We start from the raw sequence: 284,950 nt of genomic DNA, 5'->3' as shown, positions 1-284,950 counted from the left end.
CTGCACACCCCAAATTCCTCTTCACCGATGGCCAGATTTTGCGCCCTTTTGGAAAGGCATCTGAAACTACGGGCAAACCATCACTACTCCAGCCAAAGAAGCCCAGCTCCCTCAGCCTTGCTCACAAGGGACGTCCTCTGCACCCCGGTGTGCACCTTCAGAGCCATCCCCTCCAAAAACGCCACACCTGTCACAGCCCAAGGAGCCCTGAACAGGACACACCGTTGCAGCCAAGGGCTCTGGCAATGCCAAAACACAACACCATTTCTTTCATGGGGGACGCTCCTCTTTTCCCTCCGGCCGCCTCATCCGCCAGGGCGTGGCTCTCCAAAGCACACCCGTGCTCCAGGGCCACAGCCATCGGAGCAAGCAGGACAGTAAGAGCAAAGCCCTTCCCTTTGGCCGACTTCTTCGCTGAGCCTTTCTCCCTTGCCTTGTTGCTGGCTCCTCCCAAAAAAAGCAGCAGGTGCAGCGCCTGCCTCCGTGCAAGGGAAAGGGCACACTCAGGCCTCCAAGGCCCACGTGCACGGCCAGCCCCTCGAACACCGCCTCTGGGCATTCACCGCAGGAGGGGAAACGCCAGCTCCCGCCCGCTGACATCACCGCACATCCCTTGCAACCACAAAAGGAAAACAGGGGCTAAGATGAAAATAAAGGCAAGCCACAAAGTGAAAGGAAAAGTGACCACAGGCAGCAGCAGGCCTTTGCAGGTGGAAACAATGCTTGGGGCACAAAGACAGACCCGGTTGCACAGCACAGACCGTGCAGCTGGCCCGGCAGGTGAAAGGGAACAGCCAAGACGCCTCTCCAGCACGCCTGACACCGAGGCCTCTGAGCCTGAGCTTTCGCAAGCCCGGCACACCGCAATGGTGGCAGCAATTTCGCTGCCACCACAATCCCCAACCACGGAGACCCCAACAAAACCCTTCCCCAAAACCACCAGAGCCACCAGCAGAGACTGGAAACCACGGGCGGAAACTGCCGGCAATCGGAAAGCGATGAAGGGAAAGCTGCCTTGCATACAAAGCCGCGCACCCGGCGGCACCCCAAGCACAGCCACCAGCAGCACCCCAAGCACCAGCCAGCCTCGGCAGGCTCCTCCTGCGCCGCACCACCCGACAGCAGCCACAGAGCCACCATGGCTGCGCCCACAGCCACACGGCCACGCCTGCCGCACGCCGCCCCGGCGCTCCTGCTCCTCCTCGCCGCTCTGGCCCCCAGCCTGGCCTGCCAACACCTGTGGACGCACGAGGACACCTTCCCCGGCGACGCTCTCCGCCTCCTGCAGGACATGGCTGCCAGCCACACACAGCCCTGCCACCTCCAAGAGCCGCCCTTCTTCCCCGACACCCTGCTCCACAACAACCTCCAGCCGCAGCAAGCCGCCGCCACCGCCCTCCGCATCCTGCAGCACCTCTTCCACACCCTCAGCTCCAACGGCACCCGTCAGCACTGGCCCAGCCAGGCTCGCAACCACCTCCTCAACAAGCTGCAGCACCACATCCACCACCTGGAGCAATGCCTCGCCGACAAGGCCACGCCCTTCAAAGGACCACGCAACCCGCTGCTCGCCATCAACAAGTACTTCAGGGACATCCACCTCTTCCTCCACGCCCACAAGCACAGCGCCTGCGCCTGGGACCACGTCCGCCTCGAAGCTCGTGCCTCTCTACAGCACCTCCACAACCTCACACGCGCCATGCGCCGCTAGCGCAAACACCCGCACGCCAAGGCTCACCGACGCCCCAAAGCCACCTCCAAGCCCACGCCTCCTCTGCCCCGGGACCTAGAGACAGGCCTGCGACAACCGCACGGCACCCGCAGCCTTCAATCACTGCATCTCCAGCCATTCGGCCGCTCCCACTGAGATGGACCAAGGACTTTCTCTACCTATTTATTGACGTATTTATTTATTTATTTATCTATTTATCTATTTAGTCAGGTACTTATTTTTCTACCTCTTCCCTTATTTATGACACTGGAAATAAAGACCTGTGACAAAACCCTTGCCACCGCCTCTCCTCTCTCTAGCACTGCAACCACTCTTTGCGCCAGGGGAAAGCCATCTCCCCCGAGCACCTACTCCAAGCCCTGCTCCACACGGCCCCCGGCCACTCTCCTCAATGGCACCTGCCCAAGCAGCATCCTGCAGCAGCCCCTGTGCAAAAACACTGCCACCGTGGTTTTGGCCAACACCACGGAAGCACACTGAGCAAAACACACGAAGGCTGGAGAGCACCGCTGCACCTCATCGGCTTTATCCACTCCGTGCCCCATCCCTCCAATCCATGCCGCTCTGACTCACAGGCAACGATGCCATGCAGGACACTACAGTAAAAGCACGGCCCCCGACGTGCAGGAAGAAATGACAAGGAGGACTCCCTCGATAGACGAGGGCTAATTAATTACTTTATTATACTCTATTGTTTTATGCTATATTCCAATAGATTCCACTACATCTAAACTGAAACTGCACAAGCACTCAACTCAAACGCATCTTGGGACTGTCTTCTGACCAGCAAGACACAGCTTGCAGAGATTGGTCCAGAAAACAAAACACTCCCAGCAGAATCCAATGACCAATTCCCACTCCTGCACAAAGAAAGGCGCAGCAATTGGGATAACTGTTGTTTTTTTCTTTCTTGGAGGTTGCATCTCTGCATTTCCCAGAAAATATCCTTGAGAAGCTGTGCCTTGATTCTCTTGTCAAGAGAAATGCGGCCACAGGACACTGTCAAGCACTTTGCACAAAGCCAGGCACACAAGGTCGCCTAGCCTGCCCCTATCCACCACTGCTGTGGAGCCCCAGCCGCAGAACAGCGCCAAAAAACCACCAGGAATGGCTATTTTGCACTTTGGAATGCCATGCTCCCTGGTACCAATCACCTTTTTGCTCTCTATCGGCCTTGGCCTAGTCCCCGGGAGAGGCAGCCTCATCTTCTTGCCTGACACGGAGCTCAGCCTGAATGCTCCGTAGTTCCCACACCTTTCCGCTTTTCCCTTTCTCAAAACGGGGCTTGTCTTTCCCTTCTACCATTTCTTGGCAACTCCAACTGACAGACACCAGGCTTCAAAAGCCATCCACACTGGCCTAGCAACTCCATCTGAAAGTTCCCTCAGGACTCACGCATGAACCTCTTCACCTGCCATCGACCCGTACGCATTCGGCTTGCTAAGATGGTCTCAAACTTGGCCCTCTCCTACGGTGGCCTGGGCATCTCCATTCTTCAGGCAGGGCTCCCGGCACTTGCCTTGCGCCACTTGGGCAGCGCGCCTGCAGATCCCTGAGACCCTCAAGGCTACAAACAGCCACTCGTCTCCACAGGCTCTTTGCCCCAAAAGTCTAGAACCTTCACTTCCCATGAGCCGCTCCGAGCAACAATCCCACCGTTTCTCCACGAGGCCAGGCTGATCGTCCCGTTGCAGATCTCTGCACACCCCAAATTCCTCTTCACCGATGGCCAGATTTTGCGCCCTTTTGGAAAGGCATCTGAAACTACGGGCAAACCATCACTACTCCAGCCAAAGAAGCCCAGCTCCCTCAGCCTTGCTCACAAGGGACGTCCTCTGCACCCCGGTGTGCACCTTCAGAGCCATCCCCTCCAAAAACGCCACACCTGTCACAGCCCAAGGAGCCCTGAACAGGACACACCGTTGCAGCCAAGGGCTCTGGCAATGCCAAAACACAACACCATTTCTTTCATGGGGGACGCTCCTCTTTTCCCTCCGGCCGCCTCATCCGCCAGGGCGTGGCTCTCCAAAGCACACCCGTGCTCCAGGGCCACAGCCATCGGAGCAAGCAGGACAGTAAGAGCAAAGCCCTTCCCTTTGGCCGACTTCTTCGCTGAGCCTTTCTCCCTTGCCTTGTTGCTGGCTCCTCCCAAAAAAAGCAGCAGGTGCAGCGCCTGCCTCCGTGCAAGGGAAAGGGCACACTCAGGCCTCCAAGGCCCACGTGCACGGCCAGCCCCTCGAACACTGCCTCTGGGCATTCACCGCAGGAGGGGAAACGCCAGCTCCCGCCCGCTGACATCACCGCACATCCCTTGCAACCACAAAAGGAAAACAGGGGCTAAGATGAAAATAAAGGCAAGCCACAAAGTGAAAGGAAAAGTGACCACAGGCAGCAGCAGGCCTTTGCAGGTGGAAACAATGCTTGGGGCACAAAGACAGACCCGGTTGCACAGCACAGACCGTGCAGCTGGCCCGGCAGGTGAAAGGGAACAGCCAAGACGCCTCTCCAGCACGCCTGACACCGAGGCCTCTGAGCCTGAGCTTTCGCAAGCCCGGCACACCGCAATGGTGGCAGCAATTTCGCTGCCACCACAATCCCCAACCACGGAGACCCCAACAAAACCCTTCCCCAAAACCACCAGAGCCACCAGCAGAGACTGGAAACCACGGGCGGAAACTGCCGGCAATCGGAAAGCGATGAAGGGAAAGCTGCCTTGCATACAAAGCCGCGCACCCGGCGGCACCCCAAGCACAGCCACCAGCAGCACCCCAAGCACCAGCCAGCCTCGGCAGGCTCCTCCTGCGCCGCACCACCCGACAGCAGCCACAGAGCCACCATGGCTGCGCCCACAGCCACACGGCCACGCCTGCCGCACGCCGCCCCGGCGCTCCTGCTCCTCCTCGCCGCTCTGGCCCCCAGCCTGGCCTGCCAACACCTGTGGACGCACGAGGACACCTTCCCCGGCGACGCTCTCCGCCTCCTGCAGGACATGGCTGCCAGCCACACACAGCCCTGCCACCTCCAAGAGCCGCCCTTCTTCCCCGACACCCTGCTCCACAACAACCTCCAGCCGCAGCAAGCCGCCGCCACCGCCCTCCGCATCCTGCAGCACCTCTTCCACACCCTCAGCTCCAACGGCACCCGTCAGCACTGGCCCAGCCAGGCTCGCAACCACCTCCTCAACAAGCTGCAGCACCACATCCACCACCTGGAGCAATGCCTCGCCGACAAGGCCACGCCCTTCAAAGGACCACGCAACCCGCTGCTCGCCATCAACAAGTACTTCAGGGACATCCACCTCTTCCTCCACGCCCACAAGCACAGCGCCTGCGCCTGGGACCACGTCCGCCTCGAAGCTCGTGCCTCTCTACAGCACCTCCACAACCTCACACGCGCCATGCGCCGCTAGCGCAAACACCCGCACGCCAAGGCTCACCGACGCCCCAAAGCCACCTCCAAGCCCACGCCTCCTCTGCCCCGGGACCTAGAGACAGGCCTGCGACAACCGCACGGCACCCGCAGCCTTCAATCACTGCATCTCCAGCCATTCGGCCGCTCCCACTGAGATGGACCAAGGACTTTCTCTACCTATTTATTGACGTATTTATTTGTTTATTTATCTATTTATCTATTTAGTCAGGTACTTATTTTTCTACCTCTTCCCTTATTTATGACACTGGAAATAAAGACCTGTGACAAAACCCTTGCCACCGCCTCTCCTCTCTCTAGCACCGCAACCACTCTTTGCGCCAGGGGAAAGCCATCTCCCCGGAGCACCTACTCCAAGCCCTGCTCCACACGGCCCCTGTCCACTCTCCTCAATGGCACCTGCCCAAGCAGCATCCTGCAGCAGCCCCTGTGCAAAAACACTGCCACCGTGGTTTTGGCCAACACCACGGAAGCACACTGAGCAAAACACACGAAGGCTGGAGAGCACCGCTGCACCTCATCGGCTTTATCCACTCCGTGCCCCATCCCTCCAATCCATGCCGCTCTGACTCACAGGCAACAATGCCATGCAGGACACTACAGTAAAAGCACGGCCCCCGACGTGCAGGAAGAAATGACAAGGAGGACTCCCTCGATAGATGAGGGCTAATTAATTACTTTATTATACTCTATTGTTTTATGCTATATTCCAATAGATTCCACTACATCTAAACTGAAACTGCACAAGCACTCAACTCAAACACATCTTGGGACTGTCTTCTGACCAGCAAGACACAGCTTGCAGAGACTGGTCCAGAAAACAAAACACTCCCAGCAGAATCCAATGACCAATTCCCACTCCTGCACAAAGAAAGGTGCAGCAATTGGGATAACTGTTGTTTTTTTCTTTCTTGGAGGTTGCATCTCTGCATTTCCCAGAAAATATCCTTGAGAAGCTGTGCCTTGATTCTCTTGTCAAGAGAAATGCGGCCACAGGACACTGTCAAGCACTATGCACAAAGCCAGGCACACAAGGTCGCCTAGCCTGCCCCTATCCACCACTGCTGTGGAGCCCCAACCGCAGAACAGCGCCAAAAAACCACCAGGAATGGCTATTTTGCACTTTGGAATGCCATGCTCCCTGGTACCAATCACCTCTTTGCTCTCTATCGGCCTTGGCCTAGTCCCCGGGAGAGGCAGCCTCATCTTCTTGCCTGACACGGAGCTCAGCCTGAATGCTCCGTAGTTCCCGCACCTTTCCGCTTTTCCCTTTCTCAAAACGGGGCTTGTCTTTCCCTTCTACCACTTCTTGGCAACTCCAACTGACAGACACCAGGCTTCAAAAGCCATCCACACTGGCCTAGCAACTCCATCTGAAAGTTCCCTCGGGACTCACGCATGAACCTCTTCACCTGCCATCGACCCGTACGCATTCGGCTTGCTAAGATGGTCTCAAACTTGGCCCTCTCCTACGGTGGCCTGGGCATCTCCATTCTTCAGGCAGGGCTCCCGGCACTTGCCTTGCGCCACTTGGGCAGCGCGCCTGCAGATCCCTGAGACCCTCAAGGCTACAAACAGCCACTCGTCTCCACAGGCTCTTTGCCCCAAAAGTCTAGAACCTTCACTTCCCATGAGCCGCTCCGAGCAACAATCTCACCGTTTCTCCACGAGGCCAGGCTGATCGTCCCCTTGCAGATCTCTGCACACCCCAAATTCCTCTTCACCGATGGCCAGATTTTGCGCCCTTTTGGAAAGGCATCTGAAACTACGGGCAAACCATCACTACTCCAGCCAAAGAAGCCCAGCTCCCTCAGCCTTGCTCACAAGGGACGTCCTCTGCACCCCGGTGTGCACCTTCAGAGCCATCCCCTCCAAAAACGCCACACCTGTCACAGCCCAAGGAGCCCTGAACAGGACACACCGTTGCAGCCAAGGGCTCTGGCAATGCCAAAACACAACACCATTTCTTTCATGGGGGACGCTCCTCTTTTCCCTCCGGCCGCCTCATCCGCCAGGGCGTGGCTCTCCAACGCACACCCGTGCTCCAGGGCCACAGCCATCGGAGCAAGCAGGACAGTAAGAGCAAAGCCCTTCCCTTTGGCCGACTTCTTCGCTGAGCCTTTCTCCCTTGCCTTGTTGCTGGCTCCTCCCAAAAAAAGCAGCAGGTGCAGCGCCTGCCTCCGTGCAAGGGAAAGGGCACACTCAGGCCTCCAAGGCCCACGTGCACGGCCAGCCCCTCGAACACCGCCTCTGGGCATTCACCGCAGGAGGGGAAACGCCAGCTCCCGCCCGCTGACATCACCGCACATCCCTTGCAACCACAAAAGGAAAACAGGGGCTAAGATGAAAATAAAGGCAAGCCACAAAGTGAAAGGAAAAGTGACCACAGGCAGCAGCAGGCCTTTGCAGGTGGAAACAATGCTTGGGGCACAAAGACAGACCCGGTTGCACAGCACAGACCGTGCAGCTGGCCCGGCAGGTGAAAGGGAACAGCCAAGACGCCTCTCCAGCACGCCTGACACCGAGGCCTCTGAGCCTGAGCTTTCGCAAGCCCGGCACACCGCAATGGTGGCAGCAATTTCGCTGCCACCACAATCCCCAACCACGGAGACCCCAACAAAACCCTTCCCCAAAACCACCAGAGCCACCAGCAGAGACTGGAAACCACGGGCGGAAACTGCCGGCAATCGGAAAGCGATGAAGGGAAAGCTGCCTTGCATACAAAGCCGCGCACCCGGCGGCACCCCAAGCACAGCCACCAGCAGCACCCCAAGCACCAGCCAGCCTCGGCAGGCTCCTCCTGCGCCGCACCACCCGACAGCAGCCACAGAGCCACCATGGCTGCGCCCACAGCCACACGGCCACGCCTGCCGCACGCCGCCCCGGCGCTCCTGCTCCTCCTCGCCGCTCTGGCCCCCAGCCTGGCCTGCCAACACCTGTGGACGCACGAGGACACCTTCCCCGGCGACGCTCTCCGCCTCCTGCAGGACATGGCTGCCAGCCACACACAGCCCTGCCACCTCCAAGAGCCGCCCTTCTTCCCCGACACCCTGCTCCACAACAACCTCCAGCCGCAGCAAGCCGCCGCCACCGCCCTCCGCATCCTGCAGCACCTCTTCCACACCCTCAGCTCCAACGGCACCCGTCAGCACTGGCCCAGCCAGGCTCGCAACCACCTCCTCAACAAGCTGCAGCACCACATCCACCACCTGGAGCAATGCCTCGCCGACAAGGCCACGCCCTTCAAAGGACCACGCAACCCGCTGCTCGCCATCAACAAGTACTTCAGGGACATCCACCTCTTCCTCCACGCCCACAAGCACAGCGCCTGCGCCTGGGACCACGTCCGCCTCGAAGCTCGTGCCTCTCTACAGCACCTCCACAACCTCACACGCGCCATGCGCCGCTAGCGCAAACACCCGCACGCCAAGGCTCACCGACGCCCCAAAGCCACCTCCAAGCCCACGCCTCCTCTGCCCCGGGACCTAGAGACAGGCCTGCGACAACCGCACGGCACCCGCAGCCTTCAATCACTGCATCTCCAGCCATTCGGCCGCTCCCACTGAGATGGACCAAGGACTTTCTCTACCTATTTATTGACGTATTTATTTATTTATTTATCTATTTATCTATTTAGTCAGGTACTTATTTTTCTACCTCTTCCCTTATTTATGACACTGGAAATAAAGACCTGTGACAAAACCCTTGCCACCGCCTCTCCTCTCTCTAGCACTGCAACCACTCTTTGCGCCAGGGGAAAGCCATCTCCCCCGAGCACCTACTCCAAGCCCTGCTCCACACGGCCCCCGTCCACTCTCCTCAATGGCACCTGCCCAAGCAGCATCCTGCAGCAGCCCCTGTGCAAAAACACTGCCACCGTGGTTTTGGCCAACACCACGGAAGCACACTGAGCAAAACACACGAAGGCTGGAGAGCACCGCTGCACCTCATCGGCTTTATCCACTCCGTGCCCCATCCCTCCAATCCATGCCGCTCTGACTCACAGGCAACGATGCCATGCAGGACACTACAGTAAAAGCACGGCCCCCGACGTGCAGGAAGAAATGACAAGGAGGACTCCCTCGATAGACGAGGGCTAATTAATTACTTTATTATACTCTATTGTTTTATGCTATATTCCAATAGATTCCACTACATCTAAACTGAAACTGCACAAGCACTCAACTCAAACGCATCTTGGGACTGTCTTCTGACCAGCAAGACACAGCTTGCAGAGATTGGTCCAGAAAACAAAACACTCCCAGCAGAATCCAATGACCAATTCCCACTCCTGCACAAAGAAAGGCGCAGCAATTGGGATAACTGTTGTTTTTTTCTTTCTTGGAGGTTGCATCTCTGCATTTCCCAGAAAATATCCTTGAGAAGCTGTGCCTTGATTCTCTTGTCAAGAGAAATGCGGCCACAGGACACTGTCAAGCACTTTGCACAAAGCCAGGCACACAAGGTCGCCTAGCCTGCCCCTATCCACCACTGCTGTGGAGCCCCAGCCGCAGAACAGCGCCAAAAAACCACCAGGAATGGCTATTTTGCACTTTGGAATGCCATGCTCCCTGGTACCAATCACCTCTTTGCTCTCTATCGGCCTTGGCCTAGTCCCCGGGAGAGGCAGCCTCATCTTCTTGCCTGACACGGAGCTCAGCCTGAATGCTCCGTAGTTCCCACACCTTTCCGCTTTTCCCTTTCTCAAAACGGGGCTTGTCTTTCCCTTCTACCATTTCTTGGCAACTCCAACTGACAGACACCAGGCTTCAAAAGCCATCCACACTGGCCTAGCAACTCCATCTGAAAGTTCCCTCAGGACTCACGCATGAACCTCTTCACCTGCCATCGACCCGTACGCATTCGGCTTGCTAAGATGGTCTCAAACTTGGCCCTCTCCTACGGTGGCCTGGGCATCTCCATTCTTCAGGCAGGGCTCCCGGCACTTGCCTTGCGCCACTTGGGCAGCGCGCCTGCAGATCCCTGAGACCCTCAAGGCTACAAACAGCCACTCGTCTCCACAGGCTCTTTGCCCCAAAAGTCTAGAACCTTCACTTCCCATGAGCCGCTCCGAGCAACAATCCCACCGTTTCTCCACGAGGCCAGGCTGATCGTCCCCTTGCAGATCTCTGCACACCCCAAATTCCTCTTCACCGATGGCCAGATTTTGCGCCCTTTTGGAAAGGCATCTGAAACTACGGGCAAACCATCACTACTCCAGCCAAAGAAGCCCAGCTCCCTCAGCCTTGCTCACAAGGGACGTCCTCTGCACCCCGGTGTGCACCTTCAGAGCCATCCCCTCCAAAAACGCCACACCTGTCACAGCCCAAGGAGCCCTGAACAGGACACACCGTTGCAGCCAAGGGCTCTGGCAATGCCAAAACACAACACCATTTCTTTCATGGGGGACGCTCCTCTTTTCCCTCCGGCCGCCTCATCCGCCAGGGCGTGGCTCTCCAAAGCACACCCGTGCTCCAGGGCCACAGCCATCGGAGCAAGCAGGACAGTAAGAGCAAAGCCCTTCCCTTTGGCCGACTTCTTCGCTGAGCCTTTCTCCCTTGCCTTGTTGCTGGCTCCTCCCAAAAAAAGCAGCAGGTGCAGCGCCTGCCTCCGTGCAAGGGAAAGGGCACACTCAGGCCTCCAAGGCCCACGTGCACGGCCAGCCCCTCGAACACCGCCTCTGGGCATTCACCGCAGGAGGGGAAACGCCAGCTCCCGCCCACTGACATCACCGCACATCCCTTGCAACCACAAAAGGAAAACAGGGGCTAAGATGAAAATAAAGGCAAGCCACAAAGTGAAAGGAAAAGTGACCACAGGCAGCAGCAGGCCTTTGCAGGTGGAAACAATGCTTGGGGCACAAAGACAGACCCGGTTGCACAGCACAGACCGTGCAGCTGGCCCGGCAGGTGAAAGGGAACAGCCAAGACGCCTCTCCAGCACGCCTGACACCGAGGCCTCTGAGCCTGAGCTTTCGCAAGCCCGGCACACCGCAATGGTGGCAGCAATTTCGCTGCCACCACAATCCCCAACCACGGAGACCCCAACAAAACCCTTCCCCAAAACCACCAGAGCCACCAGCAGAGACTGGAAACCACGGGCGGAAACTGCCGGCAATCGGAAAGCGATGAAGGGAAAGCTGCCTTGCATACAAAGCCGCGCACCCGGCGGCACCCCAAGCACAGCCACCAGCAGCACCCCAAGCACCAGCCAGCCTCGGCAGGCTCCTCCTGCGCCGCACCACCCGACAGCAGCCACAGAGCCACCATGGCTGCGCCCACAGCCACACGGCCACGCCTGCCGCACGCCGCCCCGGCGCTCCTGCTCCTCCTCGCCGCTCTGGCCCCCAGCCTGGCCTGCCAACACCTGTGGACGCACGAGGACACCTTCCCCGGCGACGCTCTCCGCCTCCTGCAGGACATGGCTGCCAGCCACACACAGCCCTGCCACCTCCAAGAGCCGCCCTTCTTCCCCGACACCCTGCTCCACAACAACCTCCAGCCGCAGCAAGCCGCCGCCACCGCCCTCCGCATCCTGCAGCACCTCTTCCACACCCTCAGCTCCAACGGCACCCGTCAGCACTGGCCCAGCCAGGCTCGCAACCACCTCCTCAACAAGCTGCAGCACCACATCCACCACCTGGAGCAATGCCTCGCCGACAAGGCCACGCCCTTCAAAGGACCACGCAACCCGCTGCTCGCCATCAACAAGTACTTCAGGGACATCCACCTCTTCCTCCACGCCCACAAGCACAGCGCCTGCGCCTGGGACCACGTCCGCCTCGAAGCTCGTGCCTCTCTACAGCACCTCCACAACCTCACACGCGCCATGCGCCGCTAGCGCAAACACCCGCACGCCAAGGCTCACCGACGCCCCAAAGCCACCTCCAAGCCCACGCCTCCTCTGCCCCGGGACCTAGAGACAGGCCTGCGACAACCGCACGGCACCCGCAGCCTTCAATCACTGCATCTCCAGCCATTCAGCCGCTCCCACTGAGATGGACCAAGGACTTTCTCTACCTATTTATTGACGTATTTATTTATTTATTTATCTATTTATCTATTTAGTCAGGTACTTATTTTTCTACCTCTTCCCTTATTTATGACACTGGAAATAAAGACCTGTGACAAAACCCTTGCCACCGCCTCTCCTCTCTCTAGCACTGCAACCACTCTTTGCGCCAGGGGAAAGCCATCTCCCCGGAGCACCTACTCCAAGCCCTGCTCCACACGGCCCCTGTCCACTCTCCTCAATGGCACCTGCCCCAGCAGCATCCTGCAGCAGCCCCTGTGCAAAAACACTGCCACCGTGGTTTTGGCCAACACCACGGAAGCACACTGAGCAAAACACACGAAGGCTGGAGAGCACCGCTGCACCTCATCGGCTTTATCCACTCCGTGCCCCATCCCTCCAATCCATGCCGCTCTGACTCACAGGCAACAATGCCATGCAGGACACTACAGTAAAAGCACGGCCCCCGACGTGCAGGAAGAAATGACAAGGAGGACTCCCTCGATAGATGAGGGCTAATTAATTACTTTATTATACTCTATTGTTTTATGCTATATTCCAATAGATTCCACTACATCTAAACTGAAACTGCACAAGCACTCAACTCAAACGCATCTTGGGACTGTCTTCTGACCAGCAAGACACAGCTTGCAGAGACTGGTCCAGAAAACAAAACACTCCCAGCAGAATCCAATGACCAATTCCCACTCCTGCACAAAGAAAGGCGCAGCAATTGGGATAACTGTTGTTTTTTCTTTCTTGGAGGTTGCATCTCTGCATTTCCCAGAAAATATCCTTGAGAAGTTGTGCCTTGATTCTCTTGTCAAGAGAAATGCGGCCACAGGACACTGTCAAGCACTATGCACAAAGCCAGGCACACAAGGTCGCCTAGCCTGCCCCTATCCACCACTGCTGTGGAGCCCCAACCGCAGAACAGCGCCAAAAAACCACCAGGAATGGCTATTTTGCACTTTGGAATGCCATGCTCCCTGGTACCAATCACCTCTTTGCTCTCTATCGGCCTCGGCCTAGTCCCCGGCAGAGGCAGCCTCATCTTCTTGCCTGACACGGAGCTCAGCCTGAATGCTCCGTAGTTCCCACACCTTTCCGCTTTTCCCTTTCTCAAAACGGGGCTTGTCTTTCCCTTCTACCATTTCTTGGCAACTCCAACTGACAGACACCAGGCTTCAAAAGCCATCCACACTGGCCTAGCAACTCCATCTGAAAGTTCCCACAGGACTCACGCATGAACCTCTTCACCTGCCATCGACCCGTACGCATTCGGCTTGCTAAGATGGTCTCAAACTTGGCCCTCTCCTACGGTGGCCTGGGCACCTCCATTCTTCAGGCAGGGCTCCCGGCACTTGCCTTGCGCGACTTGGGCAGCGCGCCTGCAGATCCCTGAGACGCTCAAGGCTACAAACAGCCACTCGTCTCCACAGGCTCTTTGCCCCAAAAGTCTAGAACCTTCACTTCCCATGAGCCGCTCCGAGCAACAATCCCACCGTTTCTCCACGAGGCCAGGCTGATCGTCCCGTTGCAGATCTCTGCAAACCCCAAATTCCTCTTCACCGATGGCCAGATTTTGCGCCCTTTTGGAAAGGCATCTGAAACTACGGGCAAACCATCACTACTCCAGCCAAAGAAGCCCAGCTCCCTCAGCCTTGCTCACAAGGGACGTCCTCTGCACCCCGGTGTGCACCTTCAGAGCCATCCCCTCCAAAAACGCCACACCTGTCACAGCCCAAGGAGCCCTGAACAGGACACACCGTTGCAGCCAAGGGCTCTGGCAATGCCAAAACACAACACCATTTCTTTCATGGGGGACGCTCCTCTTTTCCCTCCGGCCGCCTCATCCCCCAGGGCGTGGCTCTCCAACGCACACCCGTGCTCCAGGGCCACAGCCATCGGAGCAAGCAGGACAGTAAGAGCAAAGCCCTTCCCTTTGGCCGACTTCTTCGCTGAGCCTTTCTCGCCTGCCTTGTTGCTGGCTCCTCCCAAACACAGCAGCAGGTGCAGCGCCTGCCTCCGTGCAAGGGAAAGGGCACACTCAGGCCCCCAAGGCCCACGTGCACGGCCAGCCCCTCGAACACTGCCCCTGGGCATTCACCGCAGGAGGGGAAACGCCAGCTCCCGCCCGCTGACATCACCGCACATCCCTTGCAACCACAAAAGGAAAACAGGGGCTAAGATGAAAATAAAGGCAAGCCACAAAGTGAAAGGAAAAGTGACCACAGGCAGCAGCAGGCCTTTGCAGGTGGAAACAATGCTTGGGGCACAAAGACAGACCCGGTTGCACAGCACAGACCGTGCAGCTGGCCCGGCAGGTGAAAGGGAACAGCCAAGACGCCTCTCCAGCACGCCTGACACCGAGGCCTCTGAGCCTGAGCTTTCGCAAGCCCGGCACACCGCAATGGTGGCAGCAATTTCGCTGCCACCACAATCCCCAACCACGGAGACCCCAACAAAACCCTTCCCCAAAACCACCAGAGCCACCAGCAGAGACTGGAAACCACGGGCGGAAACTGCCGGCAATCGGAAAGCGATGAAGGGAAAGCTGCCTGGCATACAAAGCCGCGCACCCGGCTGCACCCCAAGCACAGCCACCAGCAGCACCAGCAGCACCAGCCAGCCTCGGCAGGCTCCTCCTGCGCCGCACCACCCGACAGCAGCCACAGAGCCACCATGGCTGCGCCCACAGCCACACGGCCACGCCTGCCGCACGCCGCCCCGGCGCTCCTGCTCCTCCTCGCCGCTCTGGCCCCCAGCCTGGCCTGCCAACACCTGTGGACGCACGAGGACACCTTCCCCGGCGACGCTCTCCGCCTCCTGCAGGACATGGCTGCCAGCCACACACAGCCCTGCCACCTCCAAGAGCCGCCCTTCTTCCCCGACACCCTGCTCCACAACAACCTCCAGCCGCAGCAAGCCGCCGCCACCGCCCTCCGCATCCTGCAGCACCTCTTCCACACCCTCAGCTCCAACGGCACCCGTCAGCACTGGCCCAGCCAGGCTCGCAACCACCTCCTCAACAAGCTGCAGCACCACATCCACCACCTGGAGCAATGCCTCGCCGACAAGGCCACGCCCTTCAAAGGACCACGCAACCCGCTGCTCGCCATCAACAAGTACTTCAGGGACATCCACCTCTTCCTCCACGCCCACAAGCACAGCGCCTGCGCCTGGGACCACGTCCGCCTCGAAGCTCGTGCCTCTCTACAGCACCTCCACAACCTCACACGCGCCATGCGCCGCTAGCGCAAACACCCGCACGCCAAGGCTCACCGACGCCCCAAAGCCACCTCCAAGCCCACGCCTCCTCTGCCCCGGGACCTAGAGACAGGCCTGCGACAACCGCACGGCACCCGCAGCCTTCAATCACTGCATCTCCAGCCATTCGGCCGCTCCCACTGAGATGGACCAAGGACTTTCTCTACCTATTTATTGACGTATTTATTTGTTTATTTATCTATTTATCTATTTAGTCAGGTACTTATTTTTCTACCTCTTCCCTTATTTATGACACTGGAAATAAAGACCTGTGACAAAACCCTTGCCACCGCCTCTCCTCTCTCTAGCACCGCAACCACTCTTTGCGCCAGGGGAAAGCCATCTCCCCGGAGCACCTACTCCAAGCCCTGCTCCACACGGCCCCTGTCCACTCTCCTCAATGGCACCTGCCCAAGCAGCATCCTGCAGCAGCCCCTGTGCAAAAACACTGCCACCGTGGTTTTGGCCAACACCACGGAAGCACACTGAGCAAAACACACGAAGGCTGGAGAGCACCGCTGCACCTCATCGGCTTTATCCACTCCGTGCCCCATCCCTCCAATCCATGCCGCTCTGACTCACAGGCAACAATGCCATGCAGGACACTACAGTAAAAGCACGGCCCCCGACGTGCAGGAAGAAATGACAAGGAGGACTCCCTCGATAGATGAGGGCTAATTAATTACTTTATTATACTCTATTGTTTTATGCTATATTCCAATAGATTCCACTACATCTAAACTGAAACTGCACAAGCACTCAACTCAAACACATCTTGGGACTGTCTTCTGACCAGCAAGACACAGCTTGCAGAGACTGGTCCAGAAAACAAAACACTCCCAGCAGAATCCAATGACCAATTCCCACTCCTGCACAAAGAAAGGTGCAGCAATTGGGATAACTGTTGTTTTTTTCTTTCTTGGAGGTTGCATCTCTGCATTTCCCAGAAAATATCCTTGAGAAGCTGTGCCTTGATTCTCTTGTCAAGAGAAATGCGGCCACAGGACACTGTCAAGCACTATGCACAAAGCCAGGCACACAAGGTCGCCTAGCCTGCCCCTATCCACCACTGCTGTGGAGCCCCAACCGCAGAACAGCGCCAAAAAACCACCAGGAATGGCTATTTTGCACTTTGGAATGCCATGCTCCCTGGTACCAATCACCTCTTTGCTCTCCATCGGCCTCGGCCTAGTCCCCGGCAGAGGCAGCCTCATCTTCTTGCCTGACACGGAGCTCAGCCTGAATGCTCCGTAGTTCCCACACCTTTCCGCTTTTCCCTTTCTCAAAACGGGGCTTGTCTTTCCCTTCTACCATTTCTTGGCAACTCCAACTGACAGACACCAGGCTTCAAAAGCCATCCACACTGGCCTAGCAACTCCATCTGAAAGTTCCCTCAGGACTCACGCATGAACCTCTTCACCTGCCATCGACCCGTACGCATTCGGCTTGCTAAGATGGTCTCAAACTTGGCCCTCTCCTACGGTGGCCTGGGCACCTCCATTCTTCAGGCAGGGCTCCCGGCACTTGCCTTGCGCGACTTGGGCAGCGCGCCTGCAGATCCCTGAGACGCTCAAGGCTACAAACAGCCACTCGTCTCCACAGGCTCTTTGCCCCAAAAGTCTAGAACCTTCACTTCCCATGAGCCGCTCCGAGCAACAATCCCACCGTTTCTCCACGAGGCCAGGCTGATCGTCCCGTTGCAGATCTCTGCAAACCCCAAATTCCTCTTCACCGATGGCCAGATTTTGCGCCCTTTTGGAAAGGCATCTGAAACTACGGGCAAACCATCACTACTCCAGCCAAAGAAGCCCAGCTCCCTCAGCCTTGCTCACAAGGGACGTCCTCTGCACCCCGGTGTGCACCTTCAGAGCCATCCCCTCCAAAAACGCCACACCTGTCACAGCCCAAGGAGCCCTGAACAGGACACACCGTTGCAGCCAAGGGCTCTGGCAATGCCAAAACACAACACCATTTCTTTCATGGGGGACGCTCCTCTTTTCCCTCCGGCCGCCTCATCCCCCAGGGCGTGGCTCTCCAACGCACACCCGTGCTCCAGGGCCACAGCCATCGGAGCAAGCAGGACAGTAAGAGCAAAGCCCTTCCCTTTGGCCGACTTCTTCGCTGAGCCTTGTTGCTGGCTCCTCCCAAACACAGCAGCAGGTGCAGCGCCTGCCTCCGTGCAAGGGAAAGGGCACACTCAGGCCTCCAAGGCCCACGTGCACGGCCAGCCCCTCGAACACCGCCCCTGGGCATTCACCGCAGGAGGGGAAACGCCAGCTCCCGCCCGCTGACATCACCGCACATCCCTTGCAACCACAAAAGGAAAACAGGGGCTAAGATGAAAATAAAGGCAAGCCACAAAGTGAAAGGAAAAGTGACCACAGGCAGCAGCAGGCCTTTGCAGGTGGAAACAATGCTTGGGGCACAAAGACAGACCCGGTTGCACAGCACAGACCGTGCAGCTGGCCCGGCAGGTGAAAGGGAACAGCCAAGACGCCTCTCCAGCACGCCTGACACCGAGGCCTCTGAGCCTGAGCTTTCGCAAGCCCGGCACACCGCAATGGTGGCAGCAATTTCGCTGCCACCACAATCCCCAACCACGGAGACCCCAACAAAACCCTTCCCCAAAACCACCAGAGCCACCAGCAGAGACTGGAAACCACGGGCGGAAACTGCCGGCAATCGGAAAGCGATGAAGGGAAAGCTGCCTGGCATACAAAGCCGCGCACCCGGCGGCACCCCAAGCACAGCCACCAGCAGCACCAGCAGCACCAGCCAGCCTCGGCAGGCTCCTCCTGCGCCGCACCACCCGACAGCAGCCACAGAGCCACCATGGCTGCGCCCACAGCCACACGGCCACGCCTGCCGCACGCCGCCCCGGCGCTCCTGCTCCTCCTCGCCGCTCTGGCCCCCAGCCTGGCCTGCCAACACCTGTGGACGCACGAGGACACCTTCCCCGGCGACGCTCTCCGCCTCCTGCAGGACATGGCTGCCAGCCACACACAGCCCTGCCACCTCCAAGAGCCGCCCTTCTTCCCCGACACCCTGCTCCACAACAACCTCCAGCCGCAGCAAGCCGCCGCCACCGCCCTCCGCATCCTGCAGCACCTCTTCCACACCCTCAGCTCCAACGGCACCCGTCAGCACTGGCCCAGCCAGGCTCGCAACCACCTCCTCAACAAGCTGCAGCACCACATCCACCACCTGGAGCAATGCCTCGCCGACAAGGCCACGCCCTTCAAAGGACCACGCAACCCGCTGCTCGCCATCAACAAGTACTTCAGGGACATCCACCTCTTCCTCCACGCCCACAAGCACAGCGCCTGCGCCTGGGACCACGTCCGCCTCGAAGCTCGTGCCTCCCTACAGCACCTCCACAACCTCACACGCGCCATGCGCCGCTAGCGCAAACACCCGCACGCCAAGGCTCACCGACGCCCCAAAGCCACCTCCAAGCCCACGCCTCCTCTGCCCCGGGACCTAGAGACAGGCCTGCGACAACCGCACGGCACCCGCAGCCTTCAATCACTGCATCTCCAGCCATTCGGCCGCTCCCACTGAGATGGACCAAGGACTTTCTCTACCTATTTATTGACGTATTTATTTGTTTATTTATTTATTTATTTATCTATTTATCTATTTAGTCAGGTACTTATTTTTCTACCTCTTCCCTTATTTATGACACTGGAAATAAAGACCTGTGACAAAACCCTTGCCACCGCCTCTCCTCTCTCTAGCACTGCAACCACTCTTTGCGCCAGGGGAAAGCCATCTCCCCGGAGCACCTACTCCAAGCCCTGCTCCACACGGCCCCTGTCCACTCTCCTCAATGGCACCTGCCCCAGCAGCATCCTGCAGCAGCCCCTGTGCAAAAACACTGCCACCGTGGTTTTGGCCAACACCACGGAAGCACACTGAGCAAAACACACGAAGGCTGGAGAGCACCGCTGCACCTCATCGGCTTTATCCACTCCGTGCCCCATCCGTCCAATCCATGCCGCTCTGACTCACAGGCAACAATGCCATGCAGGACACTACAGTAAAAGCACGGCCCCCGACGTGCAGGAAGAAATGACAAGGAGGACTCCCTCGATAGATGAGGGCTAATTAATTACTTTATTATACTCTATTGTTTTATGCTATATTCCAATAGATTCCACTACATCTAAACTGAAACTGCACAAGCACTCAACTCAAACACATCTTGGGACTGTCTTCTGACCAGCAAGACACAGCTTGCAGAGATTGGTCCAGAAAACAAAACATTCCCAGCAGAATCCAATGACCAATTCCCACTCCTGCACAAAGAAAGGCGCAGCAATTGGGATAACTGTTGTTTTTTTCTTTCTTGGAGGTTGCATCTCTGCATTTCCCAGAAAATATCCTTGAGAAGCTGTGCCTTGATTCTCTTGTCAAGAGAAATGCGGCCACAGGACACTGTCAAGCACTTTGCATAAAGCCAGGCACACAAGGTCGCCTAGCCTGCCCCTATCCACCACTGCTGTGGAGCCCCAACCGCAGAACAGCGCCAAAAAACCACCAGGAATGGCTATTTTGCACTTTGGAATGCCATGCTCCCTGGTACCAATCACCTCTTTGCTCTCCATCGGCCTCGGCCTAGTCCCCGGCAGAGGCAGCCTCATCTTCTTGCCTGACACGGAGCTCAGCCTGAATGCTCCGTAGTTCCCACACCTTTCCGCTTTTCCCTTTCTCAAAACGGGGCTTGTCTTTCCCTTCTACCACTTCTTGGCAACTCCAACTGACAGACACCAGGCTTCAAAAGCCATCCACACTGGCCTAGCAACTCCATCTGAAAGTTCCCTCAGGACTCACGCATGAACCTCTTCACCTGCCATCGACCCGTACGCATTCGGCTTGCTAAGATGGTCTCAAACTTGGCCCTCTCCTACGGTGGCCTGGGCATCTCCATTCTTCAGGCAGGGCTCCCGGCACTTGCCTTGCGCGACTTGGGCAGCGCGCCTGCAGATCCCTGAGACGCTCAAGGCTACAAACAGCCACTCGTCTCCACAGGCTCTTTGCCCCAAAAGTCTAGAACCTTCACTTCCCATGAGCCGCTCCGAGCAACAATCCCACCGTTTCTCCACGAGGCCAGGCTGATCGTCCCCTTGCAGATCTCTGCACACCCCAAATTCCTCTTCACCGATGGCCAGATTTTGCGCCCTTTTGGAAAGGCATCTGAAACTACGGGCAAACCATCACTACTCCAGCCAAAGAAGCCCAGCTCCCTCAGCCTTGCTCACAAGGGACGTCCTCTGCACCCTGGTGTGCACCTTCAGAGCCATCCCCTCCAAAAACGCCACACCTGTCACAGCCCAAGGAGCCCTGAACAGGACACACCGTTGCAGCCAAGGGCTCTGGCAATGCCAAAACACAACACCATTTCTTTCATGGGGGACGCTCCTCTTTTCCCTCCGGCCGCCTCATCCGCCAGGGCGTGGCTCTCCAACGCACACCCGTGCTCCAGGGCCACAGCCATCGGAGCAAGCAGGACAGTAAGAGCAAAGCCCTTCCCTTTGGCCGACTTCTTCGCTGAGCCTTTCTCGCCTGCCTTGTTGCTGGCTCCTCCCAAACACAGCAGCAGGTGCAGCGCCTGCCTCCGTGCAAGGGAAAGGGCACACTCAGGCCCTCAAGGCCCACGTGCACGGCCAGCCCCTCGAACACCGCCCCTGGGCATTCACCGCAGGAGGGGAAACGCCAGCTCCCGCCCGCTGACATCACCGCACATCCCTTGCAACCACAAAAGGAAAACAGGGGCTAAGATGAAAATAAAGGCAAGCCACAAAGTGAAAGGAAAAGTGACCACAGGCAGCAGCAGGCCTTTGCAGGTGGAAACAATGCTTGGGGCACAAAGACAGACCCGGTTGCACAGCACAGACCGTGCAGCTGGCCCGGCAGGTGAAAGGGAACAGCCAAGACGCCTCTCCAGCACGCCTGACACCGAGGCCTCTGAGCCTGAGCTTTCGCAAGCCCGGCACACCGCAATGGTGGCAGCAATTTCGCTGCCACCACAATCCCCAACCACGGAGACCCCAACAAAACCCTTCCCCAAAACCACCAGAGCCACCAGCAGAGACTGGAAACCACGGGCGGAAACTGCCGGCAATCGGAAAGCGATGAAGGGAAAGCTGCCTTGCATACAAAGCCGCGCACCCGGCGGCACCCCAAGCACAGCCACCAGCAGCACCAGCAGCACCAGCCAGCCTCGGCAGGCTCCTCCTGCGCCGCACCACCCGACAGCAGCCACAGAGCCACCATGGCTGCGCCCACAGCCACACGGCCACGCCTGCCGCACGCCGCCCCGGCGCTCCTGCTCCTCCTCGCCGCTCTGGCCCCCAGCCTGGCCTGCCAACACCTGTGGACGCACGAGGACACCTTCCCCGGCGACGCTCTCCGCCTCCTGCAGGACATGGCTGCCAGCCACACACAGCCCTGCCACCTCCAAGAGCCGCCCTTCTTCCCCGACACCCTGCTCCACAACAACCTCCAGCCGCAGCAAGCCGCCGCCACCGCCCTCCGCATCCTGCAGCACCTCTTCCACACCCTCAGCTCCAACGGCACCCGTCAGCACTGGCCCAGCCAGGCTCGCAACCACCTCCTCAACAAGCTGCAGCACCACATCCACCACCTGGAGCAATGCCTCGCCGACAAGGCCACGCCCTTCAAAGGACCACGCAACCCGCTGCTGGCCATCAACAAGTACTTCAGGGACATCCACCTCTTCCTCCACGCCCACAAGCACAGCGCCTGCGCCTGGGACCACGTCCGCCTCGAAGCTCGTGCCTCCCTACAGCACCTCCACAACCTCACACGCGCCATGCGCCGCTAGCGCAAACACCCGCACGCCAAGGCTCACCGACGCCCCAAAGCCACCTCCAAGCCCACGCCTCCTCTGCCCCGGGACCTAGAGACAGGCCTGCGACAACCGCACGGCACCCGCAGCCTTCAATCACTGCATCTCCAGCCATTCGGCCGCTCCCACTGAGATGGACCAAGGACTTTCTCTACCTATTTATTGACGTATTTATTTGTTTATTTATTTATTTATTTATCTATTTATCTATTTAGTCAGGTACTTATTTTTCTACCTCTTCCCTTATTTATGACACTGGAAATAAAGACCTGTGACAAAACCCTTGCCACCGCCTCTCCTCTCTCTAGCACCGCAACCACTCTTTGCGCCAGGGGAAAGCCATCTCCCCGGAGCACCTACTCCAAGCCCTGCTCCACACGGCCCCTGTCCACTCTCCTCAATGGCACCTGCCCAAGCAGCATCCTGCAGCAGCCCCTGTGCAAAAACACTGCCACCGTGGTTTTGGCCAACACCACGGAAGCACACTGAGCAAAACACACGAAGGCTGGAGAGCACCGCTGCACCTCATCGGCTTTATCCACTCCGTGCCCCATCCCTCCAATCCATGCCGCTCTGACTCACAGGCAACGATGCCATGCAGGACACTACAGTAAAAGCACGGCCCCCGACGTGCAGGAAGAAATGACAAGGAGGACTCCCTCGATAGACGAGGGCTAATTAATTACTTTATTATACTCTATTGTTTTATGCTATATTCCAATAGATTCCACTACATCTAAACTGAAACTGCACAAGCACTCAACTCAAACACATCTTGGGACTGTCTTCTGACCAGCAAGACACAGCTTGCAGAGACTGGTCCAGAAAACAAAACACTCCCAGCAGAATCCAATGACCAATTCCCACTCCTGCACAAAGAAAGGCGCAGCAATTGGGATAACTGTTGTTTTTTCTTTCTTGGAGGTTGCATCTCTGCATTTCCCAGAAAATATCCTTGAGAAGTTGTGCCTTGATTCTCTTGTCAAGAGAAATGCGGCCACAGGACACTGTCAAGCACTTTGCACAAAGCCAGGCACACAAGGTCGCCTAGCCTGCCCCTATCCACCACTGCTGTGGAGCCCCAACCGCAGAACAGCGCCAAAAAACCACCAGGAATGGCTATTTTGCACTTTGGAATGCCATGCTCCCTGGTACCAATCACCTCTTTGCTCTCCATCGGCCTCGGCCTAGTCCCCGGCAGAGGCAGCCTCATCTTCTTGCCTGACACGGAGCTCAGCCTGAATGCTCCGTAGTTCCCACACCTTTCCGCTTTTCCCTTTCTCAAAACGGGGCTTGTCTTTCCCTTCTACCACTTCTTGGCAACTCCAACTGACAGACACCAGGCTTCAAAAGCCATCCACACTGGCCTAGCAACTCCATCTGGAAGTTCCCTCAGGACTCACGCATGAACCTCTTCACCTGCCATCGACCCGTACGCATTCGGCTTGCTAAGATGGTCTCAAACTTGGCCCTCTCCTACGGTGGCCTGGGCACCTCCATTCTTCAGGCAGGGCTCCCGGCACTTGCCTTGCGCGACTTGGGCAGCGCGCCTGCAGATCCCTGAGACGCTCAAGGCTACAAACAGCCACTCGTCTCCACAGGCTCTTTGCCCCAAAAGTCTAGAACCTTCACTTCCCATGAGCCGCTCCGAGCAACAATCCCACCGTTTCTCCACGAGGCCAGGCTGATCGTCCCCTTGCAGATCTCTGCACACCCCAAATTCCTCTTCACCGATGGCCAGATTTTGCGCCCTTTTGGAAAGGCATCTGAAACTACGGGCAAACCATCACTACTCCAGCCAAAGAAGCCCAGCTCCCTCAGCCTTGCTCACAAGGGACGTCCTCTGCACCCCGGTGTGCACCTTCAGAGCCATCCCCTCCAAAAACGCCACACCTGTCACAGCCCAAGGAGCCCTGAACAGGACACACCGTTGCAGCCAAGGGCTCTGGCAATGCCAAAACACAACACCATTTCTTTCATGGGGGACGCTCCTCTTTTCCCTCCGGCCGCCTCATCCGCCAGGGCGTGGCTCTCCAACGCACACCCGTGCTCCAGGGCCACAGCCATCGGAGCAAGCAGGACAGTAAGAGCAAAGCCCTTCCCTTTGGCCGACTTCTTCGCTGAGCCTTTCTCGCCTGCCTTGTTGCTGGCTCCTCCCAAACACAGCAGCAGGTGCAGCGCCTGCCTCCGTGCAAGGGAAAGGGCACACTCAGGCCCCCAAAGCCCACGTGCACGGCCAGCCCCTCGAACACTGCCCCTGGGCATTCACCGCAGGAGGGGAAACGCCAGCTCCCGCCCGCTGACATCACCGCACATCCCTTGCAACCACAAAAGGAAAACAGGGGCTAAGATGAAAATAAAGGCAAGCCACAAAGTGAAAGGAAAAGTGACCACAGGCAGCAGCAGGCCTTTGCAGGTGGAAACAATGCTTGGGGCACAAAGACAGACCCGGTTGCACAGCACAGACCGTGCAGCTGGCCCGGCAGGTGAAAGGGAACAGCCAAGACGCCTCTCCAGCACGCCTGACACCGAGGCCTCTGAGCCTGAGCTTTCGCAAGCCCGGCACACCGCAATGGTGGCAGCAATTTCGCTGCCACCACAATCCCCAACCACGGAGACCCCAACAAAACCCTTCCCCAAAACCACCAGAGCCACCAGCAGAGACTGGAAACCACGGGCGGAAACTGCCGGCAATCGGAAAGCGATGAAGGGAAAGCTGCCTTGCATACAAAGCCGCGCACCCGGCGGCACCCCAAGCACAGCCACCAGCAGCACCAGCAGCACCAGCCAGCCTCGGCAGGCTCCTCCTGCGCCGCACCACCCGACAGCAGCCACAGAGCCACCATGGCTGCGCCCACAGCCACACGGCCACGCCTGCCGCACGCCGCCCCGGCGCTCCTGCTCCTCCTCGCCGCTCTGGCCCCCAGCCTGGCCTGCCAACACCTGTGGACGCACGAGGACACCTTCCCCGGCGACGCTCTCCGCCTCCTGCAGGACATGGCTGCCAGCCACACACAGCCCTGCCACCTCCAAGAGCCGCCCTTCTTCCCCGACACCCTGCTCCACAACAACCTCCAGCCGCAGCAAGCCGCCGCCACCGCCCTCCGCATCCTGCAGCACCTCTTCCACACCCTCAGCTCCAACGGCACCCGTCAGCACTGGCCCAGCCAGGCTCGCAACCACCTCCTCAACAAGCTGCAGCACCACATCCACCACCTGGAGCAATGCCTCGCCGACAAGGCCACGCCCTTCAAAGGACCACGCAACCCGCTGCTCGCCATCAACAAGTACTTCAGGGACATCCACCTCTTCCTCCACGCCCACAAGCACAGCGCCTGCGCCTGGGACCACGTCCGCCTCGAAGCTCGTGCCTCCCTACAGCACCTCCACAACCTCACACGCGCCATGCGCCGCTAGCGCAAACACCCGCACGCCAAGGCTCACCGACGCCCCAAAGCCACCTCCAAGCCCACGCCTCCTCTGCCCCGGGACCTAGAGACAGGCCTGCGACAACCGCACGGCACCCGCAGCCTTCAATCACTGCATCTCCAGCCATTCGGCCGCTCCCACTGAGATGGACCAAGGACTTTCTCTACCTATTTATTGACGTATTTATTTGTTTATTTATTTATTTATTTATCTATTTATCTATTTAGTCAGGTACTTATTTTTCTACCTCTTCCCTTATTTATGACACTGGAAATAAAGACCTGTGACAAAACCCTTGCCACCGCCTCTCCTCTCTCTAGCACCGCAACCACTCTTTGCGCCAGGGGAAAGCCATCTCCCCGGAGCACCTACTCCAAGCCCTGCTCCACACGGCCCCTGTCCACTCTCCTCAATGGCACCTGCCCAAGCAGCATCCTGCAGCAGCCCCTGTGCAAAAACACTGCCACCGTGGTTTTGGCCAACACCACGGAAGCACACTGAGCAAAACACACGAAGGCTGGAGAGCACCGCTGCACCTCATCGGCTTTATCCACTCCGTGCCCCATCCCTCCAATCCATGCCGCTCTGACTCACAGGCAACGATGCCACGCAGGACACTACAGTAAAAGCACGGCCCCCGACGTGCAGGAAGAAATGACAAGGAGGACTCCCTCGATAGACGAGGGCTAATTAATTACTTTATTATACTCTATTGTTTTATGCTATATTCCAATAGATTCCACTACATCTAAACTGAAACTGCACAAGCACTCAACTCAAACACATCTTGGGACTGTCTTCTGACCAGCAAGACACAGCTTGCAGAGACTGGTCCAGAAAACAAAACACTCCCAGCAGAATCCAATGACCAATTCCCACTCCTGCACAAAGAAAGGCGCAGCAATTGGGATAACTGTTGTTTTTTCTTTCTTGGAGGTTGCATCTCTGCATTTCCCAGAAAATATCCTTGAGAAGTTGTGCCTTGATTCTCTTGTCAAGAGAAATGCGGCCACAGGACACTGTCAAGCACTTTGCACAAAGCCAGGCACACAAGGTCGCCTAGCCTGCCCCTATCCACCACTGCTGTGGAGCCCCAACCGCAGAACAGCGCCAAAAAACCACCAGGAATGGCTATTTTGCACTTTGGAATGCCATGCTCCCTGGTACCAATCACCTCTTTGCTCTCCATCGGCCTCGGCCTAGTCCCCGGCAGAGGCAGCCTCATCTTCTTGCCTGACACGGAGCTCAGCCTGAATGCTCCGTAGTTCCCACACCTTTCCGCTTTTCCCTTTCTCAAAACGGGGCTTGTCTTTCCCTTCTACCACTTCTTGGCAACTCCAACTGACAGACACCAGGCTTCAAAAGCCATCCACACTGGCCTAGCAACTCCATCTGAAAGTTCCCTCAGGACTCACGCATGAACCTCTTCACCTGCCATCGACCCGTACGCATTCGGCTTGCTAAGATGGTCTCAAACTTGGCCCTCTCCTACGGTGGCCTGGGCACCTCCATTCTTCAGGCAGGGCTCCCGGCACTTGCCTTGCGCGACTTGGGCAGCGCGCCTGCAGATCCCTGAGACCCTCAAGGCTACAAACAGCCACTCGTCTCCACAGGCTCTTTGCCCCAAAAGTCTAGAACCTTCACTTCCCATGAGCCGCTCCGAGCAACAATCCCACCGTTTCTCCACGAGGCCAGGCTGATCGTCCCCTTGCAGATCTCTGCACACCCCAAATTCCTCTTCACCGATGGCCAGATTTTGCGCCCTTTTGGAAAGGCATCTGAAACTACGGGCAAACCATCACTACTCCAGCCAAAGAAGCCCAGCTCCCTCAGCCTTGCTCACAAGGGACGTCCTCTGCACCCCGGTGTGCACCTTCAGAGCCATCCCCTCCAAAAACGCCACACCTGTCACAGCCCAAGGAGCCCTGAACAGGACACACCGTTGCAGCCAAGGGCTCTGGCAATGCCAAAACACAACACCATTTCTTTCATGGGGGACGCTCCTCTTTTCCCTCCGGCCGCCTCATCCGCCAGGGCGTGGCTCTCCAAAGCACACCCGTGCTCCAGGGCCACAGCCATCGGAGCAAGCAGGACAGTAAGAGCAAAGCCCTTCCCTTTGGCCGACTTCTTCGCTGAGCCTTTCTCGCCTGCCTTGTTGCTGGCTCCTCCCAAAAAAAGCAGCAGGTGCAGCGCCTGCCTCCGTGCAAGGGAAAGGGCACACTCAGGCCCCCAAAGCCCACGTGCACGGCCAGCCCCTCGAACACTGCCCCTGGGCATTCACCGCAGGAGGGGAAACGCCAGCTCCCGCCCGCTGACATCACCGCACATCCCTTGCAACCACAAAAGGAAAACAGGGGCTAAGATGAAAATAAAGGCAAGCCACAAAGTGAAAGGAAAAGTGACCACAGGCAGCAGCAGGCCTTTGCAGGTGGAAACAATGCTTGGGGCACAAAGACAGACCCGGTTGCACAGCACAGACCGTGCAGCTGGCCCGGCAGGTGAAAGGGAACAGCCAAGACGCCTCTCCAGCACGCCTGACACCGAGGCCTCTGAGCCTGAGCTTTCGCAAGCCCGGCACACCGCAATGGTGGCAGCAATTTCGCTGCCACCACAATCCCCAACCACGGAGACCCCAACAAAACCCTTCCCCAAAACCACCAGAGCCACCAGCAGAGACTGGAAACCACGGGCGGAAACTGCCGGCAATCGGAAAGCGATGAAGGGAAAGCTGCCTTGCATACAAAGCCGCGCACCCGGCGGCACCCCAAGCACAGCCACCAGCAGCACCAGCAGCACCAGCCAGCCTCGGCAGGCTCCTCCTGCGCCGCACCACCCGACAGCAGCCACAGAGCCACCATGGCTGCGCCCACAGCCACACGGCCACGCCTGCCACACGCCGCCCCGGCGCTCCTGCTCCTCCTCGCCGCTCTGGCCCCCAGCCTGGCCTGCCAACACCTGTGGACGCACGAGGACACCTTCCCCGGCGACGCTCTCCGCCTCCTGCAGGACATGGCTGCCAGCCACACACAGCCCTGCCACCTCCAAGAGCCGCCCTTCTTCCCCGACACCCTGCTCCACAACAACCTCCAGCCGCAGCAAGCCGCCGCCACCGCCCTCCGCATCCTGCAGCACCTCTTCCACACCCTCAGCTCCAACGGCACCCGTCAGCACTGGCCCAGCCAGGCTCGCAACCACCTCCTCAACAAGCTGCAGCACCACATCCACCACCTGGAGCAATGCCTCGCCGACAAGGCCACGCCCTTCAAAGGACCACGCAACCCGCTGCTGGCCATCAACAAGTACTTCAGGGACATCCACCTCTTCCTCCACGCCCACAAGCACAGCGCCTGCGCCTGGGACCACGTCTGCCTCGAAGCTCGTGCCTCCCTACAGCACCTCCACAACCTCACACGCGCCATGCGCCGCTAGCGCAAACACCCGCACGCCAAGGCTCACCGACGCCCCAAAGCCACCTCCAAGCCCACGCCTCCTCTGCCCCGGGACCTAGAGACAGGCCTGCGACAACCGCACGGCACCCGCAGCCTTCAATCACTGCATCTCCAGCCATTCGGCCGCTCCCACTGAGATGGACCAAGGACTTTCTCTACCTATTTATTGACGTATTTATTTGTTTATTTATTTATTTATTTATCTATTTATCTATTTAGTCAGGTACTTATTTTTCTACCTCTTCCCTTATTTATGACACTGGAAATAAAGACCTGTGACAAAACCCTTGCCACCGCCTCTCCTCTCTCTAGCACCGCAACCACTCTTTGCGCCAGGGGAAAGCCATCTCCCCGGAGCACCTACTCCAAGCCCTGCTCCACACGGCCCCTGTCCACTCTCCTCAATGGCACCTGCCCAAGCAGCATCCTGCAGCAGCCCCTGTGCAAAAACACTGCCACCGTGGTTTTGGCCAACACCACGGAAGCACACTGAGCAAAACACACGAAGGCTGGAGAGCACCGCTGCACCTCATCGGCTTTATCCACTCCGTGCCCCATCCCTCCAATCCATGCCGCTCTGACTCACAGGCAACGATGCCATGCAGGACACTACAGTAAAAGCACGGCCCCCGACGTGCAGGAAGAAATGACAAGGAGGACTCCCTCGATAGACGAGGGCTAATTAATTACTTTATTATACTCTATTGTTTTATGCTATATTCCAATAGATTCCACTACATCTAAACTGAAACTGCACAAGCACTCAACTCAAACACATCTTGGGACTGTCTTCTGACCAGCAAGACACAGCTTGCAGAGACTGGTCCAGAAAACAAAACACTCCCAGCAGAATCCAATGACCAATTCCCACTCCTGCACAAAGAAAGGCGCAGCAATTGGGATAACTGTTGTTTTTTCTTTCTTGGAGGTTGCATCTCTGCATTTCCCAGAAAATATCCTTGAGAAGCTGTGCCTTGATTCTCTTGTCAAGAGAAATGCGGCCACAGGACACTGTCAAGCACTTTGCACAAAGCCAGGCACACAAGGTCGCCTAGCCTGCCCCTATCCACCACTGCTGTGGAGCCCCAACCGCAGAACAGCGCCAAAAAACCACCAGGAATGGCTATTTTGCACTTTGGAATGCCATGCTCCCTGGTACCAATCACCTCTTTGCTCTCCATCGGCCTCGGCCTAGTCCCCGGCAGAGGCAGCCTCATCTTCTTGCCTGACACGGAGCTCAGCCTGAATGCTCCGTAGTTCCCACACCTTTCCGCTTTTCCCTTTCTCAAAACGGGGCTTGTCTTTCCCTTCTACCACTTCTTGGCAACTCCAACTGACAGACACCAGGCTTCAAAAGCCATCCACACTGGCCTAGCAACTCCATCTGAAAGTTCCCTCAGGACTCACGCATGAACCTCTTCACCTGCCATCGACCCGTACGCATTCGGCTTGCTAAGATGGTCTCAAACTTGGCCCTCTCCTACGGTGGCCTGGGCACCTCCATTCTTCAGGCAGGGCTCCCGGCACTTGCCTTGCGCGACTTGGGCAGCGCGCCTGCAGATCCCTGAGACGCTCAAGGCTACAAACAGCCACTCGTCTCCACAGGCTCTTTGCCCCAAAAGTCTAGAACCTTCACTTCCCATGAGCCGCTCCGAGCAACAATCCCACCGTTTCTCCACGAGGCCAGGCTGATCGTCCCCTTGCAGATCTCTGCACACCCCAAATTCCTCTTCACCGATGGCCAGATTTTGCGCCCTTTTGGAAAGGCATCTGAAACTACGGGCAAACCATCACTACTCCAGCCAAAGAAGCCCAGCTCCCTCAGCCTTGCTCACAAGGGACGTCCTCTGCACCCCGGTGTGCACCTTCAGAGCCATCCCCTCCAAAAACGCCACACCTGTCACAGCCCAAGGAGCCCTGAACAGGACACACCGTTGCAGCCAAGGGCTCTGGCAATGCCAAAACACAACACCATTTCTTTCATGGGGGACGCTCCTCTTTTCCCTCCGGCCGCCTCATCCGCCAGGGCGTGGCTCTCCAACGCACACCCGTGCTCCAGGGCCACAGCCATCGGAGCAAGCAGGACAGTAAGAGCAAAGCCCTTCCCTTTGGCCGACTTCTTCGCTGAGCCTTTCTCGCCTGCCTTGTTGCTGGCTCCTCCCAAACACAGCAGCAGGTGCAGCGCCTGCCTCCGTGCAAGGGAAAGGGCACACTCAGGCCCCCAAAGCCCACGTGCACGGCCAGCCCCTCGAACACTGCCCCTGGGCATTCACCGCTTGAGGGGAAACGCCAGCTCCCGCCCGCTGACATCACCGCACATCCCTTGCAACCACAAAAGGAAAACAGGGGCTAAGATGAAAATAAAGGCAAGCCACAAAGTGAAAGGAAAAGTGACCACAGGCAGCAGCAGGCCTTTGCAGGTGGAAACAATGCTTGGGGCACAAAGACAGACCCGGTTGCACAGCACAGACCGTGCAGCTGGCCCGGCAGGTGAAAGGGAACAGCCAAGACGCCTCTCCAGCACGCCTGACACCGAGGCCTCTGAGCCTGAGCTTTCGCAAGCCCGGCACACCGCAATGGTGGCAGCAATTTCGCTGCCACCACAATCCCCAACCACGGAGACCCCAACAAAACCCTTCCCCAAAACCACCAGAGCCACCAGCAGAGACTGGAAACCACGGGCGGAAACTGCCGGCAATCGGAAAGCGATGAAGGGAAAGCTGCCTGGCATACAAAGCCGCGCACCCGGCGGCACCCCAAGCACAGCCACCAGCAGCACCAGCAGCACCAGCCAGCCTCGGCAGGCTCCTCCTGCGCCGCACCACCCGACAGCAGCCACAGAGCCACCATGGCTGCGCCCACAGCCACACGGCCACGCCTGCCGCACGCCGCCCCGGCGCTCCTGCTCCTCCTCGCCGCTCTGGCCCCCAGCCTGGCCTGCCAACACCTGTGGACGCACGAGGACACCTTCCCCGGCGACGCTCTCCGCCTCCTGCAGGACATGGCTGCCAGCCACACACAGCCCTGCCACCTCCAAGAGCCGCCCTTCTTCCCCGACACCCTGCTCCACAACAACCTCCAGCCGCAGCAAGCCGCCGCCACCGCCCTCCGCATCCTGCAGCACCTCTTCCACACCCTCAGCTCCAACGGCACCCGTCAGCACTGGCCCAGCCAGGCTCGCAACCACCTCCTCAACAAGCTGCAGCACCACATCCACCACCTGGAGCAATGCCTCGCCGACAAGGCCACGCCCTTCAAAGGACCACGCAACCCGCTGCTGGCCATCAACAAGTACTTCAGGGACATCCACCTCTTCCTCCACGCCCACAAGCACAGCGCCTGCGCCTGGGACCACGTCCGCCTCGAAGCTCGTGCCTCTCTACAGCACCTCCACAACCTCACACGCGCCATGCGCCGCTAGCGCAAACACCCGCACGCCAAGGCTCACCGACGCCCCAAAGCCACCTCCAAGCCCACGCCTCCTCTGCCCCGGGACCTAGAGACAGGCCTGCGACAACCGCACGGCACCCGCAGCCTTCAATCACTGCATCTCCAGCCATTCGGCCGCTCCCACTGAGATGGACCAAGGACTTTCTCTACCTATTTATTGACGTATTTATTTATTTATTTATCTATTTATCTATTTAGTCAGGTACTTATTTTTCTACCTCTTCCCTTATTTATGACACTGGAAATAAAGACCTGTGACAAAACCCTTGCCACCGCCTCTCCTCTCTCTAGCACTGCAACCACTCTTTGCGCCAGGGGAAAGCCATCTCCCCGGAGCACCTACTCCAAGCCCTGCTCCACACGGCCCCTGTCCACTCTCCTCAATGGCACCTGCCCAAGCAGCATCCTGCAGCAGCCCCTGTGCAAAAACACTGCCACCGTGGTTTTGGCCAACACCACGGAAGCACACTGAGCAAAACACACGAAGGCTGGAGAGCACCGCTGCACCTCATCGGCTTTATCCACTCCGTGCCCCATCCCTCCAATCCATGCCGCTCTGACTCACAGGCAACGATGCCATGCAGGACACTACAGTAAAAGCACGGCCCCCGACGTGCAGGAAGAAATGACAAGGAGGACTCCCTCGATAGATGAGGGCTAATTAATTACTTTATTATACTCTATTGTTTTATGCTATATTCCAATAGATTCCACTACATCTAAACTGAAACTGCACAAGCACTCAACTCAAACACATCTTGGGACTGTCTTCTGACCAGCAAGACACAGCTTGCAGAGACTGGTCCAGAAAACAAAACACTCCCAGCAGAATCCAATGACCAATTCCCACTCCTGCACAAAGAAAGGCGCAGCAATTGGGATAACTGTTGTTTTTTTCTTTCTTGGAGGTTGCATCTCTGCATTTCCCAGAAAATATCCTTGAGAAGCTGTGCCTTGATTCTCTTGTCAAGAGAAATGCGGCCACAGGACACTGTCAAGCACTATGCACAAAGCCAGGCACACAAGGTCGCCTAGCCTGCCCCTATCCACCACTGCTGTGGAGCCCCAACCGCAGAACAGCGCCAAAAAACCACCAGGAATGGCTATTTTGCACTTTGGAATGCCATGCTCCCTGGTACCAATCACCTCTTTGCTCTCCATCGGCCTCGGCCTAGTCCCCGGCAGAGGCAGCCTCATCTTCTTGCCTGACACGGAGCTCAGCCTGAATGCTCCGTAGTTCCCACACCTTTCCGCTTTTCCCTTTCTCAAAACGGGGCTTGTCTTTCCCTTCTACCATTTCTTGGCAACTCCAACTGACAGACACCAGGCTTCAAAAGCCATCCACACTGGCCTAGCAACTCCATCTGAAAGTTCCCTCAGGACTCACGCATGAACCTCTTCACCTGCCATCGACCCGTACGCATTCGGCTTGCTAAGATGGTCTCAAACTTGGCCCTCTCCTACGGTGGCCTGGGCACCTCCATTCTTCAGGCAGGGCTCCCGGCACTTGCCTTGCGCGACTTGGGCAGCGCGCCTGCAGATCCCTGAGACGCTCAAGGCTACAAACAGCCACTCGTCTCCACAGGCTCTTTGCCCCAAAAGTCTAGAACCTTCACTTCCCATGAGCCGCTCCGAGCAACAATCCCACCGTTTCTCCACGAGGCCAGGCTGATCGTCCCGTTGCAGATCTCTGCAAACCCCAAATTCCTCTTCACCGATGGCCAGATTTTGCGCCCTTTTGGAAAGGCATCTGAAACTACGGGCAAACCATCACTACTCCAGCCAAAGAAGCCCAGCTCCCTCAGCCTTGCTCACAAGGGACGTCCTCTGCACCCCGGTGTGCACCTTCAGAGCCATCCCCTCCAAAAACGCCACACCTGTCACAGCCCAAGGAGCCCTGAACAGGACACACCGTTGCAGCCAAGGGCTCTGGCAATGCCAAAACACAACACCATTTCTTTCATGGGGGACGCTCCTCTTTTCCCTCCGGCCGCCTCATCCCCCAGGGCGTGGCTCTCCAACGCACACCCGTGCTCCAGGGCCACAGCCATCGGAGCAAGCAGGACAGTAAGAGCAAAGCCCTTCCCTTTGGCCGACTTCTTCGCTGAGCCTTGTTGCTGGCTCCTCCCAAACACAGCAGCAGGTGCAGCGCCTGCCTCCGTGCAAGGGAAAGGGCACACTCAGGCCTCCAAGGCCCACGTGCACGGCCAGCCCCTCGAACACCGCCCCTGGGCATTCACCGCAGGAGGGGAAACGCCAGCTCCCGCCCGCTGACATCACCGCACATCCCTTGCAACCACAAAAGGAAAACAGGGGCTAAGATGAAAATAAAGGCAAGCCACAAAGTGAAAGGAAAAGTGACCACAGGCAGCAGCAGGCCTTTGCAGGTGGAAACAATGCTTGGGGCACAAAGACAGACCCGGTTGCACAGCACAGACCGTGCAGCTGGCCCGGCAGGTGAAAGGGAACAGCCAAGACGCCTCTCCAGCACGCCTGACACCGAGGCCTCTGAGCCTGAGCTTTCGCAAGCCCGGCACACCGCAATGGTGGCAGCAATTTCGCTGCCACCACAATCCCCAACCACGGAGACCCCAACAAAACCCTTCCCCAAAACCACCAGAGCCACCAGCAGAGACTGGAAACCACGGGCGGAAACTGCCGGCAATCGGAAAGCGATGAAGGGAAAGCTGCCTGGCATACAAAGCCGCGCACCCGGCGGCACCCCAAGCACAGCCACCAGCAGCACCAGCAGCACCAGCCAGCCTCGGCAGGCTCCTCCTGCGCCGCACCACCCGACAGCAGCCACAGAGCCACCATGGCTGCGCCCACAGCCACACGGCCACGCCTGCCGCACGCCGCCCCGGCGCTCCTGCTCCTCCTCGCCGCTCTGGCCCCCAGCCTGGCCTGCCAACACCTGTGGACGCACGAGGACACCTTCCCCGGCGACGCTCTCCGCCTCCTGCAGGACATGGCTGCCAGCCACACACAGCCCTGCCACCTCCAAGAGCCGCCCTTCTTCCCCGACACCCTGCTCCACAACAACCTCCAGCCGCAGCAAGCCGCCGCCACCGCCCTCCGCATCCTGCAGCACCTCTTCCACACCCTCAGCTCCAACGGCACCCGTCAGCACTGGCCCAGCCAGGCTCGCAACCACCTCCTCAACAAGCTGCAGCACCACATCCACCACCTGGAGCAATGCCTCGCCGACAAGGCCACGCCCTTCAAAGGACCACGCAACCCGCTGCTCGCCATCAACAAGTACTTCAGGGACATCCACCTCTTCCTCCACGCCCACAAGCACAGCGCCTGCGCCTGGGACCACGTCCGCCTCGAAGCTCGTGCCTCCCTACAGCACCTCCACAACCTCACACGCGCCATGCGCCGCTAGCGCAAACACCCGCACGCCAAGGCTCACCGACGCCCCAAAGCCACCTCCAAGCCCACGCCTCCTCTGCCCCGGGACCTAGAGACAGGCCTGCGACAACCGCACGGCACCCGCAGCCTTCAATCACTGCATCTCCAGCCATTCGGCCGCTCCCACTGAGATGGACCAAGGACTTTCTCTACCTATTTATTGACGTATTTATTTGTTTATTTATTTATTTATTTATCTATTTATCTATTTAGTCAGGTACTTATTTTTCTACCTCTTCCCTTATTTATGACACTGGAAATAAAGACCTGTGACAAAACCCTTGCCACCGCCTCTCCTCTCTCTAGCACTGCAACCACTCTTTGCGCCAGGGGAAAGCCATCTCCCCGGAGCACCTACTCCAAGCCCTGCTCCACACGGCCCCTGTCCACTCTCCTCAATGGCACCTGCCCCAGCAGCATCCTGCAGCAGCCCCTGTGCAAAAACACTGCCACCGTGGTTTTGGCCAACACCACGGAAGCACACTGAGCAAAACACACGAAGGCTGGAGAGCACCGCTGCACCTCATCGGCTTTATCCACTCCGTGCCCCATCCCTCCAATCCATGCCGCTCTGACTCACAGGCAACGATGCCATGCAGGACACTACAGTAAAAGCACGGCCCCCGACGTGCAGGAAGAAATGACAAGGAGGACTCCCTCGATAGACGAGGGCTAATTAATTACTTTATTATACTCTATTGTTTTATGCTATATTCCAATAGATTCCACTACATCTAAACTGAAACTGCACAAGCACTCAACTCAAACACATCTTGGGACTGTCTTCTGACCAGCAAGACACAGCTTGCAGAGACTGGTCCAGAAAACAAAACACTCCCAGCAGAATCCAATGACCAATTCCCACTCCTGCACAAAGAAAGGCGCAGCAATTGGGATAACTGTTGTTTTTTCTTTCTTGGAGGTTGCATCTCTGCATTTCCCAGAAAATATCCTTGAGAAGTTGTGCCTTGATTCTCTTGTCAAGAGAAATGCGGCCACAGGACACTGTCAAGCACTTTGCACAAAGCCAGGCACACAAGGTCGCCTAGCCTGCCCCTATCCACCACTGCTGTGGAGCCCCAACCGCAGAACAGCGCCAAAAAACCACCAGGAATGGCTATTTTGCACTTTGGAATGCCATGCTCCCTGGTACCAATCACCTCTTTGCTCTCCATCGGCCTCGGCCTAGTCCCCGGCAGAGGCAGCCTCATCTTCTTGCCTGACACGGAGCTCAGCCTGAATGCTCCGTAGTTCCCACACCTTTCCGCTTTTCCCTTTCTCAAAACGGGGCTTGTCTTTCCCTTCTACCACTTCTTGGCAACTCCAACTGACAGACACCAGGCTTCAAAAGCCATCCACACTGGCCTAGCAACTCCATCTGAAAGTTCCCTCAGGACTCACGCATGAACCTCTTCACCTGCCATCGACCCGTACGCATTCGGCTTGCTAAGATGGTCTCAAACTTGGCCCTCTCCTACGGTGGCCTGGGCACCTCCATTCTTCAGGCAGGGCTCCCGGCACTTGCCTTGCGCGACTTGGGCAGCACGCCTGCAGATCCCTGAGACCCTCAAGGCTACAAACAGCCACTCGTCTCCACAGGCTCTTTGCCCCAAAAGTCTAGAACCTTCACTTCCCATGAGCCGCTCCGAGCAACAATCCCACCGTTTCTCCACGAGGCCAGGCTGATCGTCCCCTTGCAGATCTCTGCACACCCCAAATTCCTCTTCACCGATGGCCAGATTTTGCGCCCTTTTGGAAAGGCATCTGAAACTACGGGCAAACCATCACTACTCCAGCCAAAGAAGCCCAGCTCCCTCAGCCTTGCTCACAAGGGACGTCCTCTGCACCCCGGTGTGCACCTTCAGAGCCATCCCCTCCAAAAACGCCACACCTGTCACAGCCCAAGGAGCCCTGAACAGGACACACCGTTGCAGCCAAGGGCTCTGGCAATGCCAAAACACAACACCATTTCTTTCATGGGGGACGCTCCTCTTTTCCCTCCGGCCGCCTCATCCCCCAGGGCGTGGCTCTCCAAAGCACACCCGTGCTCCAGGGCCACAGCCATCGGAGCAAGCAGGACAGTAAGAGCAAAGCCCTTCCCTTTGGCCGACTTCTTCGCTGAGCCTTTCTCGCCTGCCTTGTTGCTGGCTCCTCCCAAACACAGCAGCAGGTGCAGCGCCTGCCTCCGTGCAAGGGAAAGGGCACACTCAGGCCCCCAAAGCCCATGTGCACGGCCAGCCCCTCGAACACTGCCCCTGGGCATTCACCGCAGGAGGGGAAACGCCAGCTCCCGCCCGCTGACATCACCGCACATCCCTTGCAACCACAAAAGGAAAACAGGGGCTAAGATGAAAATAAAGGCAAGCCACAAAGTGAAAGGAAAAGTGACCACAGGCAGCAGCAGGCCTTTGCAGGTGGAAACAATGCTTGGGGCACAAAGACAGACCCGGTTGCACAGCACAGACCGTGCAGCTGGCCCGGCAGGTGAAAGGGAACAGCCAAGACGCCTCTCCAGCACGCCTGACACCGAGGCCTCTGAGCCTGAGCTTTCGCAAGCCCGGCACACCGCAATGGTGGCAGCAATTTCGCTGCCACCACAATCCCCAACCACGGAGACCCCAACAAAACCCTTCCCCAAAACCACCAGAGCCACCAGCAGAGACTGGAAACCACGGGCGGAAACTGCCGGCAATCGGAAAGCGATGAAGGGAAAGCTGCCTGGCATACAAAGCCGCGCACCCGGCGGCACCCCAAGCACAGCCACCAGCAGCACCAGCAGCACCAGCCAGCCTCGGCAGGCTCCTCCTGCGCCGCACCACCCGACAGCAGCCACAGAGCCACCATGGCTGCGCCCACAGCCACACGGCCACGCCTGCCACACGCCGCCCCGGCGCTCCTGCTCCTCCTCGCCGCTCTGGCCCCCAGCCTGGCCTGCCAACACCTGTGGACGCACGAGGACACCTTCCCCGGCGACGCTCTCCGCCTCCTGCAGGACATGGCTGCCAGCCACACACAGCCCTGCCACCTCCAAGAGCCGCCCTTCTTCCCCGACACCCTGCTCCACAACAACCTCCAGCCGCAGCAAGCCGCCGCCACCGCCCTCCGCATCCTGCAGCACCTCTTCCACACCCTCAGCTCCAACGGCACCCGTCAGCACTGGCCCAGCCAGGCTCGCAACCACCTCCTCAACAAGCTGCAGCACCACATCCACCACCTGGAGCAATGCCTCGCCGACAAGGCCACGCCCTTCAAAGGACCACGCAACCCGCTGCTGGCCATCAACAAGTACTTCAGGGACATCCACCTCTTCCTCCACGCCCACAAGCACAGCGCCTGCGCCTGGGACCACGTCCGCCTCGAAGCTCGTGCCTCCCTACAGCACCTCCACAACCTCACACGCGCCATGCGCCGCTAGCGCAAACACCCGCACGCCAAGGCTCACCGACGCCCCAAAGCCACCTCCAAGCCCACGCCTCCTCTGCCCCGGGACCTAGAGACAGGCCTGCGACAACCGCACGGCACCCGCAGCCTTCAATCACTGCATCTCCAGCCATTCGGCCGCTCCCACTGAGATGGACCAAGGACTTTCTCTACCTATTTATTGACGTATTTATTTGTTTATTTATTTATTTATTTATCTATTTATCTATTTAGTCAGGTACTTATTTTTCTACCTCTTCCCTTATTTATGACACTGGAAATAAAGACCTGTGACAAAACCCTTGCCACCGCCTCTCCTCTCTCTAGCACCGCAACCACTCTTTGCGCCAGGGGAAAGCCATCTCCCCGGAGCACCTACTCCAAGCCCTGCTCCACACGGCCCCTGTCCACTCTCCTCAATGGCACCTGCCCAAGCAGCATCCTGCAGCAGCCCCTGTGCAAAAACACTGCCACCGTGGTTTTGGCCAACACCACGGAAGCACACTGAGCAAAACACACGAAGGCTGGAGAGCACCGCTGCACCTCATCGGCTTTATCCACTCCGTGCCCCATCCCTCCAATCCATGCCGCTCTGACTCACAGGCAACGATGCCATGCAGGACACTACAGTAAAAGCACGGCCCCCGACGTGCAGGAAGAAATGACAAGGAGGACTCCCTCGATAGACGAGGGCTAATTAATTACTTTATTATACTCTATTGTTTTATGCTATATTCCAATAGATTCCACTACATCTAAACTGAAACTGCACAAGCACTCAACTCAAACACATCTTGGGACTGTCTTCTGACCAGCAAGACACAGCTTGCAGAGACTGGTCCAGAAAACAAAACACTCCCAGCAGAATCCAATGACCAATTCCCACTCCTGCACAAAGAAAGGCGCAGCAATTGGGATAACTGTTGTTTTTTCTTTCTTGGAGGTTGCATCTCTGCATTTCCCAGAAAATATCCTTGAGAAGTTGTGCCTTGATTCTCTTGTCAAGAGAAATGCGGCCACAGGACACTGTCAAGCACTTTGCACAAAGCCAGGCACACAAGGTCGCCTAGCCTGCCCCTATCCACCACTGCTGTGGAGCCCCAACCGCAGAACAGCGCCAAAAAACCACCAGGAATGGCTATTTTGCACTTTGGAATGCCATGCTCCCTGGTACCAATCACCTCTTTGCTCTCCATCGGCCTCGGCCTAGTCCCCGGCAGAGGCAGCCTCATCTTCTTGCCTGACACGGAGCTCAGCCTGAATGCTCCGTAGTTCCCACACCTTTCCGCTTTTCCCTTTCTCAAAACGGGGCTTGTCTTTCCCTTCTACCACTTCTTGGCAACTCCAACTGACAGACACCAGGCTTCAAAAGCCATCCACACTGGCCTAGCAACTCCATCTGAAAGTTCCCTCAGGACTCACGCATGAACCTCTTCACCTGCCATCGACCCGTACGCATTCGGCTTGCTAAGATGGTCTCAAACTTGGCCCTCTCCTACGGTGGCCTGGGCACCTCCATTCTTCAGGCAGGGCTCCCGGCACTTGCCTTGCGCGACTTGGGCAGCGCGCCTGCAGATCCCTGAGACGCTCAAGGCTACAAACAGCCACTCGTCTCCACAGGCTCTTTGCCCCAAAAGTCTAGAACCTTCACTTCCCATGAGCCGCTCCGAGCAACAATCCCACCGTTTCTCCACGAGGCCAGGCTGATCGTCCCCTTGCAGATCTCTGCACACCCCAAATTCCTCTTCACCGATGGCCAGATTTTGCGCCCTTTTGGAAAGGCATCTGAAACTACGGGCAAACCATCACTACTCCAGCCAAAGAAGCCCAGCTCCCTCAGCCTTGCTCACAAGGGACGTCCTCTGCACCCCGGTGTGCACCTTCAGAGCCATCCCCTCCAAAAACGCCACACCTGTCACAGCCCAAGGAGCCCTGAACAGGACACACCGTTGCAGCCAAGGGCTCTGGCAATGCCAAAACACAACACCATTTCTTTCATGGGGGACGCTCCTCTTTTCCCTCCGGCCGCCTCATCCGCCAGGGCGTGGCTCTCCAAAGCACACCCGTGCTCCAGGGCCACAGCCATCGGAGCAAGCAGGACAGTAAGAGCAAAGCCCTTCCCTTTGGCCGACTTCTTCGCTGAGCCTTTCTCGCCTGCCTTGTTGCTGGCTCCTCCCAAACACAGCAGCAGGTGCAGCGCCTGCCTCCGTGCAAGGGAAAGGGCACACTCAGGCCCCCAAAGCCCACGTGCACGGCCAGCCCCTCGAACACTGCCCCTGGGCATTCACCGCAGGAGGGGAAACGCCAGCTCCCGCCCGCTGACATCACCGCACATCCCTTGCAACCACAAAAGGAAAACAGGGGCTAAGATGAAAATAAAGGCAAGCCACAAAGTGAAAGGAAAAGTGACCACAGGCAGCAGCAGGCCTTTGCAGGTGGAAACAATGCTTGGGGCACAAAGACAGACCCGGTTGCACAGCACAGACCGTGCAGCTGGCCCGGCAGGTGAAAGGGAACAGCCAAGACGCCTCTCCAGCACGCCTGACACCGAGGCCTCTGAGCCTGAGCTTTCGCAAGCCCGGCACACCGCAATGGTGGCAGCAATTTCGCTGCCACCACAATCCCCAACCACGGAGACCCCAACAAAACCCTTCCCCAAAACCACCAGAGCCACCAGCAGAGACTGGAAACCACGGGCGGAAACTGCCGGCAATCGGAAAGCGATGAAGGGAAAGCTGCCTTGCATACAAAGCCGCGCACCCGGCGGCACCCCAAGCACAGCCACCAGCAGCACCAGCAGCACCAGCCAGCCTCGGCAGGCTCCTCCTGCGCCGCACCACCCGACAGCAGCCACAGAGCCACCATGGCTGCGCCCACAGCCACACGGCCACGCCTGCCGCACGCCGCCCCGGCGCTCCTGCTCCTCCTCGCCGCTCTGGCCCCCAGCCTGGCCTGCCAACACCTGTGGACGCACGAGGACACCTTCCCCGGCGACGCTCTCCGCCTCCTGCAGGACATGGCTGCCAGCCACACACAGCCCTGCCACCTCCAAGAGCCGCCCTTCTTCCCCGACACCCTGCTCCACAACAACCTCCAGCCGCAGCAAGCCGCCGCCACCGCCCTCCGCATCCTGCAGCACCTCTTCCACACCCTCAGCTCCAACGGCACCCGTCAGCACTGGCCCAGCCAGGCTCGCAACCACCTCCTCAACAAGCTGCAGCACCACATCCACCACCTGGAGCAATGCCTCGCCGACAAGGCCACGCCCTTCAAAGGACCACGCAACCCGCTGCTCGCCATCAACAAGTACTTCAGGGACATCCACCTCTTCCTCCACGCCCACAAGCACAGCGCCTGCGCCTGGGACCACGTCCGCCTCGAAGCTCGTGCCTCCCTACAGCACCTCCACAACCTCACACGCGCCATGCGCCGCTAGCGCAAACACCCGCACGCCAAGGCTCACCGACGCCCCAAAGCCACCTCCAAGCCCACGCCTCCTCTGCCCCGGGACCTAGAGACAGGCCTGCGACAACCGCACGGCACCCGCAGCCTTCAATCACTGCATCTCCAGCCATTCGGCCGCTCCCACTGAGATGGACCAAGGACTTTCTCTACCTATTTATTGACGTATTTATTTGTTTATTTATTTATTTATTTATCTATTTATCTATTTAGTCAGGTACTTATTTTTCTACCTCTTCCCTTATTTATGACACTGGAAATAAAGACCTGTGACAAAACCCTTGCCACCGCCTCTCCTCTCTCTAGCACCGCAACCACTCTTTGCGCCAGGGGAAAGCCATCTCCCCGGAGCACCTACTCCAAGCCCTGCTCCACACGGCCCCTGTCCACTCTCCTCAATGGCACCTGCCCAAGCAGCATCCTGCAGCAGCCCCTGTGCAAAAACACTGCCACCGTGGTTTTGGCCAACACCACGGAAGCACACTGAGCAAAACACACGAAGGCTGGAGAGCACCGCTGCACCTCATCGGCTTTATCCACTCCGTGCCCCATCCCTCCAATCCATGCCGCTCTGACTCACAGGCAACGATGCCATGCAGGACACTACAGTAAAAGCACGGCCCCCGACGTGCAGGAAGAAATGACAAGGAGGACTCCCTCGATAGATGAGGGCTAATTAATTACTTTATTATACTCTATTGTTTTATGCTATATTCCAATAGATTCCACTACATCTAAACTGAAACTGCACAAGCACTCAACTCAAACACATCTTGGGACTGTCTTCTGACCAGCAAGACACAGCTTGCAGAGACTGGTCCAGAAAACAAAACACTCCCAGCAGAATCCAATGACCAATTCCCACTCCTGCACAAAGAAAGGCGCAGCAATTGGGATAACTGTTGTTTTTTCTTTCTTGGAGGTTGCATCTCTGCATTTCCCAGAAAATATCCTTGAGAAGTTGTGCCTTGATTCTCTTGTCAAGAGAAATGCGGCCACAGGACACTGTCAAGCACTTTGCACAAAGCCAGGCACACAAGGTCGCCTAGCCTGCCCCTATCCACCACTGCTGTGGAGCCCCAACCGCAGAACAGCGCCAAAAAACCACCAGGAATGGCTATTTTGCACTTTGGAATGCCATGCTCCCTGGTACCAATCACCTCTTTGCTCTCCATCGGCCTCGGCCTAGTCCCCGGCAGAGGCAGCCTCATCTTCTTGCCTGACACGGAGCTCAGCCTGAATGCTCCGTAGTTCCCACACCTTTCCGCTTTTCCCTTTCTCAAAACGGGGCTTGTCTTTCCCTTCTACCACTTCTTGGCAACTCCAACTGACAGACACCAGGCTTCAAAAGCCATCCACACTGGCCTAGCAACTCCATCTGAAAGTTCCCTCAGGACTCACGCATGAACCTCTTCACCTGCCATCGACCCGTACGCATTCGGCTTGCTAAGATGGTCTCAAACTTGGCCCTCTCCTACGGTGGCCTGGGCACCTCCATTCTTCAGGCAGGGCTCCCGGCACTTGCCTTGCGCGACTTGGGCAGCGCGCCTGCAGATCCCTGAGACCCTCAAGGCTACAAACAGCCACTCGTCTCCACAGGCTCTTTGCCCCAAAAGTCTAGAACCTTCACTTCCCATGAGCCGCTCCGAGCAACAATCCCACCGTTTCTCCACGAGGCCAGGCTGATCGTCCCCTTGCAGATCTCTGCACACCCCAAATTCCTCTTCACCGATGGCCAGATTTTGCGCCCTTTTGGAAAGGCATCTGAAACTACGGGCAAACCATCACTACTCCAGCCAAAGAAGCCCAGCTCCCTCAGCCTTGCTCACAAGGGACGTCCTCTGCACCCCGGTGTGCACCTTCAGAGCCATCCCCTCCAAAAACGCCACACCTGTCACAGCCCAAGGAGCCCTGAACAGGACACACCGTTGCAGCCAAGGGCTCTGGCAATGCCAAAACACAACACCATTTCTTTCATGGGGGACGCTCCTCTTTTCCCTCCGGCCGCCTCATCCGCCAGGGCGTGGCTCTCCAACGCACACCCGTGCTCCAGGGCCACAGCCATCGGAGCAAGCAGGACAGTAAGAGCAAAGCCCTTCCCTTTGGCCGACTTCTTCGCTGAGCCTTTCTCGCCTGCCTTGTTGCTGGCTCCTCCCAAACACAGCAGCAGGTGCAGCGCCTGCCTCCGTGCAAGGGAAAGGGCACACTCAGGCCCCCAAAGCCCACGTGCACGGCCAGCCCCTCGAACACTGCCCCTGGGCATTCACCGCAGGAGGGGAAACGCCAGCTCCCGCCCGCTGACATCACCGCACATCCCTTGCAACCACAAAAGGAAAACAGGGGCTAAGATGAAAATAAAGGCAAGCCACAAAGTGAAAGGAAAAGTGACCACAGGCAGCAGCAGGCCTTTGCAGGTGGAAACAATGCTTGGGGCACAAAGACAGACCCGGTTGCACAGCACAGACCGTGCAGCTGGCCCGGCAGGTGAAAGGGAACAGCCAAGACGCCTCTCCAGCACGCCTGACACCGAGGCCTCTGAGCCTGAGCTTTCGCAAGCCCGGCACACCGCAATGGTGGCAGCAATTTCGCTGCCACCACAATCCCCAACCACGGAGACCCCAACAAAACCCTTCCCCAAAACCACCAGAGCCACCAGCAGAGACTGGAAACCACGGGCGGAAACTGCCGGCAATCGGAAAGCGATGAAGGGAAAGCTGCCTGGCATACAAAGCCGCGCACCCGGCGGCACCCCAAGCACAGCCACCAGCAGCACCAGCAGCACCAGCCAGCCTCGGCAGGCTCCTCCTGCGCCGCACCACCCGACAGCAGCCACAGAGCCACCATGGCTGCGCCCACAGCCACACGGCCACGCCTGCCGCACGCCGCCCCGGCGCTCCTGCTCCTCCTCGCCGCTCTGGCCCCCAGCCTGGCCTGCCAACACCTGTGGACGCACGAGGACACCTTCCCCGGCGACGCTCTCCGCCTCCTGCAGGACATGGCTGCCAGCCACACACAGCCCTGCCACCTCCAAGAGCCGCCCTTCTTCCCCGACACCCTGCTCCACAACAACCTCCAGCCGCAGCAAGCCGCCGCCACCGCCCTCCGCATCCTGCAGCACCTCTTCCACACCCTCAGCTCCAACGGCACCCGTCAGCACTGGCCCAGCCAGGCTCGCAACCACCTCCTCAACAAGCTGCAGCACCACATCCACCACCTGGAGCAATGCCTCGCCGACAAGGCCACGCCCTTCAAAGGACCACGCAACCCGCTGCTGGCCATCAACAAGTACTTCAGGGACATCCACCTCTTCCTCCACGCCCACAAGCACAGCGCCTGCGCCTGGGACCACGTCCGCCTCGAAGCTCGTGCCTCCCTACAGCACCTCCACAACCTCACACGCGCCATGCGCCGCTAGCGCAAACACCCGCACGCCAAGGCTCACCGACGCCCCAAAGCCACCTCCAAGCCCACGCCTCCTCTGCCCCGGGACCTAGAGACAGGCCTGCGACAACCGCACGGCACCCGCAGCCTTCAATCACTGCATCTCCAGCCATTCGGCCGCTCCCACTGAGATGGACCAAGGACTTTCTCTACCTATTTATTGACGTATTTATTTGTTTATTTATTTATTTATTTATCTATTTATCTATTTAGTCAGGTACTTATTTTTCTACCTCTTCCCTTATTTATGACACTGGAAATAAAGACCTGTGACAAAACCCTTGCCACCGCCTCTCCTCTCTCTAGCACCGCAACCACTCTTTGCGCCAGGGGAAAGCCATCTCCCCGGAGCACCTACTCCAAGCCCTGCTCCACACGGCCCCTGTCCACTCTCCTCAATGGCACCTGCCCAAGCAGCATCCTGCAGCAGCCCCTGTGCAAAAACACTGCCACCGTGGTTTTGGCCAACACCACGGAAGCACACTGAGCAAAACACACGAAGGCTGGAGAGCACCGCTGCACCTCATCGGCTTTATCCACTCCGTGCCCCATCCCTCCAATCCATGCCGCTCTGACTCACAGGCAACGATGCCATGCAGGACACTACAGTAAAAGCACGGCCCCCGACGTGCAGGAAGAAATGACAAGGAGGACTCCCTCGATAGACGAGGGCTAATTAATTACTTTATTATACTCTATTGTTTTATGCTATATTCCAATAGATTCCACTACATCTAAACTGAAACTGCACAAGCACTCAACTCAAACACATCTTGGGACTGTCTTCTGACCAGCAAGACACAGCTTGCAGAGACTGGTCCAGAAAACAAAACACTCCCAGCAGAATCCAATGACCAATTCCCACTCCTGCACAAAGAAAGGCGCAGCAATTGGGATAACTGTTGTTTTTTCTTTCTTGGAGGTTGCATCTCTGCATTTCCCAGAAAATATCCTTGAGAAGTTGTGCCTTGATTCTCTTGTCAAGAGAAATGCGGCCACAGGACACTGTCAAGCACTTTGCACAAAGCCAGGCACACAAGGTCGCCTAGCCTGCCCCTATCCACCACTGCTGTGGAGCCCCAACCGCAGAACAGCGCCAAAAAACCACCAGGAATGGCTATTTTGCACTTTGGAATGCCATGCTCCCTGGTACCAATCACCTCTTTGCTCTCCATCGGCCTCGGCCTAGTCCCCGGCAGAGGCAGCCTCATCTTCTTGCCTGACACGGAGCTCAGCCTGAATGCTCCGTAGTTCCCACACCTTTCCGCTTTTCCCTTTCTCAAAACGGGGCTTGTCTTTCCCTTCTACCACTTCTTGGCAACTCCAACTGACAGACACCAGGCTTCAAAAGCCATCCACACTGGCCTAGCAACTCCATCTGAAAGTTCCCTCAGGACTCACGCATGAACCTCTTCACCTGCCATCGACCCGTACGCATTCGGCTTGCTAAGATGGTCTCAAACTTGGCCCTCTCCTACGGTGGCCTGGGCACCTCCATTCTTCAGGCAGGGCTCCCGGCACTTGCCTTGCGCGACTTGGGCAGCGCGCCTGCAGATCCCTGAGACCCTCAAGGCTACAAACAGCCACTCGTCTCCACAGGCTCTTTGCCCCAAAAGTCTAGAACCTTCACTTCCCATGAGCCGCTCCGAGCAACAATCCCACCGTTTCTCCACGAGGCCAGGCTGATCGTCCCCTTGCAGATCTCTGCACACCCCAAATTCCTCTTCACCGATGGCCAGATTTTGCGCCCTTTTGGAAAGGCATCTGAAACTACGGGCAAACCATCACTACTCCAGCCAAAGAAGCCCAGCTCCCTCAGCCTTGCTCACAAGGGACGTCCTCTGCACCCCGGTGTGCACCTTCAGAGCCATCCCCTCCAAAAACGCCACACCTGTCACAGCCCAAGGAGCCCTGAACAGGACACACCGTTGCAGCCAAGGGCTCTGGCAATGCCAAAACACAACACCATTTCTTTCATGGGGGACGCTCCTCTTTTCCCTCCGGCTGCCTCATCCGCCAGGGCGTGGCTCTCCAACGCACACCCGTGCTCCAGGGCCACAGCCATCGGAGCAAGCAGGACAGTAAGAGCAAAGCCCTTCCCTTTGGCCGACTTCTTCGCTGAGCCTTTCTCGCCTGCCTTGTTGCTGGCTCCTCCCAAACACAGCAGCAGGTGCAGCGCCTGCCTCCGTGCAAGGGAAAGGGCACACTCAGGCCCCCAAGGCCCACGTGCACGGCCAGCCCCTCGAACACTGCCCCTGGGCATTCACCGCAGGAGGGGAAACGCCAGCTCCCGCCCGCTGACATCACCGCACATCCCTTGCAACCACAAAAGGAAAACAGGGGCTAAGATGAAAATAAAGGCAAGCCACAAAGTGAAAGGAAAAGTGACCACAGGCAGCAGCAGGCCTTTGCAGGTGGAAACAATGCTTGGGGCACAAAGACAGATCCGGTTGCACAGCACAGACCGTGCAGCTGGCCCGGCAGGTGAAAGGGAACAGCCAAGACGCCTCTCCAGCACGCCTGACACCGAGGCCTCTGAGCCTGAGCTTTCGCAAGCCCGGCACACCGCAATGGTGGCAGCAATTTCGCTGCCACCACAATCCCCAACCATGGAGACCCCTACAAAACCCTTCCCCAAAACCACCAGAGCCACCAGCAGAGACTGGAAACCACGGGCGGAAACTGCCGGCAATCGGAAAGCGATGAAGGGAAAGCTGCCTGGCATACAAAGCCGCGCACCCGGCGGCACCCCAAGCACAGCCACCAGCAGCACCAGCAGCACCAGCCAGCCTCGGCAGGCTCCTCCTGCGCCGCACCACCCGACAGCAGCCACAGAGCCACCATGGCTGCGCCCACAGCCACACGGCCACGCCTGCCGCACGCCGCCCCGGCGCTCCTGCTCCTCCTCGCCGCTCTGGCCCCCAGCCTGGCCTGCCAACACCTGTGGACGCACAAGGACACCTTCCCCGGCGACGCTCTCCGCCTCCTGCAGGACATGGCTGCCAGCCACACACAGCCCTGCCACCTCCAAGAGCCGCCCTTCTTCCCCGACACCCTGCTCCACAACAACCTCCAGCCGCAGCAAGCCGCCGCCACCGCCCTCCGCATCCTGCAGCACCTCTTCCACACCCTCAGCTCCAACGGCACCCGTCAGCACTGGCCCAGCCAGGCTCGCAACCACCTCCTCAACAAGCTGCAGCACCACATCCACCACCTGGAGCAATGCCTCGCCGACAAGGCCACGCCCTTCAAAGGACCACGCAACCCGCTGCTCGCCATCAACAAGTACTTCAGGGACATCCACCTCTTCCTCCACGCCCACAAGCACAGCGCCTGCGCCTGGGACCACGTCCGCCTCGAAGCTCGTGCCTCCCTACAGCACCTCCACAACCTCACACGCGCCATGCGCCGCTAGCGCAAACACCCGCACGCCAAGGCTCACCGACGCCCCAAAGCCACCTCCAAGCCCACGCCTCCTCTGCCCCGGGACCTAGAGACAGGCCTGCGACAACCGCACGGCACCCGCAGCCTTCAATCACTGCATCTCCAGCCATTCGGCCGCTCCCACTGAGATGGACCAAGGACTTTCTCTACCTATTTATTGACGTATTTATTTGTTTATTTATTTATTTATTTATCTATTTATCTATTTAGTCAGGTACTTATTTTTCTACCTCTTCCCTTATTTATGACACTGGAAATAAAGACCTGTGACAAAACCCTTGCCACCGCCTCTCCTCTCTCTAGCACCGCAACCACTCTTTGCGCCAGGGGAAAGCCATCTCCCCGGAGCACCTACTCCAAGCCCTGCTCCACACGGCCCCTGTCCACTCTCCTCAATGGCACCTGCCCAAGCAGCATCCTGCAGCAGCCCCTGTGCAAAAACACTGCCACCGTGGTTTTGGCCAACACCACGGAAGCACACTGAGCAAAACACACGAAGGCTGGAGAGCACCGCTGCACCTCATCGGCTTTATCCACTCCGTGCCCCATCCCTCCAATCCATGCCGCTCTGACTCACAGGCAACGATGCCATGCAGGACACTACAGTAAAAGCACGGCCCCCGACGTGCAGGAAGAAATGACAAGGAGGACTCCCTCGATAGACGAGGGCTAATTAATTACTTTATTATACTCTATTGTTTTATGCTATATTCCAATAGATTCCACTACATCTAAACTGAAACTGCACAAGCACTCAACTCAAACACATCTTGGGACTGTCTTCTGACCAGCAAGACACAGCTTGCAGAGACTGGTCCAGAAAACAAAACACTCCCAGCAGAATCCAATGACCAATTCCCACTCCTGCACAAAGAAAGGCGCAGCAATTGGGATAACTGTTGTTTTTTCTTTCTTGGAGGTTGCATCTCTGCATTTCCCAGAAAATATCCTTGAGAAGTTGTGCCTTGATTCTCTTGTCAAGAGAAATGCGGCCACAGGACACTGTCAAGCACTTTGCACAAAGCCAGGCACACAAGGTCGCCTAGCCTGCCCCTATCCACCACTGCTGTGGAGCCCCAACCGCAGAACAGCGCCAAAAAACCACCAGGAATGGCTATTTTGCACTTTGGAATGCCATGCTCCCTGGTACCAATCACCTCTTTGCTCTCCATCGGCCTCGGCCTGGTCCCCGGCAGAGGCAGCCTCATCTTCTTGCCTGACACGGAGCTCAGCCTGAATGCTCCGTAGTTCCCACACCTTTCCGCTTTTCCCTTTCTCAAAACGGGGCTTGTCTTTCCCTTCTACCACTTCTTGGCAACTCCAACTGACAGACACCAGGCTTCAAAAGCCATCCACACTGGCCTAGCAACTCCATCTGAAAGTTCCCTCAGGACTCACGCATGAACCTCTTCACCTGCCATCGACCCGTACGCATTCGGCTTGCTAAGATGGTCTCAAACTTGGCCCTCTCCTACGGTGGCCTGGGCACCTCCATTCTTCAGGCAGGGCTCCCGGCACTTGCCTTGCGCGACTTGGGCAGCGCGCCTGCAGATCCCTGAGACCCTCAAGGCTACAAACAGCCACTCGTCTCCACAGGCTCTTTGCCCCAAAAGTCTAGAACCTTCACTTCCCATGAGCCGCTCCGAGCAACAATCCCACCGTTTCTCCACGAGGCCAGGCTGATCGTCCCCTTGCAGATCTCTGCACACCCCAAATTCCTCTTCACCGATGGCCAGATTTTGCGCCCTTTTGGAAAGGCATCTGAAACTACGGGCAAACCATCACTACTCCAGCCAAAGAAGCCCAGCTCCCTCAGCCTTGCTCACAAGGGACGTCCTCTGCACCCCGGTGTGCACCTTCAGAGCCATCCCCTCCAAAAACGCCACACCTGTCACAGCCCAAGGAGCCCTGAACAGGACACACCGTTGCAGCCAAGGGCTCTGGCAATGCCAAAACACAACACCATTTCTTTCATGGGGGACGCTCCTCTTTTCCCTCCGGCCGCCTCATCCGCCAGGGCGTGGCTCTCCAAAGCACACCCGTGCTCCAGGGCCACAGCCATCGGAGCAAGCAGGACAGTAAGAGCAAAGCCCTTCCCTTTGGCCGACTTCTTCGCTGAGCCTTTCTCGCCTGCCTTGTTGCTGGCTCCTCCCAAACACAGCAGCAGGTGCAGCGCCTGCCTCCGTGCAAGGGAAAGGGCACACTCAGGCCCCCAAAGCCCACGTGCACGGCCAGCCCCTCGAACACTGCCCCTGGGCATTCACCGCAGGAGGGGAAACGCCAGCTCCCGCCCGCTGACATCACCGCACATCCCTTGCAACCACAAAAGGAAAACAGGGGCTAAGATGAAAATAAAGGCAAGCCACAAAGTGAAAGGAAAAGTGACCACAGGCAGCAGCAGGCCTTTGCAGGTGGAAACAATGCTTGGGGCACAAAGACAGACCCGGTTGCACAGCACAGACCGTGCAGCTGGCCCGGCAGGTGAAAGGGAACAGCCAAGACGCCTCTCCAGCACGCCTGACACCGAGGCCTCTGAGCCTGAGCTTTCGCAAGCCCGGCACACCGCAATGGTGGCAGCAATTTCGCTGCCACCACAATCCCCAACCACGGAGACCCCAACAAAACCCTTCCCCAAAACCACCAGAGCCACCAGCAGAGACTGGAAACCACGGGCGGAAACTGCCGGCAATCGGAAAGCGATGAAGGGAAAGCTGCCTGGCATACAAAGCCGCGCACCCGGCGGCACCCCAAGCACAGCCACCAGCAGCACCAGCAGCACCAGCCAGCCTCGGCAGGCTCCTCCTGCGCCGCACCACCCGACAGCAGCCACAGAGCCACCATGGCTGCGCCCACAGCCACACGGCCACGCCTGCCGCACGCCGCCCCGGCGCTCCTGCTCCTCCTCGCCGCTCTGGCCCCCAGCCTGGCCTGCCAACACCTGTGGACGCACGAGGACACCTTCCCCGGCGACGCTCTCCGCCTCCTGCAGGACATGGCTGCCAGCCACACACAGCCCTGCCACCTCCAAGAGCCGCCCTTCTTCCCCGACACCCTGCTCCACAACAACCTCCAGCCGCAGCAAGCCGCCGCCACCGCCCTCCGCATCCTGCAGCACCTCTTCCACACCCTCAGCTCCAACGGCACCCGTCAGCACTGGCCCAGCCAGGCTCGCAACCACCTCCTCAACAAGCTGCAGCACCACATCCACCACCTGGAGCAATGCCTCGCCGACAAGGCCACGCCCTTCAAAGGACCACGCAACCCGCTGCTGGCCATCAACAAGTACTTCAGGGACATCCACCTCTTCCTCCACGCCCACAAGCACAGCGCCTGCGCCTGGGACCACGTCCGCCTCGAAGCTCGTGCCTCCCTACAGCACCTCCACAACCTCACACGCGCCATGCGCCGCTAGCGCAAACACCCGCACGCCAAGGCTCACCGACGCCCCAAAGCCACCTCCAAGCCCACGCCTCCTCTGCCCCGGGACCTAGAGACAGGCCTGCGACAACCGCACGGCACCCGCAGCCTTCAATCACTGCATCTCCAGCCATTCGGCCGCTCCCACTGAGATGGACCAAGGACTTTCTCTACCTATTTATTGACGTATTTATTTATTTATTTATCTATTTATCTATTTAGTCAGGTACTTATTTTTCTACCTCTTCCCTTATTTATGACACTGGAAATAAAGACCTGTGACAAAACCCTTGCCACCGCCTCTCCTCTCTCTAGCACTGCAACCACTCTTTGTGCCAGGGGAAAGCCATCTCCACTCAAGACCTACTCTAATTCATGCTTTATATATAAGTCTTAACATCACTTGTTTTCACTTCCCCCTGGCACCTTCACAAGCAGCATCTTCATCAACATCACTGGAGAAACATCAATAGATATGAGATATCATCCTCAGCCTTAGCCTCATCCTCATGCCTTAGCCTTTCTTTCCTTAGTAGTTTGCAACTCCCTTCTCGGTTATGGCCTCTGAAACCATCATCATAGGGAAGGCATGGACTAACTGGAGAAGTTCCACTAGAGGGCCATAAACACAAACAGAGCATCAGAGCTTTTCTGCTATGAAGACAGATGCAGGTGTTATTTAGACTGGAGAATGGTCCAGGCAGACCTTTATTCGGCCTTTTAACATTTCATTGGACCTTACAAAAAAGAAGCAAACTTAATTTTGAACTGCATTTGTAGTGACAGACAATGGTCTATACAGAGTATCTCTAAACTAAAAGAGAGTAAGTTTACATCAGGCATTAAGGAGAAATCCTTTACTATTAGGATTGTGAACAAATCCTAGAGTTATCTAGATTAACATATCCCTGGAAGTGTTCAAGGCCAGACTGGATAAGGCTTTGTTCAATACGGTCTAGGAGAAGGTTTCTCTTCCCAGGTCAGAGCTGCTTGCAATCAAATTACGTCTTTCAACATAAAACTTTTTAGGAGTTGTGTTGAAGTTCTGGAGGACTGTGGAATCAAAACGGGAATAGGGAAGAGTGTGAGGAGGAAGGAGCAGAAGTGCGATGGCACAGAAAGCAGTCCCATTTCCCATTCTCCTATGCCACCTGGGAGATGCAGGTATTGAAAATCATGACTGAAACTGAGCCCAGGAAAATATGAGAGGTGAAGGGAAGGTGTTCTGTAGATTTGGTTTTATTTCATTAACTACTTGCTAACTGCCCTGATTTGATTGCTCATGTGTTAAACTAATTTCCCCAAGTCAAGCCTCTTTTGCCCATTGACGCAACTAGCACGTAATTTCTCCCTGTCCTTATCTCACCCCACATGTCCTTCAGGATGTATTTTCTCCCTTGACTAGATGAGTTGGGGAGCAACAGAGCATCTTGGTGGTCACCAGGCATTTAGGCTCTGTTAACACATTACAATACACGTCTCCTGGCCCTGCAACTTCAAATATTTTGCATCTTGTTGCCACAAAGATAATTCCATGCATTTCAGTTGACAGTTCCTCAGGTACCAAAACTTTCTCTGGTAAAAGTCTTTACTCATGTGCTCATCTTTGGAGGTTTTAAATTCAGAGTCTGCAGTGTGACAGGGCTTTGTCTGAGTCATCCCTGTACTCACCTTTAAACTACCTGGCTGCTCCAAGCTCTACATGGAATACCTGGTACTTATTTAGGCCTTACCTTATGGCATTCATACAGTCATCTCAGATCACCGCTCATTGCTCCATTTCTGCCTCTACAGATACACCGCATCACTCTAGAATGTCACTGTTCTCAGCTACCTACTACCAAACCTTCTCTCCAAGTTCCTTACTCTACATTTCTGATAGGAAATTTCTTTATCATTTTGCAATCTAGATTGAGGCCATTTTGGAACCTATTTCAGAGCTCAGCCTGTCTCATATGCCATTTGTATTCTGGATGCAGATAAGGAAAAAAAACTTTGTACACGCTCTCTCCTGCAGCTCACCTGCATTTGTTGCCATGACGCATATGCAAAGATCTATACCTATGACCACATCCAAAATCTCAGATACACCTACTGGCTACCAACTTGTGTATCTGCTGTTCAACCTTACCTCTTGGTAAAAGAAACACTTAGGACTTTAACTAGATTAGACAAAATGTCATAATGTTGCTACAAAAATTAGACATTTCTCCACTCAGGAGCACAGCGCACACTTGTGTCTATTTAGAGACTCTGCAGCTGGACAAATGCATTATGCAACAGTTGCTCTGTATCAATTTACACAATCCCTGGATAAATTTCAAAAGAACGAATACAGAACACAAGGAAAAGCTCTTAACCACCGTTCAATGAATCAATTTATGTGGCACAAATGATCAACAGTGAAGACAACTTCTTTAAAATTAAGCAAGTCATTTACTTACCATTGGCAGTCTGGATTGAAGCATCTGGAGATCATCATAACCATAAATCTGCTTAAAGACAGATAAAAATACAACATCATTATAACACTTTTTTCTGATGCTGATCAGTCTGGGGCTTTGAACTGGGTTTGACTTAAGCCCAGTCTGTGTTAAACGTCTACAGCCGTATGTCGCATTATGCTATCATGGGGCACCGCAGCATTTCAAGGGGAGTAGAACTGAAGTTAAAAAGGCTTGTCACTCTGATGTTTCCTGGTGACAATGTCCTCTAAGGAGAGTTTGACTGTACCATCTTCAACACAGTTTTCACACACACATCATTCCTGAACTTATGAAAAAATCTACCACGCATTCAGATTTGGGAGTAAGAACAACACCCCTCTTTGCTGTAATCATTACTTCAAAGAGCATTAAGATTAAAGAGTTGATGACTTGACCACAACACAACCTCCTGGGTATCTCCTTACATTCAGTTTGATACAGAAAAGTTACGGATATAAAGGTTCGGATTCAAAAAACGGATAACCAAAAATATGCTGATGCTGATCAGACATCAAAAAGCTATGTGCAGTCTTTCAAATCATGACAGACAGGCACACATGTCCATGGCACATTTCAGTCACTGCTATGGCAAATCCATTCCAGTAACACAACTCTAAAGGAGCCTAAATTTATTCCAAGCCTAAAACCTGTTAATACTGAAAACCACAGCCACGCCCATGTTTAGCTTCAACAGCAGCCAGATCAGGTCTGTACCAAAAGCTCTGCAGTTTACTATCGACAGTAAGCCTCCACTGAACATACTTAAGATGTTCTTCAGCATTTGAAACAAGAATTCCAGGTGTAACATGTGCCACCAGAAATGACTTGGCATAGACAGTAGCAGGTCTGGAGGGCCCACTTGCGCCAAGGGCTAAGAAATCAAAAAGAAACAATGAAACTGCTTACTGGGTAGGCAGGCAGAAGTCCTCCAGGTCCCACAATATACTGGTTATGCAACAAGGGTGGTACACCTTGGGGCAGGTTTGGGGGTGCTTTGCCTGTAGAATCAAAATACAGACACTTTAACAAGCCTTTAGAAAAGAAAAGGCTTCAGCATTGAGACAAGACAGCTCACAAGCTGTGGCAGCTGCACCATCCTAGATTATAAAGAGGAGATTTTGTGCTGTTTGATGAATATACACAGAATAGCCTGAAGAGTTTAACCATGCCTCAAGGGAGGGAAAGCACAGGCTACTTTAGCCTGAAAACAGTCCTATCATAGAATAGCCTGAATTTGTCATTACTTTGTCCAAGAGGATTACAAAAATTACAAGAATACAAGGATTACAAGATTACAGAACTTCTCTTTCGCTCAGTTCTTTCCTGAAGGCAAATTTAGAAATTGTTCTCAATCTGAGAAAGCAAATTCTCTTCTTCCATTTCCTGCTCTGTTAATGCATTCCCTTTACCACCAGCAACAGACTGGAAAGCACTAAATGTTGCCAGCATGCTTTCTGTGGGTGACTTACTACAGCTAGGAATAGCAAAGAGAAGACTAAAATGGTTTCACCTGCCTTCATGAAGCAGTGCTAGGAAGCAGAACTGTAAAAGAACAATGCACTTTGGCCAGTCACAAGACACTTCATTTACAAGCTATAGAAATGAGAAATACTTCAGTAACTAAGCCTGATCCTTAGTAATACATCACTCACTTCTCTCTATAAGATTTCCTTTTAGCAGTTCAGGATCATCAGAGAAGAAAGAGAATTAAGCATCACTTCCACTTCAGTGCAAGAAGCCTCCCAGCCCTCCTTTTCCATGGACCCTCCTTCTGAAGTGCTGATTGCTGTGCAATGACCCAGACATTTCTTCCCTTTCTGTGGAAGTGGCAGTAGGGATGTGACGCATGATAATGAGGACACTGCAGTATATTTTGATACTGCCAAACGAATTCAAGTCACAGAACAGCCTGAAACTAAAGCTTATGTGAACCCATAGTCAGGAGCTGATCACAGCTTGGAATACAAACTGGGTGAATTTTCTAGCCCAAAACTTCCTAAGTCAGAACTGCTCTGGTATGTATTTATAAAGCTCTTTGGGGATAGAATGTGCTACATAAATGCCACATAACACCCTAACAAATATTTCAAATACATAAAACCAGGCAACTTTATTTCATAAGCCAGCAAATACAGAATGCTGGAAATGTCAGTGAACAGTGTGGACTTCTTAGCGTTGTTATGGCAGGTGAGATGCTCAACTGACAGCCCTGCTGACTGAAATCCTCTGTCTATCCACGTGATCTGTCAATATTGCCAACCTGAAGACACTAAGGGAGCTGCCCGTGTGGTAGCAGCCGGTATAGACACACTGGTAACACTCAGGCCAAGGCTGTTTGTAGTGTTCATACTGCTTGCCATGCTGACAACCGAGGAGGTGGTGCTAGTGGCTGAGGTTGAAGCAGTTGAAAAGGTTGTTGAGGGCTGGAGCGAAGTTGTGTTCTCAATACTAGTGTGCTAGAAAAGGAGACAAAAAGAATGAGGATCACAGAGCAAATAAACCACAGTGGAAGATGATGAGAAAAAGGGGAAAATAAAAGAAAACAAAAACTTCTAAAGTAACAGCAGCACGTGCAAAAGATATGCATTACCTATGTACCAATCAAGCAACTAAGTTGCATGCTTATGATGTTTTTGAGATTTAAAGAAAATTAATGTATGAGAGCTAAACTCCAATTGCCATATCATCACAAAATTATAATACAGTAACTCAAACATAACTTATATCATTCCATCACTTGCATTTTGTCAGCTAACCTTTCCAGTGCAGACTGCTAACAGTCCACATTTTGGAGACATTTCAGATTGCCACTTTGAAGTTTGTTTTTGGGGTTTTTTTTTGTAATAAACTAGTTATAAGCATTTTTTAAAAATTTTAATTTCACACCCCCCCCCCACCTGGCACAACAATTTACCTCAGTTGTGTGATAGACAAGTCTCTGTCATAGCTATTCCTGACCTAGTACAAATACAAGTGGTAATCACTTTTCCCCCACTAGAGGGCTGACAGTCCTTCTTCCCTGAAGTAAGGCTCCTCTTTTGGTTCTTGGGGCACTGAGACACATCCAACTTTAAGAGATGGTCCTAATTATGAGATAAACTGACTATCTGCCAAGCACTTGTTTGAATACTAACAGGACTTACCACATGTGATGTTCCTGAAGACAATACTGAGGCAGGAGAGAGGCTGGTCTGATGATTGGAAAGGGAGCTGGAAGGAAATTGTAAAGAATTTATAAAATTTATTTTCCCTTTTCAACAAATGCAGCAGGGCATTAGTTAAAGAATTAAAATTCTAGGTGTGTGTTAGAGTAGTTAGGTGTTCAAGAGTAGTTAATGAAAAATGACATGTAAGAGTGTGTGTATACATACACACACAGAGAAATGTATGTGTCTGTATGAATACAGGCACCTCTACAGGCACTTTTTCCTTTAATTAGTATCCTACTACCTTTTAGTGACAAAAATCAAGTACAGAGTCATTATTATTAACAAGAAACATCTAAAACACCATTCGTTTGTACTTTTCAATTAACTACATCTTTAGAAAAACGATAGTTGCTTCAGGAATCAAATAGTGATGACTCCATGACACATGAAGTCCAAAATCAAAACAAAGTTCACACAAGCAGAATCCTGGCTTCTCATTCTTTCTCTGTTGCTGCTTACCCAGGGGGACAGGTTTAAACGGAGTGCTTTGGTTTGACTCACTGTGTTGTTTCTCACATTTTGAGTTGCACAACATTAACTCAACCAATTACAACTGCAGGGTACTTGCCCCATACTTCATCCAGAGACCTTCAAATGTCTCCCTGAAAGGTGACTGAAACTGGCATTCGAACATTTAAACTGATGAATTATACCTTGTATTCAAGGTCAAAAATGTAACCTACCATATATAGTATGCAATTAACTGAACCAACATAGAACAAAGGTAACCAAAATGAACCCCTCGTTACTAAATAAGAAGCAGGAGAGATCCTAACAACAAAATTAGTTTAGTGCTGTCAATGGAAATAGCCACAAGAAAACACAGTTTTCATATCAAAGCTGACAGCTTCATTAGATAACCTAATTCAAGGGCAAACACTTCTGGTAGCTCTTCAAGGTGTGGGCCCAGAATAAACTTTCGTAGTTTCATAGATTAACTTTCAAAACTGTCCCCCTTCGGCAGGAATTGGAACAACATCACTTCAGGCAGCAAGGGTAAAGTAAGAGTTTTATACCACTCCCTCACCCACTCTTTCCAGCTCTTTTGATAAGTCTTAATTCACCATCTGACCTATGGCAGAGACACAGATGACAGCCATCAGCTCTACTAAGTCAGACACATTTTGGATTCCAGGCACCCTGAGGATAGCTGAAACTTTGTATCTGTCCAACAGCATCGACCTCCAGCTGAAATTTCCATCCATTTATACAGCTTTTCAACAAATCATTGTGGGGAAATGTGACCAATGTAAAGGGAATAGCTCTTGTTTGACATATTTACTATTTTATTCAACAAAAAATACTAGAGTGTTAAAAAAAAATAAACTATGTTCTAGCTGTGAAACAGGAAAAAACCTCCCTGATATTCCCAAATCAGTTTCTTGTATTAACAAATATAGTACAAAGGTAAGTATCAAAAATGTAACTCAATCAATACAGCTTCAGGATTGTCACCGCGATGCCTTTTTCGGGCTTCCCTAAAACCAGAGGCTAGACAAAATTAAGAGAATAAAAAGTTATTATATTTATTGAAGGGCCTTCAGATACATCAAGAGCAGATGAAGCCTCCCCAGGGGCTACACCCAGACATGGATGACCAGTCTTGAGTTCTCACACTTCTGTACGTTTGGTCCATTTGCATTTTGGCAGTTCATCTTTCAATTACAGCTTCAGGTAAGGAAGTCATTTACCCCATCTTTGCTCCCCACCACCTCACTTTTCTTTATACTTTCCAGACAGTAAGGTGTTCTTGAGTCCCTGACCTAGAGAGGAACTGCTTTGTCTAACCAAAATGTGAAGACAGTAGCTAATACTCTATATGGAGTTTAGAGTTATACACTAAAGAATTGCAGGATACAAATAAATGAAAAATATAAAAGCTAAAATCCTAAGGCATCAACCTGACTGAGGATGTAACAGGCATTCAGAAAAACAGAGAGACAGTGCAAATGAGCTGCATTATGCTAGATGCACTTCCAAGAGCATCAAACTGATATTTTGAGATATCTTAGAAAAGAAAAATACATGCAGTTTCCCTGTGAAATTATTTCTGGGTTTCAATTTTAAGAAATACAAATGAGACTACATTATTTTAATTTTGCCATGCAGTAAACTGTTAAAGAATAGTTTCAAACATATAACACTGAACAAAAGCAGCAGGCACAAAGTAGGAAAAATAAACTGGGGGAATCAATTTAGCTGATTTAGCTAGCGTGATTGAAGCAAGCCTCTTGAAACACAAAGTTGTATATGTATCATGAAAGCTTGAGGGCAGCAGCTGCTCTGCCATTAGAAGGCAGCCCAGAGCTGCCTTCTGTTCTCCTGTGAATCTCTCTCTTAATTCTGGTTCACAGAAGAAAAGGGATTCCTGGTGCCTGCCAGCCCCATATGGAACCACCCTTACACTTGTCCTATCCTCAAAACCAACCCCCTCCATTTACCATAACTCTACTGGTACCTGCTCAGCTGGGAGAGTGAGCTGCTGGCCAGATCACTGGACTGAGGCAAGCTGGGCAACGCTGCCACGTGCTGCGATGCTGAAGGCAGAAGTGAAGCCGTGGTAGACACCACACTGGACAGAGAACCAGATGAAGGTAGCGAGGGAGAAGGCTCTGTCTTAGGTGCTGCAACTGATGAAATAGCTGCAACAAGTAAAAAAGAGGCATTCAAATTAAAATCCCAGCATACTTGACATCCCAGCCCAGATGGCAGGAACACAGTAGCATTCTCCCCTTGGTCTGCAAAAATCTGACCATTAAGAACTGGTAACCATATCAAGCAATTTGGCTATGAAGGAAAATTCAAACAAAACTGAACTACTTTTTCTTCCCTTTAAGCTCTCTACTTATAATAAATTTACAATTATCACTGCTACACATGTAGTAAACAACTGTCCTCTGCACTTCACCTGCCACTATCTGGATAACTTACACTCACAAGTAATTCTAAAATTCCTTGCTTTTGGTTCGGCAAACACAAGTAATTTCTGACTTTTCAAGGCACTGTACAAATCTAGTCTCACCTACAGCTCTGCTTCTTCATTCAGACCTACACAGCACTATTGGGGATGGAAACTGAGATTCCTGGAGTACAGGTGTAGATAACTTATCACTTTGGTATATTCAGTCAAAAGTGTACTGCAGTAGAATGAAAAAAGCTACAATGAAAGGCCAGAATTGAGCACAGCATTAAGCATTTTTTATGACTAAGGAGCTGTCAAATATTGACTCACTTTACTTAGATTTGTGTAAGGTTTTATCTTACAGCTTTTAGGCTACACTGATAAAAACTTGTTTATAGGATCACTATACTGTAATGAAATGCCTAAAAATTCTATTGCCCAACATGATTCCCAGCTGTTTCACTTATTTCTGCTCCTACAAAAAATAGCAAAGAATTAGAGACACTCAGTCATCAATAAAACTTGGTAAAGAGTTGAGCCCTACCTTCTGCTGGGCCATGTTCCCACACCACACCAGGGACCACTACCCAGTGATCACCACTAACTTGTAATGTATGCGAAGACACTTTTAGATTGGTCATCAAACAAAAATCAAATACATACTTGGAAGGTATATATTAGAGTTTGTTCACTTTATTTGATTTCCTAGCTAAATGACCAAAGTCAGGTTGTTGGGTTGCAATGGAAACAGGAATTAAAAGGTCCTGACCTTGGTAATAACTATGGCCTCTAAGAGAAGGAAATCCAAGTGACAAACATGGTTATGAAGGGAGTAACTATATCACCTAATAACTCTGGTAAAACTCTTATAAAAAAGGAGTAAATAACATTTAAAACTCCCAATATATTAAGAGCAGGATTCCCTCAACACAAGGGACAGAATCACCATCTTAAGATCCCCCTACAAGATGCCTGAATACAATGTGCAAGACAAAGAAAACCAGGAGACAAGTAGGATGGTCAGAAGAAAAATGCATCAGTTGTACTTTGAATTGAGGATTTAGGAAGCTCGAGGCCTGGATATTAAAGAAGAACAGCAAAGAAGAGAGATGAACAACTAAGAGCATTATAGCACATACAGAAAGGAGAAAGTACTTATAAAAGTTAAGACAAATTCAAAATCATTTGGATGCATAAAATAGACTCCATGGAAGAAGGAAACAGAAATGCCCTCAAAGAAGAACTGGCAAAGGAATAGAGACTAGTAAAGCCATTACAGAATATAAAAGTATTAGGAATACTCAGATCTTTGTTTTCTGTAGAAAAAAGGACAGGTTCTGTAGTGAATTTCATAAATTGCTTATTAACTCTGTACACAACACTAGAAAAGTTCTTCTGTTGAATAGCTGTATTTGTATACTTGCAGCATATACAGTCCTGCTCCTTTTAATTCAGCCTGGCACGAACAAAACACTGTCCCACTAATGGCCAACCAGAAGAGATGTTTAAGAGGAGGTTAGACCTAAAATTGAGGTGTTGGAATTCCAAAAGATTTTAATTCACACTGCTGTCCTTGAAAACTTCTATGGAGCAGCACAAAGATCAGAAGAGTGAATACTATACTTTAATTAACTCCAAGTAGAGAGCTGCAGGCCTGGTACAGGTCCATGATACATTAGAAACAGGCCAAGATGAAGAAGCTAACAGTTATACCACAGTCAATACTGAAGTATTGTTTACAAGGTATTAAGAAACTCACAAGAGGGAATGTGTTTCTCACCTTGATTCCCACAGACTTCTAACGGGCCAGAGATAGAATTATACCTAGTGAGAGGTGCACTCAAAGAAATTGACTTCATTTCACCACAGCCAAATGCTATTTGCAGCTTCCCAACTCAGAACTAGAAGAACTGCTAAAAAATTTCATTTTTATTTCTAATTTTGAATTTTTATTCAATTTGAATTTAATTTTATATTAAATGATTTCTGACATGTAAATTCAAAAGAAAAGCCAACAGTAAAGCAGCTTCTCTAATTCTTAGGTTGTTTAGGTTTGTAGATTTAATAAACCTGCCTTCATATTTCAATTGTAGTCAAGAAGCAAGCAGCATTTTATGCAAGCACAAATAAAGTCAAATGGGTCAACATAAATTAGTCATGGAGAACAATATAAAACCTTAAACCCAATGTCACTGATACGCTTGTGTGCACAACCAGCAGCAAGGAACAAACAGAAAGTCCTGTGCTCAACCAAGCTTTGAAAACTTACTGTCAAGTGTTGCCTGTGTCCTAACACCACTGTGCCCATTCTGTAAACAAAGAAGAAATGAATTAACAAATCGTCTTAAAGGTATACCAAATGCTCAGACTGAATCACACACTAAACATGCTTCATGCAAAATTCTATATTCATACTAAGTTGAACAACAAGGCAGGAAAACAAATTTTTACTGCCTTTAAAAAAAACTACATCATAAAGTTGTCTCAAGTGCAAGGTATTCTCAACATAGAGAAACCCATACACTGCCCATAATACACCCATCAGCAGCAAACCTTCCCATGTACTGTATATAACATAAACTTCAGGCTCACACCAATATGAAAGAAGGAATTGCATTAACATATAGGAAATGGTTGTGCTTTTGATCTAATGTAACTCACAATTTTAACTATCCAAGTTACACAGAGACGCCAATTTTTTTCCATTGAAAGATAAGACTTGAGAAGCACCAGTTGTTTTTTGGATAACGCTGGAGTACAGAAGTGGATAGTCTATGCTTGATCCTCACCAGTACATACGAGCTAGTGCAGAAGACAAGTGTGACTGAGCCAACACATAACAAAGGCCAGAAGTAAATAAACTTACAAACTCTCACAAGTTCCTAAACATTCAATAAACTCAGTTCTTTTAAAACAAACCTACATTCCATATACAAAGACAGCAGGTGTCCGAATCTCCCAAGAGATTCTTTGTCCTATATTAGACCTCTCCTTATGCTTATTAAAATAACACATGAAATTAATCCCACTGGTGTTTAAATACAACAGAAAAGTAATACTGGAGGGGCCAAGAAAAAATCTTGATCCATTTGCTAGGTGCCATGTAAATTTAGTAAATAAAATACATTTGTAGAGAAATTGTCAAGTTATTAGTTATGGCAAAATACCATAACTAATATTTACATACAGAGACAGTTCCTTAGCTTTAGGGAAGAAAACTCAAGTAGAATTTTAAGTGTTACTAAAAGAAAGTTCAAAAGACAATTTAAGATGACAACACCCACAAAATCAGATGCTCTTATATCCCAAATACAGTATTACCAAAAATGACTACACCAAGAAAAGCAAAATCAAGCCCTCTTAGGATGGGCTTGGAAATCAAAAAATACCACTTGGTTTGGTTAAAGCATTAATGTATCAGGAGAATACAAACCTAACACAGGTAACTGTATTCCCCCTTTTCTAGGCCCTGTTTCTGTAATGAACTCACCGTAACTGCCACAGGGGTTGGTTCAGACGGAGCCATGGAGCTTTGGTACGCTATCCTGCTATGCACAGAAGTCTGGTCATAGGAGGAAGTTGTTATTGGGCTAGTGCTCTGGGATGAGCAGGTCAGACTGGAAGAGCTGATGGCAGAGGTTGTGTAGGTGGAGTCCTGTACTGTATTGGATATTGGTAAAGAGGTATTCAAAGGATCACTGGAAAAAAAGAAAAAAAGAATTATTTATCATCTTGGTAAGTATTTCTAATACTTTCATGAAAATATCAGCTTCTATATAGCTATCTAGAACTACCTTAAAGACACAGAAACATCTACACTATGTATATTAGAAAATCAAAGAAGGTAAAAAAAAAATTATAATATTGCTTTGGTTGTCACTGCTTCAAAACATCAGCTGCACTAAGCACCATTCACCTTCCTCGTTCCAACTCAAACAAGACAAGAATTTACACACAACCACTTTTCAGTCATGTTATTTCCACCTTTTCCAAGGATAAATTAATGATCATAATCTTTCTTTTTTAAACAAGCAGAATTGATAAAGTCTGGTATATGATGAATAACAATAGGATACTTTTTACAATAGAATTCTAATGTTACAAAATAAATTATGCAAAGACCTAAAAAATCCTTTAAAACATGCAGGAATGTTTAATTGTCCAATTATCATGTAAAAAACTACAAGTTATGTGGAAGTTCATTTTTATTAATATTTCCGAATTAACTTCAGGAAGCTTTTTAGTGATGCCCATTTTTCAATAACTAAGGAATTAAAACTGGTTTATTGGTACACTGGCACTTATCATTGGCTGCCGTAGCATTTCAGTAAGAGCTTCTGCAAAAGCCTAGCTTCTTTTCTCATTTTTTCATCCTGTAGGAGCATCAGATCTGTAACTTGGTGCTAATCTACTAACATACATATATAGTACAAAGATCGGTTCTGCTGGGTCAAATGGAGAAATACACAGGTAGTGAGGAACAAACCCCCAAAACACTTGAAAATCAGGGCAATTTAACATGAGAAAAAAATTCTACAAAGGATAGCTTATTAAAAGGTTATTTATATTCATGTCATCTCCAGCTTCACATCTACCCATCCAGGCAGATTTTGATTATCATTAAAGTAGGAAATTATCATTTAAAATACAATCCAGAGAAAACAAGTCATCATATTTTCTCCTTTCATTACATTTTAACCCTGTCATGCCGTTTTTGGCACAAACTTGACCCCCGCAAGAACACCTGAGAATGCAGGAGGGCAACTCACACATACTTTATGGATTTTGAATATAAGCTATTGTTGGTCGCCTGGTTGGTATTCTCACTGCTTGAAGTTGATCCAAACTCTGGGAGTGTAGGCTCTGATCCAAACTCAAGAGCTCCAAACTGAACATTTAACCCTGTCATGTCTGCTGATCCAGGCATCTCCACAGCAGAGGCAGGAATCTTAAAGGAAGAAAAGAAGCCATAGTGCTTTTGCATGCATCTGCAACTTGTAATTAACTGATTCTGCTCTAATCTGTAGCTGAAGGAGTAAACCATACTATTCCACAACAAGAAAGTAGCATCTTTGTACATCCCTCCCCCCTCCACCAATATTCATATTGTGGCTACTAAGTCAATCTAAAAATCACTCTAGCAACTGCCATTTTCCATACAGAGCAACCAGCTACCTGCTTGCAAAAGCTATCACCACAGTATTTTGGACCCAATAACTATCCAGCTTAGTGCTTCATATCCTGCTTCATAGACAAGAATATACCCAGATCTTTGCTCTCCTTCTCCCCAGCAATTTATGTAAAACATTTACAGAATCAAATCACAGAATCATTAAGGTTGTACAAGAACATTAAGATCAAGTCCAGCTATTAAAGCCAGCGCTACCAAACCATGTCTCTAAGCACCACGTCTTCACATCTTTCAAACAGTTCTAGGGATGGTAACTCTCTCACTTACCTGGGCAGTCTGCTCCAGCGATTGACAACCCCCTCAGTGATGATATTTTTCCTAATATCCAATTTAAACCTTCCCTAGTGCAACTTGAGGCTGTTTCCTCTTGTCACTTGTTACCTGGGAGAAGAGACCAATCTCCACCTGGCTACACCCTCATTGCTGGAGAGTGATCAGGTTTCAGCTGATCCTCCTTTTCTCCAGATTGAGTCCCTGCAGCTCCCTCAGACATGTGCTCCAGACCTTCCCCAGCTCTCTTCCCTTCTCTGGACACACTCCAGCCCCTCAATATCTTCCTTGTATGAGGGACCCAGAATTGGACGCAGGATTTGAGGTGCAGCCTCACCAGTGCCTAGTACAGAGGGACAAGTCACTGCCCTGGTCCTGCTGGCTATGCCACTGCTGACACAAGTTTTTGTGGTTTTTAAGTTCACTAATGACAAGCTATCAGTCAATTACCCACCTTGGATGCTGGGGTTATCCTCCTTTTTGGTGGTTTTATCTGTTTCTGCTGGGTTTGATGAACAGTCACTGCCTGGTTATCCACAGAGATAGTGGGGAGCTGTAATATTTTGCTAACAGCTGTAGAGGTGTCTACTGGTGATGGCTCTCGGAGTTTTACCTGGGAGGAGGATGACTCCAGCCCAGGAGGAGGAACAGGAACCACCTGCATTTGTTGCTGCCTCTGTGTCAGCTGGCTCAGAACTGGAGATGGCTCAGGCTGGGATTTAAAGTCTGGCCAGTGTTGGAAAAAAGGAAATTCAAAATTAAAGCATTAATAAAGCGTTCTACTCTTTATGCAAGAATTACAGTGATGCTTAATATTTATGATTCTATAGCATTTGCAAATTTTTTTCAGACATCACAGGGGTTTCACATGGATCATTAACACTCTAACACTAATAAGGACAACAGTTAGATATATCTTCTACCTTAAGTAAACAGCTGTGGCCAAGCATTATTTAGTTTTTTTCCAAAAATGTGTAAACAAACCTATCTATACAGTCACAATATAATCCCACACATGCTCTCAAAAACTGTTACAGATTATTTTAATAAAACACTTCGAGTTTCACTGTAATTAACTGTGCTGATATAATGTGATTAATTCCAAAGGGTAAAGAGTTGTTGCAATTTAGAGGTATTATGAATTAGGATTCCATTTCCCTGCAAAGAAGAAGAGTAAAAAAAACCAGGAAGTTTTCTACCATCTCATAATAACTGAGAATCAAAGAGATGCTGGACATGAACAGGTTTTTTCCCCAGTCTTCCCTTTCATAGTTTTTGGAGGCTGAAAGCCTTGAGGGTGACCTAAAGCACTGGTCAACCACTACAGAGACTTCCAGCATTTCCAGTGTGAAGGAGTTTTTATTCAGTTGGTGAAGTTCATTAGAAAGCATTAAAATGTACATAATTATTATTTTTTTCTTTTTAGAATTTCTGCATGTCAAAGATAGTAATTACTACTAATGGCTGCTTATCTACACATAAACATACACACACATGAGAGACACAAGAGCTATCTTCTTCACAGTGAGGATACTGCTAGGAACAACACTACAGAAAATAAGTTTCTGTCATTCCCACTATTGCTACTAATTTTACTCACATGAAAAATTCATACAATTATAAATATACAAAACAAGTAACCTGAATCTTTCACAGCACACTACAGAAAGAACACTGAAGCATGATGCACATTATGAAGAAATTATATAGTACTCATTCAAAATTCATGTAATGATTAGAAGAGAGAATTTGGGAAAAAACAAAATACAAGTACACAACTTTACACTGAGCTAAAAGAAGCATAGGTAGAATGAAAATAAGTATTTTCCACTTAAAAAACAGTCACCAACAAAATTCCATGTAAATATTCAAGCACACTAAATCAAAGATGTCACTACCTGGAGGCTCAATAACTTAAAAAATGTAATGACATTTAGGGATAGGCTTAAGCTCAACAAAACTTAGTTTAGTATATACTTGTGATGTTTATTACCAGCAAATAAGCACAACACTTAAAATGTTGCAAGTATTGCAACATTTACTAGGATTAAATTTTGTAATTACTAGGATTAAATTTTTTTGAAAAATTTAATTATTGTATTACTAGGACTAATTTTTTTTTTTTTAAGTCTTTAAGTAGAGTAATTTCAAACTATCATTGGCATTAAGGAATCTTACTGGCTAATAAAAAGAGGAAGAGAGAAGAACCTGTGTCAAAGCACTTACCAAACTGACTGAGGACTGAGGACTGAGTACTAGGTGGTTTTAGATCCCAGGATGACCCAGCAACTGTGCTAGTGGTGGCAGAACTGCTATTGGTTTGTTGAGAGGTAAACTGACCCAGTCCTGGTGATTTCAATTGGTCCAAGATTTGAGAACCAGTGGAGTTTGCCAGTTTAGAAGATCTGAGCTCTCCAAAGCCTGAACAAAGAACTGCCGACTACCAAAAGACAAAGAAGAAAAGAGGAAGGAGTGGAGTTAATATTTTAACTAATAATTGAATACAATCATAGGGTCAATGCCTATAGCTGCTATCTGGTAGCAACTAAAATCTTTTCAAACCTAGATTACTAACAAATGACCAGTAAAAACTACCACCACTGCAATCACAATAATACTAACTTACTTGAAACTAAGCATCTCAAAATATCATAGATTTACTAATAGTTGGACCAACTTTTAGAGAATAAACACCTCACCTCACACCCTCAAAACTGACTCAGAAATAGGCATGCTTCCACAAGAAGCAGTTGAATATGTGCTTGGAAATAACACATCCATTTTCCGCCCTAGAATTCTTAACTATAAACAAATTATTTTATCCTACATCAGCAAGCAATGAGCACATCTGCTCCTTAATCAAAAATTAATATAAATACTTCATGTAAATGCAGAAATAACCAACCAGCAAAATTTAAAAAGTAATTTTTTGGGGGGGGGGGGGAGGGGGGAGGGGGCTGAAAGGAAAGAATTATATTTTTCATTTTCATTTTCAACAAATACCAAAACACCTGATGAAATGACCAGCACTGGAAAAGTTGTTTAACCTGAAATATTTACTAACATTTAGAAAACAAAATATTCAGAAAGCATAAGATAGTTTTACCAGACTTTGAGGAGAGTAAGAGTTTACAGCACTGGAGCTGCCTGTTCCTGATGCCATCTGGGTGCTGTGCTGAGAATTTGTAAATACTAAGGCTTGGCCAAAGGTTTGCTGCTGGGGAGACTCAAATGAGTTGCCTTCTGTCTCTTGGGGAGATGTCACCGGCTTTTGAAGCAGTGTCACCAAATCAATGCTGTAAGACAAAGTGAAACTTGGCTGGAATGAACACAGTAATTAAACTTCAGTGACACTGAGGAAAGCACTAGTAATACTAAAGCTGCCATCCCAGCAACAGAATTATTACTGATTAGAAGTCTTTTCAAATGTTTTTTGTCTACCATAGAGGAGAGAGAAGGGAGCTTTTTGCTAGTAACTAACAAACAAAAAAATCCAATCCCAATTTGAGTGGATGAACTAAAACATTTTCTAACATAATCTGAGGGACACCCACTGGAAGAACTGAACAAAAACCACATGAATATACTATCTTTAAGAAAGAAAGAAATATAAATTATACACCACGTGACACCATGCCTCATGCAAATCACATCCATATTACATGGAAAATTTTGCTGCAGTACAGCAGAATCAGGACATTTGGAACCATTAGCCTATCTAGTTTTCAGGTCTCATGCTATTCAACTACCAAAGCCTTCATCACTGTACTTTAATGTGCTCTCCAGGAATATGAAGCTAATGGAAACAGCTGATTCTACAACATCACTAGCAAGGCATGTGAAGACAAGGCAAGCAAAGGAAAGCAGCAACTGGCCTATTTTTGGTTCTTGATCTTAACCCTCTATCATCAGTAAAGGCTTGTAACTGTTAAGTTCACCAGGGAACTCACCTTTTTGTCAATGCAAGCTTTCATTTAACACATCTGTCAAAGCACTACATTCTGAACACTTTCTGTGTCTACAAAGACAGGCTTCCCTATTTTCTGGACACTAAAGCCAGAGCTTCCTTTTCAACAGCAAAAAAATTTTTTCTTCCTGCCTGTAAGCAGTCCTGATGCAGAAGATGCTATGCTCACACATTTGATAAGTTTGTCTCCACTTTCACAGTCAAAAATATGTAACTCAGGAACTCACAGAAACAACAATTTGCAAGCAGGGCTTTTTCAATTTTTAGATGAGTTTGACTAACCTCTGACTGAGTGTTTACTCAATATTTTATGTGTTCAAGCTAACATTGCTTAATCAAGGAGAAGGTTTTTAAAGTATAGGGAGAACACTGAAGAAGAGCTTACCTTTGCCCAGGAGTCACATGATTTTCAGCAGGAACAGAAGATGCAGTGAAGACTTTTGTTTCAGAAAGCTGAAAAAGAGATGGGGGAAGAATTTCATATGCTCACATTTTCCTCCTGCAACCTCTGCAGAAATTCCATTTTGGTCATGCACTTTCAAGATAAAAGTAAAGTCAAAGGACCATTACAAACAGCTACTCTGAAGCTCTGCTTAAAAAGACAAAAAACATGTAGTCAAACTTCAGTAAAATCTTCTCCACAGAATCAAGTACCTTTGTAATTAGAGGGTTGGGTTAGGAAATTTGACCTACTGACAACACGCACCAGCATAGAACTGTATACTAATGTACCCACATCAGCTCGGGAAACAGTTTAACTTAAATACACCAGTAGAAAGTAATTAATGTCACAGCCATTCTACCATCAACATGCGGACAATTTATGACACTACAGAGCAACTCTAACAAATCTTACTGCACAAGGGTAACACACTGCACTGCTCCCACTCATTCCATGTATCCTTGCATCTGACATTTCAGCTCCCACCACCAGCAATGCAGGTAAGTACAGGTAAGTTCAGTGAACCAGCATTCATGGTTCCTTCTTGGCAGCTCTGTTAGGAGAGGCAATAACGTCTTTAAGTGAGTGCTCCAAGAGCACGAGCTGGGAAACTGTAATAAAATGAGAGCCATGCTGACACTCACGTAACAAGTCAGACCACCCAGAGAGGAAAGCTGCACTGTTTTCACCATGCTGTTACAATACAGAGATACTCGCACAGGCACCTAGGGAACGGGAGCTGGTTGGGACTTAGGGGGAAAAGAGGGGGTTGTTTTTTTGCCATGTGGCTGGATTTTTTAATACTTTTTATCATTTAAAAACTAGTAGTTGAACAGCTACAACTTCCTAGGGCTAATTTGTTTCTATTGACAGGAGTATGTGCAAACCAGAATAGATCTTAAGCCAGTACACGTTAGGTTTAGCAAGACAAAGCTATTCATGTACAATGTTTGTATTTTCACAAAATCACCCCTAATTCCTTTAGTAGCCTTGTCTTTGACTGAAGAATAACTGACCTATTCAAAGAACACCTTTAGAATGTGCCATTTGATTCAGCTCTTCTAAGAACGAAGCATTTTTAATTGCATACATTTCTAGCAGTTTAAAGGACATCATGGACATGAGCCGATTTCACTTGCGATCTCACAAGCAGCTCTACTGAGAGCATGCATATTCCTGAACATGGACATCTGATAGAGGTCTCCTATGAAACACAGTTGATTTAACAAGGGCACAGAAGGGCTGACTGGGAGCAAATCACCACTCAGAGGCAGAGCAGAGATATCTCACATACTCTCCCAGCACCCTCTTGCAAGGAGCACCTGAGACCATGAAGAAATCAGTCCTAACACAGTTCCTCCCTACATTTCCTACCCTTCCCTTGCTGACAACACAATGCACTTTAATCCCTCATTTCTGGATCACTTGTCCTGAGATGAATGCTGACAGTCCACAACTCTGTGTACTGACCAAAACAAAGAGAGAACATTCCACTTAAGAACATTTCAGTTAAAAAGGCTGCTCCTTTTATTGTTCACCACTTTCCCCACAATGTGTTTTATTTTAGAGCAATGAGTACTGTACTTTCTGGGGTATTATGATATTCCTGCCTTACATGGCATAAGAAGGTAAGCTAGTGGCACAAGCAGCACTCTATGGTCTGCAATCCCTTGGTTAAATATTAAATTCTTTGTAATGAAAACAGTTTCTTACATTCACATAAGCGAGGAAAAGACTAACCACGGACAAACACTGACGAACCCCAAAAATTCAGCAAATTAAGGAGACTGAGAATGTTTGCGACAATGCAAATGCATGCCTGATGTGAGAGAACAAATGCTCTTATAGATGAACCAGCATGCAAACAGAAGTCTCCAGCTACCAGCTCAGTTACATTGAGATTTACACTACAACCTGTGGCAAACTCACTGCCAAAAGGTCCAATCAACACTTAATTCAGTACTCTGCAGGGATTACGGCATTCGTCAAAACACATATTTCGTGCTGTGGCAGCTGAAAAGTTTTATCACCAGTTGTATTTAGTATTTCTCAGAAGTAGTATTTTCAGCTCCCAACCAAGCCATTATGCTTGCTGCACACTACACTCACAAATCTTTCACTGAGGCTCTGGCATTTTCCCAGAACTGAACGAATGGTTGTGAGCCATTTGTCGGTGTTGGCCTCACAGGGATATGTCCTCCATCTGCAGTGAAATACCCATGCTTTCCAGCTCCTGTTCCTATGATAAAATCATTCTCCAATCACCAAACAGACAATGCACTTGACAACTAGCTATCAGCTCCTAAAGGAGTACAGGAATGGTGAGGAGAGGAGGTAAATATACTCCAGCATCCTCACAGAAACTCAGCATGAACAAATCAGAAATTTAAAAAAAGCTTCTTACTGTTTTGGTATGATGTAGTGAAGGTAAAGAAATTAAAACAACTTCTCATGCTCCTTCCTGGTAAAGAAACCACTTCCAACAAAACAGACTTTTTTTTGTTCCTTTCCCTTTTTTAAAATAAGTGTTGCTATGATTTCAAATAAAAACAGAAAATGTTTGCCACTACCAACTTTCCAGCAATTTGTATTTATTCTATTTCTTTCCTTTGGAATAGTTGCTGTAGTTAAACTTTACTTTCTTTTAAGAGCAAAATCCAGAGCCACCTAAAGTACCTCAATATTTGCCTAGTCTTTCATTGTTAATGCCCTGAATGTTCCTTTAACAAAACACAACCTCCTATTTTCACTGCAAGCAGTTTCCATTCTATTTAACAGCACCTTGACAACCCATTATACTTGCTAAATACTCACTGCAAAAGATAAGGACCAGACAGGACTATTAGGTCACAAAGACCTAATTCTTCTTGGGTCAAACAATGTTAAATTTCATTTACTTGCTCATAACTTGTATCTGACTAGAGAACACCACATTTAAACAGAAATATTCTTTAGAAAAACACCTCGTCTTTCCTGTAGACAGTAAATATATCAGCATCCTTGATTCATTTAATCAATAGTCATGTCACTAGAACTGTTTGTTACACACTTAAATGCTTAATTACAAACTTAAACTAGACTAAAACCAGAGTCCATCATATGCTCCTAAAGTAACCCTTTCAGATTCCCTAAACTAAAATCTCCCTTCTAAAGGATCTTTTATCAGACATTTTCAGCTATTATACACAATTTTTCATCTGTAGAAGTAATGAGAAATTTGATTTGGTACTTAAGAATCAAGTTCAGGAGCATCCACATACAGAAACATAACTCAAGAATGACTGTGAGATGGGGAAGAGTGCCAACAGGCAAAAATACTACAATAGGAGCTTTTTTAATACAGCATCAGCTCATGCTGAGCTGTGCTTTTTTCATCATCCACTACAATTCTGGAAACTTTTGAGCTGCTGCTTTCCAGACACTAGGCCCTTGCTCTGAAGGTGTGTCTTTATTCCTATAAAACAAATGGATCCTTGGCTATATTAAAGTATTTTTCATTGGAACAATTCAAATCTTGCAGAGGTCCAAATCTCACCGCATGACTGGCTTACTTTCAAATGCTGTTCCAATAGACTTTGTATTTTACAAACATTTTATTAAGCAATTACTTTAGTTTTACCTCCCAATCATTGATTGAGGCACTAGATGGCATCTGGCCCGAGACTGGGAGGACTAATAGCCTTCTTACAAAAGCCCACATTCAGCAAGGGTCCTTCAGTAACAAATTTGCCAAAATTTGCAAGGTAGATTTCAATACACTAAAATGTTTTGTGATAGAATGCAATTTATTTTTAGAACAAAAGATGTACCATATTTTTTCCTTTTTTTTTTTGGTGCATATTTTGGGCTAATGTATCTGCATCTTGACATTTTATTCAATCATTCTGAATAATAGCAGACAAATAACTTTTTCCTAGGTTATAGGGATTTTTCCAGGATCCCAAATTAATAAAAATTAACAATGGGCTAGAGATTTCAAAATTCATTTGCAAATTATTCATCTCTACCTAAAATAAATTCTATCCGCAGTCAGCATTGCTCAACAACCCCCCTTATGACAAATGCTGTATTGTACCAGAATCAAATGGGGGTGAGAATAGCCCACAGAAATCCACCATTCTTACCCTTTAGTCCACCTCTAGCACACACTGAGGAAACTAAAGACAGGTTTAAAATATGTCAGCTTTTGATGACATTAACTAATACAGAAAACCTAGGAATTTCAGGATTTCTTTCAGTTCTCTCAAAAGATTAACTAATACAGAAAACCTAGGAATTTAAGGATTTCTTTCAATTCTTTCAAAAGATACAACCCTATCATTAGGTAAGGATGGAGTTTCCATATCAGTTATATGAAACATTCACACATTTCCAGGACAAACACTGACATTCCACCTTGCAGGAAGAGGCAAAAGGGATGACTTATCTTCACTCTACTGAAAATAAACTTGAAATAATGGGTTACTTCAAATATTTAGTTTTTGAAAACAACACAAACTCTGAAGAGAATAAATAATCAACTGGTATATCCAGCCAGTTGCACTTACATCTTCATTCCAGTCTTCTGCTGTCCATTCTTCTATTGAATTCTTCCATGCTCCTGTTATAATAGGGGAAAGAAAGAAAACAGATACAAGTTAAGGCACAACACGGTATTTCAATACTTCTGCTTTACAAGCAATCCTGTTTCCATTATCAGTGGAACACAAAGCAAGGAGATGGAGGTGGGAAACATATTTGGAGACATGGTTGGAAGCTCTAGGAAACTGGTCTGCAGAATTAAAATTCTGGGAGGGAAACACCACCACTCCTCCCCCCTTGCCCTTGATTTCTGATTTCAGGAATTTCTTAGCCACTATGGTACCGGACTCAATTTGCATGAACACACATTTGCATCCAGTGACTAATCCCAAACATTGGAAGAACTTCCTCCTCTGGGTCCAGTGGCAGTCAGAGGTTACTCAACCCTCCCACAGGATCCTCTAGTTTCACACACAAATTCATACAGAACAAAACACAACCACCAGCATCTGCTCCAAGACCCACAATCCTACTTTCAACACATTCAATTTCAAGACCCAAGCTATGTCTGTGGAGACTACTTTCCAACCTATTGACTCACTCTTCTGAGTAGCACAACTCCAATTCCTTCCCCTGAGAGAGCAACTTATTTTAGAACATAAACAATTCTTATGATGGTAGCAGGACAATCTCTAAATTTCCACTGTACCTAAAAAACTGTAGCTTCCTGTAACTTGTGGCAGATTGGATTTGGCAAACTCCGGAGCACAGTGAAGCATGCAGAAATAGGAAAACCACAGAAACTAATCCTATGGATGCAAAAACCCAACCCCTTCTATAGGAAACAGCAGGTACAGACATGCAAGAGCAATAAAGGGACTGAAGGCCTTGACCACTGGCAGCAATACAGGGAAGGTTATTCCAACAACAACCAGAGCCTTTGAGTAAACTGAGCAACCATGAGCAAAGAAAACACCAGCACCAAAGGTAGCGCTGCCAGCACCCTGGATCAAGTACAAAGCAAAGAGATTGCTGCTTCAATCATCTCCTTTCATTTAACCAGAAACTGGTCTGAGACACATTAATTCAGAAACAAGCCCCTCAAAGACCGCATCAAAGCCACTTGGTACTAATGCCAGAACTGCATTGGTGCTCCCTCTCATACCCCACGACACCAGAGCGGGTTTTGGCAGAGGAGGGTTGAGCGGCACCAGTCCTGTCAGGCAAACGGGCTGACCATGGAGGTTACACACAGTGGGGGGAAGAGAGGGGAACTATACCTTGGAATCCAAAATTATTTGGCAGGTCCTGAGCAAGGTAACGTCCACTCTGTGTGGGCTCTGTGGAGCAATATAGAGTTGCCTGAAACATTTCACGCCTTGCATTTTAGCAAACGGCCCCTACACAGGGATGATATTTTTATGAATAACCATACCCTGTAGCACAACTACTACAATGCCTCAAATTTCAAGAGTAATCCACATATTTCTACAGAAATCCTGAAAAGGAGGAAAAGCCCAATGAGCAGCAGTTTTTAGACGAACAGTTGATTTTCTTTCACTTCCCCTGACCAGAACAAAATCCCTTCCCCCAGTATTTCTTCTTTGAAGAAGAAATCAAATTATTTGCCCTGATTGTATTTATCTTCCATAAGCCAGTGTCAAGGCCTGTCTCTAGAAAACAAGCTTTGCACTGACACCAGAACACTGAAATAGAGCTCGGAGTCTGATAAAATAAACACTAGAAGAACTCAGGTACACCAAGTAAGACTCTTGTGTATCTTCCACCACCTTTGGGAGACCAAAGCTACTCAAAATAGTACTTGTGATGTTTTCCTGACATTAAATTTAAACAACTGTCTGTTGTTCCCTCTTATAAAACTAGTCCTGAGGGTTTACTCTTTTAAATACTGTGTACAGCCTTTCACCCTTTTATTAGTTTATCCAGGTTGCCAAGTTTATTAGTGTTATTTACTAACACTCTCCCTTCCCAACTCAATCATTCCACTCTCAGTTATTTCAGTTCTCTTCTCTGCACTAAATTAGTTTTCTGAACATCTTCCTCCTATTGATGGGTTTTCTAAGTCAGATCTTGCCACAGGCGCGTCAACTTCTTTTTAGCCCAAAATCCACCTTGGCATTACTGCAACTCATGCATCCTCTTCCCAATCTTCCCCCAAGCTTTGCAAAGCATTACAATTCAAAAGTTTTTTGTTTTCAATCAAAATTACATTTTGTGTTTACTAGGATCATTATCATACAAGCTTCAACCTAAGTGGTTATTTGTGACCCTTTCCACTTTTTCTTTGTAACAAGTTAAGTTTAGAGAGTTATCAAGCCAATAAAAACAGAATACATCTTTCGACGAGTCTTCAGCTACATTCCCCCAATTATCCTCTCTCTCTGTCACACTCCTTAATTTTTTACCATTTCTTTGAAGAGTCATTGGTATTAGCCCCAAAATAAATTTAACTTGGTCTATGCCAAACTTATGTACTAGTTCTTTCCTTCTGGATTTGCATTTTAGAAAGACTGAAAGGTTTCCTTAAAATGTTCCTTCTGACTTTTACAGCAGATATTGAAAAAACAAACCAAACACAAAACACCCAGAAAACAAAAACCCAAATACCAACTTCCTCGTACCTTCCAAGGAACACAACTGTCCCTCTTGAAAGTTACTCTATAATTTATTTTTTATTTCTAGTCATTCTTCAGTTTCAGAGTAATTTAAGGCTGTTCATAACTAAGGTAACAAAGGAAGTTTTTCCATGAAACTTTTGAAACTCTATCAAAGCAGTGACGTGCGTTAATTACCAGAACACAAGGCCATTTTTGCAACCAACTTTGAGAAGTGAGCACCTCCAATACAATTTATGTATAAGAACTGCTGTGATTTGCACTCATTTTCTCCCACTGCCTTGTACATTACAAAAAAGGTAAGAGAGAAATGATGCTGCACAAGTTTATTTCTTTTTGGAGGAGGACTGGTAATTTTGTTTCTCTCCATCTATCTCTTCTCTTTGCCTTTCACCTGTACATTACTTCTATATATATTAGGATGTAGGAAAACTGATGCTGCATTATTTGGAATACAATTAGATATAATGCTATGAACTATTAAAGATTTGCCCTTCAGTCTATATTTCAGCCAACACTAAATTTTACCTTCACAGAACTGGCTAGCTTTTCTACTGGATTACACAATGGTGCACCTAGAAAGGCTATTCAAGTTATCATGACACCTCTGGCATCTGCAATAATTCAGGGCATGAAGTTCTAGAGTACTTTCAGAGTATACATGACAGAAAATTAATTTTGGAGACAAATACTGTATTTCTTCTGTATGAAAATACTCATTTTCCCAGCAGTGGCTAAAGAAAGAAATACTTAGTACATAACTCAGAATGTCACGAAGAGTTTATATTGGTATAATGTCTCCAGAAAATATTTTGGTAAGCAAAGATCTCTTATTTCTCTAGGCAGTTACCCAGTTACCACCTCTTTAATGTAACTGCAGATGAAAGACACTAGTTTTCCAAGTAGATAGCATGAGCTAATATTTTTTACCTTCTTTTTAGATTAAATAAGAAATGGGACTGGGTAATGAGGAATAAAGAGAGCAATTTCCTTCCTGTTCTTCCTTTATAAACTCTTATCTGACATCTATAAAGCCCACTGAAAGCTTTATTGTTTTCCATACACATATAGCTCCCACATTCAAAACTTTAGTTGACTCCCCATTGGGGACTTAACTGGGTCATTGATTTGTAATTAACAAAGCATCACTGTAAATTTAGGGGGCAGGACCTGAAAATTAATATTTGAGATCAACAAATCAATTCATGCTCAACTTTACGCAACCTACTTCAAGCCCCATACCTTGTCTGCCATCGTCCCCCCCAGCACTGCTTCCATGTTTCTTCCCAGCAGTCTCTTCTGTAAAATTACCACCCCAGCTGCAGCTTCCTTTAAAAACCCTCAAGATGCTTTCTATCAAAAGGCTGAAAGTGCTACCCACTTGGACAACCGATGACTCAATTTTAAAGCCTGTTCTTTCTGAACAGGTGATCCCTTTTGGCCCAGAGACTTCTTTCAGACATTCCTAGAGCTTGTCTACAACACCATAAAAGAAAGCATTCTTTAGAGAGACTTTTTTTTTTGTCACTTATTGTACCTTTTTCATTTGAAAGTAAATTAAGATTAGCAACAAAAAGGTATTTAACACCCAACAAGAATATTCACATTTACCTAGTTTATTTTAATTTTCCACTAATCAAGTAATTTTGCAGGAACTCCCTCACAATGTCACCTACTCATTCATACCTCAAAGATTCATTGATCTGACAAGGCCAGAGAAAATTCTCAAATGCCTTCTCACACCTTCTTCCTACAAAGCTTCCCAAATTTCCATGCATGCCTTAAGCTGTGTTATTGAAGTCCAGTGTAGTTGTTGGTGACATGTGCACAGCAAAAATGCACTTTGACACCCAAACAAATTCCACACATGAAAACTCTGAATTTCCACCACTCTGTCAGCAGCACACCTCTCACGATGACACGTTCATACTGTTAGAGGGATCTGTTTACCCACACCAAACTACTCTTATTCCTAGGCAGATTTCTTCCATTACTTAACATTGAGTAAGAAGGACAAGGAGGCTCTGCCTCTGTCTACAAGGACAGAGGCTGCTGTAATAGACACACAGAGGCTACTCTGAGTTAGCAGGGAGAGTCTCAGAACACTTGAGTTCATTTTGGAAGTAGAGCACAAGTCATATGTAAGCTATATCCTTACATCTGCAATCAGCAGTAACAAACCCATGATTTTCTATCTGTGGTCCACTCTCCTAGTACCTTTCTTGCAGATGTTTACTTAGTTAACCTTATAGCTTCTGCAATGCTTGTGATAACATACCCTGCCCCTCGCTTAACAGGTAGCAAACAGTAACGTAAGAATCCCCAAAGGAATTTTCAAGACATTAGTTATCTTCTTTATTTGAAAAACTAATGTGAGTGAAAACAAAAGGTGTATTTCTGTTTGTGTTACAGCACCAAGTAATTTAAGAAGTAATTCCTTAGAGAGATACCACATTTGGCAAGAATGCTTCCATTAACAACCACTAATATACTCAAAGCCACTCTTCCACACTGGTTGAGAAGGCAATTAGAGTGACAAGACATCTGCTTAATAAGCCTCCCTAAATTTTTAGCCTGTTGTCTTCTCTAGTTAAGTGGAAAATGGCTTGTAAGACATTTAGAAAGCTGCATCTCAAGTGGCTCACAGCAGAGCTCAACACTGTGCCCTTCAGGATCAGCTTCCACACTTGACAGAGGAGTTGATGAAAAATCCCCTGAGAGTAGGCTTCACCAATGAAGAGATCAGAAGAGTTACCCATTGCTGCAGTTAAAAGAAATACACTCAATGGCTCCCAAGTGAGGACAAAAACATACATGACTTTCTCCATTTTAACACATAGTTTACTTTGCCTTCATCTCCTATCACAGAACACAGGAAGCAGCAAGGTATCCTATTTTTCCCATTACAGATAAGCAGGCCACCCTCATTTCTGAATCACCATGAAACCACTGCCAAATGGTTCCTTTTCCAAACTATGGCAGTCTCTTGCCTTTAGCAGGAAGTGTGTACTTCTCACTTGAAACTTCATACAGAAACACACATCTGCCTTGATCTTCAGACAGGTCAATGGCTTTTTGGCTTCAATTCAAGTGCCTACACGTGCTTTAGTTAATAATTTTTCTCTTCAGAAGTTGCAGATCTTGGAACTCTCCTCCATCCAGAGACTCACATCCTTACATCTCTGCATTGTACATTTCTGCAGATGGAGCTTCCAAAGCCATCCCAGTGTCACTGAGTGAATTCATACTTGTAAACTTTTTCTTTTCTTTTTCTTCTTAGATATTCACATCCTATTGCCTAAAGCCTGTGGACCAATCAGTACTAGGAGGACTTATGCTCCTTAACTACATTTAGTGAGATCTTAAGCAGTATTAAGACATCTAAAGACTTCTTTATATACAAGGTTCTTCCAGTGACTCTTCAAATTCCTTTGTCCCCCAAGGGTTTATTGGTACTATAACAAAAGAATTGCAAAATGCCTCCCTTCATTCTCACCAGAGAGACACTCAGCTCTGTACATCAGCAGCAGCGAAACTTAAAAATCACCTAATATCTGTGTCACAAAAGATGTATACAAATTTTCAAAAGTGAACTGAACACTAACAGAATGGTTATTTTAGCTGCAATATGCTACAGGTCTTCATTCCAATCCTTCCACTTCTTGAAGCATCTTACCAGTTCCATCATCTGCATCATTCTGACCAGTCTCCCAGATCTCTGACTTTGTCCCAAAGCCATCAGTGGCAGAAGACTCCGTATAGTCTGCAGGATTAAATGTCCTAGAGTTTTGAAAGTTAAGAAATGGAAGAGAACACATGGGTCATTCAGTGAGCGTAAGTGTCATAATTTTTAGCTGAAGTTGTATTAGACTTAACATCTTGATTTCCACATAAGTTATCTTGACAGCTCTTAGTTAAAAAAAGAAAAAATCTTCTATGAGCAGACAGATAAAAAGGGAGAAAAGACAATAAGAGAAAAAAGTTAAGAGACTGGTAAACAAAATTCCTGTAAAGACACTGAACCAAATAAATTCCTGAAAAACCAGCATCCCAATTCCTCCCAGTGTTACAAAGTATTAGCTTATACACACAACAATAAGACTCTCTCAACAGGTAAGTTTTTCAACAGGTGACCGACTGATAAATGACCAGTATCATGTCCTTTCACAGCACCAGTAAGATTATTTCAAAGTGCTCTGCTGCCACCAATGTCAAAAATACACAGATGCAGCTAAAAGGTGAAAAAGCACTACTTAAGAAAAACCTCATTTCAGTTCATAATCTGAAAGTATGAACAAGAAGAATTTTAGAGAAGTAGAACAAGACTCCAGTTCATCGTGATGTTACTGATGTTGCATGAAGTGTCATTGCAAACACTGAGTGAAAGTAGTGGAGGCTACATTTTTTTAAGCCAAGTTATTCCAACAAAATTAAGAGCAAACTTTTAAGCTTCTGAGTAACTTCTGACTCTGTTTTAAGGTCCATGTGTCCAAACAGCTAAAGCATGCAACTTCAAAAACAGAACAAAGTTTAGAATTGCCATTTTCAAGTTTTTCATATGTTCACTGCACGTTCTACATTACACTGAAATAAATCTGGTTTAAAATTTACCTAAGACTATATGTAGGACACAACTTTCAGGCTCCAAGGCACTATGTGGCTGCTACTGATAGCAGGTATGGCTCTCCAAGTTTGAGATATTAATACTGAATAGACATACATTAGGATTCTACAGGAGTGCCTAGTTAGAAACACTAGTTTAAGACAAAATATTCCATTCATCACCTAAGAGATTTTTCAATTTTTGTATCTATATTGGTTTATCAAACATACAGCAATATCCATAAATACAGTGGCAACATTGTCAATAAATACTGCCACTGTGTTTGATCCTTGCCAAAATCTGTGCTCTGCATATTTCTTACCCCATGCCTTGGGCTGAAAACCTCCCCGCTCCTCTCCCTCTGCCACGTCCAAACCCTAGGAGAGAAAACACCATTTAACAGCAACAGCAGAGGAGCCAGCAGTCACTAGTCTGCCACATTAAAGAACGTCACAGTTGAAGAAAACTACCATAGATGAAGTTACATATAATTTACTTCCCTAATTCCCACACCAAATTTGCTTCCCTAATACACTCAAACAAGCCTTGGTTCATCTAAGACCCTGAATTTCAGTAGGATCTTCAATTATCTGCCATCTTTTCTGTGTCTCAGAAAGTATCTATAAATGCCATTAAAAGAAATTACCTAAAGACTCATCCCAAACACTACTATTGCCAACTTATTAGACACTGTTCAAAATTTTGTCTGTATTGTTTCATTCTTGCCTAAGATGCTCTAAAATCCCAGCCTCCCTGAGTATCCTGATCTTTCAAGCAATTCTCTGTCACTTCTTATTGGTGAGGAAACAGTTGAAATACTCCATTTGTTTCCTTCTCTGACTCTGACCACCTGTCCACCCTCCTGTGCTTTTGCCAATCTCTAATCACACATTCCATCTGCCTCACCCTTCATCACAGTTAGTGACAGGAAAATAAAGAAATCAAATAACTCATCTTCCTTGTTATCACCCACTAAAATAATCATTTGTTTTAACAAAACCAAGTATTTGTTTTCTCAAATTTTGATTACCAGCCTCAGTTTATGAGCTTCTTGACACAATTAATTTCTGCACATGGTATATTGTCAACAAGGCAAGAAAATTTTTGTGCTATTCAAGAATACACAAAGCAAATGTCTACAAAAAGTATTACCAAATATTTCTTACATGCAATAGATTTCTGCATAGATTTCCTTCCCCACCTTTTTCAGGGTTTTATGTAAGGCTTACCCAGTTTGTTCAGGTTTTTTTGAGGAAGTGTGAGAATATTATTTTGTATTACAAGAACAGAAGGAGGTCAAGAGCTGCACTCAGAGAACAAAACCATGTTTATCTTAATGACAAAACTATGTGGCAATTATAAGTCACCAAGCAACTGCAAGTTTACCAGAGCACACAAAAATGATAATCCTAAATCACCAAAGCACTGATGCCCATAGATCAGAACTACCCATGACAGGATGTTCAAAGTTGGATTAGAATTACTTCTTACTTTCAGGAGACCACCCAAACTGAGCAAGAGCAGTACCTCCAGGACATGGTAACACCAGTTTATGAAAGTTCTACTTTAATGACTTTCTGTTTCCTGCTCTCACCACTCATGATTCCCCTTACCTGAGTTCACTGTTTTAGTGACAAAATACACTTCTGGACCTCCTTTTTCAAGATTTCTTAGAGGCATCAAAGTAGAGGAAAGATTCCCATCCAGCAACACACAGCATTTTGCTGGGATAAGACCATAGAATAGCTTAAGTCTGACACAGACCAGCTCTATTATGTCTACATTATCTTCCCTCCTTTGCTCTCTTTTCACAACTGGCTGGAGAGAAGGCAGACAGAGGTTATGAAACAAGCAACAACAGCTGCAACCTGGCATTTGCCACCCTTCTTTACCGAGATCATGTGCTTTTTGCCACAACCAACAGCGCCCCAAGCCCCACTGTATCCAACTGCCTCCCTGTTGCCTCCCAACTGCCAACTTGTCCACTGAACCTTCTTGCTCACCTACCTAACTTCTGCTGTCCTCTGCCAAAATCAGAGCACTCTGGATGACCTCTCTATCCAGTAAGTTTTCTTAAGAGCAGAACCAGCTACACAAGTTTATCTGGGGATATGGTAGTGGCCATCATGTAATAAAATTACTTTCAATTGCTATCAATAGAGCATTAAGCACCATTTACAGGAATTGTGCAGAAGCAAGATCAACAGTTTTCTGACAGCCTGAGGTACAAGTCCAGCTGGGAGCTGCAAAACACAGAAACAGTCAACCAGAAACAGTTTTGCGTGAGACAGAGAGTTTTGAGTGATTCTCATAAGGTGCAGAGAGATAACAGAAATAGCTGTCATGAAAGAAGAAATAGAGTTTACAAGAGGAGGTAAGTCACCCCAGTATCTCAAGTGCAAAGGCCTTAAGGAACAACCTTAGTACAATAAAAAAAAGGTGATATTTTAGCAAGCCAGGCATACATTAAGATACGTCCCCATAATGGGCATAATAAAACTGACTAAAAACATCAATTAGCAACAGTTTTAGAAATTGCAAAAAAGAAAAAATGCTGCTCCTGAAGTTCCATGCACAGTCTTAGACTACTAGCCAGCAAGGCATTTTTTATACCAGATCACTTTGAAAGATAATTTTGAACTTGAATTTCAAGTGGATTCCTTTAACTTCTTAATACTGTGCTATGCTTTCAGTCAAAACTGGAATTAAGTTTTATCAAACAAACACAAAGGAACCTTTCTAATACAGGCAAAAGGGAGTACCAAATTACTAAACTCAAAAGTTAGAAAACACATGAAAAATTAATTCAAAATACAGGACAGTGAATGTTCACCACTGTAATACCACCTAACTCAGACACAGGATTTCATACATCATGGTCACTAGTGCAAGATGCCAATGGAAAGAGATAATATTGTCTTTGACACAACCAGACCACTAGTAAATCCTTAAATTCTCATGCCAAGATAACTACTTCTCTCAGCTGTCAAAATTTAAAAATGGCCTTAAAACAGAAGGTACAGTCTTTTAAGACAAAGAAGTTAGTCACGAAACAACTGAGAATGCCCACAGGGTATCTGCAAATTTTTTATGCTTTTTAACAGTGACTAAAGAGTCAGTGAGCAAATAAGATTTCAGAATTCACAGCAGGAACCCAAATACTAAGCATGCAATCCCACAGTAACTTAAACCCATTTAAATTAGAACTACTACAATTGTGGTCTTCCTCCCCAATGATCATAAGCTCTGCTCTGCAGAAAGTGCACTGACAGTTTTGCACTTTCCAGTGAATGAGCACCAAACCACTATCAGGAAACAGTATTTGTTTACTTTTGGATCAGCTCTCCAAACCAGTTGCCACCTTGATAAATGTCAGAAAACCTTTACACCGAGCCACCAAAAAACCCTGCTGTCTACAGCAACCATGTTGCCTGCCTCTTTTTTGGAGGGGGGGGGAGTTAGTTTGCCTGTCACCTACCATATCACACTTTCCAAGTCCCTTAACTTCCAGGAGGATCTGCTCCAGGATCTTGCCAGGCACAGATGTGAGACTGCCTGACATCTAGTTCCCCAGGTCTGCCTTCCTTCCCTTTTTCCATCAGTGGGACCTCAAATATGATGGATTGTGGCTTAACCACTTCCTCTTCCACTTCCCCAGGGACCCACAGATGTATCTTGTCAGGCCCCACAGACATGTGCACTTTCAGATTCCTCAAAGAGTCTCAAACCTGATCCTCTCCTACAGTGGATGGTTATTCATTCTCCCAGCCCCTGCCTTTTCCTCCTGTAATTCATATGGTTGGAAATCTCATGGGAAAAGACCAAGGCAAAAAAAGTCATTAAGTGCCTCCAGCTTCTCCATGTCCCAGTTAGCCAGGTCTCCAATTTTCTTACACAGAAGGCAAAAATTTTCGCTTGTCTTCCTTTTATCACCAACAATACAACTTTAGCATTCCCAACCTGAACCCTAGCTGCTCAGACAATCTCACCTCTCTCTTCCTCCCAAGTTACATTTATTTGCTTCTTCCTTCTCTGGGCTTTGTTTTTGTGTTTGAGTTTGTCCAGGACCTCTTCTCCATCCATGCAGTTGAGGAAGTTTTGTCTTTCTTTTGGTTGGGATGCACTGCTCCCAAACTTGGAAGAAGGAATCCTTAAATATTAACATGCTTTCCTGGGCCCCACTTCCCTCTGGGATTCTATCCCATGGCACTCTACCAAGCAAATCCTTGAAGAGGCCAGTCTGCTTGCCGAAGGTCATGGCACTGAGCTTGTGTGTCCTCATCACTGTACCAAAGATCTCAACCTCCACCATTTTACAGCCACTGCAGCCCAGGCTGCCCTCGGCCTTCACATTCCTCACCAGCCCCACAAGCCCTAGGCTGCAAACACACATTGCCAGCTCCTGACAGCTTTTCATCTGCAAGAAGTCCAAAGTCCTTCTCTCTGTAGGGCTGCTCTCAAGGAGTTCTTCTCCCCGGTCTGTATTTAGGCCTGGGATTGCCCTGACACGAATGCAGCATCTTGAACTTCATCTTGTTGAACCTCATGAGATTCCCATGGGCCCACTCCTCAAACTTGTCCAGGTCCCTTCGGATGACATCCCATCCTTCAGGTGTGTCAACTGCACTTCTCAGCTTAGTATCATCTGCAAATTTGCTGAGGGTGCACTCAATCTCACTCGGTCAGTGATAAAGATATTAATTTAATAGCAGCATTCCAAGATAAGAGCCATGAGGGACATGACCCTCACCAGGTCACCAGGTTCCATCTGGACATAGAACCATTGACCACAACTAACTGGATGAAGCCAATTCTTTATCCACCAAAAAGTTCACCTTTCAAATCCCCCTCTTCCCAATGTAGAGATAAGGATGTCATGTGGGACCATGTCAAAGGCCTTACAGAAGTCCAGACAGATGATGCCAGCCTTTCCTTGTTGACTGTTATGATCACTCCAACACAGAAGGACACCAGATTGGTCAGGCACAACTTGCCCTTTATGAAGCCAGGATGACCAAAGTTGCTCATCCCCTTCCCTGACAGATGGAACACATCAGCCCCCAGAAGACCAGGTTTCTCAAAGAGAGTCCCCTGGTCAAAGATGTGAAATCCGCTGCGGTGGCACAAGGCCTATAACCACCTGCTGATTCTCCAAATACAACTGGCCCTTTTGACCCCCTTTGTTTTTGACTGGGAGGATGGATGAAAAAACTAGCTGCTCCAGAGTGCCTTATGGCCACACCCAGAGCTCTGAAATCTCCCTTGATGTTCAGACTGCTCCTGGCTGTACCCCTTGTGCCTACATGAAACAACAGCAGGAAGCAGAAGTCAGTGGACTACGAGAAGCCTGGTAGTCTCGGTGACATCCCGGGTAAGCAGTGCACCTCTCTAGAATGCATAACATGTCACCTAAGGGGTGCCTCTGTACCTCTCAGAGGAACCTCCCACTACTGTCAATTGCTGCCTTACTCTTGGCATTTTTCTTCTCCTGAATGAATTCTAGAAAGGTCAATACTTATACCAAACCCAGGCAGGAGGCAAGATTTTCTATTTTCACTAAAACTCACTAGGAGTTCAAAACACTCATCACAATCACTTCTCCACTTTGGTACCTCCATGCATGGCAAGAATTGGTCTCCACATTCACAGCATTTCTTCCCCCAAAGCAAATGCACACTTCATGGCAGCATGAGAAAGGTGTGCAGAAGCACAACTCAAAAGGGACTAGCCCATTAAATTGACAACCTATTATGCAGAAAATCAAGTCCACTGAGCTTGTAGACCTAAATCCTTCCACTGCGACACAGCTGCTTTATTTAAAACTTCAGATTTTCAGGGTTTAAATTAGCAGAAGTTACTTCAAGGTTAAGAAATGGCCTGAAGAACAGCTGCAAGAAAAAGGAAATGCAGACTGGAAGAGCAAGCAACACTCTAAATTTGTGCTTATCTCTGACTACACAGTAACTGAACTGCCCTGGTCTCTGCTCTGGCAGTGCCAGCCCCCCAGCAGAACCAAGTCGACAGAGGTTATTAAGCCTTAAGAGGTAAGGAGGCAGAGCGCAGAAACCCTGTATTCTAGGTACTCCACATTACCAAAACAAACACCCAAGTTGGATTTAATAATTCAAATTACTTTTGTCTTTATTAGTCACCATAAAGCTAAAAGCAATTAGTCAGTCTTATATACTGCATTTACTCTAGAAAGCATTTTTACAATTCATGCTGAAAACTTTCAACTCTAAAATGACATTTAAAGGAAAACAAGTGACTTGTTACAACTAAACTATCATAATCTCAAAAAAAAAAGTATGTGACCAAGTTTCTTAACTAATGCAGAATGAGGCACAGCAAAACTAAACAAACTTAAAATTTTGACTTCCAGAAGGTCTGCCCCACACATTCATGTTTTAGAAAAAAACAACCTTCTCCTTAGTTCTGGCAAAAAAAAAAAAAAAAAAAAAAAAAAAATCCAAGACATATCCTGTGCCAACTGGGCTAAGCTTTTAAATGTAGGGAATGTTTATACAAGCAATTCTGGATACAGAAATTCAAATTGTTCAAGAATAGCATACTTCTTATGTTAAAAACAATGAAAAGAGATCAAGAATAGAAACTGGACTATAATCAGATATCTGTGAGAAGGGTAAGCTGTTTTATTTTCCTATACAACTCCTCTCTTGCAGACAAAACAAGAGCTGGAATTAAAACACAGCATTTTTTCCTTTCATTTTTATATCTGTTTTGTAGAAAAAAATCCTGGCAGAACACACATTTATGGCATGCTCATGTTATTCTGGAATAACGAAGTAAAGAGATAAACAGAAGTGCAAGCAACAAATCTATCTTGCCTTTGCAAACCAGGAGAATTACTATATGTGAGTTTATAACAATTTCTATACTTAATCAAAAAAAAAGCCCAAAAGGCCACCTACCTGTTACTCCTTCATTAGCCATGGTCAATTAGGTATCCAGGGAAGAGCACATGAACTGAAATCACAGTGTAGTTTCTTTGGATGTTTTCCTTATCTTCAACTATCTGTGGCTTAACTTCCTTAGTCAAAGATAATTTACATACAACAAAATCTTTGGTGGTTTTTCTTTTTCTTGCCTGCAGTTCTTTTTTAGGATGAAATTTCCAAGGCTTTTTATGTAAGTATTTCCTGCACCACATCATCTTACTGAAAGGAGTTCCTCAGGTTCACTTCATGTATGAAGAACCAACTCTTAAAGTTCACCTTGAAGCTGTAACCTGCTGATCTTATTTAATATTCTCTCTTTTGCATACTTGCTTGGCATGATCAGTTGATGCCCCCCCAGAAGTTTAACAGAGCTCTTCCATACATGCACAGAGTCCTCTCTCGCAGGCAGAAAAATCCTAGACTACTTGCTCCTCACACCCCATAAGTGCAGACTTCCCAGTACCTTCAAAAGCCTTTTCTAGCTCTACACCCTTTTTTTTCCCTCTGCATCCTTTTCAATATGAAGTAGAGGAACTGGGAGAATCAGACCTGCACTTAAAACTGAAGATGCAAGAACCCTAAAATACAGCAGTATAAAAACAACCTGTGCTTGTAAAGTTTGTCAACTTGTATACAACACTGCATGTGATTAAAACACAAATAAGAAAATGCTTCAATACAGCCGAAAATCCTAAACACATAACCATCTGCCTCCTTAATTTCTTCAGGAGATTCCATTCTAGACAGTCGCAAATCCTTGCTATACTGACAAATATCATCACTTTGATGCAATTACTGCTCATCACCATTACAGTATTTCTTACATTTAAATTAGGCTCACACAAGAAATTTGGTTCTAAAAAGAAACACAGATGAGAAGGCATCTTAAAACAAGACATTCCCTGACTTCAATACAAAGTTTACACCCTTAGTTTAACAAGCAAAGATTTAGCTTAGAGCAATTATAGCTGTTACACACACTGTGATATATTTTTGCATTCTGTTAATCAGTCAGTAATTTGTATATGCTTCAAATCCCTGACGCCCTGCATACCAGCACACAGTGGCGTTTGCACTCTGTTTACCTACTACCCTATGAAGTTACAAGGAACATGACACGATCATTAATGGAAGATCTACTGTCAGATAAAACTAGTACCTTACACACCGAATATCAAATATTCAGGATAAGAGTTTTTCCCTCTCAGTAAACAGCACACTGTCACCTCTGTGTCAATCCTGTTTTAGCTACTTTCAGTTGCTTATAATTTCTTTAAATTATGTTTTTATACCGTGAAGGAGTAATACATATGACGACCCAGCAAATCTCCTAGAAGGCAGCCAGTAAGATAACTCCTGCCTGAGAAGGTAGCTTAAAATAGAGCGTGTTGCTCAGATAATTAGCTGACCCTTTATTTCATATCCAGAGTCTAGATTTCTACACACACACTGCATGAAACATTTCTAAAAATGGGTTCTGTGGTGACTACCAGCAATCTGTTTACTTTCAGCTGAAGTATGTTATCTCTCATTTGACTATTCTGTGTAACAGAAAAGAAAGACTACAGAATAAATTGGCAGGAAGCTTTTTATTGTTATTTCTACTAATATCCAAAGAAAGAAGGCCATGTATCCTTGAAATTATAAGAACTGAATTACACTGATTTCTAAACCTCCCTGAAGATTTCAAAGGTTTGCGTTGTAAAATCAATCAGGTATTTCCTGCCATGGAATACACACACTTGTAATACAATGATCCTGTAGTTGGCCAACAGGTTTATCACAGATACTTCATTAATATACTTTGCTCACAATACAGTCTAAAATATTTAGTAGAGACATACAGTAATACTATGTACACGAAGCCAGTGAACAGAAACTCTTTGAAGTTTCTATTTCTTCAGTCAGACAGGTCAGTTTGATCTGATTATGAACTTTTGAGATACACAACATTCATCTAGAAAGCTACAATTCTGACAACAAAAGCAGTGTATGGTTTGTGAGGTTAAAGCAAAAAATCACTGCTTTTGAAATTAATCTCTAAATTTTACTGAACCATTTTTAAAAAGTCCTACTTTTATACTTATAATATTTGAAAATAAAAGATTATTTTATAAAATAAGCAACTGCAAAACTTAAATTCTATCTACTGAAAGTGTAAACTGCTAACATACCAAAAATTGTAGCTGTGAACTACACCACACCTTGTCCTGCAGAGCTACTTCTCTGCACACACAGTTGGGTTTTTGCTGATTCACAGGCACTATCACACGCAGACCTTTGGAAGTTACTTCTTTCCATCTTTGTACACCTTCAAGATGCAGATCTGGAGACAATGAAGCTGGATGTGCCTGTCTCTGAATGCCTTGTTAACCAACATTCCAAAGAGAAAGGAGTCCTTTGAAGGCAGAATTTTTCTTGTGTCTGACAGTACTTACTAAGTACATTAGTTTTGCTACACATTTCGTCAATTTAACTTATTTAATACACTAGTCCACCCATAATCTGCACCATACATGGATTACTTATTTTCATTCCTCTGACTTTAAGTAAAAACAAGCCTCTATCCACCCCCAAACAATGAAAATCCAATTCAAATACACATCACCTGATTCCACATCCAATCCATTATCCCACCTCCTCTACATGACAGGACTGGAGCTGTACCTAAAACTCCACAGTATTCCTTCTCCACAGTTCTCATCAACTCTTCCACGCTAAATTCCTTTTCATAGCAAAATGTCTCTAAGATGGCTTGTTCTTTCTCTGATTGGCTACCAAAAGCAGAAGGCAAGCCTGACAAACAGAGACACGCCAAAGAAATGGTACAAGTATACAACAAATCCTTCCCCAAGAGCCATACAGATGGAATCTTGTGCTCTTCTGCTGCTGAAGTACATCTTGAGGAACCCTGAGTGAGCACACTCCCACTCACAGGAGGCTGGCATGAGTCAGTCTGGGGAAACAGCTCTCCATAGCCAGTGCACAGTAGCCTGCCACACAGGAAATTACCATAGAAGCAATCTCTGTCAATTTTTTTTAAGCTGTTCCAAGACCAAGAAATGATAAAGGGTAAGGGAGTGGGATGTACCCAAGTACAAGGGATGTACCCAAGAAGAAGTGCGTATGGAATCAAAGGATAAACAAAAAATGATTAAGAAGAAGCATTTAAAGAAACAAACAGGAGAGTTCCATTTCAGGACATGAAAGCAGAGCCAGTCCCACAACAATGCCACCACCTCACCTCTCCCACGGCCACGTTTCCCACGGTCTGAAGGCCTGTCTCCTTGATTGTTGTCCACTCCATTCTCTTCAGCTCTAACTGTGGAGAGAGGACAGCTTAAGAGAAGAGTTAGAGACTGCTACTTGAGACAATGTAGCCATTTGCTTAACCTGAGTCCCTCAAAACAAAAGGCAAAATTTTCAAGTGGGATGGTCAACAGATCTCAATTAACCCTCTTCTTTGAGGCCTCGCTAGAAGCAAGTTATGTCTCCTTGTTTCCTTTGTACTGGACAATTAGGAAGCAAAATACAAGAAAGAAAAGTCCATCAGGAGACAAACCTCTAAAAGTGCCATGTTTTGCAGTCTACACTATTTAATGAGATAGGAAATACAGCTGCCTTATTCTGTGTTTCCTAGATAATGCACTGGTTGACAACAATGAAAAAATAAAGGATAACCAGTAACACCAACTCTTCTCCTTTCTGCCCATACTGCATTCTTATAGAAGCATGGAAACAGATTTCTCCTCTGTATTCAAAGCAGACGGATGATGACTGGGTGAAGGTAATGCACTAAAAAAAGTCTGCAACCTAAGTGTTTTGTGGTAAACTCCCAACAAGGTGCTTTGAAATACAGCTGGCTACTTGAAGAATTAAAAAAAAAACAATAAAACTGACCTCTTGAAATACTCACTGCTGAGACTTTGTACTGCATTTCTCCTAATGGCAACAATAAAACCAAAAATGTTTGGACATAAAGTTGGGAAGAAAATAACAAGATTTGGTAACCATCTGAAATTTCTTTAATTCCAGTTTACAAAAAGAGAAAGGCAGCATCTGTCTCTGGTAAAAAAATTTGCCCTTTGCTTTCATTTTGATTGATCTAATTCATACTTTTCTAAGTCCAGCTCCATGTTTTATTAAAATTTTTTCATCTTTTCATCATTACTCTATCCTACAAAAATTCACAACATCTATATTGGCACAATAGTTGAATATCTTCCAATTATGAATAACATGAGCTGGCTAATATTGTAAATGTTTTTCCTGCTTATAAGTGCAAAGCTAAACATATTGTACCCATTCTGATTTCTTTTCTCATCTATCAATGTGGCAAACAGCCAATACAGACTATGCGCACAGCTTTGAGGGCGCTCACAAACCTTAGCTAAAAAAAGCAACATGTATCCGATCATGAGCTATTGTGACTGTAACTTAGAAACATCAGTTTGCTTTTATACAATGTATTATTGCAACTGTAGCAAAGCTTTCAATGTTTCAACTAACAATGAATTTTCTCCGTTGCTGAAACTCACCTTTGGTTGATTTATGTGAGAAATATATTTAGAGATTAATAATCATCCCAGTGTTTTCATTCCCCTTATGAGAAGATGAGAACATCTTCAGGTTCTCCCACTCATAAAAGGAGATGGAGTCAAAGCTGGATAATTTTTTCATTAAAAGAAACAAAAAAGTGTATCAGCTGTGCAGCGACATACTTCTTCTCAAGCAGACTTACAAAGACAATTCTAAAACTTACATGAAGAACAGCAATTTGTAGAAGATCAATTCATCAAACAAGAAGAGACTTATGTTAAACTGAGTGTCTCTGAACAAGTACAGACCATCCCAAAACCATAGACAGATCGAGCATACCTGTGGCACAAACAAGTTATGATCCCTTCAACGCTGAGCTATAGTCGGACAGACATTGCTCCATTAAGCACTCACTCTGAGCTCAGTCAGTTCCAGCTGCAAGAAAAGCGTCTCAATCTTTAAATATTAATTCCTATACGTACACTCTCGTCCACGGCTGCCTCCTCTTCCCCGTCTGTTGGAACTTCCCCGTCCGCGACTCACTTCTCTGTCCCCTCGTTTCTCTCTGTTCTCTTTGTTTTCTGAACCTTCCTTTCCAAGGCTTTTCTTCTTTCCCCCTACTGTCTCCCAAGAAGTCTATTTGGGTAGAATAGAATTAGACACAGAAGTCAAAAAGGAGGAGACACCTCTCAATGCACAATTTCTACCCCACACCATCCAGTTCATGGAAAAAATCCAGGTATCTGCATAACGTCACATACGCAAACTACACCGACATAAAGGAAAAGACAGGCTGTATTTTTGCAAAGACACGAGAAAAAACATTTTTTAAGTTTGATTGTCTTAGGGAATATGAGAAACCCAAATACTTCTGGCTATAATGGACTTTTATTTGCTCAAGGAAAAATGGATACTATTGTAACACAGAACATCTGTAAAGCAAGCAACAGTTTTCCTCTCAAATACATCCATAAATCTAGCATGGGAACATGAACAAAGCTATCTTTTTCTCCCAGGGAAATGAAAAAGAAAGAAAACAAAAACCCTTGTAAGTATCATCGAACAAAAGACTGATGAGACTAAGTATCTGGGCTAAGGGTGGGGGGGGGAAGGGAACCCAAACAGAAAAGAAAAACTTTTCATCCAGGCACACTAGAATTAAAGCGCCAGAAGACAGAATGGCAAAACAACAACTTGGGAGAACTGATGATAAGCCAGACCATTCACTCTTAACAGCTATAGACCATCAAACATAGAAAAACACAGGAAAAGCTATGTCTAAACAAGACACAGGATCAAGGTCCAAATATCAGGCTTCTGTTTTAATCTTAAACTCAGTTTTCAAAATAAATTCAAGGATGTTATAAGCTCTACAGAAGTATCTGTAGGAGTTGAAAATAAAATGACCAAAACACTTGCCAAGAATAGCTCAGCAACTCATATATTATGAGATTGCATGGTTAGTCTATTAAGCCATAGCTACAAAGCAAGTAAGAAAAAGAAAAGGTATTATTTGCAAATTATTAAGATGGCAGAGAGGTTTACGTCCCCACTTCTAGGAGCTTACAGCTCAAGTAAGATATTTAATATCAGAACATTTGCACATACAAATTGTTGTGAAGCACTGAAGTATGACGTCTGACAGGCCCCTACATCAAACAAAAAAGGTTGTCTATCAGTAATTTCAGGTCCTGTCTTATGTCTCAATTCCACCAACAGCAACTCAGCAGCCCTGAGGAGCCAGGCCATGGCCAACTAGTTCAAGCTGCCTAGGAAGCCAGTGCAAGAAAGAAAGCAGGTAACATAGCAGTTTACAAACTCAGTGTTACAGCGTCCTTTGAGAGAATAAGAACAAAGAGAATGGTTACTCTCTCATTTTTTGGCATGGCACTGGTGAGAAAGAAAGGTGAAATCACTTTGAAGTTCCATCTCCAGTATAGAAGACTAAACCAACTTTGGCGAAGCCCAGCCAGAGCTGATCAGAGGTACAAAAGTAAACACATTTGAACACCACCACCTTATCTGTGAGGCAGAAAGCTGCTTCCCCAGCAAGTACAAGGCATCACCTATCACAGCTGGTGTAACTGCACTGAAACATTCCTAGTCTTTCACACACCTCACAGGAGGAAAGATACCTGCACTGACAACTGAACAGCCAAGCCTGTAGAGTTCAGAATGCATTAATTCACTGATGGGCTTGGTGCCAAGACATCTTGGACTATTTCAGGAAACACCCAAAACTGGACAAGGCTGCAAAGATGAAGAGGAAGCAGCCTCTCCTGAGTGAGATTTAAAATAACTTATGAGGGATCAGTAAAAAGATGACCACAAAAGCATCAGTTCCATGCTTTCCCACAATACAATTTTGAGGAAAGCCTAGAGAAAGTCAGGCCTGTCGTTTAAGATAGAGGATGATGCTACGTCTGAGCACGGGGATCCGTCACAAATAGTTGAGCTGTCTCTCTTTCTGAAGGAGGTAACTGATTACAATTTCAGCAGACAATGCCTGAGACAACCCAAATGATAGCAATGGGTCTGACCTTTGGGAAAATCTGTAACAAATAGTTCTTGCTGTCCTGTTCTTACATGGAAAGAACAAAAATCTGAAAGGTCTGTTTTGTTCTATCTTCAAAGGTTTATTAAGAAAAACACAGCTGAGCATAAAATGGATTTAAGAAGTTAAATTAATACAGGTCTGAGGCAAAGAAACCATGTCCTTCTCTATTCATACGCAAGCCTCTAACTATTGCAAGCCAGACTACAACTGCTGCAAAAAGGAAGTCTTTACAGAGACAAAGTCACACACTTACAGCTTGTAGATCACAGTTTGAAATTCCAAAAAAAAAAAAAAAACAAAAAAGAATAAGACAAAATTGGCTGGGTACCAAATAAACTATAAATACATATTTTAACTATCACTCCTTGCTCTTAGAATTCCTTCAGCTGAATGGACACATCTTTCAAATTAAGTTTAAAAAAATCTGTAAGTGTATCTAAGCAGAGTGAGACTAGAAAGAGAGATTTGGAAATCTGCATTCCGAATTTGTAGTACTTCAGCTTACAACTTCACGTCAAATCCATGGTTAAACTGTTCTCAAGTATAATGGCCTTAAAACAATCCGTCCAACTGGAGGCCCACAAACTTTCAAAAATAAAATTTTTCACACCCATCAATTAAATACTCCTTCCTCCTTGACTACTTCAAGTTCTCTATATTTGTTTCTAAGTTGCATTTTTCTATAGAGAGCAGTGGGTTAAGAAGGACTTGTCAAAAATGCAGAACATATCAGTATCACTTGTAGATGATGAATAAGTTCAGAAAGCTTTTTCTATGTCATGATCAGTTAAAACAAATTGCTAAAGTAAGAAAGGATTTAATATTCTCTATCAACCAGAAAACTACTTTCAACTAAAAAATTGCAAATACGATAAGTATGATATGAGAGAACACAGCACATTACCCAGACAGATTTAAGTGAAAGGCTCTTCTCTACTCCCAGACTGTCAATTTCATATACTTCTGTGTTTAGAAGACCTCAACTCTGATTAAAAAAAATGAAAAGGGGATAGAAAAGAAAGTCCCCTCAGTTAAAATAGTGTGTGTCCCAGATTAAGGGTGTGTGAGGGGTGAGTTTCCCCATTAACAATAAACCAGAATACACATCCTGACAAATCATAGGAAATACTGAGTGCTCAGCATCAAGAAAGGAAGTCCAGGTTACTTTTCCAACTTGGATGAGATAGAATCTAATTTTAAAACAGACTGTAAGAAATCTCTCCAGCAAAAACTTCAACTGCAGTAAAACATATTTTCTTAGTATCTCTTGGGATAAAAAATTTCACTGTGCAACTTTTTGAGCTACATGATTTGTTGTTGTATTCACATAGTTTAGTCTCTTCCTCCTGTTTTTCAGTTAAGTCATGCAAATGAGCAACACAGTTGAAGAAGTAACTACTTGTTGCATCCTTTCCTGCCATAAGTAGCATTATCAATGCAACTTGCAGATGTGGACACCTCCTCCAACTTCAATACTGACAACCCACACCTACAGAACGTTCATAACTTAAAATACCTGCCTGCCCTTGGGTTTACAAAGATTGACTTTTGTGATGGTCTCAGGCCTCAGGAGGGTCTACAGAGTAACTACAAAACCTGCAGCAAGAAACAGGCCTTTGTCTGAGGGAGCACTGAGTTCTGCTGCAAAGTTAAAACTGCTGTATATAAATGATAGCATAGGAACTCTGCAATAGACCAGCTGAATACACACAAAATTTTTCAGATTCAGCCTTCTCCAAGGTATGCATGCAGTAGAGAAGCTGCCCCAGTTTCAACTTTCTCCAAATGAAATTGAATGGAGACATAGAAATTGAAAATTTCCGAAACATGATTTTCCCAATGTCCTTCTAGAAGCTGAAAATCACATCAAACAGAAGGAGTAGTTTAACATGGAAATAAAACCTTACCGTGTCTGAACTTCCTTCCAGCAGTATGTTGATTGCTCTGTTCACATCCCCATTACAATCATGTAGTGCCACTATGCATTCATCCTGGTTTTTCCCCGTCACTTCCATAAGCTGGCAGTAAAAGTCAGACATGTTAAAATATCTGAATTACCATCATAAGAAACTAAGATCTAGTATGACCACAAATTACAACAAAGTGCATAGCTAACATGTCAGAGTAAACTAATATCCTAAATAAAGTAATCTGCATTGTACAGATCTGCTTGGGATTCAGACAAGAGAGGAAGAAGCATAAATTACTCAGTAATCAAGGAAGTATTCTTTCACACCTTTTCTGTTCTGTATGCTTGTAGCAAATGCTGCCAGATGCAGCAGTACCTGAGTGTAAAGGACAACAATAGTTTCAGTATCATCCTATCTCTTTCTCCACCAAAATTGCCCCTCTTTATCCCAGTGTGAGAAAAGACATAAAGCAAGACATGGCAGAGAACAGATCCACCTGGAAAACCATTCAGACTAAGAAATACATTATCTTCAGACAAACTCCCTTGATCCATTTTTCCAGTCACAAAGCTGATTAAGGAGATCTAGCTCTGAACTCATTGAACTCATGGTGTAAATCCTGAAGAGTGTATGTCATGGGGCATTCAACAAATTCATCTAAAGAACAAAACCTACATTAGCTAGATATATATATGCAGAAGATAAAACATATTATATGCAGAACTTAATTATCTCCTTCCCACCAGCACAGCCAAAACATGATTGATGAGGGTCCTTTGGCTTCACAAAGTACAAGATTTCATTTTTGGCAGAGCAACAGAACTAGTTTGTAACAAGAACAACAAAAAGCATTTAACAATGCTTCAGAGGAAGTTTTAGAGATTAAAAGAAACCAAGATATCTGCTCCTTTGCTGCATTTATGCATTCAAGCTAATTCTTCCTTTCTGGGTGTAGTCCTAGGTTCTTCAAGAGCTATGATGTATTCACCAGGACAAAATCACCACTAGCCACAACTGACACCCATATTGTCAGGACTGCTTGAATTAATGGTCTCAGGTGTAACTAGGTAATGAAAACTTGAGTACCTAACACCCAACACTCACGATGGTCGAGGAAGTGAGAGATTTCATTTATACACTGTAATTCTGTAATTTTTATGTACATACGGATCTGTGAGGTAAGATTATTTTTTAAAATAACACCTTGATTTACCTTTAAGCTATCATTAAACTTTTACTTTTCCTGTAAAACTTCTGAGATATTAGCAAACTCAGCTTACACAGGTGATGTTTTTCTTATGTGCATGTACTTGTGGACAAGCTGAATGCATTCTTTATTCTGACAATCATTAATCATCAGGACCATACTAGAGAGATACCCTGAGGAAGAGACATCAGCACAAACAAGTTCTGGCTCAAGGGTTTGTCTACAAAGGAAAATACACTGAAAACTACACCATCAGAGCTGTATTACTACAAAATTTCTTGTAAAAAGACTTTACAGTGCAATAAGAGCACGTTTTCCTAGTTAAACTCATGTCCTTCTGAAAAAAGTTTCATCCAACCCATAAACAGATGCCCTACCTCCAAAATGTAAGTCAGCTCTAGAACATTTTATTGTGGGACAAAAAAACTTGTACCATAAGAAACATACTTGTTTCACTTTATCTTCAAAATCTGCGTCATTCTTATCGTAGATCATCTGAGCAAGGCGAATCTGTTCTGCTGTTGCCTGAAAAAAAATAACATCCAATAAAGTACACAAAAGGTAACTATATTTTTTAGAAGTATATCCCAGTGTCCCTGCTTTTTCCTACGGGTACTCAAAAAGAACATAAACAACAAGGACAGAGATGCTGTGGGGGAGAGATCAATATCTTGTCCATTCCCTTCTATAGTTTTAAATGTCATTTGGGATAAAAGCAATTTCAACACATTCTAATCTACTTGAAACACACTTAAAGGTCACTGTACTGACAGGACCACAATATAATAACACAGAGGGTCCAGGGAAGACTACATTTTAGCCACATTAATGATTTCACTTTTATTTAGGATCTACTACTCCGGTACTTAAGAGTTTTATTGTAACAAACCAGCAATAGTATCTCTAAATTAACCACATCTCTGATGATCCCTGCTCCTATCCCCTTCCACTGCTCTCCCAACAACAATCTGACTCTGTAGTTTTACAGAGCATTTAAAAAGACTTGGGTCATGTCTCAAGACTTTGCTCATGAACAGCTGCACTGGTTTTTTTAACAAGCAAATACTGGTCTCGGAAAACTGGTAAAGCAACTTGCTATTGATGAAGTACCTGGTGCTTCTGCAACGTTTCTGGACAAAAATGCACACTGGCAACTTGCACAAAAGCTGAGAGACTGAAAGAGATGCAGTCAAGTACAAAAAATCCAAACACACTACAGCTGCCCCCGAAAGAAAAACAACCCTAACACAGATGTCACATCACACACGTCACTTCATAGTGTGGCATCTCCAGCCTATGAACTGCACTTGTAAGAAAATACCAAACAGTGTGCACTACAAGATCTTGGACCTCATTTGACTTCTGCTCAAAGAGAAGATGCTACTGTTACATATAGAGAAAACCGATACTGAAGAGACCTAGGACCCACTATGCAGCTGCTGAGCCTACAGAGGTTCTTCTTCCTTGAGTGGGATCAGCTCATCTGCTGGAATTTTTGACGGAAAGGATTCACCCTGGGCAGCTGGCTGAATTTCACCTGTTTCCATCCCACTTCACAGGATACACACATGAAATTCTGTGCCTCACAAGGTCAGATCTAATCAGGGTCAGACTGTTTGGCTTCGGAGTTTATCACAAATCCAAGTTCTAAGGAGGTCACTGCTGATAAAAGTCTAAAAATTACTCCAACAAACACCACCAGCTGCTTATTTGCTGAAAAGTTACTGCAGCTGTCACAGTTCCTTGAGGGAAGTGACATCTGTGCTCACAGACAACACTCCAAGAGAGTAAGAGTTTGTAACAGTTGCACACTCTGAGTTACTTCACCTTTTCAGCCTATCATGCTTGACAGCCTCGTATGTCACTCCACTGGGTAACAGGGGGAGGGCCTGCTCTTGAACTCCCCTTCCACAGAAGCCTCTTATGGTGTTCCTTCCACAGAAGCTGCCCTGCCAGTGTGGTGCTCTGAGCAAAGGAGGTTGCTCTTGATGACTGCTGAGAGCTCAGCAGACAGCAGAACCAAAATGTCTGCTGGCTTCAAGAATTTAAGTTTTGTTGATCCATTTTCTCACTCTGATTACAGCCTCCACAGGCACACTGAAACTTATAAGCAAGTGAAGAGATTTTCTTTGAAGATAACCAGGGCAAAAACATACAGACAATATAACTTCTGTAGAGATATGATGGCATATTTTACCAAAAATCAGGAATTCACTAAGATTTATTTTTTCCATAAACAAATGTTTTCTTCAAACCCACGTTAGAAGACAAAAACATTCCAATTTAAAAGGAATTATGAATGTGTGACAGCATCTTCAGTTTTCCTGTGCAAGCAGAGAGCTTAGAAACTTGTAGGTGCAATACCAATTATATTTATGCCAGTGGATTACACCCAGGTGGATATGATGATTCGGAAGGAAAAAAAAAACAACTACAAAAACTGCCAGATGACTACAAAAACATCAGGCCAGTGTCACAAAGAATTCTGGCCTTTCCTCCAGCATGTAGTGTTTTTTTATTTTGAAGGCATCATTGTTAGAATAGATGCTATAGCATCCTAACCAAGAGTACAATTAAGTTTTAACTGTGACTAAGAAAGCAGTAGTATTTTAAAACAGCCTGAACTTTACTCAACCTTCAAGACATAATACTTTTTCAGCAGAAGAGTGGAAGAAATTTTAAACCAAAAACTTCAAACTACCAGAAAACAGAAGTGTGCAAAACACATGATTAAGTGACAGAAATAGACATACATCTTACAATAAAATGGCACATTAATTATCCAGAAGCAATGTAATACAAACATGATGTAATTTGTTAAAAAATTTAAATGATGATCAATGTGGTATTATGACAGGGGAATATCCATTTGGGAAAACACTATTCTATATTCAGAAAAATGAATCATTGGTAATTAAACAGGTAAATCCAGAGACTTCTGCTGACCTGCAAATACTGACTAAGCAGAAAGGTCCATCTGGTATCTCAACAATAAAATATATGGAGTATTAAAATATAATTGCTACATATGAAATAACCACCTTTTCCAGTGATCGATCAGTATCCATTATGCAAAAGGCAGGATAAAAGGACAAAATGCAGAAAAAGGTCTTAATGTCTAAAATCAATGAATCCTGTAGTTTGGAAAGGTCCTTCAGGGATACACCATGACCATACTCACGGTAATTTTTTTTTTTCCTTTTAAAAGCAGGAATTACCAGTGTTCCAGCTTGTTCCACTTGCTCTCTGAGGAGAGTTGGCTTCTACCTTTCCTATACCCTTTCATAAGGTACCTGAACAGAGGACACTTGCCTTGTCAGCGTGCTGAAAACTCCCAGATTCTTGAGCCACTCCTAATTTCTCCTCTGTTTCAGTCTAACAACCATCTTTGCAGCTTTTCATTGGACTTCCTCCTATTTGCCTATGTCTACCTTGCGCCAGGGAACCCAACCAGGCAAACCACTGCAGTGCTGTCTTGCAAAATGTTGGAAAAGGGGAAGCCACCACTTTTGCTAGGCTGCTCACTATACTGCTGCAGCCTTGTTTTAAAATACAACCAAATTCAACTCATTTGTTGAAAGTCACTTTCTATATCCACACGTTAGCATGAATTACCACTATGCCAAGTGCTGCAACTCAAGGAGATGACAAGGGTTTGAGGTCACATGATTAATACTGTGCAAAACAGACCAAGAGAGTCTCCATATTAAAGACTAGTCCAAAAAACAACAGAAGGCAGTATTTCTCTGTAGAGCACCTCCAGAGTGGTGTGGTACACACATGCCAGCAAAGAACTGAGAGAGTTTTTGAATCCAGACTAATTCTGAGAGGAATCTGCCAAGAGAATAGTGAGTTGCCAGAAGCAGAAACATTATGCATTCTTTGTAACCCAGACAAACACACAACTACCCCTGCCAAGAATCAGTGGCAGTAGGGTGAAACTTAATATCCATCTAACAGATACTGAAAATTTTAGACTGTTAGGGGATGACCATGTCACTTGGTGGGGGTCCTTGAACAAGAGATTTAGGATTTTGTAACTTGAAGAGACACTTTGTCATGCTGTAAATCACAAAATGCATCTAACGAAGCTTCTCCTGCCCATTCAAATTTCTCCCTTGACCAGAAATCTTCAAACATCAGGAAGCTGGCAGATAGAAGAGCCGAGATCTGGGGACTGTGAGGTTACACGACAGAAATCCTGACATGTGTCACTCGCGTGCCAAGGTCAGGGCAGGAACAGACGAGAGGCAGTATCATAGCAAAGGCGAAGAAGCACTTGATTCAAAAGAACCGCGCGGTTTTTATAGAGTGGTACAAGAGATTCTATTCTATTGGCTAACATACAGAAACATCTTTCTCACGCACTGTCCTCGAGAGGAACGGAAAAACAAAGTAGAAAAAAAGCACTTGGAAGTTGTTTATAGTCAACAGGTTATCACATCTTTCTAACTCCCTAAAATCTCTCACAAGCTGCTGTGATAAACGCTTGCCGTTTCTCTCTCCCTGTCCCATGGCATCTAGAGACACGGGCATCAAATTCCTCACTGATAGGAGACATTGCTGAAGAACACAAAACTCATGTAGAGACAGCACAGTAATAACTTAATGCTGTCCTGCATTACTGAGCAATTAATGCAAGTAATCAAGCATAGCCTTCGAAAATAAACCAAAATGTATTTTCACCCCATCATCTTTCAGCTTTTACTGACTCAGAGAAGAAACTTGTATTATTACAGTCTCACTTTCAAATCAAAAAAGTTGATACAGTAGCACATACCTGCACTACTTGTTTCTGTGGTTGTGTTGGCTGTGTGGTTGAAATTTGCATTTTGTCCCGAGTGCCCCGGGTACGTTCACTGCCCACCGAAGTCATCATATACAGTATATACAAAACAATGTATGTACAAAATACAAAATCTGAAAGAAAAAAAAGAACACGAGTTAAGGTGGATACTGATTCAATAACCAAATAACATAAGTACAGTAGTTTGAACTCCTGCCTTTACTACTGATTCAATACAGAGACTCATGAGAAAGCAGCTTTAATACACTATTTTTGGATTAACTGCAGTTTTTAACATTAAAAGGGGAAATGCAGTGGATAGAAAGCCTTTTTATCAGCTGACTGGGATCTGTGTCAATTTGTACTTCTAGATCTCACAGCTTTTTCTAGTTATTTAATATACAGACTTTTCTGTTGGCTACTCTGATTAAGTTTTAGCTCCAGCTGCATCACTCAAACTTCTATAATACCTGCTGTCTAGTTCTGATGCCTGGAATTTAACCACTCTCACATCCACTCAGAACATTACACAAAAATTGTATTAATGAAATAGATAGTTCCTCCTTTCCCTGCTAGCAAAACTGCTTTTCCTGCACATTCATGGAGGTCACAGCCAATTCCAATTCTACTTCTCATCTTTCATTTATAAGAGAAATTATGATGATTACGTTTAAATCCAGCCTTTATAGCCAGTACTTTTGTTTTGTCCCTCATATTTACAGAAACAATTTATAAAACCCTATCACCCTGCTTTAAACATACCATGGTTGTATGGCAAGAGAAACCCGAAAAAAACCCCAAATCCCCCCTATACATCATCATTACCCTATCTGTGGCTCTCAGCTTTCATTCTTATTTGTTCTCTAATATTAAAATTACTTTGAAACAAGACATTATTATTCCTCCTATTTGTATAGCATTTAGCACAGAACTAATCAATAAGCACGGTTTGTAGCAGCTATGGCAACTGTAACAGATCTTTCAAATAGTTAGAATGCTCATGTTCAACTGCCTGGTTTCTGTCCCCATAAGGCTAGAAAGTAAAACTGAAAATTTTTGGAAGTAAGGATAATTTGCAAGAGGTGTACCTGCGCAGAAGGAGATGTGCAAACAAACACCAAAGTGCTTCTACTGCAGTTGCATTATAGGAGTATACACAAAACTTGCTAGGACAACAGCTGCCTAGCACTGAGCTCAGTACACAAAAACCATAGAATTACAAAATAAACTCAACTGGAAGGAACTCATCAGGATCATCTACTCCAATTCCTCACCCAGCAAAGGACCATTCCCAAAAGTCACACAATGTGTCCAAGACTATTGTCCAAACACTTCTTGTGCTCTGTCAGGCTTGGTGCTGTGACCACTTCCCTGGAGAGCCTGTTCCAGTGCCCAGCCCCTGGGTGAAGAACTTTCTTATAATAACCGAAGGAAAGCGCCTGTAACACAACTCCAGGCTATTTCCTCAGGTCCTGTCACTGGTCACCACAGAGAGGAGATCAGTGCCTGCCTCTCCTCCCTCCTCTTCCCCTTACAAGGAAGTTGTAAACTGCTATGAGGACCCCCCTCAGTCTCCTCTCTCTTCAGGAAGATGAGCACACTGCAATCCCACAGACTAGGATCTGTTTAACACCCAACTGAATCGCTGGCAGCCACAAGTAATGCACATTCAACAATTAAAGCTGCAATGGGATGCTTCAGTTTAAATACCAATTTGTGATGCTCTAGAGCTTCACCTGCAATCAAAAGGACAATAAATTACATTATCACCTAAATCTCTTCGTTACTTTAGAAATGCATTCTTGCTGGTCAAAATTGAACCCTGACATTGAATTTATTTATGTACTAGCTACAGTATTCAATAATGCTTTAATGTCTGGGAGGAAAGTATATTTCTATAAGAAATATACTTGATCAGGAACTGACTGCAGCTATAAGCTGAATTGGAATACTGTGTTTCTACAACTTTTTGAATGTACTGAACAAAGCCAATCTATCTCACAGTCCCTTAAAGCAGTTTAAGTGCATTGCGTTCTAAGGCCCAGAACACACTGACCTTCAGAGCATTGTGTCTAACAAGAAGGCCAGATACAGCCAAAACAAAAAGTTATCTGAACTACTGACACCATGTTCTGTGGAATGCAGCAAATTATAAAGTAGATGTGGAGATGCTCTGGGCAGCAAATTCAACATTTATCACTGACTATCTGCTCATGGCCATTCACAGATACGTTAAAGACGTATGGATATTTTCAGCTGCGTCTGCAGTAGTATTACTTCAGCTGTTTATGTTAAAATCTGCTTTATAAGCTTCACTGACTGGACTGACAACATCCAAAAACTTCCATTTATATAGACTAATAATGACCTTTGGGTTAGCTTTTTGTTTCGTTGGGATTTTTTCAGTATTTCTTTTTCCAAGGATCAGACTGATTATCACAATTCAAACTAGCACAATGAGCAATGCAAAAAACCCTGAATAGAGCACACAAGAGAGCACTAACTTCTCTGAAAGACAAGCTTATAGTTTCATATATGGTTGTCTAGAATCAGCCCATAGCGACTTAAGATTTGTCAAGAAAATGTAACTCCACTGGGTCTCAATTTGTTAATAATTTCTGAATTAACATCATATTTATTACAGTACCTAGGAATTTTGATATTTCTCTCAGTGTGATTTCCCCCAATAACACCAAAGCCACTGAAAATATGATTCATATTTTAGACAGGACAGCAGGACACTTTTATTAAAAAATTTTCTGTGTGTTTGCAAAGCACATGCTGAACTACACCCTACACTTTGGCAGCCAGGCAATCTATGGTTCCTCAAGAATATTATGCTTCTTCTCCTCTTCCTAGCACGTGTCTGTCCCACCACTGCTTAAGCCATACTTGTTCTTCAGGATAAAAGGATACTTTAAGAAAAAAGGCAGGCACACAAATGGCTGGAACACTCCTGGGAGACAACATAGCACAGAAAGATCAGGCTGCTGTGGGAACAGAGCTCAAACAACCTGAACAGCTTAACAGGGTTTTTAAAGGAGATCTTCATCCTCCTGATCATGCGATACATGAGCAGCAATATTTGGCAGGTTAGGAAATAAAAAAAAAAAAAAAAAAAAGCCCAGCAAAGGTAGGGGCAGCAGGATGCATTTGTGCTTGCCTAAGCCAAGTGTGGAACCCCACACTCTGTTTGACAGTCCCCAACAAGCCAACAAAGACATGCTATAATCCATCAGACACAATCTAGTCTTCTTAAAAGCAAAACTGGCAGCCTGATAAAAAGAGAATTTTCAAAATACTGTTATTTTACTTCCTCTTAAGTTGGCTCCTACTGCCTACTGGCATCGTACAGACACAGCAGCTGGAGAGCTGTGCTTCGCAGCAGACACTGCACTGAGCAGGGATGCATGGGTGAGGCTTCACACCCAACCACACCTACTGAAGAGTAAGAAGCAACAGCAGCAGGGAGGCACTGCCTCCAAATTATCAGTGACAACAGTTTTGAGCATAAGTGGGATATTATTAATTAATTAGATGGGGCTGAACAAGAACATTTCCTCGCTCACAAAGCAGCTTCTTATTCTCTCCAACTCATCATATTCATCAAGTCTGTTTGGCAGGCTGCTGTCACAGTAATGAGCAGGGTATCACAAACTGATGAACTTAATTTTAACTGCACATCAAATGAGGAAATACAATTAGAGACTTGGAGGAAGAAAACTCTTAATTAAAATCTATTTTACAAAGATTAAAAAAATATTCAGGCAGGCAGATGCATCAGTTTCCATGTCAGCATGTGGTGCAGTGCAAAAATCCCCCATCAGCAGTTAATACTTGACCTTGCAGACACTGCAATTCTAATAAGCAACCAAAACAGCTGTATCTGAAGAAACATATAAAATATTAAATGAAACTAGTACGAGTTTCGTCACTTTCTATACACTAGTACAGAGCACTAGTGAAAAAAAGGAGAAAGTATTAAAGAGGGCTTCCCAAAATTCTTGTGTAAAGAAGTGCCTGTATTCTCTCATGACAATTAATGAAGGTGCACAAGATTCCTGCAAACTTTTTTCTTTTGTCACTGATGTAACCGAGTACCCACAGACCAAGGTTGTCTTTGCTAATTTAAAAACAAATAAAAACCAAAACCCAAACAAAACTAAAATTTAAAAATGCCTTTATCATTAGTTATGACTTCATTAAAAAATTTTCCATTAAAAATGGAAAGCAACAGAAGAATCTATGATGAAAGCCATCCCAACTCTCACTCTTTTGCTTTAGTTTTCTGTCTGTACAGCATGTACATTAGAATTTAACCCTTTCTAAAACTACCAAATTCCCCACCTCCAAAGTCTTCATCCCTTGTCTTATCCAACACATTTCGTTGTTTTTCCGCTTTGGATTTTAGAAGGAAAAGAGAAAGGCAAATAATCAAATATTAATTGAACATGTATCAACACAAACTGCAGGTTTTTTAAGCTATCTGTTGTTCCACCTTCTTTCAGCAAGAGCTCTAAGCCTTTTGGACTTCGAAATCAGAAAACCTAGAAATACAGGGAATAAAAGTTGATTTGACACGGCTGCAGGCCCTCGAGATACAGGAAATCTATTATTGAACTTCCAGGAACAGACATAGCAACAGCAATAGCAACTGACTTTCAAGATTCCTCTAGAAGTTAAATATTCACTTCCATCAGTGGAAAAAAAAAAAATCTGCAGTTTAAATTCCTTTCCTGAGGCAGTCTCAAGTAAGTTACTTTCTTGATTCCTGGACAAGGAGCTAAACCATGGAAAGACCTCTGTGAACACCTTAAAAATGTGATTGCTTTTTTATATTCAAAATACAAAACTACCAGTCAAAGATTTCTCACAGTGACATGGTTGGGAAAAGACTGCAGAACACTGCCTCAGGTGGGCATAACTACTGTACATGTACAGTGACCTCATATTTTACTGCTCCAGCTGTAGAAATTTATGAGTAGGAAGAAAAAGAACAGCGGGAAAAAATTACATCTGCAAAGCATTGATATAATGCATTTCCCCTGTGTGCTGTTGTCCAGAGCATCTCACCATCTTTATTGCTGACTGAAACAGGAAGAGTTTGCAGGAGTCAGATGTTCCTCAGGAGCCATGCTGATGGCTCAGGGTCTGTATTGCCCCAAGCAACTACAGTGAATGTGAGTTTATAGATCCTGGGAGAATTCATGTCTCATCTTACAGTCTTCTATGGCAAATAGGAAAAATATTGACCTGCATCACTGGCAGAACACCAAAGGAGAGAGAAACTTTACTATCTGTATGCTCTTATGTTTTACCAAGGAAAGAGTATTGCTGGGGGCAGTCCGAGTACCAGCACAAACACAATCTAATACATAAACAAGTGGTGTTAACAAACTGTAACCAATAACCAAGTGACTATTCTTACCCACCTTTTAAGAACCCTCCAAGCTGTTACTTGAAACAATTATCCTGCTAGGCAAATCTATAGTTAGCTAAGAACATGTTCCCATCTACAAAAATCAGAAATTTCTCCTTAATACCAGAGAAAAATAATTTTACTTTAAGAATTAGTACTCCTAACCATAAGCTTTGCAAAGTAAGACAAAGAAATACACAAATAGGTCTTACAAATAAAAGACAGCACTTGGTAGAAGTTTTGGAAGAGCAAGTGCTCCTCCTCAAAAGACTGGAGTTAGGCAAAAGCTGGTCACATATTCAGAGCCCAAAAGCATTTTGTCAACCAGGGACTGAAGACAGCACATTTTCCAGTAGTAGAGCATGTTTCAACCATGGAAGTTAGGTATTATAACTAACATTTTTAAAAATCCTCTCAGAGTATCTATTTTTTTCCTATTATCCCAGTGTGTCTGACTGAGAGATGTGCTTTACATTTCAGTATATACTGGTGATTCTCTAGTTTTAACCAAAATCTGACAGCTACACTCAATAGACATCCTGCAGACTTGTCCTCATAATTTCTTTAAAAATATTGAAGCTTCTGAGGCAACATGTACCTTTACTCATACTGAAATTTCTAAAGGAAGAAATGCAACTTTACCTGTTATTTACAAAAAAAAAAAAAAAAAAAAAAAAGTAAGACAATCAATCACACCAAAATCAGAGAAGTCTGACTGACTTCCACCTACAGCTTTATCTTCCATACAGCCAAGTCAATCTTCAGACTTGTAAAACACTGGTTAGCAAAACTTACCCAGCTCCACTGCAGTCTGTATGCACCCGAGTGACTCTGGACAATCAAAGGCAGTGAATGTCCTAAAACATTCAGAGGACTTGACCTCATGTTTCAGACATCAGTATCTACAAGGAATCAAGTTCTCCTCCCTAACTATTAAGTCTCATGTTTGCAAGACCTGCAAAATGCACTAGTTACCAACAGTTATGATTAACTGTACTGAAATTTCAAGAAACAGAGAGACACAGACAAACTGCACATTGTTTTCTAAGCACCAGACTCTGGACTATCAGAACTAGATAACAGAGATTAGACTACAGCTGCTACCACAAAATAAAAAAAAAAAAAAAAAAAAAAAAAAAAAAAAAAAAAAAAAAAAAAAACCCAAAAAAAAACCCACCAAAAAAACCCCCAACAAAACTCCAAACCTAACAAGAAAGAAAAGGCTGCACTGGCCCAAAGGAAAATGAAATAATGAAATATATAGGAAACAGGAATTCTCTTTGACAACCAGCCATCAGGGGGATTTCCCTGAGGAAGAGACAACGACAAGTTCACTTTCCAAGTATATTTGTCTGCTAAGAACTATTGCAAGGAAAGTTTTGGCCTGTCCAAACACTCTAAGACCTGAATGAAAAATACAGGTTCCTGCCATCTTTGACTGAAGACCCTCATTTCTTGCCCTCTGTCAGAGGAAAGACTTTCTTACATGAAACCTCTCTAACAGCTGCCAAGGTAGAAGAGATAACAGTCTCAACACTGGCCACATAGCATGCTGTCCTGAATGGTCAACCCCATCAGTATTTCAGGCCAGGGAGTATACACAGGGGCTTAGAGGTGGAGCTTGTACACCCATGAACATAATAACTTCCTCTTGTGAGAGAAGGAAAGGAACCTCGGGAGATAAAAGAACACTTGCTATTTATTCCATGACTGCTACATTAGGTGGTGAAGAACCATTAGGGTCACAAATCTCTTCATATCTGTTTCTCTGGGTTTAGAATAATCACAAAGGAAGAAAGGAGAGAAAACACCAAGGGCTTTCACCACCACTTTTTCTAAGGTCTCCTGACTAGCATCCAGTGGAAGGGGAACTATTGTGTCTACAACTTCCAACAATGCAATAGCTGGCAAAACTGCAGCCTGGTCCTCCCCTGCAACAGACACTCCAATTGAATCATTCAGTGCATTAACTAGGACAATTGGAAAAAACATCACCTAGTATTTAGTAAAAAAAAGGTTTATTGCAGGCAAGGGGAAAAAGAACTAACTAGCAGGATTTTCAGAGTTGAAAAATCATTATCCTGTACAACCAGAACCAACACAGTCCTCCTGAAGTCTCTCAAACAAGTAAAGGATGGCTGAGCACACTTAAGGTCAAAAAAACCCACAGTTGGACTGGAGTTTTAGTTCCCCTTTGGGACCTGTCTTGAAGTTCAACCCATAGCTTGGGCAGAACCCAAACAGTTTGTTCCAATAAAATCAATATCAGCTCACATCTAATACCACAGAACTGTGAGCAATCACCAGAAATGGCACGCCTACTCCCCCACTCCTTAACCACAAAATATTGCTCCTTTCCTTCAATCAGGTTAATCATTCTGCAGTTGCAGAGGGAGTCAGTTCAGTAGGCTCACCCAAGAGCAAACTAAACCTCTAAAACAAAACAATCAGTCAGTTCAACAAGCTTATCCAGTGGAAAACTATGTGGCTATATAACTGCTGAATCTGACAGGAGGGACAGTGATCAAGTTCATGATGAAAGGGGGAACTTGCTTTTAGTAGACAGGCACCACTACAGCACATGTAGAAATGTATTTTGTTTTTCTGGGATCCAGTAGAGCATGACTTGATCCTGGTCAAGTCCACTGCATGCAATCAAAAAAATTAGAAACAATTATCTATAGGTATTTTAAAAACAAAACAAAAAAACCCCCAACCTCCCAGCAGAGTTTTGAAGAAAAGTATGTATTTGAATATATGATTATCTTGCAGGAAAAGAGGCTTCTATCACATTTACTGAGGAACGCTTCATATTCAACCTCTTAGATACCTGTTAGCATCCAGTTAGTAACTTGCAGTGAAGAGTATGTTTAAGGTTTGGAGGTGGTTTATCCAAAGAGGAGGAGGGTATATTCAACATGAGAACAGCCACACTGACACAGCTTATGTTAACCTGAAATATAGTCTTTTCCCCAAGCTACAGAAGCATATGTTTACATTCAGCTTCAGGCATTAAAATAGATTCAAACTAGTCCAAAGCAACTTATTCACCCATAACAATCTTGAATGATTTTGTATGCACAACTGAATATTCAATGCTTTTGCCAGTCATCTATGGATTTCAGTTTTAGAGGAATAACATAATTAAACATCCACCCATTCCCTCAAAAGCCCCACCTTGACAAAGTTTGTTTACTCTGCCAGTTCATTAAAACTCACAGCATCCCCTCTGAGGGGGAAAGGAGGAAATCCAGACAAAACCTTTGAGGAAAACAGAGCTGGGTGACTTGGAAGTTCTTTGAATGGCTCTCTCCACTAAAAGAATCACAAAGCAAAACCTCTTCAAACTGCAATAATTTGCAAAGCTTTCCAGCCTGAGATGAACTCTGGGGTCAGCAAAAAGCCCAGGTGGGCTCAGGGCACACATATATATGTAGGTGAGAAAACAGCTGCAGAATACCAACTAGACATGTTATAGATGTTCTCTTCAAAGAATACATGAAAGGACATAAGAACTCAGGCCACACCCTCATTAAGCCATCAATACTATGACACAAAAAAAAAAAAACAAAAAAAAAACCAAAAAACTTAAGTGGCCAAAGCATCTCAGATAAGATTGAAGTACACCACTGGAGCTGCACAGGGTTGATGACCTTCCTGTACTAACTGTGACTGATTTGTCTCAAAACCACTGTTCCCTGCCCTTCTTTTGACAACGCCAACAGGACACTTCCAGAACAGTTAAAGCTGGGCTGCCAGCAAACACACCACTCGGGCTTCCACCAGTTTGTCAATACTACCAACTGTAAGATAGAACACTCAAAACTAAAAAAAATTTTATTGGATCACTCCCACTTACCACTACCATTACAATCAACAGCTACCTTGTACTCACAGGATGAGTTATGCATGCAATCACAAAAAAAAAAAAAAAAAGAAAAAAAAAAAGGCTGTTAAATAACAAGTGAAAACTTTTAAACCAACTTACTACAAAAGCTAATCCAGAATAAACTGTTTCAGAAAATTAAACAAGAAAAAAAAAAAGACCAGGGAATAACAAGTACTGAGAACAGATGGCTTTGGCTATTAAATGCTAGAAATGCATACTTCAGTTACCTGCTCTGATATAACAACCCATACCTGATCAGCCTCTAAAATGAATTGCTGTCTCCACAGAAAGACAAACTAAGTAATAAGATTCAAGCAGAAACACAGGCAGTCCAAATGACACCAAGAACCAGGTAACACCTGGCAGGACAATACTCAGCAGGGGGAATTCTCTTGGAACAGTTTGCTCAGAAACAAGGTGTCACACAGGAAACAGCTCTGCACATCAGACATCTCGCTGCCAGATCACAAACACACTCCTTGCCTGCACTTTCCCTGCCTCCCCCAGCGTCACCAAACCACTCTCTCCTGGAACAACTCCCAAAGGAATTCTTTGAATAGAAACCGATACAAGCAAGAGGACTAAAAATAGCTGAGCAAGAGCAGAGACATTCTCACACTTGCAGAAACACAATCAACTGCATTAAAAAAAAAAAAAAAAAAAGGCACCTATTTAATTCATGCTAGAATTGACAATGAGGGATAAAGTAGAAAGTGCCACCACAGAAAAGTTTTGGAAGGCAGTATTAATTCAGACTTATGCCACTCATCAGATCACATTACAATACATAAAAAAAAAAAAGCAATGCTGAAATTACAAGCCACAAGTGATATAGAAAGGAATACACTCTGTAATCACTAATGCTGTATCCATAAAATGTGATAGCAGATTTCTGATTTTAGCTTCAGTTTTGGTAGCAACACCAAACAGCTCAGTATCTTCCTGTACCTGTACAGAGCCCAACCCCTGAACCAGACACCAAGGGAAGACCACCGGCACAAACCACTCCTTGTCATACATTCTTATACTCAGAAGACCAAAGAAAGCAAGGAGTCTTGCAGAAAATCACTTTTAAATAAAGCAAAATATTCCAGAACATCTTTCTATATTTTTTGTTCCAGATAATATTTCTCAAGACTAATCTTAGGCAGGAATATCCACCAAAACAAAAAAAGTTTTTTTTTCCAGTTGTTTTTTTTGTTTTTGCAGTGACATACATTGTCTCTGAATCTAAAGTTTCAGAAGGAGGAAAATAAATAATAGTTTGTAAGGCAGTGCTAACTATTTCCTTTCTTCACAATCACTGTACATCATATCTTAGTGAAAACTATCAGCCATTTGGCTCAGTTTAGCCCTTTCAAAGTTAAAAAACACTGTGAGGAGTGAAATCATTTTACAAATTTACTGTCAGGTGCTCAAAAACAAGAAACAATTAAAACAGCACCAAAACCTGAAAGCCATCAAAGATCACTTCCATTTCTCTGCCACCTCTGGATTGCTCTTTCTACAATCACAACCGTTGTTACCATTTTGTCTAGCTTTAAACCAGCAGATTTGACAAGTTTCCTCTGATACTACTCCTTATGTTAACTTGCTTCAGTCAGAAACCTTGGGTTTACCCCAAGCTTTCCCCCACCTGATTTTATTTTCCTCACAATCACAGCTTCTCAACTTGGTGTCACGTGTAAATTCAGCTATTTCATCAGTCCAGAACTCATGTGAGGTCAGGTCTATCTCATCTGCACCAAAATTATATCAAACTTTCAAAAGAGATGAAGGATTAATTATCTTTACAACCTAAAACATGCTAGAAAGAAGCAGGCAAATAAAAAGCCCTCTATGCAGAATTCAACCTAATAGCAGGAATACAGTCATCCAGGCTGTTCTCACCCTTGAAATTCAAATTAAATTACTCTCACTTCTTAGTTTCTTAAATTTTCTGAGGAAGATACCAAAGAGACAAGGTACTCACATAAAGCATCAAATTGCCTACAGTTTTACTGCACTTAATTCAGTATTTACTTTCTCTCTAAACGTAAGTGGGGTGGAGAATGACCTGTATGCTTTTTCTAAGACCCATGGCCACTGTTCCAGCTCCATCTGTACCTTCTTCTGCTAATCTAGTCTGACTTAAATGTTATTTGTGTTTGCCATCTCCAGTAGGAAGTTGTCATTCTCCTCTACCACTTCTTTCCAAGCCAAACCAGCTCACAATAAAATTCAAACAAGGGCAAGAGTAATATTGTCTTTTTAAGTTCACAAAATCTGAACAAGTATATAGAGCTTTTCTTTAAAACTCTCTTCCTATTGTTAAGCCATTAAAAAATTCCTTTTCATATTAATGTATTTCCTTATCTTCATCAAGTTAACATTCCCTTCTAACATATTTTTGTAGTCCAAGTTAGTCGAGTACAGCATAAGAATGAATCACAGTCCCCGATTCCACACAGGTATGCCAGGCTTCTATACTGTGCAAGGCAATATTAAAATGCCTAAGTAGAAAAAGTGTTTTCTAAAACATTTCAAGAAGATAGTAGTGACCTGTCCATTTTACCACTGAAAGTCTGAAAGGCCAAGCACTTTCCTGCAAGATGAAGTTACTCACTTTTGAAACAAAATGGAGCTGTACTCTATACACAGCTCCTGAAACAGCTTATTTATTCTAACTGTACACCTCACCATCAGCACACATATGAATTCTGAGCCTGCACCTGGAATACACATTGTGCTAACCAGTGTTCAACTCTACCAACAACATGGAAATATTACAGGTACCAGATACAGAGAGCATACCGCCTCTATAAAAACTTCACTAAACAAATGGTTTAACAACAACAATCTTGAAAACCATTTCAGGAGATGTGTTGTAAACATCAGTTTTCTTCAATCAAACCAGAAAGCTGTATGTATACAGAAATCAAGCAAAGCATGAGCAAGGAATAATCAAGATAAAATATTACAAGTTCTAAAAATTGCATTACAAACTTAAGTAACAGTTTTTAAAACACAGTAATAATTTTCACTCATTTACAGAGCCTTATTAAAAAAAATTCTAGCACAGCAGGGGGTTGTTAAGCACACTTGCTGAAAAAGCCAAGATGACACTATAAATAAATTCAGAAACCAATAGTAGGCAAGTTTAAAATGCAGAACAGTATGATGCCTTAAATGTGTTCTCAATTTAATACAAGACTATTTTTCAAGTTCAATGAGCACACTGTCCAAAACATGGCTTTTTGAAAACTAGTAAGAACCTGAATCAGTAGAATAAAGTAAAAATAAACATTTAAAAGGAAGAATATAACATACCTCCCCTGATCAGGGAAAAAAGTACAAGAGATAGCAGTCAGCCAAAACTGCAATCAGCAGAAAGTAAACAGCTAAAAACCCACTCACTGTCTCACCTTCGGAACACTGAAATTTGCTGTTCTGTGGGGCTTTAAGGTAGTTTTTTTGAAAGTATACAAGTCTCACCTAAGTAGGTACCATCCTTTTGGTTCCTTCAGTTTATGATGTCTAATATTAGAAAAAACATACTTACCAAGCCTGTTGCTATGCTCTAAAACTCTAAGGAAAAAGGCGTTAGAATGACCTTAGTTTTGATATTCAAAAGAACACTGCCCTGAAGTCTGAGTTTTTGAGATTTGTTGGAAGATACTGTGAGCTCACAGATACATCATAGGAATTTCTGCACAGGATCAAATGCAAGAGACTGATAGAATGGGATTAAATAGCTCTCAATACACTGCATTTAAACATTACGGAGTACAGGTACAACTGCTGAAAAAGGCAACTTAAAAAAGTAGAATTATTACTTCCACTTACTCATGAAAGTCCATTTGAAGAGTTGTAAACACTTCCAAGTAAAACATTTTGCACTCCTTTTAGATTTTATTTTGCCAAAAAAAGAAGAAAGGGAAGGAAAAAGTATGTTTATATGAATTATCTCATTCTAAGAGCCAGAGACGTAACTTCCCTTAAAACCATTCTAAAATCTCAAATCTTGTATACGGAACAAATAAAACCCAGAAAATTTCTAGCACACACAGCACCAAGAGTAAGGCCTTCTATATCTGAGATTATGTCAGACTTCCATATATATTCTAATATGCAAGTACATTTGAGAACAAAACCTTTGTTTGACTGATTTATCAGTTCCTACCAAAATCAAATGAGGAATAAAACAGAGATCAAAGAATGCAAAGACATTAAGTGAGAAGAAAAACTAGGTCAAAACCTGGTGAATCAAAAAAAAAAAAAAAAAAAAAAAATCAACCTTACAAACTAATGTCAGCACACTAAACACTGTAGTTTTATTTCAGAGCCAACTGAAATTAAATAATGTTTATCTGGAACTCACTTGTCAGCAAATATTTTACTATGACTGAAATGCAAGTCATTGAACCATTACAAGTACACTGATGTCAAACTACACTACAAACAAGTATTTCTTTAGCTGCACTCTTCTAGAGCTTTAGCAAGATATCCATTGTGTAAAAGAATTGAAAGTGTAAGTTCCAGACACATATGATAGTGTTTTGGTTAACCTTAAGTCTCTTGGAGCTGTGATGTTTTGAATTTAACACAACTGGGAAACTTTACCATCATCTTCTTCAAGACGAGCTTTTGAGGAGCCTTTTTTTTTAAACTCATCTGAAACTTAATAGAGATCCTAATATTTTTAAATTTTTTTTTTCAAGTTAAACTGAGGGGATATTTCCACTTTTGCTTTAAATTAGAAATTTGGGTGATTTAAAATATATATGTATACGTATATGTAAATGTATATATAAGACTTTTTCAAAAGAGAGATTAAGAATACATATTATAGATCAACACTTCAACAAGCTTTGATACATCCCTGAAACTTAATCCTTGGGAGGTCAATGTACACCAAGTCCTGAAAGAACTAAACATACAACTTCCTCCCAGCTGGTCTTTGAGATTTCAGGAAAGCATAGCCCCACACCTCCCCAGCTATAAACACCATACCAGTATAAAGTACAATACAGTTTTAACACCCAAACTTGCATTTAGATAAACCAGCCTAGTGTGAAGCTCCATTTTCAGGCTTTGCCATGTTTCCAGATGAATGCTTTTAGGTTTTAACTATAACAAAATCAATAAAGTTCATATATAAATTTTAGCAAAGTTTAGCAAAGTGTTTACCTATGTTTACATGAGGTTACTTCACCTGGTACGGAAATAGCTGAGATTTTTCAGGAAATGTAAGAGGTGGTAATGTTCTTATTTTATTCAACAGAACAACTAAGTGAATCTACCAAGAGAATTAACTTTCCTCAGAATTACTGAGCACCAGAAGAGATGGCTTATTCCCTTCAACATTTCTGTTTTAGAAAAGAAAAAAAATATTACCTTAAAAAAACTTTCACAGTCTTTCCAGCATATCTGTTAATATATAAGCTTCTGGGAGATACAGCAAGTTGTCAATGCTACACTACACATAGCCATAAATGCAGAACAAAAATATTTGTAGGAATACTAAAAGATGCAAAACAACCTCACAGCTTTGCAGTCATCATTACCATTAGCCACTACACACTAACAGAGCAACACCGTTTCAAAGGACTGAAACATAGTCTCAGTGTCAAAGAATTCACCAGGCAGATTTAACAGCCAAATGGGAGGTTGAGAACAGAGAACCCTTTCTCTCCCCCAAGTACTCCACCAGGGCTGATCATTCCTGGCATTATTTCATTACTCACTTTCAGTGCAATCCATCAAAGAAGGAATTTTGTTTGTTTGTTAAGACACACCTAAAGTTCTCCAGCATTACTGATTCTACTTATATGAACGAGGCTCCAAACAATTTGAACAAACAAATCAAAGTAGCAACCCATCATATCAAGAATACCAAACTCTTCCCCCTTTTTCCCCCACCGCAAACCTGTCTCGTAACTAGCCCCAAGCCACATCCTCCTGCTGCTCCTCCACAAGCAACTCACTCTGTCCTTCTCCCTTTACACACTGCATTAGAACCTGTCTGTTAAGTCAAAGAAAGTATCATCAAAAGTCCACGTTAACAACTAATCCTAACTTTTCTCCAGTACTGTGGAGCAACTGGAAAATGAAGAAGAGTTGATATATCAGCTTTTCAATCAGGGTCCATCAATAAAGGGGACCTACAACAATAAAAGCAGTTTCTGGCCCCTCACCACTCCTAAACAAAGTCCCAAGAAGAAAAATGATACTGACTCCAGTTGCTCAACTCTTCCATTTGTTTTCCCCTATATTCAGTTCCAGTTTCAAACAGCTATCTGTTTTTTTGCTGGGTGGAAAGGCCTTTAGTTACCACAGTGTGGCTCAAATGGTCAACATCACTTTGTTTTTGCCTGAAAGGCAAGATTCCTCCCTCAATATGTTTTTCTGTTCAATTTTTACTTAAGTAGTAAAATTAACTGAAATGGGATGGTTCTGTAGTTTCTTGCATTATGTTTTATCATATTTTATAGTGGGTGAGTCATTTAATAACTAATGAAACACTTGAACATCTTCTCTTGATCTGTCATTTTAATGGATTTCTTTACTGAGAACAATATAAAAGTTGTACACATTCTTGCTTTGCTCTCTCTCATGGCAAAAGTTCTCAAAAGCACTCCCCAGCAATCCACAGAATCAGCAAGGGAGCAAAGTCATACAAATATTTGAGGCAGGTTTCCTAGCAGAAACTACACCTCAGTGATGTCTCATTTTGGATGACTGTTCTACAAGAGTCATCCCAGCACTTGCCAGATTCAATAACCCTAACTATGAAAGTAATTTTAACCATCTAACTTTATTTCAACCTTTCTCTACAGTTGTGGAGGTCTTGTGGTTTTTGGGAAAAGTGTCTGGACTTGTGAGAGTACAAAAACTAGGCTGGTCCAGTTAGCTTCTAATTTAGGACTCATATAGTTCTGGAAAGTGTGGGCTTTAGTCTCATTAAAAAGCACTTTTAAAAATACTTTTGATGTACATAGCTTCACAAAATGGAGTTCAATATGCAGTAAGAAATCAGTCTAACCTCTCCTAAATGACGTATTGTACTGCAAGTCATCATTTGCAATCCATGCAATTCCTAGACAGAACATACAAAGGACCTGAGCAATTTTATCACTATCAGACAATCAAGTGTTCAACCTGTTTCTTCCCTCACAGACTGCTGAATTATTTTTTTCAACTCAGCTAGAACGAGGAGAGTCGATTAGCCCTCATTTGCAAGCACAGACATTATTCAAATTTGAAATATGCCTCTTACTGCATTTTCACAATACTTTCTCTAAACCCACCCATTTCTCAACCAACCAAGAATCATTAATTACTGTGAATACCACACCACCCATACTAAATTCAATGTTTAATGCACCTCTTTTTCAAAGGCCAGCAAGGATATATAAATTGAGTTTGCCTGAAGGACCATTGATCTGACTAGGCCGAGTAGCTGAACCCAGAGAAAAAAGCCTGGGAGGGATGTGGTGCCTCACCAACATGTCTAAGGACCTGGAGGAAAGGTACACAGCCAGGCTATTTTCAGCAGTGCCCAGTGACAGGACCAGAGCAAAAGGGCCGAAACACAGGAGGCACCCTGTGAACAACAGGGAACACTTTTGTGCCTTGAGGGCAACCAAACACTGGCACAGCACAGGTTACCCAGTGAGGTGGTGGAGTCTCCACTGGAAATATTCAAAACACATTCAGACACAGCCCTGGGAAACCTGCTGTAGATGGTGCTGCTTGAGAAAGGGGAGACTTGAACACCTCCAGAATTGCCCGTCAGCCTAGGCCAGCCCATGATGAAGTGAAGAAAAAAGGCAAGAAAGTCCTTTAACAGAAAAGCTGTTATCAAAAACATACCACAAGCTCCATCAGAGACAATTCTTAAGCTCTAGCATTTCTGCTCCAACAGTAAAATAGAGAAAATCAAGGGAATCTTCAATTAAATCAGGTAGGCTAAAAGCCACTGGAACAAAATCCAGAAACACACACTACTACATCAACAAATAAAATGGTAAACAACAAAAACTGGAGTACAGGTATGAAATTCAAATGAGTTTTATACTAGCAGTAATAACAGAGAACTATTCAAAAAAGATAATAAGCATCTTTTTCTAAGATACAAAGACGAGTTCCTGGGCATTGCTGCTAATCTGGACATCAAGAAACAGCAAAGAAACACAACAGGTTGAATATACGCATCAAAAAGTGTTTACTCAAACACTAAGGAAAAAAACAAACACTTTTAAGTACTCATTAACTTAACTTCACCAACCTCATAAGTCTATTCCAATCTTTCTCTAAAAAAAATTTCTGACAGCTACCCCTTGGCACTTAACCCGTGTTCTAAACATTCAGAAATTCATTCAGTGGCTAATAAAAGAAAGCGAAGCACAAGACCAGGAAGTGCAGTACTCTTCGCCCTCATCACACTTAGTCACCCGAAGTTAACATCACTAACTTAGGTATCCCTTATGTCACAGTCTCAAAAATGGATCACAAGTCAGTGATCTCCAGAATGCGTGACTGAAAGCTGAAATACAAGCAGACATCCATCCCTTGGGACACAATCCATCAAATGCATGGACCAGAGTTTCTTGAATACAATACACTATGTGCAGTCAAACAGCAGTGCAAGGTTTGGCACCAGGATTCCTTTCAGATTCCTGTTGCTGAAACTGTGTGTAAGACAACATAAGATTTTGAAAACCAAAGAAGAGCAGAGAAAATTCAGCAATAGCTTTCAGACTGGAAAAACATAGATAATGAAACAGTACGAAGCCAAGCACTGAGGACAAAATAGCCATGATTCAGTTAACATTTAAAAACATTTGGAACTGGAAGCAAAAATGTTTCTGAAGCCATATGCTTCATTCCATATTACTATACATCCATCACCTTCAAACCACTTAATAATACAAATGGAGTAGAAACAAATACTGTGTTTTCCTTCCTCAAAAGCAATCTCAATATGGTCTCTAAAGTACCATCCTAATTTCAGAAACACTACTTTAGTAGTAAGAAACTCAAATGAAATGTTCTAGATTAAAGCAATGCCAGATGCAACAAAACTGCACAAAGTCTTCCTCTCTCTATAGCTAACCATTAAAAATGCTCAGGAACATAGTTATAACTAGTGAATTCAAATTCTACACATTCAACCACAGGGCGGCCTAAAAGACTGAGGTAAGCATTTTCCCCCCCACATTGAATCAGTTTTAAAAAGTACAACCTGATGATTCAAATCTGGAGGTTAACAAAGTATTTGTGTTTTTGTCATTTAATTGTAGATTCACATACTGAATGATTCTGCAACACCAATTCCATTGAACCTGCATCTTCTACAGCAATATACTGTATTTCCTGTATGATATAGCAGAAAAACAAAACCATAGAGTTCACCATAGGAGAATTACTTCAGGCAAATCTTAAGTCTCAAGAAAGATCAAAGCTCTCTCAATATGGGAAACATTTCATTGTTTTTAATGCAAAATGCTACACTCAGCCAGGTTAAGAAGTCCTCCAAGCTCACCTGTTGGAAGACTGATTTAAGAACCCTGGGGAGAGAGCGGAAAAAAAGCTTGACAGTTTTACCTTCAAAAGAAGCCACAATATTGTGCAGGTTCCACAAAGAAAGCTGGACAAAAATAAATAAAATTTCAATAGCATTGAGACTACAAACAACTCCATCCAAGGGAGCTGCCCTAAGTTGTTCCCATAACCAATTTTACAGGTTTTACAATCTAAAGAGAACATAAGTAAAACAACATGCTCAGCAAAATATTTATGATGTAGTAAAAGCAGGCTGAGCAAGCCATGAGATCTTAGGCATCAGACCATACCACCTTTAAACTGACTGTCTTTAGTCGCTGTTTACTCCTTGAAGCATTGAGAAGTAATGGGGAGAGAAAGGCTGAGGGTACCACACCTGTGGAAGGAAGAGCCTTGCAGGAGCCCCAGGCAGATGGGGAGTTCCAACAGACTCCCAGTGCAGATGGCCAAAATCAAAGAGTGTGGACTTTCATGTTAGAGCAAAACAGACAAACCCTTTGTACAGTTTTTCTAAAATATAAACCTGAAGTAATTGCAAAGAAGGCATTTCACAACCTTTCATCCCAGCTCTCACTTTAATGAAATGTAACTTGTTTAGGGAAGTTATATGAAAAACAGTGCAAGTCCAAACTAGGTCTTTTCTGAAAAGCTCAGAGGACGCAATGGGCTACAAGTAAAACAGACTGTATGAGAAATAAACCTAAAATTCACCAAAAGCTCTAGCAGAATAACATTGCAGTGCATATCATTTTCATTTCCTCTAGCACCTTCCATTCAATAATTCTGAAGTCTACAAACACAACACAGTTTCTCTAATCTGTATTTACAAAGGGGACAAGTCACTTGGCTTCTCCTTCAGCAAGCTCATACAGGGCTGCTGGAAAGGACTGAACTTGGGTGTTCAGAGTCCTGCCCCAGTGCTTCAACCAAATAGGAAACAAAGATAAATAAAAAGATTCATAACACGTCTGAAATTTTACTCCTAGTCTTTCATGAAGCACCTATTCTAAGTACCGGTACTAAACGTGACTGAAACTGCATGTAAGCATTACTACTAATAGTAAGATTCTCAGCGATGATTATTAATAGAGCATTAACAGTATATAACACATACACCTTTTAAACATGGTTCACCAGCATGTTACTCCGCTATGACCAATATCAATAGGACAACACCAGCAACAAACATAAAATGTACCAAAAAATGGCATTTTACAAGGAAATAATCACCTAAAATAGAAGTTTATGGAAGAAATATAGAGCATCAACGATCTACTTCTAGGTTCTAGAACTGCAGCTTCAAAAAAACAGAAGAGCCAAACAAAAAAAGAGTTTAAAAATAACAGCTTCTGGTAACAGACAAGATTATTTTGTTGGTTTTCCCCCTAGCTTCCTCAGATATTAGTGGTGAGTCTGTAGCTTCCATGTACCCTCAAACGATCAAACCCTTCTGTAAGTCATTGCACCAGGAGCTTTATGGAGGATGGGCCAAAACAACTGAAACAGTCTAAAGTTCAGAAACACCAAGCTTTTTTTACTATAGACAGTTTTCAAAATCAACAGACTGATAAAACTACAAATTGAACAAAGTAGAACAGAGCTTGTCCAATTCCCACTCCTGCCTACCTCCAAGATTACCAAGATTATTGAGGTAATAAAAACAGAAGTCAGCTCATGTTTGGGAGTCACAAAACATCACTAATCCTGCAAAGTGATTTAGCCTTGCTTGCTTTCAAGTTACCTAGTGTAAGGTTAAAAATAAATTCTTTAAATAAGTTAGGTCAAACGACTGCAGAGAGATTTGGTCCAGGTATAAATACTGAGTCAGCCAGGTAGGAATCCAAACCCAGATTCCATTAGAGAAAGTGATACAACCAAGGGAATTGCTAAAAGGGCCTGGTAAATATTAAAGAAGCAAAAGCCAGGAGGCTGAGTCGCTACCATTTTTTGTGAAGGGCTCTGTTTCAATGGCAAGCACTGCTCCCCCTCCCTTCCCTTCCCTCACATCCATCTCCAATTTCTCCACTTGGAAAAAACCAGCTGCTCTCAGGCCAGGACAGCCCCTCCACTCCCCTTCTACAGCTTTCCTTCACAAAGCTCTGCAGCAAATCCCGAGTTTCTGTTCCACAAGACATCCTGCTCCTCTGAACACAACCAGAGGTGCTCTGCACATCCACACTCCTGGTGCTAGCACACTTACAAGAGAGAAGCTTCAAACCAGTCCACCCTGCTCCCAGGTGGCACCCAACAGCACTGCAGACATTCTAGCACAAGCTTTTAAACCTATTCCACATCAGAGTTCAGACCCTTGTCATTAGACTCAAACATGCAGCAGGTTCTTTCTACATCCAGCTTCTTGCACAGGAATGCCTAGCAGTTCACTTCCCTGCTGCAATTTTCTTCAGCAACAGGAGAAAACGCAGAAGAGGGTTCTGTTGTTTTTAAAGGCGACATAAGTCAGCCCTGCCGTGACACCCAATTCCAAGCAATCACACACAGCCGATGGCAAGGAAGGACTAAATTGGAGAGCGTTAATAGAGGAAACGGTTCATTCATCGTCATGTCCTCAAGTAACCCACTGTAGCTGCTGAAATGTTATTGTCTCGAGGTGTGACCCCCCCCACCACCAGCGAGGGAATTGCCGGAAAGGGGATGAGCAACGACAACATGGAAGTAAAGCCCTGCAAAAGTCATAGATCGATACTTCATCATCCACTTGTTCACTTCTCGAGCTGCCACCTCCCGTCTGGCCTGACTCCTGCCGCCAGCCCCACTCCTCCAGCTGGTCCCGCTTTCCCGACATGCCGCCGAGTCAGAGGCACCAACCCGCCAGAGGGAAATCCTCGCTGTAGGAGACCAGCACCTCCAAAATAAGATGAGAGCCCCTCCTCGAAGGCGGACACGGTAGAGGAACCCCTCCCGCGGATGTCAGGGGGTACAGACGGAACCCACTTCTCCCGGGGCCAAGCGGGCACCCCCTCCTCAGCCAGGTGGGCGCTGCCCGCACCCGCGGCCCTGCTGAGCGGGAGAGAAGGGGGGCGGAGGGGCGGGGGGGGGGACGGCGATCTAGGCCAGGGCGAAGCTTCCCCGGGGCGGCCGCCACAAAAAGTAGGGCAAAGCCGCGTCCCCCCGTCCAACCCGTCGGCGGGCGGGCCGGGGCTGGGCGGCCCGGGCGGACACCGACCGACCCGCGGACCGAGGGACCACCGGGCGGACAAAGCGGGGCCGGGCCCGCGGGGCCTCGGGGGCGGCTGAGGGGGGGAGCGGCCGCGCACGGGTACCGTTGGCCGGGACGGGGGCGGGTGAGGAGGGCCCCGCGCGCCCCCCGCACGCGCGGTACCTGCCCAGTGCGCTCACAAAGCGGCGGCGGCGGTGCCCGCGACCGTCACGTGACCTCCCCCTTCCTCCTCCTTCTCCTCCTCCTCCTCCTCCTCCACGCGCGCGCGGGGTCGTTTCCCCTCCCCACGTGACGTGACGTGACGTGAGGCGACGCGACGCGACGAGCTCGTGCGCAGCCCCGCCCCGCGCCCCTCACGCACCGCCCGCGCGCGCCCATTCACCGGCGCCTTCTTCCGCCTCTGCCTCCCGCCCCCTCCCGGTGAACACGTGAGCAGCGCGCGCTGGGGGGAAAGACCGCCTCTTCCTTTCGCCTTCACGTGACCGGGGACCCGCCCCTCCCTCGGCGCGCGCGGGGCGGGTGGAAGGGGCGGGGCAGCGGAGCCCCGCCCCAGAGGCGTGTGAGGGACCCCCTGAGGGCCCGGCTGAGGGTCCCCTCACTCCCGGGGCCGAGTGAGGAATCCCCTGAAGGACCCCAGTAAAGGACACCCAGAGGTGCCCTCGGGAGGGGCCGCGGGAATTACCCCACGAGTTCCTGAGGAACCCCGCGGGAGAGGGGAACCCCATGTGAGCCCATGCGAGGTTTCCGCTGAGGAACTCTCTCAGGGACCGCGTGAGGGACACCGTGTGAGGCACCCTCTGAGAAGCCCCTCTAAGGGATACCATGACGGAGTCCAGTGACGGACCCGGGTGGCATAGGAACGGGGCACATTAATGTCGGCATCTCCTTCTTTTGAGAGAGTGGGCACAAAGGAGGCACCCTGTTGACATAGAGAACTCCAGGACAAAAGATAGCCGCACTACAGGAGGAGAAAGTTAAGTAAAGTATGGTGGGGATTAATGGAGAATAGGGAGGGGATGGCACAGCAGAATTGTGTTAGAGAACTTGGTGCAGCTTTTAGCAGTCTAAACGTTGACAGGACAGATGGCAAGAAAGGATAGTCAATAAAACTTGACTCCTGAGATGAGTTTTGGGTTGTGAGTCAGGAAGGGGAGGAAAAAAATCAAAACCAAAACCAAAAACTTTTCTTCCATTTAGGATTTTTCCTGCTGTGTATTTTTTCCATTGTGTACAGCGCCTCTGGTTGCCAAAAATGGAGTGGTCCTTACCCTTTGGGCATCATTGCAAGACCTAGCATATTATAGCCAGGCTTACCCTGTGTGGACGCTGGTCTCTGCTTGGTGCTGAGCAGGCAGGGCTGGTGAAGGTGATGTTCAGACTGTTCAGCCCCTGGTGCCACCAGTGATTAAGTCCCAAGGTCCTTGACCTTTGCTGTGGTCGGATATCCTTTACTGCTCATCCTGTCCCTTAAGGCCATATTCTCCATGTAAGCAGAAAGAGCATGAAATCTGATTTTACCCTAAACAGTATCTAAAAATTAATCTGTGTTTTTAATGTTCTGCCTTCTCTGCATAAAGTAGACCAATTTAGCCAGTCTGCATCCTTGACACTTGCTGCATAGATGGCCAGGAGCAACAACAGATCCTACTGCTGAGGAGCTGCAAGATCCCCCTGTTCTCGTTTTTTCTCAGGGAGATAGAGGGTCCTTTGAACTAAATTGAAATTCAGAACAAACAGTGCACAGGTATTGTTGATTTTCTTGATGTAGCTGTTGATATTTTTTATTACTATAGCAGGGGGACAATTAATTACAGCTGTAAACAAAGTTTCACAAGCTTTGTGGCAAACATGTCTGCAGCTCCATAATCTGTGTGGATTTAATCAGTATTATTAGCATTTTTCCATCATGGCTGGGCAATCCTTTGATAATCAAGATGGAAATTTGGTGTGCAGCACAAAACAACAAAGGCTAAGAGCTCTTGGGATGCTGTTGTCAGATAGTGTAGTGCCAGCTGGAATGTGTCTCTGAAAATCACACAGAATCCAGCCCAAGAGCATTTGGGATGGGAGAAAACTGAGCAGAGATACCAGGACCAAAGTGTTGTAGACTATTTCTGCTGTACATGGAGTAAATATAAATGAGAAAATGGGATACTGCACTGACAAAGCTTCCAGAGGAGAGCTAAAGGAATAAACTGGTGGAGGCTTAGGAACAAAGACCTTCACTCCAAATATTGATCAGGAGGAATTTCTTCACTGAAAGGTAGTGAAGCATTTGGATGGACTTCCAAGGGAGGTGGTAGGAGTGTTCAAGAAATGACTGGACGTGATACTTAGTGCTCTGTTCTAATTGCCAAGTTGCTGATCAGTCACAGGATTCACTTTCAGGTGTCTTTTCCAACCAAAATGATCCTGTGATTCAGTATATCAGATTTGGAGAGAAGACCCTGCACTAAACAGTGTGAAGATTTGACCAGCCCTGCCTACTGCCTGTGTCAGGATTCTTATCTGCTGTTACAAGGATTTACAACCTCTTCAGTTTTCCAGGCAGTAAATAACTGTCTGGTGCAGGTGCAAATCCAGATAGGCTATTTCAGCTTACTGCAGGATTGTTTTTCTCAGTCACTTTCTGCAGATTTCTGAAATAGGCTACAGTTCACATACCAGAGGCTGGACATCACTGTTCTCGTGCTTTGGCATTCTCCTTCCCTATCACATTTGTCAGTGGGAAAAACTGCTTGTGTTAAGAATATCATCCTGTTCCTAGTTCAGGAGTCTGTTCTACTTCTGTGTTGCAGTAAAACCATCTCTTCTTGACAAGCTCAGGCGGTACTATCTTCCCTGTTGCTAATGCTCTCTTCCACTTTCCACATGCCAACCTTTTCCCCTCAGGCTCATTGGACAATTGGTCTGACTGAGCTGAAGTTCAGAGCAGTTTTTTGCTATTTATTCTTAAGTTTTTATTGTCTTTGTGCCCTGTTTTTTTTTTTCTTTTTTTACATCACTTGGTCTAATAAAATCTTACTCTTTGCTGCAAACTGGTCTCACAGCCCTGACCCTGATGACACCTCTTCAACAGCACTACCTTTTTCCAAAATAAATTGCACTAGCCTCAGAAAGTCAACATAATCCAGGTACACAAGCTCTGCAAGGGAGAGGCTCAGTATAAAGAAACCAGTCTTGACTTTGAGCTTTGAGTTGAGTTTTCAGGGAGTCTTTGTAGAAGCCCAGAAGATAATGGGGCTAATCTCAAACACTGATAGCCAGGTGGCTGCAGAGCCAGCCAAGGATTGTTGGTACTAGCAGCCAGGGATTGTTAGCAGTAACACACTGGGAGAATGAACAGAATGTGGCTAGAAAGGGGGCCACATGGAGGTAGAGCAGCACTTTTATGGGACAAACATCCTTATCCTGGCTCCTGGAGATTAGCACAAAACAACATAGCACAAGTGTAGGAATGAGGTCAAGAAGCAGGCATGTAGGAGGATACCACCAAATACCCTGAAGCCTCCAGCCCATTTCCACAGCAACTAAATTACACAGAAAGGGAAAAATTTACCTCCAGTGCAGGGAAACTTATCTAGAAAAAGGTACCCCCACAAAGCCCAGGTCCCTGTGTGTGCACCCCAGGACCCTGAACACCCCATCATCTGCATCAGCAATGGAATCAGGACTGCTGATTTCTCTTTCTCTTCATCCCTTCCCTTCTCCTCCTCTTTAAGACAGCTCTATCTCTTTCTCTCTTCCCTTTGACCTCCCTCCTTCATTTTAAACCCACTGCCGTGTGCTTATAGGACATCATAGACTAACGTAACAGTTTCCATGCAGAGTGTGTAATAGAACTTTGTAAGATTTTTGTGGGCCCTTGTAGCCATGATATTTTCTGAAAAATCATTTCCTTAAGATTTTTTCTCCTGAGAAGCTGAGGCCTCAAGAACAAATGTAAACAATGATTATCTGCTGCTGTGGAATGCAACAGGTGGATCTGTGATTTGTCTCATGTGGTTGTTTCTAATTAATGGCCAATCACAGTTCACCTACCCAGACTGTCTTGGTCAGACACAAGCCTTTGTTATTCATTCTTTTTCTATTCTTAGCTAGCCTTCTGATGAAATCCTTACTTCTATTCTTTTAGTATAGTTATAATATAATTAATATAATTAATATAATTAATATAATATAATATAATATAATATAATATAATATAATATAATATAATATAATAGTCATAAAATAATAAATCAAGCCTTCTGAAACATGGAGTCAACATTCTCATCTCTTCCCTCATCCTGGGACCCCTGCGAACACCGTCACAGGCCCTCTGACTTTTGCTTTTTCTTTTGTCCATGAGCATCTGCAAATCTTAGGTGCTCCCTTCTCCTGAAGGGTGGGATGCCACAATATGGAATTCTCCCTAGGTATAATGGAACAATTGAAAATTTTGGTGGCAAAGTGGAGTTCTCTCAAGAGAACTGCCACAGGGATTTGATAAAAAGAGATGTTATCTTTGGGCATACCTGGGGTTGCTGCTGCATTTAGATGTGGGGTGAAGCTTGTGGGAATGCTGCAAAGAAATGGGATCTAATGTATTAGATTGTGTTGATATGCCTGCACAAGCAGAGCTTCTGCAACAATTGTACTTGAAAGAGTTGCCATTTACATTATGGAAGCAAGCCCTTCTAGAGATACCATTCATGATGGTGAAGGCAGGAAGGATAATGATGTCATTGCATGCAGTCTTCATAAAGCCCAGGCCATTCAAGTCATAACATCCATGGGCTGTGTTAGTCCATCAAGTCTCAGCAACATCCTTGGAATTTGTGTTGGGCTGCTTGATCATTCTTTAGAGACAGTGTGTCCCTGGAGATGACCCTTTTCTCCAGGTGGTCCCTGCAGACCTTGATCCAAGTTTTCTTACTATGTAGTTTGGCTGTATGAAAAAGGTGATGCATTTTCATGTGACCAGAATCTGAAATCATTCTGCACAACCACCTTAACCGTACTGTTATTTTCCATTCTTTCAACCTTTTCCAGAAAACGTTTTATCTGAATCTGTATTTATTTCTAGATTGTCAAGACAGTTCCACGTCTGAGCCTGATACTGATCCTGCAGAGCCCTGCTTAACACCTGTCTAAGAAAGATGCTAGTGGGGGTTAACCTGTCTAGTACATGCTCTTCTAATGGTGAGTGCTGAGTATGATCTGTCATGTTCCCTGATTTAATTCTCTGATGTACCTACCCACTGTTACCTCTACCAGGCAACTGTTTCTAAGAATGAAACAGACTATTTTTAACAGACTTGTTTTCCATACAACATTGTTGTTTGACATTAGCTGTGTATCTAGCCTTGAATTATCTATTTAGTCCTTTATCAGTTTTCCATTATTTTGTCTGTGACATCAGAGAAAGTAGTCTACAGATGCCTGTTCACTGCTCTAACTGCTCTAATGTCATGCTTCCTACCTCTTAAAATTCCCCAAGATTAAATTATCTCCAAGAAGACAGAAGTTTCCTTGGCCAGGTCTTAAATAACTTGGTGGGGTAGAGTTGCAGTAGATGATCACTGAAAGTCTTTTAAACATTCTTGCACAGTGTTGCATGCTGCCTCTTGCAGCACTTACAGACCCTCTGTCTTTATCAGTTGGATTTTAACAAGCCTAGTGGACTCACAGCCCTCCCTTCCTCCAGGTAATATAAAAGTTCCTGTAATGAATGGTAACAAACTAATAGTATTGTAAAGTGGAAGCTGGATTTGCACTATTTGCTGTTTTTCCCCAAACTTCATCTTAGAATAAATTACAAGCGTTTTTATCCTGTGATTTTAGGAGAATGTTTTGAATAGTGTGTCCAAGGATATTTGCCAACTCTGGTTAAATGTCAGCCATCTGTTTTCAGTTTTAAAAGGGCTGTTTGTAGATGCAGCAACTGGCAATGGTAAGAGCAAAGCCGTGAGCTTGGGAGACCCCAGGGAACTGCAGGCTGGTGAGCCTCCACCCAGCCCTGCAAAGATGATAATAATGAAAGCCTCAAACATTGAGGACAAGAAGGTGACTGGCACTAGTATTCAGTGTGGATTTACACTGGGGAAGTCCTGTCAGGCTGACCTGGTCACGTGGTCTGTGATGAAATGACTGCCTTGATAAATGAGGGGAGAGGAGACAGATGTTGCTCAGTTTGAGCAAAACTTTCAGTGGTGTTTTTGCTGAAAGAATCTCATAGACAAACTGATAGACTACAGACTGGGTTTATGAACAGTGAAGTCGCACTGAGAACTGCAGAGCTGCCGGGTTCAAGGGGTTGTGATCACTGGCACAAAGTCCAGCTTGAGTCTAGTCACTGGTGTTGTGACCTAGGTCCTGGGACTTATACACATTCAAGCTCCAGATGTTTCCCTTCTCTTTAAGCAACAAGATGAGTAGCCCAGAGCACAGGACTAAAAGCTTTCTGCAAAACCAAATAAACTCCAAGTTCAACAGCAACAGACTACAAGGTAACAGGGACAGTGGGTTTCTTTTGGAGTCAAAGCCTATTTATACTAGTAAAAAGCTAAAGTTGGCTTTCTGCAATTAACAGGAAAAATGCTTCTATAAATACACATGGCAAGTCTCCACATCCCAAGACTCCTATAATTTGTTTCCAGGAAGGAAAAAAAAATCTCCATGAAGTGGTTTTACCAGATGACAAGATCATTAATTGTTATAGCTTAATAGAGCAGTACTGGCATCCTCACTGGTTGGCTGCAGTGTGTTGTCCAGCAGCCCTCAGCAGTAGTACACAAGCTGCCACTATAGCACATGAGGAAGGGAATCTTACTATCTTAGTACTGACCAACCTTTCCTCATGCTTTTGGCTCCAAGACCTTTCTTGGGGCTCAGATACATGAAGAAATTAGCCAGAATTTCTTCCTGGGTGAATACTTGCCTAGAACACTGCAGTTATTGGGGTGGAGTTTTGCAGCAACAGTGTCTGTCTCCCCAAAGACAACCTTTAGTCACATTTTTTCCAGTTGTCTGGAATCTGTAAAATTTCTGTTGTAACTGAGTTTGTGTGCTTCACATTCAGCCTGCATCAGGCACTGCAGTGGGTTTGTAGAGAGAGGAAACCCCCCAGGATAGGAAAACTTTTGACCACACAGGGTAAGAAAACCCACAGGCACTGATTACAGGGGTTACAAATCTTTTTGCTGACACTTCAGCATCCATGGAACATGACCCTAAGTCTGTTTATGTCTTTGGCACAAATAGCACAAGCAATGTCTAGCTGACCTTTTGATCGCAGCTCTGCACGTGAGGCCTGTAGCTTCTCTCTCACCTCTGCCAGCTCATGGTACAGCTTAGTGAAGAGGAAAGAGTAAGGCTCTCTGTGCAGGGCAGTATTTTGGAGCAGCTGACCCATACCTCCCAAAAGCCATGTTGGCCACATGGTCCCTTGAGCCTTTTAGGGGGCTGAAGCCCTCCTGACAATTGTTCTTCCAGAGGAGGCTTGAGAGGGACTGAGGAAGCTGGCAGACAAAGCACAGAGATTCCTGTTTTCTAATACACTCTGAACTTTCTCACTTTCAATGTCTCAAAAATCGGCCACCTCTTGCCCAAAAAACATTTCAAGCACTATGTCTTGGCATCTCTTTATTTATGAATTCATTTTTTGGATCTTGAAAGCACCTTGTATTTGAAAGACTATCCTGATCTCTCATTCAGAGACAGGGTGAGTATAGGAATGGCTAGGAAGAACTAACAGAACAGTGTGAAACTGTTCTGGGTCCTGTCCTGGTTTGGCTTCCTCCTGGAGCAACAGCGGTGCCAACCAGCTGGCAAGAGCTGAGGCCCCAAGTCACAGAGATCAGAAACAAAATACACCCAAGAAGGGAAGTGATGACAGCCAAGGAAACCTGCAGCAGCTGGGCTGAAGCTGGAGGCAGGCAGCAGATTGAGTGTTGAAAAGGGTAATGTTGACTGCCACATGTTTGTAGCATACAGTGAAGGCACAGTTGATAACACCATAGACCAGCTGCAGTCTCCAGCCCAAGGAGTGCAGAGGGTCTCATTTTGGTTCCACAGAAAGGAATGACTGAGGCCACACATGTACATGCCAAGCATGGCCAGTGAGGAAGCACCGAGAGAACCTAAACCTTTTGGCAGGAGTGAAGACTCTAACTGTGAAACAGATAAAAATCTCTTCCCCCAAAAATGGTGAGCTGCCTTACATAGGGAAACAAACTGATTCCTCTAAACTATGAATGGGAAAGCAAGGGGACCTGCAAGACAGGTGATGGGACAAAACAGATTAATGCTAAAATTAGCTGCTTGGGTACAATTCAGACTTTTATTGCTGAGATTTAAGCTAGACTTGCACTTAAGAGGAGCTCAGTTAATACCAACAACTTTGGAATTTGTGAGCTCATTTTTGGTCTGTAAGTCAGCTAACAGGCCCCACACCATCTGAATGCTGTACTCAATGGAGCATCTGAGGCTGGTGGAGAGTTAGTAACCCTGGTTGCCAGAGCTCTCACTAACCCATCATTTTCTGTATGTCGCCAGGGCTAGGGGCTTTGGTTTTCCTTTGCATCTCTCAAACAGTTTGATTAGAAGGCTCAGTGGAATGACAGTGCTAGTGTTCCTATGTCTTCTTAAAGTCTGCCCTTCCAGCATTCACAAGTATCAGTAATGCCTACTATGGGGAGCAGAGATGATGCAGCTGGAGACATGGTCTTCCACCTAGCTTAAAAACCTTAACTTACAAAGTTTGAGCTTGCCCATGTTCATGGAAACTAGCCTGTCAGGATGAGGCCAAGCGTGAAGACAGGGAGGCAGAAGCTGATTTTAGGCACAGAATTTTGATGTCCAGCATAAAACAAAGATATCTCAGACACTCCTCTTCTGAAAAAATAACTTTACCACTTATAGACAGTGAAATAGGACAGCTGTGTGAAGGCCTCACTCTCCCGTGCAATGAAAATATGTGGAAATGCAATAGATGCAGTTTTGGGACGCAAGATCTCCCTAAAACCTGTTGTCCTATACCTGACTGTCCAGCTGCATTTATCTGTGCTGTTTAACACTTCTAAGAGGTAGATTGTTCTTAGAAAAATAAAGTAGTTGAAAGGAAGCAAATGAGGTATCAGATGATGAAAACAGGAAGGAGATGCTTTGAAGTTGTAACAGTCCCAGTTCTGCCAATAGATAAATCTATGGAAGTAACAAGTATTGCTAGAGCTGTACAGAGAACTAGGACTAATGTTTAGGCCATGAAAAACCAAATCAAGCTCAGATTCTGCTCTCAGGTTATCAATCCACTCACTGGTGGAGGAAAAAGAACAGTTCACTTTGTTTTCATTGAATCAGTCATGTCCACACAGAGGCTGAACTGCTGCGGTAAGAAACCCAAGCCCACTTGCTTTTAAACTACCCTGGATTTACTTGCAATGGGATATTAGCAAATAAGGGAAAATATCAGCCAAGCCAACACACTATACAAATACATTTTATTTAGAGATACCCATAGTAAGATGCACAAATACTTTTTGTTCACCAATTTTCAGATCACACAACTTCAAGTAGTGGAAAAAAACCAAACTGCAGTTAATTACAATTATCTATGTAACAGGGCAGTAGTAAAAGATTCATTTGTCAGACTACAGCATGGTTAACGATACTCAGATGAGAATGTACAGGTCTAGGTATTTAAAAAGTGCATGGGGCATTGCCACATACACTAACATGTTTCTTCAAAGAGCAACATCTTTCTGGCATGTGAACACAGTAACCCGGTTAACTCAAGAGGGAAAATAGGCTCATAATTTGATCTGGAAATGTATCCACTAAAAGTTTTCCTCCAAACAGCAAATTATTTGTGACTGACACATGGAATCCAATCTATAAAAATCACTGTTACATTGTCCATGTAGTCAAGCAACACACACGTGACCTAAAATTTAAAATTATCAGTTCCAGTCTATGCCTTCACAGCTTTTACACAGTCTTCTTCAAAAGAGTACAGAATACTTAATTGCATTTAACAAGCTGGGGGAAGAGCTGTAATCTGAGCTCCACACTTTTGCACCCAGAATGAGTTCTTCCACAAGAGAAATCTCAATCTTCAAATTAAAAAAAAAACAAACATGTTCCACCTGCAAGGACATCAACTGGCTCATGTATTGCTTGGTTTATTTTTAAATTCCCATGTAAATGGAAGGAAAGGTAGGAAGCTGCACTGGTCTGAGAGAATAGCTGTGCTGATTTGAAGTAACATTTAAAACACATGGAACCTGGACTCATCTCCAGGGTCTTTCTCAAACCGAGGTGTGAGAGAGGTTCCACTACTCAATGCAGTCCCTGTTTTGTTTTTAAATAGGGATAGTGTTGAATAGTGCTTGGGAAAACCAGCAAGGACTGTTGTGTGCGTGATTATATATAAGAGCAAGAAACATTCCATTTAATCCGTCTTCAGATAATTTTGTTCCATTACAAACAAGAGAGCAACAGAGATTGACTTTGCATTATAGTTGAGAGGCACATTTTGCACTGATGGACAGAAAGATTCAGTTTACCTTGCAAGTTTCTTAAGCCAGCAACTGGCTTAAAACACCAACTAACTTCCTGTTAAAGCAATTTTTTAAAAAGAAACAAAAAACCCCTTCAATTATTGTTTTTATACTTAAAATTCATAAGCTGCTCCCTCACCTAATCTACTCAGAGATACCTTTCTACTTGTGTATACGCAGCTGGTTTCTTCCTTGTTTGTCTAAGAGATTCTTGTTTCTGTGCACCTTGAGAATAGACAAATAATTCTGATGCCTCAGGACAGGCCCCTGTTCTATATTCAAGAGTTGAGAAAGTCAGTATGGTTTTGTACATTTGCAGTGAACCCCAGAATAAAAAACAAGAAAAACAAAAGCCACAGAATTGCAGTAACCGGCAGTATGGGAATCAACTCCATGGAACAGGAGTGACTTTGGAGCAAACCTTTTTGAGCTGAAAGGGATATGGCAGTTCAAGAAGATACCTAGAGCTGAGTGAAAAGAATAAAGACACTCTAGCAAGGTCCTAGTTCAGCAAACCACTGCCTAAGCCAGCAGAAGTTTCAAAGTGTAGTAGAGCTCTAACAGGTGCCCCCAGGCTTTGCAGAACTTGGTACCTGAACTAGTACACCATGAGAGAACAGGGAACTTGCTCAAGTCCCAAGCAGCAGTGTGACAAGATGTGAGTGAGGCTGGGACAAGAGACTAAGACGGGAGACAGCAATTTGAACAAGAGGGACAAAGCCCACCAGAAGTTACTTAACCAGTTCTTTCCGTAACAGCCCCACTATCACACCTGCAATGTGAGAGAAGCCTAGAGTAACCAGCTGAAGCTGTAAATTACAACTGACCTGTTACATCCCTGCACTGTCAACAGCCAGCCAAGTGGACGACAATGCAGACAAGGCCCTTTCACTCCATCATCCCTGCACAAAGCAGGTGGAAGAGGCTGGTGGCAGCTGTGAGGCACATTAGTCATAGTCACTCATGAAAACAGAGACAAGTGCACTGGTAACCTTGAATGTTGAGGGGAAGACTGAGTGACCACTGGGGAAACTGGTTTTTCCGCATGCCATCTTCACATCTCATCTGAAGAAGGATTACCACTAGTTTTGAAAGCTCTGGGAGCAACTAATTTGCAGTGATCTAAGGCATGATGGCACAAACTCTCAAAGCCTACCATTCAAACATTCCATTGCCAGCTCACCTCTTTGGTCATTCTTGCTGGCCAAAGCACATTAGAATAACTTTTCTCTTTTGAGCACAGGATTATTGTTTTGCTCATATCCCTACTCTTTCATAATTCCACCCCCCAAAAAAATAAATCTCTTGAGGAAGCCTTTACATGGGATCAAGTCAGCAATTCACCCTCCTGGTATTGCCCTGAATGAAACCTTTCATCAAGACTTTGAGTAGCAGTCAAAGATGCCAGTTCTCTAGCTAAACCACTACAGATCAGTTTGATAAACACACTGGTTGAAGACAGAGGGCACCTCCACTTCCTGATCTGCTGATACCCACTGAACACTATGGGTGCAAGAGGTTCTCAGCTTCTGCAGACTGTGCAGGGGCAGAGTCTCCACTTGCAAGACAGGCATCCAGCCACAGAAGTTTATGGTAAAGCACAGAGCGATCTTGCCACACTGGGCTACAGGTTTTCTGTTTATTATGACTTGATAATTTTCAGAGTAGGCAGACAGATTTGAACTCATCATTACAGGTGAACTAGGAAGAAATGGGAGAAGAGGAAGATGTTAAAGGTAGAAAACTAAGTTAAATCCATTTGTTCTACTCAGAAAAGTGACTGTCTTAAAAACAGCACCTCACTGAATTTAAAGGAACTCTGAAATTAGCATGAAGTAAAAAGAACTCCACAGTAAGTCTGCACTGCGGTACAGAGAGAACAGATACTGTTAGCACAGAAAACACACAGACCTTAGAGCTCCATGACCACGGATTAATGTCAGTACACCAATGACTAATCGTGCTGATTCTAAATACAAAGGTAACCTCATGGATCAATAGAGTGCAGTACTGTAATTCAGTTAATTATGCATAGGCATGTCCATGGAAGGCCACAGCAAGTGAAGATATATAAGTTCCTCTTTCCATGCTCTTATGAGACATAATGTATCAATTGTACTGTATTTTCTAAATACGTAAGAGTTAGAAACTCAGACCAAATGCCAGATGTCAGTTTGAGGTTTGTAAACAAATATATCTTTAGAAAACTAAGCCAAATATAATGTCTTTGTGTTGAAAAAAATAACAAAAAACAACTTTTCAGAGAGGATAGACAATTTGCAAGGTAACAGAACATTGAGCCCCATGTGCAGACAGGGTGGTTTCACATACTGTCTGCAATTTTGCAGTGTTCCATTTGCAAGCTGCATCAATAACTTGGAACAGGTTTATCTTACAGTTAAAAAATATGCACTGTAAAATTTGAATAGAGCTGTTGCTACTTTGCTTGACAGCTTCTGTGATATTCAGGATTCAGTGCTGTTTCTGATATAGCTCATGACAGAAACAAGCTGAGAAAGCCTCTGTTAGATGAGTGGATTTGGAGGAGTTGATAACAATCAGACCCTGGATTCAGAACAAAAGCCATCAAATATGAGGAAGTCCTGATTTTTTTTTTCCTCAAAGCTTTGGATCTTATTAAAAATATTTGGGAAAAAACACTAAAAACAGTTCCCTGTAGGACATCCTACCTTCAGGCAACAAGTTATGATCACAGCACATTTTAAAACACCTTGTGTATTTTGTGCAACTTATGCACCACTGGCAGTGGGGGAGATCCAGCGTTTATCTACACATGAACATACAAGCAAGGATTGACAGGTGTCACTGGCAAGACTGATACCAAAACCAACCAGGATATTGATTTGTCTACACCACATCCTAACACAAATGGAACAAATCACAAGTAACAGTACAAACCGGTTGCAATTTCAACACATACATCTTAGAAAAGGACAATGCATGTACCCAGCCCTAAGACAGTGACAAGTTTGAGATAACTTTATAAAGATCAAGGTACCAGAAGAGGAAGGCACATTAACCTCTGGTTGGTCCGTTTCGGTACTATTTGGATGATTCATAGTGATTTATACCCTGAGACTGTGGGAGGCCTTGAAAATGAAAAGAGACCAGGTGAATGGGCAAATAAAAAGTACAAGTTTAATGTGATTGTAAGATTCAGCACCTGAACTTTCCCTTTTAGTAAGGGAATCTAGAAATGCAGTTCCTAAGAAAACACTGTATTGACTCCTAAGTATTTTGTCCTGAAGGCAAAAGAATCAATTCAAAAGAATATTGGACTAAAGACATTGCAGTATGTTGCGAGGGGTTCTGTATACCCTCTAAGTTTCAGTACAGCAACCACAGTTTGTATACAATCAAGTGCTGGTGGTTTTTTGGGTATAGAAACAGTCAGCCCACATTTTCCCAACTCTGCCAACTCCATTTTACATCTGTGTGCACTTTCTTAGACCATACTGCTCCCAGCAGGGTATTGGTGGGAAAGGTTGTTAGAAAATGGGAAGATTCCTTTTTGCAAGAACATTCTTTTAATTAGCCAAGTACCACATGGTTTTCATTAAAAAACCCAACATCACAAGCAAAAAGATACTTCCTAATTCTATCCTTGGAAAATAACACACAGTTATTATAATAAAAATAGAGTTATTAAAATAAAAACAGAGTTGCTAAAATAACACAGGAATGTCAGGGATGCATATTTGATCTCTCAAAGATTTTTCTGATTAGGCATTTACGTATCACCACTAGTTTTTAAATTCTTCAGGAGTCCTGAGAGCCATACCAAACACTGTTTGCCTTTTACTGTTTTTCTGGTGTTCCTTGCCCATCCTCACCACAAAAAGTGCTCATGTACAAAGGAGAGCACCTCACACAAGATGTGACTGTGTTCTCTCTTCCACTCTCCCTTGTCCTGGGGTGTCTGCTTCAGAATTTCAAAAAAGTTATGGAGGGCACCGTAACACTCAGAAATGCATCTTAAGTTGAGGTCATACCATGGGCTCAGATTGTGGGGTGGCCAGTGAGGCACACAGGGATTTTCACTTGGCTTTCAGCTAAAAATTTGTGCCTGGTAGCTCAAGAGTTCCTGGCTCAGCATGGGCTAGCCAGAGAATGAACTCCACCTGCATAATACACAGCCCTGCAACAGAGTTCCTTAGGAACAAGCTATACCCCAGTCCAGTATTTCAGTCATAGCAGCAATTTCAAAAGTAGCTAAGTAAGAAGATATCAGACACCTTGGAAAAGTGCATTTATTGAATATAAGGGTAACAGACCATTAAAAACAGACCTCCCACCTGGCTGCTGAAAGATGCTGCTGCTTTCCCACATGCAGTAACTGACAGCCCACCTGTCCTTGGTTTCTTGTAAACAAAGCAAACAAGTGACCTCATGAAGGGTCTGGGCAAGCCTGCCTTCTTTCATGCTTGCACCAGGTGAGGGGACAGCAGTTCAAAAGGCCTGTAAATGCCTCTCAGCTGAGTGGCACAAATTAAGACAACAAAGCACCACTTGACATAGCTGGATCATAAATTTAATCTGTTAATTTTTCAGCTGCAAGCTATAGACAAAGCAAGTGCTGAGGCAAAGGAATAGGATGAAATTCTGGAAGAGAATGATCCCCAAGTATCTTAATCCTTAAGATACAAAAAGCCGCCAAAGACCTAAAATGGAGGCAGCAAATATAAACACCTTAATGCAATTCAGGAGTTTCTCTCATGAAGACAGTCAGAAGAGTCACCTACAATACGAGTGTAACTTTTGTGAATGGACTAAGTACGGCAAGATCACTGGGCACTCTTGCAATGATCTTAAAAATGCATCTGTGAGGAGAATGAACAACTAAGACTAGGAACATAAACCTACCAATTCTTCTTTGGTAATTCACTCACCTTGAACTAACACCAACAGCACTGATGAGGGAATCAAACAAATGGACTCACTTCTTTACTGCAATCCCAGAAAGCACCAGAGGAGAGCACTAGCAATTCTCCCTACAAGTCTTGACTGTACAAGGGAGAAACCTGGAGGAATTACAGGAATAAGGTGTTTAGTGAAGAGGGTGAGCATAACCCTTGTTACTGTGCTCCAAGCCAACACTGCAAAGTAGCTTCTGATTCCTCAGTAATGTCCCATGACATAACATCCAGCTGCTACTGAGGAGCTGCTACTCAGTATTTACAAACTAGGTCCCATAACTGAGTTACTAGTTTGATTACCTATCATGAATACTGAAGATGTAATACCCAAAAATACCTAAATTAACATGGTAGTCTCCTAAACTCACTGGTAGCACACAAGATCCCACACAACTGAGAAGTCAATAGCAACCAGTCTGAAAACATGTTATGCTAAAAGTTCTCTCCTTCAAGAGAGATAAACCAGAGTATATCACCCATGTGGGACAGACTGCTCCTGTGTAATCATATGAGTCCAACATGTAAAAGGGCTACTGTTCAACAGTCTGAGCCAGCCTTTAACTTCTACCCAGTTAACTAAAGCAAATTGAAGGTCTTGAGCACAGGTTGACAAAATGCCAGAAAGCCTGTTCCTGCTCAGCAGAGGTCACCCCTGCAAGGACAATATTGCTATATCAAAGACTGGTATGATTTGGGTTGGAGGAGGCAACCTCAAACAAACCATACATCAGGAAAGACCAAGGGAGGGAAATCTTGAAGAAACAGTGGAAAAGATAAGATGGCCTGATTATATGCATGTCATTGGGTCTCAGCAGCGCACAGCAAGCTGTTCAAGAACCTACTGAAGTGCAGTCACCAGACTGAGCTCACTCCATTGCAGGGGTGCATCTGGCTTTTGAACAGTGAGGTACCCAGCCTGCCTCTCTGCAGAGCCTGGAAGCTCCCTGTTGTGCAGCCATTCCTGCGCTTGGATGGGAAATCCACTCATTTCTAACCATGATCAGTAGATACCTAACCCAACAAAGCAACAAAATCAAAGTAAAAAAAAAAAATCAGTTTTTCTCCTATTACTTATCTTTGGGCAATTGTCATATCATCATCATCTTTCTATGCCTCAGTTTCTAACAGTGATTGGAACAGAAGTTCTGTTATGACCAACCACAGAAATATTCTGAAACTTAATAGCTATATCGCTGTAAGCATTTAAAACCACTGAAACTAGCTAAAAATTAAGTTATCTCTGGTCCAAAGTGTTTGTGCGCTTGCAGCACTATCTGGTTTGGTTCCTAGTTTTTTTGTGGAGATTTTCATACAGGATGGCTCCCTTACTGTGAGAAGTTATTTTTGCAAGAAAGCACCCTGAAAACAGAATACACAAAAGCATGTGAGACTTGAGGCATTTTACATCATTGTCCAGATTCATCTGAGAACTGTGCAGAGCCTTCTATGGAGAAAAAAAGGAGAAAAAGGGCACTCACATTACCAGGCTTTAGGAGCACATATTGAGGTACTTGTGTAGATAACAGTCAGTAGGGAGGGACAATTTCCAGTGGTGCCTCTTCAGTAACCTAGAGACTGAAGAAAAATCGGCCTTTGTGTTTCAAGGCCGTACACATACTCTTTTTCCCCCTAACATGTTCTAAAATATGCTTCAATTAATAGATCAACACCAGGGCTAGAATTTCCAGACCAGGAGTCTCCCTTTGGCACTGCTGACACTAAATGCCCAGATATTACCTGTTGCTTCAGCAGAGCTGGAGGACACTCAGGTAGACTCAAGTGTCTAGCTTCTTTAAAAAAACAAAGCAAAAGACTTCAAACCAAACTCAATTTAAAAAACAAACAAACAAACCAAAGCAGAACATGTTTCTTGTGACAGAATTATCTTACCCAGTAGCTGTAAGGACACAAATCCTGCCATTCTTCTCCAAGACTTATTTTTCTTCATATCCTTCCACTTTTCCAAGCCCCTAAAATAACCAAAGCAGCTACCTCATGGTATATGATTTTACCTTTTCAGAGAAAAGCCTGTCTAGCCATATACACAGTATCTTGAACTGATGCAGTTTATGCAACCAGGCCACAGTGGTAAGTATTATGAAACACTGGAAGATCTGCTTGTGAAGCACCTGTGTTAATGCTCAATGCTAATTATACTTCTGGGATAGGTGCACACCTGGGAGAGAGTTCTTCTCTTGCCAGGATTTCCACTCCAATGAGAGGAACCTGCACACTCCTTGTAGGATTTCCATCTTGGTCTCCATACCAGCTGGAACTTAAACCTGATGCTGACTGCTTGGTCACTGATGAAGATGAGAGAGACTGTAAGGATAAATGCAGATTAGCTCTGGGCTGTGGGCAGGAACTGCAGTGGTAGCTATGATCTCTCACAGAGATGGGAGAACAGAGCATGTCCCAACCCTGTCTTTCCTCTCAGTTTCAATCAACTGCTCGTGTGGCACCAAATCTGTGAGGCACAGGCACACTTTGCTCCACCAATGTCAGGGGAAAGGCATTAATTCCAGCAGAGAACAGAGGCATCACTAACAAGCTGAGAGTCTGGTGCCCACCAAAAGGAGGAACACCTTGGAATCTTGCATTTTAGCTGAGTATTGATAAGACCATCACCCTGGGAGGCACACACTTCACAGATGGAGCTGAAGGGCACTGGACCCATTCTCCCCTCCCAGTCCCACGTGAAGTTGGAAGAAGTCTGAATGCAGAAGGCAGCAGGGGATTCTGGAAAAGCCTGAGCTTCTCTTACATCATATGCTAGTACAAAGTGAAGGAACACCAAAGCTGCTCACTTGCATTAGTAAAGAGTGAGATGCACTCTTTAATCTGGGTGAAAAAAAACAGTTTATTTATTCCATTGGCTTCTTTGAGCAGATTGCCAACCAGAACAGCAAAAGGGGGAAAAATTTCTACAACCTGGGATAAAAAAGGTCTGAAAAAAGGTCTGAGGTTTTAGGCAGTTTACGAAGAGATTTTAAGCTTCCCTAACAAGCATACTTAGAAGCCATATTTCATCTGGAGAACAGACAGATTTAGTTCATTTTGAATAATTAGCCTCCATTTCCTCTCAGCATCTCTGCAGCCCTCAATGTAATGTCACCCTGCAATAGCCACACTGCAGAACAGCCTATACAAACTCCAGCTGTGCAAGCTGATACCTGGGATGGGCAGTGAAGAAACAGACCAATTTTTGCTCCTAGCACTGCTGAAAACTACCATTTGAACACAAATACACTTTTAAAAACTCTTGCACTTTGGATTTGATGGGCAATACCCCTAAGGAATCCATCCCAGGGCTCCAGTGAGTACAGCTTAAAATCACCATATCCTTCTATGTAAAAACAATGTCATTAGACTTGTACTTTTAAAAAATATGATCAACCCAGGCCAGGGCCAGGCTCTCCAGATAAAGTAGTAGCTTATCTCTTATAAATATTTTTAATAGTTTTTAATTACAAGTAGTCCTCACTCCAGGTAATGTAACTGACACAAAGTACCTGCACACATGCAGCCCCAAGACTTTCACAGAAAGCTCAGGAGCAACCACTCTATAAGAAAGAAATCCTACCTCACAGCAAAGTAGAGGAGGGGACACATGGCCAAGGCAGCCTAAATGGGGGGAAGAGTCATTTGGAGTAAATACAATAAAAAAGGACTTCAAAACCCCTCCATATAAAGGATCAAGGAGGTTAAAGCAAAAAACTAGTTCCAAAAGATGTACAAAACTGTTGGAGACCAACAGAAAACTCTGCCAAAAAATAACTTGTGTTTAAATCAGGACTCAATGGCATCACACAATTTTGTTGTTTAAAAAATGAAAAGTGGAAATCTGTGTAAAGATCAGCATCAGAATGAAGAGTTATCATTAGCTCCAGAGACCAGCATAATTCCCATGAAGTCCTGATGGAAGAGGGCCTCCTGCCACAAACAGTTTCGTTCCAGACGAGTCGTAGCAGTGGGTGTAAACAGCATTTGGGAAGTAATTTATGTCAGAAAAATAATTCCTCCAGGTTTCATCATGGTTCTGTTAAAGGAAAGTTTAGATTGTTATTGTTGCCAAATAAACCCAAAACCCTGTTTCACAAAAACATTAGGTAGCTTCCAGAGCCTAAAAACGGCTATTTTCTCTTAACAATCCTGAAGCTTCATAAAAGTCAACTAAAAGATACCCGAGTTGTCCTGAACCTTTTTCTGAGAACATTTAGGTCAAGCATTGGAATGGGGAGGTGAGGCAACATTGCATTGATACAATAAGAGGTAATAGAGCTAAGTTAAACAAAGCCCTTAACTGCTTTATGATAACATACAGGAAACCAAACTCAAGTGCCTGCCGTGGCCTTACCTCAGGAAGCCACAGTTTCTAAAACTGCAAACAATTAAATTAAAACTCTCTTGCTTCAAGTACCACATTAGATTACCACGGCTTTAAGGAAAGACAGCTTATTCTCTGTTTGAGGTTCTGAAAACTACAAGTTAGATTACACTTGAAAATACAAGGATATAAAATCTAGTTCATTTATGAATCAGTGCATAAGAACTGTAATCACTATGCCTTAGACTCAAGCAAATAACCTTCAGTACCCTTTCAAAAAGCTTTCGTAGAAAGCAATTTTGCAGCACTTCTTGCTCTTCATTATTATTTATTGCTTACATGAATACTGTTTGACTAAGACACATTTCACATAACTGGTCCAAATAGAACTGGCTCGTGCTCTATGCCACTCCTATATAATGGGTCTACTTCCCCCCCCTCTATCACAGCTACAAACTACTTACCAGCCAGCCTTTCCCAGTTGTCAACTTCAAAATTTCACTTCCTCCTAATTTCTGCTTCTGTCCATAGCAGGCACGGGGGGGCTTTTCTTCCAGGAACCTCTGGGCTCTGATATCATAAAACAACAAGGACCCTTGCCCTGTCCCCACAGTGATGATGTGCTCGTAGAAGCTCACTGAACGGATGCCTGTCAAACAGAGAAGAGATGGACAGTGCAGTAAGGAGCAGGAATGCTTTGGTTCTGCAGTGCTATTGCTTCATGTCTAATATTAACTACTAGTATTCTCCAAAACACACAAGTTTTCCCACCACTACAGAGCAGTGCAGACAAATCCCACTGATGCTATTGAAACAGCAGCTTTGATTGCATACATGACTGCCCTACTCCTCGAAACCATCAGCTACACCAATGGTACATTATAAGAAACTTCATCCTCACCAGCTCTCAGGTCTGCCAGATAAGCCAATTAGGGTCCAGAGAACCTTTGCTATGTCTGCACAAGCCTTCAAGTGAATACACCAAGAGCAAGTGCATGGCAGCAGACAGAGGGAAGAACATCATGCTGTTTTCCTCCACGAGCTCTCAGATGGTCATTTACCTGCCAACCTGCAGTAAATGACCATCTGAGAACACAAAGTCCCAGCTGCCACCAAGTGCATTGTGCTGATCAACAGGCTAGCTGTAAGCGAGTGTAACCATAATAATCACCAGTCACTTTGCTGATAAGATACTGTCAGAACTATTAATGAGCCTGATCTGTCTCCACTCAAATATTCTCAAAGCATACCTAATTTTTAGTAGCTGGCATTTTTAGCACTTTAGCCAGGAAAGAAAACAGAACAGGACTCTTGACATCTAAACAACACCATGTTCCACCAGTACGTGGGAAGGTGGAACATGGTGGTTTAGTTCAAACTAAACATGTTAGCACAATTCAGTTTTTCCCTTACATTGAACAGAGTGTAAATTTTGTTCTCACAAAATCTAAATATGAAGTCTCAGCTGATCAAGGATCCCTTGAAAATAGTCTTGAGGAGATTCTGAATGTAAGAATTTTCAAGCTGCAAAACATCCTGTCATCTCCATTTATTGTGCAAATACTGTTCTGTGTAGCCACTCTACTCCAATCAGCTCTTTCACACAGGTTAAACTCCACCACATCTATACGTCTTCTTCCTTCTTGACAGACTGCCAGATTATAAACCCTAGGGCTTTTTAGGCTGTCTTTAGAGTACCACTGAATTACAGCATAAAAAAGCATTTAAACAGGAAAGGAAATACATGAGTTATGACAGCTACATTCACATGCCAAGTGTTGTCACCACACCAAGCAGGGCTGAATGTCACAGAACTTGTATCATTTTGGACTATTCCCAGCAGTGCATGTGACAGCAGACAACCGGGAGCTGCGGATGCAATCAGGGAGTTTCCTCTTCCCCTCTGTATAAAGTCCTAACAAGAAACATGTCCTCATCCTTCTGCCTCTGCCACCGGATGTGACATCCACAGCCACCAGCATTCATGATACACACTTAGAACAAGGCAAGGCCACATTGTCCTGCTCCAGATATGGGGTGAAGTCTTGGTTGCGGGCTTAATGGGTGGGAAACCACTGTCTCTCTACTAAAGTAGATTATGAGATTCATGTAACAGTCTCCACTTTAATTTAGAGAGCTATAAATGCACTTAAGACAGCAGAAGACCTTCCCTCACCTCTATCACACGGATCTGGCTCTGGCAAAGACACACAGAAAGTTTTAAGCCTTCTGCAGTCAGCAAGAGCAGACACTTGGATAAGAGGAGAAAGGCACAAGAGTGGACCTACTCTTATTTTTGCTCCAAGAAGTGCTCTGGACAAGCCACCCAAGAGAATACTTACTTCACGCAAACAGGTGAAGGAGTATCAAGGCAGATGGCATTTACTTTTCAATAAAATGTATTAATAGAAAGCTATAAAATGCAGAACAATTGTGGATTTTTCTCTAACCAAAGAAATGCATAATGTACCCACAACTAAGAAGGATATTTAGAATAGGCTTTCAAAAACAGCATTTCAAATTGTCTCCTAAGGGGTTGAAGTACCTCAGATTAATCATTCCCGTCCAACTAAAAGTACAGCCTGTGCCTAGAACCTATACTCCCAGCCCTCTACCACCCGTGGATCTAGGTAATTTAGGTGAGCCTCACTCCCATGCTGCAGGAACGGTCTAGAGATCCCAGAAGGAAATGAAGATGTAGTGGCATGTCCTACACAAGAAGTTACAGAGTCTATACCATACAAGCTCTGTCTGCTGCCTTCAGGACATGAAGAGAAGGGCACACAACATAGCTCTGCAGGCCAGTCAAGCAGAGAGCAATTGCTTCCGTGGATCAAGAACTACTGTCCAAGGTGCGCATTTCCCTTTACAGCTGCTATGAAAAGCAACATTTACAAGATGTACTAAAAAGCACTCACTGCCTTCCTGTGTAACCAGGGTTACAGCAGAGGAAAGCCAGCCCCAGCTCCAGCCTTACTGAGCCACCACCTTTCTGTGACCTGCTTTTGTGTATAACACAAGCGAACTGAAGTTAACGTGGACTCACCACATTCAGCAGGTGCACTTGGAAACTTAAAGTACATTCAGGTACCACTGCAAAGCACTTGAAATCAGATTTTAGTCCACAGATCAATAAAGACCCTGTTTTCTAAAGGTGGGACCACCCAAGTCCCAGGGATATCAATATAAAGTGGAAACACTCAGTATGTTGGGACTTACTGTTATTTATGTGCTTCCACCACCATGCCAAATAGAAAGATGCACTTACTCTGCAGAAGAGAAAACAGCCCTGAACAAAGGCTTTCTCCAGACATGAACTGGAGAAACCCCTCGAAGTACTCCCTTCACCCATTATTCCCCAATATGGAAGATTGCATACTTGAGGCAGGTTTCACTACTGGGCACCACACTGCAGTGTCTGGGTCAGGACCTGGACAGAATCCTCCCTAACAGCAAATGAGGACAAGCAGTCTTGCTGGTAAGATGTTCAGGTGATTTCTCCTGACATTATACATATTTCTCCCATAACTGAAAGCAACAGACCCTGACACTGATCTGGACACCACCGTTCAGTAACTGCATAAATAAAACTTTCCTATCTTTGCTGACATATGTCCTCCTGGTAACCTGCCTGATGAAGAGATGGAAGCCCAGAGACAGGCTAAGTAAGGACTGCAACTTACTGGTCTTGGATTAATATGGCACTCACTGTGCCTTCTCGCGCCTGACAGTAAAGAATATGGAGAGAACTTTATGGGACCATGCACTCTGCAAGCCCTCATACCAGGCCTGGTGTAAGGTTCAACTGGATACATTGCATCCATGAGAAAAGGAAATAGCATTCAAATCACATAGAAAATCAGGAGTCTCATTCATGGCTTTAAAATTACAAAGCAAGCTCACAGCACATACTCCCAATAAGGTAGCACAGAGCAAAAAACATGCCTTTTTTCTAATTCCTAGAGAAGAATGCAATAACAGTATGAATAAAAAAAACTACCTGTGGTAAAAAGACTACATTTGCTTTGAGATGATAAAAAATAGAATAAGACCCAGTAAAAAATACACAGAAGTAAAAATGCACACTTTTGAAAGTTCAGTAATATCTGGATGTTTAACAATTGAGTTGCTCCTAATGGCAGTGATGTTGGCCCTTCATTAGATTTCAGAGATGATCATATTTGGTTTGTTGGTTGCTCCAGGTATACTGTCAAAACCCAAATCTATACATACACTGCAAATTATTTAGCCAATCACTAGAAAAGCCCTTCCTGTGCACTAGAAGCTTGACGTTCTACAATTTTAACAGCTACTTCTGCAAGCAAACCATTTGAAGCACCTTTCAGAGGTTTCTTACCACTGCCTCGTTCTTTGGAACAGACGGATTTAACATTGTGAGATGGCTGCCTTGGATCCAGAAAAGAGACATGTGCCTGTGATCCTACTGCATACACTGACCACTCCTGACCATAAGCCAAACACACGTTCTCCCTGCAGTATGGCAACTTTGTGGAAAGTAACTGGAAACAGAAAAAATAAAAATCAACCTGTTACAAGAGAAGACAAAGGTGTTAAAAAAACAGTTTTGTAAACTATGTTCTAGGAAGTTGCAGGGAAATAAAACACAAAATGCAGGTGAAAATTAAGACCCAGAAGGTAAAAACCTGAAAGCAATGGCATGCCTTATCTGAAGCAAACTGAGACAATAAAGGCCGAAGCCAAGAAAAATAGACATTTAAATAAATTATTTTAGATCCTTCTAAGCTGCTGCTATTTGTTTAGCAGGTGCACAGCAACTTCAGCTCTCAGCTGAAAAATCTATCACAAACACTGGGTGTGATTTGCCATTACACTTAAATAAGTGCAACTTCATTTATGAATTCTACTGATCAAGTATCCACCATACTCCATGCAACAGTTCACTTCAGCTAACCCGAAACTAGTAGAAAGTTAAGAATGCTTCCTGTACTCTCAATTAAGGGGAGTGCGGAGCTTCTCTCCTCTTCGAGCTCCAAATTTCAAAAGCTTGAAGTTCAGGAGTTCTATTTCAGTAGAACTTTTAAATGTTTTACAAACACTGCTGCTCTTCAAATATTTGAAGGAAACTAAGAATAGTGAACAGCCTTAACTGCTTGCAGTTTTTAAAGCTTAACTCCAACAAAGAGAAAAGCACCTTTGATAGCGTGTGCTCTGCTTTCCAAAGATGAAAATACCCATCCAGGGACACAGCTCCCAATTCCTATTAGAAGGAAAACAAAAAGAAGAGAGTTAGTTTCTCTATTATAGCTATCCTTACAAACTCACACTCTATTCTAAGCAGCTGCACAGTCTGGATTAAACTCATCCACAATCCAGTAAAGGCTCTATCAAGATAATTTTCATTTTATATTGATCTTCATAGAATGGTATACAGTACTTCAGGTGTCAAGCAGAATCTAAATTAACAAAAGAGTAAATAATAACTTTCAAAACCACAAATCTTGCTAGGCAATCAAATAATGAATTACAAGACAGTACCATCTAGAGCTGACAATTCTCTTCAGTGGGTCCCACACTGAATCTAACCCTGAAGCAAGTTTCAGGCACTACTCTACTGAAAAAGTTACATGAAGTTTCCATCATGGAGGAGTAACTAACAGCTATTGTGAAAAACAAAGCCTATGGGATCACTGTGCTTCCAACAGCACTCACTCCCACCTTAACTTCAGACCTTTTCTGTTGAGTGCAGGGAGTGGGGGGTGGAAGTGGTGCAGGATGAATTGCTACACCCACTAGTAATAACAGGAGATCAGAATGGGGGAGATAGACATTTACTGTTTGTCAAATACCAACAAAATAACCCCAAAGCATGTGCTAGTGCCTGCCCTGTGAGTCAGTCACCTCATTTGCTGAGCAATCCAGAAAGGATTCAGCCATTGAAACAGGAACTGTTAGACAGTCCTCACAGAACACAAAGGAAAGCAGAAAGAGCACTAAAGAATGGGATTCAAGCTGCAAGAGATGTTTTGGTGCTTTATCGGCTTCTTGTAAATATTTCTTTACTCCCCAGCTTAGGATGCAAATCTTAAATCAAACCCACAGGAAAACTGTGCCTTCTAAAATGTCTGGGGTTGTTTTTTTTTCCCTTCTGGACTCCATTCATTTGGGGCAGAAGATGCTGCAGATTAAAACCACTGCCTCAAAAGACAAGGATGCAAAATAATCAGAGAAAAACATATTAACTTGCTTCTTTGGTATATTCTATTTAGCTTACTTTTTAGTTTTTCCAATACACAGGGACAGTTTTAGGACTTTTCAACTGTTTTGTTTCTCTTACTGACCTTGTTCTTATTGTTGAAAGCCAATGCTCGGACTTTGCAATTGTCAGGATTGGTGTTTTCCTTGGGGATATCCTTCAGAGCACTGTGTGTTATGTGGGCATAGACAGGAACTTGAGAGAGATTATGCCTGGCATCACTTTTGGATAACACATCCTCTGTGATTTCCCAGAGACCCATCGAACCATCCCGGGAACCTGTGAATAGTCCACACATGAACAGTCCATTCCACATGAACAGTCCATTCCACATGAACAGTCCATTCCACATATACAAAACTCCTCTTTTCTAAAAAAAGGATTAATCAATAGGGTCTGAAAAAAAGGACACTTTTAGTTTAATCTAAGAGAACATGCTGTTAGTGCTCATATATTATTATTAAAAGGATGATTTTACTGAGCTGTAAAGTTCAGAATATTATTAACTCACTGTCAACTGTCCGTATGGTGTCTAAAGCAGCTAGACCATCTCACATGTTTTCAAACTAATTAGGATGCATCAAAACCCACAACCCTGTGCAACAATTATCATCATCTCAAATACAGAATGAACTCAGAAGCGACTGAACACTGTAGCTTCAGCGCGAGCCTGTCACTCTCAGCCTTGGTAAAACAGTCTCTTAAACCAATGCAAAATATCTCCACAAAAACCTCAGCTGGGTTTATGCCAATTTGGGTTTACTTGATTTCTGTCAGTATGCTTATGGCTGAGTACAAAGTAATTCATGAGCTGAAGAGAAACATCTATTTCTAATCACAGTTGTACTGCTTTGGATGAAATCTATCAGAAAAAATATTTCACTAAAACCTGTGCCATTTCTTTCTTAAAGAATGTAACTTAGGTTAAACAGACAATAACTAATTTTATTTTCCTACTGAATTTGAAGACATTAATCTAAGATATGAATCACTAATGTTAAGAACACTGGATCAAGAAAGCTGAATGCCTCTGGCTCATCAATCAATACAGACTTAATCCAAGACATTATACACATCCCTTCTGGTGTTCAGGCAGCTCACTTCCATCTAAGTCAGCTCTAACAGATTTGACAAGTACCTCAATTTCTTTCTACATAAAGTGAAAAATTCTGTCAAAAGAAATTCATAATGAAGATGGCAGAAAAGCTATATATCTATATGAGGCTATTAAACTTATCAGCTTTGCTATCTCATAGAGGAGAAGCTGCAAAGACAGTAAAGCAAACCATCTTGTTGCAACAGGAGTGGTCCAGCATAGCAGCAGTGGCTTTGCCCCCTCACAGATAGATTCAGGCATCTGGCACTATCACCTACTAGAGAAAAATACAAAAAGGAGCATCCTAATGAACTTGCATCCAGCAGCACAACATCCTGCCACTCCATTACATGCCATTGGTTTTAATTGCACTTAATCTTGTTTGTTATGGAGGCTGAATACTCAACAGTAAAATTTCTAAACATCTTGACACACTTTTGGAGGAAGCTGTCCCTTTTAATAGCCCTGGCAGAGGGAAAAGTCCATGCATGTTGCTCAACTGGTTAGCCCTGAAGCCCAGCAGAGTATCATTTGCTACCCTAAGCTCATGCCATCCTGGGAATTATTCATCTCATCTGAAGCTTTTGCCATAAAAATACTTGCTATATCCTCAATGTCTGGAGTGGAGTTCAAGTATTTCTGCTTAACGCTTTCAGATACAGATGTAATTGAAATCTGTAAAATTAAAACCATGTCAGAAGTTAGCTGTCTTTTTTCACTCTTAATTAGAGCTGTCAGTGAGTTCTAAAGAATTCAGTTTAGCAACCAGTCTTGCTAATTGCTTTCAACAAGTTTTCCCCGGTGTCTGAGGTGTGGAGACTGGAACCTACATCCTGCCTGCTATAAGCACCACAGTAGTGAATATGGCAGTAGAGAACACTTCTACTCACACATCCACCCCTGACCTTCAGAAAATACCAAGTCAACACAGTTCCATCTCATATGCTATGCAATCTATAACGCCCTTATCTTTCCTCTGGACATCTGTAATCATCTGTGCTGTTCTCTTCAAGCTCACTAGCTTGAATGTGAGGGAATTTCTGTACATATTTGGGGTAGAGACTTGCAGGTTTTATATATCAAGTTTTATATTAAATTCAAAAATGAAATTCCAGGATTAGCTTTTTGGGTTTGAAAGAAAAATCCTACTAAACTAAATCAATCCTACTAAACTAAACCAATTCAAATACGGGACTTTTATATAAGACTGTTATGATTTTCTCTCACCTGCAGTTTGACAACTCTGAGTACAGCATAGTACACCCTCTCAGCATAGAAAGGCAGTAAACTGCTAAATTAATGCAACAGGACATTACTATTTTTGCCTTTACATAAGTAATTCTATATGAAGTTACACTGATTATCCAGCTACTCACCTAAAAGTCATTAACAAAGTTTCTCTTTTACAGCCTTCTGTATTGACTGCCATAGTGTAAGTGCACATATACATTTACACACACAACTGTACTGAGAGCTTGATGAAACAATCTGAGTTCTCATTAATTACTCTTTCACATGATTTCAGGAAACCGATATTGATCTCAAGCGTTCCCAAGTTACTAACCAATAAGCAACACCCCTCTTGAAATTACTTCTCTTATGTGGAATCTTTTCCTGTAACTCACTGTGTTCAAACATCCCCTTACTAGAAACACAGTAATATTCTAATACTAGGAAAATCAGATCTAGGATAACGCCCAACAACAAAATAAAATGAAGCACTGTACTAAGTCCAGGAAGTGTTTAAATAGCCTAGGTAGTTCTAAGTAATTTTAAATGCCCTGACAGAGGTGCTTTCCTAACACTTATCAAATGTTGTGCATCACTATAACACTCAGAGAGAAGGAAAGCAAACCAAACACAAACAAACAACAACAACAAAACAAACAAAACAAACAAAAAACCACTCAAAAGAAAAAAATATGACTTTACCAGAAACAGCCATAGTATCACTGATCCATGCAATTGAAAATATCCAGTCCTTGTGTCCATCCTAAAAGAAGAAAAACAGATTTTTCTGTGCCATTATATTCAAGAGCAGTCTCAAAGCAGACAAGTATTCTTCACTTCGATTTTTAGTACAAGCTCAGAAGGACAGACCTACATTAAAAGCATACAGGTAAGATTCCATTATCAAGTCAGAACAGTTCAAGTACCCAGCAGCAATTTTCTGGTTTTGAAGTGTGCAATTAATAAAGAAAAAACAATGTTGAAAAAACAGGCCTCTGACCAAGGAAAAATTAATCTAAATTCTAAGATTTTCCAGAATTCTCACGTTTTCCATTCTGAAAGCAGCATTCTTCTGTAAAGTATCTATTTGTTAGGGAGTTTTTCTTCCAACACATATCCTACTATAAGAAGTAACTAAAATCTTATGTTTACAATACATGAGGTAAGATTAATGTTTCAAGACTCTTTTCTTTAGTGTGTGAGAAACCTATGGAGGGAAAAAAAGGACCACAAGACACTAGTTTTGTTTAAAAAACTAAAAAGTGACACAAATGAAGAGCAAGTCATGCAAATCTTCAGTCAAGTCTTGCTGCAGCTGGTTATCTGCTGCAGAAATTCTGACCTGACCTCTGCTGTTGCAGTTAACATCTACATGAAGTTCTGAATAAAAAGGAGAAATGAGAGAGAAGCTCTCACAGGACACCATTATATTCTCCAGCCTATTTTTTTAAAGACTGGCCATTTTAAAAAGGCCTCAGGATGTTTCAGAAATAAAACCAGTACCAGTTTGTATTAAACTGCCACAAGCCATGGGGTTAGAACTAATCTTCAACACCAAGTTCCATCTCTGGAATAATACATCCAGAAGCTGCACTGGGATAAGGGGAAAATTTTTAAAACTTGCAGCATATTTTTAATTTCTCAGAAGAGCTTTTTCACTATAAATAATTTCAGAGCTCATCACCACAATTAGACTTTAATACTTAGGAATTTGTTACATTTTTTGTGCTGAAAAGTAAGCTAAAGTAGACCTGAATGAAGATGAGGAAGAAATCTGACCCAAAGCCCTGAAAATCCACTCACATGTTTGAGTATTCAATTATATTTAAGATATCACAACAGAAATGCTAACTCCGTCAGAAATGTTTTCAGAACTTTACTTCCTTACAAGACTCCTAAATATTAACCTTGCTCTGATCAAAGACACTTCAAAGTACTAACTTTTTAAGTGAGAGAATAAACTTTCCCCAGGTACTCCCACTTACATCTCCCACACAGACAGGATCAAGTGTAGGCAGACGATAAATTGCAAGACTGTTGGGGTTGTCTCCACCTGTGGCCAGGAGGGTCCTCGAGGGGTTGATCTCAATGGCATGAATGCCACATCCCTGCTGGTTCACCATGCCAGGTTCACGATCCTTCAGGATAGGAATCTTGGTAATTTGACCAGTCTGGACATCTACTACAAATAACTGGGGGAAAAAAAAATCCAGACATGTAAGTCATCATCAAACAGATAAGAAAAACAAGATGGTCAAATATCCTCCCTGTTTTGAACTGACATTCTTTTTGAGTTGAAACCCACAAATGCTTCAAGCATTGCTGAAAAATGCATAAATTCCTTCTTAAAACAGGTTAAGATTGTTAAGCTAACAATTACAGTGGGTTTATATCAATCATACCATTTCATTTTTACAGTAATGGAAGGGAGAGGAGAGAAATCCATCATGGGAGGTTTCCCACTTGAATAAAAAGACCTTGAATATAAAATTCTTTTCCCTGTTCAGTGTGACAAAGCAATATTGTTTTTCAATTTCTATCTACCACAGTGTGGGGAAAAACCCACCTCAAAAGAGCCATTAAACCCCATGGAGCTTAGCATGATTCTCCTGCCTCTCAGGTAACACACCATAAAGTTTTGGCTTTGGCAGACTGACAGTTTATGCAACTGGAATTTATTTTCTGGTGATAAACAGAGACTAGTAACTAAATACAGTACTGCCTGTGAGAACATCTGAAAGAAAGATATTTAGCTATATACCTCATCCCACAAAAAGACAAGAAATTAGAGCAATATGTCACTGACACATTGTCAGAAAACTCTGTTATAAAGCCTTATAACTCTTTTAACACACATTATGCCCAGCGTTATGTCAGTTCAGACATATACAACCATGAGGTTACAGTTTAAACCAGAACAAAGGTTTACATTGCCTGCCAAAGTGCACTTTCATTTGGGAGGCTCATGGGCTGGGTCATTTCACAGATGGTGCTCAGAGGGCAGCTGCACTGACAGTGAAATAGGTCTAACAGAGGAGACAAAGCTGTGTAAGGGAACATGAGTGAAGCAAGGAAACGGAGGATCTGAAACTGACTTACCACTAAGTGGTCTAGAATTCATAGCCCAAGATTATAATTAAATTCTACACCATATTTAGTCTGTTACTTCTATAACCAATAATGTTGTCTCAAAACCTCTGGAAGTGAACCAAAGATGATAACAGTAACAACAAAAACCGTCAATACAAATTTGAAAAATACAGACCTCAAGGAAATTGTTCTGAAATCCTTTGTCATGCATTTCTAGAAGACCAGAAGAAAGCCTAGAGGTTCTTAAAGAGAAGTTATACATACAAGCTGCTTTTGGTGAACTCTTACAGAGTGTAGATCCATTCTTTAATAAAAGCATAGGAAACATAACATTAATTTAGCAGCATATCTATGACTTGATATATTGAGCTAGCAGAATATTAACAGCCTATCAAAACCTGATAAAGTATGGTATGTTACACACATTCCACAGAAAAGATGAAATCCACATTGCTATTTGTGTGTTGTGTCTAGAATTATGCAGCATCTTCACCCTGCAACTGATTGTAGGCAGCAGTCTTGCACAAACAGATGATTCCTACAGAGACTGCATTTTCATGTTTACTTTTTTATTTCACACACACATGTGGTGTATGGCAATGGCTGAGGTGCAGCTGAGTAGGAGGAAGGCACTCCTCACTCTTCCCAGGCCTTACAAAGCCTTCACTGCTGGAGATAGCTAGTAAGAACACAATGCACACAGCAGTCCTTCTGTCCTAACCACCTGAAAATTAACACCTGCACTGAAGAATCAGGATCAGTCATTTCCTCTCCTCTCACCCTCCCTTGTCCTCCCCATGTGAGTGCATATCCCCCTTCACCCCCAGTATTTCTTTCCAGCAGAAATGCCCAATTCTCTCTCCGATCCTCCTTCAACTACTGAAACAACCCCAAAACCCTAAACAAAATTAACAGCTTAGGAGTTAGGATTAAAGCTTTCAGGTGTCAGCTGCAGGTCCTAATGTTGTACTAATTAGAAAAACACATCCACACCTAAGGATGTTCATGGACTCAGAAGAATTGTGCTTCAGCTGAAACAGATTCACACTAGGAAGTGCAAGTCAACTGGTAGGAGGACTGAAATTAAAACCCCTTTGCATTCTCTACTCTGACACCCTCGTCATACACCTGTGTTAGTTAATAAAAACTTTGATGCAAAATACCTTTACCCAAACTCTAAACTAATCAGACTAAAAAGATAAAGAACTTTAACTTTGCACATATAAGGGACTGGCTATGTTGTTTTGGATGTAAAGGTCAGAGCAGTAACTTCTCCACTTGCTTGGTAAGGAATTTGGCCACTGAGTAGTTTCAAAACAACCATCACCTCCCTTGAGTAAAACAAGCAACCACTGCCTGCACACAGAGATTCTTACACCACCTGGGGCATAACAGGAAGCAAAAGCTGACACGTGAAAGCCACACCTCTGGCTGCCCAGAAATCATCCCTATAAATCCAATACACAGAAGCCAAGATAAGCCACAGTCAACAGACACTTTTAAAGTCAAAAAGAGAGAAATGTTAAGAAACAAGAGAAGAACTCAGCTTAAAGTGCAGAAAATTTTAATACCATTTCAGGAGTTTTAAAGACACCAGAGCAAATAAAATACAAAATATTTTCAACTGTTGAAATAAGTACATCTGCCAACAACTTCAAAGCTGTGTAGACATTAAAAGTCTTGACGAAGTCCTGATAACAGAGAAAATTACTGTACGGTTCAGTTACCTCAAACAGAAATAAGAATTTTTTCCCAGCGACTCATTATATAAAAACTAAAACCCAGCCCACAATGTTTTCACTGGACATAAAAAAACTTCACCGGTCTCCAAACACCGAATTGCGTGTATTTGTCTCTTGATTTTGAGCTTTTCACAAAATTTGGTGCTTCCTTCTAATAAAACATGCATGTCAGTTTTTACTATGCCAAACAACTTAACATCCAGGATTTACCAAATCTGGATTGCTTCGGCCATCTGGCAGAAGTGCAAGGACCACACTTCATCTGTGAGAAACACAGCGGACTCAGCTGCCATGCTCTATGCCAGACAACTGTGTTCTAACAAGGAAACAGACTGGATGACACAGAAGAGAGAAATCCATTTCCCCTCTTTTTTTTAAAAAGCAGTTTAGATGTACAGCTTGCAACAGTGCTATCACTCAAGGATCAAAGCAGACAAGCATGGTTAGGTACTACAGCTGACATAGCCATGAAACTTCATGACCTTTGCACATTTGCAGAGACTGATAGCTACACACGTCTTTTATTTTGGCCTGCAGAAGTGATGAGAAGTCATTTTGGCAAATGGCTTCCCTGCAATTACTACACAGCTGTCCTCCTGGCTGTCCAACCTGCTTATGATCAAGTTAATCAAGAAACTACCTCACTTCACTGATGAGGAAAGTTCATTAATCAACTTGCCAAAAGTAAAGACTGCAGCAGGGAACAGAGTATCCAAAGATCAGAGTATGAACTGCAAAACCTATCATACTCTTATATGCAATACTGAGAGCAGAATGGTTTACCATGTTTTTTCATTTTTTGGCCTGCCTTTAAGGACACAATAATTTAAGGGGAAGAAACCCAGAAAGCTAACGATCCACTACAGATAAATTTCTTTCCCATGTATCTTCAACTGAAAGCACTCTAAACAGCAAGATTAAAAAAGAGGTCTATGAATGCCATTTCAAGGCAGCACAGACTCATGTCTTCAGCTGCTCCCCCTGCACAAAAAACGGCAGATGAACAGTTCCAAATCCTACCCTATATTTTAGTTGGTTGTAAAATCAATCAAAACAAAAACAAAGGGTGCCATCCTGTTTTTATTACACAAGCAGGATGGATGGAGATCTAAAAGGCACAAATAACATGCATTAAATAGACTGCTCATTCTTCATGCAAGAGCTCATGCTCTGTGCACCAGCTCTTCACACAGTGCTCTCAGAAATCATGGGCACATTCTTGTCATTCATAGTAACTTTTGAAAGAAACCCAACATAAGTACTCTGCCCTGCTAAAAACAGTCACTAAGAGAGACTCAATCACATTCCAGTTTCACAACTGGCTTAAGCCAATCTTTTGAGAATCTACGTGCCTCCTCCTAACCATCTATTTAAACAGCCTCATCAGCCTTGTGACAGTAACTAGTACTCAGGTAGCTGCAAGGTCAACTGTATCTGCCTGGGTGAAACTAACCCTAGAAGAAAACCTGTCTGCACAGAAAGCAGCAAACTGATCCAGATGATTCCCTAGCCACATGCACTAGCCTAGCTCCATAGCTAGTGCTAGCCAAAATGAGCAGGTGGGAACATTCACTTCTGCAACAGCATGCCTCCAGACTAACTAAGGCTCGTCACAAAAAGATTTCACCACAGCCAAGTTGGAAAATTATTACTTGTCCTCCTTCAAATATGTTTTTTGCTAACAAAACAACAAAAGAAGACAATGCTTTTTGTGCTATTACATCAATACTATTTCTGGTCACAACTGAGTAGCAGTGATTGATTTTTCCAAGTTCTCAGCCTTGACTTTTACTCAGATCATAAATATCTTTCTTTTCTGTTCATAAAACACTTGGCATCAGGTTCTTTTTTCTGTAGCAATACAGATTTACTAATATATGCTAAGCCCCAAAGAAACGTGGACACTTTAAACTATCAAACTGCTTTCTGCTAAAGATCAAAATAAAGCAGCATAGAATGGTTTGGGTTGCAAGGAGCCCTTAAAGGTTGTCTTGTCCAAGTGCTCAGCAGGGACATCAGCTAGACCAGGTTACTCAGAACTCTGTCCAACCTGTCCATGAATGCTTCCATGGATTGAGCACTCAGCAGCTGTGTGGGCAACCTGTGCTGGTGTGTCACTACCCTGATGGTAAAGCTTAAGAATCTTCCTTGTATCTAGTGTGATTCTTTTAACTGAAAACCATTACCTCTTCTCCAGTCACAACAAGCCCTGTTCAATTCATCTGTCCCTATCTTTTTTATAAGTTCCCTTTGGGTACTGGAAGGACATGATAAGGCCTTCTCAGAGCGTCCTCTCCGACAGGCTGAACAACTAAAACTCTCTCAGCCTTTCTTGTAGAAGAGGTGCTCCATCCTTCTGATCATCTTGGTGGCCTCCTTTCTGGACTCACTTCAGTCAAGTCCCTGTCCTTCCCATGCTGGGAGCCCAGAGCTGGATGCAGTGCTCCAGGTGGGTCTCAGCAGAGCAGAGCAGAGGGGCAGAATCCCCTCCCTGTCCTGCTGCCCACAGGGCTCTGGATGCAGCCCAGGACACGTTTGGCTCTCTGGGCTGGGAGTGCCATGGCAGGGCATGTGCAGCCTCTCACCCACAGCACCCCAAGTCCTTCTGGGCAGGGCTGCTCTGGGGCTGCTCATGCCCAGCCTGTGCTGGTACCAGGGGTTGTCCCAGCCCAGGTGCAGCACCAGCAATTGGCCTTGAACTTTATGACGTTCTCATGGACCCACTCCTCAAGCTTGTCTCTGCATGGCATCCCATCCTTCAGGTGTATCAAAGCACCCCTCAGCTTGGTGCTGTCATCAAACTTGCTGAGAGTGCACTTGATCCCTCTTCTATGCCATTAATGAAGATATTAAAGAACACTGGTCCCAGTACAGATCCGTGAAGGACTCCACCCGTCCAACCAACTCTCAGGATGTGTTATCCAACCAATGCCTCACCACCCAACAGTCCATCCACCAAATCCAGCTACCTCCAATTTAGACAGAAGTTATGGGGGACCTTTCAAAGGCTTTACAAAAGTCCAGGTAAATTATATCTGAAACCCTTTCCTTGGCCACTCCTGCCATCACTGCATCACAGAAGATCTCTGGTGTGTCAGGTAGGACTTACCCTTGGTGAAGCCATGCTGGTTGCCTCAATTCACCTCCCTGTCCTCCATGTGCCTTAGCAGAGTTTCTAGGAGGAAACTAGATCCCATGATCTTCCCAGGCATAGAGGGGAGGCTGACAGGCCAGTAGTTCCTGGAGTCCTTCTTTCTACCATCTCTTCAGATATACAATGGCTTCCCTTTTCCAGCCACCTGGGACTTCATCTACCTGATATGACTTTTCAAACATCATAGGGAATGGCAAGTACACCAGCTACGCTAACATGCACTAATCTTAGCACAAAACTTACAAACAGGTAAGGCAACTCAAACAGTAGAGGCAACTCAAGTGTGTAATGGCCTTGCACATCCTTCTTGAAAGGATCCCAAGCGAAACAATCCACAATATAAAGAAACTACCTGAGAAGTGAGGAGAGGTAAAAGCAGCCAGCAAGTTGGTTGACTTTGAATTCACATTTCCTGAGACAAGACCCTGAAATGAGGCACTCCACCTTTCTGTGAAACTCTGAAGCACTACCAGCTAATAGCCTCAGACTCTGATGTTACTGCACTTGTGCAGTGCCAAAATCACATTTATAATTTTTTATTTGCATTTGGCCCTCTGTGTTTAATTTCAGGGGTTGGGAGACAGTTAACACATACTGACAGATGGCAAAGGATGGAGAAGCAACAGACGTTTTCTGCTAAAGGGCCTGCCTACAACTCACACCATACCTGGAACAGAAACTACCAGACAGAGACAAGTATCACATGCAGTTGACAGAAAATACTCTTGAGACAAGAAACCAACACCAGGCTATTTGGTCACGAGCCACTGAAAGACATGTGAATGGAGATATCAACTACAGGCATCAAAGGTTTATTTACACCGAGTTTCAGTCACTGTTCACTGGACTTTGAGTAGAGCTACAAACTGGAGGAGACTTCTCATTTCCTACATGTGATCAGAAATGAGCTGTCACCTCCTGACATATGCAAAGCCAGAAGACACATTAACTTGCAAAGCAAGGGAAAATCATTTTCCTCATAAACAGTTCACATTCACAGACAGAGGAGGAACTTCCCATTGTAGTCTCACCACAATCCCAGGACGACAAGACCGGGCTGTAATTGTATGAGATGCACAGAACAGACATAGGATCTCTTGAAACAAGTTTAAAGTCTCTAATAGGAAATGAGAGCTGGAGATCTACAGCAGGGCAGCCAAGGCAACACAGCAATCTGCTGAAGAAAAGGTTTCAGCCAGCATTCAGAAACCAACCCAAGCATGCCTTGGAAAAGCTGCCTCAGAAATCAGGACAGAGCATTCAGAAAGGAAGTTTTTAAATACAAATACATCTACAGGGCTTGCCTGGAAAAAGAAAAAAGAAAACAGATTCCAAGAAATATATTCTCAAGCAACTGGAAACTAATTAGCTGCTTGAATTTAGGGAATGATTTACAGCTCTTATAGTTTTTCATCTTTAACTATGCAATTAGAGAAAGGATTATATCTTGAACATGTACACGTAACTAACAGAGCAAAAGAAGCTGAAAAGTTATTACAGAAACTACTTTTTAGATGCTACTTTTATTCTTTATAATTTCTTGAAATAGTAAAGAGGGGGAAAAAAACCGATCAAAACACAGGAATCTTGTATTCTATGTTTTTGTCTGCCATAAGCCTGTCTCATGAATTTCTCTATGAAGCCTGAACAGAAGACTGTAGATTACAGACCATATCTTCTTCTGAGACAGTTTCTTCTATATATCTTCACAGCATCAGTTTTTGGTAATTTAGATACCTATCAGAACACACTCTAAATGTCTGCACCCCTCTAAAGTTCCCTGCTCATTCATTTGAATTGGAAAAACATTAAGGAGCCCATTGCATGCAAGGTCTAGGAAATTCTTGCAAACAGGAATCCTGGCTCTGCAAAGACCAAGTGAAAAGTCTGGGCAATTTCATTTGAAATTTTAGATGCTTGAATGCTTGCAATAGTTCCCATATTTTTCAGTCGACCAGAAAAAGCATACACTTTTACAGAACACAAATATCTGAAATATTTGATTTACAGCCACTCAACTATGAGCACCATGGTTCTGGAGAAGAATAAATTTATTTCACTTCCTGGAATAGTTTTAAAGATAAAAAGTTACTCCATATAATTGAACAAATTATCATCTTCACCAAAAAAAGAGTAATTGACAGAAACCTCCATATTTTCTTCAGTATTTTTATAGTAACTAGTACTGCCAAGTGATTAAAACCAAACTTCCTCCTCTATGACAAGAGTGTATTTTTGTTTTGTCTTTAAGAACACTGAATCCTCTTGGCACTGCACAGTGAAGGGTAATTTATAAATTAAATGCTAAAAGCAATCAGTGCCACAGTCAAGCCTTGATTAAAATAACTGCTATAGTTTATATTTTTCTCTTGCATTAACTTTAATTAAGTGCAACTCCAATGCAACAAACCTCACTGAAGTCAACCAAGGTGTTTTCGATTTACTCCCAACTTGAATACCACAACTTCAGCATATGAGAATCAGCAAAGGCATTTTTCTTTAATAGGTCACTCACTCAGGAGATGAGAGAGAAAAATCTCATAATTAGAGTGTAGAGTTTAACGCTTTACTTGTTCAAATGTGAGCACAAAGCAAACAAGGTACAGCTATTACAGCAGTCATAATTCATATATGGTCTTTCACAATGCTTCAGGGACTTCTTCTCCAATCACTCTTTTTTGCTCAATGACAGAGGAGGTCTGTCTTTAACATTAAGTCTGGCTGTGGACAAACACCCTTGATTGCAGCATGTGCAAAGGGAACAACAATACTACTGAATCCCTCTTCAGCTTCACGATTGTTTGGTTCCAAACAATTTTCTGCAAGGTTGCATTACCAACCCACTTGCCCATTATCTTCACTGCAGATGCGCCTGAGCTACAAAAGTTACAGAACACAGCAAAATCATGGCAACCCTCTAAAACACACAGTTCATCTCGCTAGAGTAAGCAAGATTTTTAGGAGCTTGTGTTTCAGCAGGAGTTTGTCTCCCGTAAGCAGCTCTACAACCACAACCAGTGCTGGCTGCTGACTGGCTGAGGAGATGAACGTACGTGGAAAAAGTAGGCAGAGAGATTCTATTTTGAACTTATTGCTGTTAAAAGACTGCTGTGTTTATACAGTTTGGCCCTGCTTCTTAAGAGCTACTGCATAAAAGCCTCCCCCTGTGCAACTGTGAATAATAACAGAACATCTCAGAATGTTTCATCAGAAATGGAAAAAAGCAGCCCACTGACTCTTGCTGGTCAGACCACTGAGCATGGCTTCGGCACAGAAAGATCTTGAGGTAAAGAAGCAATTGCAGCAACTGGTACTCTCTGAGATTTAAGAGCTGCTACATCTGCATTCATTCCTTGTAACCCTCAATTCCCTTCTGTGGCACCAACTAACCTGCAATTTAGGATTTTGCACTAATTCAGTCAACTCCTTGCATGAAATTGCAACCAATGAACTCTTGGGCTACTACCTCTGGTGGTGAATATTACCCATGAAATTTGATCTCCTCCATTTACTAATCCCACAGGACACCATTTTAATATTCTCCTGAAATGTTTCAAAGCATGACTTCCAGAACCTGAAGAGTTCTCAGTTTTTGTAAGCATGTAAAGAATAAACCAGAGAAGCTATTCAAACTGGAAAGAGTTTTAGAGTAAAGAATTATGAAGTCAACAAGCAACACTGAAGATCGAAAGTTCTTTTTATTTTTTTTCTTAAGCTCAGAACATTTCTGGCTGCTCTGACAAATACTGGAGTTTAACCCCAGTTTTAGAACAACTTTTAAAAGCCATCAGCACAGAACCATATGTATAACAAAACTGTATAAGATTGAGTGTAACAGAAAAAAGGAACCTTAGCAGCAAGTTTGGCCAAGCACTGACAGCAACGTTAGAAACGCTAGTATCTGTCCATTAGCTTCTCATCTGCAGGACAAAATGAAAGATCCAATCCCACTGTTGCTCTTCATCCTGCAACCAGGTGTAAATTGCTCTGTAACATCTCACAGATGCTTCCAGAGGTGCCTCGCTAGGGCTTACAGTGCCACATATTGAGACGAGAATAGATCATCCCTAAGCATTGCTTTCACTGAAAGTTAATTGGGCGCGATTTTGACTCCACTCCTAATTCCTAATGTTTTCCCTGGTCATCCACACACTTTGATTATGGTAAGCATCATTTGAGGGTAAAGATGGAATAATTAACGGAGGAAAGGGAAACAAAACAGCGAGAGGTGGCACTCACCGTGTTGCATTTTGTCCCGCACACCACTTGCCGGTGGTTTAGCCACTGGGAGGCAAACACTTTATTGAGTGTTCCAAGATGAAACTCCCTCTCCTTCAGGAGGCTGGGAAGCTGCTGGGCTGCATATCCATGCAACAAGCGGTGGTAGCTGGACTCATTCTGCATCTGGACCTCTCTCCCTTTCACGTAGTACACTAGAGATCTTTTCACCGGCGGGAGCCTTTTCCTTTTGTGAACAGAGTGATCCCACCCGTACTGTGGATAATAAAGTTAGACACTGGATAAAGCAACTAAAACAAACTTTAAGACACCACCCTTTCAAATTCAACGATATTCCCGGCAAATCCCTGAAGCCTTTGGAACACCGCGCACAGAAATTAACTCGGGAATGCTGATAGAGCCTTTAGCAGCGTGAAATTAAACATAAATATCTGCTAAAGGAGTAACACGGCGACAATATAACGACAGTCGGTGGCGGATCGGCACCGTTGGTACGCCAAATGCTCACGGGAAGAAGCAGAGCGCTTGGAACAGGAGAGGAGCAGCGCGCACAGCCCTCCCCCTCAGCTTGGCAGGCGTAGGGGTGACACCCAGGTGACTCCCCGATACCGACCGCGGCGCTCGGCCTCCTCCGGCCGGGCCAGAGCCATCCAGCTATCATCGCTACGCGGCACCGACGAACAACGGCCGAGCCCAACGGGGCACCGCGAGCCCCGGGGCGCGGGCACAAAGGGGGGGACTGACCCTGGGACCAGGGGTGCCCTCCTCCCCCGTGACCCTGGCACTTGGGGGCTGCCCCTCTTGGAGTGACACCAGGACCGGGGCTGTCCCTCCCCAGGTGACACCGAGATCGGGGCCTCCTCATCCCTGGCTACCACCGGGACCGTGGCTGCCCCTCCCCAGGAGCCCCAACCCTCCAGGACACCTTCCTTCCCCATCCCTCGGTCAGGGTCACCCACTTCCTCCCGGGGACCGGCACGTCCGCCGCGCCCCGGGAACGAGTGCTTCTCTCCCTTCCCACCACCGGGAACAAGCGCTTCTCCCTACCCCATCTCACCCCTTACCTGCTCCCCCGGGAGTCCCCCGGTCCCCGCGGCAGCAGACGCCGCCGCTTTCCGCTTCCTGCTAACTGTTTTCCGGGCCATAGTAGAAGGATGAGGAGGATGTGGACGAGGAGCGGCCCCACATGGAGCGGGACGGGGCGGTTCGGGGCATATGGAGCGGGACCGGGCCCGGGCTCAGTCCCCCAGGCCCCGCCGGCCGCGCCTCACGGCATTTTACAACACCACGTGGTTTCGGGTTTTTTTTTCTCTTTTTACGACAGTCGAGTCGCAGCTTTGCGGCGGCGGTTCCGCCCCGCCCGGGTACTCTGTTGGCTAGCAACCGGAGAGCAAGCCGACCACGCTCCCGCTGCCGTTGCCATGGCAGCGGAGCCAGCGTGGTGAGGGTGTGACGCCCTCTAGCGACGAGGCGGGCTCAGTACAAGGTGGGGGTTCGGGAACCCCTCCCAAGAAACGGAGATTTTCCCAAATCCTTCGTGTTTGATCAGACTGTCAGCGCCCCAGGAAAACCGAGACACTTGTGCCTGCCCAGTCTGTCAGGGTCCCACTATGGGGACAGAATTAGAGAATCAGTTAGGTTGGAAAAGACCTCTAAGCTCACCCAGTCCAACCTATGAGTGAACACCATCCTGTCAACCAGACCATGGCACTGAATGCCATGTCCAGTCTTTCCCTGAAGATCTCCAGAACGGTGACTCCTTCACCTCCCTGAGCAGCTCATTCCCAAAGTCTAAACACCCATTCTGTGAAAAAATTCTTCCTAATGTCCAACTCTTCACTGAATAGTGAATAGTCCACTGGATCAGAAGGTGGTTCAGCTGACTTTTTCAGGGTCACATGGAAACACAAAAACCCCTTTGAGGGTTTCTACATCCTTAGCTGGTCTCTTGGCACCCCAGGAAAGATTCAGGAATGCACACCAAAAGCATTAGAGAGAATTAGAGAGACCATCTCCCAGGGCTGCACACTGAGGTATTTTACACACTGTTAGTGCTCTTGAAGGACTCACACCTTGAAGGACAGTTTATGGGACAATAATCTTTTATTAACGTAATAGAAAACTGTAACAGGTTAAGGTGCAAAGATTGCAGGTGGTAAGATCTGGCTGCAAAAACATATTCAGAGCAATTGGGATAAACAATCACCATCATAGAGTAAAGCTCTGACAGGTTCAACCTGATCAGTCAGTCAATCCCAGAAGCTACAGTGGAGCCTTCCCTAACCGGTCCACATTTTAAACTTACTTTTATACTGTTTTTGCGCTAGTTACTCTATTTTTAATAGAGTCACTCTAGCCATGTCTAGAGTAACTATAGTAACATCTAGTCATGTCCAGTGTGGGGTGGCTGTACCTTGGAGGGGGGTAATGTCAGTGTCACACCTGATGTAGCCTCTGGGATGGAGGTGGGCATTTGTGACCTTGCCACGGTAGCTGCTTCAGTAGCACGGCATCCCATTTTCCTCCTTGTTTTCAGCTGTTATACAGTTGATCTGCACCTCTGTTGAAATCCTCTTGCCAGGATTTCAACAGAGCCTGGCCGTGGTGTCTCCAGTCCGCTCCACCTCCCTTCAGTCCCCATTAACATGGATTGTGTGTGGGAAGGTGGGCATGCTGACCACATCCCACCCAGGGAGTCGTAACTGCGCTTTACCCTCTGTTTTCTGTACTGTTATAAGTTCTGCTGAAATGTGAATGTAACTCCCCAGTTTTCTCTAACTTTACACAGAGTCATTTTCCTGTTGCAATGTAGGGTTGCAAACCCTGTATTTGCAAGGGTTAGGCCATGGTGTGCATCAGCCAGCCAGCCTGCTTCTAAGTTTGTTATCAAAGCCTCAGGAATTCATCAAGGCTACTGAAACATAAACTGTGCAAAATTAAGAAAGAAGAGGCTGAGAAACTGAATACCAAGACTGCAAGGACTGAATAACAGGACTGTGAAACACCTGGACTGTAACCAATCACACACTCTGAGAAGTGCAGGCAGAAAACGAGTCAACAAGACAAAGGCACCAATCAAGAAGCGTGTACTTAGTAGTAGAATCTATAAATATGTCTGTAATGTAAACAATAAACAGCTTCTGCTTAATCATATTGGTTAGTTGTCCAGGAGTCCTGAATTTCCCACATTTTCCCACACATTCCACCTGGAAAATCACTTACTGCTGGGGAATTAAAGAGATAACATTTGCACGTATTTGCATTTCATTGTACCCCTTTGAGTTCCATGTGGAAAGATGAGTGCTTTTTCTGATGTCCACATGGCTCATACACTCATTTTCTGTGATTTCAGAGGCAAAGCTTCTTATGATCCAAACCCAGGAATCACTACTTGCCAGTGGAATTGCTGGGTAGAGAAACAAGGAAAGCATGTGATATGCAGACTGGCTTTAAGGAAAAGCCAGCTTCTGACCACCTGATATCTGATGGTGCCTCAAGTCACATGGAATCAGTACACATTTTCCTGACGTATACAACATTGGTTTTATGACCTTTATTCTGTGTTTTCATTTAACCAACCCCAAAGACAAGGGTGCTGTGAGAAGCCAAACTGAAAAAGAAGCCATAAAAGAACCCTTCAGGCTTTCCAGCTTCCTCTGAGGATACAAGCAGTAATTCCAGTTTGGCCATTTTCAGTCATGACTTACCATGATGAACTCTCCTCTCCGTATTCACCCCCACAAACACAACTACCACACCCATTTTGGACAAAACCCCTCCATTTCGGAAAAAGGACTGCTCAAAAGGCTGAAAACCCAGCGGAAATGTCCCCTGAGCCCCTGGGGAGGGTGAGGTGGCCGTGGCTGCTGAGGGAAGGGGCTGAAGGGTGTGGGATGAAATGGCTTCTCTGTGTCCCACTCACCACCTTCATCAGCCCCTTGGGGACGATGCACAGCTGGGAGAGGGGCAGGAGGCGCTGCAGGAGCTCCTGCAGGAACTGGGAACAGAAGCAGGGACCAGAGCAGGTACAGGGACAGTGACAGAGACAAGGGCAGGGGCAGCTAAAGGGATAGGGATGGGGGCAGGGATAGGGATAGGGACAGGGACAGGGATAGGAACCGCAACAGGGGCAGGGAGGGGACAGGACAGAGGCGGGGATGGAACAGACACGGGCAGGGACAGGGGCTGGGCTGTGACAGCGACGGAACAGGGCAGAATGAGGGATGCAACACGGACAGCGGCTGGTAAGGGGATGGAACAGGAGCAGGAATGGGACCAGGACAGGGTCACGGCTGGCAAAGGCAGGCGACGGCGGCAGGAAGGGGGACGGGGACACGGACACTGACGAAGGACTGACTCTCCGGACCCCGCCTCCAGGAGAGGCGTGGCTCTGCCGACGCCCCGCCCCTCCCCATTTCGGTGACGCCACCACCCTCCGCTCCCGATTGGCCCGGCGGGCGCAGGTGACGCCACAGCGTGACGCCATCCCGCCGGCGGGGCCCAGACAAGATGGCGTCGCCCGGGTCCGGCGGCGCCGAGCGGGGCCCGTAGGGACGGCGGGCGGTGACCGCGGGACGGCGGGACATCGGGGCCGAGGGCCGCAGGTACCGGGCTAGACTGGGGGCACGCAGGTACTGGGTGGGGCAGCGAGGCTGGAGCGCCGCAGGTACGGGCGGGGACCGCGGGGGCCGCCGGTACCGGGCGGGGGCAGCTGGGGACGGACCGCGCCCCTGCTTCTTCTCCGGGGACAGGAACCCTTCTCTCCCGTTCGGTAGAACCGCTGTAGGGTGCCGGCACTCGGCCCAGGGCTGGACTCGAGGAGCAGGGCGGGGTGACGCTCCTGTCCCACAGGCTCCAGCTTTCCAGCGGTTTCCGGGACCGCCGGAGTTAAGGGAATGTCTTTCTGCCTAGTAAGCCTTGATGAGTTTGCCCTTGGTGAGTTTGCTCGGTGGCTGTTGAAATCCGAGTAAGCTGCTGGTGTCCGTGATGTTCGGAAGTGCTTCCTCGCAGTAACTAAATCGGTGAAGAACCAAAAAAAATCTGATTTTCTTTGGGGGTGTGGTGTGTGTCGAGTCTGCCTTCAGGTAACTTGTTAATTTCTGCCTCTTGTGCTGTGCAAATCACGGTGCTCATCTTCCCTGTACTACTTGTGACTTTAGAGTTCTGCTAAATCACGGAGCATTCACTCTTTGGCTGCATCTCCTTGTAGGCTAAAGATCTTTATTTCATGGGTTGTGGCCCTACACTTCTCTTTTTATGCTGATCACCAGTTTCTGGATCTTTTCCAGTTAGCTGTTCTGTTTTTGATACATCTTTCCCAGAGTATGAGATGCAAATATCCCATAGATGTATACATTGGTGTAAGAAAATTTCAGTTGTTTCAACTTCCTGATAATGCTTTGTGATCCCTTTAGCTCAATGTTTACTAGAAGTAAGACATTCAATGCATTTATTTATGTTTAGTATAATAAAGGGCTGTCTTCCTGTTTTGATAGCTCAAAATTTATCCTACTAAAGGGATAAATTTGTTCTGGGGTTTTTGGTTTTGATTTTTTTTTTTTAATTAGTAAAAGACATAACAATAGATGAAAATGAATAGCTGCCTTATTAACTGGTTTTATTCCTCATGTCATTAAAAAAGTTGAAAGAAGTGAAAAAAACCCTTGTCACGTAGAAATGTTACACCACTGATGTTGTCTCATTAGACTGGAGATAAGCAGATGGACTCTGGCACTTGGCTGTGGAACTAGTATAGCTGCCATCCCAGACCCAGTAAAATGAATTTGTGTTGGGTTTAAGCACTTTGAGGTCGATATTCCTTACGTGACTCACTTTGTCGAGTGAGTGTTGCCAAACTAAGGGGCAACTGGGTTGTGCTTGATGATGTAACTTCAGTGGCTGTGCTGCTGATGGAAGGCTTGCTGCATCCCACAGCCTGTTAAGGCACTAAGAGATTGTTGTGGGAGCTTGGTGAGGGGATCTTATTCCTACTCCAGCTGGGATCCAGGGTGTTGAGGAAAAAGAGGAAGTGCTGCAGTTAGCCAGACCTCTTCATCACCTTCCCTTACCAACATGGAGCATGGGACCTTCTGCCCTTCTGCAGGCGCTCCTGCCATGGCTGGTTTCCTGGCATTTTTCAGGCAAGAGTGGGGAAAACCTGTTTTGGCCTCCTTCCCTTTTATCCACAGGGAAAATCTGTGTAGCTGTGCAGCAGGCACGGGCAGGGGGTGGGCTGAGGTGCTGCCTGTGGCAGCAGCAGGAGGAGTGTTTTCAGGCGTGTGCGGGGTGGTGTTGGGTTACAGCACCACGCAGAACTGCTGCTCAATGACTTCAGTTTCCCCTACACACAGAGCTGCAATTCAGAAGTGCCAGTGGTTCTTAAGGTTACTGTTTCCACTGGGTGACTTAAAACTTTTTAGGCAAAAACCTCAATTCTAAGGGCATGGAAACAAAAAAGTGTGTAATTTTTAAATAGCTTTTGCTCGTTTGTGGATTTAGTCTCAGAAAAAAAACTAAAACTGATGGTCGATTCCTTGCCTCACCACCTGTACTTGGCCTGCACAATTGATATCTTCTTTTGTTTTTTTTTTTTTTTCCTTTCTTGTGCATGCCCTGTGGCACAAAGGAGTCAGGGAAGAAGTTGCTGCTACTAAAGTGCTGTTCAAGTGTGAGGTGTGAGCTGAAAGAAACAGACATGAAACTTTAAAGGGAAAACCAAAAAACTCTCATATTTAACATATGTGAATCAATGGGTGTTAGTTTCTTTTTAATGAAGATAACTTAAATTTTCAGAATATTGAAAGAATGAGTATACTGGTCAGCTGGGAGATTTACTAGATAGTTTATGTTGATGGATAGAAAAATTGTAATGGTGAAAAATCATCAAAAGCATGTGGAAGAGCTCCATCTCCATTATTCACATAATGTTTTGTTATCCTCGAGACAAAAACCTGTAACTGACAGAATGGAGTCAGGTTTCTGGACCAGTCCAGCCTCATCTGTCACACTGTGACAGCTGGAGCTGTTTTGGCTGGTGCTGGGGGCAGAAGTGCTGTAATGACACAGAAGGTGTCACCTTACTCATCCTCCTTTTTAATTTGTGTAAGCTTATGGTTTCTTGTTGCTTTCCCAAACTCTAGAGATTGATAATTTCGTTGTCCAATTTAGTTAAATGATAATTCTTGTTCATATCCAGTCTCTGCACAGTCCGTTCCCACATTTTACAGTTGATGCTGGGTTGAATATTTTGATAAATTGATCAGTGAGAAATTTAGTTTTCTTTATTACACAGAACTTCTTTCCAACTATTTCTGTTTTGTCTAGCATAATCACAGTATCTTCAATCATGAATTCCAGAGTTTCAGCTGTCATTTTACAGGGATCTCTACCTAAAGGCATGATTCTCTATTTAAAATTGATCAGTGCAATTCAGATCAATGTCAGCGTAAGGAAGATCTAGTGGAGCCATAATTGGAAAGCTCTGAAGCTGTTTGTGAAAACAGTTCTTTGAAGGAAAGGCAAAGAAGGGTTGTTTACAATCTATAAATAGTTTTCTTGTTTGAAAAAGTAGGTCTTCTAGGATGCATCAAGGGTTGGTTTCTCATCCCTGCATTGTGTGTGCTTACACTGATAACTGGGAAGGCAAGGGTATTGATCTTGCAGCACACACCACTCTGCAATCGACCCTTGGGATTAGTGCAGTGGATCGATACAAGCCTGAGCTCACAGTTGTTGTGTGTTAACTACTAAGGTAGGTAATCCTCTCTGGTATGCAAATGCGTTGCTTAATGCTTTGACCCTCTGACTTGGTTTGAATAAGCTCATGTTCTGTGTCCCTAGTGACCTTTTGCAGTCAATGTAATCTTGTGATGAGGTCTCCATCAGAACCTGAGCACTGGGGGCTTTCCCTGTCTCAAGTCTTAGATTTATTCAAAATCCTTTGTGCAAAGGCTTTTTTCCCTAAATGTTAAGAAATGCTGTCTTTCCTGTGGATGGGAAACTTTTAAAGGACTGATTGTATGGCCAGACTCGGTTTGATTTGTGTTTTTTTAATTTTTGAAAGCTACAAGGTCCTTCCAGAATCTTTTACGCTTGCAATGTACTTGAAACGGAATATTCTGAATTATATCAGAAAGGGACCACAGTATCTTGTCTCTAATTTTAGACTTAAATCTTCCCTTCTAGAAGGAAAACAGATTGGTTCAAAATGCCATGCGGCATTAGTAGTATTACAGGTTCTAACTGACTGAGCTTGTATTATCTCAGCTGCATTTAGTGTCAGAAACTCTTACACAAGAGTAATGTTTTAAATCAGAAGAAGGGGAGTCCTATCCAAGATGAAGTCAGTTTTACATCTGGAGGACGATCTGCATATGAGTACAAATAATGTATTTAGTTGTTGCTGGTTGGAAGAGGGGAAAGTAGTAGTAAAGAGTTGTGAGCTCTGTTCTGGTCTCTGTTACTGAAGCTCAGCATTTTTGGTAACTATCTACTAGATTATGTGAAAGATTTTATTTTTAAGCCCCTTCCTTATGTATATGTTTGTGCTTGCACCATTTGTCATCTCTAGGCTAGCAGCAGAGGAAGCTATGACTGAGAAGACTGATGAGATTTATTCCCTGATTTTAGGAAGGTGTGTTTCAAAGGTGTGCCTGTTACCAGTTGTACTGTGTCATGTTTTAGCCCTGTGCCTAATTCAGACACAGGGAAGCGCTTGTGTGTTCAATTTGGTACACCTCATCAATTGTGAGCATTTAAATAAAACTAGATTCCTAGTTTATTAACACTCTCCAAAGTACTTATTTAAACTTTTAATTGTTTCCTTCTGTGATACAGCAAAGCCACTCTGGATTCCACCCTAATGACTAATACCCTCATGTGGTGTCCTTGCATAGTACTGTGTCATAATTTGACGTAGAAATGTAGGAGGAACGTGTATTAGGGAAGGGAGGGACTCTTGAATAAAATCACTGTTAATCACCTGTAATAAAACTGTGTTTGATGAAAAAGGCTGGAAAAGCTTTATGCTGCATAGCCTCTGAGAAAAGAATGTGTTATTAATCTTTTAATTAAGTATTATGTTGCCCGAAGCAGTTGACAGTATATTTGACTTCTTGGTAGAAAACAGGTGAAGGATTATTGAGTTTCATTTTGCTTGCTGTGTTTGTAACAATATACAAAAGAACTGTTTCCAGCAAGTACCTTTATATTCCTTATTATGAAGAAGGGGGGGGGGGGGGAAGTACCTGTAGTTAGAGGCTTTATTCTTGCTTGTGGGAGGGAGCCTAATACATGTTTTCTGTTTACTTATCTGAAAATAAGTGCTTAGTAATGTAATGTCTCTTTTGCAAAGAACACCCAAGAAAAGACAGTAAGATGGCTTGTTGCTTTTAACTAACACTGTTGAATATTTCTGAATTTGTATGCAAAGAGACAGCTATCAAATTAAAGTGTGAATATAGAAGTAATGCTGTTATGGTCTGTAATCTCATCTATATGAAGGTCTTCAACTGGAAAAGCCTTAATAAATATACCTTAAAGAATCCACAGTTGTATTATAAGATGAAAAATAAATGAAGGAAGCCAAAGGTGAAGAAGTTGGTTTTGGCGCAATGGTGAGGTGGTCTGAGCTGCTTTTGAAGTTGGAGGTGGACTCTGGGAACTCTGTTGGCAAAATGGCCGTGATGGGTGTTTTGGTGTCACCCTGTTCATACTGAGCTCCCGTATTGCATACACGGTTGTTGTACAGTTCTGAAAGCCTGCCTGTCTCTGGGGATGTTCTGTATGTGTTACGATATTGGAAATAAACACTTAATATGCAACCATGTTTAGTGCAGGGGATCTGGCTGTACTCTGGATAAATCAGTTCTACCAAGTAATGGAAAGGATTTCTCACTTTCCCTTCATGCTGGGAGAGAAACTGTGTATCCATTTTTTGCCGGTCTTCATTCAAAGCAGATTTCTCCTGTAATTTGATGTTCTTGCAGGAATCTGAATGTGATACTCATGTTCTGTCGTTAGGCAGCACTGGATTAATTTCCTAAAGTAAGCTGGATTGAACCAGACATATGGTTTATGAGAGGAGCAGGCTGGGACTGATTCTCAGGTGACAGTAGAAAATCTGATAGCTCAGAGGAGGAATGGTCAGCTCACAGTATTACCACTTGGCTTCTTAAAAAAAAAAAAATCATCTTATTGCCATGTCATGGTTATTATGGTGGTCCACTGAGAGAGGTCTCTGTGCTGTCAGCCATCCTGTGTTCTTGCCGGCCTTAAATGTTTGGAGAGGAGAATCTGTGGGATGACTTTTGTGGTCATGGGGCAGCTTCATCCAGCAATCTATTCTGGTCTAGTTATAAAATAAAGTAAGGCTAGATTGCTGAAGCTGAGTCAGATCTGTCAAAATGCCCTGAGAAAATTAAGCTAATGCATCTCTGAAGGTTTCTTTTTGCACATAAAATGAGCCATTTCTGTTTAGTTATTCATTGCTTTCAGTGTTCTGGGACTTGCATGTATTTCTGTATCTGCTGAAAAACTTTGTGATGTGCAGGGGAAAAGTTTGTGCTACTAAGTGACACAGGCTATATAATATGTAACAAAATTACAGACCTAAATTAATTGTTAGTAGTAACTTAAAAATAAAGTTTGGACTACACCAAACTTCATATTCAAATCTAAAGTGCATCCTTGGGGCTTTTCATAGTGAGATGAAAAAGACTGAATAGGAGTAATTTGGTAGGGAATAGATACTGTTCCAAACTTGAGAGACTGCAGTGAGATTCTTGGGGTAGCTGTGGGTTTGGGATTTGGGAAACACAGGTTGTGTTCTGACTTTGCTGCTGGCTGAGCTGGATGACTCTGAGCAAACTGCTTCAGCTTTTTGCATTATTCCTCATACTGCAGAGCAGGGACAGTGTGTCTGCTGGTGAAGTGCCTTGACAGGTATTCTGGGGTCTATTATAAGACCTATGTGGTGCTGAGGGTCGAGAATTTCAGCAAAACTACTTTGCCCTCGAGGGTAAGAAAATGAATGAAAAGTATCTAATTCCTGGCATTATAAATATCCTGTAGGGATCTAGATTTCATCTGAAAGCAGTGTCTTTGCTTGTCTTTGGTTTCTTTTCTATTTTCCATTCTACTTGAGCCCTGAAAGTTCAGTATCCATATGCCCTTACTGTTGGGAGGCTTGTAATTGTGTGCATGTATCTGTCAGTCTCTCCTACTAACTTGCAAGTCTGTGGATTTTGCTCTGTGCATTTATGATAGAAAGTTCTCTCTCTAAGTGCAGACTTTTATGCTACTCCTTAAACTTACCTGCCCAAACATTGGTAGGGTTTACAAGTAGGGTTGCAGTGCTGGGAGGGCAGACTTATCGTCTTACACAGAGGGAAAGCACACCCCTTCAGTTTGTTTTAAGTGAGGGGATTTAAATCTTAAAGTTCATTTTAAATGGAAACAGTAGGAATTAAGGTAGGTAGGTGAGGAGATTATTTTATGAAGCTTGAGGATCTACCAAGTATCATGTGTGAATGTGGCAGGGAGGGAGGAATGACACCTGTGGTACAGAAAGGCTTTCTGAATCAGTACGTGAAGGTGAGTGTAGCAGCTGGAGCATCTTTGAAAAGTGCATCTCAAAGATTAAGTAGTTACTCTGCTTTCCCTCTTGGAGGGTGGGGGTTGTCTGCCTGTTTATGTATTTTCACTGCTAGTAACCTCAGCTGTAGCAATTGCACACACCGAATAAATCATGTTTAACAGATGTGCAGTCTCTTTGGTTTTTCCTTCTTGCTTCTGGCTTTCATTTCTGAATTTTTCAATCTGTAGTTGGATTACAGGCTGAACCATATTTCAGTTTAAGCAACCCCTAATAGAGGTGCATTTGCTAATTGAGGAGTACAAAATGAAGAGATTGCAAGGAAGATGTTTGTGCTCAGGACTGAGTGTGCTGCCCTCAGGTAGTGTGGGCCCGTGAAGTTTTCTGATATAAAACACAACAAGCAGCTCCTTTACTTATCATGCTCTTATTTTGTAATAGATCCACTATAGCTGAGGGCAATATCAGTTTCACTTCACTTTTCAGAGGCAAATTTTTATTTTTCTACACTAGACAAGCTTGCTCAAGGCAACTTACCTTCCTGTGTTCCAAATTAATTGTTTCAGAAGTATACTCAGTGTGAGTACCACCAGTTTGCTGAGCTGTTCAAATGTCTGCTGCTGTTTTCATATACAGAGCATTTATTTTTTTTTGATACCTGGTAATGATGCTTCTGTTACTATGTATTTTTAAATACAGAACATCATCTTTATGCCAGTTCCAGCCGCTCCAAAGTTTACAAACCATTGCAAGAAATAATTAAGAAATTACTCTTGATTTTAAATCAGTTTCCTGCTCTTAATGCTGCTATGCACCAGTTCCTTGTTAATTAAAACAAGTGAATTTTTTTCATTTGAAAACATGACTTCTGGCAGTGAAATTTAATTTGGTGCTGTTGACCCATTGTATTTCCCATTTAGCTCATCTTTTTAATGCAGTCTTTCAGTCCTGTTTGGTCTGAGTGGGAAGACTTGAAAGCAGGATTGACTGATACTATGCCTGGAGATGAAATAAGATTGATTTTTAGGCATTACTACAATGGGACCATCTTTTCACTTGCTTGAAGTGAATTTTTTGAATTTTTTTCCACAAAAAATTCACATTTTTTGGATTTCAGTTTCACTCTTTTGTTCTGTTGGGTTGATTAGGTAAGGAGTATGTCCCTGATGAGGCCTCAGCTCAGCGAACATATGACAGTAGCTGAAGTGAGTGTTCATCAACAGTGATAAGGGTTTGTTTTCTTCCTGGTCTTTTAGTTTCATCCTTCAGTGCCGCAAAACCTGGCATGTGGTATGTGCTTCTGTCTGTGCTTGTTTTCTTGCCTCAGTCTTGATAAGATGGGTTAGATGAAGACAGATGCCTGTTGTCTAAGCAGGAGTGACACATGAATTAAGGACAAAATGAGTTGGCATTGAAAGCTAAGACAGTACTAGTGATGATGTGTTGAAGAAATGCATAACCCCCAGAAGAAGTCAAATAAGCTTGTGAAGAATGTCACACCTGTGGCACCTAGGATGCAATTCAGGTTTCTCACAACAGCACTGTCAAGGCAAAGGCAAACCAAGTCTCATGAGATATGTTTTGAAAATCAGTGAGATTTAAGATGCTATGTGCTCATATTGTCACTTCACAAATGAATGTTTTGGAGACCACACTTTTCCAGGTGTCATGACCAGCTCTTAGTTGCTTCAGGAGTATGAAGTGTTTCTCAAAGTGTGTATTTGGAGAAAGATTAATTTATGGTGAATTGGGATGTTTCCTGGAAAATGGCAACACTGAAAGATGAAACTGAAAAGAGGGAAGGTTGAGGTTGAACATAAGGAAGAAATGAAGGTGGTGAGGAACTTAACAGGTTTCCCTGGGAAGCTGTGGATAACTCATCCCTGTAGCTGTCCTAGGACAGGTTGGATGGGGGTTTCAGCAGTCTGATTGAAAAAGAGATACCCTTGCCTGTACAGAGTGTGTGGACTAGATATCTTTTAATGTCCATTCCAAACTGGAATGTTCCATGATTGAATCAAGTGAGTTTGCAGGGAATTTATATTCTTAGAATGTGGTTCTTTAGTTGAGAGAAATAAGATGTGTCAGTGTGAAACAGAGACATCAGATGGCAGAATTAGTTTTACAGTTTTAACCACATGATGGGAGGGATCCTTTCAGGAGTGGGAAAAGGCTGTTGTTGGCCTGATGTGTGTTGAAGCTGCTTGGGCTGAGTGTGCAATCAGGTTCTGAAACAGTGGCTCCCATGCTGAATATTAGTGTTTCAGCCTGCTTGCTGCAGGACGGGCAGGGTTGTTTGGAGGTGGAATAGTTAATGTAACAGGTTATTTTTTCCAGCAGTACCATGCTGAATTTTGCTGGGAAAATGTTAAATGTGTGGTAAGAGTGGGTAGTGCATGTGACCCAAGTATAAAAGGAAAAATTGATGCATCTATAGTAGTATAACACTGTTCTCATTATTCTTGTACAGTGCAAGAGGCACATATTTTGACTGAGATCCAATACATGGAATTGCAAGTCATGTTTGACCTGCTGGCAGATTTTTTTTTTCCATTTCAAAACTTTGGCCAACAGCATTTCTTGATAGATTTTTGTATGCTTCATTAAATCAATTCCATAAGTGTTAATATTTCACCAAATTTATAACCAAAGCCATAATTATCAGTAAATGTTATAATTTCTCTTCTGAGCTTTAACAGGGAGAAGATGACAACCTTATGGCTTTCTTTGGAATGGACTTTTTACATAGCCATTTAATTGTTGTAATGAATTATTTAAATGAATTAAGTTATGGTTAATAAATAAATATTGAAAATTAATAAATACAAATTGCTTTATGTACCAAAATAGTTTTGAGGTTTTGCGTTGATATTGGGAGTAGGTCCTGATATGGTCAACAGAGTTGAATTTATTTCTAAGTAATACCAGATCAGCTACCTGTTACCTCCCTTGGTTAGAGAGTATAAGAACAAAATGCTTGAAACTGCAGAGATTCTGTTGTTTTGAATTAAAAATAGTATATGTTGTGATTAATGGATTAAAAGCTGTTTTACTCTGTTGTGCATTTTGAGAGTGTCTGTCTAGCTCTCATTCATAACTGGGGCAAGTCTGAAATATTAATAATACTAAAGTACTTCAGAATCAGCTTGTTACATATTGAAGTACTACTGCAACAAATAGAGCAGCATTTTAATTAGTTTATGATATTCTGGGTTGCAGGCATACATTCTAAATGTACAGGATATTCCATGCTTTTCCATGCATCGTTACCAAAAGAACATTAAGTGGGCTGTTTTGTTGTTGAAACTAGCAATCAGTCTCTCTCAAGAAGGGTTGTATTGAAATATTAGCTTTCTTCTAAAGTGCTGTGATTAACGAGGAAAGTTAATGCACATTCCTGGCTCTGGCTAGCGCTCAGATGGCTTAGAAAAAATTGACTCTTTTGTAGTAGTATGAAATCTTATGGTAATTAAGCTGAAGTAGTTACATTTGTTGATAGTTACCAGATGCTTACCATCTGACAATTTCAAACTCTCAAAACTGGTAGGTATTTGCTATCCAAACTTTAGATATAGGAAAACAGCAGTTAAAAACAGTTACTCTGTTCATTAAACTTGGTATTTGTTTCATTACTGCATTGAGATTATTGCAGCCCTTATTACTGGTGTGAGTCCTGGGTCATCTTTTTCACTTTTTTTCTAGAATGTAGGAATTGCATGGCACGTTTATATTTTTATCTCTTGAATTTCTGTCTTGCTTCTTTTGTGCCTCAAGGAGGGGAAATTAGTCCTGTATTTCTAGTTTGCCATTCTTTTTCTCAGTGATACTGTAGTTTGTAGATTAGTGAGGCCGATTTTGAAGTAAAAAAAACAAAAGAAGAAAACATGTATCTTTTCTCTCAGCTGTTTTGTTTACGTGATCTTTAAATAATTTGGGTAAAAATCACTAAACTCCACTCTGAAGTCCACATCTGCTCTTGGATGAACAGAACCTGTGCTACTGCCCAATTTTCCAGAGTCTAGAAATCAGTCCAGCCTTAGATGTTTGTTACAGATGGTTTTCTCTTGTGACAGGATTGAGTTTTCTGGAAAGAGTCCTTTTTAAAAACGTTTCCTATTTGCTACCACAGTTAAATGTGATAGGTGCATTTATAATAGGTGCATTTTCAATGCTGTTGTTTGGCATGTCAATGTCTGGCCAAAGGAAAAACTTGCCCTGATCTGCTTTCACCATGGGGCTGCCTGTAATTACTGTTCTGTTTCCTTGTGCTGTTGCCAGTGAAACTTGTGTTTCTGGAGATTTGTGTGGTATATAAACTTCAACTGTGTTGGGAACCTGTATGGCTGATAAGTCACAAAGTGATTAAAAAATTGGTCTATTAGTGTGCTTCATTTGCACAGCTATTGTAGGGCTGTCCCTGATTTTTGGGTGAAGTGTATGGCAAATTACCTTATGTTTCAAACACAGAGTCAGGATCTTAGAGGAATGGAGCTGTCTGTTACCAGTTATGAACATTAAATCCTTAACCAGCTAACCAATACATGCTTGTAACAAGTCCAGTGCCTTTAATGAACAAATTGGCACATGACATGAGGTAACTGGAACTGCAGGTGTCTGATGTCAGTGCCATGAATCCATACGGAATAACAGAGAGGTGCCATGCCTCTCTGAGAACATGTGGTAGCTCCCAGAAGAAAGGTCCTGGAGCAAAAGACTGATTACCCACTATGTCACATTAAGCAGTGGCACAGTTTGAAGAATTATTGTCTCCTGATGTTTATCACTGCAAGGAAGATGCAATCAAACATCCCCATAAAATGTCATGGATATATGGATGTTGTGACCATCATTAGTGTTGTCTTGTAGTCCAGTACTGTGATCTGCATACAGTCATATTCCTCAGGGTCTTTTCTCCCTTTCCTTCCTGCTCACATATTTGAAAATGCTTTAGAAAGTGCCATTTTGTTTGTTCCTGTCCCTCTGCCCCTCAGTCATTGTATTAGTAATAACAAACTGCATTAGTTCGATGTAGGCTGCTCTTCAGAGTTAGGTCTCTCATCACAGCTGCTTGGACTGTTGATCCATAGGATATGTATGCAGCAGGGACACATCACACTTTCCTTCCTCAAGCCCCGTCTGTGTAAGCCCTACTCTGAATGGTTAAATGTATGATGTTGATCACTTGCATTTGTATCCTGTAAGATGAATAAATTATTAGATTTGTTTTAACTGATGTCCCTTGAAAGTTGTATAGCAGCTTTCTAAGAGTGTTGTCTTCAAGGAGGGCTTGGTTTGTTTTTGTCCATCTTAAAATTGACCAATAAAGTTAATTTATCTCCTGGATTGTGCTAGCACTTAAGAGGAATTACTGTAGATCAAGTTAGAAGTTAGTTTTCTGTTAAGACTTGTGAAAAGAGATGGTTTTTCTTCTTTCTTTTTTGTGGGTTTTTGGTTTGGGGGTCTTGGGGTTTTTTTGGCTTTGTTTTTTTATTGCTGTTTTGCTTGATTTGGGTTATTCTTTTGGTGGGGGAGCCAGGAGGGAGTGTTGTGGGCATGTAGTTGCAGTACATCACATGTAGTTTTACAGCTTTATCCAGAGAGCTCTTACCAGTGGCTCAACATTGTTGTCCTTTATTGCAATGTGAGTACCTCCATATGCTCTTGTTTGCAGAACTCTTAGAGGTACAAAGGAGAAGCGATTGTGCAGGTTTTGGGGGATGCCATCTCTTTGAATACTGCAGTAAAAGCACGGAATCTGTTTTGTACTGAAGTGAACTTACCAGCTTTTTGCTGAGAGGTCGTAAGAGATCTGAGCTGTGGTTTGAACACTTACATAGACAGGAAGCTTTGATGAGAACTTTTGTTTTGTCTTAGCAACACACACTGTTGACTTCTGTTTTTGCTGTTTGAAGCTATACATACAGAAGCCTGATGTTGGTTATGGCCCTTCACTTGCACTGAAACAAGTAGGTACAGTGAAAACTGAAAACAATGTCTAAATTTTAACACCTGTGATCATTAGAAATCAATCTCTTGAAACAAAGTGATTTTTTGCTGTTTTCTTTACTGTAAAGTCAGTAGTTCATAAAGTAACATAGGCAGGAATTTTTTTTTTAACTTTTTCAGCCTTTTATGTTTGTAGTTTTCAGACTGAATGGTACATCCTTAGTAGTGTGTAGACTACACAGCATGTATTAGCAGGTGAAATGGAAATTGCAAGATCAGGTCTCTTGCTCTGAAAATCATAGATGTGCTGATTTGATTATGGTTGATAACTTGAAGCATTTTCAAGTTTTCTATCACACATAAGTTGTTCATTTTTCATTTATCGAATTTTAGGTGGAAATGACTTCAGGGAATGCACATGGTCTGGAATGTAGACATGTTTGCACCCTATACTCAGGAATACAGTAGCAAGAGTCCAGTTCTTAATGCAAAATAGTCACATTGGTTTCAGTTATCGTGAATAAAGCAATTACAGGTATTATTAGTGGTGGGATACTTCCAACTTGTCTAGTCAGAACTCCTTCAGAAGAAAAGGAGTGAAGAAACATGGAAATAATAGCAAAAAACCCAGAAGCTCTTCATGAGCTGCTCTTTATTTTTTTTTTTTTTTTTGTTCTCTTCTGTTGACGAGACTCTCCCTTTGGCATTGCCTTCTTGCACCAAGTCGTGCTTTTCTGTGTTCTCCTTGTCTGGCAGCACAACTAAATGCCATTCAGGTTCAAGTGATGACATGCCAGTGAACTGCCCTGGTCACCTCTGTCTCTTCAAACCATTCCAGCTCATCACCTCTCTGTGCCAGTTGTCGCTGTAATTGGTTTTGCCTTGCCATTTCTGTTTCTGCATCTTTGTGTTGTTGTTTGTTGTTGTGGTTGTTTCCCTGTCCCCCCACCCCTTCTGTCATGAGCACTCTGAGGTCTTCTGCCCTCATCCTTGGCACTTGCTATGCTGTGTTACTCTGACTGGCTGGTTTTATGAATCTGACCTGCTGCCTCAGTATTACTAAGTAAAAAATGATGCAAATGGGTAGGGAGGAGTTCACATCAGGTTGCTTCAGTTCCCTATAACTTTTAGGTTCTTCCTGCCCTGATCTTCTCCATGGAGAGTTGTCCAGAGCCAAGAATGAGGGAGTGAAGCTGGGGAGGTCTACATTTATAAAAGAGAGCTTGTATGTGGCTATAAGAGCACCCTATGCAAGTAGTACTATGCAACTAAATGGTTCCTCTAGAGCAGGAAAGGTGGTGAAAAATTTTTTTTTCCTCTGTTAGTTTACAATGTGCAGTAAGATATCAGGCCAAATCTGTGCCACTATGTGCAGTTGTGGCAGTGCCCTTCAGCATCTTGTTCTGGAGTCTGGAGACCAAAGAAGAGGTAGAGCTGCACTTGTCTGTCATGTGATTTGGAATAAAGCTTTGGAAGCAGTCCAGATTTCAAATTAAATTTCAAAATGAGTGGTAACAAAAATAAGCAAACCTTTACTGCACGGTATAATTAATGTTAAGGTAGTGCTCAGAATCATAGTTCAAATGAGTAACTGCCTAATTGGATGCAGATACGGTTTTCCCAGCTTGGACAACAGAGCAACAGCAATATGCTTGTAACAGTGGTCCCTAACTAGCCTGTCAAATTTGGTTAGTCATAAGGCACTATTTTAATTAAACCTTCTTTGGAAAGGGGGTGATGAAATGTGGCTGGCAGCCTGTTCTTATGTTACTGTGTGTAGTGCTTAACAGTTTTGTTTGCTGACAAGTGCCTTCTGAAGTAGTGTTGTCTTAATAAGTGCACACTCACAGTGCATCAGCAAGACCTGTGTGATATAAACTCAAATGCTATGTGAATCTAAAGTGACTGGCTCTTGAAATGATCCATTTCATGACTAGCTTGCTGCCAATGTGCCTTAGCTAGTTCTTCGGTTAATTAAGGTGCTGCATATGGCTGAGGAATTATTTTTCCACTGCATGTTGAAGGTAATGCAGACACTAGGTTAACATTAGGATTTTACTACAGGATCAGCAAAAGCAAGATAGATATATCTTATGTAGGATGACACTGAGACTTTATGCAGCTCCAGAGTGATAGGCTAACTGCAAAACTCCTTGGAGGCTGGAATTGCAGTTTTGGCTTGTTGGGATTTATACACCTTGACACTTGTGTCCCTGGAGCAGTAACCTGTAGTAACTGGTGCTGCCTTGAGCAAATACCCTTATTAACTGAAGTTGGCAAAGTGAGAAAGTTACTTTCTCTAATCAGAAGTTTTTGGAATCCTCTAAAAAATTAGTTCCTTTTTAGTCTGAGGTAGTAACTAGAAGAAAGAAGTTTGAGAAATCAAAAGAAGTGTGTGGAGGTTTTGTCCCAAGTTAAGTGGAGAGTGGGCAGTGCTTGCACAAAGTTTCCAGTGACAAACAGGGGACTGGTGAGGATGTGAAGGCTATATGATTCTACATGTCACCTGGCTTTTTCACTAAAAACATTTCCTAATTGCTACTCTCACACAAAGGAACTGCCAACACAACAGCTTGTCTGGTAGTGAAACCTGGGTCTGAAAGTGCAACTATTTGATGTGCTGTTGTCTGCAGTCTGGGCACTGGGACCAGTAAGGCTTGTTCAGCTCCAGTGGTTGACATGCAGCTTTTGTGGGTAGTCTGGTGGCTTTGCCCTTGACATCCTTCCTTGGATGGCAGGCTTGGCACTGTTTCACCTTCTTTTCTTTCTGTCTTTGAAGCCTTAATGTTTTGTTTATTTCTGAGAACAAGGTGCCAGAACCAGTTTCTGGCTTAGTGGAGTAGTTTCAGATGTAATAGCCCTGCTGAGAGGTTGGTGAGTTCCCAAAAAAACCTGACAAACATTAAGCAGATGACACACAGTTTTTATGTGCAGCATGCACCTGGACTTGCCCAGCATGACTCACTTCCCCATGGCCCAGCATCTGCTCACTGTGTTTCACAAAGTCTGGTTGCACGTGGGTGATCTTCGTACAGCTTTGGCTTTAGCTTTGTGTAGGTTTCCCATTAGCCAGGGCTGGTTCACTTGTTGATTTCAATATAATGTTGAAAGGGATCTTTGCACTGCAAAAGGGATTTTCCTAGAGTACTTGAAACCGGCTCTTCTTGTCCCCAGTCCTGTCAGCAGCAGCAATAACTAAACTGTGTAATCCTCACCTTCCTTTAATATGTAATGTCAGCAGTTGGAATCTGCAATGGGAAAAGTGCTCACAAGAGTCCTTGACAAGAAGAATGATGGGCATGAATGTTAGATCTGTCCCATATTGTTGTGCTCTGCTGCCTGTGGGGATGTACCAGAGGTCTCCATGGTTTTAAAGAACAGCTATTGGGCATTTCGGTCTGAGATGAAAAACTTTAGAGACAAAGAGCAACTCTGAGTCTTTGTCATGCATAATAAGGAACACTTAAAAATAGAGTTACTACCGAAATTATGTTGTAGTACCTTGTGATGTACTTCTAATCTAGCAAAAAACCCTGTGTTGAGTGTACCATAAGCATCCTGGAGCAGAGTTTTAGCTGACAGCTAATTCTGTCTTGATCAACTCTTTTGGTGAGCCAGACCTACTCTCTGTTAAAAGCTGGCTAGCCACTTCTGTTTTTAACATCTTGGTCATGAATGATTCACATCCACATTTTAAAAGTTGCTGCTAAATGTTGTGGGCAGTGGATGGGACCTGTTCTCATTGATTTCTTGTGCATATCCAAGGTATCTTTCTCATGGTACCATTTATTTTACACCTGTTTTATGCATTGCCCAGTGTGTCTATGTGAGTGCCATGCTGGCTAACTGGCTGCATACCCAATGCAGTAGTATCCCTTTTTTAGAGCAGCAGGATTAAACTGAAGAGGATCAGTGTGGTATTTCCAGTAGGAAGAGCTATTCTTAATGCCAAGGGAGGCAGGGTGTACTTCATGAGGCTGGGACAGAGTGGCCTCTGTGTGCTGTGATCTGTAACTCTCTGTCTTCCTGTTCACCCTGGTTGTGTCTTGGCTGTTGGCTGTTTTGGTTTTTTGGTTGGGGCTTTTTTTTTCCCCTTTATTTTGCTGTTTCAATTGGCAGACCCTGGTCTAAGTTATTTCTCTGCTCAATTAGTTTCAAGGATAAAAAATATGTTTGCTTATCTGTCTTGGGAACAGGCGCATCAGATGTCTGCAATGTGTTCCATAACCTAGACATAAGATTCTGGAACTGCATAGACTCACTCTGTGCTACATATACAAAGTTGTTCAAGCTGTTTTAAAATGTTTTTCAGGTTCTAGATGGCTTCTAAGAAGTTGGGATCCGACTCTCATGGTAAGTAAGATTTAGCATCCTTGTCTTTTCAATAGGATGAATCCTGCTCTTGCTGCTGACTAATATCCTAGCCTAGGCCATCCATAGAGACTAATCTGTTCAGCCTCTGACTAGTTTTTTGTTGGGAATGAAGTGCCTTGGCTTCCTTCATGCATAGTTGCTTGCTGATACTGTGTTTTCCTGTTCTCTGATTCAGCTGAAAATCAGTCTCTGGCTGTTCCTTGTTCCTTCAAGGAATAATAACACATTCTCTTTCCCCAACAAATTCCTCTTCAAAATCAAAGCTAAACTGCTCTGGTGTTTGCTGAAGTGGGCACTAGATCTGTAGCATCTTCCTATCTAAGTCAAATGAGAAGTTGAATTGAAAGTGAAGCTTTTAATACAACATTGAATTGTGCTTCATTTTTGCTCAGCCATCAATTTCTCTCCTAAACTGGACAAACTTGGTTCAGAAGGCAGATGAAGAAAAGATTCTATTTTTCTGTCTGCTGCATATGAGATGCGTAAAGTCATGCAGGTTATTGGTATCATAAAAGTTATTTGCTGGTAATGTCCTTATTTTTTAGTAAACGGGGTGTAATTTGAGTGTAATTAATGTTGCTGTGGAACACTAAAGTTCAGTTTGTTGTATGTAATGTGGTTTCCTCAAATCAGTAATCATGACTTTCCAGGCTATCAAAACTAATGCTTTTAGAAATTCAACCTTCATCTTTCTACATAATTTTTGCAATAAAAGGATCCTGGGGAGTTCAGTTTTTTCTGGAGCTTTTTATTCAGTCTTGCAAGTGTAAAGTTGAAGTACAAAATAAGAAATATCTCACTTAAATACTGGGTTAAGGATAAACAGAAATAGCTTATCAAAGCTTCATTTTTAGATGCTCTCCTTCTTTTTGGTGGCCCAGTGACTCTGCTGCAAGACAACTGATTTTTTCATTTGGTACTTGCCAGCTATTCAAGCAGTTGCTCCTGTGTCTGAAAACAGTCTCTGAACACTCTGATCTGCTTGTCTTTTATGTCTGTTTTTATTTTTCTCTTCACCTAACCAGACTAATAAAGGCCGATCAAGGCCAGAATTCAACATGTCTTAAATATTTCCCAGAAAGTACAGTGTGGTGGAACATGCTGCTGGCTTCAAAATAATGAGGTCCAAACAAATGGTGCTATGAGCTGCCTGCTTAACTTGTGTGCTTCTTTGTGTACTCTCTGTTCCTAATCACACTGTTGCAGTACTGTTTCTGAGGAGCAATGGACCAACTTTCTTGTCTTAATTATGTCTTAAGAGATCAGCAGGGCAATTGTTTCAGTCTGCTCCAGAGTTGTTATCTCACTAAGTGAGTTTTGATTTACTGTAGAGTGTCCATCCCCATGGCTGCCTTCAGCTTGGTGTCTCTGGCATGCTGATGAAATCAGTCAATATAGTTGATGTATCACTTGTGATTATTGTTGAACTGATTATTAGAGGTCAGAGGGCTGTCGCTGAATCACAGAATGCTTGAGGCTGGCAGGGACATCTGCAGATTGTCATGTCCAAACCCCTGGCAGGGTCACCTAAAGTAGGTTGTTCAGGACCATGGTCAAGTGGAGATGAAGATGGGAACACAAGGTATGAGTGCAGGAAAAGGAATTCCTTTTCCTATGTGGATTATGCCAAGTGTGATGTGTCAGTATTTCAGTTGTATTTTTGCTGTCACTAGACAATTTCAAAGCTTTTTAACTCTAATTTCCAACAATTATGTAAGTGGTTCGTGTGACCATGGCAGCTAAGTTCCACATGGTTTCAAAACTGTTCCCCATTCATGCCTGTTTTGGTTGTTTTGTTGTTTTTAGTTGGTTTTGGGGTTTTATTCTGAGATGTTTCCATTTTGGTGCCAAACTGGACTCTTCTAGGAGTTATATTGAAGTGGAGAGAAATCCTACTCTTAGAGTAGTTTGTTGTGCCAGGAATGTAGTACAGAGACCGGGCTGACAAGTACACTTTTGCCAGGCCTCATCCCAGAAATTACTCAGTATGCCTTTAACTGATACAAGGATGAAGTAGCATCAGACTAACAGACTTGCTAAATAACAGTTTGGTAAAAACTTGTTACACTTGAACATGTGACTGTTGTAACAATGTCTTTCATAATACCTTTTTGTGTAAGTTTTTCTTACTGCTCTAGAATGTGGCATTTAAAACAATTTGCACACTTTACTCCTCACTGTGTGCACAATCTGTTTACAGAAATAAAAGGATTCTTAGCTCTCTGGATAAGAATTTAGCTCCACCAAGCTATTACTGTAATGATTGGCTAAATTCTTTATGTGTAGGTGTTTTGCCTCAGACTTTTTGCCATCAAATGTCCTAAATCATTTGAGGTGTTTTTAATATGCGCTTATGGGCTTTTTCTCCTAGTTATATTCAGATTATGTAGCAATATAGAGAGATGAGATTATAGCAAGGGTTGTGTTTTTTTTTTTTTTTTTTTTAAAGTCTGTATACTGGGGAAGAAAAAGAAAGTAGGAAGTTTTTATTCCTTAGTCAGGCTTCTGGGGTTAAGCTGGTAGCTTAGTATAGCTAGTCTAGGTATGCTTAGTATTTTTTATTTGCTGTGCAAAACAGGGTTCCTGGTATGTAAACAGCAAAGTTTGTGCTTGTACCCTCTGTGGCTGGTATCTGCTTCAGGTGTAGTTGTGCAAAGGGAAGTGCCCACTATATATTGTCAATAGGTCTAATAAGACAAGTATGCTGAGCAGTTTGGGCTGGGAGGTCACTTTGCACGCTGAGCAATTTGGGCTGGGAGATCCATGTGGAGAGGCAATCTTACTGCATTGGATCATCTGGTGTAGAGCAGGACTTGTGCCGGTGGGACTAACAGGCTGTGGTAGCAGCAGCTGGCAGATCTGATTGTCTCTGACCTGGTCATGATTTACACTCTGGCTGCCGAGGCTGTCCACAGTTGTTATTTCTGTATAAGCAAATGCTTTGGCGTATCCGGCTCTCAGGTTGTCAGCTCAAGTTCATCTTGGATGCTGTGTTGCTAAGAGTGGTAGTGTTGGCCAAGTGAGGTGCTGTTTGGATGCTGTGCTGTGCAATGCTTGGATGTGTGGTTCTCAGTAAGGATCACGGAAAATACTGTCGTGTTCTACCTGTAGGAGTTTTTGCATCCTGGAGGTGCAGGTGGGACATAGGTTGTTCATCCTGATTGTTTCAAAGTGTCCTACCAGGACTCTGTGACCCCCCCAGTGTGTGCATAGTGTGACAGCTCAAGTAATGACAGCATATAAACCTTTAGCTGCAAATTGACAGGATGTTCTTGTTTATGAAAGCTGCTCAGCCTCTGGTAGTCTGTGGCTGCCTTGTAGATGAATCAACAGTGAGGGAGCACAAACAGTGCTTATACTGCCATCTGAGTATGAAAATGGGTCAGATAAAAACAGCAAATCACAGTTCACTGAGCAAGGAAGACTTGGTCACTGAACTCCATCTTAGGTGTTACCACTAATGTCTTTCTGTATCTATGTCACTCAGGGAGAAGCTACAAGTGAGGCCTAGAGTCACTCCTCAGATTGTTACACATGCCAAAAACCTTGTCTGTGATTCCAAAAGCTTAGATAAGTGATCCAAGAGACCACTTTTAGTTAATGGAGAAGCTGTTTTGTTGATGTTTTGGGTTTTCTCATACTTCTTCACAGTTGGTCAAGGAAAGCACACTAATACTCTGGCTGTTTGGAGGTGGTTGAGCTCTAAGTGCTTTTTCCTTGTGAGTTTGCCAGAGAAGTGTCATCCCAGAAAAAAACAACAGATGTAGATCCTGATAAAGTTAGATTGCTTTGTTTCAAAAATTAGAGTTGCTGTGTTAATAGCCGTAGTATTTCACTGTGTTTTGTTTAAAGCGGGATGGTTTTGCTTCATTGCTTTGCATTTGTGACCACTTTCTGTCCAAATGCTACTTACTACTTGTATGTCAAAACCTGGATTGTAGTTTGTCTTAGTTATTCTAAAGCTGAGTAATTTCAAAATCTGCTTTGAACATGACAAAAAATGATAGATCTTTTTATGGAGATAGAATACAGTGTTCAGGAGAGCTTCAGCATCCAGTTGTGTAGGAATAGCGTTGTCACAAATGAAACTAAGATACTGGTGGCATTGATGTCAAAATCTGGTGGATTGTGGTTGTGAAGGGGTTTGCCTTTTTTTTTTTTCTTCTTTTTTTTTCTTAACAGTTATGGGCTAGAATTTAGGAATTAAACAAACTCTGACCAAACTCCCTAAACTAAGAGACACTGAGGTCCAAACAGCTTCAAATTCCATTTGTGTTGTATATCATATCTACATATATCTACATATATCTGGTGTGGATGCTACAGTGGAGATACAATAGCTCTTAAACACAGCAGTGTGAGCCTGAATTGAAAGTGTGAAATTCATGAGTTGTAGGGTTTTTTCTTAATACAGTTCCTGCTTCTAATTTCAGGGCCTTTCAGTTACCTTGATGATGTCCCATTTAAGATAGGAGACAAGTTCAGAACCCCAGCAAAGGTTGGATTACCCATTGGTTTCTGTCTGTCTGATTCTTCTCAGCTTGTCAGAGAGGCCCAGGTAAGTGATATTTTGCCTTCCTGCTCTCTCTCCCCTCACCCCTGGCCCCAGCCTGTGGTGCTGTACATTCCAAGTTGTCACGGTTTGCACACATACAGTCCTGTATTTCTAGAAGATCTGTTGGACTAAATAGAAAAGTAAAATATGATGGGTCTTGCAGAAAGTGTCTAATTTTTATTGCCTTAAAATAACATTAGCCTTTTATTTTTAAGCATCTATTTTAGTCTGTCTGTTTCAAAGAAGCACAGTGGTTTTGTGTGCTGTAGTTAGTTCTGAATGTTACCTTGACAAAATTTGAATATAGTTTTTAACATTTAACAATCCTAAGAACTGATACACCCAGGCAATGACATAATTTTCCATTCTTATTTTCTGGGTAATTCTGAGTGAGAATTCTTTCCAAGCTGTGGGGCAAACAGGTTACAGCTTGGTACATGGATGGCTTTCCTGTCTTGAGGAGCATGTTTCTGCTAGTATTCTGCTAAAATAAATTGCTAGTAACATAAAATCAGTTTATTTAGTGCAACTGTTGAAAATCTAATGTCCAAATGCAGGTTACGATACAGGAGGTCTAATTGAATTATGTTTTCTTATTTGGATCCATGATTTTCCTTGACCTGTCCCAACTGATGATTGTTTTTACTTTGTCTGTGGCATATTGCTGTAGGTGGTTCTGCTTTTTTCTTGCTGTTTTTGTTCTTTCCCTGCCCTACATATTACCCTGTTATCCTACTTCCTGGCTTTTCCATCATAATCATTAAACAATTACCTGATTTTCCTAGTACCCATATTTCCACTCAGTTAAGCTGGTGTGGGGGAGCCAAAGGAGATGCTGATGTCCTGTTGCTGGCTTGATTGTGCTGTGTCTCCATTTTTTCTGTCAACCTGGGGCTCACCCAGCAAAGTGTGCCTGTTCACGCTGCACTGTGTGGACTGTGTGTCTCACAGTGGAATTTAACTCTTGTTATAGCTGTAATGAGCACTGTTAAAATAAAAAGTGCAGGAAACTTAGTTTCCCACCCATATTTTTAGTATTAAAAAAATATGTGGATATTTTAAGATGGAGTTAAGCTCCTTAAAATTATGCCCTTTACAGCTAAGCCACTCTGTGGTCAGTACACTGGTAGTGAGTAGATGCCTCCCTGTGCTGATCTGGCCTTAAAGGACCTGATGTTAAATGGGAAAAGCTTTTGAGATCCTGTCACATCAGTAACTACAGCAAAATCTGCTGCTGCCTATATCTGTTATCATTGGGGTAGCCCTTGTATCCTCTTTGGCTGGTGAGGCACTGTGCTGGAGTGGGAATGAAAATACTGCCTTAAACCAATGTGTGTAACATTCTAATATTAAGTCCCTTAGGAATCTTTCAGGGGAAACTGAGTAATACTGTATTGGCCTTTGGATGCAGAAATACTCTGCTGAATGACTTGTAGAACTTGCAGACCGGGGATAGTTTAGTGGTGCCAGACCAGAGTGTGATTGTTCATCTAATAACTCATTAGACTTCCCCTTGCTACCTCCCTTGTCCTGGGGGAAGAAGGTGGGAGGGCTGTGAAACTGATCTTGGGATGATGAGTAGTTCTAAAGCAAAGCTAAATGTAGGAGGGAGGCAAAATACAGTTCTCTAATCCAGGTTGCAGCCAGATTTTACTGTTAGTGGCAAAATTAAGTACTTCCAGTGTCTGACAGCTTTGTCAATCTGCAGGTTGTGAAGAAATGTTGCTATTCCTCGTAATTCATGTAGCTCTTACTCTATTTGCATTAATTTATATTGCTGTTAGAAGTACAGCTATGATCCTTATAGCTTATGGGTTTGTTTTTTTTTTTTTTTTTTTACATCCCCTTTCCCCTCCACATCTATTCAGTATGACTTCTCGCTGGAAAAGAAAACAATTGAGTGGGCTGAAGACATCAAAAAAATTCAGGCTGCTCAGAGAGAAGCTGAACGCAAGGCAGAAGAAGCTCTAGCAAACTCAAAAGCTGCTCCAGAGGACAGCACCAAGATGGGGTTCTCAGAGGGACCTTGCCCTGAAGCCATGCCTCCTCCTATTAACCCCATCCTTGCTAGCCTGCAGCACAATAATATTCTGACTCCTACCCCGGCCAACACCAGCTCTGTGAAGCAAAAGGTCCTTAGTCCCCCTCGTCCAAAGGCAGATTTCAACCCAGCTGATTTTGAATGTGAAGAAGACCCATTTGACAAACTGGAATTAAAAACTATTGATGATAAGGAGGAATTAAAAAATATCCTTGAAATTCATGTTGGTACTACTGGGCCAGTTGTTGCCCAGCTGTTAGATAATACTTTGCCTAAAGGAGGGTCTGAGTCTGTGTTGCAAGATGAGGAAGTTCTGGCATCCATAGAAAAGGCCACGTTGGACTTCAAACCCCTTCACAAACCCAATGGCTTTATCACTTTACCACAGTTGGGAAACTGTGAAAAGATGTCCTTGTCTTCCAAAGTGTCCCTTTCCCCCATCACTTCAGTGAGCAATATCAAATCCCTGTCATTCCCTAAGCTTGACTCCGATGAGGGTGATCAGAAATCATCAAAGCTCACGAGCACTTTCCACAGCACTACCTGTCTCCGCAACGGCACTTTGCTTAGCTCTTTGCAGACCTGTGCTCAGAGCAAAGCCAGTGAACTGAATGGACACCATATGCTTGGTCTTTCCGCTCTAAATGAGGACAGTGGCAGGGAGACATTATCCTCTTCATCCAGGCTGTCTTCCCTGGCTGTTTCGACTGTTTGTACAGAAGAAGAATCATCTCAAAGCACATCGACTACGGTAAACATGGAGTGGAGTAGAGCTGGGGGTTGCTGGTGAGAGGTGGAGGTGTAAAGGCAGCTCTTGCCTCTAAATTGCCCTGTTGCTTTATTTATAATTTCATTTACTAGGAGTGAATTGTAGATCCTCTTAATGTATGTGGCAAATTGATCAGTCCAACAGGTCTCTGTGGCGGTAGTTCTAAACCTCAGATTATTCCCCCAAATTTGACATTTTTAGACCAGTGCCAGTGATTGTTTTTTCAGCTATTCAGCTCTCATTTGTTTTTGAGAATTGCACACCTTTGAGCTAAGCATGTAAGGCATCTTCTCTGTACAGTCCTGCATTCTATCCTGTCCAGATGAGATATATCACATTCTGAAGTGCTGTTAGGCTTTGAAGCACATCTCTTCTGGTTTTCTTCCTTGGTTTGCTTGTTTATTTGCTGGAAATAATGGTAAATGCAGGCTTCTCAAGGAATAGAAGTAGTAATAGATTAAAACATCCAGATGTGCTGCATCATTCAGGGAAGAAAAAAAGTGCTTGCAGTTGACCTGCAGTGAAGTAAGCCTATTTTTTTTTTACCTTCAATTTTCTTCCTGAGATCCTTTAAAAACTTAATCTTTCAGAGGAAAAAATAATTGTAGTGATGTGAAATCCTGTATTTGCCCTTTTTTGTGAAGGTGGGTAGAGTAATTGCTCAGTGGAGACCAAAACCAGCCTTGAAGATTATCTTGCATTTTTAATGTTCCAGTTGGTCACCATACAGCTCTGAGATGGGAGATTGACCCTTCATTTCCTCAGTCTTGTTGCAAGTTCTAAAATTACTTTGAGGGCAGTAACTTCATATCAGGTGTTGTTCTTGTCTCGTGGCTAAGAACAGAGATTAGAGTAAGCGTGTGGGGTTTTTGACAGATCTGGACACTAGTACTCATGAAGCCTAGTGAAAGCTGTGTATTCAAATCTTCTTGCTTATTCTAAAATAATCAGGGTTTTTTTCCTTGTCCAATATAGGCAGTGTTTCAGTGATTCTGTGGTTTTAGTGTCATGCTGTAGGTTTTTGTGTGACACCATTTGCTGTGAAACAAGTGATGCTGCTTCTCCCTTTTGTCCTCCCAGCTCTTTTCGGGGATAGATAAATACACTCATAATTGTGCAGTACAGTATTCTGGGAAATAGTGTATCTGACAAAGCAGAAGCAGAACAGCTGATTGTTGATGACTGGAATAAATTTAATGCTGTTAACTTTGGCAGGAGGAGAAGTGTGCTGAGCACCTGCTCACCACTGGAGGTCACAGGTGTGAGAAGGGCCTGTATGACCTCAGTTATGGAACACATAGCATCTCTGGGGACAAAAGATCACTTACAACTAGATAGATTAGCATTAAGAGGCCTGAATTTACACTCAAACAATTCTCTGCTGAATTAAATTTTTTTAAAGATCAAGAGGGAAATTGTATTCTTGACAGTGTTGTAAGGGAAGATGCAAAGTGGGAAAAGAAAATAGACTTATCAGGAGAAGTAATAAGATTAATTCATTAATTTGAAACTATGCTTTGGAAGTGGTGAACCAAGAAATAATTATGCTGACAGAATTTAGTTCCTTGTGTTTAAATTCCAAGACTTCAGATTATACTTGTTTTATGTTTCCACAGTATAATTCCACTAGAAAATGATGGCAGATATGCAAGAAATTTAAGTAAATGCAACAAAATAATTTAAATAAATGTAACAAAAATCCTCAGAACATGAAAACACTAGAATGAAATCACAGTCATCTCTGTGGCTGGGAGCAGAAGGCTCATATGCAAATGTATTCCATAGTGATTTTTTTTTTTTTTTCTCTTCACAAGATTAGAAATTGTAACTTTGAATTTGCAGTTACCATGGGAGTTTTTGCTTCACCACTGAATTGGATTTAGAAATCTTTGGATGGAAATAAATCTGTAGTTTCTCTGAGGCTGCATAGGTTCTGTGGTGATCCCCTCTCCTCACTTTTATTTTTTCTTGAATCCCAGTACATTGATTTTTGCAGCTTTAGCAGAGGTAGATATGACTAATGAAGACAGGAGATTGAAATTGAAATTAAACTCGAGTAGATTGTGTAGGAGGAGTTGGCTTTCTCAGACTGTTGAATCTCTGGTGTCAGAAACAGTTTTGGTTTTCCTGTCTGCAGCATCAATAACAAAGCATCATCCTTCTGTTGATAACCCCCTAGCTGATTTCAGGGCTGTTTTCCCTGTTTCTCTGTATCCTATATTCCAGTGCTTTTTGCCCTTGAAAAAGTGTCTGGAGAGAGGATGTGTCTGAAGAACACACCATGAGAATGGGTTCATTGGATACCCTAGTGCATCAGCATGAATATGATGTCTCAGGGTTGGTTTTCTAGAAGAGAAATCTCTACCCTGGAAGACGTTCGGAAATGCAGAACAAAACCTCTTTGGTGGTAGTTTGGGGTCTTTTTGCAAATAAATGGAAATTGTCAAAATCCTAGTAGATCTTTTCAGAATTGGTTTTCTGCAGAGGGTTTTTTGTTGTTCAGTTTGGGCACTAAGAAGGCCTTTCTGAAGGATGTGGACAACCTTTCAAGCAATCTGTGCTGGCATAATAAATATTAAGAAATGCTAAAAACTGCAGTTCTTGGCCCACAGTGATTTCTTGCAGTCTGTTCTAACCCTGTTTAAAATGCAGGAGTTCTAAATGTATTGAACTGAAACGTGCAGCTTTGGTGGGGCCAAGGCCTGACTTTGCACTGCTGTTAACTTGGGCAAGCTTGTACAAAGTGGTGGTGTGGTTCTGCAGGAGCAGAGCAGGTGCACAGCAGGGGACATGACCCAGCCCTGCTGGTGTGCTGAGAGTGGGACAGGTGCTGGGTAGAAAACTCACATGTTTGAGCCAGTGTGGGACGTTGTTCCGGTGTGGTGTATGGAGTTCAGTGCTTGGGAATAGAAAAGAGGTGTATTTTTGTCTTAACCCTTCACATAGTCAAAAAGTCCAGAGAAGTCTTTAGGTAATGACATCAAAATTATCACTGTTATTCAGGCAGTATAAACTTGGTGAGGAGCTGAACTGGGGCTGTGTGAACAAGCAGCTGTTACAGTGATAGAATAAACAGTCTTATAATTATTGTGGGGGTACACACATCCTTCTTGGAGTATAATCCATTTGTCGAGTCCTGAGAGGAGGAATGATCCTTATGATGATGATGATTCTATAGCTGCAGGCAGTGGATAATGTCAGCATCTTGTATGTGGAAGCCTGATCAGACCCTAAAGTCTCCCATCCTGTGGCAGAATCTTCTGTAAAACCTTCCTTGCCCAGCTGTGGCAAATTCTGGTGACCGGTACATGATGTTTATCCTTGTTTTCATTTGTGTGTTGTCCAGCAGGTACACCCAGACTACCAGGAATCAGAAGTCCCTGTGGTAAGTTTCCAAATACACCTGTGTGCTTGCTTGCATTGGATCATGTTTATGGTAATCTTGGTAAGTGGTGTTCCTTTGAGTACAGAAAACCATAGGTCATGAGTAAACCTGAGGTGAAGGAAGCAATCTGTGCTTCCTTTGAGGTGCAGGGTTTGACTGTATCCCAGCCTTCACTGTTGCAGGGCTTGGGTGTTCAAAGGCTTTGGTCACACCAGTAGGAGAGGGTTCATTGTGGAGAATCTGGGTTGTTGATTTTTGCTTTGAGGGTTAAAAGAGTGTGATGGGAATCAGGCTGCTTGGTTTCATCCTCACAGTGTGTAACTTCCCAAGTGCACTCTAGAAAATGTTTTGAATTAATTACATGGGGTGTCCTGGTTCTGCACTAGGCAGAAACAGGATGTAGGGATGCAGGAGATGACAATCACCTCAGCTTCTTGGTTTTCCCCCCTAGGTAACACACCAAAACTTTGCAGTGTCTAAAGTGCCCAATAACAGCAGCTGCACGAAGTGGCTGGGTGGTCTCACGGCTGAGCTGCAGCAGGGCCTCTCCCCCAGTGAGAGGCACTGTGTGGAGACTGTGGTCAACATGGGCTACTCACCTGAGAACGTCCTGAAAGCCATGAAGAAGAAGGGACAGAACATCGATCAGGTAAGAGCTCATGCAGTGCAAAGAAATGCTTGATTGGTTGCTGGTTCTGTTGGGAAGCTGTCTTGGGTTTTCAAAATGGGTGGGGGAAATACTGTTACTCCAATAGGGGGTTGCAACCTAAGGCTTGTGCTTATTTATGGTGAGAGACTGCTAGAGTTAACCATGCCTGCTGAGTTGGAGCCATGCCAAGTTTGGGATGGGCCCTTTGCTCTATGTGAAACTGGGGAGATTCTGGGTCTCCCCAAGAGCCACAAATGCATCCAAAGGAAGCTTAGCATGGCTCTGTGCTAAGAGCCATGTGACAGAAATCCAGCCACCTTCCCTTGTTCTGAGCACAAGGGTTTACGATGCTGAAAATATCTCCTTGTGGAGAGATTGGCCCCTGCAGGCCTAAGTCAACTCTGAAAGGCTCCTGCAAGGCCCCACTGACCGACGTGTGTGCGCCCTGCTGCTGCTCCTTCTGCTCGAGCGCTGCCTGCAACGCCTGCTCAAACCAGGTCCCTGGGCACAAGGCGCTGCTGGGCAAAGCGTGGCTCTTGGATCTGCTTCAAACAAACACTTCAAAGTGGGAGAACATGGCCCAGCCTCCTGTGCTGGGCCTCAGCAGGCTGTGTTCTGCACAAAGCATGTGGGACTGATCTGCTGGATCTCTCCCTACAGACGGAGAGCAGCTTAAGCTGTGCGCTGAAGTGAACTGAGCTATCAAATGGAAAAAAAGGTCCCTTAAGAGGGCAGTTTTAAATCCTGCTCTACTTGCAAGTGCTGTTCTTTCACATACCTAGCTCTGCCTACCTGACCCTTCCAGTTAAAGCTGATGATGTATAAGAAATTTGGCAGCAGTGTCTGTGTGTGAGCTGGGATTTGCAGCTCACTTGCTGGTATGCTGAGTTGATCTTCAAAGGCTGACTGCTCTCAGATTGCAACAGCTCTCATGGCTGTCTGAGAGGAAGCTAAAACTAGACATTTCCTGGCTGCTGGACCTACAGTTTCATTTTTAAAATTTGTAGTATAAAAAGCATAATGTAACTTCTTCTCTGCCATCAGAAGGCTAAAGATACACTTCTGAGGCTGCTTTGACTAGAACAAAGGGGATGGTCAGAGAGCACAGCAGGACAGAAGGGTTTGTCTGCTTTCTCTACACAAGCTCTTCTAAAAAGAATGTCTCAACTCTGCTAGGAAGGACTGTATCTCTGTCCCTGGTGAAACACTGGGTAGAATCATGCTCAACTCCTCTGCAAGGACATTCAGCTGCCTGCTGCAAGTGCCTCTTTGCAAACAGTTTGTTTTCTTCGTTCCCCACAGGTTTTGGATTACCTGTTTGCACATGGACAGCTTTGTGAGAAGGGCTTTGATCCACTTCTTGTTGAAGCAGCTTTGGAAATGCACCAGTGTTCAGAGGAGAAGGTGAGAGTGCAATGTGTGCAGGAATAGAAAAATATGCTGTGACAGGGAATTCCAGCAGCAATTCCTCTGGCTGATGTAATTCTGGCTTTCATGGTAATGCTGCCTTGTTTCCAAAATTGACTGCCAAAGGGCATCTTTGTGTTGATAAAGCTAAAAATTGTTAAAGCTTTAGAATTTGTCTGTGCCATTCTATTAGTCTCATTTGCATCCAATTTTATGGGCACAGGATTTTTTTAAGACTCTGCTTATTGTGGTCATATTGTTTTGCATACCCAGAGTTATCTTATGGGCCAGGTGCTTGGTACAGATACACAGTTAACTTCAGCAAGAGCAAATTGTCTTTCAAACCTTGCCAGCTTGCCCTGGCCATGAATTTTCACCCTTGTGCAAGTGCATCTGCCCAGCTGCTCAGCAAATTGGGTTAGGGCTTGCTCTGCAAGAAGCTAGAAAATTCATTTGTTGGGGTCTGGTTTATGTCCAGCTGCTTTACCAGCACCAAAGGTACAGCAGGAGCAAGTAGGAAGGGCACAGGACGGGAGGATCTTTTAAAGTCTGCTGGCCTATTGTGTGAGAAGTTATTACATGAAGTGTTTAGAGGTGCATCCCAACCCCCTCAAACATAGATATATGCCTTCCTGTCTTTCTTGGACAAGTGATAATCTTGTAAACAGAGCAGTAGCAGTGCAAGGATGGAAAGTAACTGAGTTTGAGAAAACTATTTGCTATTGGCTCAGCCCCAAAAATTGCTAATCATCTGATTGCCCATTTCAACCTGCTTGCTTGTTTGGGATTTTCCCTTCCCCTGTAGTGGAGCAGATGCACTATAAATGGCAGAAGGCTCATAAAAGTGATCAGCTGACTCACTACTTGCCATTTTATTTTTCAAAGCTCAGGGAGAATTCACAGTTGATGTTGGAAATATTGTATGTACTCAGTGGGGTTTATGCTAATCCCCCAAGTTCGCCCTAGATCTGAGAAGCCAGTTGATAGCAAGGGCTGCTGTGCTGTTCCCAAAGTCCAAGTAACTTTAAAAAAATCAGCTGCAGCAGGAGTCGCTGGATGGGGCAGCTGGGTGCAATTAATCAGCGTTTCTGGGATCCCAGGTTGGGCCAGGTTGATAAATTAACTTCTAAAAGAGACACACCCTGGCAGACTGAGCTTTGGTGCCCTGGTTAAAGAGGGTTTTGGCAGTGAAGGATGGCAAATAGGGGACTGAAGGTCTCTGTGGGCTGCTGTGCCCAGAGCTCTGGTGTGAGCAGACTTTTTCCCAGCAGAGCTGGAATGGGCTGTGCTTGGGGAAGAGGAATCCACAATCATGCTGCTGAAGACAGGCTCTGTGCTAAACCTCCACCAAGCACTGAGCTGTCTGCTTTTCTCTTGCAAATAACAGGCTGTCTGTCTTTCAGATCACAGAACTTCTCCAATTAATGAGTCAGTTTAAAGAAATGGGCTTTGAACTCAAAGACATTAAGGAGGTCTTATTATTACACAACAACGACCAACACAATGCTTTGGAAGATCTAATGGCCCGTGCAGGAGCCAGCTGAAGACACATTCCTGGATTCTTGGTGTGCAATGGAGCAGGACCAGCCCCGCCACCTTCACATCCAGTGTGACTTGCTCTCAGCGGAAGGAGTCCAGTTTTTTGCATACAAGGGAGAGTGACTGAGCAAGCCTGCCTGCGTGCATCACTCCAGCATTTCTCTTTCCACTGAGGGCCAACTTTCATTCTTAAATTAAATTTTAAAGTGTCCTTTCCTAAGTTTCTTTTTTCCAGCTTGGCCACGGAAAGTTGAGACTGCCCAGCCTCGACTGGAATTGTACATAGGTAGAGATGGAGTGGTTCCCCCCTCATTGTTGCACTGGAGTTGGACAGAAGAATATTAAGTTGGTTCTGAAACTAGGATGCTTTGGTTCTTTGAAGCTGCTTTCATGGTGTCTTGTCTGCTTGTACTGAATTACTTGACTGTGTCACAGTCCAGAGTACCTGGTTAAATTTGACCTTTAGTGCAATGGAATTTTATTTTTTGGTTGAAAGTTAGTCTGTAACTTAGTAAAACACTGGTTCAGAAACTGTCACTATGCATAAAGAGAGAACCTTGGGTTTTTTTGTCCTCTTGGTTTTTGTTTTTTACCCATGCATCCAACATTTTTGCCAGACATGAGTGTCCAGTGCTGAGTGGTAGGTTCCCTTGAAGCAGGTAAGCTGTGAACTCGACCCGGACCTGCAACTTGTGTTGGTTCTTGAACCTGAAGGCAGAGAGTTGGGGCTCAGTATTTTCAATCCCCCAGGCTTGTAGGTTATTTAAGACAATGCCCTGCTAGAAAGTCAGCTAATCTTTTTGTTTTAATAATACACAGTGTGATGCAGGAGATTTCTTTCAAGCACTTTCTTAAAAACAAATATACTCACTGCATTAGTTCCATTTTTCACACTGCTATAGAATTACATAATAATATCTAGTACTACAAATCAGGTTTGGGGTTGTTTTTGATAGTTCAAAGCATTACATTGTACATTTATCAAGTTCTAAATACATGAAATATCAGCAGTCTTGAGGAATCTCTAATTTGCTAAATATTTTGATTCTGCAGAAGAACAACTAATAAAACCCTGAAATATAACTTCCAGTGTCATGGTTCCCATCTCTCAGCTCTTTGGCTTCAGCAGACGGGGACCTTGCTGGATCCTGCCTGCCCAGGTGCTGCCAGCTCCTGTTGGCATGTGTGAACACTGTTGGGGAGAACAACCAGAGGTCTCTGGGCTGCAGCTGCAGTGGTAGAAGGTGCTTTGCTTCTCTGTGGCTTATTTTTGTTTTGTGGCAAAACCCCAGCCTAGGGATCCAGACTCACGTTAGAGCCTGGAACTGGAGCATCAGACTGCTAGAGGGCAAAATGTCTCAGCTCATTGCACCAGTGTAGGTTTTTCAGTAGGAGGTTTCAGCTGATCAGGACTCCAAAGGAGATGACATTTATCTCCATTATGTTGTTAACACTCTATGACCAAACATCTAATTTGGGCCCAGTGTGCATTCATGGAATTCTCTGTGGGGTGCCCAACTGTGTGAATTAAATGTTTACTTAAAATAATGCAAGAGAGGGATTTGCTCAGAAGTATCTAGGAGATGTGAAGCGGGATGATGAGGAGGAGCAGGGCAGGTTGCCTTGCACATACCCCATAGGTTGACCTTCACCATTTTTTAGGGGTGGAGTTGAAATAAAGATTGTCTAAGGACATTCAGCAGCTGGTAGGACAGCAGCTGCTGCCTCTGTGAGTGCAGGTAATGCCCGACTTTTCTTCCTTCCCAGGTGAGAAATGCAACAGTGGAGTGAGGAAGTGGGGTTCCTGATTAATTGGAAAACCTTGAAAACAAAATTCAAACTGCTTTGCCATCACTGCTGAGAGCATTCGGTTGTGTTGCTTGTTCTGGTTTTCTCAGAATTGCTACCCCGGTGAGTCCCCGTCTGGTACCAGACATTCCAGAAGGGGCAAGAAGTCTTTGCCAGCAAAGAAACAACTATTTAGACCAAACCTCTGAATAAAGTAATCTCTGATTGTATTAGTGTGCGGGGTTTTTTTTTCCACAGCTCCTCCGAAGGTCTGGCTCTTAACCCCACAGAATAATCACTCTGCTTTTGGAGCTCTTGGGGAGGTGAAGGTGGCAGCTGTGGCAGCTGTGAAGATGCAAGGTCTTATTTCAGAGAGCCATGCCCACCCAAATCTACCCTGGTGACGCTACTCTTGCTTTGGCAGTGATGTTTCTGGATTTAAATCCTTGGGTGGCTGAAGGCATGAAGGGTATTGGTATGTTGGCATCTCAGAGAAGAAAATAGCACAGAGTGAGGGGATTAAGGGGGTGGCTTAGACAAGAGGAACCGCTGAATGAATGTGTAACAAGAGACCCCATGTGACCAGAGTTCAATGTTCAGGGTGCTGTGCAGCACTTGTTAATCTGGTACTGTCCAGGCACAGTTCATTGGGGCTGGGGGGAGGTCCTGGTTGGAGTGAGGCTGGGCTCTGCTCTGCTGCCGGCTGGTGAGATTGGCTGCATCCCTGGTCACACTCACAACTTTGGAGCTTTTCCTTAGGCTGTCAGGTCACATTGATTTATGTCCCTGCTGTGCCTTTGTCAGGTTCTGTCTGAGGTCTGTGTGCCTGGGTGGAAAGGCTGGTGAGAAGTGTAGACAGTGCCCAAACTGGTGGTTGTGCTTTCAACAAGAGCATCTTTGAGCTGCCGCCTGCTGGTTCTGGACAGCAGCAGCCTGGAAATGGCTCTGGTACTGCAGAGCCACCCTTCACCCCATGGCAGCCGAGGGCTCCTGATGCTGCAGTCGGGCTGCCCCAGTGCCCCAGGGCTTTTGCTACCAGCCTTGTGGCTCCTGCCGTGAATCTGCTGGAGCACAGAGCCCGTGTCACCAGCATTCTGTGGCTGCTCTCCAGGCCAGGAAGGGTCAGTCCAGCTGTGGGTCAGGGCTCCTCAAACTCTCCACACCAACAAGCCCTGTGAAAAGGGGAGCTCATACAGATTTCCAGCCCCACTTAATCTTTTGCAGTCAATCAAATGGACATTTTGATTATGTTTACCTAAAATGATTTTCACCAGAGTTCTGTAGCAAACTGAATTTTATTAAATTCTGTCAGCTATTGAAATAAAGTATCAAGCCTTTGCTAATAAGCATTAATCGTCATTGTTGCATCTGAATGCAAAAGTGAATCCATTTTAGTTCTGTCTTTATTTGATGTTACGTGGCCAAGCTCTCTAAATCTCTTAGATTGCTTTAATGACACTTTAATGCATGTTTAAGTTGAAATGAAAACCTTTTGTAGCAGTTGTCAGTGAAATATCAAACAGTAGGAAGGGGATGACACTTAAAATGTTCATTTAGCACATTTTCACACAAGAATAAAAGCAGCAACTAGGTAATGAACCTCAAAGGAGAGAGAAAAATATTACCATTTCTGACAACTGCTGGATAGTTTCTGTTGCATATGAGGAATCCATTGTTGGTATCTTTGGAGCGTGCAGCACTACAAGCATGTCCATGTTATTGCCAAGGATGGGCTGCTTTTCACAGCCAGGTGCTTTATTTCTTTATTTTGGTCAAATCTCACCTTCAGTAGAGAAAATAAAATTTGGAGAACAGACATAATAAAATATTAAAAAAGGTATAGTCATGTGGATTGGCTGGATAACCCATTTAAAAAAAAGATTGTATCAGACATTGAAAAATTGTGTGTGGTTGTTGTTTTGATTATTTGTTGTTTCTCAGTGTTCCTGATCGTTCCTCAAGGGAGCAGAGAGTTCCTGCTCTGGGAATTGCTGCTGGGGCTCAGATCTGCCAGACTGATTTTTTTCACAATAGATCAGATGGGATTCACAGGTGGCTCCAATCTGGCAGCTGACTTAACTCACATCTCCTCTGCTCACAGAAATTTTTGGTCACTCATCTGTCTTGTCACAACTGTGCCTGGAGATTCCAAGATTAGGACATGGCGCTGTGGGTTGTGCAAATGATTTTTGTGTCTTACTGTAAGACACTCAAAATGCCTGTGAACATACTTTGCTCAGCTGCTTTTTAATAACCTGAAAGAGTGATCAGCCAACACTCATTTCCCAAATGTCAGAGTATGTGGAGGGAAAATTTTCCTCCCTTGCACTGTTTCTGATTGGGCATCACATTTGCCTGTGACCTGTGCACACATCCTACAGTCTGACCTTTTCTTTGGTTTCAAATAGACTTGCCAAACTCCTCAGCTGCTCCCTGACAGCAGTTTTTGCTGCATGCTCGCTGAGAATGTGCTGGGGAAACCAAGTGCCCACATGTAATTTATGCTATCAGGAGGACTACCAAACTGCCTTGTATTCCCCTCACCTTGCTCACAGGAAAGCTCTCCCTGACCCCAGGAAGTGGAGGGAATTGGTGGTTTTAAACACTTGCTCCTCCCTGTGGTTTTAGCAGAGTGCTGATCTCCCACTGCTTTACAACTCTTTGGTGGCTGTTGGGCACCACTGCTCTGTGCCACGCAGAAATACCAAGAGTCTTGCTTCTGGGATGCCTCATCTCCCTGGGTGAGTGAGGGAGGCTTCCAAACCAGGTTCAGGTGACTTGCTGCTGGCCTGTGACCAGGACACAGGAACCATTTTGAGAGCCATAACCTCAGACCCCAGAGAAACTGCTCTCTGCTCCACAGAGAAATCCAGTCTCAGCTGCAAGATGGAGACTAACCAGTGCTAAAAACAACTCAAGTCAGGGCAATGAGGTGGGATTTGCTTTTGTTCCCCAGGCCTATGCTGAGTGACATTCCTGGGAGTGTTTGCACCAAATATTCATCCCAGAGTGTCACTGCAATTACTGTCCTGCTGCTCAGCCCAACCTGGGCTCCTCAGGGAGGCTGTGCAGGCAGGCAGCAAAACCCACAGCTGGTCAAACAGCAGTGTTCCATTCCCCTTGGCATTTGTGGCTACTGAGCAGGCTTCGAATGAGCTACCACAGGCATTACTGAGGAGACACAGAGATGGATGAATGTGCTGCGACAGCCCTAATTTTGGAGTGGGAGCATACACACAGCATGTTGTCAGCAAGCATGGCTCAAGGTCACTTGTGCCTTCAAAGCAAGTGGGCTGGCTTTGTGGTTCAGACGCAATGCATGCAGCACCAGGGCTTCTGTAGGGCTTCAGCTGATGGCTCCGTAGCCCTTGATTCAAATACCAGTTTCACATAACAGTGCTGTCAGCAGCTTCTGGAAGGCAAGTGCCTCCAAGCAGGCCCTGTTTTCATGTGAGAAATCTGTTCAGCTCTGCTCAGTGCAGGCATTAGACGTGGTGTGCTGCAGGTACAGCTGCTGGCATCTTCCTCTGGGCAGCAGCATGAAACCCATGTGCTTATTAACATGCCAGATGGAACCTTTGGTAGGAAGTCCCTGCTAAACCATTCCTTACCCATAACTTCTTTCAGGAGCTATGGAGGGTTCATCCCAAGCTTTAATTCAACAATAGGTTTCCATCTTCTGAAACTGACAGCACTTCACACCCTGCCTTGACTTCCAAATACTTAAGGTCCAGACACCTTAGTGTAACAACCCCTCTCTTTCCTGGCTTTTGTTTGCAAAGACTTTTCTGGGTAGCTTTTGAGCATTTCTGTTCTGACCTGTATCTGGCTTCAAAGTTATCTCCCTTGCTTGGTAACACAGGATTGCCTTTAACATGTGAGACGACTTGACTGCTACTTGGTGAGATATTTAAAGGCTGCTGAATTGTTACTGTTCAGAATGTGGCTTACTGGTATTAATGAAATACAAAGCTTATGGTGCCAATTAGTCATCTCTCATTTACTCAGAATTCTCTCCATCCTTACATAAAACACACGCTACTCACAAACATCAAACTAAAAACTATCCCCTACCACCCACACTCTGCAGCACCAAGTGCAGCAAAGTGCTGGCTGGGGTTTCCTGTGGCTGCTCCAGTGCATGTGCAAGCAAAGAAGGTCTAAACTGGTGGACGTGTTTGCAGTGATTTGTCAGTGCCAGGGGAGGCTGAACAGAGCTGAAGCTGGGCTCGCATTGTTTGGACACACTTTGACTTCAGCACCAAGATTTCATCCAGCGTGGCCGTGAAATTCTGAAAATCCTGGCAAGGAAGGCACAAGGAAACAGTAGGGAACAGTATCAGAAGGTTGAAAAAATCAGCATATTTTTCACACTGCAGTAACAGCATTCTGCAGACTAGTAGATAAAATCAGCATTTCCTTATTAAGTCACAGCCCTCACAGATGAAGGTCAGTGCCTCTAAATACCAAGGTTCACTGACTCTGGTAGTTTTATCTATTGGTGAAATTACAGCTCATGTAGTGCTTAAAAATAAAAATAAAGCAGCTGCTGTCACTCTTCTACTCTGGTTAGCTTTTCAAAAGTTTGGTACCAGGACTGGTCATCCGGTTTTACCATGTACTGAACTCTGTTCCTGACACCTCTCATGTTGGATTTGTCAATTATGAAAATAAATGGTGAGTTAGGCCACTATAGCCCAATCTTGAGACATGCAAGATGGGATTTATTTCCCATCTGGTCATGGGGCCACAGCTGCAGGTCTGCCATGAGCAATACTAGCACCGTATCCAGCCGCAGCCCAGGGAACTCTACCTTTCATAGCCATATGGATAAAAACCAGTATGGAACCGTGATTAAAACTGGAGTTTTAATCCTAGAGTTTTTTAAGTAGGGCTTGTATCAGTAAGGGAGCACTTGGACATGCTCTCCTCTCCAGCTGAGAGTAGTTTGGTGCCCTTGTTCACAGGTCTGTGCCTGAGAAGCTGGGACATGTCACCACCCCCAAGGCTGGGAAATTCAACTGCTATGTATGAAAATCAATCATGCAAAAGCTTATTTGGCAGTACTCCAGCTGTATCTCCTGCACTGCCTCTCTGTCCTGCAGGGAAATCAGGACAGCGATGAAGACTAGTCCAGCTGCTGTGGCATATTTTTCTTAAGCACTTTAAATATTACTTTGTTCAGTGTGTGTCTGATCTTGGCAGGAGTTTCTCCTGCAGCCAAAGTTTCATGGCTGGAGAAGTAGAAACCATCTGCAAATGGAAGGATAGAGGCTGATGCATGAAGCCCAAGTACATTTCATTACCCAAAAAAGGTCATGCTGTGAAATAAAACTACAGGGTATGTTATTCACACACTGCTGGGAGGCCTGGCAAGCTTGTAAAAATTCTGCTAGCCAGAAAATAACTGCTTGCTGCAAGGGGCAAATAAATGTGGGGGGAGAGCTGGTGTCCAGTGACTAACCAACTTAAGAAGAACAATCTCAGAAGATTAAAAAAAATTAAGAAGATGAAAGATAGCTTTGTTTCACTGCATTGTCTGCCACAAAACTAATACAGTTTTTATGTCTCCTGTGCTGCTTTGTGAACTGTATGTTATCTGTAAAACAGCATATGCAGCTGGAAATCACAGTGAATAAGCCACATGGTGGCCTCACTCCAAAGCCCCTGAGGGAAGAGTTCCCATACTTCAGATCTGAATTGTGACAGGAATTGAAATGGTTTGGTAACGCAGTGCAGCAATGGAGCTTGGCTTTACTGAGATGGTGAGGGAACTGGGAAGGCAGGAGTTCTCACTGGAAAATGTCCACAGTATGGATTTTCACATAGGTGTGACAGGCATCTGTTGGGATACAGGAGAAACAGAGACCTGGGATTGCCTAGCTAGCAGTGGGGCAATGCAGGTGCCAGTTTTTAGGTCTAGGGTACCACTGCCATCTGAGGCAAAGACAAGCCAAGAAAGACTCAAGTAACCAAAGCCAAGAGCATGTGAGGCACAAGCCACAGTGGTCAGAACAAGGCCCGGGTTGTTGGCACACCTGCAGTGTGATAGGCAAAGAGGCTCCCAGAAGGAAGAGCCAAATCCCACCAGTGTCCTGCCCTAGGGGTGTGCTCTGTTCTGTGGGATTGGCTTATTTGTCCCAGCCTGCAAGAACTGAAACATCACAGGAACAGATGGTCTGTCTGGTACAGTCTGCCCTGTGATGCAAGATAAGGGAAGGCTCTCTTATCAGAGACAAGGGCTTCAGGGCTGGCCTATCCATCTCTTGCTCCCTAAGGGCCTGTCAGAATGGAGACTGGCAGACACAACAGGCACTGAAAATGAGAGGCTCTCCCAGGACTAAGACAGGCTTTGGAGAAGGGCTTGAACTGACAAGGAACATCACACCACTAATTCAAGTTAATAATCTCTAAGATTAATTTATGCAGGTTCAACGGGTACCAAAACCATAATCTGAAACACTTACCATTGCTGACATCTGGTTTATCAAGCACTCCTCTTTGAAGCACAGGTGTGCCAGTTCATCCAGCTGCTGCTGATGAGCACGAATTAGAGTCTTTCTGATTAACAACAAACACACACTGGTTACACAGCTTGTAGTGTAATCACTCCTTGTAATCACAGCTGGCCTCAATAAACCTTTAAGAAAGAGGAGTACACCAGAGGAAGCCTTGCTGTCCTATGTCCCTGGCACTCAGGAAGGGCGCACTAGTGCTCTGTGAAGTGCAGAGGACTGCACTGGTGCGGACTTCAGGATGAGCTGGGTGACTGAGGGCTGCTCACAGAGGAGTGACCACAGCCCTTCCTTAGCACAGGCAGCACACAACTGCTTTTCACTGTAGGAGAAGCAAGAAGCACAACAATCGTCTAATTAATAGGTGAAATGGTTTGTGGCCATGAATCTGTAAGTAAATCCAGTGAGAAAAACAGGCTGAGCAGGAAGGCAGTGCTGCTGTTGATTCCTCTGAGCAAGTTTCACTGACCAACACTGTATTCTCAGTCAAGGGAATACAGTCCAATCCCTGGGAGCTGACAATGGCAGATCAGAGTACTCAGAAGCTTTATATCTACATCTTCAGTGACTGCTCAGCTGCTCTAGCAGCTTTTCTTTTCATTGATGAAACAGCTATAACCTGATTATTGGTAGAAGGTTTTGATATATTTTAGGTACTTTACAGCTTCTAGTCAGCAAATTAATTACTGAGAACTGCAGTTTCTATTATAATATTTATTCCTCTAGCTTTATCCTAGAAGCTTTAACATAATAATTGGCTTCCTGTGAGATTTTAAAATATCACTAAATAAAAGCAACCATATATTTTTAAGATAATTACTATAAATTACGATTCATCTTATAATTATTTAATAGAATGATTAAACATTGGTTTTTGAAGTACATAAAAGTAAAAAAAAGGGAAATGTATCACATGTCCAGATTTTCTAAGCTTCACTACAAACCTCAAGATGAGCAAGACTTACTGTGCCTTTTCTAGGGCTTCCCTCTGCCATTTCCCCATCTCTGGTGCAGCACTTGGAGCACAGCTGCTGGACACATGTGAGGGGCACTTTGCATTTGCTATTGGCTTATTATCTTTGGTTGCAAATCCTGCATCTGCAGCAAACGTCTCTTGTGTAAAAATACTCTGCTTTGACTTGTTTTTTAGTAACCCTGTCTCCTCATTGCCGAACGATGACTTGGCAGGCTCTTCAAGATGGGTGAGGTCCTCATTCCTCAGCCCTGGCTTGGGCTGCAGCAGCCGGCTGCTCTCCTGAGAGGGGGGCTCTGGCCTGGGGACGGCAGATCCAGCTGTGGATCCAGCTGCGGATGTTTCTGTCGGGTCATGCCCACCAAACAAACTGCGCCGGACTCCCTGCTTGGATAAAACTGATCCCAGGTGGCAGCAGCATGGCTTCACACGGCCACAGGTGGGTGGGAGCTTCTTTTTTGTGGCTTGAGAGGAGCCCAGCAGGGCACAGAGCCTTCCCCCGTGGCTGGGCTGCTCTGCCAGCTCCAGCATGCTGTCGGTCATAGATCTGCCCCTGGTGCATTGCCAGTCCTCGTCCTCAAATCTGCTCTGGGTGTCACTATCCGGCACCTGCTTCTCGCCGTGGGGCTTCTCTTGTTTGGAAGACGCTTTCTCTGTTTCAGTTGTGTCCTCACCATCAAGAGGCGACACCAGGAGTGGGGCCATGAGCTCGGAGGTGAAGTCTGAGGAACAACTGGAAGAAACAGAGTGGCTGACTCCATTTTTTCGAGCTTTCCATTTTACACTGCCTCCTGCAAGACCAGCCTTTTTAGCCAAAGTGGATTCTTCCTTCTCCTCATGCTGGAGTTCAAACTCTTTGCACTCTGGAGTTCCTGATTTCAATACAGGAGATACATACGGGGATGAAGCATCCTTTTCTGGAGTTAAGGTGGCTTCGCTGGAGTAAACAAGACGTCTGTGTTTGGACTTGTATTCTTTGTGATCATCTAGGAAGTCCTTGTCATTTCTCCAGGTGCAAGCAGGATCTTCCTGCAGGCAGTAAGGTTTTTCTGCAGTATTGCTTGGAGGGAATTCAACAGCTAAGTCATAGCTCCAGTCTGCAGGAGTTTTGCTGCAGCCTGCATTTTTAAAGGATTCCTCTGCTTCTGAGCTACCCTCACTACAATCCCAGCTGTCATCTAATCTGTGATCTTCCACGGGTACTGAATATTTAAAAAATAAATCCTGCCGCTTTTGGCCTTTTTGCTCTTCTTCGGTTCCTTGCTCTCTTTCATGAAGAAAAAATGAATGTTGACTGGATTTGCTGTTATTTCCTCTTTTCACACTCTTTTGACTACAGACAGGTGAGAAAGAATCTTCACTGAAATCACTGTCATCCAGATCTTCCTGCTCTTTGCGCTGCCCTTCAGTCGGAGGAAGGTTCAGCTCCTGCTTCACTTGAATCTCCTCGGGCTTGTACTGCATTAAAAACCTCTCAAGGGGTTGATAGTTCAATTTTTGCTTTAGAATAGGGGGTTGCTGAAACTGCTGGTGATAAAGACGTAAATGCTCTTCCCTTTCTTTCTGATAAGGAGGCAGATATGTCCATGGTTCAACAGACTGTTTAGCAAAAGTATTTCCCCATTCCTGTTCGCTTTGGAGATTGCCATCTCCAAAGGAATTATCTTCATTAGGAACATATTGTTTCTGAAGAGGTTGCACTGTCTGAACTTTCAGGCACTGGACAGGCGTTCTGTTTTGCATATACTTGTCTTGCTGGCCACTCTCTTCTGTTTCTGCTGCGGCAATGAAATCCTCTACCGAGGAGCTCTTTTCAGAGAGGGGGGATAGATAATTTTTCTTCAGGGGATTTGTTATTTCTAGGACTCCCTTAACTGGGGTGGTGTGGTGGAAGCAGGGAGTGCCGGTATCTCCTATGTAGGCATGTCCTTTGCCAGTTCCCTTGGGGGTAGAGGTAAGAGGGACACCAGGTGGCTGGAGCGTTGCAGGATATGCCTTTGGTTTTGTAGCACTTGAGGGATGCTGTAGGCCTAGCTTCACTTTCTTTGGAGAGCTCTTTTCCCCAGGAGGCAAAAAGGGAGTGCCTGGGATATGCTTTGGAGATACATTTCCAGCTTTGCGACGCCTTTTTGTGACAGGTGTAGGATATCTAATCCCTTTCTTCAGCTCTTTGACCCTGTAAAGAAAAGGCTGGATTTAGAAGATGTCATGCTTTCAGATAAATAACGGCATCTTCAGAACAAATTAATGCTTTTACATACTAAGACTAAATATTGAATTCAACATCATGGTTTGTTTTCTGTCTATGATCTTCACAGGTATCAAAACCCTTCTGCTAAAATGCCTGGACTTTTGGAAAAATCTATAGCAGTCTTTTTAAGCTCTTCCTTGAGCAGTGCGTAATGGATCAAATGAGTGGAAATGGCCTCAGTTTCAGTGCAAATGTATTTCCACACATTATAATGCAGCAGAACCAGCTGGTGTTTTCCACAGCACATCACAGAGCCCCACAAGACTGAAAGTAGGACTTTTAAAGTAGTTGCAGTGGGGCTTCTTAGCTCAGGTGATGTGCACAGGGCTGAACTGCTCCTGGATCAGAGTCAGCAGTACAGCTATGAAGAGCTGATTAACTGGTATCACCCTTTCCCCTCCACCCTGACCCTCAAGTCGTCTCTTGTCCTTTTAAGACCAGCATTGCATAGCTTGTAATTTACTTCCTGCTCTGTAGGAGGGAGGGTGAGGGCCTTGCACACATTCTAAGTAGAATCAAAATACAAAAATTAATGAAAACTTTTGATTGCTAAGGTCAGTAAACCTGCAGTTACAGGGCACACAGTGATATTTTCATCACTGAAAGCAGCCATCAGAAAGTACTTACAAGACCCAAAAAAATTTAAGACAAAATATAAGAGTTGGAATAAGTAACGATTTTATTAGCTTTTAAAAAATTCTGTTTCTTGCCTAAATGGACGTTTTCAATTCAACTATAATAAAATGTAACGGCAAGCATCATGCATTACTTTTTTACTTTGTGATTTTCACCGTGGCAAGAACTGAGTTTCACCTCCTACCTGTCAGCATATCGCAGAGTGTTTAGGGTGTGCTCTGCAGCTAGGTTGCTCGGTGAAACATTGGCTATCATACATGTCTTGGAATTGCCAATGAAAGAGTCTTTCAGCACCTAGGGTTTGAAGGAAAAAGAAATTGGGTTCTTAGCAGTTCATGTCTCTTACACATCCTGTAAATTAGCAACATCTACAAAAGAAATTCAACATGAGGTAGTGGCTTTTTAATTTTTTTTGATAAATGTAGTCCTCTTGCCTCAGTTTTTCTTGCCTTAATTTATTTATAGTTTAAAATTAATACAAGTATTAATTAAGGCTCTAAACAAGCCCTTGTTCCAGATGTTGCAAGGGTGCCAATATGGTTTGAGGAATAAAGCAGAAGTTACAGCTGAAGTAAAGAACTATTGATGAAAGCTCCCAGGACAGTAACTGAATAGAAGATGAAAGATTATTTTCAGACTGTGGGGAGATGGATGGTAACTCTGTATTAATCTGGATGGTGGTGTTTGGGGTTTTGTTTGGTTTTAGCTCTTGGCTTGTTTCTTTTTTTCCCATGCCAGTCCCCATTGTTGGCTGGAAGAAATTGGCAGTTTGCTTTAATTCTGTGATGACCTTTAAAATTAAAATTTACAAAAGCTGTGCATTTCCTCTCTTCCTCAAGAGAGGAAGAAGTTACTGAACTATGCCATCTATTTATTTATTTATTTGATTTTTTGCTTATTTTTGTCCTCAGCAGGGAAACCTCTCCTCTTGCCTTCCTGCTCATTTTACCAGAGTTAACTTGCTTTGCCGGAAAGGAGTATGCGCTTGCTCCTGATCCAATGCCCGAATGCATTCCTTTAGCTACCAAGAGAAAGAAAAAACAGAAGGGGAAAACAGATCAGTCATGCACTGGCAAGGAGCTGAACAGCATCAAACCAAGCCTACCCAGGTCCTGTGTCACTTTGACTCCTACTATGTGTTGTCCCTTGCAAGGTCAATTTGTGCCCAGCCTGATGGCTCCGTGGGCAGCACCAGATGCAAGGAGCAAGCACACACATTTAGCACACATGGACCTCCACAAAGTTGCTGCCTGCACTATATCTAGCTGGTCTGAAGCCAGACTGGGTGTAGCCTAGACTATGCTGCAGCTTGCAGGGCAGGTGTACCCAAAGGACAGAGCTTTTTGAGCTACCTCTCTTATTTTCTTTCTTGTCAAGACAGCAGATTACAGTATTGTCATGGTGATACTGCCATCAAGCATTTACAGCCTTTCTACATTTTACTAACTCACACTGAAAACAAGACTTATTTCCACTTTCACAGCATTTTATCTAAGACTACCTGTAACAAGTCAGAGATTGAACTATTGTAATTCTTTAGTCTGGCTCTCATAGTTGCAGTGTCTGAAAGTCTTCCACTTGAAAACCACATGAATATTCAAACCAGCAGCAGACTTGAGATCTCATGGGTTAAAAGGTCTAAAGAGAGTGTTATGATCATTGAGGCCAGAGATAGATTTTACAGGCTGCAGGTTACAAAGATTTACCCAAAGCTACTTTTTATATTTTATTCAGTCACTACTTGTTGACTGTCCAGGTATCTTCTTAATTTCACACAATACCAAAAATGTACAGACTCTGATTTTACAGTTTGTTTTAAAAGAATTTAATGGGCTTAGGAGTCTTGGGAATCACAGAATTGTTTAGGCTGGAGCAGACCTTCAAGATCAGACTTCTTTCTACAGAGGTACCAACTCCTCATGACACTCATTTATTTACCAGCAAGTACTCAAGAAAGCACAAAGTACAGAAACACATTCACTTCACAGGCTGCCTGCCCAGCACAAACGCTAATACTCCAGTGCAGGAAGAGCCTCTGTCCCAAAGAGCATCTACACTGCCAAAGCAGAGCAAGCCACTTCCTATTTACAACACACTAAGAGGTACAGCTGTGTGCAGACTTCTGCACTGCTGGGTCATACTCTGGAACTTGTATCACCTTCAGCCTCACCTAGAGAAGCCCCCAGCCACCACTCAGCTCCACCTGTTTGCATTACAGGAGATGCAGACCTTCCTGCAGCATTTACACTTACATGCACTTCTGCTTTATCTTAGATGGCATTTTTCTGCTCCTTCATCCCTCTTTGCCTCACTAAGGACACTTACAAAGACAGTTTGCCCCAGGAGTGCATTTCTTCCTGCTCCTTTCTCCCCATACATAAACTGATCATTTTTGTGCTCTTAAGTCCTTTATTCATGATTTGAAGGAGAAGCCTAAGTGGTTAAAATAAGTGGCAGGAACAGATGTGCTTTTATGAAACAAACATGGCAATTCCAAGCCAGCACTCTTTAGAAGGGACAAAACCTTCTATATTAAATATGGGACACTTATACTACACCTAACATTGTCCATGCTATGTTTACCTATCTGGCAGTAAGAATGGATTAAAAATACTTAATTTTTTTAAGGATATATCCTCCTTCTCAAATTGTTTTTCAGTCATGAGACAAATTAAACTGAACACACTTGGTAAGTACCTTGGTTATTTCTTCCTCTTGATGGAATACATGTACACATTATTCTGTGGTTCGTTTTTATCCTAAAACACATGCTAGTAATTAAATACAAAACTTTCCCTAGACATAATAGTAGCTTACTGCCAAAAGACTTTGGTTTATTTCTGCTCCTTCCATTTTTGTTTGTCGATCCGTTTCTTTGGCATCAGCTGCTCTTTCACTGCCAGCCAAGTCAATGAATGATATCCTAGAAAAAACAAAGTTGCATTTATCTTAGGGGCTTTTTTTCCCCCTCTTCTTTTTTTCTTTATTAAACCAGCAGGGTGCAACACATGGCATCAGAAGAGTGATTAGAAATAACTTTTGAACAACAAGAAACATCCACTGAAAATATCTGAGATACCAAAATAAGCACAGGAGCAGGAACCGTGTCAGAGCATTTAACATTAAATAATAGAAAGCGTAGTTACATGTGATGACAGTGCTCCACAGTTTAATGGATAAGCTGTGTAAAGTACAACACATTAATCTCTCCAGATAATCTCCGTGTTTGCAGTTTCCTAAGAACAGGGCTAAAAGAAATTTTAAGTGTTTTGATTTCTCCTTCCAGGTAAAACAGACAACTGCCATGTCAAATGGGAATTCAGGACAATAGGAACAGAAATTTCCAGTGCAGCAAGTAATATACTGAGCTTTCAGTGATCCCTGTTGTTTCTTTCCACAGAACTCCATTACTCCCTTTCACACTCCCTAGCTCTGGGTGCCAGCTGCTGTACTGACTGTTGCACTGTATCTTTGTCTTTGTCCTTCCTCTATTTATTGGCACATCTTGGCACCCTTCCCTCAGTTCAGCTCCATCTCCCTTTCAGACACACAAACCCCCCCCCCACCAGTTCAAATGCCACACCTACCTAAACCTCTATACTTTTATTTCTAAGCCTGCCTGTTCTGTCTTTTCCTCTCTTCAGTGTTTGCAGCTCTCCCATTTTGCCTTGTGTTCAAAATCAGGCAGGCTTACTGGGAAAGAAGACAGTGTGGTAGATAATGGAAGGAGGTGTTATCAGGATTTTGTGATACTTGGCAGTAATGCAGATGCACAGATGTTCCTCCTCAGACCTATTTCTTGAGGTTGTTTACTCTGGAGAAAAGATGACTGAGAAGAGGTACAATTCATTTTTGAATACATAAAGTGGATGCCACAAGAGTAAGTAAACTGCTCTTTCTGTCTGCTGCAGATAGCATCAGAGTCACACACTCAAATGATCATGGAGGTTTATGTCAGGTACTCTGATTCTTCTGGCCAAAGGCAAACATCTGTTGTGGAATCATCTCCACCTGGGCTGGTCATCCCACACTACCTTTGTAGTCAATTACAGGACAGAAATGCTTTGAGGGGCAAATGCACCTGACATAATTTACTGCAGGGATCCCAGAATTGGCAATTTCATTCTACTGACTTCAAAGGTGGTGGATTCACATGTGGATAAGTACACTGCAGGTGTCTACCTTTAGCCAAATTAAACACTGAAGATGAGGGGATGGATTTGATTGTCAAACTCCTTCACTGGAAATGTGTATGAACAATTTTGACAAAGCTCTCGCAGACGTGCCTAAAACATTCTCCTTGGAAATAGAAAAAGGACTGTGGAACTTTTCGTAGTGCCTTTTAACCCTGTCTTTTAACTCACACTTGTGTACTAACACCTCCTCTTTGTCTCTTGGATGTCCCTGGGCTTGACATCAGCACTGAGCACTTCTGCTTCCGGTCTTACCTTCCAAATGCCCTGTTGGTTGTGTCTTTAATTTGAATTTGGATGATAGCATGAGACCGAGAGGAATCTGAGTTGACTGCAGTAACTCCTGTGCTACGTTCTTTCCCCCCCTTCAAAATCACCTGCAAAATAAGGGGGACAAAATCCAAATGAACTGTAAATAAAACCACAATCTCTCAGAGAGAGATCTTGTCCTCCTATGGTGAGGAAACATTGTGAGGAAAGGTGCATTACAGCCTTAAGATTTGGTGCAAGGCAGTAGAGGTAGACTGGATCCCTTCCAAATATTTCTTTCAGAGCTTTGTGCATGGACTTGCTTGTAGTGACACTACAGAGCTTAAAGAGAACACTGCAAGTAGCAATCTGTTGCATCACACACTCACTCATATTTACAAAATATTCAATTTATAAAATTAAATGCTTTCTTATATTGCTGGCATACTTTTCTAGTACTACAGATACAATCTAAGAGACTTATGAGATTGACCATTTTTTGTGTTCTTTTAAAATTTTACTTTCCGTGGTAGTAGACGAGTACAGTTATCCAGAAACTCACACACAAATTTATGAACTGCCAAAACCTTTCTAAATTTCCAAAACTAAAAAAAAATTATGCCAGAGTAAGGAACAAATTTAAAAAAATAATTATACTCAATAAAACAGTGAAACAAGAAATCAAGGAAGGAAGGCAAGGCAGAAGGATAAAGATTCCTTCAAGATACAAATCTGGACAATTCTTTAAAGGACTGTTGTAGAAAGTCTAACATTGACTGCAGCAGGGCATTCATAGAAAAGCCATTAATTTTGCTTCTGGCTGCAAGAACAAATCAAAATATTGTCTAGCAAAATCAATACATTCTCAGCTGATAGATGTGAATTATTCATGATTTTCAGTGGCCAGTTCTCAATAAGTAACATAACCACCCACTGCAGCTTCTGATCTTTATATCAGTGCTAAGTGAAGATAATTTCTGAATCAAAGCCAACATCAATGAGTAGTGACTAACCAGGGATGCATTCAAAGCTCCATATGATATATTTCCATATATCTTTTGCAGAATACTCAGAAGTTCTGAGTCAAGCCAGTGACATTTCTGTGTTCAAAAGAGCCTATGAAAAATGTATTTTTTCCCTCCAGGATATCTGTAAAAATTAAGTAATTTAATAGCTCTTCTGTGTGTGGAATGTGATAATGCCAAGGAATTACAAATCAACCATATAGTAAATTTGCACTCTTGCAGAAGCATCACCAGCTTGTCCTGAAGCTTGGAGTTAATGGGAAGATGAGCAACTAAATTAAGTGCCATATCAGTGGACAACACTATGATAATTTTAATGAGCCAGTTACATTATCAGGCACTTGTAATTGACACTTCCTTACCAAAAAAAAAAAAAAAAAAAAAAGAATTAAGCTATGCAAAGTCAGGCTAAATAGAAAGTAGATTTAATCAGTTTGCTTGCTGCAGGACAATACAGAAAATTTGCCAGTGGCCTTTTAGGGCTCAGCCAGGTAGGGAAGAAAACTGAAGCCTTGTTCTTGGTGAATGTTAGCTGCTGTTTAAAAATCTTAATTTTACCTGGCTGTTATCATGCACACACATAAGCAGCATTTTAAACCTAATTCAGACAAAATATCTCAGTCTTAAGTATTTTCTAATGTCTGTTTCTAATAATTTTCAAATTTACATATTTTGTGCAAAAACCACATATCTTTTATATACAAAAATCTAAGTTCATAGACCCACAAGATACCACACTGGGAGAAAATACATATCCAGCTTTCAAGGTCCCTTACTGGGACACTATTTAATTTCTGGAATCTTTCCCTATGGAATGGCAGCAGAAGCGACAGCTGTGAATCAACTACTTGCATGAGGCTAACACAAGAAACAGCTTAATTAATAAAGACACTTTTAATAGAGCCCCTTGGTGCCCTGCTGGGGTTGCCAATTTCAAGGTCTTAAACAGGAACATACGTTTGTGCTACACAGTAAATAATCTCTGTAAGTGACACACCTCACAAATAAGCAAATTGGGCTGCAGAAGACAAAGAACAAATACCAAACATTACCTCCAACAGCTCATCTACAGAATCCACCTGAACCTCCCGCAGTCCAACTATCTGAACAACATGCTTGCCATCTTCTCTTGCAAAAAGCCTGACAAGAGAACAGTGTAAAAAAGAAGATATCTGAAATCTTAGAAAGCAACAATGAAAACACGTCTCTTGCCGTGACACTGAGAAAAAGCAATCAAGGCTACTGACAGGGGAGAGGCCCTGCTGTCATTAATTTATTTTCAGAGCTGAAGAGGTACTTAAATTTTAACAAGTACCCCTGATATTTTTCACTGCTAAAGAGACATCACCAGTGCATTTCTGCTAGTTCAGGAATGTAATAAACCAGGGAAGTAAATTCCCACGTTTACATGTTAGAGTTCCTGTCTCCCTTTAAACTACATCTCAGGCTCCTCTAAGTCATCAAACTGTAAATTTTGTTCTGTTCATATTCTAAGGATTTTTGCAAAGGATTTTAAAGCAGCTCCTCCAGCTTTAGAGTCATATTTCAGCATCACCTCCAGAGGCTTGCTGGGCTGAGTCACTGGGCTTCTAAGTAAAGGTGCCCAGGGAGAAGGTGAGCAGGCTCTGCAGAGTCCAGCACGTAGGAGATTAACAGGATCTTCAGAGACTGGACCGGCAAGAGCCAAATCCCCACTGGCACAGCAGGAGGGACAGCCAGAGTTTATGCTTGACCTGGGAAAGACAAGGATTCCACAATGGTTGACCCATGGCAGGCTGTCCAAACAAGTTGTGAATGTCCCATGCCCAAAAACGTTCAAGGCCAGGTTGCAAGGGGTTTGGAGCAACCTGGTCTAGTGGAAGTTGTGCCTGCCCAGGGCAGCAGGGCTGGAACAAAGATGATCTTTAAGGTTCCTTCTCAAAACGTTCTATGATTTTAAGACAGGAACTTCTGGCCACAAGAAGCTTGTTCCTCTACCTATGGATGTCCAGCTGTTATCTTATTACAGTGTAAGCAAGAGCCTGAGCTTGTATCTCAAACCTAAGTCCTTATTTTTCCCCCAAACAACAAACCAGGAGTCCCTATCAATGTCACAGTATCTACTGTCAGATCTCACTATCCTCCGCAAGTATCTCCTGTGAACAACCCTAATTAAATATGTAACATTTACTATAAAAGCTAGTATGTTAAATGTAATCACATGAAAACAGTAATTGATTTCCAAACAGTAACAAACTGATTCACAACCGAAGGCTTATAGGAAATCACGTTTTTACTTAAATACCTTTTCCTTCCATTTAGCAGGTCATAAAGGTGTCCACAGTAGATCTCATAAAAGCTGATCAGAACCACTTGCTCTTTCCTGGATGGTGATGCTTCCAGGTGCCTAAAGATGTCCTGGGCAGCCAGGGCATAGAGTCCTGGGTTCCGGTGATTCCCTATCATGGTGTAAGTCTTGCCAGCACCGGTCTGCCCGTATGCAAAGCAAGTTGCATTGCCTCTGTGAAGACAGCATATCTGTTTAGTGCCACATCTGATTCATTCACATCTATTAAATAATATTCTGCAATGCTGGTATCTATCTATAGCGGCTCCTTAGCAATGAGGTTTGGTCTGCTACCCTCTCTGGGAAACTGTAGAATGCTTAACAATGATTTCCAAGTATACCCTTTGGAGATCTGATGTGTCACAAGGTGCTGGCTCTCTTCTTTTCCTTTTCCTTTCCTTTCCATTCCTGGAATTTTCCTGGAACTTTCCTGGAACTTTCCTTTCCTGGAACTTTACTTTCCTTGCCTGGAGCTTTCCTTTCCTGGAACTTTCCTTTCCTTTCCTGGAACTTTCCTTTCCTGGAACTTTCCTTTCCTGGAACTCTCCTTTCCTGGAACTTTCCCTGCCCCTCTTAAATAAAATACTTTGTACCTGGCTCAGTACTCCTGGCTGAGGAATGGGTAAAGATGTAGGGCTGCAGTAATCACAGCAAACAATTTCTTGCCAGTTTAGATTGCAGACTGGCCTCACCATGGTGTCAGATTAAATGAATGCCAGCAGGAGGGATGGAAAAGTAAAGAGAAAGCTGGGAAAAAATAGCATAATTTCTTCTGGTGGCATTACTGGACTAGCTGTAATGTGAATTGTGGCTTTAGTGATTATTACACAGCAAGGTATGAGCCTCATTCTCCTTTCTCAGTTTCCTTTTCTCAAGAGTATGATACTCTATCTTTGTTGGTGACACTTGGAAACTTTCAGCAATAGAATGCTCCATTTCGTTAATTTTCAGTATGGATATGTAATATTTTCCTTCAAAGACTCAAAAAAGTAATTATATTCAAGTATATATATATATATATATAAAAACCTTGCATAGCAATAAGATGTCTCCTGTAAAGCCACCATAAATTTCCCATTAATCAGGAAATATGTAATTACAACTAAACCTCTAAGCAAATATAAATCAGTAAAAATAAATCACAAGGTTATTCATAATTTCTATTACCTTGTGAACTGTACAAATACATGTAAAAATATCTCTCAGTAGTCTCAGGAAAGAGGTAACATTATTTCTCTGCAGATAAGCGTGCTCTGCCACACAGGAACCTTTGTTAGAGTGAAGATGAGAGCTCAGAAATCCTGGGACACATGTTTTTCTTCTAGGCTGACTATGCTGTCACTTTGTTGCAACTGAGGTTCAATTTAACCTTCTTCTGTAACTGAGATTTGTCATTTAGCATGAAGAAAGTTTTCCCTTTTTATTTTTGTCTAAATTGCAATCAAAGATATTCTGATTCCCTTTTGAAAGGGGGAAGGCATGTGGCAAACATGGAAGGCACGTGAAATGAAGGTACATTTCAAAAGATGAAAAGCATAAAGCAAAATTCAGGCATACACATAAAATTGGAAAACAACAAAACAAAAAATAACCAATATAAGCACTGATGCCCTACCCGTTAAAAATATGCTGAATGAGAGGATAAGCTGTCTTCATGTACACATCCTCATTGGTACATGACTCCTCGAAGACTTCATCAAAATAAAAAACATGCTGAAAAACAAAGATAATCTTTACGTGAGAATGAATATGTTTCACTTCCCCTCTAATTCCATTCAGAGGTAAAATGAAACAACAGAAGTCTTTCCAGTGACATTATATGGCTTTGGATCAGGTAGAGAGTGATCTAGCACACTTAATATGCAGCACAACTCATGCAGGAACACACAACTCAAGAGATTCAGGGTAGGGGAAAAAAAAAAAGGAAACAAAAATGCCTCAATTTCCCATCATTCTGAAGCTTAACATACCAGAGCCTTTTAACAAGAAACAAAACGGAAAAAAAAGCTAATTAAAGAAAACCTATTCATGAAATGAATCAGCCTACAGATGTATTGTCAGACTGTAACAGTAAAAAGAACTGAGAGTCGACTCTTGACTCTCTCAAAATTAGTTCTCACTTGTGACTTGGTGAGTGATTAATTGTCTTTGTTCTTAAAAAGTTTTGTGCCAGAGAAGAAAGACGCTGCTCCTAAGCAAAGCTTCATTGTCTGAACTCAAAAGGGGGCAAAAAAATCAAAACTTCCCACACTCCAGATCAGACTCAAAGAAGCAGGGTCTGTGGAAATGATTCAGCACATGTCCCACTATAAAATGGGGCACATGAACTGGGCCTGAGAGAGATCTGAAATTTTACCAGATACTCCAAGCAGTTGTTGCTAAGGCCCAGATTGTAAAAATAACAGTCAGAAGAGCGAGAATAGCTTGCTGCCTCTACAAATCAGTTCTGTTCCTGGTGCTGTCAGTCACAAGTGAGAATTTGAACTATGACAGCGCAAAGTATTTGGGATTAAGAGACAAAGACAAAAGGGAACTAAATTTTCAAAAGCATTTGAGAAAAATGGAAGGGAGGGAGGGGATGAGGGTGTGTATGATTCATTGAAACAGACCTACAGTGCTGAAACAGTGGAAAGGGAACTCCTCACTGAAGTACCCTGAAAAGCCATCAGCAGGCACTTCTCCTGCAGCAATGGCATGTAGCAGAGGACTTATTTTGCCACATACAAAGAAAGTTGCAAGAGACATACTTCTAGACCTTAAAATTCTGGGCTCAGGTTTGCTGGCACAGTCTGGCATAAATCAGAAGCAACTCAAATATAGACAACTCTGAGCTAAATCAAAAGCCCACCACCTATTTCACTATAAGAAATACTAACAGTCCTTTTCTGTTTTCCCTCATGGAAACTCCAGCTTTATCCTTCCATGCAAGTGACTGGCCCATAAACACAACCTTCAGTGATGGATGTTACCTGTAAAATGTATTGTGTAAGATCAACTGCCTCCTTCTTCTCGTGGAGAAGCAGGGTCTCCTGATCTTGCACTGTGATTATATTTGCTTCCCCACGTCTCTCCTCCCTCAGGCAGAGGGGACGTTTTCGGACACACACTCTGATTTTTTCACTCTCTGTCCATGGAGTCTCTTTGTCGTAAGTATTGGATCTACAACAATAATGGAGGTCCACATTTTAAAACCAAGTTACAACAGAATCTAGAATATGCCTGAATTTGTTACATTTATCACATAATGTTTCTATTGTTAATGCCTATAAGAAAACTCCATAACACACCTCATTTTTACATGATGCAGTTTCTGATGCTTTTTCCTAAACAGATTAATGCTTCCTGTACGCTTCTGTTACAGGAATAGTTATGTTTGTACAGCAACACTCCTGAACTTGCTGCTGAACTGACATATTTTAGTTGTACACAAACACGAGATGGAAGCTGGCATAATATCCAAGGTAACGTAATGAAATTTAATCTTGTGAAATTATTTGCACTCATGATTAGTCACTTAATCATGTACAATGAAAGTATGAATAGATCTTGAAAAGGAAAAGATAACAATACTTAGTTGTTTTTCCTCTCATGCTGGACTTTTTTCTTCCCATTATAGACTGTCCAACTGGTTACAAGTAAATGATTCAAACTAGCAAATGAGTTAGTATCACCATGTTCCTGTTCAGCTGAAAAAAAAAAAAAAGTACTTATCTCATCCTTGCCTCCCCTTTGGTCTTTTTTCATAAAAAGGTTATGTGGTTTTACACCATAAACAAAGTTGTGCTCTTATGTTTCAGCAATTTTATTTTAGTCCCTTTCCAGACACCTCAGAAACAGGAGGTAATTTCATGTTTTACTGATTAACCTGCTGCGTACAGCAGTTTGTGAATAGAATAGACTTGAATTAACCAAAGTGTATTCAATATATCTCTCCCTTCTTCAAGCTGTCTTCAGCCAAATCAGTAACGATTTTCAGCCTGGATTTGCATTTCAAATAATCAAGCCCCAACTTGCCCAAAAGCAGTGTTTCTGCCACACTGTCCAGGTGACAAAATCTCTTAGCATAGCAACTGAAAACTCATATGTACCCGTTGTCTAACAAATTGTAACCCCCAAGTTACTCAACACTTCATTAACATCCACAGGCTTGTGGTATCATTGCTGTTGTGCTCCATGTCCCCAGAAGCAGATGAGATGCAGATTTAAATCTCAAGATATGTCTTTGAAGACCACACACAAGCAATCTTCACTTGTCACTGGAGTCCCTTTAATTTTAGTACAACTTTCCTGTGCAGTCCACAATCAGGCTGTGCATTTAGATGGAAAATTCTTTTGTCGGAAAAGAAAGGCAATGACACTTGAAATAAGATGCTTCATAAGCTGGTGTGAGCTTATGCATATCACTAGGCACCAAATCTTGTCCAACAAATTATCAGAAGCTCAGAAGTTTAACTCTTATGCCAGAGGGTGTAGTTGGTGACCTGCAGCAAGAGCCTGTTGTGCTCTAAGAGCTTGAAAGCAGAAAGGATTGCAGAATTTGGAGGAAAAAAAAAACTTGAAAATTTAGAGACTCTGTTAATGAGAAAAAAGGAATAAATTTTTGGTAGTATACAGGAACATTTTGTTGAGTATATTTCATATGGGAATAGAATGCATATTAATTCTATACGCTGAACCCAAAGTTTGTATTTCTTATTAACTCTTTTAAAATATAAATTGTATTTTATAATAAAATAATTTTTCATTACTAGGAAAAAAAATCAAACAACAGTCATGACACAGATCATCAGGAATCTGATTAAATAATAGGTCAGAAGGACAATTATGTCTTTGCATAATCAAGTTATTTGCTGTGGGCAAGTTCAAATAAATGTGAACATATTAAAATAGCTCTTTGTCTTTCTGCTATCTGAAATCATGTCTGTGTTTTCCAATATTTCCCATAGGTGAGACCAGGTAAGCCTTACAGTGGTCAAATCACAAGGTGCCATGGGAATGGATGGATTCAGCAAAGCAGTTAAGCATTTGCAAGACAGGAATCACAAACCTGAGTGCATGCATGCTGCCTCAAGCCTGCCTGAAATGCACAACTCTCCAAACATGAGAAAATTAAGTTGAGGCATATCAGGAGGAGGATGCAGCAAACCCACGAGATGAGCCATAATGCTTGGTACAGAAGAATGTGCTTGCAAAAGAAGAGAACAAGGAAAGAGAGAACAATGAAGAACATGTCTCTATTGCAGGATTAAAAATCTTTAACTCCTTTCCTTTAGGCATTAGGTTTAATAATGTATCGTTTTTAAATTTGCCAGCATTATAAATCCTGGCCTTTTAGCTGCACATCAGCTCATCTTCCAGAAGAGACAGAGAATGCACCCAGGTATCAATATATGTTGGAGGCTAGTGCAGTTCTCCAGAAGGTGGGAATGATTTTTTTTCCAGGCAAGGAGTTATAAACCTGTCTTGCCTTTCACAGTTTAAGTGCTCTACTCACTATGTCATCTTAGTACTTTTCCACCGTGGCAGCAGCATGTATCTCTCCAGGCTATATGCACTCCAGGTGGGAGCTGTAATTGACACCTCAACTCCATGGATCTTTCACTGAATCAAATCTTTCTCCACAGCCTTCCCAGACCAGACCTAACTTCATAAAACTACCTCTTTCCATCGCATATTAACTACCATGACTGCATTGCAACAAGCTAGATACTGGTATTATGTGTGCAGAGGCGTACGTGCACTGCTGGTGAATCAGGAAAAAAATATTTAGTGCTTTAAAAATGTTGCCAGGGTAGATTTACCAGTGGTTCATGATAAACCCGGCCCTTCCAGTACCAAACACCGGGAAAAGTATGGAAGTTAGAGATCGTATGCCTAGGGAGCAGCTGCAAGGCATCCCTCTCACCACCAGGTCTGTAACCCTCCCCAGCTGTATTCATTTTGCTTCCTTTTAAAGCTTCAGTTCAGAAATTTCTTTATAAACAAATATAGCCATCACAGCCTGTATCCTCTTTACCAAGAAAAATTGACAAATTTAACAACAGGCAATGCTGTATTTTGGAAAAATAATATTTTAAAAAATAGTCCCATGGAAAGACAAAGACTGGCTCAAATACCAAGAAAAGAAAGCCTTAAATCCTGAAAGACAATAAAGACTATTCTTAGACAACCTTGGTGAGTAGCAGCTGGTCAAATTCAGATGATTCCTTCTATAAGACTCGGAGAGTTGGAAATGCCTATTAATATCTCTCTTGTCTGTAAGACTTGGCATTGCTCTGCAGTGCTTGGATTGCTTATTTGGAGGTGAGGAAGACAGATTCTGCTCCACAATTAAGAAAGAATCAATTATGATTAACCTGAAGCATTAGCAAAATAAAGGTGAGTGATTATTACCTGATACAGGAATGAGGTAGTCCATAATTATACCCTGAAATATGAGTCACTCTTTGTACAATAGGAACTTCAGAATCACCCAGGAGAGGAGCAATATCATCAGAAACTGTTGGACAGCTGAGGTCATTTTTTGTACCTATTCCAGGAATATTTAGATCTCTTCTAGTTAATCTGATTGGTTCTGGATTGTGTGGTGGGATGTGTCCCAGCATTTCCTCTACACTGTCCTTCTCTTCATTGGCACTGAAATCAGCTGACTGATACAATTCCGGTTCAGAGTCTTTAACTGTTCCATCATTTTCTCCACAAAAGGACTCGAAACGCAGCTGTCTACGGGGTCCTGGCTTGGTCACCTGAGGCTGAATGAAAAGGCCACGTGGTTGAAAATCCTCCTTGCTTAAGTCTGCAGTGCCTTCTTGTAGTGTAATTTTGATTATTCTAATGAGCTGGAAAAGACGTTTGCGGTCATTTATGTCATGGACCCCCAGTTTGGTGTAATCTTCCATGGAAACCTCGGCAAGCTCATCGATTTTCTGAAGACCAAAGGCAGCAAAGTGGGGATAGTACTTTTCAAGTCCTGCTTCACAAAGGCATTCATAAAGGCACGATGCCATCTTCAACCTAGAGCCTACAGGAAATCAAACAAAATAAACATTAGAATCATATGAAACATCACATCTGACAAAGTTATTAATGAAGAAACTGCATGTTTCCTGATGCCATAACTTGCAGTTAGGCTAGAAGCTTGTTTAACTCCAAGTTTACCATACACTAGACTGACAAACACTAAAGAAAACAGGAATAACAACAATAAAGTAAAACATGAAACACATATTTTATTCATGAAACTGTATTTTAAAATTATATACAATACACAACATGTAAGAAATGCACAAGGCAATATTACTCACTGGCACAGAGTTCCTACACGCCTGATGTCTACTTGATGAATGCCACAGCTACTGAAACCCTGTCCTCAAGCTATAGAATGTAAAATGCCTAATTTTAGACAGTCAATTGAATATCAAGGCACATGGTCTAACATGGTTCAGCTACTCCTGGTTAACTAACCAGAGGAGAAAAAATTGCACCTGTCCTCACCTCAAGCTGCCTAATTACGACCATTCATCTTATAGATGAACTACAGAAAAGCTGCTGTTTTGTTGTGTACCTTTCTCTTTTATGTCATGAATCCTCTGACCATTTCTGAGTCTCCTTGACAGAAAAACCAAAAAACAATTCTGCAAAATGTGAAAGACAGCATTTCTCTAAATCTATATATGCCACTGTAATGCCATACTTGCATTCTTGGGAAACCCAAAAAAGAAACATGAATCACTGAAAAGTATGCCCCAAATCCCCCAACTTCTTCACTTATGTCTTACTGGCAATGCATGGTGCAGCTGTCTGTATCCCGATGGATTAATATCTGCAGATATTTTTACTTCCTCCATAAAACACAAAAATGATAGCACTTCAAGTACTTGCTGCCCACTGCCTTCTCATATCTTTGTTCAGTCTAGGACCTTAACAAATACTGCTCTTACTCATGTTTGGAGGTGACAGTAAGACTCAACAAAAACAAGTTATTTAAGTTTTCCTCCCTGTAGTTTAGGGTAGATTCTTTGTGAGGATTTTCAAGGCTCTCTACAATGACATTATAGAAGAAAATAAGGTCATCCCCAAATTGGAGTCCATGTCATTAATTAAGACATTATGTTGAAGTATTAACAACAATAAAATTATATGGATTAATATATAAAGTTGCTTACTGTGTAAGATACTACAGAGGCCAAAATGTACAGTAGAGAACATTTAAAATTACTTACAGTCCATGTTTTAGGTAAAATTATGAGATTCAACAACAATGAACTACAAGACCAAAAATTCACAAGTCAGTGAATTTATTTAATGTGTAGATAAAGTGATTCTGAATCCTGAGGTAAAGTTAGAGTCACTGCTGAGGCTGATAGATCTTGGGGGGTGGAAATCAAAACTGACAGAGAGGACAGCAAACCCAGAGATCAGGAAGACTAAATACCATATATGTGCCAGGGTTTCACAAGCATTCACTACTTGAAAACCTCTCTAACATTTAAAAACACACAGGAACCTGAGACTTAAATGAAAGGAATACATTTTGGAAAAATTCCCTTTCTTACATAAGGTAGCTTAAGATGTAAAACCAGTACAGGTGCTGTGCAACTCTCAGTATGCACTGCCATGAGAAGCTTCTTCGGTTTGATGAAAGGAGCAGCTAGAACCCAAGGCCAAGATATCAATCTCAAAAATGTTGAGAATCTGTTAAAGGCAAAAATATTCAAATAAATTTACCTTGTCTACTCTCTATCTGCATCCTAGATTACACCTGCATCTTTATATATCCTTATATTAAATACAGAGCGTCCAAGGACCCTAATTCAGTGACAACCTCTGTTCAAATTATAATGGTGAACACAAGAGAGAGAAAAAAGAATAAAAAGGAAAACAATTGAGACACTTTCTAAAAATAGAACAGCAGACACGGGAAGAGAATTACAAATTTGAAGGTCAAGGTTCCAATTAAAAATGAAACAAAAATATATTTAAATAGCTAGAAATAACAGATTGTCATTGTATGGAATGACAGTCAGAAGAATTCTCGGCATTAGGAAATCCAAATAATGTAGGTACTGCAGAACCTACAAGAGCAATGTAAGCAGCTTCTGTGGCTAATTAGCTAAGGCTCTGTGCCATGTGAAAGCAACTAAATGGTTTCTTAATGAGACCGGCCTCTTAATGAGATTTGAGATCTGCCTTTCCAGATAGAATAAATCTTACTGGATCTAGTAACTCCACCAACTCCTTTTTGACAGGACAGGAATTTCACAAGTGAGGGAAAAAAAAAAACACGTTCACTAATAAAGGAGTAACAAATTAATTAACCACAGGGAAAAAAATTAGGGGTTGGCATAACGAGAGAATCAGCATTTTTCATCACTTTGAAACTCATGAGTAGACAATTGCTAAAATATTTTGTGTGGTTCAAACATGAAAGAACTCAGGGAAAACTGCAATTGCCAATGAAACTCTTCTCATCTTTTGATCACTGATGCTCTAAAAAAAGGGATATCATTCTCCTTATTGAAAGAATACTTCAATTCATCCAACCCTGGATGAGAGATCTTTGTGTCCGAGGATGCTTTTCGTAACAGATAAACAATTCATCAAAATAAATTGCTTTGTGAAAACCAAGAAGAGGTTTTCAAGAATCCTAAATTGTTAATGCCATCTTCTGGCAAAAAAAAGGTAGAAGACTTTTAGTCTTGCAACAGCCAGATTTCCTCAGTTATTTGTTTGCTCACCCATGAGAATAACATGTCATGGGGCAGAAAAACATACCATTCTTCACTGTGGTATCTTCATATCAAAACATAGGCCTTGTTCCCCATAAAGATTTGGATAGCTTCAATGAAAACAGGGTTGAGATAAAAGACCAGGAATTCTTGAAATAGTTGGAGATAACATGTTTTGAGAAAGAGGTGAGTGTGGAGGTATAATTCTCCATGTGCACCCAACCTGACACCTCTATGTGGCAAACGTGAGTTCTCTACAGCTTGTTTCTTATGCCAAGATGTTTTAAAAAGATCTTAAAAGGCTTCCAGGTGCTGGTAATGTGAGAGTGCTTATTGTAAAAAAGCATTAGAATTATATACAAAAGGGACAAGTTTAGCCACAGAATTAGATTGCAGTTTGTCATAAGAGAACTCTTCCTCAGCTTCAGTATTAGAGGTTTTCCAAAGGTCATAAACATGATGAAAACAGAAAGGTCAGGTGTAAATAATAAAAAGGTGTAGTTACATTTTCTGTCCTGAAGGAAATTAACTTACAACAAAATTATGCTCTAGGAGCTGACTCTTCATTTTTAAATGGTTTTAATTATTAATTACCTCTTTCACAAGATCTTTTCCTTCTCAATGCGATTTTCAAGGTGGAGAAAAGGTCTTCAAAGGTGCTTGGTGAGTGTCAATCACTGTGTATAAAATAAATGATGTAAAAGTCCCATAGAGATTATTTTAAGAATAAAGCAGCCTAGAACCACTATACCTTGATCATTATTAACTTCTGATTCATTAAAGATCTCAGCACCCCATTTATTTGAGTAACTCTCACATGTCCTGTTATTCCACTGTAGCTCACTCATATTGACCAGACAATTTTAGATGATTTAGAGTGACAATTTTAGATTTAGATGTTTTCCTGAGTGTGAACAATAACCACTGAGAGAGAACACAAGCGTCATTATATCTACTCTTTAATTTAGGGAAATAAAGTGAAGAAATTTTACATGACACTCCTATAAATGCAAATGTTACATTTTGTCCTGCATATAGACTAAGGTAATCACTCTGAATCATAAAACTTGGCCTGATTATGAAAAAATTTTATTACTCAAGATTTTCAAGGGTATTTGATAAACATAGAAATTGTTAATCAGCATACAAACCATAAACACCACCTTACTTTCTGTGTAAACCATTGTCCTCTACAAGTACCTTATAAAAATAAAACTTAAGAGCTTTAAAAGTTTGCAAATGTGTGTAGCAGGTGGGTGTTTTCTCCTGGTAGCATCTACAGCAGTACACTGTACTAATTACTTGAAACCATTTTACCCCAAAAAAGACTTCAGCACTTCATCACAGGTTCTGGCCATGCCAAAGAATTTGCAGGTTTCTTGAAGAAAAGAATGAATAGGGAAAAGGGAAAGGTATTAATTCTTGTCACTACCCATCCATCTTCATCCCTTATTCATTTGAACATTAAGCTCTTTTTTTTAAGGTGATCCAAAGCCAAACCTGATTTAACCCTCCAGAAGTGAATGGCTAATTTGCTTTCCCAGAGCACCACACAAAATGCTTTACCTTTAATCATTCTGACCCCATTCCTTGGGAATTAGGGCATTCCTGTGAAGAACAGGGTCAAGCTGCTGCTGCACTTTTTTAAGACAAGCTCCACAATAGGAGATAATCTGTTTTGTAAAATGAGCCCAAAATTTTAGTTTAATGCAAAAAGTAGGGATCTGCGAAGCTGTGGTTGACGTCGTAGCAGATCCCTTTGGAAGATCATGGGATTACTCTACCCTGCACGTAAACAACAGGGCATTAAATGTTCCACTGCTCCTTGGAACAAGTGTTCAGCTGTTTTGAAGCTGGACACTGACAATGGATAAGCACTTACAGCTTCACTACAGCAAAAGTAACTGGAGAGGAGGGAATAGTTTTAATGCTAGATGTTTTTAAAGCTATTTTACAGCTGGAGCTTGACACCGGTCTGCTGCTTGCAGCAACAAGTAAGAAATGGGGGTTCCCTTTACCGCTGACATACCTTGAGGAAGTTAATAAAACAATTAATGTCATTAAAACTGCCTTACAAACAACTAAATTTTGGGGATTATTCTGCTTCCCCAGAAAGCACTTCAGAGTATTGTGTTGCTCTATCCATACTGATTAATGTCATTAAAACTGACTGACAAACAAATAAAAATTGGACATTTTTTTGTTTCCCCACAAAGCATGTCACAGTATTTTATTCCTCTCTCCATACTAATTATAGCCTGGTGACCTCAGCAGAAGAGGCCCCATCCTGCAGCTGATCCCAACAGCTGTCAGGAACAGCTGCATGGGGAAGGGGAAGTGTCCAGTATTGGGATACTGAATATTGGAAGTGTCCAATATTCAACCACGTGCAGAGAAAATAACCCACGAGTTATGGCAAGGTGCCAATTATTTGAAAACAGTGCCTGAGCTCATCCTCCCAGCAGGGTTCACCAAATGCCCCTCACGGTATCTTTTATAATTTCAAAGTTTTACTTAAGTTTTAAAATATACAAACATAAAAATATATATTTCATAGATATTATATAAAATATATTTAAAATAAATTTTGAATAGTAATTAAGTATTTATGTATTTTACACAATGCATATAAATATGTATTTTTAATTGCACTTACAAATTTCACATGTTATATAGATTACATGTGCTACCTGTAAAATATATAAAATACATAACTGAAAAATATTTTATAATTATAAGAATTTAGCTAAACAAACCGCCACGCGTCCGGACTTGCACCGCGTGTCTGAGGGGGGGACATGTCTCATCCTTCCCGGAGCTGTCCCACCACGGCTTTTCCCCGTCTACAGCCCGGTGGGGCCGGTCAGGGCGATGTCCCTAGAGCCCTCCCTGACCCAGCTGTCCCCGTCCCCTCAGGGCTGAGGTCCCCTCTCACTCACCGGCCGCGGCGCCGCTCGGCGGCGGCCATTAAGCCGCGTCTCCATGGCAACAACGCTTTTCCCGCTTCAAACGCCCGCGCGCAGCCTCGCGCGCAGAGCCAGCCAATAGAGAGAGGGCAGAGAGAAGGGTAGGGCACTTCCCGGCCGCGAGAGGCCAATCCGAGGCCTTCTCGAGTATGAGGGCGGGGCCTAAGGGAAGGCTGAGGGGCTGGACGAGAAGGGAATGGCTACCGGCCTAGGCGCTGCCGCTGCGATTGGTTAATTGGCTGACGCCAATCGCGCGCTGGTTCCCGCCCACTGCCGGGCCCGGAAGCGGAGGTGAGGGCGGGGGTGCGTGGTGGCTGCTGTGAGGGTGACACGTGTGCCCGGTCCCAGTGTCCCCGTCCCTGGCGTCCCCAGGGTCCCCATCCCTGGGCACGGGCGCGACCCTCTGCGGGCGGCGAGGAGGGGGCAGGGCGGCGAGGCCGCGTGGCGCCAGGCGCCGGTGGAGGGGCCCCGCTGGGATTTGTCCTTGTCCTTCCAGGCGCGCACGGGAGGTGGTGCTGGTTCCGCGGGGCTGCGGGGGCCGGAGCGGGGCTGCTGTCCTTGTGGCTGAACCAAAGGAACTAGGCAGGAGCTAAAGGAAGCGGTTGAAGTGGTTGACCAAAGGAGATGAGCGTCGTCCAGGGGCGGGGTTGGTGGCGAAGGGCACCGTGCTGTGGTTTCCCGTGTTGGAAGCTGGAGGTCTCACGATGCCGCTCTTGGCGTCCCAGGAAAATACAGTGTTCTGTAAAGTTACTTTCTGAACTATGCGTCTTTGTCGGAATGCAAAGCTTTTCCCGGAACTGGGAATCGGTCAGATTTGTAGCATGGCTTACTCATCTCCTTGCTTCTTTTTCTCTATAGGACTACTCATGCTGTCTGCGTAGCTTATTGCTGACAATATTTATCACTTGAGAGGTGTGTTCCTTATTGTTTACATCAAATCAGTGCTTAACACTGCTAAGATGTTAATCAGTGCTTAATCAGTGCTAAGAAACTTTTAGTTTTGTATGACAGCCTTATGTCTAGGTGACAGCAGAGGGCCTGTCTTTTGTCATTCATTTTCTCAGCTTTGCTCCGATATCCTTAGGAATTCTGTGCTCCAGGGAAACTGTCCAGAGCAATTATTTCCATATGCCAGTTCCAGTAATGGTGAGGTATTACCTCTGTGCAGGGCCTTTGCAGTTTTGAGTGCAAAAGTTTCAGAGTGTTAATCTGTCACTTTCCTTTTGCTTTGTAATTTTGTTCCACTCCCTGCAATATGGTTTGTAATTTGTCAGCAGCAAAGACGGGACATGCGGGTCATTTTTCATGCTTCTCGATAACAAAGGAAATTTTTTTACAATTCAAAGGTAGCTAATAATATACAGTGTAATTCTGTAGTAACTTCAAAGGGGTGGACAACTTTTTTACTGTGCTGAGATCTGTTTGCTGGCAAAATACAGCTGGTCTGTTTGAGCCTCATGTTTTGTGCTGTTCCACAGCTCCTGGTGCAGTTGGCAGAGGGGAATGGCTGTGAGAGCTTGTGGCTTGATCATCTTCAGGAGGCTGCAGCCAGCATCATCCTCTAAGGTCACTGACAGCATCGAGTACCTCCTGCTTCAGACATCGTACGGGAGCCACCACTGGACCCCGCCCAAAGGTGATTTTTGTTCTGGTGACACTCCTGGCGGTCATTGGTGTCAGGCTGCAGAGAGGATTTTGTCTGAGGTCAGTTTAGAGGGGCACTTACCACCTGAGAGTAGCTGCTGGCTGTGCTGTTTGTCTGATGGTGCTCCTGACACAGCTGAGGGGGCACTTCTGAGGCTGAAATCCTCTGCAGGTTGTGGCTGTACCGAATGTTGGGCATGACTGATTTGGGTTGGGGCAGGGGGTGTCACCCAGCCAAGCTCCTCAGGTGTCTGATGTTTCTGGCAAGGTGTGCACACGACTGAAGCGAGGTAATGAGGGGATGTTCTACCTTCTTGTCTCAAGTCTCACCCTTTGCCAGGCACCTGCAGTGTGGCCAGTGCAGGATTGTTTGACCCATGTGTGATCAGAGTCTGCAGGACTGTGGTCACAGTCTGCAAGAAGGCAAACTGAAATCTGTAATAGAGCACTTTAATACACTGTTCTTAGGAGATGCAGGAGATCATTGATGAAGATCATTTCACTAATGCAGTAGAGATGAGAGGGACAGATAGGAGAATTCACTCTACCAGCCATTCTTGGTCATCAGTGAGGCCTCAGAGCAGAAAACAAGTCCTGTGTCCCTGGACAGAGCAGCACCCCTTCCATAAAGGCACATTGCAGAGCCAGTGTTTGACATGGTCACAGCCCTGGTACCAGGAAAAGTGCAGCACAGAAATACTTCAGGTTCCCTGTAGATCTTTTTGCATGCTGTTTTTTTACCACCTGAGATTTTTTTTCCCAGTAATTTTTACTTCTCATTTTGTAAAATGAGGTGCTTTCAAAACATGGTGCAGCAGTTTATAAACAAGAACTTGCAAACTGGAAGGGGGGGGTGGGGAAATCTTTTAACAATGTCAGCTAGGCTCTTGTCTTGAGGGAAAGAACAAAACTTTCCAAACCTCCCCCTTTGTCTACTCCACCAAAAGCCTTAGGGAGTTGAGTTTGCAGCCTAGTGGAAAGCTGAAAAACATCTGCTGGGACATGATTGATTGCTGTGAGAAGAAGCCCTTGAGAAGAAACTCCCTGGGAAAACAGTAGTTCTGGACAAGTGATTTAAATTACTTGTAGGAGTTTTGGTAGGGAGCTAATTGTCTCATAAGCATACATCTCACACACCTAGAATCAAAGAGTAGTGTTGGTTGGGAGGGACTCTTGAAGGTTGTCTAGTCAAAGCCCCCACCAGTGGGCAGGAACATCCTCAACTAGAGCAGGTTGCTCCGAATCCCATCCAACCTGGATGTTTCCAGGGATGAGGCACTCACTGCTTCTCTGGGAAACTTGTGCCAGTATTTCACCACCCTCGTAGTAAAAGCAAGCTTTCCTTGTCTGTAGTCTGCATCTGCCCTCTCCTAGATGAAAAGCAGGAGCCCTTCTCCTGTCACTCCAGGCCCTTTCCAAAAGTCTGTCCCCAATTTTTCTTATAAGCCACCACCCTTTAGGCACTGGAAGGGGCTCTAAGGTCTCCCCAGAGCCTTCCCTTCTCCAGACTGAACAGCCCCAACTCTCTCATCCAGAGATGCTTCACTCCCTGATCATATTCATGGCTTCCTCTGAACTCAGTCCAGCAGATCAATGTCCTTCCCTTGCTGAGGACTCCAGATTGATGCAGCATTGCAGGTGGGGTCACACCAGAGCAGAGGGGGAGAATCACCTCCCTCAACACACCACTTCAGATTTTAGAGGTCAAAATCCACAATCTGGTGGTGGCTTGTAATAGAAGCTTGGTATTGATTTGGGGGAGTTTATTGAGGAGAAGCTATTCCATTTTATAATATCTGAGATAGGAGTGGTCTTCCAAGGTAACCTTGGGACGTGCAGTGTGGTAAGATGTATGTAATGTTTACACAGATTCCATGGGGCAGGAGCCAGAAGGAGAAGTTGTAGTTGTCTCTCAAAGCACACACAAAAGGCAGTTTACAGCCACAGCTGTACCTTGTTATTTTAAAAGTTCTCTTAAGTTGCTGCAGCTCTTATGGGATTAAACTGGACTTGCTTGGATCCCCTCACAAGAACCTCATCAGCCTTATCTCTGCCCCTAGGACTATGACTTTGCACTAGCTGAGGCTGATGGGAAGGGGGATGTAGGGTTAATTTTCCTTCTCAATCGATTTGAACTGCACCAGTGGGAACAGGTGGGAGGATCTGAAAGGATCTGAAAGCTGTGGTGTGTGAGGTGCTGCCTGCAGTTCTTTTTCTGCTCTGCAGGTTGACTGTAGTGCACGAGCATGGCAACTTACTGAGCTTAGACCTGAGGTTATCAACAGGTATCAACATGAGATGCTGTTTTCTGCCCAGTGGCTGCTTGAAAGAAAAGTGCATTTTATATCTGAGGTGATGTCTTGTTATAAGAGGTGTTCATGCTTTTGATACACAGGCAGGGAAGTGAGTGGGACCTGTTGCAAAGGTAAAACAAACTTCCCACATACCCCAGTTGTGGTACTAAAAGGGCACTTTGGGTATCTGAGACCTGTGGAACAATTCATCTCTGTGATGAAATTATAGCTATTTGGAGCCATCTGCATAGAAAATAGAGTTACACCAGGGACAAAACAGAGCTTAAACTTTTTTACCTCCCAAAATGTCCTAGCTCCTGCTATGTTGCTTTTTTGAGGTATTGCTTGGCTTGTTCTATTTATGTTCTGGAGCTTTCATGAGAAAACCAAATCTGACATTTCTCAACAAAAGTACAAACGGCTGGGGATGTGTTATATTTATCCTTTGTTTGTAGTGGCACCTCTCCTTCTGAGCCATGTAAAATAAATGGTGTGTCCTAGGAGGGCTACCCAGCTGCTGAAAGGACTGGCTTTTAGACTTGTTGCTTGTTTCTGAAGGGAGTATGGAAGAGAAGAAAATCCCTGGCTGCCTCAATGAAGTGCACCTTTTAAATGGTACATGTCTGTGCCTGGTCCCGTTGTTTCTGGACTGTTGGCACAAGTAAGAGTTTTGCAGAATTGAGCCTTAAGCTTATGTGGGAGGACATGGTTGAGAGAGGATTGAGACTCCCAGATGACCCATCTCTGCTCTAACTGGATGAACGAAAAATGAGGGACTCAGTCCTCAGTATAATCTAAGGTGCAACCTTATGGGTGTAGGGTACTCCAGAAATGGAGGGGAGGAATGGGAAGAAAAGATGTCTGATGCTGAGAGGCTGATGGAAGTTTCAGGAGGTGAGGGATAAACAGTGATCCTAAAAGCCACAAGACAAAGATAAATCAAGACATAAGATCTGGAAGAGCAATCTCTTTTCTCCAATTTCCATTTCATCCTATGTCAGCTACCACGTACTCTCATCTCTGCCTCCCAGTGCTTCCCAATTAAAGCAGAACCTGAGTTTCCTTCACAGAGATTTACTTTTCCACCCTCTTGGCAGGCCACGTGGACCCTGGGGAGGATGACCTGCAGACAGCCTTCCGGGAAACACAGGAGGAGGCTGGTCTGCAGGCCAGCCAGCTCACCCTCATCGAGGGCTACAAGAAAGAGCTGCACTACCCTGTCCATGGCAAGCCCAAGACCGTCGTGTACTGGCTGGCAGAAATGAAGGACTGCAACACAGAAATCAAGCTGTCGGAGGAGCACCAAGCTTTCCAGTGGCTGAAGCTGGAGGATGCCTGCAAATTTGCAGAATATGAGGACATGCAAGCAATGCTGAAAGAAGTGCATCAGTTTCTCTGCTCCAGAGAATAAGTGTTTTTGTGAAGTATAAGGGGATTTCTTGAGGAGACAGGTGTGCTTTTTATGTTTTAAACTGGAGGAAGAATTATATGGCTGCAGAAATGTAGGTTTCTTTTTTTTCTTTTAATCTGTAGAAATTCAGTGAGGATACAAGGAGCTTTTAAAGAGATTGTGCTTTTGTGTCTCCTAGCTAGCACAAAAAAAGAGTAGTCTGATTGAACCGTGAGCCAGAGATGTCTGAATTGAAGCCCAGAGCTAACAAAAGACTTCTTCTGTCTCTGTCTCCTTCTCTTTTTCTTTTTTTTACTCCCTTTCTTTTTCTTCCTTGAAGTGCTGAAACAACCACAGGTCTTTTTGAAAAATCAAACACTTGATGCATCTTGACTTGCTGATGTAAAGCTAGAGAGTTGAGAAAATGAGCATATGGGGATTTTTAATAACAAAATGCTTACTGCAGTAGTCATACCTTGAATTTCAAATGAGGAAGCAGTAGTTCTATTACCAGCTCTTCCAGTGATATGCAGTGGTAACTTGTCAGATCATTTCAGGTCTTTTTTTTTTGTATCATGAATTTATGTACATCCATAATGTACTGTTGTGAGAACATTTTCCACCCAGACAGTCTTAGTAAATGGTTGAGGTACAGTATTTAAGTGGTAAATTGAAGTTCTTTTGCCTCTTTCTTTTATTTTTTTGATCTTTAACAGACACCTTAGCCATAGACTTTCCCTGGGGTTGGGAAAGGGTGTTTAATCCACTTTCTGCACAGGATATCCAAGCTTATGTGCAATCTTATGTGTGTTTCATACTATCAGTACTTCTGTGGCTGCACCCACTCCTCTTTTGGGGTAGCAGACATTACTAATGTTGGTACCAGTGTGACAAGAATCTCGTGCATGTCACTCCATTATCTTCCAGTGGAGTTATTTAAAATTGCATATATTTATATTTTCAGAAAAGGGGATGTACTATAAGGAGGCTTTTATATATAAATATGTATATATATGTGCACATAAACAATTTCATTGCTTGTCCACATTACAGTCAGGCTTTATTTTGATTATGAACACTTCCTCAGAAGTGTTCCACTCAGATGGTGGCAGAGAGTGTAACAGCCAGTGAGAGTGGGAGAGAAGAGTTAAAAGCCTGTGCAGCCTCAGTCTTGGTTTTTCATTATTGTTTGAGGTACCATTTAATCAGTGCTGTGTAAACAATGGTGTTGCTGCCTTCCTGTTTATGAGCAAGATTAGCATATTAAGCTGGAGTTAGAGAGTCATTAACAAGCCATGGGTTCTGCCCATTCAGCAGTAATGAACGCAGGCCCTTGATGCTTTGGAAAACACATTAGCTCAGCTCCAAGCCAGTATTTCCTTTTTAATGGCACTGCTCACATAGTGCTCTCAAAGCCTGTCAAGGTTTTGGAGGGTGACCAGTGCTGTGCACTGTAAGGTGATGTGCTCCTTGGACAAAATTCCAAGGGGTGTAACTGTGATGATGGGTCAGGCACTGTGTGTGCATTTTAGGTGATTTATGTACATAATGTATTCCCACAAATTTTGTGAGTAAAATGATTCTTAAACATGTTTAGATCCAAGAGTCTTTGAGTTTCATTTAAAGTAGAAATGTTGGAAAGTCAGAATTTAACTCTGATTCTTGCTGCTCACTGGTGAAGAAAGAGTTTTTCCTCTGCCCACGTCTAATAGTAAAATATTTTCCCAGGGAGCATCTGGGAAACCCTCCAGTAAATAATTATGGAATAATCTGCCTGGCAAAGATATTTATTTCCAACCTCTATGATATTTATGCCCTAAACCAATAGGGCTTGGTTGTATTTTTTTTTTTAAGACCAATAAAGTTTTTGGTTGTAATAATATCTTATGACAGTAAACTTTTTACCATTTAAAAAGAAAAATAATTTTAAAAACCCTCAAAAACAAACTACCAGAGATTTTAAAATAATAAAAAAAAACCCCAGAGATTTTAAATTCCCTGGAGAAACCTTACTTCTGCTGTAGGTTAAATAAAACCAAACTCAAGAGAAATCCAAGCTACACTGAAATAGCAGAACAGCTTAATTTAGGTCAAATGAAAGGCATTGCTCAAGTAAGAGAGATGAGGATACAGTTTCCCTTGCTCTACTGAACAAATGCACTGACACAGCTCATACTTGTCATTTCCTGGTGTTATTGTTTCTTTCTCCACATAACTCGACTTATAGCCATGATTACATCATCTCAGAGAGAAAGAAAGCATACATTCATGAATATTAAGAAAGCACTAAGACATTGCAGATTTCAGAGAAAAGATCAGGATTCGGTGTGATAGTCGCAGGTAATTTTGCTCAAACAAGAAGTGTAAAGGCTGAAAACAATGTCTTACTCCTGTCTAAAAGAAAAAGAACTGAATTGCTGCTCTGGTGGAACAGTGTATCTATTCATTGACTATTCCACATGATTATAGGAAATCAGAGACTGAAGCTAGAATAAAGTGGCTCTATATGCAATATCCCCAAACAAGCATGACCGACATTTTTTGCCAGTCTATATAATAAAAGAGGATGTGTGTTATAATAAGGTTTAGTACATCCTAAATATGGAAAAGTTCTGAGAGACACATGCTCTCTCAGCGGGGCTCTTGCAGTGATGCAGAGAGGACAGTGGAGTGCTACCTTTTAAGTTGGAAAAATGACTTGCTGTTACTCAATTGACAGCTTAGTGGGGATGAATATTTTGGCAGATACCTGGAAGAGATTTTATAGAAGGCAGTGCTTATTAAATACATTCTCACACTGACAGTGTAACTGATGGCCTTCTGTGTCTATTGGCAACTAGTTTTATCTTAAAAATAATTTAAGGATCATCAGGACTTTTGCTTTTTACCTTTTGCCTTGTCTTCAAAGATTCACTTTTTCATATGCTCAGTAACTCTAATTTTGATTCAATGGGCAGTTGCAGCTGGCAGAAGTCCCAGCTTCATTTAGGGAAACCTGGGGTTTCTTATGGGTTAAAGCAGTTCTGAAATTGCTAAGCAGCATGTGCCTATACAAACCAAACAATCTACTCTGCTTGCTTCAGCCTTCTCCTGTGCAAGAATATTGTACTCAAGTGTTTAGAAAAAAACCCCAAACTGTGCTTCCTGTCAAAACAGCAAGGGCAGGGAGGAGATAGCTGCGGTGGCAGTCTTCCAGGTGGGAACAGTGACATGGGAGGGAACAAAAGCTCTGTCATCTTGGAGCTAGTCCACTTGGTAATTGATGTTGTCAAAAAGAGGAGTGACTGTCCCATCTTTCCACTCGATGAGGATCTCTCCACGCCTCAGGGAAGGGGAGCGGGATGGTGGAAGGTACGGCTGGGGGCCTCTTCGCAGGGCGGCCGGCTCCCGTAAATCAACTCTGCTGCTGTTGGCTGGAGAGCTCTTCAGAGCAGAGAGGATTTTCTTCTTCCTGGGAGAAGAGAGAAGAGAGTAACTGCACCTCTCTGTCACTTGTTGCTTCCCCACGTCAGCAACTGTAATGACGCTTCCTTCAGTGCTGGCACTAGATGTTTAGGGGAGGAGGAGCCAATATTGGTGGATGCGTTTGGGGGGATCAGTGAGTGGGATGGATAAACTGGGTGGCAGACAGGAGAAATCCCCAAGGGTGACACACTGGTGACCAGACCCGTCTGCTGAGAGCTGGCGACATCAGGTGTGGAATGGGGGAGGGTGCCAAGACCAAGAATTTGTTTTGAGATGTTGGAATTTTTCTTTAAGATGCTGTTTGTGGCAAAAGCAATGAACCTGACTCTCACTTACTTGTTGTAGTGAACATTGAGTGTCAGTATTATTAATCCCAGTATGAATGCCAGGGGGCTGAGGACCAGCATGGCTGTCTTCCAGTTCGTGCCTGAAAGGGTATTAGAGAAAGCATCACATCTTTGCTGTACTTATGCAAACTGTTCTCAGCAGTAGCCACAACTGCCACAAAAAATCACTTGTAATGTCCCTGAAAAATGCCAGATAACAGGAAAAGTGCTTTGTCTACAAGATCAGCCTCTTACATCTGCTTTTACACTGCACAGCATCCTTCTATTGAAAGTGGCCACAAAAGTTTTTCTTTCTTGCTATGAAGACAATAATATCTCATGCTTCTCCACTCTGCATCTTTCTGATACAAAATAAGAAGGGCTGGGGAAAAGCAATAGTGTTAGCAGCTGTCTGATTTTCATGCTTTTCCTAATTTTTTTTATCACAGGCCTGTGGAGATTTAAAAAGAGTCTTTCTGACTGGTAATTTTGTGCCCTCATTCCCTATTGAGCATCCTCAGCAGTACCCCAGGGAAATGGGAAGGACAGAGGCACTGATAAACCTTCATCTACCCGGTCCCTTCCTCCTCTGGCTGATCCCTGGACCTACCTGCAAGCCTGGCCCCAGTGTTTTTCCCCCGATTTCCATGTTTCTTGGAGTGGTTGTGGGATGGATCTAGTGGAAGAAGCAGAAAGACACTGATTAGCAGCTTCCAGCTGGACCAGGGGTCCAGATTCCTCATTAGGCTTCACTGTAACCACAAATCCCTTTTGTATGGGACCCAGAAAGGAAAAGGAAACTTTATTGTTACTTGGTGTTCCCCAACCACAGATAATTTTTGCTCCTAAAACAGTGGGTGGCTGTGCCTCCAGGTTAAGCCTGTATCACTGCACTGCTTGCCAAGGGAAACCCCTCAGCATATTGGGGTGAAAGCGCTCAGTGGTACACATGGAAGTTCTTCAGAAATCCTCAGGTACTCTTCCACTCAGCTGAAAATAGCTGAGTAACCTCAAAGTGCTGCCCACACTTTCCTTCCTGCTGTTCTTACTTATGCATTCAGAAAAGTGCTCACCCTCATTTGCTGGGAGCTGTGCCTGTTTGGTCTTTGCTGGAGAAACTGTGCTGTTGAACTTGTTAGCCAGAGGGGGGTCAGTCAAGCTCACAGAAGACTCTCTGTCCAGAGCATCGATCTTTGATGAATCTATGGTTTTAGCTTGGAAGGAAATAAAGCAAAGATCTGTGTGATTATCATTTACTTTTTATACAGGAGCCTGGATATGCTCATTGCCCAGCAAGGAAAAGGAACCCAGCCCTCCTGGTTTGGTTCTTTGCCCTGCAGGGTGAGAAGGATGTTCAGTAGCAATCACCTCCTCCTGTGCATCAGGGGCTTTCAGCTGTCGCAGATTTTAAAGGTGAAATGAACCTCTCAAGATGGAATCAACAACCAAAGCAGAGCTTGTTTTCTGGTGGTAGATGTGGTCATGGGTTTTAAAAGTATGAGTGCAACACCAGCTGTTAAAGGATGATGTGTGAGGAAGAGGCAAGTGGAAGAATCACAGCTGTGAACAATGCTGCAGGTATAAAAATGGGATCCAAAGGGTGGTAAGTAGGCTATGCCCCTTGCAGGGCTCAATACCTTCCTTTGCCCCCCAGTCCTACTGCAGAGTGGGGTGTGTGGGCAAACAGCTGCTGCTAGAGGGGAGGCTGTGGGAAGTTTGGTGTCAGCAATTCACCTCTGCTGCAATGATGCACGTGCCAAGACCAAGAACACTGTGACTTCGGGGCTCCCTGCTGCCTATCCAGACCCTGTCCCATCCTGTGGCATGAGCACCCACAGCACAGCTACACAGGTGTAAATTATTGAGCAGATAACCCACCAAAGTGTAAGCTGTCTGTTGATGATCAGGTGGAAGTTAGATAAGAAATGCCTGAACAAATATTTAGGACTTTGGTGTTGTTACCGAGTAGTCAGAGGTTCCCTCCAGTAGGCTGAACCATGGGATTGATAGGAAAATTGTGACTTTGTGTGAGACACACCGAGTGGCACAGCCTGATTCAAAAGCTGCTCTGTGTTTACCCTCGCAGCCTTATTTAGGGATCCTGGCTCCAAGGCAGCCCTGGGCTGCCAGGAGCATTGCCTTGGGGAATGAAAACGCTCTTTTCACATGCCTTTTTCCCATATCTTAAATGTTCCACGCATTTCCTAGCCTATATTTAACTAGCCTATTATGATATCTAATTTGTGTGGTCCGTATTTAACTTAATGTTAAACAAACACGAACACTTGTAACTATTGTGATAATTACATGTTGACCTTCTAGTTGGCTAATTAAAAACCTTGAGGGGAAAAAGGCCACCTTCTCTACACATGACAGCCAAAGCAGCTGATGTATCTCTTTTTATTTCAAATTAGATACAGTGTCTCTGTGTCAAGAGGTTATACTTATGATCCATCTGCTTATGCCAACCAGATACATGACATTTTCTCTTTACTCATTTCTACAGAGCTCAAAATCTCATTGAGTCCATCAGCCTTAAGGTAAGGAATAGCCTCCTGTCAGGGAAATCATTTTCCCTGAGGAGTGTTGGGAACTTCATCACCTGCAGAGTGGACAAACACATAAAAAACCATTTCAAACACCAGCTCTTTTTGGGTCTCTGGAGTGGGAGAAAGGAGAGGAGGGGAGGAGGTGAGGAGGAATGGAATGTGATTTTCAGGTCTCAGTTCTGCACGCAACTTTATTAGAAAAGTACTGAAAACCACCTTTATTTGCAGAAAGGACTTAAATGAAAGTGGGAAACCAACTGGACCATAAACTATCAGTGGTCAGGAGTGGGCTTCACTGGGCATGCAACAAATGGTCACAACCACATCTTGGTAAAATGACCATGCCTGGTGTTTGGTAGCCTTATGTCAAGCTCCTAAAATTGTGACAAGACCAGGGGTTTTTGCCCTTTCTGTGTCCAGTCTAAGACAAAGGCCAGTAAACACTGATGAAAGCAGAGTTTGCATTCTCTTCAGCAAAGATCAAGGCCATGAATGGTCAATATAAACCCCATTTTTAATAATTTTTGATGTCATCTTCCAGGACTCCCTAATGCAAAGGGAGGGCAACACTTATGCTCCCTCCCACTACTTGTTGTGTTCACTAGTGTCTTTATGGCTACACTGGGCACCAGCAGCAAGGTTCATTGAGGAAAATGAGAACATGGAAGGAAGGTTAGAACTAGGTTCCATTAGTGAAATGCTGTTGGGGTGTCACAGAAGAGAACTTTAATTTCAGAAACTGAAGCAATAATTTCTGATACAGCTGCTTCTCAATAATTTGTATAAGTTTAAAAGAGGTTTTCAGCTGCCTCCAGTTGTTTTACCAAAAAAGACATTCCAAAGTACCAAAAGCTCTTACAAAGTCTAAAGTGCCTGACTTTGGGAGACTTTCTTTGGTGTTTTGTGCTTGGGAGGCTCAAGCAATTTCCACTACTCTTAGCCGTGGGCACCAATTCAGAAATATTTTACCAAAATATTTTCCTGTCCTCAGGAATGCAGCTGGGTTTTGGAGACCTGATCATGAAAGGTTTTCATGCTTCTGGAAAACACTGAACAGCCACCACTGAAAACCAGGTAGTGGGGTTGAGCTGGAGCCTTTGATGTTTCTCCAGGTGGGACTGAAGTGAACATGAGTTAGAATGACAGGTGCAGGCCTGGAGTTAGATGGCTTGGATGACATGAAAGTTAGATGTTATCCGACACTAAATCTACCTCATCTTACTTTCATAGATCCACACACGTGTGTCTAGAGCTTGTTGTGTTGGTTTGCTGCGCCTCTCAGCTGCTGTCTGGGCAGCAGCACAGATGGTTTCATCTGCCAGCGTCTTCCACCTGCTGAACTTGTCCTTCTCCCCTGAGATGAAGACCTTGTGGCCTCCCTCCGTGGTGCCGAGGTGGAAGCCCAAGCTCTGCAGAGTCAAGTGTCCCTTCTTGCTGCAGGACCACGCCTGGCGCTCCCAGTCCCCACAGGGCTCCAGCTTGACCAGGGCGTTCTGGCGCATCCTGTGTGCCGACAGGCAGCGCCTCGTGTGCAGGCTGACGATGGTGCCCGTGTCAGGGTCCCAGCCCCACCTCTGCTGCTGGGAGTGCTCCTTGCAGCTGGCCAGGCTGATGCTGTTGGTCTCCTGGGAGGCACGGATGCACTTTTCCAGCCGGGTGTTCCTTATGAGGAAGCCCTGTCCCTCTGCTACTGCGGTACAATCAGAGCAGGGTTCAGTACTGTGCACTAACACATCCCTTTGTAAATACCCTGGGGGAGGCAAGATGTAACCCACCAGTCCTTTCCTGGATGGGCATGCCCCGGATAAACAGTTCCCACAGCTTCCTAATTTCCTGGAATGACATTTCTTTGAATAAAAGGACCGTGCAAATGGCCATGAGCAATGCTAGAGGAAAATAGCAGTTCTGTAACTAATAAGGAAAAACATTCTTCCAACTTGAATGATTATATCAAATGTCTGCTTATATATATTTATCTCTATATGTATTTAATTCAGTACTTCAGTTGTTTTTACTAGGTAGCCATCCTTCCCTCCCTCTAAATGAATTAGTTTGAGGGATCTTTTGCCCCTATCCAGGTCAAATTTTTCTTATAAAAGAGCTGTTGAAATCCCCCTTGTGCTGTTCCTATGTGGCCAGCTAAGGGCTACACTTTCTATTAAGTGGCTTCTGGAGGTATTAAAGCAGTGCAGGGATAAAACCATACCCCACCAGAAGTGTATAAGTACTTGGCAGAGTCAGCTCATATAAGTATTGAAATTAACTTGGATTTAGCACACCTGACATTGGTCTGTGCACCTTAGGAACAGCAGTACCACTTTGAAAAATCCTTTTCTAAGAGGGAGACATTGCAGCTGTGCCACAACAAACACACAATATGAAGCAATTTCTGTAATTGTTTGTTGCTTTAAAGAGTAATAGGTCCCAACATCTGAGATGATTTAGATGGATATCACATTAGCTGAAGGATTGCCACTGTTTTCAGTTTAACTTCATCAGGTGTGGCCTGTGAATATCCTGAGCAAAATGTTAAGTGCTAAACCATCCACCAGTGTTGCAGGTGAACTTTCTGCTGTATATTTTATGCCTAAGATAGATGGATAGAAATAGAAGTTTCAAATTTCTGGACATTCTGAGAAATCTTTTAATAACAACACATTGCAACTCCCAGGTTTTACAGTGACTTTTTTTTCTCTCTTTTCCCCAGGAGACAGAATTGTAAAAGCCCCGTTGGCATATAGTACTGAGCAAGCATAAAGAGGACACAGAAAAGTGATGTTAGGCAAGAACACTGATTTTTATCTAAACTATTTCTGCAGAGTTTCCCCTCCCAAATGAAAAAAATCCCACTAAAACAACCAAAACAATACTGAGCCAATACAAGTATTTGGCTCAGTACCTGAAAAGATTAGTGACAGTATAAACAGAAGCTAGTACACAATAACAAAGGTATAAACAATGGTCTAAAGGAGCTCTCATGTTTTTCTCTCAGGAAGTTCTAGGCTTCTGCTAGACTGATAATACCTTGGGGCTGTGTAAAACAGAAACAGGTCAGGGCTTTCTGCTCAGCCTGAATGCCTGAGGAGAGGAGCCAGAAACCACAGTGCTTCTCCACCAGCTCTGAGATTGTCTGATCAATGTGTCTGCGCTGGGATATTGGGATATTGACTTGCATGGACCTGTGATAGCCACCAATCCAGACAATTCCTGCCAAGCCAATGTGTCTAAATGGAAATTAGATTTCTGGGCTATCTGTGAGCAACTTGTGAGTCCTGTTCTCTTTAACCCTTGCTGAGGGCTAGGTGGAGGTAGACATTCAATGCATTTTGGACTTGAGTTTCTGCCAGCCTCTAAAGGCAGAAGAAATTACTTAAAAGTAATTTTCCTTAAACTTTAGAAAATTGAAATGGATTAATACAGTCCCCCCAGCCCCACCCCACCCTCACCATTTTTCCCTAGGATGTGGAATTCAGGATTCTCGCATCTTTACTTCAGCTTAACTGTGAGAAACCCATTTCCAAAGTAATAATTTGAGACATGCATTACAATGTAACAGGGGAATATGACAGCTGTGCTGAGTCAGATGAAACATCTGCTGAGCCCAGGATCCTGTCTGCAGCGCTGGGCCATTAACATCTGCTGATAGAGGAAGAGGGTAAGAGTCAGACAAGTAAATAGCTCACTCAAGACAAGATACTAGTGCCTCTTTCCAAAAATCACAGAATCACAGATTTTTTGGGGTTGGAAGGGACCACTGTAGCTCATACAATCCAATCCAGCCAACACAGGATCACCTTGAGCAGGTGACACAAGAACACATCCCCGTGGGGTTTGAACATCTCCAGACAGGGAGGTTCCACAACCTCTCTGGTTGGGCAGCTGTTCCAGTGCTCTGTATGAACTAACTCAGAGGGTTTCACTAGGTATTTATGGGTTAAATAGTTTTACCCACTACATTTTTCAGCTCTGAAGTTCAAAGAAAAATATCATTTTGTTGCTCCATCAGTATCAGCACTCCTTCTGCAATTTCACAATGTCAGCTTAAGTTTTGATTATTCTTAATTACTTTGTGGCATCAGCAAGCTCAACTACTTCATTATAATCCCTCCTGATCTTTCTGAGCACCTTCTGATACTATCACTGCTGTGATTATTGTCAACTTATTCCATGTCTTTGTTCCAGCCTGTGGGCTAGGTTTGTCTCCTACTCCATGAGAATGGAGTTTCTTAAGGGCCTTGGTGGAAGATTCTTATCAAAAGTCTTTTGCAAACACTGCCACAAGACCTTGATCTGCTCTGCTCTTACTGATACCATCATGGATGTCAGGCATTCCCATTACAAAAGCTGCATTGACTTTTCTCATGTTTATCTGACTGTAAATACACTTTTTTGCTTCCACTGACTTACCTGATGCTGAAATGGAGCCTAAGGACCTGTGTCTCCCTAGGCTGTGCAAGGATCCCTCATAAGAAGGGCATTATTGCTGTAATACAGCCCTTTGGTGTCAAGGCTGCCTTAAATAAGAATTTAATACGCTCCTTAGAAATTTTCTTAATGTCATCTTTAGTTTCCTGTAATTCAAAAGACATTTCGACTGGTTCTTTGCCACAGATTATTTATCCTTTTTTTCCCCCCTCCTTAAACTTCCTCTGTTGCCAGTTCTGTTTGATAGCACTTCAAACTGCAGAGAGAGACTGCCACGACCTCCCTGACCATGTCTGAAGGGAGCACTGCAGCCAGTAATCCATTCAGCCTTTCTACACTGCCCTACTTTTGGTCACCCTTCTTGCATTTGTGCCAGTTATTTACTGACTTCCTGACCCCCACCAGCTTCCTGCTTCAGATAATGTTTGAAAATTTCTGCTGGCAGCTTTTTTTCTCCCTCTAGGCTGCTCATCCAAGTCTTTTTCTCATATGTTTTATTACAGGTTTTATTATTAAGCATGCAACAATCTTTCCTGTATTTTCTTTTCCTTTCTTGGCAATGACTCTCCATTTGAAAATTTTGGGTATTTTCATTACACTTTGAAGAGTGCTGCTGTTTGACCCAGTAGGGAACATGTGTTTTGCTCTCTGTGGAGTGCCTGATGTTTTCTGTTCCCCTCTAAACAGTCACCATGCTTTTTACCTGCACAGGGGCAGGAACCATTGCAGTTACATGTGACTGCCAGCAGCCATTGCAGGTGCCCCACAACTAAACCTGCAGGATATTTACTTTGAGATACACTTCAGGCACCAAGAATCTTTACTCAGGAGACAAAATGACATCCCAAGTCCCGCTGCCCAGTGGTCCTACAAATAAGGCCATGAGCACTAACATTTTAAGAATGTTAACCTGGAGCAACTAGAGCATCCAGTGTACTCCCTGAGGATGGGACTCAGCGTCTCTGGAAAATGCCAGCCTTACCCACAGAGTCCAAGTAGATGCCTGCTTTGGGCTGCTCATACTTGAACACTTTGGCCTCTTCGTATTTTTAGGAACAAAATAAACAATTTCTAGCAAGGCTCTTGATGCCAGCTCATTTGTCCTATTAAATTGACACTCAGTCTGGTTACAAGATAGAAAAGCAAGCAAATACAGGCCCCTGCTTTTCTCCAGCATGACCACCCTTGGGACATGCTGTTCCATGTAGGATTAGGGGCCAAATCCATGCAATGTTCCTAATTAAGGTAATGCCACTGAGAAAGCCTTGGTTACCAGTAATCCCAGTGTGACTGGGAAAGTTTCTGCTGTTTCCAAGCATTGCCTGTGATGCCTTGATCAAAGACATTTGCAAATTATTTGGGGTGGCTGGGCCCATATTTTTCCTAACCACTGCTGCTTTCTTAAGAATATCTTGATTTTGGTTGACCAACAGGGCTTCCTATCTGTCCACATCACTACAAAGTCCACTTTTGACCAAGGAGCTCAGTGAAAGCCTCCAAGGGAGCAGAGGAGCCATAGGAAAAGAAGGAAAGTTTTGACATGGGAAGAAAGGGAATAAATTATAAGAAGAAGGGGAGGTTGGTGAAGTCACCATGGGGCTGATGCAAGTGGGGAAAACCAGTCCCTGAGGTGGGGATATGATGGGTGTCTACAAAATCCGGAGAGGTCTGGAGGAGATGAGGGGCTGACTGGTCAAGGACTGATCCTGGATGGGACAAGGGATGCCAAGGGAAGGCTTGCAGTGTGCAGGAAGTGGTTCTGCACCCAGGCATTGTGTGTTGCTGCTGGGGAGAACCTGCACAAGCCAAGGGAGAAGGTCTGGTAGCTACTGGAGAGTTAAATGCATCACAGCCAGGAAATCCCCCAAGTGAAACATAGTTGGAAGCTGGAAAAGTTAATGTGGGAGCAGAAGAACTGTACAAGCTTGGCCTTTCTGCCTCTTCAGTGCAAAATGCTTAGGGCTGCCTTTTGAGGTCAGGGCATCAGGGGTCAGGGCCAGCACTACTGTGGGCTTGAGGGGGAGGAGAGTGCCTCCCAAGATGTGGGATCAGGCCAAGATGCCAAACACAGCCACCACAGCCTCACACCCAGTGCATGGGGGTCCGGAGTCAGTGTTAAATGCAGTTTTATTTCAGCAGTTTTATTTCTGTACATGTAGGCACAGATCCTGCTGGTGCCTGACTTCCCACTGCCCAATGCACCTCACAGGCTCACCATTAGGTCTGGCTTTTTAACAAAACATTTTACAGAATCACAGAGTGAACTAGGTTGGAAAAGACCTTTGAGATCACCAAGTCCAGCCTGTAACCTAACCTAACACTTCCTCATCAAATAAACCATGGCACCGAGTGCCACATCCAGTCTTTTTTTAAACACCTCCAGGATTGGTGACTCCACCACCTTCCTGGGCATCCCATTCCATTGCCCAACCACTCTTTCAGTGAAGAATTTTTTTCTGACATCTAACTTTTGCCTCCTCTCTACTTGCAGGTAGTTTCCAAAGGAACAACTGTCAGAACCAGCTTAGGAAATTCCCATATTTCCAGTTTTCAGGAGGAAACCAACCCCTCAGAGTTCTGTTGAGAGCAAGCATCTCTGTCCTGCCAGCAGCCTTAAAACTCAGCAGCCCCAGGCAGGAGGGGATGGGGAAAAGCTGCCACAGGGGGATTTCAGCCCCATGCATGAACACACTTGTGCTCTGTGCTTTGAGCTTCGTTGGGCATTGCCAGGCATTGGGGAGATGAATTCCTTTCTGGTGGTTTTATTGTTTTATTACTGGTCTGGCTGAAATGCAGTGGCTGATCATGTTTGCAGCAAAAGCATTACACTAGAAAGGAAATTAAATACCCTGTGTTCCTCCATACTTCACTAATAAAACAAAAACCTGTGGATTGCCTTGTATGGCAGCAGTAAAAAATCACTTTATTCTAACACCAGACAAGATCCTACCTTAGAGGCAAAGGAAGAGCAGCACCCTGAAGGCTGTTCTGCTCTCTTTGCATGCCATCATGGTATAATCTCCAGGTCCTAATCGAATCTCCTCTAACTTTTAAAAGATGCACGTGAATCATCACCCCTTACCACTACAGGGACATAGTCTCAGCCTGGGACTTAACAAAGTGAGAGATTCAGTTCACTTTAATTGGCAACTTTTGATGTGCAGAAAGCAACAGCTGATGGAGCAGAACTCAAACCTGTAGGAGCACAAACTTCTCCTATTACCCAGCTGCAGAGCAAATTGAGAAGGTAACTTCTCAAAGCATCCCAGGGAACACCTGCTTGTGCAGCAAGGAATGGAAAGTAGCTGGTCAGAGGTGCCAGTCTGAGGTATGTCTTTAAGGAATCAACATGCCAGCTGGGCAGCCCAAATAGTTGTGGTCCTCTGGTCGAGGGATTTTGAACAGCTCTGAGCATGTGGCCTGTAAAACTGCAGGGCTGTTCTCCTTGCTGCTTCAGGGACTGAAGGAGCCCTGAAGAACTTCAGTGATTTATATCAATGAGTTGCTTTCAACCTGACATCTCAGTCATAGCAGCAAAATAAAAAGGCTTATGAGCTCAGGGACTTTTCCCAGGACTTTTCCCATTTTTAAAGAAAATTGATTCCTCCTGATGTCCATGATGAGATTGGTGAGACCATGGTAGCACCACTCCTGGGAAACTGTTCCTGGGTAGCACTGCTCCAGATTTCTGGGACGATGCTCAGCAGGGACTTCTGCTTTTTGCATCTACCCATGCATGTCAAAACCAGGGCTCCTTGGGTTTGAAATACTCCTGTGCATGGGCAGGATACAGGATTGGAGCAACCCCAGAAAGCAGCTGAATGTCAACATGAGCTGCTACCAGCTTTGCTCTGTGGGGGTGAGCAGTGCACACTCTGCAGCTCCCCAGCACATCCTGCTCCCATGGAGCAGGATTAATACTTCTGCACTTCCCACTACCCTCTCCCATGCTGCTAGCATGCTCTGAGCTCACCCACTTCTGCTGCGAAGGAGCAGCTGGGACCGGGAGGAACATTAGTGCTTAGGAGGTCACTTAGTGCCTGCCTCCCTCCCTGAGCAGGTTTATTCATCCACTACTCTCAGCAGCTTAAAAGCACTTTATAAAAGCTGCCGGCATGATGCCACGATGTCCCTGGCCCAGCCATCCCAGCACCTTGCCAGCCTGTCCCTCACACTTCTGTATCCCGTGTTTAATCCCCTTTTAAATACTGCCCTGAAATGTGCCTGTCGGCACTTGTTCTACAGCTGGTGGTTTCTTGAGCTTTGCAGCCCAAGCAACAGTTCAGCAGGAAAGCAGGTTAAAACCCGGGAGGCAGTTCTCTTCCCACTTTGCAGCTACCCCAAAAGAGGAGAAACTTACCCTCAAGCCAAGGAAGGAGGCAAATGCAGCCCAGGCTCAGCCTGAAAAGCTCCATGATCTGCCAGCACAGCGGGGGACAAGGAGCCCCCAAAGCCTCTCGCCCACGAGGAGTGCCAGGCAGCTCACTTTTACCCCTTTCTCTGTCATTCACAGCAGAAAGGCCCTGCTGGGAAGAGAAAAACTCTTTTGTCTCAGCAGTGGAGGCTTGGCAGCTGGCTTATCAGCAAAGGATCAGCTCGGAGGCACAGTCCCGCTCAGCAGTTGTCCCTTAGGAGAAATCATATGACGAGCCAGGACGGGGGGGACGCTGGACCGAGATGCTCGCGGCCGCCGGGCTCGGCTGCTTAGCAGCAGCGATTGCTCCCCGCAGGGACAGACGCATGCTAAGCAGGCTGGCCCGCTGCCTTTGCCGGGGCTGGGAGCACAGGGGGATGCAGGGCTGGCCTGGCAAAAAAAAGCAAAGTTCAGCAGGAGTGCTCGGAGGGGCGTGGGATGTGTCTGCTGAAACCCTGCACTTGGCCTTGCTGTCACAGGATCGTTCTCTCTTTAGAGAGAATTATTCCTGGCGAAAGGATTTTAGGCAGCGTTATAGCTCATGGCAGAGACAAAGCCTCACAAACCAGCTGTGGCTGTCCTAGAGCTGGAGAGTGATGGAAGGGGAAGTTGAGCTCCTGGATGGGCGAGCAGGCTCCTGATGTAGGTTTACCCTGATCATCATCCTGAGGGTTGCTCAGGTTGAATTTGGCTTTTCATGCATCACTTTGGGCTCTCTGTGGGGAGGAAACCTCCCATCTGTCCCAAAGGAAAAGCAGCAAAGGCTGACAGGCGAACAGTGGCAGGGCAAGTGAGAGTTACAATTGTGCTAGCAAGATGTTCCTGTTCAGCCACATCCTCTCAGCTCTTGTCTGTCTCATATGTTTGCTGAAGTAATTCTCACTTTAATAAACCATTAAGCCTTTTGCACAAAAAATGGTGGCTTCACTTTCACTTTTGGGGTCCAGTCCTGAATGGCATCAATGTCACACCTCCCAGCTCTGCCCATGAGACCAGGAGTCAGCTGGAGGGCTGGGAGTTGCTTCCTTTGGTGGCCAAGCTGTCAAATAAAAACAGTGCAGTACTGGGGTCCATGCAAGGGCATGGTCTCAGGTCAGGGCCTTGCCATGGTGCAGCTCCCTCTTTGTGCAGCCCTGGGAGGATGGCTCCCAGCTTTCCCACTCTCAGAGGGGTAACCTGGCTTCAAACAAGACATAGATATGGTAAAGGATATTCTACAACCAAAGGGGAAGGCTGGGGTAAATTCTTGCCCTAGTGAGGTTGGTCTTGTCTGACTGTAGCACTGTGCATAAGAAAAGTACCAGCTGGTTTCTTTGTGATTACTGTGGGTTTTCCCCCGTGGGAACAGGTCAAATTGTGTTAAATTACAGGCATTTTTAATTTAAAAAAATGCAGATGTTAAAGATTTCAAATTCTCCACTGCTTGACTGGGACTGAAAATGCAAACACTCTTCGGTGCATCTCCTTGGCCCCAGACTGAGGAGAGGCCACAACAGAAACCAATGCCATATTTAAGCCCTGGAGAAAAGTGGTCAGTCTAAAAGCAACCTGTCAGCACAGACCAAAAAAGAATCAGTTGAACATTAGCCACTGAGATTTTTAGGGTTTCAAGATACCACTTTGGCATGATTTCTTATATGTGCAAGAAAGTACTTGCATATAAAATTGCTCTGTAGCCTTAGAGCCCTTTCTTCCCCACTACACTGGCTTTGTTAAGGAATGGCCTAGCCTCATGCATACAGAGGCTTTCTTCAAATTGCTTTCACAGCTTTTCCTGGGATGTCCCTAGGAGAGAGCAAGCTGTTTTCCAGCTCTGGCCTCTCCCATACGGAGCAGGAGAGTCCTGTAATTGCTGACCCTCGATCACGAAATTTCCTCATCAGTTAGTCCTTGCCAGCCCAAGACCCATGGAGCAGCCTTGTTCTTGTCTCCATCATCAGTTTGATGGGTGCATTGCTTTTTCTCATCATGTTGCAGGTGAATTTAATCAAGTAATGATCAAGTGAAACTCCATCTCCAGATTGTGGTGTGGTACTGGCCACACCACAGGGGTCACTCACCACACACCAACTGCAGCCCTGTCTGGTGTGGAACAGGCACTGCTTTCCAGCACACAACAGCTGGCAGAGGAAGTGGAGACAAATATTTTGCTAGCCCTAAACCTGTGAGATGCTCAGGGAGAGCACAGCCTGTTACACTTTTACCCCAGTCTGGTAGCCTGAACAGTGCTTTGTGACACTGGAGACAGCAGGAAGAGGCTTAAAATATGAGCTCAATACTTTACCCTTAGAGTTATCCCAGAAAAGAAATGGCAAAATTCACACTTTACCTGCAGAGTGAGGAGCAGTGGGGTTCTGGGGAGTTTGTTCAGTTATTTTAGAGGTGAAATCCTCCTCTCTTCAAAGGTAACATATTTTGGGCGAGGTGGAAGTGCTCATTGACTTTCTTTTCAGCTCTCTGGCCTTTGGCAGGTTTTCTCTGCATTGGAACCTTTGATCACAGACATCAAATGGCATCAGATGTTTAGGAAAATAACTACAGGAAAGATCCTGAATCTCCAAGAATGGGTGCAGAAGGGAAAATAAACTTTTACATGGCTGGGAAGTTGAGCTGGTCTAAACTGGGATAAAGTAGTAGCACCAGAGATGCCTGGGTTTGGATGAGTCCTTGCAGACCTGCTCCTATGGGAGCAACAGACTGAATCCATGGGGAGCCCAGAGCAGATGCACTCAGCCTGTCTGAGAGCCTCATCTCCCACTGTGGGTGCATAAGTGCCACAAGAAGTCCCACAGGTGCAGGCAGGAGCTGCATGGCCAAGCCCCCCTCACCCTGGCAGGCCCTTGGCTTAACCCATGCAGAGCCTGAAGCATCCCTCAAGGACCCACCTGGTCCTGCCCTCATGCCCTGCCCTGTCTGACTCATTGTCACAAGAGAATAGCAAGAAAGAGCAGTTCCTCTTCGAGAAAAGCCTTCAACAATTGAGCCTCTTTATCTCTTTTCTATTGCAGGCAGCTCCCAGGAGCTTTGTCTCTCAGAGGAGCTGCCAACTGAGCATGGGTCGAAGTGGGAGGAAGCCCAGCTGAGCCCCAGGTGACTGCCTGGCTCATTCCTGCCCCTGGCATGAGCTCAGCCCACTGACTTCATTCAAAGCAGACTGAGATGACAGCACCCTTTCCCCCCCCCCCGTTTTCCTGTATTTCCACAGTCCCTCAGACTGCTCACATGGTTGCAGCTGTGGCACACAAGGACCTTTTCTCCCCTCACTGGTGCTTTGCTAACCCCTCCTTGTTTGTTTTGTTTGAGGGGAAGGCACCTCAAAATCCCCTTGGAGCTCATCACAAGCACTGATGCTGGTAAATAGGGTCTGATGAGCTCGGTGCTACCCAGGAGATGCCTGATGACCAGTCACCCCACAGCCCTGGGACAATCTGGCAATGGTCCCTGGGTGTCAGCCTGGGCCACTGGCTCGGCAGATGGAGCTGCTTCCCAAGGATATGGGCAGAGCAGCTCCCAGATTGCAGTGGGATGCTGTGGCCACTACTGGCAGCTTGGAGCAGTGCATGGACACTGTGTGCATCTTGAGGAGTCAGAGAGAGATCTGAAACAGGGGAAAAAGTTGATTTCGCAAGGCTTTTTTTTCTGCTGGCTTCAGAGGAGGAGTTTGAACAAGAAGACAGGAATGGATCTTCCAGTTACTGTTCCTTTAGCAATTAGGAATGAAAGACCTGTGTAGTAAACTCTACCTTTTTTTCCCCAGTACTGAGGGACTGGAATCCTCTGGATTAGAAAAAAATCTCAGGTAATATTACTGCTCTAGACCTGAGCTGGCTTTGCAAGGCTCCAGGGGGTTTATGACACTGTCAGACTTGCACAGGGTAATCAGCTTTTCAGCAGCACTCTGTACAGGCAGAGACCAGCAATGTCTGTGCAGCCACCCTCACGCTGAGGTGAGACAAAAACCCTTCAGGCATCAGGAACCATGGGGAGCAGGGCAGAGTCCCCAGAATCAGGATGGTTTCCAGAAACAGGCCTGCTCGGAGTTGTCTGGTGGTGTGGGCTGGTGAAGGTCTCTCCACGTGCAGGGTACAGCCACAGGCCTGCCAGCTGATCCAGTTCTGTGGCTGGCAGGGGGTTAATATGAACCAAACTGCTGCTCCAGCCCAAGGAGCTGGGTGAGATCCCCAGGGGCCAAGGGCTGAAGCAGTGAGGCCAGTCATCCCCATCCATCACTGGAGCCATCAGGCACTTCTAAAAGCCCAGACCTGGGGTGAGGGGTGCACTCAGCATTAGGGCTGGTATCCTCCCTGCTCCAGGACACAAATGAGTGTGCTTCCAGGTGGAGCAGGATCCTGCACCACTCTGAGGGACAGACTCTGACTGTGTCCTTTCTCTCCACCTCCTCCTTCTGCTGCAGGTGTTCTGTAAGTGCCGTGTGCTGCTGGCAGAGATTTTGTTGTCCCTACCTGCACCACATGGACTGCAGAGCAATGTCACTTCACCCTCTGCAGCCACTTCCACCTTGTGTTAAGCTTTGTTGGGCTTGCAGCTAATCTGTGGCAGCTCATGTGATAACCCTGGCTCTCCCTCCTCAACTGCAGAGGCAGCAGATACCTCTTTTCTCACACCATCTATATGCACAGAAAAAAAATGGTGAGCAGACCTCCCCTGAGTCCCTTTATTGTCAATAAATCCCCCAAACACCACCCATATTTGTCAAGCTGCTGTGGGAAATGAGAGCTAATGGGAACTGCTTACTACTTTGCATGACTTTTCTGCTAAAAATGTCCATTTTAAACAGTCTATAAGGGCTTGGTAAATGATTAATCAGTTCTTTCAGCATTTGACAGGGCAGTAGTTTGTTTATGGCTTATTATGTTTAGCTACCTATGGCTCTTTTTGCTAGGACATGTTGTATAATCTCCCTAAAAGCACCTGTTAGTGACTAAGTGTTTGATAACCTGTAAAAGGAACTTCAATATAGAAAACTGCCATTCTGTTTTAAAGGAAGAATTGTTTCCTGATGGATTCTTTAAAGAGTGATGCTCTCCCTGAACCACCAGGTAGGTAAACATATGCAGAATCACAGGATATTCTGAGTTGGAGGAGACCCACAGGGATCATCCTTTAGTCCAATTCTTAAGTGAATGGCCCATACAGGGATCAAAACCATGACCTTGGTGCTCTTAGCACCAACTGAGGCAGCCTCAGAGTCTTAGAATGCTGAAAATCTGAGGATTCAGGAATCACATAGCTGTGGCAAACTTTGTGACACAGCTGCCAAGAGACTGGGGGAGGTTCTAGGGACAAATTTGGTCTGGGGGAAGGAGACTGAGGCTAGGTGCACTAAGGGGTTTAGGTGTGTAGCTGCCCTTTGACCTGGCTGATTTGTGTTTCATCACTTGAAACCCTTGAAGCTCCCATTTAGCTATAAGAGGGTCTAAAGTCCTGGCTCATTTTTGCCTTATCACAGTTATGTCAATGTTTAATCTGTGCATGCTAAGTGCTGCTAAGATCCTTGGGTGAGGTATCCTGGCTTCTTTCAGCCTGGGCGACAGACAGGCCCAGATCCACACCTGATTAGCCCTGGATAAAGCAGCCCAAATATAACACAGCAGTGCTGGTGTCCAGGGGATGTCTGGCTTTCAGGGCACTGTGGGAAAATTCAGCACAGCCTGGCTTGGGAGCACTTGCACTCTGGGGGGGGTTAATAAAGCACTCACCAGAGCAGAGAGGCTCTGCATGGACCAGTTAAATATTCCCAGGCAAGGGTCTCTGTGATGCCATAACCCCATGGATGGAGCAGGGATAGGGCTGGATCTGGGCTCTGGATCACCTCTGTGCACCCCTTAGCAAAAGTCCTTCCCACCACCCCTGGGCATCACTCAGGCTGACAGCTAGGCCAGCAGATGTTTAATGCTTTCTGGAGACATAAGCCTTAAAGGATGGGAGTGCAGCTTCAGAAACTATTCTACCCTGGTGGAATCTATGCTAGGAATCCCAATTTCATCCTGTGCTGCCTCCAGAAGTGCCAGTACCAGCTCTCCCCACTGAGCACTCACATCTCACCTCTTCATTGTGAGGGGAAGGGCTGGGGTATCAACATGGCATCCCATGACATCACAGGAGTGAGGAAAAACCAAAAAACCCTGGAGACAGGACAGCTTGGCTCAGGAGTTCCGGCTTGCTCGTATAGGATTTTTCTGCCCCGGATCTTCTGCTCCTGGGGAAATCAAGGGATTTAAAGCAACTCTGTGGGAGTGAAATCACTGCATAGAAAGGTTGGAAACTTCCCTCACATCCTTTATTCTTGGACAGATTTTTGAGTCATGATGTCCTGGAGTTTTTAATGTGTTGCTTAATATTAAAAAAAAAGAAAAAAGAAAAAAGAAAAAAGAAAAAAGAAAAAAGAAAAAGAAAAAAAAGACAGAAGAAAAAAGAAAGAAGAAAAAAGAAAGAAGAAAACCTTCTCTTTCCATTCCTTATTTTTTCACCCTGGAAAATGGTGCAACTTGTCTTAAAGGAAAGTCCTGTCCCCAGGCTGGCTGGGACAGTGAAAGGAGGAAGGAAGAAGAGGAAGAAAGCTCCTCAGTCAGCAACTGAGGACTGACCCAGCACACAATAACACCTTCAAAGTGAAAATGTTGTTTTGCAAAAACACGATGGTTTCGCTGGAAACCACCCGGGCCTGTGTCAGGAGCCAGGCCAGCCCTGGGAGCCTGCCAGCTCTGAGCACTTTGGGGCTGGCAGAGTGCCCCGAGCACATGTAATCCAACCTGCTCCCCAAAACAACCCATGTCCTGGATCACTATCTCTTTGGGGCAGCAATAACCTTCCTTTTCTTACCCTCCTCCCCCGACCAGGGCTTGCCTGAGAACACTTTTATCCAGTCCAGCTCTTTTTCTTGGCTAAGTCTCACTCATCCCAAGAAAGCACTTCAAAAACTAACCAGGCAGTTAATTTGGGTGGTTTGGGATCTGCTGTGATCAATCCAAAATGTGGTGACCTCTGACATTTTTAATGGCTCCCTGGGTGGTTTATCATCTCTGTTTATTTAGATACCGATGTCATAGTGACATGGGTAAATACACCCAGCCATTTATTGCTGGGCACAGATCAGATGAGCAAGCTGGCTCCTTTTCCTCTCTCCATATAGGCTGCTCCTAGTTTTCATCCTGTCAGATCACACAGACCTCAGGAAGGGACCAGAGGAGACACAAACCTGGTTGCACAGAATGCATTGCCTCAAGCCTCCAGCCTCAGTTTCTCCTGCCTGTGTTTTTGTTGACAGTAGATGCTCAGCTGTGCTGCATTAGCTGGCTTGGTGATGCTTGATGCAGCTGGAACATGTCACCTTCTGTGCATTTCTCAGCAAAACAAGATTTTGATGCAGTCCTGGTCTTGCAACAACTTCAATTTAATACACCTATCCTCATACTCTGTACCAAAACATCTTCCAGCCCTACTGCAGTATAACATCTTGCCTGGCATAAGCCTGGGAGCTACTGAGTTGTAATAAATTAGGAGAACTGAATGATAATAAAAAATCAGAGACAGAGATGTAGTGGAAGATTCCCTTTTTCCCCTGCAAGGGCCAGAGGGGCTTTCCTTGGGTGATGGCTTTGGAATAGGTAGCAGGGGAGGCAGTTGAAGGGAAAGAGAAACCCACATCCCCACATCCCCATGCAATTCAGGGAAGGAGCAAAGTGCAGGGAGATAAAACATCTTTTTCCAGCTGCATCCCTGGGAGTGTGGTGCAGAGCAGCAGGGGGAGGCTGGAAACTTCAGTGCAGCATTTCTCCTCCTTTATTTAATACAGGAAGGTTGTGGGCAGGAGAGAAAATCCAGCAGGCTCATAATTAATGTAAACACAGATCAGTCAGTGATGTCCAGCTTGTATGCTCAGGTACCAGCCCCTTGCCCTGGCCCCATTCTCCTCTAGGCTCTAGTCTGAGTCTCATCCCTTCATCCTTGCTCAGTGGGACAGAGCGAGGCTGCAGCCAAGAGAGGGTCATAAGAATCCTGGCACAGACATGCTCCAAAAAAGCTCAACACAGCTGCCAGGGAGCAGGCTGCCACTGCAGAGCAAAGTGAGCCAGAGCCAGAGGGCAGCGAGGCTGGGCTGCGGACAGAGCAGAGGAGCTGCAGCCCTCAGATAGATTTAATTGGGGTTTTTTTGGTGTTCATAACTCTCTGTTCTATGAAAAACCATTGCAGGTGTGAGCACCCAGGCTTTGGAAAGGATATTGTGACATAGCTTCACGCAGCATCTTGGATTTTCTCTTCACCAGCTGGAGTAAAAAAATTCAGCAGCAAAGTTGCTAACCAGGTATTGAGGCTGCAAAGGAATAATGGACACCCGGATTACCCACCGCTTGGGAAAACATGGGAACTTTCCGAAGGAGGGTGCCAAAGACGGACACTTGACTGACAACGTACCAGTGAAGCCCTCCAAGGAGCTGAGGCCCATGTTGGGTGCCATCCTGCTGGGCCTCATCCTGTTCATTGCTGCCGTGGTGGCCTGGTGCTACTACACGGTGTCCCTGAGGAAGGCGGAGCGGCTCAAGACGGAGCTGATGGACCTGCGGGCGGACGGCTTCGTCATCCGCAACCAGCACGGGGAGGTGGTGTTCCGGCTGGCCTTCCGCTCGGGCAGCCTGGACCTGGAGTCGTGCTCCAAGGAGGGCGAGATCCTGAGCTGCTCGCGCTCCAGCCGGGGCCCGCTCAACTTCTTCATCCAGACGGTGAAGCCCAAGGACACGGTGATGTGCTACCGCGTGCGCTGGGAGGAGCTGGCGGCCGGCCCGGCCGTGGAGCACACCATGTTCTGGGAGGACGCCCACTGGTACGGGGGCTCCGAGATGAGCATCCAGCACTGGCCCATCCGCCTGGCTGGCTACCAGGAGCCCGTGCCCTACGTGACCAGCGACGTCTACTCCTTCCGCGACAACTTTGGCGGCATCCTTGAGCGCTACTGGCTCTCCTCCAAGGCGGCGGCCATCAAGATCAACGACTCCGTGCCCTTCCACCTGGGCTTCAACGCCACCGAGCGCGCCCTCTTCTTCCAGGCCCGCTACAAGGACTCGCCCTACAAGCCCCCACCGGGCCAGCAGCCCTTCCCCGAGCTCAGCTACCGCGTCTGCGTGGGCTCCGACATCACCTCCATCCACAAGTACATGGTGCGCAGGTACTTCAACAAGCCCTCCAAGATCCCTGCTGAGAACGCCTTCCGGTACCCCATATGGTCCACATGGGCCCTCTACAAGAAAGATATTGACCAGGATAAAGTCCTGAATTTTGCAAGAGACATTAAGAAGTACCATTTTAACTGCAGCCACATTGAGATTGATGACATGTACACCCAAGCCTATGGAGACTTTGACTTTGACCCTGTCAAGTTCCCCAACGTAACAGAGATGTTTGCAAAGCTGAGGGAAGATGGGTTTAAGGTCACTCTGTGGATTCATCCTTTTACACACATAGATTCGCCCAATTTTGGTGTGGGGATTGAGCGTCAGCTGTTCATCAAGGAGCCCTCGGGGCGGCTGCCGGCCATGGTGGAGTGGTGGAACGGCATCGGGGCCATCCTGGACTTCACCAACCCAGCAGCCCGTGACTGGTTCCAGAGCCACCTGCACCAGCTCCGGCACAAGTACGGCATCTCGTCCTTCAAGTTTGACGCGGGCGAGACCAGCTACCTGCCCAAGCAGTTCAGCACCTTCCGCCCGCTGTCGGACCCCAGCATCTGGTCGCGGCGCTACACGGAGATGGCCATCCCCTTCTACGAGCTGGCCGAGGTGCGGGTGGGCTACCAGTCACAGAACATCTCCTGCTTCTTCCGCATCATTGACCGCGACTCTGTCTGGGGCTACGAGCTCGGCCTCAAGTCCCTCATCCCCACCGTCCTCACCATCAGCATGCTGGGGTACCCCTTTGTACTGCCAGATATGATTGGAGGAAACTTCCTCCCCAACAAGACGGAGGGGGCGGTGGAGATCCCCAACCGGGAGCTGTACGTGCGCTGGCTGGAGCTGTCGGCCTTCATGCCCTCCATGCAGTTCTCCATCCCTCCCTGGCTCTATGATAAGGAGGTGGTGGAGATTGCCCAGAAGTTCACACAGCTCCACGAGTCTCTTGTGGCCCCGCTGCTGCTGGAGCTGGCTGGGGAGGTCACCGACACGGGCGACCCCATCATCCGTCCCATCTGGTGGATCTCGCCCCGCGACGAGGCCACTCACCGCATCGACTCCCAGTTCCTCATTGGGGACACCCTCATGGTGGCTCCTGTGCTGGAGATGGGCAAGCAGGAGCGCGATGTCTACCTGCCGGCGGGCAAGTGGCGCAGCTACAAGGGGGAGCTGTTTGAGAAGACCCCGATGCTGCTCACCGACTATCCCGTTGATCTGGACGAAGTTGCCTATTTCCTCTGGGTTTCCTAACAGGGTCCTCTTCAGCTGTGCAATGAACTCAGTGATTAATTTACTAGTGGCTTTAATGACCTGGCAATTTTAATAATTTTTAATGTATCAATATTTCAGACTGAAATTTCAAGGAGACACGGAGACCTCTGTTTTGTGTGGCAATTGCTCTACAATAACTTTTTAAAATGTGTACTGGATGGGTGTCTTTGTTACTGCATTGTGACAAGTGTAGTGGATAGAAACACAGTCTCTGCTCATAATCTTTTCCCACCAAGAAGTGCCATGCATGCTTCTTCTGTCTAAAGGCAATTACATGGTCTCCTTTGTTGCCCAGTTACACAGATGATCCCCTGGGACATAGAAAATTTCATGTGCTTAGTGAAGGAGGCAGCTGCAGCAAAGTAATTTTTTTTTTTTACAGAAAGCAGTCTGTGGTTATCCTGAAGAGGAAGGCACCCAATTTTCAGCCTGCATATCAGATAGGGGCTGATGCAGGACTTAGGGGTTTGCATTTCCCATGGCCTGAGCTATCTGAGCAGTAAGAAAGCTACAGCACTTGCTAGTGCTGTGGCAGCTGTTTTCCCCCTTTTATAAATTACTGAGATCCATGTCCATGGTCTGCATTCAGGTAAGCCTATAAAATGTGGTGATATCTCATGGCAGTCAAGATTAAATCTTAGTACTAAGTCATGCAGGAATTTATACTTAGTAGGCTCCATGTGTGTTTTAGGACCATGTTAAGGACAAAGGTGTAATCTGTCAGGTGCCAAGAGAGAATTTGGCCTCCTCAGAGAGTTCAGACAATTAACAAACCTGCCTGATTACCAGGCTGCCTCAATTTCCCCACTGAGAATGTTTTCCCATCCTGTGTTAATGGGGATCCCTGCCCACGACGGGTGGATCCTTCTGTATCCTTCTGCCCACAGAGGTGACCTCTCCAGAATGAAGGTGTCCCAGCAGCTCCTGAAGGCTTCGGGTAACCAGGCTGGCTGTGAAACACTCTCCACTATTGCCTGACTGTTTTCTGCTGTTTTTAAGCAAAAAGAAATTTTAGGTTGACATGACTGGACAGTTTAAGAGAGTCCAAGGGTCTCTGGGCTGCAATGTGCCTTCCCATAGTGAGAGACAGACCACTTTGCTGGCTCCAGCACACTTCCATGGGCACTTGGGAGGTAAAGCTGTGTGTGGCCCCAGGGCAAGAGAAAGCTTTTTTTTTAGGGGTTTGCCCCAGGGCTGCTTCATACAAGAAGGAAACAAAATGGGTCTGGGGAGCATTGTACTCAGTCCAGAGGTTGTTTGGTGCCCAGAGGAAGCAGATCCAAAACTGGCTCAAACCTGTTATCCCTCAGTAGGTCCTTCATTCCACAAGGACCCTGCATGGACACAGCAGCAGTGCCAAGTGGGATGAGCCAGAACATTTTTTAGATGCCCCTGAAAGTAGCTGAAATTGCAGTAATGCTGTCAGTGGTGTGGCAGTGGAGAGGAAAAACTAGCCTTAATGCAGGGATGTGAAAGGGAAAGCAGTGTTCATTCTGGCAGTTGTGCTCAGGGTTAACAAGACACCACCGAATCCTTACCATGGGCTTTCTCCCACACCAGGATGGTAGATTCCAACAAAGCATCTCCCCAAAGTCTGAGAAAGTGTTTCTACAGTTGCTGCTTTGAAGCTCCAAATGGTCCCCCACATCTGGTCTTGGGGGGAACCAGAGGATCCCAGGGTGGCCCAGCATAATTCCTCTAGCTGTTGTTCCTGCACTAAAAAAAGTTTTCTGCAAAGCTCATGCCCACAGTGCTGAGAGAGGAGAGAGCCAGACTTCATCACCCTCAAACAGTACCTCTGCCCCTGTAATCAATGTGCTCTGCATACACACAGCTCTGCCACCCACCTGCACCCCAAGCTGATGGGGAGAAAAACAGGCAACACTGAGACTTCCTGCAAACCCTGGGGGTGACATTGGATGCCTGGTCCCATGGCTGCAGAAGTGTCTCCCCCAATCCCTTTCCAATCTGTCCCTCAGCTCCTTTCCCTGCTGCCCAGCTGAGCCACAGGAAGCCACGGGGGACAGGTGCTGGAGGCAGCCTGTGAGCAGGTGGCACCACAGCCACCTCTCCATGTCCCCTGCCACACAGGGGCTGTGTGCTGTTGGAGGGACATTTTGATTCATCTTGATTGCCTTGCTAAGCTTTAGTCCTGGTTGATTTTTACATTCCCAGTGCTGTGCATGTGCTCTTTGCTGGAGGTGCTGGTGACATGAGACTCTCCTACAGAACCTGGCTCACCACAGGCTGCCTGTTTTTTGGCAGGGGAAGTTTACTGCACTCTTTGATGACTGCTGAGCTAAAAAACACCCAGCCCTACAGGCAAAATAAAAATCCCAAACAAATAAAAATCTGTTTTTCTCTGCTTGGCCTCTGGGATTTTGTGTCAGCACAAACCATCTTCATGGCTCTCCTGGGACAAGTGATCTGCAGGTTGGCAGCTCACGCCCCGATTGAGGAGGCTGTTCTTTTTCCTGAGGCTACCAGCCTGGCCATGGGCCCAAAGGAGCCCTGCTGCTGTCAGTTTGTCCTTTCACCACAGTCACCCCCAGCCTTGGGCTCTGCCTGCCTGTTGGCTTTTCCTTACTTTTAATCAAAGCTGTGATTTCAGGCAGGCGTGGACACGCTCACAGCTTGAGTCTCCTGGGCCAGCAGCCACTGCTCTGCTATCACCCACAGGCACCTCCTTGAAATCCAGTTTGCAACAAATTTGGCTTCTGCTGTAGCTCCTCTGGGGTTTGGATTTGCCACTAACACTCCTCCCTGTGCATGCACAGTTGTGGATGTGTTTTCAAGCACTGCCATGTAGCTGAGACCCAGCAGAGAGCTGACCCCCCTCACTGTCCCCCTGTCCATGGTGAGCCTCAGACACGCTGTCTACACACTGCACCAGGTTTTGTGAGGGTGTAAACCAAACTCAAACCCAAAGCACCAATTCCTAGGAGGACCTTTGCATCAGTGAGGATCTCCTGCAAGGCTGTGAGTGCTCTAAGTTGTCAACCTGCCTGAAGGTCTTCAGCTTCATCCCCCATATGATCATCAGTCAAGTGCATGGATGGCACTTGCACCCAAGGAAGAAATCAAAGGAGAAGCATTGTGAAAATGTCTTTTATTGCAAAGGGAGTGAAGTCCCTCTCAACCCTCAAGCCATGCTGTATGGGTTGGCCACTGCTAGTGATGCCCAATGGCATAAGGCAGCTATGGTTTGTGTGGTAACAATGGAAAGGGAAAGAAAAACATTATTTGGGGCAAAGGGGCCGATGTGGGGCAAGGCAGGCTCCTAAATAAGTCTCACATGCTCTATTCCTGGCCCTCCCATAGCCACAAACATCTACTCCATCCATATCCTTGCTGTCAGTGCCATCTGGAAAAGGGAATCATGGGGACGGTGGGGACAGTCAGGACCTTCTGGAGAGCCAAAGGGAAGCTGAGAACAGGCTTCTCTTGCTCATCCCCTACAAACAGTCTTGAAGTGTGTGTCCTCTGAGAGCAGCATGGACTAGCAAATCCCCAGACTCAGTGTTGATAAATCTTTTTTGGTGTGAATGTCCATAGAAACAGGGCCACGACCCTAGAGGTGTGTATGGTCCCCACTCCTGGGGGCTGACACAACACTGGGGCTCACCTGGACATGGCCTTTCATGGCCAGCCCTAAGGCACAGCTAGTCTCTGCTGTCAGGACCTAAGGGAGGACAATCCTCCATCCAGTGGGACTGTCTGCCACCACTGCAAACACAATAGTGAGGTTACTGCCAGTTTTTTCTTTTCAAACAAACACAAAAACTGCAGGCTGCAAGCTTTAAATAAATAAAACAACAAGCTCCATCCTGATTTCAGTGAAGACTAGGGTAAGAAAAGCCCCAAATCTCCCTGGACCACCAGCCCCACCAACTTGGTACAGATGGACATAAACTTCTTTTTGTTTTCCAAAATTTTATCTCAATCAAGGTGATTCATGTTACAGTTCATACCAATTAGCAGTTAGAAAAGTGGTTAAAAACAGACCCACCATCATTACAGTCTGACAGAGGACAGCATGTACAAACACAAGCATCCAGAAAACCTGATTCACAACAGTGCAAGCTTCAAAATTCTATCACATAAGCATCATGTGTGAAAAGGCTGAATCCAACTCCCAAACCTTCTCTGGGGATTTTTCTTGGCTGAGACAAGATAAACCCAGCTTTGGCCAGTGACCTGTGGTGTAAATCAGAGAAATATCCCTAGCAGCAGTTCCCAAGGTATCTGTGCAGAGCTTCTGGACTGCAAGGTCTGAGAGATCCTCAAGTCCTGCAGTGCTACAGCATAGTGTTAGAAATAGTGGTTTTGGTAAAAAGTTGGATGGAAAGGCCATCTAGAAGCCTGTGAGACAGCTTAAGGCAGCACTGCTGAGCCTATCCCCCACATCAGCTCATAGTCCTCTCAGCAGCTTTACCTTTCTCCTTGCTGGACCACTGAACAGCCATGTCCACTTGTGCCCTAATTACAGCATTTAGAAAAATAAGGATATTCCATGATCTTACCCATTCATTGATATAGTTAAATAAAAGAAAATGCTAACTTTGTTAATAAAATCCTTTCTGTTTCAGGGGAGGGGAAAGAAGCAGTGTGTCTAATGGAGAATTTCCTCCATGACCTTCCTGACAGTGCCTGAAACCACTGCAAGGAGATTGAAGGCACTCATCTGGCTGCACCCATCATTTTAATAGTAGAAGGATACTAACAGCTACACTGTGTTTCTCTTCACACAGCCTCATTCCTCATGAGTGATGCATATGGTGAGTGGCACAGAACCAGGGGAAGAGAAGACAGTATCTCATGGTCATACCAGGATTCTTCCCATGAAGTCCTGTTCCAAAAATCCCAATTCTGCACTGGCAGCTGAGCTGTGCAACAACATCTCCTCCACTTAATTGATGCCATAAGTTTTAGCTTTCATGTCAGATTCTGTACTGCATTAATATATAACTCTGAACTTCATATAAAGTGTTAGCAAGTTCTCCTCACAGTTTAGTCAGACAAAACAATCCTTTTCCAGCCTGAGAACCAAGGACATTGTTGCAGTTTCAGGCCCAAAAAAGTATGAACAGTGAATTGAGGAGAGCAATCTGGGAGGATGGAACTGCATAACCTGAAGCTGTAATTGGACAGTTAACCCCAATATGGAAATGGACCAAAACTTATAAAAGTGTGAAAACTTGTGACCTGTTGTCCATCTTGGGTGGAGCCATGGCCAGGCCCTTGTACTGCCCAAAGTGTATCCTTTGAAGGCCATTTAATAAATAACTATTCCTTTAATACTGTCTAGCCTCTGTTCTAGGTAGCCTCTTAAGGCATCATAGTGACTCCCATGCCAAGGGATGATAAGTATTTAATGAGAAAAGGTTGAAAGGGAAGAGCTGGAGCCCCTCAAAACATGGTCTTCATGCACTTCTAGGGCTGCAGAAGCTCCCTCCACTTGGCCCTTCCTAAAGGCTTTGGCCAGACTCATCTCCTCACCTTCAACATCACCCTGCAAGCAACGGCCAAGTCCTGCCAGCGCCCTGATGCATGACACTGAGGTTCCAGGATTAATTCCTTGTCAGAGGATGTCTGTAACTTGTAACATCACCATTATCTGCACCAGTGGCAGAGAAGAAACTTGAGTCCTTCAGAATTAAAAGCCTGAGACACAAACAGGCCTCAGGAAATGCTGGTGCTCCAGCTGGCCAGGGACCTGTAAGGCTCCCCTACATTTCACTTTTGGGATTAAATTATACAGAGCAGATTCAGGTCTTAAGGGAGTCCACGAAACCAAACTTCCTCGCTTCCTAACTACAAAAGCACTTCAGATTTTGCCCCTAACACTGAAATTTCTCCTCCTGCACCCCATCACAACCCTCAAGCTTAGTGCATCTCCTTTTCTGCCTCCTGAAAAGTTCTGTGGCTGGAGATGGGCTTTGAGGAAGATCCTCATGGTACCCAACCCTACCCAAAACATGCACCAATTTCCTGCGTGGCTGTCTTGAGCCAGACCCATGCCCAGCCCAGACACAATTCCAGGAGAAGCCCCACAGATGCTGAGCTGTCCCTGGCTGGCTGTAGCCTGGGCAAGGTGCCCAACCCTTCCCAGCCATCACAACTCAATTCTGCAGAAGCTCATTAAAAATTCAGGGGTTGACACACGTTCCCAGATGGGACAGAGCTAGGAATGATTGCCTTCAGGAAGACTTCAATCCTGTTTGCCCTGCCTCGGGTCTCTGTAAATGCATTTTCCCCTACAAAACCAAATGGGAAATCTGCCAAAGAGGCAGCTGCTGGGGACTTGGGGTGCAGGATGACATCACCCCACATACGCTCCAGGAGCCTCTGACAGCAATCCCACCTCCAGCAACACCAACACTGCCTGAGAAAGCTCCCCGGGACTCTCCCAGGGAGAGAGGAAGGCTGACTCAGGAAAAGCCTCAACAAAATCATCACCTCTAACGGCGACCTGAGATGGGTATTAGCTTAACTTCGTGTTAGATGAGAACATTTCCGTGGGTGCAGTGAGAACAGCCGCTGGCACAGACCCATCAGTTAGCAGAGCTGGTGCTTTCCACCCACAGGCTACCGGCAAACGGCACTGTCAATCCACGACACGTGCTGCTCGCAGGAACCGGCTGTTCCCAGGGACGCACCGCACGCAGTGTCTGAGGATAGCTTTGCTCCAGGCAGCCCTTCTGCCAGCAACAAACCTCATCTGTCCTTAAAAACCAAAAAGGATGGAATCAGCAGGACAATCATGTAACCAAGCGGGGTCATAAGTGCTTTAAAAAATGGGACATGCTGGTACAGGCGGTGCTGCTCTAGGAAAGGCAATGTTGATGCCCCGGGCAAAACACACAGACAAGAGCCTTGCAGAGGAAGTCAAATGGGTGAGCAGGTGGGATGCAGCTGTCCCAGCAGGAAATAAGCAACCCATTTAGTTAAAACACATGGACATCACTTGAGTGACCTGGCCTGCCTGGTACCCAGGAAAGCAGGAGCATGGGGCAACTGTTAGTCCAGCGCCATGCCAGGCAAGAAGGGGGAAAAAATAGGTGTGTATATATATATTTATAAATATATATATATGTAACTCTATTTTGCTTTATGCTCTTAAAAATATCCATTTGAATATATTTGCCATATTAAAAAACTTATGGCAGGCTGTGCTGTAGCAATCCTCCCACAGCACACACCCCCATACGCAGTGCCAGGTGCTCCCACAAGACTAGGAATGCTCCCCACTGGCACTAAGCAACTTTCAACTCTTGAAATCCTTGAGAACTAAAAAGGTAATGGGTTTACCACATGTCTGCAGACAGACTGACAACTCCTTTCTGACCTATGCAGATAAATTGCTGCCTACTGTATTCCAATCAGAGCCTACCACCAGACCAAAATTAAAAAAATTAAGATAGATCCCCAAATTAAAAAAAAAAAATTATCCAATTATCCCCAAGAACATGAAGTCTATTTAGTTCCCTTCCTCCACCCCAGTCTCAAATGAAATGTGCAATTAGAGTTATTATTTGTTAGAAAGTCCTAGGTAAGGCATGGTTATTCCAAAGCTGATTAGAAGCCTGTTAGGAAACCCAGAGGAAATAGGCAACTTCGTCCAGATCAACGGGATAGTCGGTGAGCAGCATCGGGGTCTTCTCAAACAGCTCCCCCTTGTAGCTGCGCCACTTGCCCGCTGGCAGGTAGACATCGCGCTCCTGCTTGCCCATCTCCAGCACAGGAGCCACCATGAGGGTGTCCCCAATGAGGAACTGGGAGTCAATGCGGTGAGTGGCCTCGTCGCGGGGCGAGATCCACCAGATGGGACGGATGATGGGGTCGCCCGTGTCGGTGACCTCCCCAGCCAGCTCCAGCAGCAGCGGGGCCACAAGAGACTCGTGGAGCTGTGTGAACTTCTGGGCAATCTCCACCACCTCCTTGTCGTAGAGCCAGGGAGGGATGGAGAACTGCATGGAGGGCATGAAGGCCGACAGCTCCAGCCAGCGCACGTACAGCTCCCGGTTGGGGATCTCCACCGCCCCATTGGTTTTATTGGGGAAGAAATTGCCACCTATCATGTCAGCAGATATGAAGGGGTACCCCAGCATGCTGATGGTGAGGACGGTGGGGATGAGGGACTTGAGGCCGAGCTCGTAGCCCCAGACAGAGTCGCGGTCAATGATGCGGAAGAAGCAGGAGATGTTCTGGGACTGGTAGCCCACCCGCACCTCGGCCAGCTCGTAGAAGGGGATGGCCATCTCCGTGTAGCGCCGCGACCAGATGCTGGGGTCCGACAGTGGGCGGAAGGTGCTGAACTGCTTGGGCAGGTAGCTGGTCTCGCCCGCGTCAAACTTGAAGGACGAGATGCCGTACTTGTGCCGGAGCTGGCGCAGGTGGCTCTGGAACCAGTCACGGGCTGCTGGGTTGGTGAAGTCCAGGATGGCCCCGATGCCGTTCCACCACTCCACCATGGCCGGCAGCCGCCCCGAGGGCTCCTTGATGAACAGCTGACGCTCAATCCCCACACCAAAATTGGAGGAATTGTAGTTTATGAAAGGGTGAGTCCACAGAGTGACCTTAAACCCATCTTCCCTCAGCTTTGCAAACATCTCTGTTACGTTGGGGAACTTGACAGGGTCAAAGTCAAAGTCTCCATAGGCTTGGGTGTACATGTCATCAATCTCAATGTGGCTGCAGTTAAAATGGTACTTCTTGATCTTTTCAGCAAACCGCAAGAGTTTATCCTGGTCAATATCATTTTTGTAGAGGGCCCATGTGGACCATATGGGGTACCGGAAGGCGTTCTCAGCAGGGATCTTGGAGGGCTTGTTGAAGTACCTGCGCACCATGTACTTGTGGATGGAGGTGATGTCGGAGCCCACGCAGACGCGGTAGCTGAGCTCGGGGAAGGGCTGCTGGCCCGGTGGGGGCTTGTAGGGCGAGTCCTTGTAGCGGGCCTGGAAGAAGAGGGCGCGCTCGGTGGCGTTGAAGCCCAGGTGGAAGGGCACGGAGTCGTTGATCTTGATGGCCGCCGCCTTGGAGGAGAGCCAGTAGCGCTCGAGGATGCCGCCAAAGCTGTCGCGGAAGGAGTAGACGTCGCTGGTCACGTAGGGCACGGGCTCCTGGTAGCCGGCCAGGCGGATGGGCCAGTGCTGGATGCTCATCTCGGAGCCCCCGTACCAGTGGGCGTCCTCCCAGAACATGGTGTGCTCCACGGCCGGGCCGGCCGCCAGCTCCTCCCAGCGCACGCGGTAGCACATCACCGTGTCCTTGGGCTTCACCGTCTGGATGAAGAAGTTGAGCGGGCCCCGGCTGGAGCGCGAGCAGCTCAGGATCTCGCCCTCCTTGGAGCACGACTCCAGGTCCAGGCTGCCCGAGCGGAAGGCCAGCCGGAACACCACCTCCCCGTGCTGGTTGCGGATGACGAAGCCGTCCGCCCGCAGGTCCATCAGCTCCGTCTTGAGCCGCTCCGCCTTCCTCAGGGACACCGTGTAGTAGCACCAGGCCACCACGGCAGCAATGAACAGGATGAGGCCCAGCAGGATGGCACCCAACATGGGCCTCAGCTCCTTGGAAGGCTTCTGCTTCACCGGTGTGAAGCTCTCTGGCAGGAAGGTGTACATGGTGCTGCACTTTTCCTAGAGCTTTCTCCAGTGGTGTGGAAAGGAAGCACGCCTGGGGTTGTCAGGAGAAGACCCCAGATTGTTAGGAGAGCTCCCACTTCCACTGCGTCCAAGAACAGCCATCTCTGAAAAAGGAGAGGATATAAATAGTCTGAGAGAACCTCTGAATCAAGGGACAGCGGGTCATGCACTTGCTCCCCCCGGCCTCCTCCACCCATCTGTGACATGCCAGGTGCTGTGCTCCAAGTACCAGACATCATCTCCAATTACTCTGGGCAAGACAACACATGCAGAGAACAGCCTGAGCCCTACATGGGGAACAACCCCAGCGCAACAACAACCAAATCATTCCCATATTTAATGGCTTTTTGTTGTTGGGAAGACTTTCAGTGAGGCAGGAGTGGAAACTGAGTGGCAGTAGGAGGCAGAACAGGAGCCAGATCAGCCCACTGAGAGTGTCTTAAGAAAAAGGGATAACTGAGAGCTATAAAATACGCCATGTAATGAATTCCATGCAGCCAATCCTAATTTTAATCATACCACTTCCCTGGCAGATTTAATTTGTCTGCAGCAACACCCCTTTCTTGTCCCAAGCATGTCCCAACTGCTCCACTTGGGTGATGCTTTGCGGTGAAGGTGAGTAAATCCCTGCTTCTCCCCAGCCCACAGAGAGACAGATGGGGTTGGGATAAAGTGGCTCATGTCTGGTTTTGGGGGGTATGTAGGGGCTGCAGTAAGTCGCACAGCATGGCTGGCTCCTGCCATGTGCTCAGAGCTTTACAGCAGCTCTGGGTGAAAAAGAACTTTTCTGGAAGAAAAACTTGTAGGAAGTGAGCAGCGGGCCCAAAGGGCCCTTCCTCCATCCAGCAAGGCTCCAGGCTGTGCTTCAGCTCCAGCCCACTCCCCCCTGCCTGGCCCCCGGGAAGTGGGCTGTGCCAAGAGCCTAATGGCTTTTCCTTGGCCACAGCCTGGCTGGGCTCTGCCAAGCATAACGCCCGGGATCCGGGGGGGAAAGTAAAGTAAGGACATGGGAGGGCGAGAAACAAACACAGCTGCAGGAGGAGCAGAGGAGGGAGAGGAGCTGCAAAGCTGCAGACCAGCTGCCTGATAGCTGCCTGGTGCCAGCAAACACACCTCCCCAGGATCTGGGGCTGTAAAGCTGCTGGCTGTGGGCAAACCAGACAGAAAAAAACCTCTTTTTGGGCACAAATGAAACCAGTTGCAGAGACTCCCTCTTATGAGGTTGGTCTTCTTAACAAAAAGGAAGAAAAAGATCCAAAATGAATTACAGAACCCTCTCTCTGGCACAGGCATGGCAATCCAGAACAAGTGCATCCTGTGCCTCAAAAGATCTTTCTCCCCAAGAAAAGTAAGGCAGAAAGAGGTCCTGAATGCCACCTAAGCTTTATTGCTCCACTACAGGGATGGCCATGTGTAAACCCACAGCAGCATCTGTGCACAGGCTTGACAAAACATTCGATAAACATGAGTTTTTATCCATTGAAGCACATATTGGACAAGACCTTGCAGTTGGGGGAACTTTTTGTGTGGCCAGATGGGTCATTCTAACCTTCCCCTGGGAGCCAGTAACTTTCTAGACAGCCAGTTGCTTTAAATGGGATTATAGAGGCATTAGGAAGTGATTAGCCAGAACAGGCGATAGGTTTAGTTAAACAACTTGTCCCACAGCCAACTCCCACAGAGCCCTCACTTGCCAGCAGGGAGCTCAGTCATGGGATGGGGATAGCTTCAGCCACTCCAACTGTGTCACCCAGCGCTGGATCCTGCCTCCCAGGAGGGCAACAGGGCTCTCATCCACACCGTATTTGTGATGCAAGGCCAGCTGAGCCCAGCCAAAATTGGGCAATAAGGACAGGGAGGAAGTGATGGTGGGATGAGGCTGTGATTGGGATAAACCTTCATCCCTGCCTCAACTCCTCCTTGGCTTTAAGGCAAACCAGAAGCAGCACAGGGCTGTCCCAGGCATGGCGGGGGAGGAGGGTTTGCAGAAGGACCTTGGCCAAAACCAGCAAAGCTGAATGAAGCCACAAAGCAGCAGGATGCTTCTGGAAATACAGACAGGTACACTGAGCCCAAACAAGCCCTCACCCTCAACACTGGCAGGTTTGGGGATGCCAGAGAGTGTGGGACATGAAAATAAATACCTGTTACTCTGGAGGCATGCCTGTGTCTCACTTGTGCCTTATCTAGGGACTGCAAAGCTCAAGGTGGGAAAAAATAAAATGCACACTCCACCAAGCAGGACTTGCAAATTATTTTGGAAAATATTTTTTTTTAAGTTTTCACATTTTATTTACAAAAAAAGGAGGGGAAAATAGTGTTTTCGTTGCCAATTCTCATTCAGGGTTTTAAGCCCAAGAAATATCTGATACTGCTGGTGTGGCTCCATCTAAAATTGACAGCAGCTTCCAGGGCTTCAAGGAGTTTCTGGATTTTTATCTCCCTTTCAGGAAGCTGGTTTATTATTTATGAACTTCTTCGAGGCTGCTCTATTTTTGGCTGTTTCTTTCTTTCCCTCCCCCCCACCATGGACTGGAGCCCATGGCACACAGGAGGGAGCCATCACTGCCACTGTCAGTAGAGAAATAGTTTTTTAAGAAAGGTTTTGCAGCCTCTTGAGTCCCTTGCACACTCATCTGCCTCAGAGGGATGTGCAAGCTGGATGATTGAGCTGGTGGATTTAATCCTGCTCTGACTTTTGTGGCTGGGCCAGGGTCAAACCCTGTGGCTGCTGCTGGACATTGCCACTTAGACACCACTTCAACAAAGATGCTGAGAATGGTGTTTGCAGGCATCACCCACCACAGTGTTGGGCCAAGGATGCCCCCAAAAACAATCTTGGTCTGTGCCCTGTGTTTTTTTTCCTTGTTAACAGAGTGTACATCCTCCAGTGGGAGACTTGGCTCTGTCCCAGGTGAGAGCTAGGTCTCCCAGGATCCCCGGAGACACCTTCTGCCTCTCACTCACAAGCTGCAGCTTGCAGAGGTGCCTGCTCATGCACTGCCTGCTTCAACAATCTTTTTTTTTTTTTCTGTAATGCTAACTTGTTATTTTGCTCCAAGATGACATTGTGGCGACCTTTAATTCCTCAAAAAAACAAACAAAAAAAAGAAAACGAGAAGGGAGAGTGTCAAAGTCAAACAGCATGTTTGCAGCTTGCTGTGCCGGAGCTTCCCAGCTGACCCAAAACAAAGCTTTTTCCCTGTGTTCTGTGGAAGCAGTGAGCCGCCTTGCCTCAACTCGAGATGAAAGCAAAACATCTGAGCAGGACACACTTTATGGAGTAAAAATAAAAATCCATTTTTTGACCGCTTCTATTTTTACCAACACCACTGCAAACCGCGGGCTGCGAGACCCACAGCACCACTAACCCCAGCCACTTTGCAATTAGGGCATTCATTTAAAGAGGGTCAATAACATACAACTGGTCTCTATTGCCCTGGCAGGGTCAGGTCTGAACCATGCTTGGGGCCAAGCTCCTGCTGGGGACACACACCCATTTCCCACGCTGGGATGCCAGGAAACCCTCCCTCTTCCACTGCAAGGTGCTGCCGCCTCCTCCCCAAACATCTTGGCAAGAGTTGAGCTCAGGAAATAGTACAGAAACACTGCAGATTTTACCAGGAGGCATCTCCAACCCCACACAACACCAGGGAATTAGGACAGCAAGTTAAGGGAGAAATGCCTTCTCTGCAAAAAAGCTGCGGGAGCAAAAAAGCCTCCACGTGCCCAGTCTGGAACTGCCTGCAGGGAACCTGCCCTGACAAAGGGACTTTGCACACCTGACACAGGGGAAAAACAAGCCTGTCGTGGGGGTTTAATTTCCCTTGGAGGGCTCTGTAGCAGAGTACTAGAGTTCTTTGGAGGGATTTTTAGAGTCAAATAGGGTAAAATCACTGCTCCTCCAACTCGGTGCTGATGGGAGCAGGTGGGACAAGTGGGGGCATCTTGGTGACAACACTGGCACAGGGCACAGGGCTGCTCCTCACACACTGATTCCACATGGATCAGAGGCACAGATTCCCCCCTACTCCTGTGGATTCCCCCAAATACTAAGCTGGATCACTCTGGAGGTCTGGGTTTATCTCTGCAGTACTCAAGCCACCTCGAGGGGCATGTGTGTGGCACAGACACCCAGCCCCTGAGCCAGGGCAGCAGCTCTGCCTTTGCAGGGGCGGTGAGGAGGACACGGTGCCCCAGAGGACCCGTCACCTTCACTGCCCTTGCTGTGGTCAGAGCAGGGATGGACACACTGCCTGGCCTGAGGGGTTCCTGCACACGGGGAGACTCTCAGCACCTCCTGCAAAGTGACAGATCCCTGCGGTCAGGGCTGCTGCAAATTCCCCCCCGACTCAGCTGCTGGACACAGCCAGGCCCGTGCAGGAGGCACCTCATCCCTCCGGGGCATGGTGCCCCAGCGCTTACCTGGCCATGGCTTCCTGGGGATCCCTGCCTGCCGCCTGGCTCCACCACAGATGTCTTTTTAAGCACATAAGAAAGGAACACCGCTACATCTCCACGTCCCCGGCAGCTCCATCCTCTCCATGACGTGGGGCGTTCCGATGCTCCGAGCTGGCCGCTCCGGGAGCAGCGGGTGTCCGCGGGCAGGAGGAGGGGACCAGAACGTCACCGCCGTGTTTTCTCAGCACCGTGACGGATGCGTGACCAGCCAACCCTCCGGCCGGGGTGTGCCAAGGCGAGCGGAGCCCGGCCAGGAGGGGCGGCCGCACACGGGCGCTGCTTCCACCAGCTTCGGTTCCCGGAGAGCCGGGATCCCGGCTGGCATCTCACCTCCCTGCCAGGTGAGCGGGAAAGGCCGGCAAAGGCGCATCCCCTCCCCGCACTCACAGGAGCGCCACAATCAGAAAGCAAACGGAAAAAAAGCCCACCAAAATCCAATAGAGGGTTTGGGGTGGTTTTTGTTTTCTCTCCCAAATCTTGTGATTTTAAGCAGAGTCATGATCCAGAGGAGAGTAATGAGGCTACCTTGCATGAAAAGAAACAAGCTGTCCCACTGCTGCTGGCTGGTTTGTAAGATAGGATTAAACAGCACTGGGCACTCGGAGGATAAACCCCAAATCCAAGGTGGCCATGTGAATAAAGAGCTCATCTGCAAAGTGCAGACAGGCTGCCAGCACCTCGCTCTGTCTGCAAGAGGAGTTGAAGCTGTGGCAGTAGCTCTGCCCAACCTTAAATACTTTCACCTTTATTACAGGAATCGTGACTTTGCAGCCCAGTTTTGTCCTTTAAAGTTTTCAGTGTCAAGTGATGCTCCAAACCCATTTAGTCACCTCATCCATTGTTCAACCATGAATACAAAGCAGCCACTGGGAACCAATTCTGGCAGCAGACAACTTAATATTTAACACCCCTGACAATTCCCCCTTTACGATATCCTCTTTCTTTGTTCTTCACCCCGTGCTAATTACCAAGATGAAGTTTAAGAGGCTGGGTTTTCACTTTAACCCTGCACACGACTCATGGTGATTTTGTCTCATGACTAAACCATCACCAGGCTCCCCTGCCTGGAGGCACATCAGGGAGCCTGAATTTATCTGAGCAACAAAGATTTGTGGAGACTTTATAAAAAAAAAGTCCTCCTGGTCCACTTGTATCAAAGCACATTGGGCATGAGGGAGAGAAAACTCCAGGGCTCTCCCTTTAAGAACATGTCCCTGTCCACCTTGGAGAAGTCCCACAGGCTCTGGGGGAGCTGGAGGGAGGGGCCTGGCTCTGAAATTGTGGTCTATGGAGTAACCCCAAGCCCAGCAATCAGCTCCTCAGCACCTGCAGGACCATCAGATCTTGTGCCCAACAGTGGCAAAAGCAGAACACCAAATACTGGTGCTATTAGCCTATTTCATTTGCTACTTTTGCCATATAAGACACACTGCCACAAAGATTTTGGTGTCTTTGTCACTGTTTGTTGCCCCCCAGCCCATCTCTGGCTGGTACGACACATGTGCCATCAACCACCCCATCACTCCAACAGCCTCTCCCCAGCGCAGGTGTCAGTCTCACTGCTCATCCCTATCCTGCCACCCCACAAGTGGGATCTAGTGTCCCATTGGGTCACACAGATTCTTTCTTCAAAGAGCTGACTCAGCCCTTTGGGAGCACTCAGCATTTCGGATGCTGATGCAGGCTGAAACCTAAGCCCACTCCAACATCCAATCGCTACAACACGATATGGGGGATTAATGGAAACCTAAGCACATCCCTCTGGCACAGCCCTGCCGATTTTCCAGACATCGAGCCACCATCAAACTCCAGGCACTGGCAGCTCCAGAGAGCTGTGGATGGCTCATGATGCCGGGCTGTTGACGCAACTCCCGGAATTTACATCCCCATCCAACAGTCGGTGACGCTGGACAACCTTGGCCCTAACACAGTCACCAATCCCTTTAAGTGCTCCCTTACAGCTTTTCCACGTGCAGATCCAGCCATGCAGACACAACCCCACAAGTGTCACTCTCCACTGGGCTGTAGATGTCTACTGTGCCAGGCATTTGCCCCTTGGACATCAAGAGTATTCCAAGGTGGTAAAGGAGGAAAAGGAGAAGAAGCATTTGTGCTTTTTAATTTTTTAACATTTAGAAGCTTTTGGCTGCTCCTTGCCATGGCAGTGATAGTGGAGCTGTCCCAAAACCCACTCCAAACCCAATCCACAGAGCACAATGAGCTCCCTACACCCATCTACAAAGTTTTCACTGTCAAGCATCTTATCAAGCGGCAAAAGTTGAAGCTACACTTTTTAAGTGGTGCCGGGGACGTGTCTCCTGGCTCCGCTCATCTTCTCTGGGCGGCCAGACTCCCACCCATCAGAGAACCCGCGCGGTCCCTGCACGGCGCCGTGCGGAGGGCTCGCTCCCCGAGGTCCGGGCAAAGCTCAGCACCTTCACGCCGCTCCCCGCGGGCCTTCCCGAGCCATCGCCGATGCCGCAGCCTGGGGTCTGCGGGAGGGGGACCCCTCGTCCGCCTCCACCCGCACCCCCCGAGCCGGGCTTGTGCCCCCCGCCCCGAGCGCAGCCCCGGGAGCCGCTCACTCACCGGCACCGCCGGGCCATGGCCGGGTCTGCCGGTCCGGGGGCTCCGGGCTCGGGGCTGAGCGCGGTTCCGGGGTTGGGCGCTGCCCGCCCCGCCCCGGCTCCCGCCCTGGACCGGCCCACGGACCGGCGCTCCCCGATGGGAGATGTAGTTCGGCCCGGGAAGGGCAACTCCGGCGCGGCGGGGCTGGACCTGCTGGGGATGTCCGGGGCTGCGTGAGAATGGGGGTACCCCCGGCGCTGGGGGGGATCGCGGTTTGGCGCTGTCAGGGCTGTGCCGGGATGCTTTTGAGTCGGAATGGGTTTTTCATGAGATGCTTTGGGACTGGGATGTGCTT

At 45.3% G+C, this 284,950-nt stretch overlaps 23 protein-coding genes across 36 annotated transcripts in view; 18 read left to right on the top strand and 5 right to left on the bottom strand.

Annotated features, from left to right (window-relative positions):
- The window catches only part of UBAP2 (ubiquitin associated protein 2), a 195,880-nt gene extending 67,969 nt beyond the window's left edge, over nt 1-127,911 (bottom strand). Inside the window, exons 1-22 of one of the 10 annotated variants that reach the window (XM_059873405.1) lie at nt 127,818-127,911; nt 105,419-105,558; nt 101,086-101,163; nt 99,429-99,539; nt 95,447-95,600; nt 93,670-93,747; nt 83,789-83,843; nt 82,540-82,643; nt 77,508-77,567; nt 76,254-76,306; nt 71,650-71,717; nt 70,404-70,593; nt 69,524-69,737; nt 67,752-68,023; nt 66,612-66,784; nt 65,327-65,534; nt 64,106-64,145; nt 61,393-61,576; nt 58,869-58,935; nt 57,986-58,181; nt 56,632-56,723; nt 55,684-55,734 (exon numbers count right to left, since the gene is read on the bottom strand). In XM_059873405.1, coding sequence (XP_059729388.1) covers nt 55,684-55,734; nt 56,632-56,723; nt 57,986-58,181; nt 58,869-58,935; nt 61,393-61,576; nt 64,106-64,145; nt 65,327-65,534; nt 66,612-66,784; nt 67,752-68,023; nt 69,524-69,737; nt 70,404-70,593; nt 71,650-71,717; nt 76,254-76,306; nt 77,508-77,567; nt 82,540-82,643; nt 83,789-83,843; nt 93,670-93,747; nt 95,447-95,600; nt 99,429-99,539; nt 101,086-101,163; nt 105,419-105,517 — 2,547 coding nt within the window. In that variant the 5' untranslated portion in view covers nt 105,518-105,558; nt 127,818-127,911. Of the gene's footprint in view, nt 1-55,683; nt 55,735-56,631; nt 56,724-57,985; nt 58,182-58,868; nt 58,936-61,392; nt 61,577-64,105; nt 64,146-65,326; nt 65,535-66,611; nt 66,785-67,751; nt 68,024-69,523; nt 69,738-70,403; nt 70,594-71,649; nt 71,718-76,253; nt 76,307-77,507; nt 77,568-82,539; nt 82,644-83,788; nt 83,844-93,669; nt 93,748-95,446; nt 95,601-99,428; nt 99,540-101,085; nt 101,164-105,418; nt 105,559-127,104; nt 127,227-127,618; nt 127,772-127,817 lie in introns of those variants that run through there. The other 9 variants (XM_059873401.1, XM_059873402.1, XM_059873403.1 and 6 more) reach the window with 9 other exon arrangements.
- On the top strand, nt 1,139-1,711 carry LOC132342003 (interferon-like). Its single transcript, XM_059874179.1, has one exon. It carries the CDS (start codon nt 1,139-1,141, stop codon nt 1,709-1,711), a length of 573 nt encoding a protein of 190 aa, XP_059730162.1.
- Nucleotides 4,569-5,141, top strand: LOC132342002 (interferon-like). The gene has a single exon (XM_059874178.1). The coding sequence runs from the start codon at nt 4,569-4,571 to the stop codon at nt 5,139-5,141; it is 573 nt and encodes a 190-aa protein (XP_059730161.1).
- LOC132342001 (interferon-like) lies at nt 7,999-8,571 on the top strand. The gene has a single exon (XM_059874177.1). The coding sequence runs from the start codon at nt 7,999-8,001 to the stop codon at nt 8,569-8,571; it is 573 nt and encodes a 190-aa protein (XP_059730160.1).
- On the top strand, nt 11,429-12,001 carry LOC132341999 (interferon-like). Its single transcript, XM_059874176.1, has one exon. The coding sequence runs from the start codon at nt 11,429-11,431 to the stop codon at nt 11,999-12,001; it is 573 nt and encodes a 190-aa protein (XP_059730159.1).
- On the top strand, nt 14,858-15,430 carry LOC132341998 (interferon-like). The gene has a single exon (XM_059874175.1). The coding sequence runs from the start codon at nt 14,858-14,860 to the stop codon at nt 15,428-15,430; it is 573 nt and encodes a 190-aa protein (XP_059730158.1).
- Nucleotides 18,275-18,847, top strand: LOC132341997 (interferon-like). Its single transcript, XM_059874174.1, has one exon. The coding sequence runs from the start codon at nt 18,275-18,277 to the stop codon at nt 18,845-18,847; it is 573 nt and encodes a 190-aa protein (XP_059730157.1).
- On the top strand, nt 21,717-22,289 carry LOC132341995 (interferon-like). Its single transcript, XM_059874173.1, has one exon. The coding sequence runs from the start codon at nt 21,717-21,719 to the stop codon at nt 22,287-22,289; it is 573 nt and encodes a 190-aa protein (XP_059730156.1).
- On the top strand, nt 25,158-25,730 carry LOC132341994 (interferon-like). Its single transcript, XM_059874172.1, has one exon. The coding sequence runs from the start codon at nt 25,158-25,160 to the stop codon at nt 25,728-25,730; it is 573 nt and encodes a 190-aa protein (XP_059730155.1).
- LOC132341993 (interferon-like) lies at nt 28,599-29,171 on the top strand. The gene has a single exon (XM_059874171.1). The coding sequence runs from the start codon at nt 28,599-28,601 to the stop codon at nt 29,169-29,171; it is 573 nt and encodes a 190-aa protein (XP_059730154.1).
- LOC132341991 (interferon-like) lies at nt 32,040-32,612 on the top strand. Its single transcript, XM_059874168.1, has one exon. It carries the CDS (start codon nt 32,040-32,042, stop codon nt 32,610-32,612), a length of 573 nt encoding a protein of 190 aa, XP_059730151.1.
- LOC132341990 (interferon-like) lies at nt 35,457-36,029 on the top strand. The gene has a single exon (XM_059874167.1). It carries the CDS (start codon nt 35,457-35,459, stop codon nt 36,027-36,029), a length of 573 nt encoding a protein of 190 aa, XP_059730150.1.
- LOC132341988 (interferon-like) lies at nt 38,898-39,470 on the top strand. The gene has a single exon (XM_059874166.1). It carries the CDS (start codon nt 38,898-38,900, stop codon nt 39,468-39,470), a length of 573 nt encoding a protein of 190 aa, XP_059730149.1.
- LOC132341987 (interferon-like) lies at nt 42,339-42,911 on the top strand. The gene has a single exon (XM_059874165.1). It carries the CDS (start codon nt 42,339-42,341, stop codon nt 42,909-42,911), a length of 573 nt encoding a protein of 190 aa, XP_059730148.1.
- Nucleotides 45,780-46,352, top strand: LOC132341985 (interferon-like). Its single transcript, XM_059874161.1, has one exon. The coding sequence runs from the start codon at nt 45,780-45,782 to the stop codon at nt 46,350-46,352; it is 573 nt and encodes a 190-aa protein (XP_059730144.1).
- Nucleotides 52,662-53,234, top strand: LOC132341983 (interferon-like). The gene has a single exon (XM_059874160.1). The coding sequence runs from the start codon at nt 52,662-52,664 to the stop codon at nt 53,232-53,234; it is 573 nt and encodes a 190-aa protein (XP_059730143.1).
- A 9,010-nt stretch (nt 127,912-136,921) lies between the features above and the next one.
- On the bottom strand, nt 136,922-169,341 carry DCAF12 (DDB1 and CUL4 associated factor 12). The gene is made up of 9 exons (XM_059836782.1): nt 169,112-169,341; nt 168,048-168,302; nt 157,808-158,014; nt 156,525-156,585; nt 153,582-153,775; nt 152,435-152,500; nt 151,619-151,781; nt 147,726-147,910; nt 136,922-146,973 (listed from the first exon to the last, which is right to left on the bottom strand). The coding sequence occupies exons 1-9, from the start codon at nt 169,190-169,192 to the stop codon at nt 146,815-146,817; spliced, it is 1,371 nt and encodes a 456-aa protein (XP_059692765.1). The 5' UTR covers nt 169,193-169,341; the 3' UTR covers nt 136,922-146,814.
- Nucleotides 169,342-172,503: 3,162 nt separating this feature from the next.
- Nucleotides 172,504-205,388, top strand: UBAP1 (ubiquitin associated protein 1). 3 transcript variants are annotated; one of them, XM_059873118.1, is made up of 8 exons: nt 172,504-172,651; nt 189,899-189,939; nt 194,394-194,518; nt 196,384-197,307; nt 200,675-200,710; nt 201,162-201,359; nt 202,662-202,763; nt 204,170-205,388. In XM_059873118.1, exons 2-8 carry the CDS (start codon nt 189,906-189,908, stop codon nt 204,308-204,310), a joined length of 1,560 nt encoding a protein of 519 aa, XP_059729101.1. In that variant the 5' UTR covers nt 172,504-172,651; nt 189,899-189,905; the 3' UTR covers nt 204,311-205,388. The 3 variants fall into 3 exon arrangements, with proteins under 3 accessions (XP_059729101.1, XP_059729099.1, XP_059729100.1); XM_059873116.1 differs by having other exon boundaries at nt 200,672-200,710; XM_059873117.1 differs by having other exon boundaries at nt 172,523-172,678; nt 200,672-200,710.
- A 4,678-nt stretch (nt 205,389-210,066) lies between these two features.
- KIF24 (kinesin family member 24) lies at nt 210,067-237,065 on the bottom strand. 2 transcript variants are annotated; one of them, XM_059873115.1, is made up of 15 exons: nt 236,929-237,065; nt 234,584-234,666; nt 232,817-232,955; nt 230,655-231,282; nt 227,231-227,420; nt 225,877-225,974; nt 224,220-224,435; nt 222,988-223,075; nt 220,917-221,038; nt 219,286-219,391; nt 217,418-217,489; nt 216,653-216,762; nt 213,574-215,757; nt 212,561-212,654; nt 210,067-210,394 (listed from the first exon to the last, which is right to left on the bottom strand). In XM_059873115.1, exons 4-15 carry the CDS (start codon nt 231,266-231,268, stop codon nt 210,254-210,256), a joined length of 4,035 nt encoding a protein of 1,344 aa, XP_059729098.1. In that variant the 5' UTR covers nt 231,269-231,282; nt 232,817-232,955; nt 234,584-234,666; nt 236,929-237,065; the 3' UTR covers nt 210,067-210,253. The 2 variants fall into 2 exon arrangements, with proteins under 2 accessions (XP_059729098.1, XP_059729097.1); XM_059873114.1 differs by lacking the exon at nt 232,817-232,955.
- A 1,391-nt stretch (nt 237,066-238,456) lies between these two features.
- On the top strand, nt 238,457-243,879 carry NUDT2 (nudix hydrolase 2). Its single transcript, XM_059836577.1, has 2 exons — nt 238,457-238,591; nt 241,991-243,879. Exons 1-2 carry the CDS (start codon nt 238,459-238,461, stop codon nt 242,302-242,304), a joined length of 447 nt encoding a protein of 148 aa, XP_059692560.1. The 5' UTR covers nt 238,457-238,458; the 3' UTR covers nt 242,305-243,879.
- LOC132322220 (myogenesis-regulating glycosidase-like) lies at nt 238,465-270,284 on the top strand. Its single transcript, XM_059836572.1, has 2 exons — nt 238,465-238,591; nt 265,677-270,284. Exon 2 carries the CDS (start codon nt 265,811-265,813, stop codon nt 267,896-267,898), a length of 2,088 nt encoding a protein of 695 aa, XP_059692555.1. The 5' UTR covers nt 238,465-238,591; nt 265,677-265,810; the 3' UTR covers nt 267,899-270,284.
- LOC132322222 (uncharacterized) lies at nt 244,456-257,678 on the bottom strand. The gene is made up of 6 exons (XM_059836576.1): nt 257,409-257,678; nt 249,846-250,313; nt 247,148-247,288; nt 246,685-246,750; nt 246,085-246,175; nt 244,456-245,734 (listed from the first exon to the last, which is right to left on the bottom strand). Exons 1-6 carry the CDS (start codon nt 257,461-257,463, stop codon nt 245,527-245,529), a joined length of 1,029 nt encoding a protein of 342 aa, XP_059692559.1. The 5' UTR covers nt 257,464-257,678; the 3' UTR covers nt 244,456-245,526.
- Nucleotides 270,285-271,832: 1,548 nt separating the features above from the next.
- MYORG (myogenesis regulating glycosidase (putative)) lies at nt 271,833-284,702 on the bottom strand. Of its 2 annotated transcripts, none has more exons than XM_059836573.1 (2): nt 284,617-284,702; nt 271,833-277,670 (listed from the first exon to the last, which is right to left on the bottom strand). In XM_059836573.1, exon 2 carries the CDS (start codon nt 277,543-277,545, stop codon nt 275,509-275,511), a length of 2,037 nt encoding a protein of 678 aa, XP_059692556.1. In that variant the 5' UTR covers nt 277,546-277,670; nt 284,617-284,702; the 3' UTR covers nt 271,833-275,508. The 2 variants fall into 2 exon arrangements, with proteins under 2 accessions (XP_059692556.1, XP_059692557.1); XM_059836574.1 differs by lacking the exon at nt 284,617-284,702 and adding an exon at nt 281,992-284,408.
- Nucleotides 284,703-284,950: the final 248 nt, after the last annotated feature.

Source organism: Haemorhous mexicanus, chromosome Z (genome assembly GCF_027477595.1).
Source record: "Haemorhous mexicanus isolate bHaeMex1 chromosome Z, bHaeMex1.pri, whole genome shotgun sequence".
NCBI lineage: Eukaryota > Metazoa > Chordata > Aves > Passeriformes > Fringillidae > Haemorhous > Haemorhous mexicanus.
The sequence above is the reverse complement of the archived record's forward strand: the minus strand, read 5'-3'. Positions and strand labels throughout refer to the sequence as shown.

What these genes read in the sequence shown, in the direction of transcription:
- LOC132342003 (XM_059874179.1), top strand. Translation starts at nt 1,139, where the DNA reads ATGGCTGCGCCCACAGCCACACGGCCACGCCTGCCGCACGCCGCCCCG.
- LOC132342002 (XM_059874178.1), top strand. Translation starts at nt 4,569, where the DNA reads ATGGCTGCGCCCACAGCCACACGGCCACGCCTGCCGCACGCCGCCCCG.
- LOC132342001 (XM_059874177.1), top strand. Translation starts at nt 7,999, where the DNA reads ATGGCTGCGCCCACAGCCACACGGCCACGCCTGCCGCACGCCGCCCCG.
- LOC132341999 (XM_059874176.1), top strand. Translation starts at nt 11,429, where the DNA reads ATGGCTGCGCCCACAGCCACACGGCCACGCCTGCCGCACGCCGCCCCG.
- LOC132341998 (XM_059874175.1), top strand. Translation starts at nt 14,858, where the DNA reads ATGGCTGCGCCCACAGCCACACGGCCACGCCTGCCGCACGCCGCCCCG.
- LOC132341997 (XM_059874174.1), top strand. Translation starts at nt 18,275, where the DNA reads ATGGCTGCGCCCACAGCCACACGGCCACGCCTGCCGCACGCCGCCCCG.
- LOC132341995 (XM_059874173.1), top strand. Translation starts at nt 21,717, where the DNA reads ATGGCTGCGCCCACAGCCACACGGCCACGCCTGCCGCACGCCGCCCCG.
- LOC132341994 (XM_059874172.1), top strand. Translation starts at nt 25,158, where the DNA reads ATGGCTGCGCCCACAGCCACACGGCCACGCCTGCCGCACGCCGCCCCG.
- LOC132341993 (XM_059874171.1), top strand. Translation starts at nt 28,599, where the DNA reads ATGGCTGCGCCCACAGCCACACGGCCACGCCTGCCACACGCCGCCCCG.
- LOC132341991 (XM_059874168.1), top strand. Translation starts at nt 32,040, where the DNA reads ATGGCTGCGCCCACAGCCACACGGCCACGCCTGCCGCACGCCGCCCCG.
- LOC132341990 (XM_059874167.1), top strand. Translation starts at nt 35,457, where the DNA reads ATGGCTGCGCCCACAGCCACACGGCCACGCCTGCCGCACGCCGCCCCG.
- LOC132341988 (XM_059874166.1), top strand. Translation starts at nt 38,898, where the DNA reads ATGGCTGCGCCCACAGCCACACGGCCACGCCTGCCACACGCCGCCCCG.
- LOC132341987 (XM_059874165.1), top strand. Translation starts at nt 42,339, where the DNA reads ATGGCTGCGCCCACAGCCACACGGCCACGCCTGCCGCACGCCGCCCCG.
- LOC132341985 (XM_059874161.1), top strand. Translation starts at nt 45,780, where the DNA reads ATGGCTGCGCCCACAGCCACACGGCCACGCCTGCCGCACGCCGCCCCG.
- LOC132341983 (XM_059874160.1), top strand. Translation starts at nt 52,662, where the DNA reads ATGGCTGCGCCCACAGCCACACGGCCACGCCTGCCGCACGCCGCCCCG.
- DCAF12 (XM_059836782.1), bottom strand. Translation starts at nt 169,192, where the DNA reads ATGGCCCGGAAAACAGTTAGCAGGAAGCGGAAAGCGGCGGCGTCTGCT. An exon ending in ATCCTGTCTGTGTGGGAGAT is followed by an intron (nt 156,586 to 157,807) that starts GTAAGTGGGAGT and finishes TTCTTCTTTTAG; the next exon opens with GATGGACACAAGGACTGGAT. An exon ending in TTCCAAAGAACGAGGCAGTG is followed by an intron (nt 147,911 to 151,618) that starts GTAAGAAACCTC and finishes TCTGTTTGACAG; the next exon opens with GCATCCGTTCAGTGAGCTTC.
- UBAP1 (XM_059873116.1), top strand. Translation starts at nt 189,906, where the DNA reads ATGGCTTCTAAGAAGTTGGGATCCGACTCTCATG. An exon ending in GTTGGGATCCGACTCTCATG is followed by an intron (nt 189,940 to 194,393) that starts GTAAGTAAGATT and finishes TTCTAATTTCAG; the next exon opens with GGCCTTTCAGTTACCTTGAT. An exon ending in AGCTTGTCAGAGAGGCCCAG is followed by an intron (nt 194,519 to 196,383) that starts GTAAGTGATATT and finishes ACATCTATTCAG; the next exon opens with TATGACTTCTCGCTGGAAAA.
- KIF24 (XM_059873115.1), bottom strand. Translation starts at nt 231,268, where the DNA reads ATGGCATCGTGCCTTTATGAATGCCTTTGTGAAGCAGGACTTGAAAAG. An exon ending in CTGTAGATGAGCTGTTGGAG is followed by an intron (nt 221,039 to 222,987) that starts GTAATGTTTGGT and finishes CTTATTTTGCAG; the next exon opens with GTGATTTTGAAGGGGGGGAA. An exon ending in ACTCTGCGATATGCTGACAG is followed by an intron (nt 215,758 to 216,652) that starts GTAGGAGGTGAA and finishes TTTTCTTTACAG; the next exon opens with GGTCAAAGAGCTGAAGAAAG.
- NUDT2 (XM_059836577.1), top strand. Translation starts at nt 238,459, where the DNA reads ATGGCTGTGAGAGCTTGTGGCTTGATCATCTTCAGGAGGCTGCAGCCA. An exon ending in CCACTGGACCCCGCCCAAAG is followed by an intron (nt 238,592 to 241,990) that starts GTGATTTTTGTT and finishes CCCTCTTGGCAG; the next exon opens with GCCACGTGGACCCTGGGGAG.
- LOC132322222 (XM_059836576.1), bottom strand. Translation starts at nt 257,463, where the DNA reads ATGGAGCTTTTCAGGCTGAGCCTGGGCTGCATTTGCCTCCTTCCTTGG. An exon ending in ACGTGTGTGGATCTATGAAA is followed by an intron (nt 247,289 to 249,845) that starts GTAAGATGAGGT and finishes TTTCCTTCCAAG; the next exon opens with CTAAAACCATAGATTCATCA. An exon ending in CTCAATGTTCACTACAACAA is followed by an intron (nt 245,735 to 246,084) that starts GTAAGTGAGAGT and finishes CTCTTCTCCCAG; the next exon opens with GAAGAAGAAAATCCTCTCTG.
- LOC132322220 (XM_059836572.1), top strand. Translation starts at nt 265,811, where the DNA reads ATGGACACCCGGATTACCCACCGCTTGGGAAAACATGGGAACTTTCCG.
- MYORG (XM_059836573.1), bottom strand. Translation starts at nt 277,545, where the DNA reads ATGTACACCTTCCTGCCAGAGAGCTTCACACCGGTGAAGCAGAAGCCT.